Raw genomic sequence first — 285,436 nt, forward strand, 5'->3', positions numbered from 1 at the left:
GAGGGGGTCTTTCTTGAGCTCTCTTAGTTCAGATGACTGGTAAGCCCGATGAATAAGACACAGACACAGGGAGAAGGCGGCATCGTCAAGCCAAGGAGAGAGCCTCGGAAGAAACCAAGCCTCTGGCACTGTAATGGTGGCTGCCAGCCTCCAGATCTGGAGCAGCACAGTTCTGCTGTGGCAGCCCGTGGCGGTTGACTTTCCGGGTCTGCTTGGCTTAGCTACGGTGTCCAGACATTTGCTCCAACGTTATTCTGGATGTTCCTGTGAAGGTGTTTCGTTGGAGGAGATTAACATTTGATCGGTGTACTTTGGGTAAAGCAGATTACCCTCCGTAATGTAGTTTACCCTCATCCAATCAGCTGGAGGCTGTACTAGAACAGAGGTATGGGGGGGGGTGTGAAGGTGGGGGTGGGGTGGCAGAGGCAATGGGTGGTTGCAGTGCAGACAAAGGGAAGGAGAAGGAAGAGAAAAATAAGCCGCCCCCGACCCCGGCCCCTGGCAGGAAGGGATCGTGCAGGCTGCCTTTGGACTCCAAGTGGGACCCTTCCTGGGGTCTCCAGCCTGTCAGGCTGCCCTGCAGACTGTGGACTTGCACGCCCACAGCTGATGGACAGATTGCTTAGGATAAATCCCTCACTCTCCCCTCACTCCCATACGCATCCTGCTGCTCTTCTGTTTCTTTGGATAACTCTGACTAATACATGACCCTACCCAACTAATACCATTATGTGAATTTTGCAGCCATTCCTCAGTTTCCACGTGGGGTTGGTCTTAGAAAACACCTGCCCGGGGCCAGCGCTGTGGCACAGCGGTTAACACCCTGACCCGGAGCACCGGCATCTCATATGGGCACCAATTCAAGACCCGGCTATTCTGCTTCTGATTCAGCTCTCTGCTATGGCCTGAGAAAGCAGTAGAAGATGGCCCAAGTCCTTGGGCCCCTGCACCTGTGTGGGAAGACACAGAAGAAGCTCCTGGCCCCTGGCTTCAGTTCAGTGTAGCTCTAGCCATTGTGGCCTAGATGGGAGTGAACCAGCAGATGGACGATTTCTCTCTCTCTCTTTGCCTCTGCTTCTCTGTAATTCTGCCTTTCAAATAAAATAAATAAACCTTAAAAAAAAAACACTTGCCATATGTTCTGGATTTATTTTCAATTTAATTTCTCTGTACTTGAGATTCTTTTATGACTGAGTGGTTTTATTCTGCATGATAATTTAAGAACAGATTTCCATTCAGAGGAATAGTTTAGAAGCAAAGTTAGATAACACAAGCCCAGGGGACATGGGGCTATAGTGTGATACATTGTAACACCACTAATTGGATGGCACAGAAACCAAATTACATCCACAGCAGTGGAAAAAAACCTCCTCTTAGAACTCAGCTGTGATACAGCTGCTGTTATTGTTCCCCAGAACACGTGTAATTAGGGAATTTCATTTTCTCTATTACCTCTATTTTTCCTCCACTTTCAGTATTTTTAAAAATATTTATTCATTTTATATGTGGGCCGGCGCCGCGGCTCACTAGGCTAATCCTCCGCCTTGTGGCGCCGGCACACCAGGTTCTAGTCCTGGTCAGGGCGCCGGATTCTGTCCCGGTTGCCCCTCTTCCAGGCCAGCTCTCTGCTGTGGCCAGGGAGTGCAGTGGAGGATGGCCCAAGTGCTGGGCCCTGCACCCCATGGGAGACCAGGAGAAGTACCTGGCTCCTGCCATCGGATCAGCACGGTGCACCGGCCATGGCAGCCATTGGAGAGTGAACCAACGGCACAAGGAAGACCTTTCTCTCTGTCTCTCTCTCTCACTATCCACTCTGCCTGTCAAAAAAAAAAATTATTCATTTTATATGAAAGTCAGAGTTACAGAGAGAGAGGTAGAGAGAGAGAGCGAGTGCAATTCTGTGGCTCACTCCTCGGATGGCTGTATCAGCCAGGGTTGGGCCAGGCAAAACTCAGGAGCCAGGAGCTTCTTCTGGGTCTCTCATGTGGGTGCAGGGGCCCAAGCACTTGGGGCATCTTCCACTGCTTTCCCAGATGCATTAGCCAGGATCTGGATTGGAAGTGAAGCAGCCGGGACTCAAACTGGCACCCATATAGGAAGCCAGTGCTGCAGGCAGCACTTGAGCCTGCCATGCCACAGTGCCAGCCTCTCAGTTATTCTTTCATTCAAGCAGCTAGCAAGCTCTTATAAGCACCTGCTGCATCCACAGGCTGCCCTAGAAGTCAAAGGCTGAAAGACAAAAGGCTCACTTCAAGGAAGAAGTGTGCACTATAGTGAGGGAGGCGAAATGTGGTATTCCAGAGGGTTGTCTGTGCACGCAGGAGGGGATGGGACGGACCTGTGATGAAAGGCAGCATAGCAAGTTAACTGCTGTTATTGCCACTTCCTAGATGGGTAAACTGAGTCTTGAGAAGCTTAAATAATTGGCCAAGTCCCTCAAAAAGTACAAGAAAGGGTTTGAGCACAACTCTAACTGCAGGGTCTACATTTTTTCCACTCTATCATGTGTTTTTTTTTTTTATTTGCTTATTTATTTGAAAGACAGAGTTACAGAGAGAGAGAGAGAGTGTGTGTGAGAGAGAGCTCTTCCATCCACTGGTTCACTCCACAAATGGGCCAGATGGAAGCCAGGAACCAGGAGCTTTTTCCGGGTCTCCCATTTGAGTGCAGGGGCCCAAGAACTTGGGCCATCTTCCACTCCTTCCCCAGGTGCATCAGCAGGGAGCTGGATGGGAAGTGGGGCAGGTGGGACTCCAATCCACGCACATATGAATGAGCTGCAGCTGCTTACCCTGCTGCACCACAACGCCGACTGCTCATGTTCTGTTTCTAATGTCAAGGAGGCAAGAAAACAACTAGAGTGCACTGAAATATAATCAACTTACTATTTACTTTGAAGTAAGAACCTAACTGTGAACACTACCATTTGTCTTAGTCTTAGCTGTCTTATTCTACGGTTTCACTAATTCTCATACTAGCTGATAATAATAGTAACAGCAGCAGTGAACATCTGTCTATTGTTTCCTGTGTGCTGGTTGCTATGCTTGGTGCTTGCCATACGTTCTCTCAATTGCTCCCCCTAACAGTCTGGTGAGACAGGCACACACGTTGTCCCTATCATAAATGGGGAAAGCAAAGCTTTGAGGGTTCAGCTATGTGCTGTGAAGTAGGATTTTATCTGAGGTCTTGCTCTACGAGCAAATATGAACCATTTTGCTGCTGCACCCCAAGCCAGACAACTAACAAACAGCTAAAAACTCAATGCTTTCGCTGGATTTTTTTTTTTTTTTGACAGGCAGAGTTAGACAGTGAGAGAGAGAGAGAGAGAGATAGAGATAAAGGTCATCCTTTTTCCGTTGGTTCACCCTCCAAATGGCTGCTACGGCCGGCATGCTGTGCCAATCCAAAGCCAGGAGCCAGGTGCTTCCTCCTGGTCTCCCATGCGGGTGCAGGGCCTAAAGGCCTGGGCCATCCTCCACTGCCTTCCCGGGCCACAGCAGAGAGCTGGCCTGGAAGAGGAGCAACCGGGACAGAATCCGGCGCCCCAACCAGGACTAGAGCCCGGGGTGCCGGCGCCGCAGGTGGAGGATTAGCCAAGTGAGCCGCGGTGCCAGCCTTGCTGGATTTTTTTTAATAAGAAGAAAATTCTGGAAAGTCACAGATCTTCCAGATTGTGAAAAGTACCCAAGAATCTCCTCCATTTCTGAAGAGGATCTCCTGGAGGGAGTCTGAGCCCATGTCACCTGGAGTACTTTTGCACTGTTCCACTCATTCGTTGTATATACTGAGGTTCTGGAACTCTGGGTGACTCTGACAGACAAGGAGCTCTTGGCAGGTTCTGTCCGAGTGGTGGGCTCCAGTGTCCCATCTCCCCGAAGCTTCTCCCCTCTCCTGCCTCCAGCTCTCGCCCTGTGAAGGGCTAGACTCCCCACAGGGCAAGCCACGCAACATCCGTGCTGATGAGTCCCGGGAGGCGCAGGAAAGGATCAGTTGTGCTCCCTTGGACAGCTTAGTGCTGGCTGCCCCCTGACTGTGACGCCCGTTTCCAGACACTGGAATGGAAAGGAGCAGGCACCAGGGGCAGGCCACAGAGCAACGTAGCTTTATCCACCGTCCCCAGGGCTCCTGGGTCCTGGGGAAGCCGAGGCACCGGAGGGGAAGGAGAAGAATCCCACGGCCAAGGGTGTGTTGGAAACAACTCGGAGCCACCCACACATCCGCCCCATTTCCTCATAAGGCGGACCCAGTCCAGGACAGAGGGAGAGATGTTCAGAGTGTCCATTGCTCACTGGGAAGCATTCTCTCTTTGCCTGTTTGCCAGGGAGCTCAGAAAGTTCAAAAATGCAGCAGAGTGGCCAGGAGTGTAACTGACCCAGGCTGGACATCCACAAGGGTAGCCCAGAGCTTGGGGAGCGTAGCCAGCAGGACTGTGCCTGACCTTCAGAAGGGACAGGGATATGCTAAGCCCCGGCTCCAGGAAACACTTGCACACTGTGTTGTACAAACACTCGCAGCCCAGTTTCCTGCTAAGGATGGGTGTGGCCTCTTAGACAAGGGAGGGTGTGAGAAACAAGTGCCAAGGAGAGCCCTATCTACCCCATGACCTACCGCAGAGCTTCAGGGGTCCAGGCTGTGAGCAGGACACAGGGAATCTTAGTCATCACTGCTTCACCCCCAGCTTGACCCCCTCGCCCAGGGCAAGCTGAGAACCTGGAAGCCCTTAGAGGGGATTGCTTACCACATGCAGGCAAAGCAGACAGCAGAGCAGAGGGTGCAGGCAACGGTGGGTCTGGCCCAGCTCTGTCAAACTGCAGTTGGCTGGGCACAGCATGAGACCCTCAGGACACATTTGAGTGTTGGAAACCATGAAGGCATGGTCAATGAGAACGTGGCCACCAGGGAGGGCAAAGGCTCTGGTGCTGCTGTTACTGGCTTGTGGGGTGGGGGCTCTATTACAGTCAAAAGATATACTTGTGGGGTCGGTGCTGTGACGTAGCTGGTAAAGCCGCTGCTTGCAGCGCCAGCATCCCATATGGGCGCTGATTCGAGACCCGGCTGCTCCACTTCTGATCCAGCTCTCTGCTGTGGCCTGGGAAAGCAGCAGAAGATGGCCCAAGCCCTTGGGCCCCTGCACCCGTGTGGGAGACCTGGAAGAAGCTCCTGGCTCCTGGCTTCAGATCAGCCCAGCTCCAGCTGTTGCAGCCAGTTGGGGAGTGAAACAGCGAATGGAAAACCTTTCTCTCTCTCTCTCTTTCTCTCTCTCTCTCTCTCTGCCTCTCCTCTCTCTGTGTAACTCTGACTTTCAAATAAATAAATAAATCTTTTAAAAAAAGAAGACATACTTGTCCACTGTCTGAGCAAGAAAGGGCAGCACCAGGGCCTGGTGTTGTGGTGCAGTAGGTTAAGCCACCTGCGACACCAGCATCCCGTATGAGCACTGATTCTAGTCTCACCTGCTCCACTTTCGATCCAGGTCCCTGCTAATGCACCTGGGAAGGCAGAAGATGATGGTCCAATTACTTGGGCCCCTGCCACTCATGTGGGAGACCCAGATGAAGCTCCTGGCTCCTGGCTTCAACCTGGCCCAGCCTCAGCCATTGCAGCCATTTAGGGAGTGAACCAGCACATGGAAGAGCTCGCTCTCTCTCTCTCTCTCTCTCTCTCTCTGTAATCCTGCTTTTGAAATAAATAAATAAATAAATAAATAAGTAAATAAATAAATCCTAATCAGAAAGAAAGAAAAAAGATAAGAAGGAAGGAAGGAAGGAAGAAAACGATGTCAGTGGGGAACAAGCCCTGTGACATTATCTGTGCTGGGACACAGGCTACCCTGCCCGTCTGGATGTGACGGAGACAGAGACTTGGATCAGGACAGGACAGGTGTTGCTACAGGTAACGAATGCTGGAAAGCTCTGCTGGCCAGAGACCAACCATACCCGCCGCTTCCCTGATAATTTCTTCCAGGCACCTGTTCAGAGACCACGGCATCTATTTTGTACAGCAGGTGGGGGAGGGAGGTTAAGCTGGATTAAAGATTATGAAGCAGTTCCAGTAAGCAGGATGGTTTATTCCTACCAAAGAACATTTACTGAATCTGCTTAACATTTGAGAGCTTGCTGGTTCCTATATTTTTCTGAATTTAAACAAGGGAGTGCAATGGTCAATGTGTACACAGTCTTAGTGTCTGTTGAGTAAATTTGCAAACACACACACAAATCAATTCAACAAATATTTGTTAAATGGCTCACAAGTGGCTGTCTGCGAAATACCATCTGGTTCTAGGGCTTAGCTTTTTGACTGTGACACAGTAAGAAATATATTCTGTGCTGTGTATGTTGTGACTCAATGCAAAGACTCCTACAATGGATGGAAGTTTCATGAAATAATTTTTACCTTAGTAGGTATTGTGGGTTGAATAGGATTTAGCTTCCCAAACTTATACAAACATTGTTTTTTAAAAGGGTTTCTTTTTTAATGTTTATTTTATTGTTTATTTGAAAGACAGAGTTTCAGAGAGAGGTAGAAACAGAGAGAGGTCCTCCATCTGCTGAGTCTATCCAAAGCCAGGAGCCAGGAGCTTCTTCTGGGTCTCCCGTGTGGGTGCAGGGGCCCAAGCACTTGGACTACCCTCTGCTCCTTTCCCTGGTGCATTAGCAGGGAGCTGGATTGGAAGTGAAGCATCAGGACTCAAACCGGCACCCACAAGGGATGCTAGTGCTGCAGGCCTGGACTTTCACCTGCTGGGCCACAGCTCCGACCCTATACATTTAAACATCGAAGTCTTATGTGAACAGTCGACGTATTAAGAGTGGAGGCTTCGTCAAATTGCAGTGTGTGGGAGGTGGGTGGGTGGGGTCTTTTGGTCATTGCTCTTGGAAGGGTTGGTTATGGAAGCTGAATGTGCGTCCCGTGGCTGTCTCTGCTTCCTGGCTCACCCTGTGACTGCTCCTCCACACGCACTGCCATTGATACTCCACCAGATGCCAGACCAATGCTGCCACCTGATCTTGGCCTGTGAACCTCCCAACTGCAAGCTGAAATAAACCATCTTCTCTCCCAAGTTGCTCCTCAGCGATTTTAGTTACGGTAACAAATAGCCCACTAATAGAGTAGGTGAAATCCATTTTGATATTTCTTTATCCATTCTACTTTTTAAAAAAAAATTCTGATTACAAATCAGTGACTTGATTTCATGATGAGTCACAATCTGCTGTTTTGAAGACATTAATTAATACAGGAATTCACTGAACTTCTAATCTTACCTTCACTTAGCTAAGAATCTAGGAGTAGGTGATCACAGACTAGTGTCATGCACAAATATATCTGAGGTCTAAGGGACCAAACTAAAAAATGTGAGTGATTTCTGAGTGAACCTGAAGGGGGCAGGAAGCAACATTTTTCTTCCTTTTGGCTATTTTTCCACAATTTCAAAATCATAGGCAATGATGAATGTCGGTCATCAACGAAAACAAAGAAATAGTCTCCCCCGCCCTATATTAGTCAGCTTGGTGTCATGATAACAAAATACTCAGGACAGTTAGTTATGTGAGAGAAGAGGTTTATGTAGCTCGCGGAGGTTCAAGGGCATGGCATTGGTGCTGGCTCAGTTCTGGTGAAGACCTCATGGAGAGTGGTAGATGGCTACATGCGTGTGCGTGTTGGGGCAAGCAGTCACATCTCAAAACAGGAGCAGAGACTGGGGGAGGCCCAGCTCAAGTTTTTAGAGCAACCCTCTCATGGAATCCACCAAGGAGTCCCACAAGATCACCCACTGGGAGAGTGCCCCCAATGACCAACGACTTCCCACCAAACCCCTACCTCTTAAAGGTTGCAGAGCTCCTCCAAATGTTACTACCTTAGAGACCAAGCTCCCAACACGTGATCCTTTTAGGGGACACAAACCATATTCAAACAATAGCCCCTTTTGAACTCACAAATTTTTGAATGAAGAGTTGGGAACATATGTGATTGCTAACCAAGGGTAAACCACCTGTATGAACATCCTGATAATATTTAATCCAACTCCTAACTGAGTATCTCATTTGCAGAGTTAGGTAAAACCAGATCCTTCTTGTATTTAGAGCTGACAATGCTGGAGCAATCCAGAGAATGTTTGCACTGGACAAAGTTTCTGATGTTAATAAATCAGATTCTTAGATTTCTGAATCTAGATTGCTCCTGCCTTTGTCTCCCCTTCGCCTTCACATTGACATCCTATCGCTTGTATGAGGAAGGGCTTAAAGAGTTCCTGAAAAATGGAAACAAAAGATAGTGCACATTCCCCATGAACGTTTTGAAGTCTCCTCATACATTACTGGCTTGCAGATCAGTCTCTTTCCCGGTTCAAAACTCCTTGTAGACAAAGAATTGTTTCTTCTCTGTCTCCTGCATGTGGGACACGGGTGTCTCAACCACGAGGCCATATGCTTGTCCCTGAATATTTTGACACTTGCAGTTCAAAGTGTTTCTAATCGATAAAGCTAAAGGGAATATATCAATGATCACCTCTGCTTAGTACGATTAAAATAACTGACTAAAACTAGTGGAAAACAATTGGTTTTATCTTAGAAACATGGATTTTTTTAAACTTTTATTTAATAAATATAAATTCAAAAAGCACAACTTCTGGATTATAGTGGTTTTTCCCTCATAACCACCCTCCCACCCACAAACCATCCCATCTCCTACTCCCTCTCCCATCCCATTCTTCATTAAGGTTCATTTTTAATTATCTTTATATACAGAAGATCAACTTAATATATACTAAGTAAAGATTTCAACAGTTTGCACCCACACAGACACACAAAGTATAAAGTACTGTTTGAATACTAGTTTTACCATTAATTCACATAGTATAACACATTAAGGACAGAGATCCTACATTGGGAGCAAGTGCACAGTGACTCCTGTTGTTGATTTAACAATTGACACTCTTATTTATGATGTCAGTAATCACCTGAAGCTCTTGTCATGAGCTGCCAAGGCTGTGGAAGCCTCTAGTAATATGGATTTTGGTTTAAGGAAATGAATTCATATCTAAATAAAAACATGGCACTAAAGATCAATCTAAAGATGTATACAGGCCATATTTTGAGAATCATTGAAAAAGGAGATAAGGAAAAAGAAACAAATATTTATTTATTTTAAATCCTATTTACTGTTAAAGACAGAAAGAGAGTCCCATTCACTGCTTCACTCCCCAAATGCCTGCAATAGCCAGGGTTGAGCCTGGCTGAAGCTGGGAGCTGGGAATTTAGTACAGGTCTCTCACACGGGAGGGAGGAACCTAACCACGTGAGCCATAACCACTGTCTCCCAAGGTGCACATGACCAGGAAGCTATCATCAAGGGACAGCTGAGTTTCAAACCCAGGCACTCAACCTCTGTGCCAAACACTTGCCCCAAGAGATTGACGCTTATTGAGTGCCTACCACTGACTGGGTTCCATGCTAGGTGTCTTCACACTTAATCTTCACAAACCTCAGGCTTATGTATTAGGTAATTGAATCTAAGAGATGTTAAACTAACTTGCCCAATTACAGCCAGGAATTAGACCCAGAGAATTATCTTAGTGATATTCTAATGATCGAAGTTGTGTTTATTTGCACTAAATTGAAGACTACTGGAATTAGTGAAAAGGTTGAACTGTATAATATGACAGGTCTTCAAAAAGTTCATGGAAGATGCATATTGTGAAAAAAAACTATGTAGTATGGATTATAAATGTTTTTGCATCAAAATAAGTTAATCATTTAATTATTTCTTTAAAAACTGTTTAAAGTACCCTTGTATGTAAAGAACAGTACTTTGATTACTTTGAAGTATTTAGAGTATCTCAATTAAGTTAAAATCTTAGTAGATTATCTACCTGAATCATGCTGTAAGAGTAAAGAAGGGGTGGGGCCGGCGCTGTGGTGTAGTGAGTAAAGCTGCCACCTGCAGTGCTGGCATCCCATATGGGCGGCTGTTTGAGTCCTGACTGCTCCACCTCCTATCCAGCTCTCTGCTGTGGCCTGGGAAAGCAGTGGAAGATGGCCCCAGTCCTTGGACCCCTGCACACATGTGGGAGACCTGAAGGAGGCTCCTGGCTCCTGGCTTTGGATCCGCACAGCTGTTGCAGCAAGTTGGGTAGTGAACCAGAGGATGGAAGACCTCTCTCTCTCCCTCTCTCTCTCTCCCTCTCTTTTTCTCTCTCTCCCTCTCCTTCTCTCTCTGTGTGTAACTCTGATTTTCAAATAAATAAATAAATCGTTTTTTTAAAAGAAAGCAATTTCCACCCTATGATAAATCTGCTTCCTTTATTTATTTATTTATTTTTAATATTTTACTTATTTATTTGAGAGGTAGAATTACAGACAGTGAGAGAAAGAGGCAGAGAGAAAGGTCTTCCTTCCATTGGTTCACCTCCCAAATGGCTGCTACGGCCGGAGCTATGCCGATCCAAAGCCAGGAGCAGGTGCCTCCTCCTGGTCTCCCATGTGGGTGCAGGGCCCAAGCACTTGGGCCATCCTCCACTGCTTTCTCAGGCCACAGCAGAGAACTGGATTGGAAGAGGAGTAGCTGGGACTCGAACGGGCGCCCATATGGGATGTCAGCACTGCAGGTGGAGGATTGACCTACTGCACCACAGCGCTGGCCCCCTGCTTCCTTTGAAAAAAAAAAAAGAAAGAGTAGGGAATATTTGTTCCTATAAGTGCACCAGTAATTTTTTGTAAGGGATAGCCCCCAAAAAACAACAAAAAAAGAAATTGTATTCAATTTGCTTATAAGTTAATTACGATTATTTGTCAGTTGTAAAAGATTCAAGTTAACCTTTGTTGAATTATCATATACCCAAATTACGGGAATTAATTAAATTTTAGTACATATAAAAGATGAACATTTGGGTAAGAGTGTGAGTGTGTCTAAAGTGCAGAGATGGAAGATGATTAGCTGAGGTTGCCACAGCTGACCTTTAAAACATCTGCCATCTCCTAGAACCATCGCCTCCATACGGCCTTTATTGGCCTGTGCCGTTGTGGTGATCTTTCGTAAACACAGAGGCTGAACTTGGCAAACGACCCTGGAGAGACAGGGAGACCCCTGGGCTGTGTGGAGCTGGGGTGGGCCTGGGGGGGATGGGCTGTGTGCAGACAGCAGGCAGAGAGAAGGGAGGAGGGGTGAAATGGGGGCGGGGTCTGGGGAGCTCTGAGGACCCATTGGAGGAGGCTGGGCTTAATCCTGAAAAGTTCTTGTGGGTTCTGGAAAGATTGGTGGGATGTTGTCTTGTGAGATGGTGTGACATGCACAGAGAATGAAGCGAGGGAACTTTATTTTCATTCTTTAATTCATCTATAAACTTTATCTTTCCTCTATTTGGTATTCTCGTGCCTGTAAACCACATTGTGTCTAAGATACGCATTCAAAAACTATGCTTCTAAGTGTTTGTCCAACCCCAAACCAATGAAGTGACAGTATTAAAGAAACATGTGATTAAGGCTGAAGCAATCGATTTAAAATCACGCTGGTGTTTCAGAGTCTCAGGATTTTTTTTTTTTTTTTTTTTTTTTTTTTTTTTTTGACAGGCAGAGTGGACAGTGAGAGAGAGAGACAGAGAGAGAAAGGTCTTCCTTTGCCGTTGGTTCACCCTCCAATGGCCGCCGCTGCAGCCGGCGCACCGCGCTGATCCTGGCAGGAGCCAGGAGCCAGGTGCTTTTCCTGGTCTCCCATGGGGTGCAGGGCCCAAGCACCTGGGCCATCCTCCACTGCACTCCCTGGCCATAGCAGAGAGCTGGCCTGGAAGAGGGGCAACCGGGACAGAATCCGGCGCCCCAACCGGGACTAGAACCCGGTGTGCCGGCGCCGCAAGGTGGAGGATTAGCCTATTGAGCCACGGCGCCGGCTCCCAGGATTTTTTTTTTAAGTCTTTATATAACTTTTCCAGAAGTTCCTTAGTTAGCACCATGTGTTTCTCTTTGTTTACTCGCTGGCCATCCCTTAGACACACTTCAAGGCACATCCCGGATGTGTGCTGAACTTTCAAGTTTGTAACTCTTCCTGGTTGACCATGCCTGTTTGGTTTTTGTGGATTAAAAAAAAAAATTTTTTTTTTTTTTTGTTGGAGAGAGAGAGGGAGAGAGATTGATTGATTTTCTGTTCACTGGTTCACTACCCAAATGCCTGCAACAGCTGAGGCTGGGCCATGCTGAAGCCAGGAGCATGGAGCTTTGTCTGTGTCTCCCACATGGTGGCAGGAACTCAAGCACCCAAGACATCATCTGCCTCCCAGGATGCACTTTAGTGGGAAGCTGGATTGGAAGTGGAGTAGCCAGGGATTGAATCAAACACACCAATGTGGGATGCAGGTGTCCCGGGGGTGACCCAACACATTGTACCAATCCCAACTACGCCTAATTTTTTTTAAGGATTTATTATTTATTTGTTTGAAAGTCAGAATGACAGAGAGAGGGGAAGAGATAGAGACAGACAGACAGAGACATCTTTCATCTGCTGTTCACTCCCCAAGTGGCCACAACAGCGAGGGCTGGGTCAGGCTGAAGTTGGAAGCCAGGAACTCGATGGGGGGTCTCCCACATGTGTGTCAGAGTCCCAAACACTTGGGGCATCTTCCCTTGCCTCCCTAGGGACATTAGCAGACAGCTGGGTCATAAATAGAACACCAGGACTCAAACCAGCACTCCAATATCAGATGCCGGTATCTCAAGCAGCGGCTTAACCTGCTGCACCACAACGCTGGCTCCCCAACTCTGCCTATTTTGCTTGCAGCATTAAAACCACCAGACTAGAAAGTCCCTGTTTTTAGCAAGTGGTGCTCATTTGGATTCTAACTGGTACACATTTTAGATGGAGGAAGAGTCAGGGCTGGATGTGGAGGGAGGAAGAAGGAAAAAGATGACACAAAGGACTTTAAAATCTTTCTAGCTAGGTAAGAGTTTTCCATTCAGTGTTTTGAATTTTCTTGCCTAAAATATTTTAGCAAAATTACTGTATCTCCAAGTTCTGTTGTCAAGTGACACTGTGAAGACAGACATCCCATGTAGCAGGTGCTAGTGAGGAAGCAGGAGGGGCAGGGCAAGGGTTTCTACCTACTTCCACGGATTGGTCCGTTTCAAAGCTTTGGCCCTTAAGTTAATTCCCGATGAATTTTACAAATGTCTAGGATGTAGTGGATAATTGAGATAGGTAGGGCATCCTTTTCATGGCCTGGTAATGAGGAAACACAATTATTTAAATTTTGTGTAGTGTCTTAATAATAGTTAAGTTATATTTATTTGAAAGAGAGAGAGAGAATCTTCAATCTGCTGGTTTACTTTCCAGATGCCCACAACAGTAGGGCTGGGCCAGGCTCAAACCAGGAGCCAGGAACTCCATCTGGGTCCCCTACATGAGTGACAGTGACCCAACTACTTGAGCCATCACTTGCTGCCTCCCAGGGTGTGCATTACCAGGAAGCTGGAGTCGGAAGCAGGGTCAGGACTCAAACCCACGCAATTCAATATGGAATGCACGTGTCCCAAGTGGTGTCTTAACTGCCACACCAAGCACTTGCTCCTTCTTTATTAGAAGCTGTTCAGTAGGGTTGTTACTGCAAGATGTGGCTATGGGAATCTTCATCCAATGACTGACCAGCTGTATGCGAATCTTCATCCAATGACTGACCAGCTGTTACTCAACAGGTAGGAAGCCCATTGTCATAAGCAAATTCAGACTCCTGTTTCACCCCACTTAAGCTCCTATTGCATTTAATTAGCTGTGAGGACATTTCTAAATGCACATTGTTTTCAGGCAAGCTAACTTATTACATTTTCTATCTTGCTTCCACAGAATTAAATTCAAGTGTTATGAGTACCTGAAATTCACGTTTGCTTCTGTTACAGAGAAAACAAACACAAAGTGTCCTGCAGCTCAAACAGAGTCAGATAAATGGGGACTCCTTTGCTAAAGGTCCACCATGACCAACCACCGGGCTGGAATGCAGGCTTTGTATTCTGCAGGCTCACAAGCCAGGGTCTTGTAGATAAATTCCGATGCAATAACACACACACATTGGCTGATGGTAAAGGCCTTGGTAACAGTGCCGAGTACACAGGGAGAGACTGATCCAACTGCTAGATCCAGGGAGGCCTTTCAATGTGGAGTCTGAACAAGGCCTGGCAGAGATGGTGGAGGAGAGGGTGAGTGGGTGAGGTTCTGGAGGATGGCATAGTCCTGGACAGGGGGCGTAGGCATTCGGGGGAAAGGGAAGGAGCTGTGTGTGATTCAAGTGTGAGTGCATGTATGAATTGAGAGGAGGACAGCAGAAGGAAAGGGGAGAGTGTGTGCAGTGGGCAGGCAGCCAGGTGGCTAGGCTAGGATCTGGCAGGCCTGAGGACCAACCCATATGAGGAGTCACGGAAGAGCTGCTATGGTTTCATGCTCCAGAAAGACGGCCTTGGAAGTAACATGTTGGGTAGGTTGGGAGAAGAGGCAGAGAAATCCCTGAGGAATTTTAGAAGGGATTTAGAAGGGCCTGAACTGGAGCAGTGGTAGGGAGGGGAAGACTCCTATTAGGAAGAGGAAAAGTTCAAGTGCAAGGATGAACAATTAGGAACAATTGCCCTTAAAATATATGAGGTAGGGGCCGGTGCTGTGGCACAGCAGGTTAAAGCCCCGGCCTGCAGCGCCGGCATCCCATCTGAGTACCTGTTGGAGTCCCCGCTGCTCTACTTCCAATCCAGCTCCTTGCTGGTGCACCTGAGAGAGCAGCAGAAGATGCCCCAAGTCCGTGGGCCCCTACACCCACATGGGAGACCTGGAAGAAGCTCCTGGCTCCTGGCTTCAGATCAGCTCAGTTGACCCTGCACAACCTTGAATGAGAGCCTCTCTGGCCTCACCTGACTGTGAGTGCAAACATCATAATGAATGTTGGGACAGAAGTGCCCACGGCCTGTAGCCTGTGTTCTGTCTAAGAGCAGGCATCATGCTGTTCCTAATCTTGTATTTATTTTTGGTATTCCCTGTGCTCTAGTGTTGAGCGGAGAGCCTGAGACCAAGAGGATTCTCAGCAAATGTTTGTTGAGTGAATGAGTGCTTGGTGGATGACACAGTCAAGGCATCCAAGTCCAATGTGGTAGAAACAATAAATACGGGGCTCTAAATATCCAGGCTCCAGACAGAAATTCAGTAAGGTAGAAAAGAGCACTGGCATTCACATGTTCAGAGAAGACCTGGTCCAGGGAATGAGGTCAGTAAACCCATTTTCTAATGTGTGGAAGAATGGACTATGTGCAACTTGTAATCAATATGTGTTTAGCTTGTAATCAGAATCAAGGTCTGCTGCTTTGAGATGGAAGCAAATACATGGTTCAAATGCAAACTCCCAAGCTCTGTAAATTTATAAAATTCACAGAGCTCTCCTCTGGCATTCACTCGTGAAGGGAATTTTTAAAGAAATGTCATTTAATACACATACTTAATCTGAAAAAAAAAAAAGACATGTCTCTCTATTGTTAGATTTGGGGTTGCTAGGTTACTTGATTGTATTAAATGTAATTTCTGACAAAGAAAAGTCTTTCTTTTCATCCTCTTTTTTTTTTTTTTAGAATAATCAATGTATACCTAGATATTCCCTTGAAGGAGTGAATTTTAGTACAGAAATAGTAATAATGAATTCAGCTTAACTTTTAACAGTGTTTCAGGAACGTAGAAAGCTAGAACACTCTCTTCTCTAGGGACCAAAATAACAAGGAGAAAGACGGCTGAGATCATGGGATGTGCATTTAGTGCTGCACAGGGAGGAAGTCGAGGGTCCGTGGCTTTCTTACAGCTTCTTGGGGTTTTAAGTGATGAGCCACATCTTTATACTCAATTAGAACTGAATTGATAAAAGAATGATTTTAATTATTTTCTATGATTAATTACATTCATTGCCTAATAGATAAGTAAATGTAGCATTTGTTTTCTTTTTTTTTAAGATTTATTTATTTATTTGAAAGAGTTACACAGAGAGAGAGGAGAGGCAGAGAGAGAGAGAGGGGTCTTCCATCCGATGGTTCACTCTCTAATTGGCCACAATGGCTGGAGCTATGCCGATCCGAAGCCAGGAGCCAGGAGCTTCCTCCAGGTCTCCTACACAGGTACAGGGGCCCAGGACTTCTACTGCTTTCCCAGGCCATAGAGGAGAGCTGGATCGGAAGAGGAGCAGCCGGATCTCGAACCAGCGCCCATATAAGATGCCGGCACTTCAGGCCAGGGCTTTAACCCGCTGCACCACAGCACCAGCCCCAGCATTTGTTTTCAAAAGCAAGAACTGAGAGGCAACAAGTGCCATCCACATGGGAGAGGTAGATTGAGGAAGCTCTGGGCTCCTGGCTTCCACCTGGCCCCACCATAGCTGTTGTGGGCATCCGGGGAGGGAAAAAGAAGATGGCAAGTCTCTGCCTGTCTGTCTTTAGGTTTGTTGCTCTACCTTTTAAATAAGTAAAAAATTAATTAATTAAATTTAAAATAATTAAAGACTTGACAGGTGAGAGTGAAGAACAGAGGGACAGAGAAAAGTCGGCCTTGGCTTCAGTTCCCAGCCTCTACCACGATGCCTCCTCTCCTTAGCCCCAGGGCTGTCCAAACACGGGAAGTAAATCATATTTTTAATTGTTTTTATATTTTAATTTTAATCAGGTTTTTTTTTAGCAGATTCAGTATGGTTTGTAGATACAATTCTAAGAACATATTGGCATTCCCTTCCTCCCTCCTCCCTCTCTTCTTCCCACCCTCCGCCTTGTCCCTTTTCTTCTTGGCTTTAATTTTTTTTTTTTTTTTTTTGACAGGCAGAGTGGACAGTGAGAGAGAGAGACAGAGAGAAAGGTCTTCCTTTGCTGTTGGTTCACCCTCCAATGGCCGCCGCAGCTGGCGTGCTGCGGCCGGCGCACCTCGCTGATCCGAAGGCAGGAGCCAGGTACTTATCCTGGTCTCCCATGGGGTGCAGGGCCCAAGCACTTGGGCCATTCTCCACTGCACCCCCAGGCCACAGCAGAGAGCTGGCCTGGAAGAGGGGCAACCGGGACAGAATCCGGCGCCCTGACCGGGACTAGAACCCCGTGTGCCAGCGCCGCAGGCGGAGGATTAGCCTAGTGAGCCGCAGCGCCGGCCTTGGCTTTAGTTTTTGAGATAACATATTTTAAAATTTACATTACAGTAAAAAGGCTCATACTTCACTGAATAAGAAGTTTAACAAGTAGAAAGCAAAAGACCCGAGTTCAATGGGAATATCTGAAGTCAATTTCTAAAGATTTATTGTTTATTTGCTTAGTATTTATTTGAAGGCAGTGAAAAAGAGAGAGGGAGAAGCAAAGAGTATCTTCCATCTGCAGATTTGTTCCCCAAATGGCCACAACAGACAAGACTGGGCCAGGCTTAAGCCAGGAGCTGGGAACTCCATCCAGGTCTCCCATAGTGGAGGACAAGGGCCCAAGGACTCGGGCCTTCACAGGCGCATTAGCAAGGAGCTGGATGGGAAGTGGAGCGGCTGGGACTCAAAGCAGGCCCTCAGATACGAGGTCCCTGCTGTGCCACAACACTGGTCCTGTAGTCTGTTTTTAAATGTATTCAGTCAGGGACATGTACACAGCGGTTAAAAAAAACTACCTCTTTTGGGAAAATTCTAAAAGGTAGAAAGAAAAAGATCTGTCATCTTTTCATTCCAATAGTCCCTGTTGATTTTTAAAATTTAAAATATTAAATGCTTTTAGTAAGAAAAATATACATTTGGACTAAAAGCTCATTTCCTCATCCAATTACTTTCCTCTTAATACACTCTTAATAATGATTTCTTAAGTGTCTTTTCAGGACACTTTCTCTATAGATCAGCATGCATATATATATATATATATAATTAAAATGTACATTAATTGCATTATAATATATTTTTGTTTACACCTTGCTTTTTTCCACTTAATAACACCTTAACATCTCTTTGTATCAACAGATAGATCATTACATTCTTTTTGTTACTCACCCTGGCATTCTATTTTATAAAGGTACCCTAAAAATATTTAACCTGTCCCCCGCTGATGGACATTTGCAACCATTTTTGCTACTATAATGCAAACTACTCAATGAATATGTTTTGACATCATCTTTCATGTGTATTCATGAGGTAACTGGGGCCAATGCCTACACGGCCCAAAATGCCTTATCTGAGCAGGTGCCATTCACTTTGTAACTATTACAGCTTTAAATACTTATGATAATTTTCTGGAAGATAGCCATAAAATTTTTTATAATTTTTAAAAATTATTTATTTGAAAGGCAAAGTGTCACAGAGAGGGGGAGACACACACACACACACACACAGATTTTCCATCTGTTGGCTCTCTCCCTAGATGGTTGTAACAGCCCAGGCTGAGCCAGGCCAAAGCCAGGAGCCAGAAGCTCCATCCACATCTCCCAGGTGAGTGCAGGGGTCAAAGTATTTGGATCATCTTTTGCTGCTTTCCCAGGTGCACTTGTAGGAAGCTGGATGGGAAGTGGAGCAGCCAGGACTTGAACTGGCGCCATATGGGATGCTGGGGTTGCAGGTGGTGGTTTAACCTGCTGCACTCCAGTGCCAGTCCCTTATTTTTAATCAATTTTTTTAATTACTTGTTTTATTTATTTGGAAAACAGAGAGATCCCTATTCACTGAATGGGGTCAGCAAACCTATTTCCTGATGTGTAGAAGAATAGAGTGTATCTAACTTACAGTCAAAATCAAGGCCTGGTGCTCTGACATTGAAACAAATACAGGATTCACACTGTGAAACTCCAAAGTTCATTCCCTAAATGCCTGCAATAGCCCTGATGGGGCCAGGCCAAAGCCCGGAGCCCAGGACTCCACCTGCATCCCCGGTATGGATGGCAGAGATCCAATACTTGACTATCACCTCTGCCTCCCCGTGCATACCTGAGCAGGAAGGTGGAATTCTGAGTGGAGCCAGGACTTGAACTCAGGCAGTCTGAAATGGAATACTGGTGTCCCGAGCAGTGTCGTAATGCTATGCCAAACACTCACCCTCTAAAATCTTTTGATGAAAGTGCTCCTTGTTCTAATTTGCACAAAATCACAGTGGCCCTGGGGGAATGACTATCAACAGAATGACAGAGTCACAGGGCATACATACAGATTTTTTTTTGCTAGATACTCACTTTCCTTCCAAAATGTTTGTACAAGTCAACATCAATTTTGATGTTTGATTTCTAAGATCTAGGACTTACTGCTGTTTGTTTATGACTTATTTATTTGAGAGAGAGAGAGAGAGAGAGAGAGAGAGGTGTCTTGTATTTACTGGCTTATTTCCCAAAATGCCCACAACAATTGGGGTTGGGCCAGGCCAAATCTAAGAGCAAGGAACTTCTTTAGGCCATCATCTTTCGCCTCTCAGGTGCATTAGCAGGAAGCTGGATCAGAACTGGAGTAGCTGGGACTCAAACTGGCCCTGGGGGAATGACTATCAACAGAATGACAGAGTCGCAGGGCATACATACACAGATTTTTTTTTTTTTTTGCTAGATATTTACCTGGGATGTAGGCATCCCAAGCTGCAGCTTCACCTGCAGCACCACAACACCTGTCCCCTTACTGTGTTATTTCAAGTCATGCTCAACTTTCACTTACCTGAGTTTACAAAAAAGAGCAAGAACAGCAGCAGTTGAAAGCCACCAAAACAAAACAAAACAAAAATTTGCAGTATTTCTAATATGTGACAGCCAAGTGTCCCTGTGAAAGTACACTGAAACCCATTGAAAAGCACTTTGGGACCCTGGGTTTCTTGTCTTATTGGCTGAATTGTGCCTGACGCCGCTCTCTTTGCAATAATTGCCCTTGTTTATCTCTCTATGGGATTCTACTGGATTCTACCGTAAATGTAATATTGAAGGAAGAACAAGCATCATCCCGAGATGATTGTTAGGTTGAGAGGAGGGAGCAGGCTAAGCAATGCTTCAAAGAAATTAAAATAGAAACAAAGAAGGTGGCAGAGAGGGATGCAGAAGAAGAGAAGGCAGGAAAAGGCACAGGGAGGCGGAAGGAGAGGCCCACAATGGACGTGGTCCTTAGCCATGACTGACCACACCTTCAGGATGGCTCTGGCTGGTCACAGCACCGGCGATCCAGTCTCCTTACCAGCTCAGAGACTTTGGGCAAATCCCCTCCTCACTCGATCTCCCAGCTTCCCTACTTGTCAAAGAGACGTGAGTGTTTCCCCCGCCCAAAGCCGAAAGGACAAAATGATGACTGGTGCAAGAACACTTCGGGATGCCCAAAGCAGAGACAAAATCACACGCAGTCTCATCTGTCGGTTGATCTGTAGGGCTCTCAGGGTGTGCCCACTGATCCCACAGCAAAACACGTGCAGCTTTCTCCCTGGACATTCGCAGAAGTGGGGAATGCAAGGCGAGAACCCAAAAAGTTTGCAAAACTGTGTGACCTGGATGTGTCTCGAGTGGTTATCAGGGGCAGGGGCAGATAGCCCTGAAAGGTCTGATAATGGATCTGCGCCTCCTGTTACAACTCCGGGCTGCTCTGTTTCACCCTCAAGGACAGAAGGCTGTGGGCTTGTTTAAAAGACAGCGGTGCTCCTGGAATTAGTTACTTTCGTCTTGCACTGGGATGAGCACAAAAACCAGCAGCCCTACGCTCCTCCTGGCCCTGGTGAGCCAGCCCCAGGCCTCTGCTGGATCCAGCCCACTGGGTAACACAGTCGTTCGATTATACTCCGTTTTACCAGCTGGGTTAGAAAATGCTCGCGTAAGTTTTATAATTGCTTTTTGGAAGCAGGGTATTGGTGCTGCTGGAGGCCATCGCACTTTTCCAGTAGGAAACATGTTTAAACTTGAACTCATTCTTCTTTGTTTTAATTATGGTTTACCTTTAATGTCTTCCGGACTTCCTCCAGGAGGGCCGTGCTTTTCTGCCGCTTTGGTTTCTGTTGGGATATCTGCTTGTCTTCCGCGCTCAGCACGTCTGTTCCTGTGAGTGAGGACCACCTCAAGGCTGCAGGGGGAGCATCTGTTTGGGTTAACCTGATCTTGGGCTCGCTTAAGTACCCCGTGAATCAAAGAATCTCTAGGGAACCCTCAAAGTTAACAGTGTTGTCTACTTTTTTTAAGCCTGAGAGGTAAAACTTCAGCACTGTTCCTGGGCCGTGGACCCTGGGTCAGCCCTGGCGTCTGAGCGGGGCGCTACTCCCAGCTCCGCCTTCGCGAGCCCAGAACAGCTTGTGCTGCTTCTATAAGGCCACGTCTTCCAGATGCTGGCTGGGTTTTTGGAGACTCAAGTCCCCGATGGCCTGGGCCGTTCATAGTGTTCTTCAAGGGAGCATGAAGGTTTAAGTTTCTGTGTCACTTTCTAGTACTAATCGCCAGTGCCGCGTTGTAAAGTCAGGACACTGGGAGGCAGAACAGCCGAGGGTGGGCAGCAGTGGGAGCTCCAGGCTGCGTAGAACCGCAGGTGGGTGTGCAGAGACCAAGGCCACTGGGGCCCGGGGGTCCGTGTGTCAGAGCACTGTGAACACTGAGGGATGAACCCGGAGCTGCCTCCTGGGGCATCTATTTTATTCAAAAATTTGAAGCAAAAAAAAGACTACTTGGCTTTACTTATTGCTATTACTTTAAAATCTTATCTGGGGGAGGGGGAAGAGAGAGAGAGAAAGAAAGAAGAAAGAGAGAGAGAGAAGAGAGAGAGAGAATGAGAGGACTCCCTTCCACCGGTTCACTCCCACATATACTTGCAATAGCTGGGACACAGCCAGGCGGAGGCCGAGGGCTGTGACCTCCATGCAGTCTCCCATGGGGGTGGCAGGAATCCAATCACCTGGGCCATTGTTGCTGCTTCCCGGGCTCTGCATTAGCCAGCAGCTGGAGTCAGGAGCCAGAGATGAGACTCAAACCCAGGCACTCCAATGTGGGACATGGGCGTCTTAACCTGCATCGTAACCTCTGGGCCGAATGCCTACCGTAGACCACTGCTTTTATATTGAAACAAGCATACATCATCGGCAGTAGGAGGTGAAGCCTCCCATGTACGTTTGTCTCTCTCTCAGGGCAGGTGGATGGTGTGAGGCCTCAGGATCTAGCTGGGCTGAGGTTCAATGCCCCCCCACCAAGAATGACACCGCACCTGCTACCTTGTGCACCTTTCTCCTCTACCCTGCCATGCTCAGCACCTGCTGTTAAGCCAGGGCTGATGCTCCATCATTTACAAAGAATTTGCCCTTTGATTCCTCTCTGTAGCCCTTTTATCAGCTGCTAGCTTGAGATACGCATGCACAAGGCCCAGTCTTGGGTCGTGTGCTAGCTCTGTGAGGGCACGGCCCAGTGTGGACCCCGCCTGTCAGAAGCAGGATCTCAATAAGCCCTTGCTGAGTGAGTAAGTACCTGGCACTCCCAATTCGTAGCTCAGGAGGTGGCTGCTCTCACTTCTCTTCAGAAGTGAGAATCAAGAGAGGACTGGCCTGGCGTGGGGGTGTTTCTTGAAGGAGGAGGAGGAAGTGTACACCCCTCTTCACCAGATTCCGGGCGATCATCCTTCATTCTCGCTCGCCAGGTGGAAAGTGAATCGTGGCGGATCGAGCATTGCCTGCCATCCTTTCATCAGCGCTACAGGCTACGTAACTGCCCTCTGATTTTCCAGCGGCACCCACCCCAGTGGGCTTCTGACCGCAAGGAAACCTTCACTGAGAACCAGAGGCGAGTCATCAAGCAATTGCATGAAGTAATTAGGGTGCGCTCTTTTAGGGGCATCTCCTTGTCAGTGTATCGACATGTTGCAACCAAAGTATCTCAGAAACTGCACCTGTGATCCCCTGAAGAACTGTACTGTGACCCAGGGTCACAGACAGAGAATCCTATTTCTAAAAAATATTTATTTATTTATTTGAAAGGGAGAGAGGGGGAGAGAGAGAGACAGAGAGAGAGACACACACACACAAAACAGAGAGACAGAGACACAAAGAGAGAGAGACACACACACACACACATACACACACAGAGAGAGACAGAGAGACAGAGATCTTTCATTTGTTGGATCAGTTCCCAAATGCCCACAACAGCCAGGGCTGGGCCAGGCCAAAGGCAGGAATTCCATCTGGTCTCCCACGCGGGTGGCAGAGACCCCAGTACCTGCCCCACACATCTGCTGCCTCCCACACACCTTAGCAGGAAGTTGGATCGGAAGTGGAGCAGCCAGGACTTGAACCAGGGGCTCAACCTGATGCACCACAAAGCCTGCCCCCTAATGAGAGTCTTCAGTTCTCCTGGGTAGGCAGCTTGATTTGGATCCCTCCCACATCCGTGCTGTGCCTGGCACCCTCTGGGGTGCGGGCTGGATCTGCTTTATCTGTGGGATTGTCTGATAGAGCTGACAAAGGACTACGGCAAGCATCAGAAAGGCTCCCGGCCCCTCTTCTAGCCCTGGCCCTATTTTCTTTGTGGCTTCAGGCCAAACAGGAAAACTTCCCTGCCCTTTCGTTTTACCTTTAGTGATAGGGATGATGATCTGTCTGCCAAAGAACATAAAGGCATGCCAGCCAGGAGGGCCTTGAACGAACGGCCGTACTGCCTGCTGCAGTTCTGTTTGCGTAGGGGGTATAAACCTGGGTTCTGATTCACAAGTGAGGTTTGCACAGAATCCTGGCAGTCACAGTGTGTACTTCCTTTCTCCAGTCCCCTCTGTTCCTGGCATAATTTGATCAGTCTGAGCAACACGCCCATCACTTCAGCATGGGAATTCTATCACTGCAAACCTATTCCCACTCCTGGCAGAGTCGCCTCTGCTTTTACTGCAAAGATAAAAGCCAAGGCCAGGCGTTTGGCCCAGACGGTAAGACATCTGTTAGGACACCCATGATCCATATCAGAGAATGCAGGTTCAACACCTGCCTCTGGCTCCTGCCTCCAGCTTCCTGCTAATGCAGACCCGGGAGACACTGGTGATGGCTCAAATCCTGCCACTCTCGTGGGAGACCTGGATTCTATCTCCAGCTCCTGACTTTGATCTTGGCCCAGGCCCAGCTGTGGCAGGCACTTGGGGAGACAGAAGCAGTAGAGGGGTGTCTCTTAAATAAATAAATACGGGTCCAGCATTGTGGCATAGCGGGTTAAGCTGCTGTCTGCACTGCATCCCATATGCGCACCAGTTTGTTTCTTGGCTGCTCTATTCCCAATCCATCTCTCTGCTATGGCCTGGGAAAGCAGCAGAGGACGGCCCAAGTGCTTGGGCCCCTGTGCCCACATGGGAGACCTGGGTGAAGCTCCTGGCTTCTGGATTCCACCTGGCCTAGTCCTGGCTGTTGTGGCCATCTGGGGAGTAAACCAGTGGATGAAAGATTCTCTCTCTCTCTCCCCCCACCCCAATTCTGCCTTTCAAATAAATAAATACACCTTTAAAAATAAATGCATAAAGATCACATAAAGATGAAGACTTGGGGCCGGCACCGCAGCTCACTAGGCTAATCCTCCGCCTGCGGCGCCGGCACACTGGGTTCTAGTTCTGGTCGGGGCGCCAGATTCTGTCCTGGTTGCCCCTCTTCCAGGCCAGCTCTCTGCTGTGGCCAGGGAGTGCAGTGGAGGATGGCCCAAGTGCTTGGGCCCTGCACCCTATGGGAGACCAGGAGAAGCACCTGGCTCCTGCTATCAGATCAGCGCAGTGACCGCAGCGCGCCGGCCACTGCGGCCATTGGAGGGTGAACCAAGGGCAAAGGAAGACCTTTCTCTCTGTCTCTCTCTCTCTCTCTGTCCACTCTGCCTGTCAAAAGAAAAATAAAAAAGATGAAGATTACTGTGGAGGAACTGAGCCCAATGTCCCTCCTGTTTTCATGTTGGTGCGCCCCCTCCGCACAGCTGTCGCCTCCTCTGCTGAGCTAATGCTCCCCCACCCCAGCCCGCCTTGCTGCCTCCCTCTGCCTCTTCCTTTACACCGTCCCTCCTGTGTGTCACCTGCGTCTCACAGCTTCCCTGCAGCTGCTTGCAAACTTGCCCAGGCACCACTGTATTTTTAAAAATGCACAAGCTTCGGTCAGTGCTATGGCACAGCAGGTTAAGCTGCCACCTGCAGTGCCGGCATCCCATATGGGCACCGGTTTGAGTCCCGGCTGCTCTACTTCTGATCTGGCTCTCTGCTATGGCCTGGGAAAGCAGTGGAAGATGGTTCAAGTGCTTGGGCCCCTATACCCATGTGGGAGACCTGGAAGAAGCTCCTGGCTCCTGGCTTTGGATTGGCACAGCTCCGGGTGTTGTGGCCATTTGGGGAGTGAACCAGCAGACAGAAGACCTCTCTCTGTCTCTCTCCCTCTCACTGTAACTCTCCCTCTCAAATAAATAAATAATAAATAAATTTTTTTAAAAAAAGGGATTAACCTGCTATGCCACAGTGCTGGGCCCCAATAAATAAATCTTAAAAAAAAAAAAAAAAAAGGCACACAAGTGAAAGAACCCAAACGCCCTTGCTTTGACCTTGCTGTCTCCTGGCCGGTTCACTGCTTTGCTCTTGAGGCTCCTCAATTTCCTCTTTGCTTGCAGTTCCTCAGTTGGGTGGTCTGACCTCCTGTCACTCACTGGAACCACATCCTCAGAAGTCAACAGCGGTGCCCCTGTGCCCAGGGAGGGTTCGTTTCAGCCTCATTCTTTTTTCCCTGGAGCCTCCGTCTCTGCTCCCCCCACCCTGGCCCACGGCTCTGGTTGGTGTGTGCCCATCTGTCTCCCAGCTGGGTTTTCCTTAGCTTAAATGAGGACCGCGGCTGAGTCCAGGTGCGATCCCAGCCTGCCTGTGGTCCACTCTGCTACTAACTACATGCATGACCTTCGGCAAGGTCATGTCTGCACTCTCAGTGTCCCCAGCCTTAAAATGGGGTTTACAGCAAGAGCACTTTGCTCAGGGTTGTTCCAAGAACTGAAGGAGACGCTGCAGCACCAAGTGTTCATTACATGCTCTCTGTTAGAACAATGAGCTCTTGGATCTCTGAAAATGTAGCTCAGCTTTTCTTTCGGAGCGTCTTGCCCACTTTACCCAGCACAGGGACAGACAAGAAATAATTACCGATAAATAGATTCTTGCACTTAGTTGGAGAGCCCAGCGAAGGAGGACTGACAGGGAGGGAGGGAAGCAGACTCCTAGATTCTGCAGGTGCTCTTAAAACCCAGGTTTTCATGTTGCTCCGTTTTAACCAACAAATCATTTGAGATGTTGGGAGACGAGACTGCGTCTGTCGAGCAGGAGGGGGCATCAGCGGTCAAAGCTGTGGTCGCTGGTGCAATGAGCAGTGAGTGACCACGCGGTGCTCGGCGGGGTGCCAGTGTCCCAGCTCCGGGCTCAGCGCGGCTGTGGCCCCCGTGGGGCGGGAGGCCCTAGGGCGACGTCGCCATCTAGGGGCCGCACGGGGAACGGCGCTGGGTGCAGGTGCACCGGCCCGGGCTCCGGACCGCCGCAGCGCCTGGAGAGGTGCGGGTGAGACTGCGCCGGAGGGAAGGAAAAGGGAAAGTACAGCAAGGGGCGGGGGCGGTGAGAGACCCCAGCGCAGCGTTGGGACGCAGCGGCACGCGGGTCCTTGTGCACCTGCCTCCCCGACTCAACCTCGACGGCCCCCGCGGTATCCTGCGCCGGCCGGAATCCTGAGCACACCCCCGTCCACTTTCTGATCCCTTCTGGTGGGCCAGCCGCCCCGCCGCGGGGGTCCTCACGGGAGTCGCAGGGCGGCAGGGAAGAGGCCCGGTCCGCGGTGCACCCGCTTCCCAGGCGTCGCTCTGGCCACGGCTGAAGCCTGAAGCCGACGGGGGTTTCTTTCCACAAACTATGTTAAGGGGTCCGTAGGTGGGTGCTGAATGGTTTCGTTGTCAGCAAAGGGCGCTAGGAAGGGCGGGACTGAGGGAAGAGAGTGGTGTCCACACGGATGCATCTACACTACCCACCTCACTGGCTCACGGGACATTGTGAGCATAGGGGCTGAGCCCGGGTTTGTGACATCGGGAATGGAAGTGCGGGTTTTGGAGCCGTGAACTCGCTCTTCTGCTGCTTAGCTCCGGGAGGGTGGTCTAACATCGGGCTCTACGCCCCCCGCGTCTTCTCTTCTTACACGGGGACAGCTAAGACCTGCTTAGGAGGAAATAAATGCAGCGAAGTCTCCCTCGTTTGAGAGATGGGGATGGGCCCTGGACTCCGTGCACGGAAACAGCATAGATGGCAGCCGCCTCCAGCCTTTCACCGTCACGGGCCAAGCCCTCAGTCTCCGACCCATGGCCCTGACCTTGGCTTTGAACGTGGGGCTGCTTGTTGGCCTTTTTGAACTTTTTCCCACAAGCCACATGCACCGCACTTTGAGTTCTGGTTTGGGTTTCTGTGGCTGCATGGGGAGCAGGCATTTGGTGCAGCCGTTAAGAGGCAGCTCGGGATGCCCGTAGCCCATGTCAGAACGCCTGAGTTCAGGTCCTGGTTCTGCTCCGGTGTCAGCTTCCTGATGGTGCTCATCCCGGGAGTCAGCAGGCGATGGCTCAGGTACTTGGCTTCTGCTACCCACGTGGGAGACCCAGATTTGAGTTCTGGGTTCCTGGCTTCAGCTTGGCCCTGGCTGTGGCAAGCTTTTGGAGACTGAACCAACGGACGGAAGATGTCTCTCTCTCTGCCTTTTCCCAATCCAGAGGTCATTCCAGATTCTTACAACTTTTCCCGAACTGTTACTGTCCATGCTCCTCACTGGACAGCATCACTAATGCAGTTTCCTATTGTTGAAACTTTCTGAAATTTAGTCTTGTTTTCAGCCAAACTCCTTTGTATGGGCACTCATATTTTGTCAGTGCAGCTGTCCTAGCCAGATTTCAGGTAAGCAGCTGATGATTGGTGGGGCAGACGTGGGGTTGGGGACTACCATGGCCTTGGCTGGTGTGGTTCACAGAGGGCCTGGAGAGTTGCAGTGCACCTGCTGAGAGAGGTCAGCTTCTCCAGCACCATGTACAAAATGCTCAACCAATAAATGGCAGTGCCCAACAGCTGGTAGCTGTTCAGTGTGGGGAAGACTGTCTGACAGCTGCTTCCTCTTAGTGTACAGGTAAGATCAAGGGAATTTGGGCTGTTGGTTTCACAAGTGAATGGATTGCTGAGTGTAAACCTTGTGTGTTGAGTCAGAAGGATTCCTGCCTGCAAAGGCCTCTGGGAGTCAGCGTAACACATCCAAGCATCTTCTAAATCACCCCAGATCCATGTCTCTTCAGTAAGACCGGGTACAGCCACAATGTCACAGTGAAGAGGAGCCCCAGGGCCTCGGGGTAGCTAGTGCAGGGGACCTGGGTGTGGCACACTCAGGAAGCGTTTCACAGAGGAAGAGGGATTCGCTGAAGAAAGAGCTCATGGATGAACGAAGCGCCACGCAGAGCCATGTCTTTGCATTCAAGGTGGCCTCCTGGGCTTGGTCAACCAGCGGGGTCCCTGTGATGGCCACGGAAAATCGCGGAGAAACCTGCCTCTACTAGGAAACAAGGGTGTTCCGGGCTTGCAGAAGGAGCTAGAACACCTTGGCATTTGAATCTGTGCACTACATTCTTTCACTGTGTGTGTGTGTGTGTGTGTGTGTGTGTTAATTTTGCAAGGCAGAGAGAGAGAATGAAAGAGAGAGAAGGATCCATCTTCCATATGCTAGTTCACTTCCCAGATGCCCACTATGGCTGGGATTGGGCTAAGCCAAAGCTGTGAGCTGGCAGCTCAATCCACATCTCCCATGTGTGTACGACGGAAGCCTAACTACTTGATCCATTACTGCTGCTCGCAGGGTCTGCATTAGCAGAGCCAAGACTCAAACCCAGGCACTTTGGTATGAGCTGTGGGAGTCCCAGTGGGTGGTTTAATTCCTTCTCCAACTGCCTCCCCTGTCGTCTCTTCGAAACATGCCTGTCTGATATCTGGTGCTGCCACAGGTGGGAGGGATCTGCTTGCTTTGGTGGGGTGGGTGTAGCAGGCTGAACTTGCTGGCTGGAGCACGAGGAGCTGCAGGCAGGAGGGGCCGTGAGGGTCATGGGAGTCCCTGAGAAGCTACAAGCTCAAGACACAAAGCCCTCGCTTTGTGACCCCGACTTAACTCCTAGTTCCTTTTTTCTTATTTTTAAAGATTTATTTAAGAGTTACAGAGAGGGGCTGGCATTGTAGTGTAGCGAGTTAAGCAGTAGCCTGTGCTGCATCCCATGTGGGCGCCGGTTCCGGGGATCGGCTGCTCCACTTCCGCTCCAGCTCCCTGCTAATGAGCCTGGGAAGGCGGTGGAGGACGGCCCAGGTGCTTGGGCCCCCACACCCCTGTGGGCGACAATGAGGAAGCCCTGGGTGAAAGGTTCCTAAGGACGGACTCGGGATTCCTGCCTCGTTCTATTCCTACTCAACACAGTGCTTTGGGTGACAGTGTTTTTGCTGCCGAGGCATTGGAAGAGCATTTGTGACTTTTATGACGATTTTGTTTTTTAGTTCCATGGACCAAACACAGAGGAGAATGCTGGGCCAGCCCTCTGCCATCCTTGCTTCCCAGCCCACGAAGAAAAGGACCTCAATCATTTCTTTCTTTTCCAAGGTCTGACATCAACCATTGTGACTGAACGTCCCTTCCCAGCAGCTGCTTCGTAAGATCTGCGCCTACCTGGGCTGTAGTTACACCTGCTCTGCTGAGGTCCCCCCGGAAACGAGTGAATGATGGTTGTTCTTAAAGAAACTTCTTTTATTAAGATTTATTTATTTATTTGAAAGACAGAATTAGAGAGAGAGAGAGAGAGAGAGAGATCTTTCATCCACTGGTTCACTCTCCAAATGGCTGCAAAGGCTAAGGCTGGGCCAAGCCAAAGCCAGGAGCCTGGAACCCCACCCAGGTCTCCCATGTGGGTGGAGCCCAACTATTTGGGCCACCTTTGGCTGCTTTCCCAGGTGCGTTAGCAGGGAGCTGGATCAGAAGTGGAGCAGCTGGGACTTGAACTGGCGCCCCTATGGGATGCTGATGTTGCAAGCAGCAGCGTAACTCACTGTGCCACAATGCAGGTCAAATGCCAGTTCTTTTAACATGGACAGAAAGTTTATAGGATGACAAGAAGATACAGTGGGAAGAATTTAACTGGCTGCCAACTGAATTATGAGAATAAAAAATGAATATTGAATATTTAGAAACCACAGCCGGGAGAGCACCTCTCTCTGTAGTTCCCCCGGACCTTCCTCGACACCAGCCCTGCGTGGTTTTCCTTCCCTCCCCTCCTCTTCCTCCGTCACCTTCTTCACCGTGTAGCTGACTCGAAGAGTTCCAGCAGAACTCAGGTGTCTTTAAGGGGCCGAGCTGCGCAGGCAGGCAGAGGGTTTCCCGCAGCGTCTGGAACGCTGAGCACCCTCAGATTCGGACGCTTTTCACCCCCCACCAGGTCTCCGGGAGACTGAGGTTCCAGAAGCGCGAGCCCTTGAAGAATGTGTTTTGCCTCCTGGCAGAGAGAGCTCGGGACCCCAGTGCTAAGAAGCGCCACATGGCAATGCGAGGCCTGGGCACCATGGCCCGTGAGGCCCCGGACAAGGTAGGAAGAGAAGGTGGGCTCCACCCATCTTCCCAAGTCGCCCCATCTCCGTGCCCCCATGCTGGCCCGGCTGCATTCTCTGCTGAAGCTCAGGTCCTTGTCCAGGCTCACGTGGTTGTGGGTGTGATGCGGTTCTCCCGGCGGTAGGACCGGGGTTTCTGTTTTCTTGCTAGCTGTGCGCTGGGGACCACGCTCACTGCCTCAAGTCCTCCCTCTCATGACAGGGCAGCTGACTCCTTGGTAGCCAGCAGGAGGCTCACTCCTCTGCCAGAGTCTCCAACCTCTCCTGCCTCCTATGTCAAGTTCAATAGGCTGGGAGCAGGTCACAGCCTCACTGCATGCTGGGGGGGAGGAGAGTGTACGTGGGAACGACTGTCAGGGGTCATGTCAGGATCAGCACGGGTCAGCCATGGGAAACACCTGCAGGCAGGACAGACACAGCTGGACAGGTCGCACCTCGGCAAATTTAAGCGACATCTTTTTTTTTTTTTTTTTTTAAGTTAGTAAGGAGTGTGTGGCTTCAATGCCATGAGTCTGTGAATGTTCCACTTTTACTTGCGTTACTGATTTCTTTTTGTTTTTAATTTGTTTAAAAATATTTATTTATTTTAGCTGAAAAGTGGAGTTACAGAGAGGGAGAAGCATAGGCAGAGAGAGAGAGAGAGAGAGATCTTCCATCTGCTGGTTCACTCCCCACATGGTCACGATGACTGGAGCTGGACCAGACCGAAGCCAGGAGCCAGGGGCTTCTTCCGGGTCTCCTAAGTGGGTGCAGGGGCCCAAGCACTTGGGCCATCTTCCACTGCTTTCCCAGGTACATTAGCAGGGGCTGGATTGGAAGTGGAACAGCCGGGACTCGAACCAGCACCCATATGGCATACCAATGCTGCAGGCAGCGACTTAACCCACTATGCCACAGCACCAGACCCTTGAGTGACCTCGTAATAATTTATGCTTGCTTAGTTAAAGATAGTTCCTCCAACAGAGACCATCTCATCTCCCTACTACGAAGGTACCGAGGTCTCCCCAAGCACCCAGACCGTCCCAGTCTACCACCCTCCTTGCTGTGCCCTGTGCAGCCTTGCACCCTGGATGTGCTACACCTTGCTCTCTCCTCCCTCCAAGACTGAGTCGGGCTCTTGGGTTGGGTTAATGGAAGTGTTTGTGTCTGGGCGAGATTTGTTCCTGTAGGTCCCGAGCAGAGCCCAGGGCTCAGGGTCAGAGCTGTCGGTTACGGGGATATTAGATGTGCAGTTGCTTTCCAACGCATGGGGAAGCTACTGCTACACTGCTAATGCTTCTTAAACCTTGCTGACAGGTGAGGAAGTATAAGAAGGCTGTGCTAGCCCTGCTGGTGCACGGATTGTACGACCCTGTGAGTTCCGAGGTCATCCACGAGAGCGTGAAGACACTGACCATCGTCCTGGGCAAGAGCCAGGGGAAAGGCTTGGGCTCCCTCTTCGTGGACATCACCCTTCAGACCAGGACTTTGTTAGATGACGTAAGTGAGAGACTCCAGAAAAATCAGAGATTAGCAGTGCACCTTGCAGGTGGTGTGTTGCTCCGGGTGCGAAGCTTGCTGAGACACCAGGACCATGCTGGACCCACAGAGGGCCTAAAGGCTGTTTGGGATTCCACCACTACCCTTCAGTTGCTTTCACTTAGGTGGAGAGCTGAATCTATGCTCAGTGAGGGTGCTGGGGATGCCAACACATAGTCCAGGATCTCCATGAACCGGACAGTAACAGTAGTTAGCGTTTCTGGTTACATGGGTGCTGTCACGTGGTCTTCACAATAAACCTGGGAGGTAGGCACTGCAATGAACTTCACCTTGCAGGTGAGGATGCTGAGACACAGAAAGGTGAGAGCTTGCTCAGGGCTCACGGAGGCAGGCAGTGGAGACCAGACCAGGCCTGCTGACCATGGGGCCTGAATGCCCCTCCCAGAAGACAAGACAGGTGGAGTAAAAAGTGCATGAGGACATTGGGTGGTCTGAAATGGGAGGAGCTGGAGACAGCCGGTGTGCAAGGCTGGCCTACCTCCCACCCCCAGTCACGACCTCTAGAATAGGGAACAGCCTTCACACCGTGGAAATTGCAAAGCTTGGAGCTTGTATAGGAAAAGTTGTGCGAATTTGGGGAGTGAACCATGTGAATGGAAGATCTCTCTCTCTCTCTCTCTCTTTCTGTTACACTGCCTTTCTTTCTTTCTTTCTTTCTTTTTTTTTTTTTTTTTTTGACAGAGTGGACAGTGAGAGAGAGAGAGACAGAGAGAAAGGTCTTCCTTTTGCCGTTGGTTCACCCTCCAAGGGCCGCCACGGCTGGCGCGCTGCTGCCGGCGCACCTCGCTGATCCGAAGGCAGGAGCCAGGTGCTTCTCCTGGTCTCCCGTGGGGTGCAGGGCCCAAGCACTTGGGCCATCCTCCACTGCACTCCCGGGCCACAGCAGAGAGCTGGCCTGGAAGAGGGACAACCGGGACAGAATCTGGCGCCCCGACCAGGACTAGAACCCGGTGTGCCGGCGCCGCAAGGCGGAGGATTAGCCTATTGAGCCGTGGCGCCGGCCTGTTACACTGCCTTTCAAATAAATTTAAAGAATAAAAACTGTGTTTAAATGCTTCACAAAAATGATCAGGCATCCTGATCTCGCCCCGTGTCTGTGACCTCAATTTTCTTTCCTCCTTATGAGGTCAGCTCCAGCCCGGTTCCCTCCAGCCTTCACGTACAAACTCTGCCCTGAGAGTCAGTATACCGGGTTCCGCTCTGGTTTCCTGATCACGTGACCCTGAGCAAGCTGCTGTTGCAGCCTGGGCCTCGGGCTGCTCACATGGAGAGGGAGCCTCCTGGCCCTGACAGCTCACCCGGGAGACACAGGGATGGCCGGGCCTGCTGACATGCGCTCAGGGACCCATCAACAGTTAGACTGACAGCAGGAAGGGTGCTGGGGGGCGGGGAGACAGCTGTGTTTCCACTGCAGGTGGGAGAAGCTCTGGTCAAAGTCAAGAGGGGTGACTTGCAAAAATGCTGGGAGTTCTAAGCAGAGGACTGGCTGAGTGGACCATGATACGGGGCAGAGAGGAAGAAAGAAGGGGAGTGCTGCGGGCAGGTCGATGGACGAATCAAGGGCATCGCGCGAGTCTGCAGTGCACCTGCTCGCGTGTGAAGACCAGGGACGGCACAGGAGGACGTGCTTTTTCCCTAACTGTGGAGGGTGCACTCAAACCTTAGAATGCTGTTAATTTGCGGGGAGGAGAATTTGGTGGCAGGTGGGCAGGAGCAGGAAGGAAGCCTGCTTTATTGATGTTTTAGGTTATTTTGAGTTTTGAGCTGTATGTGTGGATTCTGTCTTCAAAGCTTGGAGTAATGAATGGCAAATCTGGGAAGCTGGAGGTAGCCTGAGTGACCCCCAGGGGAATCCTCTTGTCTCCTCGGGGACCTCAGCCCTCTCCACTCTGTCCCCCACCCACCGGCTAAGGGCAGGAGAACAGGTGGATAGACGACTGGGACCAGAGACCTTGGCGTGCTCTGATGAAGGTGGCTCTTGGTGACGGCCTGGCTTCTTTGTTGTTTGGCCACTTGGGCCCCGCAGGAGCATGATGGAGTGCGGTACTCGGCCTTTGTTTTGTTTGGGCAACTGGCTGCCTTTGCTGGGAGGAAGTGGAAGAAGTTTTTCAGCAGACAGGTCAAGCAGACACAAGATTGCCTCCTGATCCATTTACAGGACAGAAACCCCCAGGTTGCCAAGGTAAGCCCGCGCCTCTCCAGCCAACATCGTGGAATTTGTTTTATTTCTGAAGGGAGCTGTGGTGCAGCCCTGCAGGGTGGAGGTGCCAGCCCCCCGGGGGTCTTGCCGTGAACACTCACTCACAAAACCGCGTGAGTCCTGGAAGAGGACTTCCTCCGTGTGTAGTCTCTCCCAGCAAGAGGGTTATTTCCCGTGTGTTCCTGTCCCACCTGCTCAGCCCCAGTGCCCCGTCAAGGCTAGAAAAGCTCCAGTTCCTGGGGGCGGGTAAGGGTGGGGGCGGGGCAGAGGAGCAGGTGTAACCAGGTGATGAGGATGTTGCGTCCCTGCCCAGATAGATTCTGTCATAGCGCCCGGCTTCTCCGTTCCCAGTGGAACTTCTGCTTTATCCTTAGAGAAGACGTGTCCTCACAGGGTTGGCCCACCTCCTGGCCTGCTCTGGGGTGGGCCTGGGTGAACGGCCCAAAGCTACTGGGGGCAAAGGGTTCTAACAAACCACTGTCTTCCTTGACAGTGCGGAGGCGGGGGCAGAGAGACCGAATTCAGTACTGCTTTTACGATGTTTTAAATTATTTATTTTTGAGAGAGAGAGAGAGAACTTCCACCCGCTGCTTCATTCCCCAAATGCCTGCAATGGCTGGGGCTGGGCCAGGCTGAAGCCTGGAGCTGGGACCTCAATCCAGGTCTCTATCACTCGAACCACCGCGGCTGTCTCTAGAAGTTCTGCATCTGCAGAGCTCTTGTTAGACTCGGGAGCCAAAGCCTGGGCTCGAAGCCAGTACGCTGATGCGGGATGCGGGTGTCTTAACTGCTGGGCTACATGCTTGCTCCTCCAGTGCTTTTGATGGGACGGTAGCACAGGTGATGATACACTGCAAAGCTCCGTCTGCCCTACCAGTTCCCAAGTTACAGACAGGGCTACTTTATAGGCGTGTGTCTTGAAGATAGAAGCTTTCAAATGACCTGGGAGCTACTTCCATGGTCTCAGTGGTCCCTGACCACAGTGAGGGTACAGCCTCCTGGGACAGCCTTTTGGACTTGGGATTCGGGAACTCCCTCATCTTTTTGATGGTGAGAAAGTAATATTTTTGTCAGGCTTGCAAAGCAGCTTTTCGAGCCTGTTCTCCGTATCTGAAACACCAGAAGGAATTCAGCTTCCAGAGTGAGGAAGACGAGAGGAACCCTAAACTCTGCCGACAGCTGGTGAGTGAGCCAGGGTGGGAGGGAATTCTCTTCAGGGTCCCGGCCCCCCTAATCTCCAACGCGGAATGTGCTCAAACACACGGTGAGTCACTCCCCAGAAAATGCCTCGGGCCAATTATATTCCAATTGCAATTGTCCCGTGATGCAACCAAAATGGCCAGACACCAATGGCCAGACACCCTGGGAGAGGCATCAGCTGTTCCTGCTCAGGTTTTTGGCTGACTGCAGACGGCGAGCCGCAGCCCTCCTGTTTGCCTGTCCTTGGCCTGACATCAATGGCTGTGTAGGAGTCGTACTGATCCCTCCCTCACGTGCACGTCTGCTAATTTCTTTCAGAGCCACTATCATCCAGAGCTCCTGCAGTTCTTCTACGCCAATAAAATTCTGTAAGCACAGAGAAGCAGGGAATGGCCCCCTGTGAACGCGTTGCTGGGGCCTCATGGTTCCCCGGTCTATTCCACTGGACGCCTCTTCTTCCCGCTCGGCTTGCCACAGGAAAGGGGGCTGTTAGGAGAGAAATCCATAACTAAAATAATGCCTTACATCACATACACCCATAAATGCATCCGAAGTCAATTGCTAAATGGCTTTCACATAGCTCACTATCTCCCAAATTTAATGAGAACATAACACACTTTCTCAAAAATGTTTCAAGTCTATGTCCATTCAATAATTATTTCTCTGCATTTTCTTTATGTTCATCTCTTTCAGCTATTACTTATTTTTAATATTTGATTTCTGAGGCATGGGAGAATAGCTTAAAATAACTTCAAAATGTCTTTTCTATTAATATTTGCTATTTGCTATTGATACCTTTTCTTGCCAAGATTTATTGAGAGAGGGCCAAGATGCCAAGAAGTTGGCATGTTTTATAACTTTAAGCAGCCATTGCTGCTGAGATCATCTTAAATAAGAATTAAGAAAGAGAAAAACTACATAGAAAGCCTGGCTGAAAATCCGCAGGCTGATTATAACTTATGTAGCAATCAAAGTAAGTAAAATTTATTGAGAGTGTTTGCGATTTATCAGGTACTAAGTGCTTTTTGGCAAGTATTACGTGACACAACAACCTGTGAGATAAATCCTAGATTATTGCCCTCATTTAGAGATGAGGCAGCGAGGGCAACCTGCCGAGAATAACTTCGGAAATGGTGGAGCCAGAATTGAAGCCCACGTGATCTGACTTCTGGAGCCTGCACTGCCGGATGGTTAGAAATGTAAAAAATAAAACAAAGCAAACTAACACAACTCCTCAGCTTCTGCTCTTTTATTAAACTCACTTAGCCTTTTATGTAAATTAAATACACATTTTTATACATTTAATTTATGTGCTTTAAGTATATATTTTTTCAGTAACAACTTCCTGCTTATTATGCCAATTTTGGGGGGTCATATCACTTAGAAAAAGTTTCAAGGAACATCTTCATTTTCCCATCAGAAGCTTCCCCTATAGAAGTTTTTGGCTGAGATCAAGAATAGCATGTTCTTATCAGCTTAATATCTGATACCTCTTCTATATGAGGCCAATATATTAATGGATTTTTGGAGCAAGGAGTTGGAATAGGAGCTTGCTCTGTCCACTCGATGCATCGACCTGGTATTGCAGCACCTCCAGGAATGGTGCAACCCTCCTGGGGAATAAAAGCTTGTAAAAGCAGAGGAATTCTGGTAGCAGCACTGAACTCCAGGCTGTCTCTTGAACACTGTGTTCAGTTTTGAATACAGAAAGATCACAAAACGCAAGAGGGTCATAGAAGCTGCAGAGGGACCTTAGATGCATTCTGAGAACCAGAAACTCAATTTTCCTTCCCAGCTCCCTGACACCGGGCCGTGGAACAAGGTGAGGGGGAGAGGAGCATCCTGGGAGAGGGCAGAGGGCAGAGCAGGTGTCTTCCTGTTTCGAAGCCAGGGTGCATGACAGAGGGAACTCTTGGCAGTGACCCAGGCTCAGGAGCAGGGGGATGGGCTTTTTTTTTTTTTTTTTCTGGACAGGCAGAGTTAGTGAGAGAGAGACAGAGAGAGAGAGAGACAGAGAAAGGTCTTCCTTTCATTGGTTCACCCCCCTAATGGCTGCTACGGTCGGCGCTGCACCGATCCGAAGCCAGGAGCCAGGTGCTTCCTCCTGGTCTCCCATGAAGGTGCAGGGACCCAAGTACTTGGGCCATCCTCCACTGCACTCCCGGGCCACAGCAGAGAGCTGGACTGGAAGAGAAGCAACCGGGACAGAATCTGGCGCCCCGACTGGGACTAGAACCCGGGGTGTTGGTGCCGCAGGCAGAGGATTAGCCTAATGAGCCGCAGCGCCAGCCGGATGGGTTTGAGCTGCGAGCCCCTCCCTCCCTGGACGCTGGCCTGTTCAGCACTGCGTTCCAAGATTCATTTGGAACCCGATGCAGTTCTGCTAAGTGATCAGCGAACAGTGCAAGAAATGAATGCATTTTGCTGACAGTCAAAAAGGCAGGACAGGGTGAGGCAGATGAGGTCCCGGGCTCTGGAGGAGAGAGATCCAAGCAGTGAATTCCTTTAGTTAAATTGTGGACGGTGCTGCAGGGCCATTTGCTTCAAGATTTTGTGGCAGCCTCTTTGGGTGGCCTCCAGTGACGACTCAAACCTCCCGACAGTCACACCCCTTGAATCTGGGCTGGAGCCATACTTCACCCCCTGGAAGGTGACGGAAGTGCCACCATACCAGTTCCAGAGCCCCAGCAGCTTTCTTGTTTGCGCTCTGGGAGATGCTGGCAGGCACAGCGACCACGTAGAGCTGCCAGGAACAATGGCGGGTGTCTGAGCCTCTATGTGGACAGAGGAGGAACCCAACCCACGACAGAGCTGGAGGCCCAGACCTCTGAAACCACCTGGCGGCCGTTCCAGCCAGGTGCCAGGTGCTCCAGCGACCGCAGCCAACGCCTCCACCTGGGAAGCGATGGACCTGTCTCCACCGGGCCTGACCCGAGGGCAGCAACCTGGCCGAGAAGGCGCGTGGCTGTTGTGTTAAGTCATTGACCTTTGCGTGGTTTGTCACAGAACACTAAGTGATCCAGAAGATTCTTTTGCATGAGTTTTGTCATTTTGGCCACTTTTGCTTCATTGCGTGTGTGTTGTGCTTCTAGAAAGTCAGCTTACAGCATTCAGCGGTGAGAGCAGAGCCAGGGCCCAAGCCCTGCGTCCTCTCATCCGTCAGGGAGTGGGTGAAGAAGCCGTGTTTGCTGACAGGTTTCCAGTGGTAGAGGGAATCAGGTCAAAAATGCGGTCTGCCACACCAGGCTCCCAGCCGGCACCTCACACCCTTCGCATCCTCCCCGTTTCTCTTTGCTGCAGCCCAGTTTGACTTCTCTCTCTTCCCTAAACATTTCTTGGTCTCTTACCCCCACTTGCCTCTGCCATCTGTTCTGTCTGCTTTGAATTCCCAGCCCCTGTGGCGCAGTGGGTGAAGCCACTGCCTGCAGCACCGACATCCCATATGGGCGCCGGTTCAAGTTCTGGCTGCTCCACTTCCAATCCAGCTCCCTGCTAATATGCCCAGGAAAGCAGCAGAAAATGGCCCAAGTCCTTGGGCCCCTGCACCCACATGGGAGACCCAGAAGAAGCTCCTGGCTCCTGGCTTTGGCCTGACCCAGCCCTGGCCTTTGTGGCCATTTGGGGAGTGAACCAGTGGATGGAAGATTTCTGCCTCTCTCTCTTTGCGTTTCTACAGCTCTATAACTCTACCTTTCAAAAAAATTAAATAAATCTTAAAAAAAAAAAAGAATTCCCAGCCCCCAGCTCCCTCACACATTCACATGCACCCGCACACGCATGCACGCACATTTCACACAGACGTCTCACCTGTCCTCCAAGGCCAAGTCAAACGCCACATCTTCTCAGTCAGGGAAAAGCTTGAATGTCTGCATGGCCAGAATATTCCAGCAGTCTTCTGCACTTAGCTTCCCTGTCACCTTGTCACCTCCACATCTTGCTTTCTTCTTACATTGATGCTGCTAAAGCAGGACCCTGGTTCTGTACAGATCTTCGTGTCTCAGAGGGGCTCAGCAGGTGCTTGGGTAAATGCGTGTTGATTAGGGAGGAAGAAAGCAAAGCCGGCTGCAGCTCTTCTCCTTTTCAGAGGAGCCCATTTTGATACCTGAGGGTCATCACATCACTCATGCGACCAGTCTACGGGTCACTTTCATGCTTACGTGGTTAAAGTTGTCTGTTTTCCGTAGGACACCTATTCATTTGATGCCAACTTAAAGGCAAGGCCTTGGCATGTCTTACTTTTGAGACTGGATTTAGACCAGCTGAATGAAAGCAAGAGAAGGGAGCGTTCAGGCGCCACCGTGTGCACATACTCAGTGTAGAGCTACGCAGGCAACTTGGTCCTTCTTTGCAGGTTGCTCATGACGGGGTCTTTCTTAAAGGGAGGGGGAGGGGAGAGGAAAGGATAGAGACGGGGCTGAGGGTCTGACCCGTTCTGGAAATCAGCCCACCAGTGTGCACGGGAGCCCGTGGAATCCAGTGCAGGGACTCACTCACTGGGGAATGCTGCACTGGTGTGGAAGGCTCTAGGGAGAGAGAGTTGTGCGGGGGACTTAGCTGGAAGTGTTGCAAAGGAGACAAGTACATACTGGCGCTTCTCTGTGTCTTCCGTGTTTTCTGCGATGAGTATTTGTTGGGTTTTGAGCCATAGAATGCATGTAAAGAGGCTATGGCCCTACTACCCTGAATGCACCCGATCTCCTCTCGTCTTGGAAGCTAAGCAGGGTGGGAGAGTGCATGCAAAAGAAAAATCTCCTTTAGGGTGAAAAAGGGCCCATCAGTGAAAGGGACCTGTGTCGGCTTTTGTCCCTCTCGGTAGCATGGATTTGCCTTTGTTCTTTGGTGAAATCCTTGCTTTAACTCGTTGGTGATGGCAGAAGCTTGTTGATGACATAACTTGCTGGAGACGAATAAAGTGCCTTTGGTTGATGACCACTCTCCATTGCGGAATCTGTGCTATTTCCGTCTGACCATAGTGGAGTAAGTCTTCGGTTCCTGTGCTTGCGTGTTATGTGTTCTCAGAAAACTTCGGGTCACAGGTACAGCCAGTGCATCCTGGTTTACTGAGGAGAGGTGGTTGGTTGGGAGGCAGAGGGCCCCAGTACTGACAAAGTCAGGAACACACGCCTAAGCCAGGTGTTTAAGACTTTTTATAGTAGACACCAATCTGGGCAGAGCGTCTTCAAAAAGCTCGTGGAAAAACTGTACCTGAGTTTCAGCACTTTACCAGGGTTTATTTATTTATTTGATAGGCAGAATGACAGAGAGAGACAGGGAGAGACAGAGGGAGAGATCTTCCATCTGCTGGTTCACTCTCCTAATGGCTGCAACAGCCGGAGCAGGACCACACTGAAGCTGGGAGCCCAGAACTCCTGAGTGTCCCACTGTGGGGAGCAACCCGGACTAGACTAAGTTACTAGAATTAAGACTTATTCTATGCATCTGCTCTCCCACAATATGGCGCTGAGAAGGGAGAAACAGCTTCTACGCAGCTGCCTCCAGTTCAACCAATAAACTGTAGGACCTGCTCCTGATTGGAGGAGAGCAGCATGCTCGGCGTGTGGGTAGCAGAGTTGGGATTGGTGGAAGAGGACTATAAAGGAGGAGAGAGACAACATGCACCAGGAACATCTAAGGGGAACATCTATCTGAAGGAACACCTGTGCAGCCCCCGAGAGAGCCGGCCAGCGGTGTGCCGCTCCCCCGCGGAAGTGGGGAAAGTGGCTAGGGGGAACCGCCCTTCCACGGAGGTGGAAGGGATGGTAGCCAACCCGGGAAGAACCAGCAGCAAACCCGGGGAGGGCCGAGCAGACGAAAGAACAACGCAGGGTCCTGTGTCGTTCCTCCACGAAGACGGGGAGCAACATCCCACATGGGTGGCAGGGGCTCAAGCACTCGGGCCATCTTCCACTGCTTTCCCCAGCACATTGGCAGGGAGCTGGATCAGAAGCAGAGCAGCCAGGACTTGAACCAGCACTCTGACATGGGATACTGGCATGGCAAGCAGTGGCTTAACCTGCTGTGCCACCACACTGACCTCTTAACATAAAAAACAAAACAACTTATTTTTCGATTGCGCTTTCTTTCTCACGAACTTTCTGAAGTACCCTCATAGATTTTCCCTTAGCTCTTCCTAACTCCCTGCTGCTCAGCTCTCCTGTTCTGTGTGTGCTGCCACCAGTCCCCGGTTGGATTCCAAGTGCCCCTCCTTCAGAGGGAGAGCAGCACAGAGGTGGGGTCAGAGGTGGGGACTGACCCGGCAAGGCCTGAGTGACTCTGAGCAGCAGCGGCCTCAGTTTACCCATCTGCAGTAGACAACAGGGCACTCACCAGAGTGGCTGGGCTGCAGATTCGGCGGGTGCTCACCAAGGTGCTCAGGAAATGCTCTTTCTTTGGTTCTCGCTCCCACCCAGCTCCCCAGACCTTCTCCTCTCAGAGCTGTCCAGGTCCCCAGGGAGGTCCCCTCTGGCCTGGCTTGGAGGGTTGGTCCTCTGGCCCTGGAGGCAGCCTCTCAGTCTCACTCCTCACCTGTTGTCTAGGAACTTGGCTTTGAGGCTCACCTCTAGAAAGTTTGGGAAAGATTGGTTGCATTTAATGAATCACATGTGCTGGTGTTTTGACAGTGCACAAATCTGCCGCCTGTTAGGTTTTAGGATTTTAGTAAAAATAAGACTGAGCGAGACTGGCAAGTTCTCCTTCTCCCGGGACCTGTGCTGGGGAGCGGGAGGGATGGCTTCTCATGCTCTCAGGGTGGCTTCAGGGTGTGCCGGCCTGCAGCACAACGAACTGGGTTTCCTAAAACAGAGAGTGGGAATGCGGGGACAAGGATGCAAAGAATGGAGCCAATACAAGTCCTGATCAAGGCTCGTTTATTGAATAAATACAGTAGTATTTAAACTTGACCAGTTGTTTACAAGAAGAAGCACAAAAGATTTACATATCAAAAAGGCTTTTAAGGTTACAAAGAGTTCCCAATAAGGTTCTTAATTATTGATTACAAGGGTACAATAAAACACTTAGGTGATAAATACAGGTTTCAGGTGTGACTGATTATCTATATTATTTCTTGTGAAAGGTTTAGGTTCTTCCTGCCTCTTCCCAGAATCTCCCTAGCCTAATTGTCTGTGCCCGGAAGTCTCTATTCATATGTTTAAGTGTAAACAAAGGGAGTGACTGCCTGTGGCTGCCCACATCAGGGGGTCCTATTCGTTGCATCATAATATTCCCAGCAGCCTCACTAATACTCAGTCTCAGGTCTCCGAGGCAATCTCTTGTTAATAATTGATGCTCTGCCTTCTGTTTCCTGATGTGACAGCTGTGAGTCTGTTCCTTTCAAGCTAGTGAATTTCCTACAGCAGTTCTGCCAATGGTCACCTAGTAATGGCCCCACATTCCCTGCAAGAAGAAAATGGTTTTCAGAAGTGTAGATCAGAGAACGAAAAGGTCACTGCCTAAGCCACACTGCTAGAGGCACCTGCAGGAGGCGTCTGCCTGGGCCACAGCAGGACCACAATGGGGAAGCTGAGGCTTTTTGCTGTGCCTGCCTGGCTCCTCCAGCTGACGGAACCATGTGTTGGAAACCCAGAGAGGCTCACTCTCAGATGTGACCCTGAGTGTGCTGGAAGAATGCTGGACGTGGTGACAGAAGAGCTGGCTTTACACCCTGACGTAATCACTCATCCCTCGGAGCCTCAGTTTCTTCACCTGTAAAAGGGGTAGAAATCCACCACACAAGAGACTCTGATGACACAGGAGATGGCCTGAGTGACTGTGCAGTGTCACCAGGGGGAAGTGCTCTGATCTTGTGGTAGCCCCTCATTTTCGGAGCCCATTTACCCAAGGGGAAGGGTGGAAAGAGTGAATTGGAATATTGAAACGGATCTCAATGTGAGAGAAGAAATAATCGATACATAAACCAGTCTGAGAAATACAAAAGTAGGGGCCGGCCTTTCCCTGCTGATATGGTTGGGAAAGCAGCAGAGGGTGGCCCGAGTGCTTGGACCCCTGCCGCCCACGTGGAGACGCAGAGGAAGCTCCTGGCTTCTGGCTTCCGCCTGACCCAGCCCCAGCTGGTGCGGCCATTTAGGGAGTGAATCAGCAGATAGAAGACCTGACTGTCTCTCCCTCTCTCTGTAACTCTGCCTGACAAATAAATAAATCTAAAAAAGAAAGAAAGAAAAATAAAAAGACATAAAAGCAAGAGACTGGCATGGCTCCGTAGTTGACACCAGTTAGGACGCCTGCATCCCACACTGGAATGCGTGGCTTGGCTATTCAGATCAGGCTGCTCGCTCCAGCTTCCTGCCAATGCAGACCCCAGGAGCCAGAGTGATGATTCAAGTAATTGATTTTCTGCCACCCACATGGGAGACCTGGATGGCATCCCTGGCTCCTGACTTTGGCCTGTCCCAGCCCTGGCATGTGGGGGAGTGAAACAGTGAGAGTGCTCTCTCTCTCTCAAAAGAAAAAAATAAAAATTTAAAAGACATATAAAATCTGTAAAATTGGATATGCCACATTGTTTTGCGTGAGCAGGCTGTCCTAGATTACAGGGCCCCTGTCATGAGTGAGACGGGACGCAGGCTCAAGTCTAACGTGTGTCTGTAGTGTACAGCTTCCTCCCACCCAAACTCCCCGAGCGGGTAGGAAGGAAGAGTGACACTCAGAAACTGTGGAAAACCTACAGTCTTCCTTTGTGTTGCTTTAAGATTAGGGTTAAGTTCAACTGAAAAAAATCCATTAGGGGAAAATGAAAATTTTAGGATGTTTGGATTTGGATCTGTTGAAGAGGAAGCTGATTTCCTAGGCGCCTCGCGAGTCTGAGAAGGGTAAACTCAGGGACCGGGGTTTTCTGACTAGCAAGGGAGTGCACACCAGGCTCAGGGTGGCAGGTTGCATGAATCCAAAGCGGGCGAGGTCAGTTTACGACTTAAATGAGCAAATTTCAATTTCCTAAATAAAAATTTTATGACTTAAGGGAACAGACACAATTTCCTGTATGACTATTAGTGTAGCTTACTTATTTAAAGGTTAACCTATTTTATTTATGTCTTGTTGTCTCCCCTTCGTTATCAGGAAGCACAGAGAGGAGCTTATTATGAAGATAATGGAAAATGCTGAGTTGAAGCTGCTTAATCTTGAAAGAACTTTGTCCTTCTGGACAAAGCTTTGACCTTTCTCAAGAAAAGCAGTGGCTGGGGCCAGTGCTGTGGTATAGTGGGTAAAGCTGCTACCTGCAGTGCTGGCATCCCAAATGGGCGCCGGTTCGAGCCCCGGCTGCTCCACTTCCTATCCAGCTCTCTGCTGTGGCCTGGGAAAGCAGTGGAAGATGGCTCAAGTCCTTGGGTCCCTACACCCATGTGAGAGACCCAGAAGAAACTCCTGGCTCCTGGCTTCGGATTGGTGCAGCTCCGGCTGTTGAGGCCAATTGGAGAGTGAACCAGCGGATGGAAGATTCGCGCGCTCTCTCTCTCTCTCTCTCTCTCTCTGCCTCTCCTCTCTCTGCAAAGCTCTGACTTTCAAGTAAATAAATAAATCTTAAAAAGCAAAGCAAAGCAAAGCAGAGCCTGGCCTAGCATCCTGGATCTAGCAAGGCTTTGCATTAAACATAGTTTAGACTGAGTTGTCAGTGACCAAGGTCAGCTCCCAAAAGCAATGCCTGGAACTTCCGGTTCCCTCAGCAGTGAGGCGACACTGGCCCCGTGACTTCCTTCTCAGGCTGGGGTGGGGGAGTTGCAGGGGCATCCTCTCTGTCAGTGGCATCCAAATCTTGCCCTCCGTGCTTCTAAGTGTACCTGGAACTGGAGCTCACGGAGTGGCCAACAGCAGGCAGCCTGTGGCAAACAGTTGAGCTCTGGGGCTTCTTCCATGTTCTTTAGGGGAGAGAACAGTTCCAGGTCATCTTTTAAATAATGAAAGCAATAGTGAATATTTTTTCATTGGAGGTATAGGAAAACCATTGACAGTATACGGGGTGGGCGCTTGGCACAGTGGTTGGGTTTGAGTCCAGCTCCACTTTGATTCTATCTTCCTGCTGATGTGCACAGTGGTAGGCAGCAGGTGATGGTTCAAGAACTTGGATCCCTGATACCCACATGAGAGACCTGGACTCAGTTTCTTGCTCCTGGCTTTGGCCTGGCCCAGTCCTGGCTGCCGTGGGCATTTGGAGAGTGAATCAGTGGGTAAGAGATCACTTGTTGTCTGTCTCTCTCAGTGTGTCTATTCATTTCTAGATGAAAGTAAATGAGAAAGTATGATCAAAATATAAACAAGCAATCCAGACAAATTCCTTGCCTCTTCTCTAGTTCATGCCTCTACCTTCCTTTCCGGCCCTTCTCTGACTGGCTGGGAGGATTGAGCGCAGTGTATGGTAGCCTGGAAGAAGGGGAAGCAGGCAAGACATCTCAGGGGGCCCTCCTAGGGGAGGCTTTGGCCAGGATTTCCCCTTGGGCGAATGTGGTCAGGTGGTAGAAAACACTTCTCAGTCAAAACTTAACCCGTTCTCCCCATGGGGAGCAAAGCCACCCCCACAGCCCTGTTAGGCATATTGAAAAAAAATTATTTATGTGAAAGGCAGCGTGTGTGTGTGTGAGAGAGAGAGAGAGAGAGAGAGAGAGAAAGAGAGAGAGGTCTTCCATCCATTGGCTCACTCCCAAATGGCCACAACAACCCAGACTGGGCCAGACTGAAGCCAGGAGCCAGGAGCTCCATCCAGGTTTCTCACATAGGTGGCAGGGGCCCAAGTACTTAGGCCATCTTCAGCTGCTTTGATAGGTACATTAACAAGAAGCTGGATGGGAAGTGGAGCAGCCAGGTCTCGAACCAGGCACCCTGTCCGGGTATGGCATCACAGGCAACAGCTTAACTGGCAGTGCCACAGTGCCGGCCATGTATTTCTTGTTCTTTCTAATATCAGCTCTGTTGTGGGAACATTTATTTATTATTTATTTTAATTGCACATATGTATGGGGTACACTGTGATAATTTGATGCGTGTATTCAATGTGTGATAATCCAAACAGGTTAATTGGCATTTCCATCTTTTTAAAATCAACAGTATTTTCCATCCATGCTTAATAATGTTGCATATCCCAGGGGTGCAGTGTGATGGCTCAGTAAACCTATACAATGTGTGCTGATCAAATCAGCGTCATTAACATTTCCTCTTGTTTATGTTCAGAGCCTGCCAGGGCCTCTGTTCTGTTGGTTCATAAAATATCTAAGAGGCTATTGTGCACCGCAGCCACCCGACTCGGGGAACACTTAGGATTCAGTTTTGTCTTCATGCTCTGCTGCTGGGAGATTAACTTCAGCTCAGAGCCTGGGGCAGCAGGTGTGAGGGCTGCCCGGGGAACTCCCAGTGCCTCTTGCTGCTCTGCCCTTTCTGGAACAATCTGACAGCATGAGCTGAGTGAAGGCAAGAGTGGTCAGTTCGGGTTGATGTCCTCATCTGACATCAGGCTGTCATTCTTTCACAATTAAAAAAGTATTTTTAAGGAGATGGAGATGGGAGAGAGAAAGAGATCCCATCCATGGGTTCATTCCCCAAATGACTGCAACAGGCCTCTGGCCAGGACAAAGCCAGGAGTAGGGAACCCCATGTGGGTCTCCCAGATTGGTGGCAGGGGCCCTGTTACTTAAGCCATCACTTCCCAGTAGCAGGGAACCGAAATCAGGAGCAGAGCCATGGCCTTGAATGGGGTGTTGATGTCTTAATGGGCATCTTAACACACCCATCTGTCTCAACCAAATTTAGACAGAATTCTATGACTTCTTTAACCCTGTTGGATGCCACTGATTCCAAAAAACTTAGGGAGAAATATATATTTATATGTATATACACACAATACATTTTTGTGTATATATGTATATATACATATATACACATATACATAGTGTGTGTGTGTGTGTGTGTGTGTGTGTGTGTGTTCTGGGTATGTTTGAGCAATACTTCTGCCGAGAGAGAAAAACTCTCCCAAATACACAGTACTGCTCAGGGAGCCTGTGTTTCAAAGACTGCTGGGAGATTCAGTGGCACTGCCATTAAACCGTCTCCATCTCCCTCTAGCCCCGTCTAGCCAGGTGTTCCTTTTTATCCTCTCTCTTTGGTTTGGCACATGCGATGGGACAACTAACTTTTGGACTGTAGGCTCAGCCTTCTGATTCATGATCGCATTGTCAAGAACTGAACCCCGAGGGGCCAGGTAGCGCCATCAGTGTTTTGCTCTGTCCAAGAAGGGTTCTGTGTGAAGAACGGCTGGCCTTCTCCCGGGAGCGTGAAGCTTCTGCTTACCTAGCTTGCCTGGTGGGAGCTAACGTGTCCACTTCAGAGGCCACAGATCGCTCCACGGGCACTGTCTGTGCAGCTAGGGCTAACCATGTCCCAGCGGGTGGGGGTGGAGTGGGTGAGGCCCTGATTTCTCCTCGCAGTCCTGTGTCACGCCGTCTCACTTCCTCCTTCTGATACTCTTGGTCATGAACAAGGAGCCCTCATCTCTGGTCCTGCCCCTTGTAGCCCCTTAGCCTTTAGCCCATGAAGAGCTGTTGGTGCAAGGGACCCCTCCCAGAGTCAGATGGTGGCAGCAGTTCCCTGTGAACCTGCTCTTTGGGGCCTGGCCTTAACTTTCCCTGCTCTCACAATAGGCAACAATTTCATATGCTCTTTCCCAAGGATCCTGTGCCCTCTGATGCCGAGGAGAGCGTTGTAGAGAGGTTTGCATTGAACCCTGGGCCCTAGCACGTGCAGACCAATACGGCAGCCAGCAGCCGCGTGGGACCACTTAAAGATCTGAATGAAGGTATGTGCAGTGCACACTGGGTCTCAAGTACCTGGAGCGAGAAAAAGCATGTGGACTGTCTCAATAGCAACATTTTATATTGATTATACTCCCAAGTGACAATTTTTAGATATAATGGGTTCAATGAGATATTACTCAAAATTAATTTCATCTGTTTCTTTTTTTAACGGTTTCATTTGGCTTCTAGAAAGTTTGACCTTACATTTGCAGTTCACATTATATTTCTCTGGGACATTGGTGCCCTATGGTGTGCTGAAAAAGCCAGGCAGGTGGGAAGAGGTTTTGGGCACACAATTCCCAGAAAGCACTTTTTTTTTTTTCCTATTTTATTTGAAAGGCAGAGCGAGACAGAGACAGAGACAAAAAGACAGAGACAGAGCGAGATCCGCTGGTTCACTCCCTACTTGCCCACAACAGCCAAGGGCTGGGCCAGGCCAAAGGCAGGAGCCAGGAACTGCATCTGGGTCTCCCACATAGGTTGCAAGAACCCAAGTACTTGAGCCAACACCTGCCGCCTCTCAGGGACGGAAGCAGAACCAGCACCCAAAACACACTTGGCTATGCAACATGTGTGTCCCAGGAAGCGACTTTACCGTGGTGCCGAGCGCCTACCCCAGGAAGCACAGTTTTTGCAATGCTTCCTTGCTTCCTCCAAGGACAAGAGTCATTCTGACGAGTACTGGGTGGGCTGCCGCAGGCCTCTCCTGTGCTGACATCTGGGGCATGGCAGAGCCAGGAGCCGGGGAGGAAGGGGATGGAAGAGAGAACAGACTTCCTGCGCCTGCAGAGACAGCCCTGGCCCTGGCTCATGGTGGCCCTCATCGGGAGCCAGGGCTTGCAGGCCAAGAAGAGGCCTGAACGCTCCATTTTGTGCAGAATTTGTCCCCTTGTTTCTGCATTATTTCTCTCTGTGCAGTGTCCTCATCAATACCCTCTTATTTTTTTTTTTAAATGCACCTAGACAGTTTTTTTTTTTTTTTTTTCAACTCTGGTGCCCAGGTCTTAGCCTTGCAAAGTCAAACTTCATGGCAGGGCATGCACAGGGCAGGCCGGGCAGCTGGGTGTTTAGGCTCCTCCAGGCGATTCTAATGTGCACCTGCTTAGTCCCAAACCAGACGCAGCTGGGAACTATTCAGCGCTCAGCCTTCCAGACTCCCATGTCCCACCTCCCACCTCCGGCCTCTTCATCCAGAACGTTCAGGAACACACGGTCTTCACCACCGCGTGGTGACTCCTGAGCAGCCAGCCCCTTAAGGCCCTGGCCTCTGACCTGGGTGCCCCCATGGTCCCGCCTTTCACCCAGCTTCAGCGACTGACACAAGGGGTTGTTCCCACTTGCACTTGGGCCATCTCCCGCTGCTTTCCAAGGTGCATTAGCAGGGAGCTGGACCAGAAGCAGTGCCCATTGGTGATGGTCCAAGCACTTGGGCCCCTGCACCCATGGGTGCGATGTCAGCTGAGGGGGTTTCTGATGGCTCCAAGCAGCCCTGCTCACGACCCTCTCCTCAGCTGCACGTGGCCAGTGGGCTCCCTACAGGGCTGAGAGGGGCACACGGATAAACGCGTGGCCCACGACACCAACCTGTGTGCTCTCCTCCTTCCAGCACCCCTTGGTCTTTCCAGAGGAGGTGGCTGCTCCAGGGGAGACTCAGGGGAAGACAAGCTCAGCTTCTTTCCTCGCAAAATCCCGCCCCCTGGCCATACCACACCACGAGGCAGCTACTGGACGTCTAGTCCTGGCTCTGCCACTGGCCTTGTCCCAGTTTGCCAAGGAGTGGGGTGAGGGGTCACTCAGGCTGGAGGAGCTGTGATGGATTGACAGGTGTGGGGTCGGAGTGGACCCCTCCGTCAACTTCAGGCCAGCAGAGCGGGCCCAGGGAGAAGAGCTGTGGGCCCAGAATCCACCCCCCAGGAGGTTCCGGCTAGAATCTGATTCGCAGAAGCCGAAGCAGGATGGAGGTCCCCCGGGGCTGGGGAGAGCTGGGGGAGTGAGTGTGCAACAGAGCTCCACTTCATGGGAGATGCACGCTGGGATGGTGCAGGTGCATGGGAGTGGGAGTCGTTTCCTATGGCTGCCGCAGCAAACCTTGCATGGTGTCCTGGTCTTCTAGTGCTTCTCTCCAGAAAAACCCTGTCCGCCACTTCCTGAGCAACCTTCCACTCACAGTCTCTGCATTTGCAAACACGTGTGCGACACAAGGCTGTATTTTTTCCCACTCACCTGGAACCGTAACACTCTTCTACATGTTGCCTTCTTAGGTTCCTATCAGAACATTAAAAACTAATAAATGCATGGTGTTCCACTGTGTGGTTTTCCTGGTGATGGACAAGGGCGTGTTCCCTACCCTTTGTGATCACAAACTAGATTGCATTCAACAGCTTTGCTATTTGATTCATGTGCAAATGTAGCTACAGGGTAAATACTTAGAAGTGGAATCAGACCTTATTTTTAAAAATATTTTATGTATTAATTTGAAAGGGAGGGAGGGAGAGAGAGAGAGAGGAAGGGAGAGAGGGAGAGAGAGAGCGCACAAGCGAGCGAGAGAGCTTCCATTTTCTGGTTCACACCCCAAATGGCCAAAATGGTTAGGATCAGGGCTGGGGCTGGCACTGTGACGCAGTAGGTTAATCCTCCACCTATAGCGCCATCATCCCAAATGGGCACCGGTTCTAGTCCCGGCTGCTTCTCTTCCTATCCAGCTCTCTGCTGTGGCCTGGGAAAGCAGTGGAAAATGGCCCAAGCACTTGGGCCACTGCACCCACATCAGAGACCTGGAGGAAGCTCCTGGCTCATGGCTTCAGACTGGCTTAGCTCCAGACATTTCGGCCATTTGGGGAGTGAACCAGAAGATGGAAGATCTCTCTCTCTCTCTCTCTCTCTCTGTTTCTCCCTCTCACTGTCTATAACTCTACCACTTAAATAAATAAATAAATAAAATCTTAAAAAAAAAAAAGAAAGAAAAAAAAGGATCAGGGCTGGGTGAGGCTGAAGCCAGGAGCCTCAACTACTTTCCCACATAGGTGGCAGGGGCCCAAGCACTTGGGCCATCATCTGATGCTTTCCCAGGCGCATTAGCAGGGAGCAGGGTTGGAAGTGGAGCCTCAAAGCACACTCCACGTGGGATGCCGGTGATGCGAGTAACCACTTAGCCCGCTGTGCCACCACGCTGTCCCAAATCGGACTTTTAATCACAGCTCACCTGGTGGTGAAGCCGCTGTCTCACTGCAGCTCTGTCTATGGTACAGCTCGGGCCACCTCAGATCTGGGACGCAGGGCGACTGATGGTGAAGTGTGCAGCACCCCAGTAGGTCTCCATGGGTGGAGCTAGAGTACCGGAGGCAGAGGGGATGCCTCTCCCAGGTGTGACTTGTGTCACTGGCCTTCCTGGCGAGCAGGCCACCCGGCTGGCACTGGGTCTGGGCTGACTGTAGGAGAGGGTGTTGGGGGCTTCCTTCCTCAGGGGTGGAGACCGGGATAGAAGCCCGGTGTGTGGCCCTGGGAAGGAAGGAGCCAGGCACTACAAGGGGGAGCGGCTGTCTTTGCAATTTTCCAGGCTCTCGGTAGGGGTTAGCAGTGAACATGAACTTGTCTTTTAAGCAGTGAACAAAGGGGCGTGGGCTCCCGAAGGGTCTCCTGGTAAAGGAGGGGTGGGCAGCTGGGCTGCAGGTGCCTGCCCACGCTGGATGGAAGGTGCAGGACAGCGGCAGGTGTGGAGGGGTGAGGGGCATAGAGGGCCGCTAAGTTCACAGCCCTGGTCTCCAGCACCTGCCGAGCAGCTCCAGAGCCTGGTCTTGCACAGGCGGCCAGGGCAGCGGCCCAGCCAGCTTCCCATCAGTCCCTGACCAGGGAGCGAAAGCTCTCAGCGACCAGAGGAGGGCGCCAACGTGCCTGCCGCGCACCTTCCAGGAGCCACAGAATGGTTTGGGATTCCCAGGCCACATTTGAATGCTCAGAGCAAGAGCTCAGGGCTTTGTTCTGGGGCTGCAGGGGGAGGAGAGGCCCGACATAGCTTTAATTCCTGTCTCTGGCCTTTGAGAGGGGTGAGTTCATGCCTTTTGCTGTGCTCTGAGAGTCGCCCCGTGCACTCCAGCCGGCTCACCTCGGCTCGGGCTACTCCAAGACAAGTGCCTCTCCTCTCCCTCTTTTCCAGGGTTGAATAATTCCCTCTCACCCTCCCAGCTGACCCTTCCAAGCCCCCTTCCCTTTGTGAGTGACTCTGGATTTTGCTTGTTGGTTTTGGAGATGGTAAAATTCAGATGACGCAAATTCCCCATTTTAGCCATTGTAAGGTGTACAGTTTGGTGGCATTTGGTACCTTTATAATGCTGGGCACCCATCACCGCTGTTCAATTTTAGAACCTTTCCATCTCTCCAAGAGAAGACGCTGCAAGTTTTAATCGGTTTATCCTGTGACCTCCTCCCCTGGGCCCAGCATTCACTAATTTGCTTCCTATCACCTATTCCAGATGCCGCAAGCACTTGGGCTCACACAGTGTGACGTAGTTCTTTGTGCTGGGCTTCTTTCGCTGATCTTGTTTTCAAGGTTCAACCCTGTGGCGTGCATCGATACTTCATCCCTTTTTTGTGGCTGGACAACTTTCCGTTTTGTTTATCCGATCACCCAAGGATGGATATTTAGCTTATTTTTGCCTCTGGTGATTGAGTCCTGCTGCTATGAATGGTGGGTGTGCCAGCCTCAGTCTGGTCTCTGCCTTTGCGTCTTTGGGTATAGATGTAGGAGCGGAATTGCTAGGTCAGATGGTCAAGCTGGGCTTCACTTTTTAAGCAACAAAAACTTCCCTGCAGTGGAAGCACCGTGTTACGTATTTGCCAGAAACGTATGAGAGTTCCAGCTCCTCACACCCTCGGGTACTAGCACTGGTCATTTCCCACTAAAAATAACTATTGATTCATCCTAGAGGCTATGTGGTGGTATCTCATTGTGATTTTGATACGGGCTTCCCTAATGACATGAACGTCTTTTCACCTCTCTGCCAGGTCTTCGTGTGCCTTCTTTAAGGAAATATCTATTGGCAGAATTTTTATTATTTAAAAATTGGGGGGCCAGCACAGTGGCTCACTTGGTTAATCCTCCACCTGCAGCATCAGCATCCCATATGGGCACCTGGTTCTAGTCCTGGTTGCTCCTCTTCTAGTCCAGCTCTCTGCTGTGGCCCGGGAGGGCAGTGGAGGATGGCCCAGGTGCTTGGGCCCTGTACCCGCATGGGAGACCAGGAAGAAGCACCTGGTTCCTGGCTATGGATTGGTGCAGCGTTGGCCATGGCGGCCATTTGGGGGGTGAATCAATGGAAGGAAGACCTTTCTCTCTGTCTCTCTCTCACACTGTCTATAAATCTACCTGTCAAATAAATTTTTTTTTTTAAATTGGGTTATCTCTTTGTTGTTGAATTGTAAGCACTCTTTACATGTTCTGGATAGTAAACCCTTATCTGACAGATGGTTTGCAAGTATCTTCTCCCTTTCTGTGGACTGTGTGTTTTCACTTTTGTGATAGTATCTTTTTAAAAAAATGTTTTTAAAATTAATTTATTTAAGATGTGGAGACAGAGAGAGCTGCCATCATCCATTTACTCCCAATGCCCTCAACACCTGGGGATGGGCCAGGCTGAAGCCTGAAGCCAGGAACTCCATGTGAGTCTCCTACACGGGTGTGAAGGACCCAAGTGCATGAGCCATCCATCACCTGCTGCCTCCCTGGGTGCACATTAGCAGGGAGCTGGATTGCAGGCAAAGGTGGAACTCAGACCTAGACACTCTGATATGGGACATGTGTCCCAAGTGGTGGCTTCACCACTGTGCCACAATGCCCATCCCTACCCCTTATTCTGAAACCATCATGGACTTCCTGAGATTAAAGTGCTTTCTTTGTTTTCCCACTCTTGTTCCTTTGGTTACTATGCATCGCTCTCTTAGTTCCTGTGTCCTGATTCTGTTCACCTTTCTCTGCCTATGAAACCCACTCACTCTGGTTAGCTTATTAGGGCTCCTTTTTGCTTTGGAGATTGGAGGCTGCTCAGTTCATGAATTGCGGGTAAAAACCGGTTGGATCTTTCTAACTCAGTGTCTGGAAATTTTGATCTTTGATAATTGTACCTCTCAGTTCTAAGGCCTCCTATTCCCCAGTAGCCATTCTCCTATCCCACAGTAGACGCTTGCTTCCACTGGTGTATTCCCTTGGTCTTGTAATCACCAGTAAGTCCACTGTACACATATAGTTTCAGAAATGCCAGGCTCCAAAACCACTCTAAATGTCATCAAGGAATGGCAGCTTAAGACAATGAGATACCAGGATGACAATTAGCCTACCAGGTAAGATGCTAGTTGGTACAGAAACCTCTCATATTGGAGTTGCCTAGGTTTGATCCTGAGCTATGCTCCCAATTCTAGCTTCCAGCCAGTGCAAACCTTGGGGGGCAGCAGGTGATAACTCAGGAAGTTGGGTTCTTGCCACCCATATGGGAGACCTGGATTGAGTTCCTGGCTCCTGGCTTTGCTTTGGCCCAGTCCTGGACACTGCAGCCATTTGGGGGAGAGAACCAGACAATGAGAGCACTCTATCATCTGGATCTACCTCTATATCTATTATCCCTATCTCTTATCTCTATCTCTGTATATCTATCTCTATCATCACTATCTCTGTCTTTTGAATAATTTTTTTAAAAAATGCTTTAAAAATGAGACACCATTGCACACTTATCAGAATGGCTAAAGTGCAAAACGCTATCAATGCCAAATGCTGGTGAGGAGATGGAACTTCAGAAACTCTTACTACTGCTGGTGGGAATGCTAAATGATAAAGTCGCTTTTGGAGACAATTTTCATTTCTTTCAAAGTCAAACACAGTTTTGTCAAATGATCCAGCACTCACATTCCTAGATATTTACCCCCAAAGAATTGAAAACTTAATTAAATCTATCCAAGAACTTCCACACCAGGTTACAGCAGCTTTGTCTACTGGAAGGTGTCCGGTGCATAACGAATCTTCCCAGGCAGATGAATCAATTAATTCACAAGTTTTTATTGGGATTCTGCTTCCGGGCAAGGTTCCCTGGTCCCAACAGAGCAGGGGCTGGAGAAGTCACGTGTCAGAGGGTGGGAGGGCTCCTTTTATAGATACAGGGCATGGGGGTTAAAGGTTGAGGCAGGTCTGATCCTCGTTGGTTGACCTTTAGGCACCCGTGGGAACCTTGACAAGGACTTTTCTTCCCCGGAAGTGTGGGTAGGGACTCTCCATTCCTGGAAGTGTAGTTCCTTCTCTCCTTGCGGATCCCAAAACTACCATCTACAATTGCCCACAGTTGGGAGCAATCAAGGTTTCCTTCCAATGGGTAGATGGGTAATGAAACCGTGGTCCATCCATGCAATGGGATGTATTTAGTGATAAGGAGAAATGAGCCATGACAGAAAGTGATATGGAAGAACCTTAAATGCATGTTGTTAAATGGAAGAAGCGAGTGTGAAAAGCCACCTACTGTATGTCTCCAACTCCTTAACATTCTAGAATAGTCAGAGAGGGAGAGAGAGAGCGAGAGCAAGAGAGAGAGAGAGATCTTCCATCCACTGGCTTACTCCCCAGGTGACTGCAATGGCCAGGGCTGGGCCAGGTCAAAGCTACTTCTGGGTCTCCCACATGGGTGGCAGAAGCCAAATCACTTGGGCCATCTTCCACTGCTTTTCACAGGCCGTTAGCAGGGAGCTGGGTTAGAGGTAGAATAGCTGGGACTCAAACCAGTGCCCATAGGGGATGCTAGCATTACAGGTAGTGGCTTTACTCACTATGTCACAGCACTGACCCCTCAATTCTTCTGTAAACCTAAAACTCTTCCAAGAAATAGTCTATTAATTTTTTAAAAGAAAATGCAAAACTTCATAAGCAAAAGAAAAGGAAGGCAAAGTAAAGGAAAGTGAGAGAGCAAGCACCTCGCGCCAGGGTTCTCTTGCTCCATCTTTGAACACCAGCACCTTGGAGTGATCAGAATTCTAACAGAACACAACTTTGAAGACACAGAAGGGTTGGATTAACCATCCCTGAAACTCCCAGCTCCAGACTTCTTGCTGTAAGAAAATAAATCTCTTGGTATTTATTACTTTTAATTGGTCTTCAATTGCATGCGGTGGAAAACATCCTAATTAATATATGGGTACAATCAGCCCATTTTATACAGGGGTAATCTAAAGATTATGAGACGTTCAGCTACTTGCCCCAGCTGGAAAGTGGTATAGCTGGGATGCAGACTTGATTCTCCTAACTACTAATACTCCCCAGCCTTTCAATCTAATGTGCACTGCCCTCGAATATGGGAAGAACAGGCAAGTTGCTTCTAACTACGGAGTACAGCAAAGATGTTAGAGAGGCGCACGTCACTGGCTTAAAAGGGTCAGTGGGCGCATTGGAGCAGTCGAGAGCCATCTGCCATCTCCGGGATCTGCAAGGGGCTCCAGGATCTGATGGTGGCTTCCAGCAGGTTAGAAGCAAAGATCCCGGCTGACACCTCAGTCTCACGGCTCAGGGTATTGAATCCTGCCAACCACGTGAATGAGCTTGGAAGCTGATTCTTCCCCGACTTGAGCCCGTGGGTGAGACTGCAGCCCAGCAAACACACTGACTGCAGCCTTGGGAACACACGCAGGGGACCCGGCTGAGGTGCGCCTGGACTCCTGACCCAGGGAAGTGAGATCATAAATGGAGACGTCTCAAATGGCTAAATTTGTTACACAGGAATATTAAATGAATATACTGCCCCCTGTATAAGCCATGCTTCGATTGCCCACAATTACCTAAATTGTGTTTACAAATCCTGACAATGACATGCATATTAGATCGTACGTTTCAAGTGGGCAAATGATAACTCTGGAATGAAACAATTTGCTAGTAAGAATTCTTTTGAACAGTAGGTAATTAAATAGTCATTCCTGAGACCTTGTGTCAAACTGATTAGCACACTAATTGTGTTTTCTTTGGCCCCTCTGGGCTGCAAATATTCTCTATCTTGAGTGTTCAGGAAGGGCTTGTGATACTAAGTAACAAAGCACTGTCAGGTTCAAATGATTTGGTTTGTAGTTTCTGTTTTAACGAAAAACTTATCCCATTTTAAAGAAGCCCATCCATTTTATTTTATATTTTCCTTTCTAAAATAGGGGCTTATATCCCTGAACTACGCAGAGCTCACTAAGTGATTCCTGCTAATGCTCCTCCACCCAGCCAGAGGCCAAGTCTCAGAGCTGCACCTGCCAGAAACCTCATTTCCTCGCCTTGCTACCCCTGGGTGGGGGTTTGACTTTCTCCAAAGTGGATGCCATTAAAATGAAGGCCAGCGGGTGCCAGTTGACGCGGTGGTCAGGACACCGTTTGGGTACCCATATCCCATGTTGGAGTGCCTGGTCTTGAGCTCCAGCTCTGCTCCTGATTCCAGCTTCCTGCTAATGCATCCGGGGAGGCAGCAGGTGGCAGCCATGCACTTGGGTCCCTGCTGCCCTTGTGGGAGGCCTGGATTGAGTTCTGGGCTCCTGGAAGGTGTCCAGTGAGAAGAAGGATCAGCAGGTGAGTTGGCGAGGAGTGGGCTGAATTACACAAGGGTTGGTTTTCACCGCTAGTCTCCATTTCCTCCTTGGTTCCCTCCAACAACCCCAGAGAGATCCAGGTGGTTCTGGGATAAGCCCTGAACACCCCTTCGCCCTGGTCAGAGTGGAGCATGTGGCCCAAAGCTACTCTAACTAGAATGATTCTCAGGACATTTGGAAAGAATCCTGGACACAGATGATTTTAAGAAATTTTATGTATTTTAAAGGCAGACACCTTCCACCTGCTGGTTCACTCCCCCAAGCTGGTTCACTCTCCCAATTGTCTGCAAGAACCAGGACTCAGACAGGCTAAAGGCAGGAGCCCAGAACTCAATCTGGCTCTCCTATATGGGCAGCAGGAACTCAAATCCTCCAGCCATCAGCCGCTGGAATCAGAAGTGCCAGGGCTCAAACCCAGGCCCCTGCTGTAGAATGCAGGCATCCCAAGCCAAGTCTTAACTACTGTGTCAGTCACCTGCCCCAGGTGATCTTTTTAATCTTGAACAATGTGGCATGCAGATGCGAAGCCCCAACAGCTGGACCTCAGATCTGGGAGAAAGTCCAGACCAAGCAAGACCCACAGGCTGCAAGGGCAAGAGGTCAAGTCCATGGGAGTCAGCTCAGGCTGTCCAGGGCAGGTGGGGCCTCGCAGGGCCCAGGAGGACAGGAATGGGGCTGAACACCCCTGGAGAGAAGACACTAGGGTAGGGTTTGACCTTTCCAGAATCACAGCCAGGCTCTCCTTCAGTGGGAACAAACTAGTGAGGTCTGGGTAAAGGCCTGGCTGAGAGGGGCACCCTCACCTTGATCCATGGAGGTAGGTGGGTGGTAAAGTTGCCACCCATCTCTAAACCCCCGGGACCTTGGTTTCTCGATGGTTCCTGGAAATTTTTTTTTTTTTAAGATTTATTTATTTATTTAAAAGAGTTACACAGAGAGAGGAGAGGCGGAGAGAGAGAATGAGAGAGAGAAAGAGGTCTTCCATCTGCTGGTTCACTCCCCAGTTGGCCGAAATGTCCGGAGCTGCGCCGATCTGAAGCCAGGAGCCAGGAGCTTCTTCCAGGTCTTCCACATGGGTTCAGGGGCCCAAGGACTTGGGCCATCTTCCACTGCTTTCCCAGGCCATAGCAAAGAGGTGGATTGGAAGTGGAGCAGCCAGGTCTCAAACTGGCATCCATATGGGATGCCGGCACTGCAGGCAGCAGCTTCACCCACTGCGCCACAGCGCCGGCCCCTCCTTGTTTTACCACCCAGTGTTACTATTGGTCAGGTCCAGACACCACTGCAAATTCGCTTCTGCTCTCTTTCCCCGCCCTCCCCCCGTCCCTCTGTTTGACATTGAGTGAGAATTCAATAGAAGTCACGGAGGGATGGGTGCACCAGGTTTTGGAGGCTGAATGTGTCCATGACGACCGAATCGCTGGGTCCTTTGCAGTAGCAGACAGCTTGGCACACGTCACTGGGCCTTCAGAGCCTCCGTGCGCCCTGGGACCCCGAGCAGCCTGCCCTGGGCCTGGAGTGCTCCTCCCTACCCATCCATGGGAGTTCTTCCTCTCATCTTCCAGGAGACATCGAGCAGAGACCTGACCAGAGAGATCCTCCGCCCTCCACACTTCCCGCCTCCAGAAGCCACCACGGACAACCGCCCTGCCTTCTTCATTTCTCGAGTTGGCCACCTCCCGAGTGTTACCTTGTGTACTGACTGCCTGTCTCCCTTCATCGGGGTGGAGAGCAGGCACTGGGTCTAATTTTTCCATTTCTGCTTTCTCAATACCTCAAACAGGACAGGATGTCCAGTAACTACTTGCGTGATTTAATTTATAGTCGGGACATGGAATTTTTTCTCAGGACAGGCGAGGAAAGAAAATGTGCATTCTAAAGAACGGTGTGGGTTTTTCCCCTTGCACTGTCTCTTGTTCTAATAGTAAACATGCAGTTTGGCTGAGTGTGCCTCAGGCTCCAATTCTCTTGACTCTGGAACAAATCACAAGGCTGGAAAAGGGAGAAGTTAGGCTGTAATTTCATTCTAATTGGAAAGGGGTAAGGTGAGATGGAACAGGTGTTTAATCAACCTGGAGGCACCCAGATCCCTGTGAGTCCAGTGGAGAGATGTGGCATTGTCACAGGCGACACAGCAAGACACAGTAGATGCTAAGGTGTTGAATGGCAAGGAAGGGTCCAGAGAAAAGTCCACACCCAGAGTGAAGCAGAATGCAGCGAGACAGGAAGAATCAGTTCAAAAAAAGCCGCCACTAATAAAATAAGACCAAGCAAGTTATGCAAATTGATGCAAGGATAGAGCCATTGGAAGGTAGTGCTAAGACACATGCCTGTTCCTGGGAGCTGACATGTGGCTGCCACTCCAGAGAGAGAGAAGAGAGGAAACAGAAGAAATTTATCAGAAAGTCCAAGAATATTGATCAGGAAGAGAGTAAATATATGTCCGATGACCAGTGCCACCGATTGCCCAGCACAATAAATGCTAAAAATCCACAACAGGGCTTGTCACAGCAGCACAGAGAAAAAGGATGATCCTAAAAGCTGCTGGGGAGAGGGAGAAAAGACACAGCAGCACAGCAGAGAAAAGAGATCAGATAGGTAGCATCAGGAAACAGCCCAGCAGGTGGATTCTCAGCCAAAGAACATAGGAGAGTTTCAGTCCAAAATTCTGGAGAAAATTGCTTCCAATCTTCTGTTCTATTCCCAGACATTAATTGAGTACAATCAACACATTGTGGGACATGCAAACAACTTTTCAAAATTAACCTCTTGCAGTCATCATTTGTTCTATTCAGCAACTATTTCTACTTCCCTTCTAGAAACTTCTGTTTCTCGTTGGAGCTGGTGTGGTCATATCACATATGAGCAGAAGTGATGCGTGACGCCTCCATGTGGAAACAGTGTGGTGCTGTCCTGTCTGCCTCAGTGACCCATGATGTTTGAGAAGGTGATCTTCCCTCAGCTGGAATCTGCAGTGAGGGGTCATGGGACTTTGCTTCCACCTGGTGACCCCCAGTGATCATGTTGTGGAGCAAGAAACAAAGCTTTAGTGCTGACGTTGCTAAGCTATCCCTGTCCACTGCTGACCGACACACGGCCTCACGCTCTTGATCTGGAAGGATGTAGATGTTATATGCTAGCAAGCCAAAGAAAGCAGATGCAAACCCCAGAAACTGGGCTCCAACTCCGGCAAGAGGAAAGTGTGGAGGTGCGGACGGCCGTGGTGCCGAGGCCCTAGGGAGGCAGGCATTCTGGCTCAAAGAGGAGCCGGGATGTGGGGTATGGGGGGTGTACTGGGAAGGGTCCCCCAGGGGCAAAGGGAACTGGCAGATTACCTGGCTGGTTGATACTATGCAGGTTCTGTCTCCCAGAGCTGGGGGAGGCTGTGGGAAAAATGAAAGGCATAGATTTAAGATAATGATTGAATGTTAATAGCCAGTGATTAACTCCAGGAAAAACAAAATATAAGAAAGGAAATGGGAGTAAGCAGTTGGCACAGTTGTTAAGACCTCTCTTGAGGTGCCCGCACCCCACATTGCTGTGCCAGGGTTCAAGTGACTCTGCTTCTGACTCCGGCTTCTGGAGAACGTGCACCCTGGGAGGCAGCAGGTGATATTCAAGTACTTGGGTCATTGTGTTCCAGGCTCTGGGCTTTAGCCTGGTCCAATCCTGGCTATTGTAGGCATTTGGGGAGTGAACCAGAGGACAGGAGATCTCTCTCTCTCTCTCTCTTTCAAATAAATAAAATAAGTAAGTTAATTAAAAAAAGAGATGTAACCACACAGCACTACTTAGCTCAGCAACAAATATAATCAGAGTAATCGATTCTAAATACGGACTTTATTAAAATCAAAACTTCATTGGAATGGAAGGAGCAGAAAGGATGTTTTATAAAATCTCAAATTTTTATACAGCGTGACAGGAAGTCAATAGATTATGTCTACCGTTGCTTACCCAAGAGAAAGCTTTGGAACTGTGTTAGACACAGGAAATAGATGATGACTGTTGGCTATATTGTTATTACGACTGTAGCTCCATGAATTAGGAGTTATTTTTATAAGATGTTGTCAACATGTCCATCAAGTGACTCATCAAGCCACATTGCCACTTGGGTTCCCTGGTCCTCACCTGCCCCTGGTTGATGAGTGGTTAGTGGTTGGTCATGGAGCTACTGCTGAGGGCATTTTACAGTCACGAAGTGTGGTTTAGAAGAAGGTTTCAGGGCCCAGACAGTCTGGAGGGAGATGGAGCCAGGGTTCCTCCACATTGTGGCCATGCCCGAGTGTGGTTAGGTTGTAACTCAACCCCATGACTTTTGGGGGTGTTTCCCACGATGCAGAGGATGAAAACTCGTCCTGTTTCAAAAACTTGAGCTGTCCTTTGAGTAGAATGAGATTCCTTGGGGAGAACTAGAGCCAGGAGTGACCTGAATGTTGTCACACAGTGCAGACATTTGTAGGCCACAGGAATGTGCATGAGTTCTCCTGCAGAGAACGTGAGCCATCTCGTAAATCCCATGGGGCCTCACAAGTATGCGAAGGAGTCCCCCCGGCCCTGGAAAATGCACCTGCCCTGGGCCGTGCCCAGCTGTCAGGAGCAGTGGACTCCACAGAGCGGGGGAGTTTTCAGAATTAGGATGTGACAGGAGGGGGCAGTGGTGGAGCTGTTGGGTCAAGAGTGGCCCCCAGGACCTGGACCTTGGATAACCTGAGAGCTGGGCTCCATAATGGGAAGTAATTGACTCTCATTGGTTTGGGGGAGGAAGCCCAGGTACTCTAAGTCTCCAGAACTAATGACACAGGATAGGTGCTCCAGGGTTGATTCAAAAATATGGCTGCCACAGCCAAGCCTGGAGCCCCAGGAAGCTCCTGATGGAGATCCTTGGCCTCCTAACAGCCCTTGCAGGGAAAGGCTTGGGCTCCATGCACTGGCAAAGCAGGATGGGAAAAGATGAGCGGAAGACTGACCCAGCTGCCCCAGGAACTGTCCAGAGGGCGGCAGCAGCTCCCCTGCACTCTCCTGCACTCTCATCTGCTCGCATTTGTTTACAAGGAGGTCAAGGTGGGTCATTGGTCTTTATGGACGGTTTCTCGCTCAGCTCTCCCTCTCACCTCCCAGGAGATGGGCATCTCCTGGGTTTATCTCTCTGGGCCTTGGAGGTGCTCACTCCCCCCGACCCCGTTTGATCATTTACTCACTTGGACTCATGTCAGAAACCAACAGGTATTTTGCTATTGAAGAATAAAACAGTGACTGGGCACCTTTCCTGGGACAGCCCAGATAATTCACACTAAGTGATCATCTGCACACAGCTCAGCTAGGATAGGACACAGAGAGTTGCTTCTTCGCTTCATTGCTTCCCAGAGAGAAGCCATGGGTGCAAAGTGTTCTCACAGCGTGGAACATGCTGGTGCATTAATTATCACTTATTTTGATATAATTTACTATAGATTCCTGTGAATATAAATAAAGCAGGAATGCATGGTGTTTGCCAACCACCCACTGCTTTTCTTGAAAGGATTTTAATGGCTCATTTTAAGTATCAGCCTTCTCGATATTTGTCTTATTCTTACCTAGAAAATTTTTGTGGAAACAGTGGAAGTGAGTGTCCATCTGATATTTCTTTGTGCCTCTGATCTTTCTTCTGTGGTACCTATGACCTTAGAAGTCATGACTGGGCCAGCGCCATGGCTCACTAGGCTAATCCTCCGCTTGCGGTGCCGGTACCCCAGGTTCTAGTCCTGGTTGGGGCGCTGGATTCTGTCCCAGTTGCTCCTCTTCCAGTCCAGCTCTCTGCTGTGGCCCAGGAGGGCAGTGGAGGATGGCCCAGGTCCTTGGGCCCTGCACCCCATGGGAGACCAGGAGAAGCACCTGATTCCTGGCTTCAGATCATTGCAGCGTTCCGGCCATAGCGGCCATCTTGGGGGTGAACCAACAGAAGGAAGACCTTTCTCTGTCTCTCTCTCTCACTGTCCACTCTGCCTGTCAAAAAAAAAAAAAAAAAAAAAAAGAAGTCATGACTGTTATGACTGTTTAGCTGAAGTCTAATCAGATATCCCAATTTAGGGAGACAAATCAAGTAGAGTCTTTTGATGGATTCAGAAGAATTCCTGGCTTGGAGGGAGACTATGAACAGAATTCACAGTGAGACCAAGTCAATAGAAGTCAGAGCCCATTAGGCGGCTTCCAGCCTGGCTGCGGGCTGGCTATGTGATCATAGATTTGAGAATGAGGTGAAGGGTAGCCCAAATTCAAGCAACTTAGTCATGAAGATCACCCTGTCAAATCGTGCTTGAGGTTAAATCCATCAGAGTGACTTTCCTGATACATACAGAGTGCGAGAAGGAATACCCCCTTTATCTATGTTCCTAATGTTAATGCAACTGGTTCTGTCCTTTTATAAAAGTTGAGTTCATTTGAGCCAAATGATGTCAGAGTGAGTTAGTCTGTCACCAGGAGGGTTGGGAAGCATCAACTTCCCATGGCAAATGTGGCTGAGGACTCCAGTGAACAAACATCGTTTCTCACAGTAAGTATTCTCACCAACGTGGCTTCATAAACAGAATTCCTTGGAACCCTACGAATGGAACTTTCAGTATCACAGCAAAGCTCTCTACTAGACAGACTTTCAGCTCTGATGAGAAACAGGGTGTCCCTCTTTGACTCAGGACCTCAACATGGGCCACGTTTGCACCAAAACATGAAAAACAACAACAACAACAAAAAAAAACAAACAAACAAACAAACAAACAAACAAGCAAACAAAAACCAGAAAACATGCAGGTCATCACTGAGACAAGCTCCACACACCTGTGCAATGGCTTCCACAGCGCCAGGGGCTGGGGGACCCCCAGCAGGAAGCTCCTCACTCATCTGCTGAATCGAACTCGGAGGGGCCCCGTGACGGGCATCTCCACGGAGCTGCAGAGGAGGAGAGAGAACCTCAGCCTGAGATCAGGAGGCCGTGGAAGCTGATCCCGATGCTAAGGACATGTTGAAGCTTCTGGACTTTGGCCGTCTGTCCAACCTGAAAGTCACCCTGGCTACAGCCAGGCTGAATTTGAAAACACCACGTGGTGTGGCAGGTGTTGTGGTGTAGCAGGTTAAGTGCCATCTTGCCACGCCAGCATCCACGTGGGAGCTCCAGTTCAAGTCCGGCCCTGACAGCTCTGCTTCTGATCCAGCTCCCTGCTGATGGGTCTGGGTTCGCAGGCTCCTTAATTGCTGGCCACGCGGAGACTCGATTGGAGTTCTAGGCTCCTGGCTTTGGACTGCTCTATTTTCTCTGGATTCCTCGTGATCAATTGCTAACTAGATTTTGGAGATCCTGCCCTTTCCCTAAAGAACACGTGTTTCTGATCTCCATCTCTAGAGTCCCACCTAGAAGCCACGGCCTTCGGTCCCCACTGGCATGGAGGCTGTGAAGATGGCTCTGCCTCCCCTTATCCCGGAGACCCATAGCTTCTGATCCCATGTCCTGCCAGGACCTCTGGGCAGTTTGCGAAATGGCCAACCGAGACAGGAAACCTGGAAGTTTGCCTGGAAGCCCTCTTTCGGATTTATAAATTGCAAAATTGTTCTAGTGAATCGCGTCTCCACAGAAAGGTAAATTGAGTCCTAATTCCCAGTCCCTCAGAACGTGGCCTTATTTGGAAACAGGATCTTTGCAGATAACCAGTAAGATGAGGTCCTTAAGGTCTCGGCCCTAATCCAACAGGAGCGGAGTTCTGGTGAGCAGGGGGAATTTGAATACACACATCCCCAGAGGGAAGATGATGGACGCAAGGAGGGAGGAGCCCATGTGAAGATGGAGGCAGGGGTTGGGTTAAATGATTGATTGATGCAGGTGCCAGCCAATGAAGCCTAGGATGGCGGCCACCCCCGTAAGCTGTTGCATTCTAGCCAGAGTCCTAGAGGAAGCAGGGCCCTGATGAGCTGAGAGAGAGGTCTCAACGGTTTAAGCCACCAGGTGTGGTACTTTGCCATGGCAGCTATGGTGGGTCTTTGAACCCTGGGGGTGATTTCAAACTGAGAACAGAGGTTATGAAGACATCAAACCCCTAGCATTACTAGTGCATAAAAACTGGGAATAAGTTATGCAGCTTGGTGTTTGTCTTAGCCAAATAATTTGTGCACGTTAGAATCTGTTTGCTATCCCCTTAGACAGCGGAGCTGGGATGAAGCTGGTGGGCAGGTACCGTGTTCTGATCAGGGAATCAGGAAAGCTGGGTGTGCAACTGAGGTAGCGCAACAGAGGCACTGCCCCCCCGGGCACCTCTGGGGAATCGCATGAAGGGCACCTCAACTTTGTCTACCCACAGAAGGGTAAAAGACAGCCGTCAGCTGCTGGCTTTCTCTGCTTGGATATTCCCCACAAAGTGTCAAAATCCCTTACCTGTGCCTGTGTGAGCGCAGAGCTGTCCCCCAGCGGTCCTTTTGCCGTGGTGTCTGAGAAGCAAGACAAAGGCGGAAAGCAACAGAGGTGGAGGACACGAGATGCTGCCCCGCCTCACCCGTGCAACGCTGGGAGCTCCAGCAACAGGTGGGCTGAGAGGTGCTCAGGTGAGACATGTTCAGGAGCCAAAAATATTTGGAGGGTTTGGCTGAAGTTCTGAACAAATGATTTAGATTTTAAGCTAAAACCTACAAAAGACTCTTATTCTGCATATAGCATTGGCACATAAGCTCATCATCTTATTTATATACCTGATTTATTAGATTTATTAAAGTACTTGGGGAAATTGGTTACCCGGACAAGTGAATTACTTTTAAGAGGAAATTGAGTATGTTGGATTGGTAAGTACAGTTAGAAAATTCAAAGGAATTTAATTTCCAAAAGGCTCCTTAAAAATTACTGTGGAAGGGCCAGTGTTGTGATACAGCAGGCTAAGCCACTGCCCACGACACTGGAATCCCATAAAATCGCCAGTGGGGTCCCAGCTGCTCCATTTCTGATCCGGCTCCCCACAAATGCACCTGGGAAAGCAGCAGAGGAGGGCTAAGTGCTTGGGTCCCTGATACCTACGTGGGAGACCCAGATGGAGTTCCGGGCTCCTGGCCTTGGCCTGGCCCAGCCCTGACCTTGGCGGTCATTTGGGGAGTGAACCAGCAGATGGACGATCTCTTTGTCTCATTCTCTCTCTCCCTTCCTCTTTCTTTGTAATGCTGCCTTTCAAATAAATCAGATAAATCTCAAAAAAATTATTGTGGAAATTTGCAAGATTTGGAAATAGAATATTTCTAGGCTAATTGAATTAAAAATTTAGAGTTTGGGTTAGGAATTTGTTTCTGTAATAAACGGGAGTAATAACTTTAAATACTAAAGTAGCGCCTGAGTTTTCTTTTCTGTGCAACAGAGTCACCCCTGAAGACTAAGATAACCGTGCAGTCCCATGTACGTCACTATTGCATCCCACGTTGTTCCTTGACAACGTGCATTCTTCAAGAGGGGAATCGACATGAGCCACCCACTTCATCGGCAGCTTCCACTTTCGTATCAGTTGGTCTTCTGTGGTTGCAAACAGCAGAAATCCATTTCTGGCAAAGCAAAAGGAATTTGCTGCATGGCTTCGGGTAGCTCAGAGAATGGATGAGAAGGCTGACAGGCGAGGTCTGAGCAGGCGTGGGGGGCCTGGACCTGGTAGGTTCTGTTGCAGGTATCAGAAGCTACCGTGGTTCTTGTCAGCAGAAAAGGGTTCATTACAAGGGGCTGGGTGCTTACAACGCCCATGCAAAATGTGCAGGAGCAGAGCAGCCCGTAGACCCCCCTGCCAGGACACTGGCGCAAGGCCAAGAACGTGGTCAGTGCCAGGAAGTCCGAGGCTGGGGAGGCAGCTGGCCAAGCACTGTGCCCCGCCCCCTTCCCTCGCCTTTCCTGGCAACAGAGTATTTTAGTTTCGCGGGGTAAGGGCTCTCCTGATGCTTGGATGACAGGGCTCAAGCCCCTTCCTGACCAGCCCCAGGGCTGCCTGGGGTCTGGCTCTCTAATCAGGCCCAGCCATGGACCAGTTGCACCTGCTGCCTGGGGAGCCCTCATCTGGGACTTCCCCACGGGGCTGTACTGTAGTCGCAAGTGCACGCCCACTCTGCATGTCCTGCCTCTCACCAGCGGGGGCGCTGCAGCTGCAGCTGTCACTCGGGCTGTCACACCCACGTCTCCCCAGCTGCCAGCCCAGTCCCTGGGATCCAACAGCCCCCCACTCCCTGACTGTTCAGTGAGGGAATACACGGACTGAGTTTTCAGTGTCCTGGATTTGCAGGTCACAAAACGGAGGCACGGGAACGGAGCGCCTGGCGGAAGTCCTGAGCGCAGGGAACCGTTTGAGGCCAACCCTTGTCCTGGCCTCCACGTATCCTCATTTCTCATTGTCCCTCGCAGCCGGGACAAGGAGGCCCAGGGATCCAATGCACACTGTGGCTGCACTGAAGCGCAGCTGCTAGGAGCGTAGCATCTCTTTTCTCCTCAACTCCGTCTGTTCCTGCTCCCCGGCTTTCTCCCCGGCTTCTGATGGAAGTTTGGCTCCCGTTTGCAGGAAGCAAAGGCAGACAGGACGCCGGAGGCTGGAGTGGATGCTTCTGGCCCGACAGTGCGGGGTGGAGCAGGGACCAGGCTGCAGAAGGGAGAGCTGACCAATGCAGGCTTCCGCTGCCTGCGTGAAAGCCCTGCTCGGGTGGGGGTGGGGGCGCTCTGCATGTGTCTGTACTGGAGGCCTCCGGTGGGGCAGACTGTCACCGAGGGAGCCCGTGGGGAGTGGGTCCTTGGAGACACTCAATAGGACCAATAGCTCGCAGGGGTAAGGACAGAAAAAAGCAAATGGGGAAACAGGATCACTCACAGGAAAGCAGCCCCCCCGCCTGGGTAGCTCGTGCCAGAGGAGGGAAGTGGAAAGCATGATGTCATTGTTCCAGGCCTAAGTCTCTGTGCTGCGCCTGGTTCCTCCCCTCCCCCTCCCTGCCCCCCTGCACGCCTGTCTTCCGGGGTGAGCCCCGTCTCTGCTCCCTCTTCATCCCTCCTGGGGCCACCGTCTCTCCTTCCCGGGGCCCTTAGACACTTTCCCCTTCCTCCAACTCATTAACCCTGAGCTGCAGTGACAGGGAGCCGGGCTGAAATCTCTGGGTCACAACCACAGGCCTTTGACAGGTGTCTACCACCTCCAGGGGCGGGTCTCTAACAGTGAACTTCCTGCTCCGCCCTGTGGGGGTGGGGCGACTTTGTGTGTGCACCCACAAGGGAGTCTGGCTAGGTCTGAATTCAGCCAGCTGGAGGCCTTGGGGGAGGGGGATGGGGAGGTTGGGGAGATGGATGGCTGCCACCTCCCACTGTACTGGGGGTCAGTTGACATGACAGGAGACTCCTGCTAGCCCAGCTGTGTCTCCTCCATGTCCTTGCTGACCCCTGCCTGCCTTGCCCGCCCTCCCGATACTCCTGTACTTCCTGGTCAGTCCATCAGCAGGCATTGGCTCTCACTGGGGGTTGGCTGCTTCCCAGATGGGCAGCATCAGTGGCCCCAGGTGCAGAATGGGGCTGGCGATGCCTGGGGCCCAGAAGCAGGCATGGGGAGGGGGGCAGTTTCTGATGCTGCTCATTGGGCTGTGAGTTCCTGTAGGGCGGGAGTGTGTTCAGTGCTGTGTCCCCAGCTGCAAGCGCTGGGCCTGCCCCGCCCCCCTTCATGACAGCGTGGCGCCAGCCTGGGGCTCTTGTTGCCATGGAGAAGTATCCAAGGGAGCTTCCTTTTGTGGGAGCCTCCACCAGGTGCCCATCCACCTTAACTCCTCCTTCTTAACGAAGCCTTCAGCTTCACTTATGGGGGCCAGCTTGTGGTGCAGTGCATTGAGCTGTCCCCTGTGAGCACCAGTTCAAGTCCCGGCTGCTCCACTTCCAGTCCAGCTCTCTGCTAATGTGTCTGTGAGGCAGCAGAAGGTGGCCCAAGTGCTTGGTCTTCTACCACCCACATGGGAAACCCAGCTTCAGCCTGACCTGGCCCAGCTATTGCAGTCTGAGGATGAACTAGCAGATAAAAGACCTCTCTCTCTTTCTCTCTCTCCCTCTCCCTCTCCCTCCTTCCCCATTAACAGCTGGTTGGGACTCCATCCCAGGCACTTTGATATGGGATGTGGGCATCCCATGGGTGGTTTAACCCACTTCACAATGCCTGCCCACACAGCTCGTCACAGCCAGTGTACATCTCAGGGCCTGAACGCCCAGCCCTTGCTTCCAAGCCTGGGCTGTCCTGCGCATGGGCCCCTCTCGGTCCCAGCCTCTCCAGTGGGACAGTCTCCGAGCCTCCCTCTCTGCCCTTCTGCCTTCTCTGCTGTATAGAGGCCACTTTGTGGCTCTGCCCCGAGAACAGGGCCCTCCCACTGACATCAGCTCAGTGGGGGATTTTCCAGCTCCTTCTAGGAGTATCCAGAAATGACCCAACTCCTTCCATGGCTAGAAACCGTTGTTTCCCCCAGTCCCTCTGGTCACATGCTGGGGTTTGCATTTCAAGGCCCTAATTAAAATTGCTCCACTTTCCCTCATAGTTGACATTTCTCTCACCTCCCAGGGGACTGGTTAGGGCCACAGCAGGGGTGGAGGCTGGGGGTGCCTTGAGCAGTGCTCATGGCCGTTGTTTCTTCAGGAGAGGGGGCTCACAGGAAGGTGGGGGATGCTCAGGGTCTGAGGTGCTGGTGGGCAGGGGGCTTCCCTTGCAAAGCTGCAGTGGCTTCTGATGCCGCTCCCTCCTGGGGTGCCTTCTCAGTAGGGTGTTCCCATGTGGTGGACCCTGCTTGCAGCTATCAGACCTCCCGTCTGCAGTGGGAGTCCTTTCCCAGTCCCCCCACTTTCCTCTGGGGACACCCCACTTCCCTTTTCTGATTTTACAGTTGGTTTTGACTTAGAAGAGCACATTTTCTATCTCATTTTTTAATTTATTTGAAAGGCAGAGTGACAGAGAGAGGAGGAGGAGGGGAGAGAGAGAGATCTTCCATCTGCTGGTTCACTCTCAAAATGGCCACAATGGCCAGGGCTGGGCCAGGCCAAAGCCAGGAGCCAGGAGCCAGGAGCCAGGAGCCAGGAGCTTCTTCTGGATCTTCCACGTGGATGCAGGGCTCAGGGACTTGGGCCATCTTCCACTGCTTTCCAGGCACATTAGCACGGAGCTGGATGGGAAGTGGAGCAGCTGGGACTCGAACGGGAGCCCATATGGGATGCCGCAGTCACAAGTGGAGGTTAAACCCACCATGCCACAGCGCTGGCCCCATCTCTGCCCATTTTCTCAGCCCCCAAAGAGCACATACAAATTCAGCTTTGAAGTGAATTTATAGATAGTAATGCAAAATAAAAATCAGCCAGGCAAACAGAAACTCCTTTCTGTTTACAGTAGTCCCGTGCAGGAATGATCATTGCAAGGTGTCTGGCATGTAACAAATCTTCCCAGGCAGACGAATCGATTAATTCACAGGCTTTTATTGGGGTTCCATTCCCGGGCGAGGTTCTCCAGTCCCAACAGAGCAACACAGCGGGGGCTGGGGAAGTCGCACGTCAGAGATTGGGAGAGCTCCTTTTATAGATTCAGGGCATGGGGGTTAAAGGTTGAGGTGGGTCTGATCCTCATTGGTTGACCTTTAGGCACCAGCAGGGACCTTGACAAGGGCTTTCTTCCCCGGAAGTAGGCCTCTCCATTCCCGGAAGTGTAGGCCTTCCCTCCTTGCGGATCCCAAAGCTACCCATCATCAGCGCCTCCCTGGACTGGAGGCACCGCAGCGGACACAAGGCCTCTGGTGAGGGAGTTTTGCTGGGTCTCCCAATGGGACCGCTACATAGCTCATCACTTGGTTGGGACCCATCACACCCCCGGTGCTGCAGGTCCAGAAACTTTAAAAACGAGCATCGGACTTCCAGGCAAGAGCAAAGGCCGCATCAGAGGAGCGTGGTGGCTGTGGAGGTTCAGTGGGGAGCTGAAGCCGCCCCTCTTGCCTGCAGTCCAGGGTTGGGGTCCACACAACACCATCCTGAAGTAGGCAGGCATACAGGTTAAAATTGATCAGATTTGTGAACTGGAAGACCACTCCCCTGTGTGATCTCATGCTCCTACCTGATGCCTTTGCCACGCCCCTGTGTGGCCTCATTCCCATACCTGGCCACACCGGGGTGCCCACCAGCCAATCAGGTTAATTAACCACTCCCCTTTGGAGTGGGTTAAAAGCCTAGGGCACAGTGTGCCCGGCCCGGCTCTTCTTCCCTGGCCTCTTGCCAGGACAGGGCTTGCGGTAGCCCCGCGCCTCCAGGGCATATGGCCTTCGGGCCATGTGCTCTAGGCTTCCTGGCCTAGATGCTCTTCCATGTGGCTGGTTCCTGGTGCTTGGTATGAACCCCTATTCACCTCTCTCCCCTAAATAAAGCTCTCACTCTCTTATGCACCTTTCTTAGTAAATAAAAGCTTAAAACGTACCATGCTGCCTCGTTTATCTGTGCCGATATCTAGAATTCTCTAAATATTAGGCAAGAACCCTCTTGGGCTTATTAATATCGGGGATTTAGTAATAAACCCGTGGTGAAATCGTAAGGCACCCCAAATTCCGGTAGCGCATGTGGCACCCCAGATAGCACTTCTAGGGAACTTCAAGAGACCACATTTTAGTGTAAATTTTAGGGGGTCTTTTCCGATTTCATTTTTATTTTTTTTTTTTTGACAGGCAGAGTGGACAGTGAAAGAGAGAGACAGGGAGAAAGGTCTTCCTTTGCCCTTGGTTCACCCTCCAATGGCTGCCGCGGCCGGCGCACTGTGGCCGGCGCACCGCGCTGATCCGATGGCAGGAGCTAGGAGCCAGGTGCTTTTCCTGGTCTCTGGGCCATCCTCCACTGCACTCTCTGGCCACAGCAGAGAGCTGGCCTGGAAGAGGGGCAACCGGGACAGAATCCGGCGCCCCGACCGGGACTAGAACCCGGTGTGCCAGCGCTGCTAGGCGGAGGATTAGCCTAGTGAGCCACGGCGCCGGCCGGTCTTTTCCGATTTCAATTCCCTCTGTGAATCAGGGGCCCCAGAGGTGGAAGAGCCTGGCCCATGACAGGTGGTAACCTCCCTAGGGAGAAGAGGAGACACTGACCTGACACCCAGATCCCTCACCGGGCAGTCCCTGCAGGGTCCTGGATTCTGATGCTGTTCCTGGCACATGCTAATGTCCCCATGTGACCCTCCCTGGTCCTTTACCCTGTGGGGAACCAGTCGCTAAGCCAGGGGGTGTGAGCCACCATCTCTCCTTGGGAAAGCTGGCCGCATCTGACACGAGGCTGGTCACACAGACGGGGTGATGGCCACTTGCCAGGACCAAGTGGGTGCCTGATTTCCAGCGGCAGCCCAGCTGAACCCTCTCCAGCCTTCCCCAGGCACCCAGAACCAATTCCCTGGACTCCAGGTTGTGGAGACGGGTGGCTGATTTGTCACCCTACTGCTCGGTGCAAACGCAAAGCCTCCCCCAGGCTGGCCTGGAGAGATGTGAGACCAAGCCATGGGAAGACACTGAGGGGATTGATTTTTGGCCACTGGCCACCAGCAGAGAGGTGTGAGGGAGGGAGAAAGGAAAACAGCAATTGCACGAAGCAACTGGAAGGTTCTCCCTGCAGGTAAGCAGAGGTGCTGACGGCCCAGGGATGCCCTGCTCAGATCTGTTCTGGCCACAGACATCGGACTCCTGTCTTTTGCAAGCTGAGCTGCTGTGCATGGAGCATGGGGTGGGCAGGGGCACAGCTGGCGGGCTGCAGGATAATGGCCCACACAGCCAGGCTCCAGCTTGCAACGCTTCCACAGCTATGGCTTTGAAGAGCTTAATCCCTTAACTCTTCCTCTTCTAAGTCGCGGCTTTCTAGAGGAGGCCAGTGGTTGCTTCTCACTTGCACAGCGGGGTCTCTGATGCAAGCCCTAGAGCGGGAGGCAGGCCTGGGCTTGCCTGCAGCCCCAAGCGGACTGCCTGGAGTCCATTAGCCTGGGGGACGGAGCCCCTCCCGTGGGCTCCCTTTGTCTAAGGGAAGAGAGCATGAAAGCAGAGGAAGAGGCAGGAAGGGTAAAATGGCTGGAGTTCTCTAATTCATAAGAGCTCCCGGCTGCCCCATTACTTCCCTGCAGCTGCTGTGGCCACGGCACTGCCCCCTGGACATCAGGTGCTCTGGCCTCTGCGGCCAGCGTGGCTCAGAGAGGGAGGTGCACAGCAAGGTGTCCCCGGGTGACCTCAGGCATTTCTGCAGAAAGGAATTGGCCAGGGCTGGAAGTTCTGTAGTATCAGGTGTTAAAGAAAACTCGAGACCATGAAGTCCAGCAGAGTTTACTGGCACAAAGGGTGGCTGTGGAGGCACGGAGAAGCCCAGCAGCACGAGTGAGGTTTGCAGTCTGAAGTCAGACGCAATGGAAAGCAATCGCTTGGCTGGCTACGGTAGGGGTCTGTCTTTGGGTGGGGCTTCCTGGCCTGGCCCGGCTCTGTCTCCTTTGGGAGGGACCTCAGATGCCCTGTTCCCAGAGGGCCTTTCCCCAGCATTCTGATCCTAGACAGATGCAAATCAGCTTGGGGGTGTGAAAGGGCAGCGAATGCAGCAGCCTCCCAGGGCAGCAAGCCTTGGAAGCAGCCCAGTATTCCAGTCCTGCCCAGTGCTGCGGTAACTTTATGGGTGGCCACAGCCTACTCCCCCCCCCCCCGGGAAAGCACCCCGGGAGAGCCTTCCTTGCTCAGTGCCAAATGGGATGCTCAGTCTGACAACACTGGGTCACAAAACCTTGGGAGGAATTTTACCTATTTCACACCCAGCAAACCCTTTGTCCAGAAGAAATCAGGGGGAGAAACAGTGGGAAGAACTAGACTCCATCCCTTCTAAGCCCCGGGCTGAATGCAAACAGTGCTGTCAGCTCTCAGCTCTTTGCTGATGCCCGCGGGCCATCAAGTGTATGCTCTCCACTACGCTTTTTACCCTGGCTCACCCCAGTCTGAGTGATCGGGCACTCGCCCATCATTGCACTCACCCCATCGTTCTGACGGACGCCCACCTCACTAACCCTGGCCACCTTGCGTACCACCACTCTGTCTCACGTTTGAAATTCCTTCCTCGTGGGAAGACAAGAACCTGGTAGCTTTGGGAACGGCAAGGAGAGAAGGCCCACACTTCCAGGAATGGAGAGTCCCTACCCGCACTTCCGGTAACGAAAAGTCCTTGTCAAGGTTCCCGCGGGTGCCTAAAGGCACCAATGAAGATCAGACCTACTTCAACCTTTAACCCCCATGCCCTGTATCTATAAAAGGAGCCCTCCCAACCTCTGACGCGCGGTCCCCTGTTGGGACCAGGGAACCTCGCCCTGGAGTGGAATCCCAATGAAAGCCTGTATATTGATTGACTGGGAAGATTTGTTAAGCGCTGGACACCTTGCAGTACCTCCATTCCAGTCCTCCCCACTAACAATTCTCAGTCTAGTTCAACTTCTCGCTCCTTTGTCAAGGGACCAGTGATTCTTCCACCTGGTTTGCACCGTCTCTGCCTTTGAAGGGAGATTGTGTTGCAGGCTCATGCTTTTCCTGCCTGTCTCACTAGGACTGCCCCCCACCCCCCACCCCCCGCCACCCCTTTCCCTGCAGCCTGCTCGGAGTGGGGGTGGGGCAGCTCTGGCTGGCGAGTGCGTTTCTCCTTCCACGAGAGCTCAGTGGAATGACTGCAATGGGAAGAGAGTGGAGTCCCGGGACAGGCTAGAGTGGCGGGGTCCGGTGAGAGCCCTGAGCGTCTTACTTGGGGACACATCTGGCACCTTTCCAAGAGGTCTAGCCCCAGCTGTCTGGCCAGGTCCCATTAGGATTTAAGGGAAGAAATGTCATTTCCACAACTCTTCATAGATGTAGATCTTCCTAATTTTAAGCTATCAGAGGGGTTTCCATTCCTTTTGACCCGATTTTGCAAGCCAAGAGATGCGCTTCATGAGCGTGGCAAGGCTTGCCTGCTCCCCTGCACCCCTAGCTCCCCTCTCGCTGCCACTAAATCGGTGGATGTCCTTGGAAGCAGCTTCCTCCACTTTCAGAATCAGATGGGAGATTTCCTCTGCGTGCACGAGGCAGGCTGTCTCATTGTCAAGTCTAATAAATAAATCACAGCTGAGAGCCAGGGGACTCAGATGTCAGAGGCAATGTCTGGCACCCTGAAGCTAAAATAAATCACCCGTGATCTGGTCATCTTGATTCTCCACTTGTTCTGGTGACTTTAAGGATTGATTTTTGCTAAACTCAGATGAAGCAGAAGGAGATTTGGTTCAGGGCTCCGAGGAAAAGGATAGCTGTTGGACCAAGAGATGAGATAATAAAACTCTTCGCACAAGGACGTGGAGAAAAGAACCTTGGTGCTTGGCTTCCTAGGGATCTAAGGGTAGCTCCCGGTGAGGCCCACGCTGCTGTGTGCCCTCTGGTATTGAGAGATGCTACTATGTCTTTTTTTTTTTTTTTTTGACAGGCAGAATGGACAGTGAGAGAGAGAGACAGAGACAAAGGTCTTCCTTTTTTGCCGTTGGTTCACCCTCCAATGGCCACCGCGGCCGGCGAGCTGCAGCCGGCGCACCGCGCTGATCCAATGGCAGGAGCCAGGTACTTCTCCTGGTCTCCCATGGGGTGCAGGGCCCAAGCACTTGGGCCATCCTCCACTGCACTCCCTGGCCACAGCAGAGAGCTGGCCTGGAAGAGGGGCAACCGGGACAGAATCCGGCGCCCCGACCGGGACTAGAACCCGGTGTGTGGGCGCCGCAAGGCGGAGGATTAACCTAGTGAGCCACAGCATCGGCCAACTCTCTATGTCTTATAAGCATCCTTCCTTTTTTTTCTTGGAGAATCATACAGTCAGAGGGAGTGCTGCTATCTGCTGCCTCATTCCCCAAAGGTGGGGGCTGGGGCAGGGCCAGTCCAGGTCTCCACGGGAGTCGCAGGACCCCTAACTACTTGAGCCCTCACTGCTGTCTCCCAGGACCTGAATGAGTAGGAAGCTGGGTTAGGGAGCCAGCGCTGGGCACCACACCCAGGTCCTGCAGCGTGGAACCCTGCCTTCCACCTGCTAGGCTAAACCCCTGCCCCTGTGGTCTGCAGTTGACACTTGAAGCTGAAGGGGACCAGGCTATGCCCCCTGGAATCTGCTAGTGAATATTATTTTGAGCTGAAGACAATTGAGAAGCAGTAGATGCTAAAAAAACCCAACGGACTCTGCCCTCCCTCCACTTGCATAAAAGTAGGCAGATCCACTTCTAGACTCTTGTCAGAACAAAGGGGACACTGCACAGCAAAGCTTACTCAGCCATCCCTTACCTTCCGTGAGCTTCCCCCGCGGGTTTGCCTTCCCGTAGGCCGCCCCCCGTTAATGCCTAAACCTCTTTTCCTCCTCAACCATTTTATGATTTTTCTTTTTTTTTTTTGTTAAGATGCCATGCAGGTCCTCATCGAATTTCTCCCACATGTATGCAAGCTGCAGATGTTAACAAACTCAATTTTCCTCTCGTTTGTTTTCCTTCGGTCAGTTTAATGTCTAGGGCCCGAGCTCATAGTCTGGGAGGGTGAAGAGGTTCTCCCTTCCCTAAATTGCACATCTCAAGTCCAAGGAGCCACATTTCCAGCGGTCGGTGGTCACAGGGGGCCAGCGGCAACTGGATTGGACAGTGAGGACTGGGAACTCCCACAAAACTAGGGTTGTAAAAAGCAGGACAGGTGAATTTGGTGAGAGAAGCAGGCAGGGAAAGGCCTCCTGTTCCTCGTTTTGTGTGGTTCTCAGGTCTAAGCGCTGCCTGCCCTAGAGCCCACCCTCGGCAGGAGCTGGGGAGCCGAGAGTGTGTGACCCCACAGGTTCCTGGGCTGTGCCTGCCTTGCGAGATACTTCCCTGAGCCCCAGGTGGAGGGAGAAGCGAGACTGGAAAGCACCAGGGAATGGGACTTGTGGGGGGAGCGCGTCTGCGTGGATGCCTTCTCTTCCCAGTAGGTGCCCAGGTGGGGGACCCTGCAGAGAGAAGCCAGGGAGGGAGGCTTGCAGGAGGAGGAACGAGGCTGTTGCTGAAAGGGGCTAAGTGTCCAGCTACCGTCTCAGAAAATAGGCAGACGAAATGGGTGGGCCAGAGGCCTCTAGGGTGAAGAAACTAAGTAACACAGGCAGTGGTGTCCCTTGGTGGCGGGAGGTGACAGGCCACATGTGCCGTCTGTGGAGGCTCTGAGAGCACAGACAGAGCCTGCGGCCTGACTCTTCTGCTCATGTGTCCTTGCGCGATGGAAAGCACAAGGCTGGGTGGAAATAGGGCCCTGGAGCCAGCAGGTGTTTCAGGCACCGGTGGTGGGTGCTAGCAGACCGCACACCGTGCTCCAGGCTGCAAGTGCAGGAATGGAGCAGAACAAGACTGAGAAGGAGTCAGGGGCCTGCAGTGACCCTGTGCACCGGGCTCCCGGCAGCTGCAGTATAAGAAAATCCCCTATGGACGCGGGTTCTAGTCCCGGCTGCTCCTCTTCCAGTCCAGCTCTCTGCTGTGGCCTGGGAAAGCATTAGAAGATGGCCTAGATGCTTGGGCCACTGCACCCACGTGGGAGACCCGGAAGAAGCTCCTGGCTCCTTTTTTTTTTTTTTTTTTTTTGACAGGCAGAGTGGACAGTGAGAGAGAGAGACAGAGAGAAAGGTCTTCCTTTGCCGTTGGTTCACCCTCCAATGGCCACCGCGGCCGGCGAGCTGCAGCCGGCGCACCGCGCTGATCCGATGGCAGGAGCCAGGAGCCAGGTGCTTTTCCTGGTCTCCCATGGGGTGCAGGGCCCAAGCACCTGGGCCATCCTCCACTGCACTCCCTGGCCACAGCAGAGAGCTGGCCTGGAAGAGGGGCAACCGGGACAGAATCCGGCGCCCTGACCGGGACTAGAACCTGGTGTGCCGGCGCCGCTAGGCGGAGGATTAGCTTAGTGAGCCACGGCGCCGGCCGGCTCCTGGCTTTGGATCAGCCCAGTTCTGGCCGTTGCGGCCATTTGGGGAGTGAACTAGCAGGTGAAAGGCCTCTCTCTCTCTCTCTCTCTCTCTCTCTGTTTCTCCCTCTGTAACTCTACCTCTCAAATAAATAAATAAAATCTTTAAAAAAAGAAGAAGAAGAAGGCTCGTGGCTTCGACTGGCTTAGCCAGAGGGACGTCTGTGGCTTTCCCAGCACCGTGTGAGCGAGGGCAGATCTAGGGCTGGTCCGGCAGCTTAGTGGGGTTCTCATGGACTTGAGCTCTTTCTTTTTCACTCAGTTGTTTTGTTTTTTCATCCTTTGGCTTGTTGCCTCATGGTCCCAATATAGCTGCTGCAGTCTCAGCATTGCACCACTGAAAAGCAGGAAGAAGGCACTGTGGCATAGTAGACTAAGCCTCTGCCTACGGCGCCAGCATGTCATATGGGCACTGGTTCATGTCCTGGCTGCTCCTCTTCCCATCTAACTCTCTGCTATGGCTTGGGAAGGTAGTGGAGGGTGGCCCAAGTCCTTGGGCCCCTGCACCCACATGGGAGACCTGGAGGAAGCTCCTGGCTCCTTGGCTTCAGATTGACCCAGCTCTGGCCATTGCAGTCATTTGGGGAGTGACCCAGCACATGGAAGACCTCTCTCTCTGTCTCTGTCTCTCTCTCTTTGTAACTCTGCCTGTCAAATAAATAAATCTTTTTTAAAAAAGCAGGAAGAAGAGGGTACTGCCCTTTCAATCTGAGTGTTGAGAAGCTTCTCAGGAAACATCCCGTTATAGTTCATTTTCCTGAGTCACATGACTGTGGACTGCTCCCAAGAAAGCGGAGAAAGCAACTCTTTTCTGCCTCTGAGGGGAGAGAAACGAGAGGAGATGGTGTTGATTGGCTTCTGCGGAACCAACCACAGTGGATGCCTCTAGCCCCAAGATAAGGTATCGTGGAAGGGAGGAGCCAGGAGCCACCCGCTTGCTGTGTGACCTTGTAGCCATCACCTCGCCTCTCTGAGCCTGTGGCCTTATCTCTAGGGTGAGGCTTTGGATTCACTAGATGGTCTCTTTCTGCCCTACCACCTCTGATTTTGTTAAAACCCCTTTTGGGCACTGGATGCGCTGTCCAGTGGTAAGTAATTAGTTTAATGAGGTCCAGTTTGGCTAAACAGCTGTGGCCCTTCTTCCTGAAGAGGTAGGGTGTGCTAGGCCGAAGGGGCTGCTCCAGTCCCCACTGGCTGTCTCTGTCCTGGCCAGGCGCGGCCAGCCCGAGGGCAGGCAGTGGCAGGCAGTGTGGGCTCCTGAGGCCCCCCCCCCCCCCGCCCCAGCAAGCTTTGCTTCTTACGGCTTGCTTCCACCTGCTCTGGTCGGGATGGAGCTTTTTGTCTGAGTACTTCCGAGAGCCCTGTCTTCAGTTCAAGCCACGGCAAAGACTCACAGGCGACTGTGCGCGTTAATCCAATTCCTACACAATGGAGGAGCCGCCCACGTGGGTGAGGAGGGGGCGGTGGGGACAGAGGTGGGGTGAGGCGGTCAGTGCAGCGGGGCCGAGGGCGGGGGAGAGAGCGTGTGAGCTGGGCGAATTCTCCAGAGGGTGGTGTGTGAGTAATTGGTTTTTGTGTTTAATGGGGAACTGAATTTTCCACATTGTTTGATGTAGGGTAACATGGGAATGACAGCAAACACATAACACTGAAAGTGTTACTAGATTCAAATCCCAGAGCCACTACTTCCAATTGGTATACTCTTGTTTATTTTTTTTAAAGATCTATTTTATATCTTTGAAAGACAGAGTTACAGAGAGAGGTAGAGACAGAAGAGAGAGGTCCTCCATCCGCGGGTTACTCCCCAGATGGCTGCAACAGCCGGAGCTGCACCGATCTGAAGCCAGGAGCTTCTTCTGGGTCTCCCACGTGGGTGCAGGGGCTCAAGAACTAGGGCCATCTTCTGTTGCCTCCCAGGCCATTAGCAGAGAGCTAGATCAGAAGAGGAAAAGCCAGGACTCAAACTGATGCCCATATAGGATGCCAGCGCAGCAGGGGAGGCTTAACGTACTATGCCACAGCACCGGCCCCATGCCTAGGTTTCCTGACCTTGGATAAGTTATTTTTTCTTGTCTGTTCTTCAGTTTTCCTGTCTGTGAAATGGGGGTAAGCAACACGCACACCTGAAGTTGTGGGGTTGACAACGGTGGGGCGCGCGTCAAGCCCCGCCCCTCTGTGTCACTCAGGTCCTCACCGTGCAGGAGCTCAGGTAGAGAAGGAGGAACTGTGGGGCTGGCCGATCTAGAACCTACAGGGTGGGCCAGCGGGCTGGAGACCGGGGCAGAGCCCGTGCTGCAGCAGCGCAGGTCAGAGGCACCTGCAGGCAGAACCCGTCTCGCTTCGCTTTATTTGCTTCGTCTAGGCCTTGAGTTGATCAGAAGGGACCACCCACAGTCTGCTTTACTTCAAGTCTGATTCAGGGGTGGGCATCTGGCAGGGAGGGGTCAAGACCCCTGTATCCCATGTTGGAGTGCTCGTGTTCAACTCCCAGCTCCAGCCCCTAAATCCGGCTTCCTGCTAGTGCAGCCCCTGGGAGGCAGCAGCGAGGGCTGCAGGGGTCTGGATCCTGCCACTGGTGTGGGAGGCCTGGATGTGTTCCTGACTCCTGGCGGTGGCCTGGCCTGGCCTTTGCTGTTGCATGCATTCGGAGAGTGAACCAGAAGCTGGGAGCTCTCTGCTGCTCAAATAAAGTCATTTTGTAAAAAGACTCCTCCCTTCTTTTTTTTTTTTTTTTTTTTTTTTTTTGGACAGGCAGAGTGGACAGTGAGAGAGAGAGACAGAGAAAGGTCTTCCTTTGCCGTTGGTTCACCCTCCAATGGCCGCTGCGGACGGCGCACCGCGCTGATCCGATGGCAGGAGCCAGGAGCCAGGTGCTTTTCCTGGTCTCCCATGGGGTGCTGGGCCCAAGCACCTGGGCCATCCTCCACTGCACTCCCTGGCCACAGCAGAGGGCTGGCCTGGAAGAGGGGCAACCGGGACAGAATCTGGCGCCCTGACCGGGACTAGAACCCGGTGTGCCAGCGCCGCTAGGCGGAGGATTAGCCTAGTGAGCCGCGGCGCCGGCCTGAGACTCCTCCCTTCTTTCCCACGTCCAGGCCCCCAGGAACCTGGCTTTGCAGGTCTCTGGTCATCTTCCAAGGGCTTGGAGCTGGGACAAGCTCAGCCTGGCTGCTGACGCCTGCATCTGCTCATCTTGCTTCTTCTCTATGCTGCGCCTTGCCTCATCAGCTGCACAACCAGAGAGCTCCCTCGGCCTCAGAACGCCGAGGCCCTCAGCTCCGTGCCATGGTACAGCTCTCGAGCAGCTGGCCTTGCTGGTAACCCACACGCGGGACACTCACACGCCCTGTCTTTCCTGTGATGAAGCCGGCCTGCTCCACACCTGTCAGCCAGGCCTGGCAGGGGAGGGGCGCTCGTGATGACCCCACGGCAGGGACCTTGGGATGGGTATGGTTTCAACCAGGAGCTGGCTCTTTCTGGTTTCAGGGCAGACACAGAGGCAGTCCCTACTATGGGAGAGGAAAGTGGCCCAGGCTTTAGCTGAGCTGCCCGGCTGGAGCGCTCTGCCAAAGAGCCGTTGCAGGCCACAGGTGCAGCCCGCTGGCGGGCTGTGTTCGGTTTCCTGGACACAGATTGTACTCAGAACTCTGCCGCATTGTCCCTCCCCTGCATACCTCGGCACCAGAGGACATCATCAGGGCACAGGAGTGTTCCTACACGGGGTAGTCGAGAATGTGCAGGGCAAGAGAGACGGGTGTCTGAGGAAACGAACTTGAACTTTGGAATCTCCATTGTCAAAAATCTGCAGGGTTTCTGTGATCTCAATGAGATTCTTGACGTAATTGTAATGAGGCAAAACTCCCATCTCAAAGACCAGAGTGGGCCTAAAATCAGGCAGGAACACACGAGCTGTGTGAGTGTCACATTAGCAGGCTGTGACGCAAAGAGCCCATTGTCTCAACACTAACACTTCTCAAGCGTGGCAGGACTGCGGGTCCCAGAGTTGGATTAGCGGGAGCGGTGGCACACACCGAGGTAGATGTTTAGGAGACGTGGAAAGCAAGCCACGGGCCACTTAGAGGAGCACCTTAACTGCTTCGGGCCCTGCTCACCGAAGCTGCACCCGCAGCCCTCTGCCCTGGGACAAGTTTCCATGCAAGAAGGAAGGGCTGCAGGGCTGAGAAATCCGAGCTGGGGAGCAGCTGGACAGCTTTCTCTGCCTGGCTCCCGGGCCTGGGAGCTCCCACCTGACCTGCAGGACCCATTTCCCACCTTCTAGTAACCCAGGCCTCCAACTGGACTTCAGGTCTTCCCCAGGCCTCTGACCTGGCTCAGAGCCTCTCTCCTCCTTTGCACACACTTTTCAGGGAGATAGAGTTGTCCCACCCCCCTCATCCCCAGTTTCACATTCCAAGCACCCAGGGAATGCCTAGAACTGCCAACAGTTCTACACAAACCCCTTTGCTGCTCCGATGACCCATCTGATAACAGAAGCAGCTTCTAGTGACTAAGGGCTGGTGGGTGGCACATACAGCGTGGATACACTGAGCCAAGGGATGATTCGCAGCCTGCACAGACTTCATAGAGCGCTCAGAATGGCATGCAGTGTAGCACTTGAGACCTCTTCACTTATGGAATTTTCCATTTAACAGTCTGAGGTGGTGGTGGTCCGTGGGTAACCAAGAACTGGGGCATGAAATGCACGCAAGGGGGCGCTATTGCACTCTCGGCTGTCACTGGGAAATATGGGATCTGGATGCACAGTCTGCAGCCCTTGGCTCAGGTGCATTTCAGCAGCGGGAAGCTCCTGTAGCCAAAAGGCCTTTCAAGGGAGTCAAACAGAAAAAGATTTTTAAAAGGTACTCTATTGTCTACATGAATACCTGCATTTGTCCAATAATGGATGAAGTGAGGGTGTCACGGTGACATGGGCGTTACAAAGGGGTCAGTTGCAAATGGGTAGACTCTCAGGCGGCTGTGGGATGTAGCCCAGGCGGGAATTTCGGCATGGTTGGGTTCCGACGTCTTGTGATGTTGGCCCTTTCGGGGATGAGAGGGAAGGACCAGCTCCGGTCAGTCGCAAGGTTTGGAGCTGGCTCCAAGGTGTGGTTTGAAATCCGTGACATGGACACCAGGCTTCACCGGGTGATTCTGGAGCTACTTCCTGATCAGCAATCTGTGCAGATGACCCCCTCCCTGCGCTCCCCCCACCACTGCAACCCCTCCAAACACCGGCTTTCACGGCGCAGGGGAAGCCAGCTTGAATCCGATGAACCCAATGGCGTCAAAGATAGGCTCAGACAATGCGTCAATGAACAAGAGAGTGCACACATGACTCTATGTTCTAATAAAACTTTATTTGGCCCATCCTGATCAAGTTTAACAATGTGTAATAGATTCTTTTTTAAAACATGAGTCATTATAACAATTCCTCTGTAATAACAATTATATATGAACTCCCGGTAAGGTCAGCAGCTGGTTCCTTCACCAAGAGCCGCCCTCTGAGGACAAAATGGCACATGAGGAGTGGTGTGCATTTCCTTTTCTTTAAAATAACAAAACCAAAACCCAAGCAAACCCCACACAATTCACATATACATATTCTCTATTTAAAAACAGGTCAGTGTGATTAGTTCTGTTTTAAATATCAGTCCTAACGTGTCACAGGTTTCAACGTACAACCCCTAGTTTGCTGATCAGATATTTAAGGTGCTGGGATGTGAGTGAACATGGCCTAGGAGCAGCCCTGGAGGGCCCTCTACCTGCAGGCCGGGCGGGCTTCCTGTGGGCATCTTGGGGGTGCTGGGGACCAGCAGCAGAGATGGCAGAGCACTCCAGGGGGCCCAACTGGGAGCTGGCATTGTCACCACCTTTTGCTCCTGCACAGGGCCTGCCTGTGTGCTCCAGCCTCATCCTGGCCTAAACTACTGAACTACAAGCAGCAAACTTGCTTTCTGTCCCTTCCTTGTCCACCCTGCTGGTGCCTGACCCCTGAGGGCCCTGGATCGGCACCCCTTCTTTCCTACCCTCCTATCTTTCTAGATTCCTTGGCTCTCCAGCCACATTTCTTTAGGGCCCGTTCCTCGCCCTAAGGCTAAGACGATCAGAGTCAAGGGCAGCATTAACCAAGAGTGATGGTTTCCAAGAGAAACCTTCTAACACGTTTGTTTGCTCGACGGCAGGCACTCACTGCTTTCCTCTAAGCGAACACTTCGCGCCAAGAGCATAAGGTCCCGAGGTAGGCTTGGTGGGGAGCTGTGGCTACGAGGGGTGGGGGTGGAGTGGGGTCTAGGGGTGGGCTACAGGGGCTCCTGGCACTGCTATCTTCAAACTCACCCGTGTACGCCGTGCACTGGGGCCTGAGGGCTGCGTGTGCATGTGTGTGTCAGGAAAGTGCATAGGGAGTGATTGCTGGGGTAGACATGTGCACAAGCCTGGGAGAATGACTGACTATAGCAATGGTCCCCAAACCACTGGGATCTGAAACAACCAGTTCAGACCACACAGGAACAAGGCAAAGAGAGGGGGGTGGCGGGAGGAGAGCATTGAAGCACACAGGGAGCCAGAGAGGAATACGCTTGGTGAGGGGCAGAGAAACGGGCTTCCCGTCAGTTTGGGAATTCAAGGAACACTGCTCTGAATCCAAGAACACGGGACGGGTCCGAGGGCAGTGGACAGGGAAGAAAACACCGTGGCCCAGGTTTTCCGATCGAGGCCAGCCACTGGCTGCCACCGACCCGGCCTGCCATTTTCAGCGCGTCATTTTGCTTGTCGGGGGCCCCTCGTCCTGCCTCGGCTGTCGGTTGAGGCTAGTGGGCAGAAGGCCTGCGAGACTTCTCTGCACGGCGCGGCCCAGGCAGGGCCTGCAGACTGCTGCCCAGTTTCTTCCCTGCGCGCCACCACCTGCGAAACGCACCCCCTCCCCTCTGCCGGCCCGGGGCCCATCCCCCATCAGGCTCCTGTCCAATCCCGCTCCCAGAGGTTAAAGGCTCGTTATTAAGGCAGTTTAAGCAATGGACATTCCTCGGCTCCTCGGATCCTACAGGTGTTCTGCTCCCCCCAAGGCAGCAGCGAGGGGCGCGCGGGCAGGCGGGGGAGCCCGGCTTTGCCCCGAGACCCCTCGGCCCTCACCACCGTTCTTTGGAGAAGGCCTCTGTCTGCACGAGGTCGCCAGGGTGCTCAGGGATGCACGCGCCGTTGAGGTCGCCCAGCTTGTTGTCCGGCAGGTCCTCGGGCTTGGAGCAGAGCTTCAGCGCGCGCGAGATGAACACGTCCAGGTCGAACTGCGGGCTGGCGCCGCCGTCGCCGAGCGCGGGGCGGCCGGGGGGCGAGGCGGCGCGGCGGCGCTCGGGGCTGGCGGGGGCGCGCTCGCCGCCGGCCTGCGTGCTCTGCACCCACTGCGCGATCTCCAGGAAGAGGCTGGCGGGCTCATCCTCGCGCGGCCCCGCGCCCGCTGCCCCCGCAGCCGCCGCCGCCGGGGGCGCGCCGGCCGCCTGCTTCCAGTGCGACAGGTCCAGGATGAGCTTGGGCTCCGAGTAGTGGTGCGGCTTGTTGTCGCGCCACAGCAGCTTGTCCAAGTAGGACGGCGAGCCCACCTTGTAGTCGCACGAGCGCCCGTAGTCGGCCTCGAAGGCGCGCTCCATGGACGAGTGCGACTGCTCCAGGAAGCGCTCGGAGCTGCTTTGCGAGTCTTTGCGAGGGTCCACCTGCACGTCCTCGGCCAGCGGCGCCGAGCCCGCGCGCGGGTCGCGCTGCACCTCGCTCGCGTCCTGGCACCGGTCGGGCCGCCACTCCAGGTCCGAGGACAGGCTCACCGGGTATCTGCAAGGCACACACAGAGCCGTGACTGGAACCTCGGGAGCTGGCTTCCAGGAGGGGGTCGAGCCCCCGAGCCCCTCTGCCCCTGAGCCCCCCTAGCCCTTGAGGGACCTATTGTTGGGCTTACCCCTTGCAGTCACTCAAAACCATCCAAATATTTCTGTGTGCTAGGGATTCGCTGATCTACGCACTACTGGACACAGCCGTGAGCCAAAGTCCCTGTCCCCATGAATGCACCTGCCATGCCCTTCCGACCTTGAGCGATCCTGTTAAAATGCAGATGGTGTCTCGAAGATGGGAGGTGGTGCGGAGTCTGCATTTCTAACAGGCTCCCAGCTGATGAGGATGGCACTGGCCCTTGGACCACACTTGGAGTGGCAAGTCCCTAAGGAGTGCTGCTCAACCCTGGCTCAGAGTAGACTCCCCTGGGGGGAATGAAGAAGAAAATTCCAGGCCTGCCCCACCCCCATTGCCAAGCCTGGTTCAGTAGGTCTCAGGTGGGGCCCTGTGGCAGCCTGATATGAAAACCTCCCCGGGTGATGCAAAGGTGCAGCCAGGGCTGACAGCCCCTGCCCTACTTGGGTGCCCCGCAGCGCCCCACATTGGAGCACAGCAGGTGGGGCTACAGAAGGGCACCCCCAGGACAGCCCAGAGATCCTTGGAACGCTGCCCCCTGCAGACACGCCACAGCCCTGGAGGGAGAAGTCAGCTCTCCAACAGCAGATGGGCAGGCAGACCTTCGGCTCTGACTGAGCCCACCCCTCCAGTGCCAGGTGCTTGGTGCGGAGCCGTGGCGTGGGGGAGGCGGGGAGTGCAGAGGAGGCGGCAGCCAGCAGGAGGCTGTGCCCACACAGGACAGACAGGTAAGCCAAGGACAGGCGAAGGGGCAGAGCAGGCAGCTGCGTGTGTGGTTTGACGGGCATGGGGTGGGGGCCGGGGCTGCCCACTTCCTGGTGACGCCATCGGGAGGGGAACCTCTCGCAGAGCTGAACACCGCCTCCCTGTGGGAGTGGCCTTGCAATAGCAGGGATTCCCAGGAGGAGGAGCTTGAAAAGACCCTAACCCTTGGCGGCTACCCGCTGAGGGCGGAACAGAGCGTGATCTGTGGGCTTCCTAGCAACCCTGAGGACTTGTGTCACCACCCCTGGCTTGGAGGTGAGGACACCGGCCTTCCTGGGGTGACGCAGTCGGCGCATGGCAGCAGGGCCTGCAGCAAGGGCCGTGCCGTGGCCTCCCCCCGACTGCTCCCTCACGCAGGTGCAATGAGAAAGGCTGGGAGCAGAGAGGCACCAGGCACAGGGGTGGGCAGAGTTGATGGCTGGTGACCAAAGAGGTGCTGCAGCGCTTTTCCTGGCATAAGCCTCGTGCGGAACCAAGGCTCTGCACCCCAGGTGGAGGGGGAGGGGCTGCGGGGAGCACAGTCCAAGGCGGGCCTGGAGAGGCTTCATTAATCTCTGTATGCCGACGACCCTTGAAAGCCACCATTTACAACAACAAGAAGCCTGTCCAAAAATAGCAATGTCGCCTGGCCCTCCCTGGACGCCTCCTTCAGCTGTAACCCATCATCTGTCAAACGACCAAAAAAGAGAAACTGCTCATCTGTCACTTACATAATCGGCCATCGCATTCTCACAGCCACGGGACTCCTGGTGAGGCACCGAGCCCTGCCCACTCTTTCCAAGCCGGGCTGCTGCCGGCATCCCCAGAACTAGTAGATGGTGATGCCGAAACTTTAAGGTGCCTGAGCTGAGAATGACCGGACAGGAAGGGGATCCATGAGACCATCTGGGGTCCAGGCAGAGGTCATGTAACAATGCATTCTCTACCCTGCACACATGGGAGGTGGCTTCCAGGGACCCTGGTTGAGGGCTCTGAGCCAAGTGCTGTTTAGCAGCAAAGAGTCCTGTGATTGGTTGTACAGATGTGTGTGACATGGGTGCAGACCGGGGAGAGCCCCACACGGGCCAGGGGTTAGCTGTGTGTTGTGACAGCCATCTCTTAGCCTCTCTGAGCAATGGATTCATGTGTCGGGGGCCTCTCTTATTGCCACCCTCAGAAGGTGCAGATGATGTGAAACGGGAGATGTCCTGCATTGCTTTCTCGCCCTGTGTTGGGTCAGTTGACTTTTCAAGGCACGTTCTCAGGCTGCTGGAAGTGAGTGTTGACCGTAGGTACTCACTAAATGCTTGCCCAACGTTGTCTGCAACCCTGTGTTCGGTGGACTCAGGGTGGTGAGCAAAGCTGGGGGTTGCTGTGTCACACCAAGGGCAGCCCCTGACCCCCACATGCGCTCAGTGGGCTACACAGCCCGGGAAGCCCCTGGCACCGCACCTGTCCCAGTTGGAGAGCTGGCTCTGGCTGGCGGCCATCAGCACAATGTCGTCGATCTCGTCCTCTATGTGGAATGGGTGTTGCGAGGTGGGCTCGTCCTCGGGGCACGAGTACGGGCTCATGTAGGGGTGCTGGAGCCCCATCTCGGCTGTGAGGCGATCCATGGGGTTGAAGGTCAGGATCTTCTCCAGGAAGTCGATGGCTGTGGGGAGCAGAGTGCAAGGTGAGGGTCATTTATTGCCTTTGGCAAGTGCAGGAGGCTCAGTGGCGTGGTGACCTGGTGTCTGGGATAGGGGGATAGCCACTACCTTACAGGTGGGAAGGTGTCCCTCGCCACGTCCCTCTGCCAAGGGCTAAGGGCTGCAGGGGTGGGTAGAGGAGCCGGTGTCCCGGGTGTAAGCAGGGAAAAGGTGAACACGGCTGGGAGGGCAGGGACAGGGCCTCCACTGCCCACAGCTCCTGTGTCGCCTCTGGAAGTTTGACAAATGAGGGCAGGCAGGCTGTATAGACAATCAAAACACTGAAGGGCAGGGCTGGGACTCCCTGCTGCACTAGGCAGTAACCCTTTAGTGGCTAGATCTCAGTAGTGGGGACCCGGGCTGGGGGGAAGCACCCTCAGAAGCTGTTGCCAGCCAAGGCGAGGGCACCGGGGTTTCAGCAGCCTGTGAGTGTCGTGGGGTGCCCTGGCTGGAGGTCAGCTTTGCATATGGGTGCTGGAGTCCTTGCTCCTGTGAGCTTGGCCCTGGGATATCTCAGTGCAAGGTCTAGCCTAGAGCTTTGTATTGCTTCTCAGCACTGGAGTGCCTGGAGGCTTGAACTCTGTCTTGGCTACTCAGATTCCAGCCCAGGAAGAGAGGGAGAGAGAGAGCTGAGCTGAGGCCCAGGCTGCCCACCCCTCCCAGGGCTCCTGGTGGGTCCCAGCCTGCACGCTGAACCTGCTCCTCACGCCCGCCCTGGATAGCTGTGTGGGAAAAGTCATCAGTGATTCAGGAAATCAATGGATTCAGGAGGTCACTGGCCTCCAGGGAGGGCTCAATGCTGCTGGGTAACCCTAGATGGAGAGATTAGGTAAGCAAGGCAGTGACTGGTTGCCCCAAACACTGATACACAGACGGCATTCCTGGGTCTGAGGCTGCAGATCTCAGAGAGGACCCACCTCACAAACCTCCAGGATAGCAACATGGGGCCCTCCAGGGCAGGGCCCATCCCCAGGCCTGGGCAGGCTGCACCCCTGTGGGCCTCCTGCTCTTCCTCTGCCCCATCCTTGACACTGGACAAGGCAGTGAGGGATTTGTGGCTGCGAACCCTGCAGGCAGTATCCCTGTTGTACTCATCGATAAAAAGCCCCCAGCAGGTGTCCTGGGTGAGACTCTCCTCTCCGCCCTCTGGATAAGAAATGGGCCATGAAGAAATGGCTAGTGGGTTGATTCCAGCTTATCCACCACACAGCCACACCTCACTGCAGGAGAGGCTGGGAGGGCCAGGGCAGGTGGTGCTGTGCCAGCAGGGGGTTTTGCGAGAGGCACCAGCTTCCCCTTAGTGCATGTGCCACACTGGGCTCAAGCCCCTCGGATGCCTTTAAGGTGATTCCTGTCCATTGGGTCACCTTCCCACGGCCCAGTCCCCCAGGGCTCCTGGGCGGATTCTCAGGAGCATCGCTGGGCACGGAGAGGCAGATGGACGGGACCCTGCACACCTGCTCCATCCAGGGCACTCTTTTTTTTATCTGTTTTACATCTCAGGCCTTGCAGATTTGCCACTTGCAGTGTATGCATTTCTTGTCATAAAAGCAGCTCCACACTAAGTGCCTTTGGTGGGGGCCTGCAGCCTGCCTCCCTGGTCCTGCACCTGCTACCTGGTGGGCATTTTGGCTCCTGAGCACTGCTGTCCCCTATAGACTGATTCCTGGTAGCCTCTGACCCCTTATGGCCTCTTCCCGTGTCATGTCCTTGGCTCTTGAGTGCTCAGCAGGGAGGGGCGGAATTCCAGGGCTACCGGGGACTCTTCTTGGGTAGGTGGGTTTGTGGCTCCTTCTCCCACAGATATTTCAATTCAGTGAGGCCTCATTATCCCAAGACCAGAAGCCCATCTGGGTCACTTTTCAAGGCCAGAGGCAGACAAGTTGCCACACCGGGAGGGTGACTCCTGCCTGGCTCCCATGAGCATCTGCTCAACAGCAAGATCAAGTCCAGGCTCAAGGGCCTCTCATCCCTCCCACCTCTCCGGCTTCACTTCCTCCAACCAGGAGCCCTCACCCCCTCCTCCAGGCCGGCTTCCGGGTCTTCCCTGTCTTCCAGCTGGGCCGTCTCATGCACCCTTGAGCCTCTATCCCCAGCACAGTTCTGCAGCCGCGGTGGGTTCATCCACATCGGCTGGTGTTGGTGACGATGGTGGGGAGCTTTGCCTGCTTTCAGGCACCAATTCTGACTCCTCTGGGACCAGGCCCACCCTTCTTAGCTGTCGCCCCTGGGAGGCTGTGTGTGCCTGCTTAGGGGAGAGGGGGGTAACGGGTGACCCAGCCCTGAGCAGAATTCCTGAGCAGCGAGCATGGCCCTCGGTGCATGCCGGGATTTCCTCAGAAGCCTAGGATACCACGTCAGTATGGATGGGCTGTGTTGTTGTATACCACGCCCCCCGCCCCCCCATGGGCAGACTCTGGCAGTGTATGGAACGGGGGCCACGGCCAAAGGCATTGTTGGTCCAAGTTCCTGGCTTCTTGAGAGGGGAAGAGTGTGGCAGGTGCAGCCGGTCTGCATCTCATGTCTGTCCCCCTCTTTCCCAGTGAGGGACGCAAAGTGTCAAGGACTCAATGCCCATTTCACAGCCGCCACGCAGTCAGGTGGGGGCACGTGACGAGGTTCCGGCCCATCGGGCTTGAGTGGAAGTGAGCGAGACACATTCTGGCTCAGGACATTGAAGGCAAAGGGAACTCCCCCACCCCATCCTCACCTTCCTCCCTGGGGGTCAGACCAACACCCCACGCTGGCAGCACAGGGCGGAGAACCAGGGCCTGGGGTGACTGTGTCGGGACGTTTCTTCTTTTATACTAAATAATAAATGAATCTCGGCTAAACCATTGGGACTTTGTGTCTCTCAGAATCGGCTGAACCTAGCTCCTATGATACACAGGGAGTCCTGGCAGGCAGGAGACCCGAGACCCATGATGACAGCGACATCTAAGGTTGATGGAGCAACTCTCCTAGGCCCAGGGCGTCTCCAGTTCTCCTTTACTTCACTGTTATAGCCCCCCCACCCCACCGCATGAGTGATCTTTTACTGTAGTCACTTCACAGCTACGGAAGCCGAGACGCAGAGGGGTTGAGTAACTGACCCAGAGCCACACAGCGGCCACTGCTGGGACTGGGGCTGACCCGCAAGCTGAGAAAACTCGTATTCTTCACACCAGATCTGCCTGGTGTGAAAAATAACAGGGAGGGGAGTGAAGGAAGGTGAGCAACGGACAAAGAGAAGGCAGGGGAGGCAAGATGGAGTGGGGGACCACGAGTGTCTGCCCTGGGGCTGCTATGGGGCCAAGTGCAGAGGTGCAGCGTGCTCCATTTAGAAACACAGCTGGAGCAGTGCCTGGGGCCAGAAGAGCTCTGGGTTTGGGATCCATTGTTCAGGTTTCTCTGAGTGGGTTTTCCTGGCCAAGCATCCCTCATCTGAACGCTTTTGAGCGTCTGTCACAGTTCCGAGTGTGCAGTATTTTGGATTTCAGATTTCCCGAATGGGGATGCCCAGCCTGTACCGGGGGCAGGCGACTGCTGCCCAGGGAGCCTCTGCCTCTGCCTCAGAGGACTGCGCTCCGCCCCTTGCCCCCAGGGTGCAGCCAGGGCCCGGCCTCCCGCTCGCTGGCCCGGCCTCAGGCTCAGGTACCTTCGCTGTCCACGTCCGGGAGCAGCTTGCGCAGTGGCCTCTTCACCTGCCAGCTGCTGTTGACGAAGGAAGGCATCACCCTGAGCAGCTCGTCCTTGTCTTCCTCCCGGATCACAGGGATGGTCTCCAGGATGAGCTGCATCTGCTCCAGCTCGTGAGCCCCTGCGGAGGCAGATGGTCCATGGTCCATGATCCATGCTGAGTGCACGTCCCCGGGAGGGCGGCTGGGGTGTGCAGGAGCCCCAGAGTGCCTCCCGCTGGCCTGTGAGGGCATCGCAGGGAGACACGGCACTCGGGCGCTGGGCTTTACTCTGCCTCTAACTTGCTGTGTGACCCTGGGCAGGTTGCCCACCATCTCTGGGTCTGCTTTGTTAAGGGTAGAATGAAGGAGTCGAATCTGGTCATCTCCAAGACTCTATCCATTCCTTAGCACGCTGTGCCTCAGCACTGGTCCGTCTGCTAGGGACCGAGTCAGCAGGCACTAAAGTGGTGGGCACCCTGGCCTACGCCTTCCCAGTACCCCTTCCCACAGGCCTCTGCAGATGCAGGCTTAGGGAGGAGACCAGCTAAGGTGAGGAAAGAGCTTTATTCTTTCATTTCCAATGGGGAGGCGTCCAGCCAGAAGTAGGAGCAAGTTAGAGGCAGAGGAGGAAGGGGCTGAAAACAGGGTTTTTTCATTGGTCAATCTCAAGGTCTTAGAACAGGTGTGTGTTAGCCCATCTGGGATGCTATGATAAGGTACCGCATAGTGGAGGTTTGTGAACAGCAAACAGTCATTTCTCTGTTTTAGATGCTGGGAAGTCCAAGATGAAGTTCTGGAGGCTATCAGCCGTGGTGACGTGGTATCTGGAGAGAGGCCTGTCCCTTCTTGCTGTGCCTTCACACGGTGGAAAGGACAAACAAGCTCCCCCGGGCTGTTCCCCAATTATGAGGGCTCCACCTGATGACCTACCTGCTTCCTGAAGGCCCACCTGTTCCTATCATCATCACCTTGGGGATTAAGATTTTTCAGCCTATGAATGTTGGTGGGGGGCGGGACCTCGTCATTTAGATAGCAAAGTGCTGCCTTGATCGCCCTGGTCTGCGCTCCAGGGGTGCTCTTGCCTGAGATTATTACAGTAAGTCACCTCCCACCACTGCCATAAGAGCCACAGAAGTGATTCTGGCCACAAGCTGGTGTGGTGGTGAGTTGCGTGTGTTTTGCTCTCTGTTTTCCCCTTCTCATAGAGCGGCCCGAGGGGAGAAGGCGGGCGGGCGGGCGGGCGGGCGGCACAGTCAGGAACTTACCAGCGAACAGCATCCTCCCCGTGAGCATCTCAGCCAGGATGCAGCCCGCAGCCCACATGTCGATGGCTTTGGTGTAGTTGTTGGGGGACAGGAGCAGTCGTGGGGAGCGGTACCACTTTGTGACCAACCCTTCTGACAGATAACCCTGGAAGACAGAGCCCCCAGCCCCCGTGATCAGGCCGCGGCAGACGTCCTCCCTCCCGGCCCCTCCCAGTGGCCCCTCCCGTAGATTCCCTCCCCCCCCCCCCCAGGATCCCTTTCATTCTTGCTCCCTTTCCCGCTGCTCTTGAACATGACTGCACAGAAGTCTGGTCAGAGGGACTGAGCCTGGCCTGTGGGGCTCACAGGGTCTGGTGGGAGGGCCCTGGGAGGCCCTATGGGATTCTCCTTTGTAGAAAGGGGTCCAGTATCGATGTTTTCAAGGCAATGAACTCCCACCCCAACTTGATGTAACTATGCTCAAGTCCATTACTGCCGTAACAGATGAGCCGCAGGCGTTTCACTTATCCAGGGACTGAAACGCAGAAAAGCCATGCATCTGAAACCAAGCCAGTTGATACTGACGATTAGAATGAATTCTGCTACAGTAACAGTCATCGAGCCCCTATTAGGACCAGACAAGGCCACCTCCCAAGGGGGTGCAGGGTAGCTCCTCTAAAGGACAAAGTGGACACAGCTTTTGTTGGCCAAGAGGATTCTGGGAGCTCGTTATGGTGCCCTAAAGGAGGATTAATGTCCTGGCTGATTTTGGCCTCTGCTCAATGGTTCGTGGTCCGGGCTGGAATCCCTCCCTACAGCACACAGTGGTGACATAGGTGTGTTAGCACAGAGAGGGCATCTCCCCCAGGCAACTTAGAAATTGTTTTCCACATAATTCAGAAAGCTGGCCTAACAGTGAAATCTGAGGAATGTCCATTTGTCTTGCCTGGAACAGACTCTCTAAAGGCAGACCCATTTGGGGAGTTAAAGTAAGACAGTCAAGACCCAGGAGATCTAACGAGAGACAGCGGGCATGATCTTGCTACGTGCTATTGTAGTTCTCAGTTCCCATCTGAGTTTTCCTTTTGCCCTGTGGAAAACATATCACAGACCCAAGTTCAAGCAAATGAAAAATCAGGAGGCCCAAATACTTAGGAGCTTTTGACCCAGTAATCTGAAATCTTTTCACCTGTTGAACAAAGACTTACTGGGCATCTAAAGCCTTCTGAGAGCTCCAAATTAGGATAGCCATTCTCTCCCCTTGGTGGCCTGTTATTTCTTCAAATAGAGCCTCAAACTTGTGGGAGGAAGGAGGGGATGAGAAATAACACCACTTTGCTGGAATGACTGCAGTGTGCCGTGTGCCCATAACAAGCCTATGTGGTCCAGCCACGATTAGAAGGTGCTCTCTCCCCGCCTCCTTGGGGGACTTTCAGAAATCCCTTCCTGGGGAGGGAGTTCTCCTATGTGGCTAACACGCGAGGCTGGCCTCCCCTCAGAGCTCCCCTGCTTTGTTCTTGTTTCATTGCTTCTCTCTCTCTCTCTCTCTCTCTTTTTTTGACAGGCAGAGTGGATAGTGAGAGAGAGAGACAGAGAGAAAGATCTTCCTTTTTGCCGTTGGTTCACCCTCCAATGGCCGCCGCGGCCGGCGCATTGCGGCCGGCACATCGCGCTGATCCGATGGCAGGAGCCAGGTGCTTATCCTGGTCTCCCATGGGGTGCAGGGCCCAAGCACTTGGGCCATCCTCCACTGTACTCCCGGGCCACAGCAGAGAGCTGGCCTGGAAGAGGGGCAACCGGGACAGAATCCGGCACCCCGACCGGGACTAGAACCCGGTGTGCCGGCGCCACAAGGCGGAGGATTAGCCTAGTGAGCCGTGGCGCCGGCCCATTGCTTCTCTTCTTCATCACCCTCCTGGGCAGCAGCTCTGTATTGTTGTGTAGCTACCTCTCCATCATCCAGCCTCATGTCTGCCTCCGGGAAACCCTGATGAATAAATGAAGGAGCAAAGCACTTCTTGGGTGGCCTGCACCCCCTTCAAAATGAGGCACCTTCTGCACGGCCCACTCATGCTCATCTTTGACACTTGACTTTCTGGAGAGTCCCAACACCCACTTGCTAAAGGGTGCAAGTTGACATGACAGTGTCTCATACCTTGTCGTGTTCTAAAAAGTATTGGCCAATGCAATTATTATAGGAGTTTATTATTTAAAATTTATTTATTTATTTTGAGAGAAAGAGAGAGAGCTCTCCCATCTGCTGGTTTACTCCCCAAATGTTGCTTTGGCTGGGGCTGGGCCAGGTAGAAGCCAGGAGCTAGGAACTCAATCAAGGTTTCCCATGTAGATGGCAGAAATCCAACACCTGAACCATCGTTGTTGTCTCCCAGGGTTCCCATAAGCAAGAAGCTTGAGTCAGGAGCTGGGGCTGGGAATTGAACTCAAGACACTCTGATGTGGGGCATAGGTGTCTTAGCCGCTACGCTGAACGCTTACTCCTAGGAGTTACTTTTTGTTTGGTTTATTGAGGTGTAATTAATGTCATTCACCTTTTTTAGTGTGCAGTTCTATGCATTTTCACAAAAGTATATGATTGTGCTCCTTCATCACAATCAAGATATGCAACAACTCCGTCATCTCAATCCCAGCATGCTCCTCTGTGTTCTTGCCCCAGCAGCGTCTGTGTTCTGTCCTCTGGCTTGACGAGGTCGTATGGCAGGAGTGACAGCACAGAATCAGGAGTGGATGCCTTCACTTAGCATCATGCATCCGAGACACATCCAGGCTGTAGGCAGTGCTGTTTGTTTAGCATTTAAGTCAGATACTAAAAATGATAGAAACAAGCCAAACTATGGATGTTCCCTCCTGGGTGGGTGTGTTATAAATAATGGCCTGACTTTATTTTCCAGTCAGAGGTGAGACAATAAAGCCAAGAATACCCAGAGGGGAGGGGATTTAGTTTTCTGATACGTAAATGAATAGTATGTTCTGGAATTAACATCTGTCACTTATGGGAGGCAAATGGCGACATAGTTTCCTTCTGAAACACCTGCCCTGTGAACAAGAGATGTCCATGTGGGCAAAGCCAGCCTTGGGCCAGAATGAGGCCCAGAGCAGTAGCTGGCCTTATGGATGAGTCCTGGCCTTTGAATGAGGTCCGAGCAGTAGCTGGCCTTATGAATGACTCCTGGCCTTTGAAAGAGGACCAGAGCAATAGCTGGCCTTATGTTAGCCACTGGCTGCTTCCCTGTAGCTTTTTGTCCCTCACACTCTTTTCTTCCCCTTTATCTGAAAGGCAGGCACACACACACACACACACACAGATCTTCTATCTGCTAGTTCACGCCCCAAATGTCCACAACAGCTGGGGCTGGACCAGGAGCCAGGAACTCCATAGGGGTCTCCCATGTGGACGGCAGGAACCCAGATTCTTGAGCCATCACCCGCTGCCTCCCAGGGTGCACATCGGCAGGACGCTGGATCTACAAGCAGTGACCTGACACCTGTGCCAAATGCCTGATTCCAGCCAACTCTTTAAACAATAGAAAGGGAATGTTCTGGTGTGTTTCAGCAGCCACAGGGCATAGGGGAAGCTGGGAGGTGCAGTGTCTTGTCCAAGCCCTGGGACAAGAGAGGTCCAGGGAGAAGGAGATGGGAATTAATGGGAGGTGCATTCTTGGGCCTATGGGGCAGACTCTGGGGGCCTGGGGCACCTGCTGTCAACTGCAATGAGCCCTGAGGGTCCCGTTGGGAGAGGCAGTGGAGCCCACCTCAGGATACTGCTGATCCGAAATCTAAAGAGGAGTTTCCAGTTGAGTGGATGGCGCTAAAGTCAGATTTTTCTAGGAAAAGCATCTTTGCAGGATACACAGGAGTGGAGTGCAATTTTATCAGAAGAACTCCGACATCAGTCAATCAAAGAAGTCTCCCAGTGGCCTCTCTGCCTGAGCCTGCAGAGCGAACGGCCCCAGCTACATGTGGACGAGATGGGAACATGACATGTCCTCAGGGCCCAGCCCTGGGCTTCCGGGGCAGGGTGTGCCCGTGTCCAGGCTGCCCGAGGAGGGGGTGGGAGCGACGGCAGGCACAGGCGCAGTGCACATGGGCACTGTCTGAACACGGGGGTCTCGAGCTAAGTCATTGCCAGTGTGAGAAGACATGAAGCTCCCTCCATTCTCTGTGATCCCAGCTTGGCACCCAAGGGCCAGCCTGGAGTTGTTCCTTCCAGAAGGTGCCTTTTCCCTGCTACCCCGACCTTGGTGCCCCTGGGAGGCAGTTGGACATGGCTTCTTTTCTAGATCCTTCCAAGGGGGTCTCTGGACCTTCTGCAATGTTTGCTCCTGCCGGCCCATTTTGCTGTTCCTTTAAAGTCCCCAAGAGCCCACGGGAGGCTTGGACTTTGGTTTGGGAAACCATCTCACAGCAGCTGGGCCATGATGAGCATGACCGGGGCCCCCAGCAGACCCAGGGTGAAAGCTCTGGGTGTTCTCTGTGCAGAGGGGGCAGGGAACAGCCCTCAGGCCCAGCTCACTCCCAGGGGATTCAGAATGGCCTAAATCAAAGTCACCCCAGGAGGGTGGACCCCTGCCTGCGGCTCTGGCAGGCACATGCTGGGTGGGTGCCAGTTCTGCCTGCATCTGCCCCGAGTTTGCTCTGTGTCTGCAAGTTGGAGGTGGAGGAGAAGCCAATGAGGCAACAAACCTTCTTGCTTTAAGAACAGTGCGCCCCACTGATCCCAGGTATGGAAAGTTTCAAGTACAAAAGCTTAGTCAACTGCAGCTCTACGTGTGTGCGAGTGTGTGTGTGTGCACATGCATGCATGTGTGTGTGTGTGTCTGTGTAGGAGTGGGGGGCACAGGGCTGGAAGGGCTGTCTTCACCCCTCCTACTAAGTGGATGCGTGTAGGCTGCTCCTGCTTCCAGACCAGGACAGAGGCTCTCTGACGGTCCCACCGTCCCAATAAGAAATTCTGGAATGTGTCCTGGGAGCCCAGCGTGTGTTGGTCCTTGTGTGGAAATGCGAAAGTCGTGAAGATCATCCCTGCCTGCTGCAAAGAGCATGTTGTGCGGCTGGAGAGGGAACAGTACTATGAAATGGTGACCTGAGGACCAGTGTCACGGTCAAGGAGGAAGTGAGACATCGTATCGTGGTGAACGTCTGTGCCTGACCCTGCGGTAGCTTCTCACACGGATGACTGCGGTAACCCGCCCATCAGTAAACGGCCTTGTCCCAGGTCCATCCCTGGGAAGCGGTCAAGGGGGCCAGCTCCGGGGCCTGTCATCATTAACCTGCACCCCAAGGAACCTCCCCAGTGTGACATGCTGAACAGAGTGAACAGTGAGCAGCCAGGGAGAGGCAGGGAGAGGACCAGGGGTCAGGCCTGAGCTGGTCTCGATGGATGGGGTAGCGCAGGTGGTGGCGGGAGCGAGTGTGAGTGAAGGTGGGGCGGGGGGGGGGGGGGAGACGCAGGACGGGCTCAGGGGAAAGAGACCATTGCGTGCGCGGAGCCGAGGAGAACAGCCTTGGTTCTGAAAGCCAGTGGTCCTCTAGGACCCCCGGCCTCGGAATGCCGGCCGGTGCCTGTGAAGTGCACCTGGCCCGTAGCCAGCCAGGCGGAGTCCCCCAATCTCCATCCTCTCACAGGAACACGTATACCTCCTGCCCGTTTGAGAATCCCAGCTGGGACAAGAAGCCCCATGGTAGCCCAGTGGGGAAGGAGGGAGGGCAGGAAGATCAGGGGTTTCTGCAGAGCCTGCAGAGGGCACCCCGCCTCTCAGGCCTGCACCCCATGGCAGGGTCCCTGCTTCTCTTCCCCGTGGGAGGGTAAGGGCTGAAGGGCTGGGTGGCAGCCTCAGGGCCCCCACGCGCCACAGGCCTGCACGCCTCCTGGCACACAGGCTGCCGCTTCAGGAGTGTAAGGGGTTAATGGGATCAGGACGGCTCCTGGGCACCGGGCTTCCTGTGAAGGGGACAGGGATGCACACGTGCTTCCAGCTGATGGAGGAGAAACCAGGTCAAGCCCCGAAGAAAGCAGGCCGGGGAGAAGTAAAACACCCCGCCCCAGGGCGAAAGTGCGGCTGCGGCACAGATGCTGGGACTCCTGCTCCCAGGACTTCTGGTGGATGTGCCGCGGAAAGCGAATGGGAGGGATGGCGCATGCGCAGCCTGGTGAACACGGAGAGCTGCCTGCAGGCACTGGCCAGGTTGGCATCTGGAAGAGGGGTTAACCTTGTTCTCTGAGCTCCGGGGCTGGGCGAGAGCCCAATGTGCGAGACAGAAACCTCCACGATCCGATAACCCTAGCAGAGGGTCACTGAGTTTCTCAAACGATTCTAACTGCTTTATCTGGGTTAATTCATTTCATCCTCGTGAGCACCCCGCAGTAGGGGCTCTCACTGTGGTCGTGCCACAGGGAGGAAACCAAGGCCCAGAGAGGGTGAACAACCTACCCACAGGCACACAGCCTGTGCAGAGGGAGCTCCCTGGATCTACTGGCAGTCACATAAGAGACCTCCATACTGTCAGGGCTGGGCAGTAGGGGCCAAGTGTGGAGGGAGGTGCCAACAGTGTGCCCCTCGTGGCTGCTCTAACAAGTGGTTTCTCAGACTTTAGGGCGCACTTAAACCGCCTGGGGCCCCTTATTGGCTAAGCAGGGATTTCATGTCTTGGTCTAAGCAGATGTTGATGCTGCCCGCAGGATCTCGCCAGCAGGTGAAAAGCTGGCCTGCTCGAAGACTCGAGAATTGGGCTTGCTTGCTGGCTGCAAGACTTGTGGCGCGAGCGAGCGGCACCCTGGCCTATCACAGCGGGCTCATTCTTTGTGTTAGGGACACTCATCGAATGATCGAATGATCGTTGAGGAAAACGGCATCCTCCCAGGGGCCCAGCATTACGCAGAAACCACCTCGGAGGCTGCCATTCCTGTTTGTGCCAGTGAGGCCCATGGGAAACCTGCTAGACAGGAGCAGCACCACGGCAGGGTAGACTCACCGCGGCCCCCAGCCCCATTCTGTGACACCATTTCCACGAAAATCGGCGGCGGCACAATCCGAGAGCTCAGCGCGCGCAGAACGGTGTGCAGATTCCCACCCCCCCCCCCCGCCCCGCACGTTCCGTTTATGCAGCCAAAATAAACACGGAGGGAAGAGTGCCGCTGCACCGCATTTCCGGGAGCTTCTGAGAAGCCCTAACTGCTGACCTGCGGGCCCCGCCCCCATTCCGCGACCTGCTGGGCGGATCCTGCCTAGTGAAATTCACCACCTCCTTCTTCTAAGGCTTCCCTGGAAATCGACCAAAAACCCCGGTCTTGGTCACTCCAGACTCCAAAAGGTCACTTCCACTTATTTTTTTAAATTATGATATGATTGTTTTCTTAAAAATATGTATGCAACTGCTGTTAAACATGTATACCATACAATCCACTTTAGCCATTTTTCAGCATCAAGTTCTGTGGAATTAGCACATTCACAGTATCACAGGACCATCTCCAGAACTCCCACCTTGCAAAACTGAAGCTTGGCATGCATCCATTCAGCAATGTTCCCCATTCTCCTTGCTCCAAAGCCTCCGGACCCCACGCTTCCATCCCCTGCCTCTAGGGATTTCACACCCCAGGCACCGCAGCCAAGTGGAATCATACAGGACTTGTCTTTTAGGGCCCAGCTCGTTTCTCTTAGCGTAATGTACCGCCCCTTACTTTTACACAGCAGGAAAGTGGGGGCCAGAGAATTGCAGAGAATTGAGCTGCTTTTTAAAAAGCACTTAGTTGGAGTGCAGTTGTCTCGTGATTCAACCAGAGCTCACTGTCACCGATAATAGCTTTGGGCATCATCCTCGCGGGACTCCAGTCATGAGCCCTGGATGCCGTTACAGCTCTGAGACGCAGCATTTTGTTTGGAGACGGGCCAGAACCCGCAACTCTACAGCACCGTTCACACCCGGGCCCGCGGCTGGGCTCGTGAGAGCAGCGGGTGGAGGGAAGGCTTGGTTCGGCTGCTCCAGCCTCAGTTTCCCTCTCTGACTGGGCTGCTGGCGATCCCCAAGTCCTCCTCCGTGGGGCCTGAGCACCCTGGGATGCAGCAGCAGGACCGCAGCCAGCAGCGGTCTAAGTGAGGAGCCCTGCTGGCCGAAGTGATGACTTTTTAATGGGCCAGTCTGCCAGCAAATGGCTCCTTTTAGGAAGATGTATTCACTGCCAGGCCTTAAATAGAGTTCCTCTTGTCTTTCAAGGGAAAATCTGGAGGCGCTTTGGAGCAGTGCTGCACAAACCTGCTGCAGGTGGGAAGCATCTGGGGAACTGGAGGGAAAAAAACCAACCTGCTGTTCAGGCCAAGCCCCATGCCAGTTACACCAGAACCTGGGGGCTGGGGGAGGGGGAGAGGGGCGGCGTCAGTAAGTTTTTAAACTCCCCAGGTGACCCCCGTGTGTAACCATATTTGAAAAACCAGGATCCTGGAGATTTTCAGTGCACCTGCTTTGGTAAGGTAAGCAGCGTCTCAGTTAGTTCAGGTTTGTATTTCCAGCTGCACTGAGGACAAGATAAATCCTTTTAAAAAGGATTTTATTTACTGGGGGCTGGCACTGTGGCGCAATGGGTTAACGCCCTGGCCTGAAGCGCTGGCATCCCATATGGGCGCCAGTTTGAGACCCGGCTGCTCCTCTTCCAGTCCAGCTCTCTGCTATGGCCCGGAAAAGCAGTAGAAGATGGCCCGAGTCCTTGGGCCCCTGCACCCACGTGGGAGACCGGGAAGAAGCTCCTGCCTCCTGGCTTCAGATCGGCATAGCTCCGGCCATTGCAGCCATCTGGGGAGTGAACCAACGGATGGAAGACCTCTCTCTCTCTCTCTCTCTCTCTCTCTCTCTCTCTCTCTCTGCTTCTTCTCTCTCTGTGTAACTCTTTCAAATAAATAAATAGATCTTTTTTAAAAAGGATTTTATTTATTAGAGTGAGAGAGAGAGAGAAATCTTCCATCTGCTGGTTTATTCCCCAAATGCCTACAACAGCTGGGGGCTGGGCCTGGCTGAAGCCAGGAGCCATGGAGTACCTGAGCCATCAGGTGCTGCCTCCCCGAGTGTGCCTTAGCAGGAAGCTGAAACTGTGAGTGGGGCCAGGACTAGAACCCAGGCACCCTGGTATGGGATGTTGGTGAACCAAGCAGCATCGTAACTGCAGCGCCACAATGCCTGCCCGAGACAAATCCTTGAGTGGCCACAGAGACTATCCCTGGGCAACTGATCTGTGGGAAGTAACAATTTTCTGGGAATAATGAATCATAATAATAGCCACCATTTACTGAGAACTTAGGACGTGCCGGGCACTGTGCCAAGTGCTGCCTTCTTAACAGCGCCCTTCATTCTCAAAATGACCCCATGGAAAGGTCTAGAGAGGTGAATCACGTGACCGAGGCCGAATTAGCTAATAACTGGCAAAGCTGAGATTTGATCCGGCAGTGAACAAAACAAAGTCCCTGCACTCGCAGGGTGCACATCTTAGCAGGAAAGACACCTGAACAAACACACGCATAGCACGTGCAGTGCAGATAAGTGTAAGGAGTGAAAATCAAGCAGGGTAAGGAGACGGGGTGGGGGGGAGCTGGTCTGGGAAGGCCTCTCTGATAAGCGGGGTAAGGGAGGGTGTCAGGCATCCCAGTGAGCGGATGGGGTGGGCTGTGTGGCCATGTGGTGGTGAGGGGGTGAGCTGTGAGTCCCCGGAGGAAACCAGCACTCTACCCCCCTCCTCCCTCCTGGCGGGGCTCCTGCTCAGGTCCCTCATGGTTCTGCAAGGGGGATTTTGCCAGGGGTAGCCCCGCTCACCTCCTGAGAACTCAGAGATAAATACTTGCCTTCATTTACATCTGTGGGAATTAGCCCGGGCCCCTCCCTTCTGCCTGATGCAGCTGGCGAGCCTTTGGGTCCACGCAGCATCCAGGACCCTCTCACCTCCAAGTTCACAACTCCAGGAGAGGAGGCAGGGAGGAGCCCCTGGGTGCTGGGGACAGCTCTTTCCTCTCTGTGTCTGCAGTGGGCCCTGGCCAGGGTAGGGGCTCATGGAGCTCTGCTCGTGGAATGACATGGAAACCTTACGTTAAAGGGAGGGTTGCTATGCTCATGGAATCTGTGAGGTTGAATTGCTGTTAGTGATCACAGGACAAAGGTAGCCTCTTTGCTAGTCCAGGTGCAGGTGTGGGTTCTACTTCACATGATCCTGAGGCCACAGAGGGAAAACTGAGCCCTTCTGATCACTAATCCTGCCTGAGACCAACACTGAGGTCAGACTCGGGGCCTTATGGTGCATCCCCACCCCAACGAGAAAGAAAATACTAATACAAAAGCACTTCCGAGCAACGCGTATCCAAGTAGTGTTTGGCGGCAGCTGATATGTGCTAGGTACTACCCCAGGCACCCTGTCTTTTCTCACTGGATCATCACAAAGTCTTTCCATTTGGGCACTTTTACAGTTGAGCGATCCTGTTCCGAAAATCCAAAACTTTCAGAGCACTGACATGATGCTGTTAAGTGGAAAATTCCACACCTGACTTCATGTGATGGCACACAGTCAAAATACAGGCTCACTAAAAATACTGCAAAAATCACCTTCAGGCAATGTGCATAGATGTATTTGAAAGAGAAAAGAATTCCATGTTTAAGAGTTGGGTCCCATCCCCAAGATATTTCATGATGCATATGCAAATATCCAAATCCAAAAACAAACAAAAATCCCAAATGCTAAACACTTCTGGTCCCAAGCATTTTGAATAAGGAACTCAACCTGTCCTTTCCCGGATCTGTAGGAAACCCAAATCACGAAGTCCCCCCATCAGGGCCCTAAAGTTCCTGTCCTATTCCAGCCTCCTCTGTCCGCTCTGCCACTCACAGCTGCTCCCGGAAGCCTGCACCAGAGGGTTGGAATTCTCCCCATTCAGCCTGTAGAGCTCGGACAGAGGGAACGGGCCCTGGCTGGCTCCTTCCCAGCAAGCTCTGGGGCATGAACCACAACGTCTGTGGAGGGCAGCTCAGGTGGAGTTGGTGGACGGAGAAGCACACAGAGCAGCTACGTCATCATCTGGCTGTTCTTCTTGGGTGCAGGATCAGGCAGAACTTAGCTGGGCCCAGAGGCCGTGACAGATTTCGGTGGCTTAATTATGCAGATGGCTCTGGGCAGGGACTACCACGGGCCCCAGAGAGCTTACTTGAAGCTGTCAGAAGCCCTCTCACATGGGGTCTGCTTGGCCAGGGCAGGGCCTGGAGAGGAAGGAGCACCCTGGCTGAGCAGCAACCCTCTCTTTGAAGGCAGGAAGAAGCTGCCGCAGAACTTGGGAGAAGGAGCCCGAGAAGTCCTACTCCTCTGAACTTGGCCGCCTGCCTGGTGCAGGAGCTTCTCACCGACAGAGCTGCTATTCTCAGTTAAGGCAGCTTTTCCTGGAATGGGTTCACATCCCGAAGATGCTAACTGGCAGTAACCAGCCAGTATATCTGTAAAGTCTTAGAATCTCCTGGATGGAGATTTAGAACGTGTGGCACTTGTCAAGTCTCTTAGGCCACATTTCCACTTTTTGCTTTGTGCACCTTGTGGTTGTGTGGATCATCTTTTTCAGGATAGGCCATAGGCGAAGCTGGGTAAGGCTCCTGCTAACACGTCCACAGGGTACCTGGGAGAGGAAATGTTGACTTCTTAAACTCACTGGCTTCTATTGGCAAGGCTAACGTTACAGCACCTGCTGGACGCAGCTCCAGCGTGAATGGAAACTCACGCTGCCTCCCCCACTTATCCTGACAGCCCCTAAGTTACAGAGATCCACTGGGCTTGATGTCTCTGGAGCCTGCAGGCAGAAGAAGCTGAAGGCGAGTGGCTGCCTTCTCATTGCACAGGGGCTCTGGTTCCCAGGAAAAGATGCAGGGATGTTTGGTTAGAAAAGGGAGTCTGGGCAAAGTGGGATGTGCAGGTAACTGAGGGAGGCAGCCCTGCTGGGGGAAGAGCACTGAGCATGTCCTAGCCCTGTCCCCCAGGCAGGGAAGAAGTGCAGATCCTGGGGGATGGAGGAGGGGCGTGGGGACGGAGAGGAAGGCAGTGGAAAGACCTTAAGTCCAACTCTAGTCCCCTCTCCTCCTGTCCAAGTCCACATCAACTCTTGGCTCAGTAGCCCCGTCTGCCCCGACCTTGAGGGGGATCTCTTCACCTTGGTGTCTCAGGCAGCCTGTCCAGGTCATATTATTCACCCACTGCTCTTCCTAGAAAACCTGCAGACCCCCAGCTGTATTAGTTTTCCAGCACTGTGACAGAGAGAAGCTAACTTAATAAAGAGAAAGGCTTCCTTAGCTCACAGTTTTGGAGGTTCACAGTCTAAGATCAAGTGACAGCATTCCGGCTGGCAGGGTCCTAAGGCAGAGCATGGGAAGAAGGTCTCTGAGGTCTCTGCTTATAAAGCCTCCGTGATTCAGCCACAGTGGCTGAACACTAACAACCGAACCCAAATATAACCACTTCCCAAAGGCCCCACCTGTCAATGCCATAACTGGATTATGTTTTTGCCCTCATAGTACCAGGCCTTTCACACACGGCCTATGGGGAACCCAAGCTGATGTTCAAACCATAGCCCTGGCACGTGCACCACGTTGGGAGATGGGTCACCTGCTCCAGTCTTCTTTATGGTACTCTGTTAGCAGGCATCCATTAAGGGGTCCCATGGGTCTGTCTCTGCTCCTGGCTCTCAGAGTTGAAAAACTGTCTTCAGGGAGCTTACATTCCAGCCCTGGACAGGGAGTATACTGGTTCTACTGCAAAGACCATCATGAAACCAGGACGAGGGACGGCAGATGAGGCAGTCACTGTGAGAAAAGGAAACAGAGGGGAGGCCACGGCATCCATATTTGGAGGGACTCGTACAAAGTACAAAATTATGAACACGAAATTGGGTATGAAAGTGAATATTCTGAATCAGAAAAATAACTGCAGTAAACTTAAAAATTATAAAAAGCTGGCAAATACCACAAACATCACAGAGTTCATAAAAACAACATTTTGACTAATTAAGCTGCTTGGCTAAATGCAGGCAGCAAACGTGGATGTACTGTGTAATTTTTGATTATCTCATCTATGATAATTTTGTGATATAATTTTCCACAGAGAATTTAAAGATAACTCAGTCTTTGGAAGATAATTGAAAAAGCTAACTGCCTTTCCTCTGATACGGTGGGTGCTTCAGCACCATGGATATTTTAGGAGTTACACATTCAAAACTATTTAGTGGTAATACCTTATAAATGTATAGGACTGGCCGGTACCGTGGCTCACTAGGTTAATCCTCCGCCTAGTGGCGCCGGTACCCAGGGTTCTAGTCCCAATTCGGACACCGGATTCTATCCCGGTTGCTCCTCTTCCAGTCCAGCTCTCTGCTGTGGCCCGGGAGTGCAGTGGAGGATGGCCCAAGTGCTTGGGCCCTGCACCCGCATGGGAGACCAGGAGGAGGCGCCTGGCTCCTGGCTTCGGATCAGCACAGTGCACCGGCCGTAGCGGTCATCTGGGGTGTGAACCAATGGAAGGAAGACCTTTCTCTCTTTCTCTCTCTCTCTCACTGTCTAACTCTGCCTGTCAAATATATATATATATATATATATATATATATATATATAAATGTATAGGACCACTGTCAAATGTAACAAAAATCCTGTTGAGTATTCTTTTGTAGATGAGCTGTAAGATTTGGGAGGTATTTCCAGTTCAAGTGGTGAGTAATCTGCTTTCTTTGAATTGATGGTGCTCATTATCCAGGTTGTCGATGATGTCTTGGTTGTAATCACATGCTATGAGTTGTGCAGTGGCCCTGTTTCTTTGTGTCATCACCCCGTGCCCATGAGTTGATTCTGTGGACCTTGGGAGCATTCCTAGAAGTTACTCGTACTGTACAACTGCCAGCAATAACTGCAGACCATGCAACAAAACCTCACTAATCCCAAACCAAATCTATCCCTAGCTCAACCTCCCTTTAGTGAGGTCCCCCAAGTGCCCTGCACCATCTAACGTTGGCAGAAGTATGGCCAAGGGAAAGTCGAATGACAACAGATGACTTCCTAACACATCGCTCTTCAAATCAGGTTCTTTGTGAATACCACAGGAACCCATGACTGTGAACAGTTAGCATCCCTGCTGGGGCTTTGGCTGGCCCGAGCTCTGAGGAAAATCTGGCCCTGACCGGAAGTAAAAGTGGCCAGAGGAGGACAGACACCAGGAAGTCAGGCCGGCATCTTGCCAGAATCTCCACTTACTCTAGGAGGCTTCCTGGAAGTCGTCCATGGTGGGGCAAATTGTCCAGAAAGCTGGTCACCAGAGTCGTTCCTCAGGACAGGGAGGTTCCCTGGGCAGTGGCTGCAGAGGGAGCCTGCGAGGCTCTGAAAGGGGCTTCTTCCTTCCTCCCCCTGCACACACGCTGCTTCCTCCCCCTGCACACATGCTGCTTCCTCCCCCTGCACACACACTGCTGGGACTTCTGCCACCAGAAAAGGCCCTCTCTGATGCCCTTCCCCTGCTCCCAGAATCCTTGGCTTCAGTTTTTATTGTTTTAAAATGTTTGCTTATTTTCATCGACTTGAAAGTCACAGCAGGGGAGTGGAGAGGGAGCGAGAGAATATTGCATCCTCCGGCTCACTCCCCAAAAGCTCACAACAGGCAGGGCTGAGCCAGGCTGAAATCACAAGCCAGGAGTTCTATCCGGGGTCTCCCATGTGGGTGGCAGGGCCCTAAGGACTTGAGCCATCACTTGCCACCTCCCAGGATGCATGAGCAGGAAGCTGGAAACAGAAGCAGGGTGGCCAGGGTTGGAACCTGCTCTCCAGTATGGAATGCAGGCATCCAAGTGGTGGCTTAGCAGCTGCATCAAATGCTTGCCTTGAGAAAATAAATACTGTTCAGTGTCTTCAAGAGTGATGGCATTGGCCAGCGCCGTGGCTCACTAGGCTAATTCTCTGCCTGTGGCTCCGGCACTCTGGATTCTAGTCCCGGTTGGGGCACCAGGTCTGTCCTGGTTGCTCCTCTTCCAGTCCAGCTCTCTGCTGTGGCCCGGGAAGGCAGTGGAGGATGGCCCAAGTACTTGGGTCATGCACCCACATGGGAGATGAGGAAGCACCTGGCTCCTGGCTTTGGATCAGCGCTGCGCACTGGCTGTGGCGGCCATTTTGGGGGGTGAACCAACGGAAGGAAGACCTTTCTCTCTGTCTCTCTCTCTCACTGTCTAACTCTGCCTGTCAAAAAAAAAAAAAAAAAGTGATGGCATTACCCAAGTATTCTACTTCTTTTTCAGTCAACCTTGATAGAATTATATTTTCTAGTAACTTGTTGATTTCACATAACTGCTCGATAAAATACATTTATTTAGGTATGGTTAATAAATAGATGTTTACTCAATACATGAACACATATGAGCACAGAGTTCCTAGTAGTCTCTTAATTTCTGTCTGCTGCACCTGTCATTATGTTCATGGATAATTGAGGGCTCTCGGCTCTGGTTCTAGAGCCCAGCTGGCCCACTCGGTGGAGGCCAGATCCGATTTATTTAGCATAAACGGGAGTATCTGGGGCACAGTCAAGAAATGCAGTCTAGGAGTGAGCAGTTGGTCTAGTGCGACTTCCTGCTGTGTGCACCTGGCAGGCAGTGGGACGGCTCAAGCAGCTGGGTCCCTGCCACCCGCGAGGGACAGCACGATGGAGGTTCCAGCCCTCAGCAGCATCAGCCTGGCCCAGCTCCAGTCACTGCGGGCCACTGGGGAGCGAGCCAGCAGATGGGAGTGCTCTCTGTCTCCCAAGTAAGCAAAATGAAATTTAAAAAAGAAATACAGGCTCGGCCATGACTGGGCTTCTTCATGTATTCCTCAGCCGGCGTTCTCATGGGCAGGGGTGGAGATGAGTGCGGCTGCGGGAGCTGATGTTCATAGTCTCTCTGTGGTCTAGCATTTCCTAGAGCGACGGGGAAAGTGGGTGATCTCTCGCAGAAGTAAGCCAAGAAGGCAAAGAGAAACGGATCATCCCCATCACCACCATCACCGACAGCGGTGACGGCGAGGCACTGGGGATATGCCTGCCACGCACTGTGTAAATACTTGTCAGAAAGAATCTCAGTGACTACTTCCACCAAAGTATTAGCACAGCAATGTCTACTGAGCTTCTGCTCTGCTCCAGGTGCAGGATGCTGGGACACAGCAGTGAACAAAGCAGATAAAGTCTCACCCCATGGGGGCAAGTGTGGGGGCACAGTGGGTTAAGTGGCCACCTGCGACACTGGCGTCCCATATGACTGCCGGTTCGAGTCCTGGATGCTCCACTGCTGATCCCTGCTACAGCACACGGGAAAGAGGTGGAGGAGGACTTGAGCACTTGGGCCCCTGCCACCCACGTAGGAGACCTGGATGGAGCTGCTGTCTCCTAGGTTGGGCCTGGTCCAGCCCGGGTTGTTGTGGCCATTTGGGGAGTGAACCAGAAGATGGAAGACCTCTTTGTCTCTTCCTCTCTCTAACTCTGCCTTTCAACTAAACAAATAAATCTTATAAAGAATACACAAAACTCACCCTATGCCATCCGCGTGCTGCCCAGGGGTAGATTAGGTGTTCTGGTCCTGACTTTACAGGCAGGTAAAGCTGACACGGCCAGCTAAGTGTTAAAGTCGTGAATAAACCCAGGTCTTGTTTGAACGGCTATGCTATGCTCTGCATCAGCAATTCTCAAATTCAGTCATGCCTCAGAATCATCTGGAAGGCTTGTTAACACTCAGATGGCAGGCCCCAACCCCAGTTTCTAATTCAGTAGGCCTCAAGGGGGAGCAGAGATTCTAACAAGCCCCCAAGTGCGGCTGATGCGGGGGTCCCGGGATCACGCTCTGAGAACCCCTGCAGGGCTCCACAGACCCAGTTCTCAAGTGCCAGTCTCTCCTCTTCGCACTCGGGGACCCCCAGCATGTCCTGGGAACTCACCCCCACTGCCAGCAGCTGGCATCGGCGCACCTGCCCACGTGCATAATCACCCTGCCTAACCAGGTTCTCCCTCTCCAGTCCACGTGAACAAGCCACGCTGCTCCTGCAACTGACTCCTGGGCTGATCACGAGCCACACGCATGCGCACACACACACACGCCGCACACGCTCACACTCAGCCCGCCAGGGGAAAGACAAGTCCTGCCGGGACTTGTGCTGGTGCTCTGACTCTTGGCTGCTCCAGCAAAGACAGCGTTGGGAGTACACAGTAAACACACACATACATTACAGATTTATTTGTTTATTTGAAAGGCAGAGAGGGACACAGAGAGAGAGAGGTCTTCCATCAGAAGGTTCACTCCCCAAATGGGTGCAATGGTCGGAGCTGCGCCGATCTGAAGCCAGGAGCCAGGAGCTTCTTCCAGGTCTCCCATGCAGGTGCGGGGGCCCAAGGACTTGGGCCATCTTCTACTGCTCTCCCAGGCCATAGCAGAGAGCTGGATCGGAAGTGGAGCAGCCGGGACTCAACCTGCACCCATACGGGATGCCGGCACTGAAAGGTGGTGGCTGGTCGCTGGCTTGTGTCCCACCAAGATATCCAAGCTCCCCAGAGCTCATGTTGCCTCCCAAGTGCTGCCTCCCCGCCCCCAAGCCCGCCACGCACTGTGCAAACCCTTTGCATTCTTGATCTCACTTGGTCCTCAGAACAGCCTTAAAAAACCCCGGGAGGACACATAGCTTGCCCCAGGTCACATCCTTCTTATGGAATAAGATCTGGGCTTGTCTGGCCCATTCCAATATTATCTCTATAGGGCTCTCAACTGTGAATCCAAGGCCCTGCTCCACCCTGGATGTTGAAATTCTCTCCTACAAAGGGTGCAGTGGCCTGTACCAGAGATCTCGCATGCATCACTTGGCCTGGAAAACAAGGGCGTATTCCCTCCAGAGGGGCAGAGGGGCCCCCTAGGACTGGGGGAGGCCCCAGGCAGAGCTCTGGGCCAGAATGCCCAAGGCTTATGTTACACATGGACAACAGGCTGGACGATTTCCGGAGCAGAACCAGGAAGGTTGCCTGCAGCATACTGCCAGCGGATTCCAGAACATTCCTTGTCCTGGAATTCAACCTTCCCTCTCACAACCAGAAGTCCAACTTTAAAGGCAAGCATTTTGGAGCTATGTGTCCCTGAGTTACAATTCATACTAAAGTGTAAATGGCTATCCCCATCTCTCTTGTGAGAAGGCAGGTGTGACGGAGGATGGGAAAGGAGGAGAGGGAAGGAGTGTGAGGAGGGGAGACCAGGAGACTGCAAAGGAACCAAGAGTGCGATTTAGCTTATCACAGTCCTGGCTGCAGACACTAACTGTCTGCACAAACCATCAGAGCCGCTCTCTCCATACTGGGCCAGAGCCTCCTTACAACCTTTGGGTAAAACCTGAGGATGAAGGAAACCTACTTTGCGAAGAACTTCCCCCAGGCCATGTGTCCCTCTACAGGGTGCCCGGAGTTGAGGATGTTTGTGGACAAGCCCCACCCTGGAATGCCATGTGGGCATCTCCATGACCGTGCAGATTCGTGCAGGGGCTTCTCACACGCCACGCCCCAGGCTTTGTCGAGTCGAATGGCCAGTCCTTCATGATCTTTTGTTTCTCCATCAAAAAAATATGAAACTTTAGTGGGCCATGAAGCCCGTCTGCACTTGCAGCGAGGGCCAACACCTGCTCTGTCCCCAGCTCCAGCACCTGTTCTTCCCAGGACACGCTCGGCCTTTGTGACTGATTCCTCTCCGGAGTGCTGGTTTTACTGTCTTGAAGGGAACCTTGCATTGTTGAATCTGGGTTTTGTAGTGATGAAAGTGGCATGGGACCACTTTTCAGAGGTCAGCCAGTGACTTTCAGAGTGACTGGCACCCCTTAATTGTCAGGGGACCCCTGCCCTACTCCCTAAGGGGACCGCTACCCCTGCTCTCCCTTCCCTCAATGCATGCACAAGCAGACTTCTTTCCCCAAGGATGAAATGACCCGATTGTGCTTTATCTTAACCCACTGTTTGACTTCATCTGCTACAGACGACTTCTCCTATTAGTATAACAAGAGCTAAATGGCTGCGCGGGGCAGAGTCTCTTGGCGGTTTCAAATCTCTTTAAATTTTAAACATCTCTTTAAAAATTTAAAAGCTCTGTAAATTTTGGTTCTGGATATCTTGTTCGTCTGGATACGAGTTTGGGTCCTCTCCAATATTTCAGCCTATGTCAGGTCATTGCGTCAGGCTGTGGGCAGCAAGATGCTCTTCTGAGAAGGAAGTTGGTATGGTTTGCATTGAAACTCATCCTGGAACCTACAAGAGTAGGGGACAGGGCCGGCGCTGTGGCCCCAGCCTCAGTGCCGGCATCCCATATGGGCACCAGTTCTAGTCCCGGCTGCTGCACTTCCGATCCAGCTCTCTGCTATGGCCTAGGAAGGCAGTAGAAGATGGCTCAAGTGCTTGGGATCCCGCATCCGTGTGGGAGACCCTGAGGAGGTTCCTGGCTCCTGGCTTCAGATCGGCGCAGCTCCAGCCATTGTGGCCACCTGGGGAGTGAACCAGCGGATGGAAGACCTCTCTCTGTAACTCTGCCTTTCAAATAAATGAATATTTAAAAAAATAAAATAAAATAAACAAGTCTATAGAAAGAAAGACAAAGAAAAGGTCCTGAAGAAAAGCAAGGTCAGATCACTCCGCGACCTCGCCCAGCCCTGGCAGGTGGAAGTGCCCGCTTCCGAAGGCTCGACCTGGGCTCTCGATCAGGTGAAGGGGAAAGGCCAGGCCTGCCTCCCCCTCTCCTCCTGTGCTGCCCCAGGGCCTCAAGGATCCCTTTCTAATAAGGGCGGCCAGACTCCCGGGGCCCACAGGTTCAGGTCCTAAGACGGCACTTATAATAAGGGGTTGGACTAGCTCAGTCTCCCAGAGTGTTATTAGTTATCATTAGATGTTACCTGGCGAAGCAGTTTCATGTCAAATACATTCGGAGAACTCCAAGTTAGACAGGTTTAATTATTGCAGGACTTATCAGAGCCTTTATTCTGTGTAAGTACTTCGGAGTCCCACAGAGGGGAAGCTGATTTTTAAACACGATGCCCAAAAGGAAAGGGTCAGGAAATGCGTGCCGTTCTGTCAACTTGAATTTTCTGTGACTTTGAACTCAGTCTCATTCCCTGTAACACCTACTCTCCCAGACCCCCATGTCCAAAAAAGAAAAAAAAAAAACACCAGAAACGGGAACACCGCACACAGACAAGCACTGCAGGCAGTGGGGTCTCTCTGTGCCAGCCGCTGTGGCTGCAGCCCCACAAGTCCTGGGAGTGCCGGGCCACCTCCCGCTGCGAGATTCGTGCACAGACTCCTCCTGCCCGTCTTGGGATTCTACCGGGAGCCTCTTGTCCTGCTTGCCCTTCCGTTAGAATTGGAGGCAGGCAGGCACTTTCTGAGAGCCCAGCCCACCTCTTCTGGCTTCAGCCCCTAGAAATGGGCTTGCTGCTCGTGGGCTCTTGGGGAAGGGTCTGGAGCCCAGACATGGCCAGCCTGGGGCAAGGCTGAAGACCACCCCACCCCACAAAGCCTCCATATCCTACCTGCCCCACGAGCCCCACTTCCTTTCCATGCAGCCCAGCCTGGGCTCTCGGCAGAGTTTATGCAACCTCTATGTCATGTCTGCACGTCATTTTCAGGGTATTACAAAATTTCAGTGGATGCCGAATAACATAGGGGTGCAGTGTGGGACTTTAGCACCTGCCTCCAGCACGTGGTGCACAAGTTAGGGCGACTCGCACATCCAGCACCTCAAACATCTGTCACTTCTTTCTTTGTACCGAGGACATTCAAAAGCCTCCATTTCCTCAAGGCTTGCCACCTGCTGTTTCCCCACCAGACTGCAGCTTCTCGTGTGTAGGGACCAAGTGGCAGAGAAAGCCTGGCCCAGAGCTGGCCCACAGCAAAGTAGGCAGAGCTGCCAGTCACTGGCCATTGATTACTTTCAGCAGAACACCCATGGCATTGACCCTGAGGCAGGAGACTGGCTTAGCCGTCCATCTTCCCAGCCTGGCCGAGAGCAGGTGCCTCGTGAGTGCTCACGGCGCTGAATGGGAAATCCAAGCCTCGCCTTGGGAGGACCTGGAATCCGTCCCTGCCTCTAGTCCCTCTGTTAAGCCCCTCCCTGATGGCGTAGCTGGCTGAACTCTGGGGGCAACACGGGCACTCCCCTGATCCTGAGTGAGCCTAGGGCCCGGAGGGCTGCTCCTGGGCTCTGCCGTCGTGTGTGAGTGACTGCCCCAGTGGGTCGCCCTTGGGGATGGAGCCAGGTAAGGAGTGGCCCCCTCCATGCGGAGCTGTCGATTCAGCTGGGCCTGACGCATCCGTTTCCTGAGCTGGCATCTCCTGCAGGTGTGCACGGAGGCCCTGGGGACTTCCTGGGTGGCAGAAAGAGACCAAGTTGGGAACTTACACGTGTCACAGGAGACTCACAAAGTGGGCAAGCTATCTTTGGATAACACAGTGGCTTACAGCTGGAGGTGACGTGGGGCCCCAAGGGACATTCGGCAATGACTAACGGCATTTTTAGTTGTCACAACTTGGGACTGGAGCTACTGGCTTCTGGTGGACAGAGGCCAGGGACGTTGCAAACTTCCCCCAATGGACAGGACAGCTCCCACCACAAGGAACCGTCTGGCCCCAGTCACACAGAGTGCTGAAGGCTGAGCAACCCCGGGGTCACGGGGGGCCAACTGGAAGAAGAGGCAGGTGGATTGAGTGACTTACAGAACTTGGGCTGGATGAACGGCAATTGTCAAACGTCATTGACCTTCCTGACCCTCCAACGGCATCCAGCACATTTGGACTAAAGTCCAAACTCTATCAAGGCCCCCACTCCCTCCTCTGGTGTCTGCCTGCCTTGCTCTGGACCTGTGGCCACGCCGCCCATGGCTTGCTCCGGCACTGCCTCCTCCTGTCTCACAGCTCCCTCGCACCCTGCAGGTCGGGGCCTAAACGCCACCACTTCAGGGAGGCCCTCCCTGACCACCCTCTGAAGCAGGCGCTGCCTCTCTGGGTCCCCACCAGTGCACTGGGAGCTCCAGGACAGCAGGGACCAGGTCTGCTTCTGCTCCCGCTGGATTCTACCTTGAATAGCAGGCACATCTCTATATGTGTAGAATGGATGGATGGGTGGATGGATGGGTGGGTGGAAGGAAGGGACCACTTGTGAGCATTTAGAAGGGAAAACAGAAACTTGGGGGCTATGTTGGGTTCAATTATGAAAAGTCAAATTAATGTCATTTAAAAACTAAGAACTTAATTCCTCCCTCTAATTAATTGATATTTGTTGCACACCCTCTAGGTGCTTATAGGAACAGAATTATTAGAGGAGAGGATCATGGGAATGAAAGACACTGCAGCAAGGTCTTCTAAAAACAGCTCTATATTAAAAGAGAAAAGAGCTGTCCAGTCCCAGGGGACTATCGAAGAGTAATGAAAACCCATCTCCACGCACAAGCTTGTCCATGAACGTTTGCAGCAGCCAGAAGTGGGAGCAATCCAAGTGTCCACCAGGAGGTGACCCGCTAAGCAAACTGCGCTCTGTCCATGTGATAGAGCAGTGCTTGGAAAGAAGAGCTGCTGTGTGCTACGGCACCGGTGAATCTTAAAACCAGCACACTAAAGAAAAGCCGGTCCCCAAAGGACAAATGGGATACCCTTCCACCGATACCAAGTGTCCAGATTAGGAGCATCTACAGAAGACAGATCAGCGACTGCTTAGGGGCTGAGGCTTAGGGTGGAGGGAGCTGGGGAGTGGCTGTTGATGGGCACTGTGATTCGTTTGGGGGGGGTGGAAATATTCTCAACCTGATGATGGTAATGGTGCCCAACTCTGAATACACTAAAAGCCACAGACCTGCACAACTTAAGGAGTGAATGGCAAGATGCGTGACTTCGGGCTCAGTAAGGCTGCTTTACAGCGTCAGTGGCTGCTCCCATCTGGGCTGTGCAGAGAAGACCAGCGGCAGCGCCCAGAGCAGAGCAGCTGCCGGATCTACCCGGTTGCACCTCCTTGGTCTCCCTGCTCGGAATTTGGGACCTCTGCCCCTACTCTGCCTCCCTGTTCTCCAATCAAAGTCAAGTTGAAGGAACCAATAGGATTCGCTTGGGTGTAATTATGCAATCGAACCACCGACAGAGACTTCAGTGGAGTCTCACTTCACATAGCACATGTGTTGCCGGGGCCCACTTAGGGTGAAACAAAATCTTGATTTGCTAAAATGCTCACCGAGGGACACCTATTTGCAAAAAAAAAAAAAAAAAAAAAAAAAAGTGGTGTGCGTTAATTAGCTTTTGCTACTATAATGACATACCTGAGGCAGGCTGCATTTACAGAGAAAAGAGGTTTATTTGCCTCACAGATCCTGAGGTGTAACGGGCAGGGCCTCCTGTGATGCTGCCCTCATCGCTGGCAGAGCCTGAGCACAGGCGTCTGTAACTGCAGTCTCTCCCCCTCCTATGGAGCCACCAGGCTTTGGGCTCTACCCTAATGACCTTAGCTCAGCTCAACCACCTCCCAAGGGCCCCAACTCAGTACCAGAATCAGATTGAGTTTCTCCCCTCTTAATATCAATTACATAAGACTTTGGGGATTAAACTCCTGCTTGAACTTGGGGGACAAATCTTATTTCAGTCATAGGATCGTGGTTTTGTAATGTAAACAAATACTCCTTATGTAGCTACCCAGCAAGTTCAAAGTTGGATAGATTTGGTTTGCTTAAGCCAGGAGCCATATCTGAGAAAAAAAAAATCTGTTGTTCATAAGGAAGCCGAATGATGTAGAAAAACAGTGGATCTTCTGCGGAAGTGTCCTGGTGTTCTGGCTAAGTGAGGGTTACATGGAAAAGACTTTTTGTTTCAACTTCTGTTGCTGGAAATCTCTCTAAGATGTCCCCATGTAATTTCCTGCCTTGGTACATGGCCCCCAGGGAACAGAATTTAATTTTGATGACTGAATGGCTTCCTTGCTTCTAGGTCTTTCTGAATTTCCGTTCATTACTGTACAGGACTATTGGTCCAAGTGTGGAACACTTGGTTGACCAGGTGTTCCGACTGCAAATGACTCTGAAGTTAAAAACCAAAGAGGGATAGAGCTGCCTACAAGGCTGCTTTGGTTTCTCTGTTCTTTGCTCTGGCCCGTTCTCAGGCCACATCCAGACTCGGCCACCTCCTCAGGCGAGGCACTGTTTGGGGGCTCTCTGGGCAGCTGAGCGAGCCGATTTCTGAGTTGGCACCCAGCCTCGTGTCGGCGCCTCTGAGACCAAGCAGCTCCAGTTAACCCAGAGTTCCCACCCATCCATCGATATCCTATGGCATCTTTTCAGAAAACTCCAGAGCTCCACGGCCAGACTCACTGTGCATCACCGAGACAGCAGCACGCCTCCAGGGTGCCGGATCATCATGGGGACAAGCTCTACACCTGGCTGCTCCGGTCACGGTCAGGTATGAAGGAAACAGCTGGCCTCCCCAGAAGGCAGAGGACGCAGGCAGAGGCCAGGAGCTCCAGCGTGAAGCCTGCTGGGACCTCATGGAGCCTCACGTCTGGGAGCCAGGGCCTTGGTCTCCAGCTGGCCTGCGGGGGAAGACACTGGGACAGGAGTCCCTGCTGGCTAAGTGTCTCAGGCCTGGCTTCCTGGGGTCATGGAGCCTGGCACACAAGCTCTGCAGGTTCTCGTCCCTTGTCCTTTAACTTGGTCTCACCTGCAGCCTTGTCCAGGGCAGGGGCCTGTCCTGCCTCCCAGGTGGGGTGATTTGCTTGAGGGTGTAACAGGTGACACTGAGTAGTAGGGCTGGGACCCAGGCCCCTGGTGCCAACCAGCCCACTGGTCTTTCTTTTGGGCTTTGAGAAGATCCTGTCTTGCTTGAATTTCTACTGTTGCCTCTGGCCTCCTAGAGGACAGGAGAGGCAGCTGCCGTTCCTACTTTCAGAAGGGGAAACCAAGGCACCAGGCAGGGCGAGGTGCTGCTGGTGGCTCAGGGAGTTGGGAGCAGAATGGAGGTTGGAAACCAGAGTGCCTGAACTGCAGGCCCAGGGCTTTGTTTCCAAATGCGTGGCTTCTTCAGGACCGGCTGGTTCTAGCAGATGTGGACCGTCCTTCATGGAAGCTGTGAGCCAAGAGGCTCAAGAGAGGGAAGACTCAAGGGGGAAAGGAGAGAGAGGGAGATGGAGGAAAGGCAGGTGTGGGAGCCAGGATCCGGCTTGCAGACGTCTCCTACACCTGCCTGGCAGGTGCATCACACTGCTCCCAGCTCTCTGGCCCCAGTCGCTGCAGCTCTGCCTGGGCCTCACTTTCCCCCCACTGCGATCCCATCCTACCTTGGTTCAGCCCAGTGCCTTCTCACCAATGGCTTCTCGAGACCCCTGTTGGGGCGTCTCCTAGGCCTGCCTCCACCTGTCCTCTGCTTTGGAATTACCTGACCCTCCATCCCTCCAGCCTGCACTCCCAGGACAACAGCTCGGAGAACGGAGTCAGTCCACCCACAAGTGTGAGGCTGACGGGAAGAAGCTTCTCCCCTCGCTGTCTCCCAAGGGAGTGGGGGGGGGGCAAAGTTCTCCGTTGCAGAAGCCACTCAAAGGAATTTAAGCAAAAAGGGAGCCCCTGCTAGGGGCAGTCAGTGGAGAAGAGGGGTGACACAGATCAAGTCCTTTAGGAGCAAAAACATTAGCCAGTGGGCTCTCCAGCACCAGGACCCCTACCCTGTCATCCCATGGTCCCCGAGTTTCCCACTCTTCCCTCTGGCTCAGCAGGTCTCCGTGGTGCTCAGACAAGAGGGACCACCAGGCGTGGCCCACTCCCTGCTGCTCAGGCTGTCCAGAGAGAGAGAAGACAGTCTGACCACTGTGCACTCCGTGGTGGGCTCCAGCCACGCACGGCCCTGCTCCCAGCTGTGCTGCCAGTCGGGTAGGAAACTGCTCTATCCAGGGCTGGAAGAGCTGTGTGGGAAAGCGCTTCTCCATTAAAGAAAACCCGACCTATGTCGGCTTCCCACTTAAATATAAACTCCAGGAAGCCAGGACTTTGTCTAGAATCTTTTGATTCAGGCTTGTGTCTCTAACACCTAGGCCGTAGTTAGCACTCAAATATCTACTGATGGCTGGCGCCGCAGCTCACTAGGCTAATCCTCTGCCTTGCGGCACCAGCACACCAGGTTCTAGTCCCGGTCGGGGTGCTGGATTCTGTCCCGGTTGCCCCTCTTCCAGGCCAGCTCTCTGCTGTGGCCAGGGAGTGCAGTGGAGGATGGGCCAAGTGCTTGGGCCCTGTACCCACATGGGAGACCAGGATAAGTACCTGGCTCCTGCCTTCGGATCAGCGCAGTGCGCCGGCTGCAGCGCGCCGGCCGTGGTGGCCATTGGAGGGTGAACCAACAGCAAAAGGAAGACCTTTCTCTCTGTCTCTCTTGCTCACTGTCCACTCTGGCTGTCAAAAAATTAAAAAAGAAAAAAAGAAAAAAAAGAAAAACAAAGCTGCTATGAACATGTGTATACAAGTATGTATACATATGTAGACATATGCTTTCATTTCTCTCGGGTAAATACAAAGAAAGGAAATGTCTGGATCATATGGTAGATGTAAGCATAGCTTTTATTTATTTATTTATTTTTGAGAAGCAGAAAGAGAAGTGTAGGAGAAAAAGAAGGGCAGAGAGAGAGAAAAAGAGAGAGAGAGAGAGAGAGAGAGAGAGCAAGCGAGAGCCTCTTCCATCTGCTAGCTTAATCCTCAAATGCCTTCAATGGCCAGGGCCGAGCCATGCTGAATCCAGGAGCTAGGGAAAAAAATCCAGGTCTCCCATGTGGGTGTCAGGAACCTGAGCACTTGAGCCATGACTGCTGCCTTGCAGAGTCTGCATTAGCAGGAAGCTGGGATTGGGAGTCACAGCCAGAACTAGAACCCAAATACTCCAATATGGGATGTGAATATCTTAATCAATAGGCCGAAAATACCCATCCTATCAATTTGTTATTTTTAAAAAATTTTTTTGTTTATTTGGAAGGCAGAGAGACACAGAGAGAGCAAGCTTCTCTCTGCTGGTTCCCTCTCCAAATGTCTGCAACAGCTAGGGCTGAACAAGGCTTAAACCAGGAGTTGGGAACTCCATCTGAGTCTCCCACAAGGAGGGCAGGGGTCTCACTGCTTGAGCCATCACCTGCTGCCCGCAGGGTGTGCATCAGCAAGAAGCTGGAACAGAGAGTGGAACTGAGACCCCGACCCAGGCACCCGGATCTGGGGTGTGGATGGGAGCATTCTTAGCAGTGGCTTAGCCAGTGTGACAGACGTCTGCCTGTTTAACTTTTAAAGAGACTGCCAAACCATTTCCCCCAAACAGCTGTAACACTGGTTTCTCAAACATCACAGCAAATTTAAGGGTATTCAGATTGAGTTCTTAAAAAAATTCTTAGATACAATTTGCATGCATGAAATTCCCCACTTTCAAGGGTGCCACTTAGTGGTTTAGTAGAGGAACAAGGCTGTACAACCCTGACTGTCTCCTGATTCCAGAGCACATTCGTCACACCAAGATTCCCATGGCCATCAGCAGCCACGTCCCACTTCCCAGCCCTAGGTCCACTCATCGGGTACCTGCCTCCATGGGTTTGCCTTTTCTAGACATTGCACACAAATGGAGTCATGCAACATGTGGCCTTTTTGGTGACTGGCTCTTACTTAGCATAATGGTTTCCAGAGTCATCCATCTTATACCATGTTTCAGCACGTCATTCTTCTTGATGGACTGAACAGACAAAATAATCTTGAAAAAGAACAAAGTGGGAACATTCACACTTCCTCATTACAAAACTTACTGCAAAATTGCAGTAATCAAGGTAGTGTAGAATGAGCATAAAAGCAACATATAGATCTATGTGACAAAACTGAAAGTCCAAAAAGAACCCTAAACTTTACAGTTAACTTATGTATTTGCAAAGTTTCCAAGACAATTCAATAGGGCAAAAACAGTATTCTCAACAAATGGTTCTGGGGCCACTAGATATCCACACATACAAGAATGAAGTTGGACCCTTGTCCCACACCATACATTAAAAAATCAACTAAAAATGGCTTGGAGACCTAAATGTAAGAGCTAAAACTGTAATCATTTAACTTATTACTTTAACTTAAATTTAAAACTTTAAGAAATAGCAGGCATAAATCTTCCTGATCTTGAATTAGGTAATGGTTTCTTAGGTATGACAATACAAACAAAAGCACAAAAGGAAAAATAGATAAACTAGATATCAGCAAAATGAAAAACATTTGTGCTTCGAAAGACAATATCAACAAAGGAAAAAGACAACCCACAGAGTCCGGGTTGAAAGGTTTTTGCAAACTGTTTGTTTGATAAGGGACTTGTATTTACATTATATAAGGCATTTTTACAATGGAATATTAAAAAACAAATGGTTCAATAAAATGGGCAAAGGTTCTGCATACAGCTCCCCAGTCAAGACATAAAAGTGGCCTAGAAATATAAGCAAGCTTGCTCCACAGTAGCCATCAGGAAGATGCAAATGAAACCGCAATGAAACAGCATTTCCCGCTCACGTGGATGGTTAGAATAATATTAATAAAGAACTAAAAGAGAAAGCAAGTGTTGCTGTAGATGAGGAGAAATTGAACCCTCACTCATTGCTGGTGGGAATGTAAAATGGTGCAGCCACTTTGGAAAGCCTGGTATAGCCTCGAACACGTGACCTACGCATTCCACTCCAAGGTACACCCCCACGAGAGGTGAAAACATTGTTCACAGAGAAGTCTGTACATAAATGTTCACAGCACTATTACTCATACTACTCAAAAAGCAGAAGCAATCTGAATGTCCTGCAACTGACAAATGCATAAACAAAAATGTGATAAACCCATACCATGGAATATTATTTGGCAATAAAAAGAAATGATGTGTTCATACCTGCTTCTACCATGTGGGTGAACTGTGAAAACATACTGAGGGAAAGGAAACCAGCCACAAAGAACAGCAGTATACCATGTGACTACGCGCATATGAAACCCACAGAACAGGAAGGATGGGTAAAGAGATGAGTGATAGGAAGGGAGATGATGGGTGGGTGGAAAGACGGTAGATGAATGGGTAGATGAATAGATGGATGTATAGATGAAAGGTAGGATGGATGGACGGATGGATGGATGGACAGATGGATGGATGGACAGATGGATTGATGGATGGATAGTTGGATGGACGGACGGATGGATGGATGGATGGATGGATGATTAGTGGTAGCCTAGGGTTGGGGATCATGAGGGACTTTGGGAGGGATGTGGCAACTAAGGGGGTGATTTTCTTTGTGGAGAATGAAATGATTTTAAATCAATTCTGGTAACTCTGACTACACCAAGCCACTGAATCGCACACTTCACATGGCTGAACTGTATGGTATGTTCATTCTATCTCTATAAAGTGGATGTGAGGAAGAGTTGTCCTACCGACAGAAGTACTCCAGCCGGTGGTGCGGGTTGGGTGGCAAGCTCCGTCCCTAAGAAGCAAGCCCGGGCTCTCAGTGAGTTTCCGGGGCGGGGGATGAAGGAGAGAGCAGTGTGGCAGTGCAGGGTGGGGGGTGGGTGGAGGTGGGGGCAGTGCCGGGGTGGGGGGTGTGTGCCAGAAGGCAGGAGACTGCAAGGTACCACCGAGTGAGGGAGAGGCTGGGACACAGCGCCAACGATGTCTGTCCTGGCTCCACCCCTGCACACTGCGGGGTCTGGCAGGGTCCCCGAACTGCTGTGCTCTCCAGGTGTCCTCCTGAGAGAGGCAGAAGCCAGCACCCCTCCTTTCAGGAGGCCTCTCACCAGAGAGGGGGGCAGGAGGAGCCCCCCCAGGTCCAGGCCCTGCCTGGTGCATCAGCGACTTCTCCAGGTCCCTGGAGGCAGCTCTGGCCCAGCTCGGCCTCCCCTCAGCCGTGGGGCCTTAGATGAACTCTGGACCCCAGGGGCTCCCTAGACCCCAAGTGAGGTGAGGATGCTCTGGCCTACCTCTTCAAAGGGCTGGCGAGAGGCCCAGAGTGATCTGGAGCGGAGGAGCCCGGCAGGGTGCGGTGCCGTGAGTTGTGCCCATTTTATTGAGCCACAAGGACACTCGGCTGTCCTTGCTCTCTCCCCAGCTTCTGCATTTGTGCGTTGGTGGTGGTGGTCAGGGTTGGAAGGGCAGCTGGTGACCAGGAACAGCTTGAGGACAGAAGGCCCCAGCTCAGTCCCCCTGGCCTTGGGCTCCGAGCAGCCAGGTCACAAGCCCCTGAAAACCACCTTTCTGCACACCAGTTCCTCCGGCCATGAATCCAGGCCGGCAGCCCCTCCTGTGCCGAGTCTCATGAGAATCTCTGCTCCAGCTCCCTAACAGAGGGCGTAGGGATAGGAAACGGGAAAATCCACCCACAGAAGACCTGGGGTGCATTCTGCAGGTCACAATGCTTTATTACACTTGTGGCTGGGGCGGGAGGTGGGGGGCGTGGTGAGGCAGGTATTTAATATAGCAGTTTAGGTACTCCCACATAGGAACACCTGGTTCAAGTGCCCGCTCCACTTCTGATCCTACTTCCTGCTAATGTGCATCTAGGAGGCAGCACGTGACGGCTCAAGTGCCTGGGCCCTGCCACCCACGTGCAAGAGCCCCACAGAGTTCACCGTTCCTGGCTTAGGCTTGGCCCAGCCCTGGATGTTGGGTGCATTTGGGGAGTGAACCACGAGAATGGAAGATCTTGCTGCCTGTCTGACTTTGAAATAAATTGAAAATAAATAAATATCTTTTAAAAGTTCATGGAAAATGGAATGATAAGTTTATGTTTTACAAAGGCTCCTTGCTGGGAGAATGCATGGTTGCTGCAGATAGCTGTAGTTCTATGTAGAAGATACTGGCAGCCAAACACCTCCATGACCACGCCCTAAAGTCTTCATACTCCAGCACATCTGCTGTTCATGCCCTCTGGGAGCCATAGGAGGAACTGCACGGTGCACGAAGCTGAGCCAGGCGTACGCGCCCTTTCCCACGGTCTTCACCCAGAAAATGAGAGAGATGGTGCCAGGTGTGTTATGGACCCTCGAGGCAAACACGATATCCCAGAGGAGAATGAGGCCAGAATGAAAACATGGGACCGGCGCTGCCTCTTCCCAACCCGACTCGCCAGGGCTGCTGTGCTGCACACCTGGGAGTGGAAGTCACAGGTGCACCGCTCTGAGCACCCCTCGGGGAAGCCAGGCCCTGCTCCCCAGTCTTGGTAGGGGCGAAGCGTGCTCCCAGCTGCTGTCCACTCTGACAGGCCACTGCCAATGGCTTTTCTGATTGGTTGAGCCCAAAGGTTAACTGTTTTGAATATCACTTCTTGTATACATTCCCAGCAGTAGAGCTACTTTTTGCTTTGGCCAATTTGCAAGTGCAAGATTTAAAGAGGCTCCCACTATTCTGTTCTTTGGAATTAAAACCCCCTTCCTCCCACACAAGCCCGGTACTTCCTAATCCATCTATTTTAACAAATTCAATCAGGAAAAGGTTTCCTGACCTGGGCCCACCCTTCTGCCATGAATTTGTATCCTGGAAGAAGAGCTGAGTGTGGCCAACCACGCCAGTGCAATCTTCTAGCAGAGGTGGAATTTCAGTGTCTGAGACCTCCAGGCTCCCTCCGATGGGGATTAACAATCACAGTAAAACGCAGCTCCACTGCCGAGCGCCTCCTAGCTGCCTGGCACAGGGCTACACATCCCTGGCATCGCTGGACTCACAGCTCACACAGCCCCATGACGAGGAATCTGTTATCGAGCGGGTGGGAGCCAGCATTGGGGGAGCTTCAGTAACTGGATCAGGAGCATGCGGGACAGGTCAGCCCCTGTCCCCGGCCCCAGGAGGACTGTCCGGCTCCCAGGGTCCCGGCCCACCTGGGTGAGCCTGTCCTCTGTGTCCTTGGGGACAGCAGCCGAGACAGGGCTGCTGCTCTGGGTGGGAGGTGAGACTCATACAGGACCAGGTGGGCAGCTGGCGGCAGAGGGCAGCCAAGGGCGGTCTGCAGGCGCTCCCGGGCCACGTGCCGCGGCGCTTGCTCCTTCTCTCTCAGCAGCTGCTCTCTTTGCAATGAATGTGTTTTGGGTACATTTATTCTCACAGCAAGTTTCCCCGACCTCCTACCTGAAAACGTTATTGCGATCAAATCACACATGCGCATTCTGCTCTAGTTTGGGAATGATGCATAAATGCAGGGGAGGGGAAAAGGCAGCATCGTCCAACCATCGTTAACTTTTTAGAATCCTCGCTTCTCTTTCTATGTAGTTCTTTTCTCCTTGTTTTAAACTCTTAGGATCATGCACCTATACAATTAAGTATCTTGCTACTTAATCTCATTATTACTACATAAAACGTTTCCATGGTATTGCTGACTCTCTTAAAAACAACACTGGAAATCGTTGTTTGACATTCTATTAAGTGGATGACCCATAGGTTACCTAACCATGTCCTAACCTCCAACAGGATTTTGTAAATTTAAATGTTCATATGTCAGATTTTCTCTACATAATGTGGTGAGGTTGGCCAACATCTGAGTTCCAGGTATCTAAGAATGAAAATGTCACAGTTGGTCATGCCGCCCAAACTTGGCCTTTTTATTCTAAATAAGCTTCAAATTATACTGAAGTAGAATGAGAGGGTTCTAAAGACAGTGTCTCTGAATCTCAATAAGCCATTGAGCTAAGTCACATAGGGCATCCTTGAGGACAATAAAGAATAAGAGTCAGACAACTACATGATTATGTAAATTGATAACCATTTGGGAAACCATGCCCAGAGAATGCCAGCTCTGGGGTTAGTGCCACCTGGAGGGAGGCGTCCAGTGGCCACGAGGCTGGGCCTTTGGGTAACAAGATTAGATCATCAGCAACACGGCGGACTCCTAGAAGACAGGGCTAAAAATGATGAAGCTGAAAAGGATACAACTATGGGGCCGGGGCTGTGGCATAGTGGGTTAAAGCCCTGGCCTGAAGTGCCAGCATCCCATATGGGCACTGGGTCTAGTCCCTGCTGCTCCTTTTCTGATCCAGCTCTCTGCTGTGGCCTGGGGTAGCAGTAGAAGATGGCCCAGGTCATTGGGCCCCTGCACCCATGTGGGAGACTCAGAAGAAGCTCTTGGCTCCTGGCTTCAGGTCGGCACAGCTCCAGCCATTGCAGCCATCTGGGGAGTGAACCAGCCAATGGAAGACCTCTCTCTCTGTCTCTATCTCTCTCTGTAACTCTTTCAAATAAATAAATAAATCTTAAAAAAAAAAAGGATACAATTATGTGATTGAACAAAGATAAAAAAAAAAAACCCTTAAAACGTTGTGATATTTGCTTGAAGCCAAGAAGATTAAACTACTGGATGTAAGAACAAGGAGAGTTCTATTTCTTGGGCTAAAGCATCCACCATGTAAGTGTCAAATAGAAGTTGGCTGGCACCCAGCCCCATGGAAGCCCATGCTGAGACACTGTCATTTAGAGAGCAGGGGTGTCACATCCCGCTGACTCTGCTGCACAACTCACATTTGAAAAAGCAGCTGGCGGGGGGAGGGGCGGTGAACGTCAGGATGGTGCGCACTCTGGAAATGCTGTCATCTAAGTGGCTGTCGCCGCAGTGGCGCTCGGGAGCCCCCGCCGGGCTAAAACCAGCTCTGCCCTTGCTAGCCGGGTGCCAGTGGGCCAGTTCCTCTCCTGGCCTCTGTCTCTCTCCATACAATGGGAAGCAACCTATTACTCCATGAGGCTCCTACGAGGAGTGGCACGTGGAACAGTGTCCAAGGACAATTACATAGAGACGGGGGTTTCAGCCTGGAGAGAGTTAGAACAGGACGGATGATCTCAACTATTTGACAGGTACCCCAAGCGAGAGAAATTATGCTTTATCCTAGGGTGCTCTTAAGGACCATGTCTGATTCAATGGAAGGCAGAGGCTTGGCTTGTTCATTAGTTAATAAGCATTTCATGAGCATGTATTATGGGGTCAGATACCACGCTAGATGCCAGGGATATAAAGCTGAATGAGAAACACACTCGTTCCTAAGGACCGCACCGGGTCTCTCCGGGACTCATGCAAACAGACAGCCACGGGCAACCAAAGGAAGGTGCGATTAACTCTCTCCTGGGGAGCGGGGTGCAGCTTCCGAGAAGTGGGACATTTGAGGAACATCTGCAAGGGTATGTAGGAGTTTCTGTGGGAGCAGAGGGAACAGTGTGTGGGAGAGAGCTGTCACTGGGTATGGTGTTTTCCAGGGAGTGGTGACAAATCAGTGATGTTACAACACAAGAGGACTGGGGTGGCAGCCAATGAAGCTAGAGCCAAGGGCTGGTCTCTCCCAGCTGATCTAGAAGGTGGCAAGCTCGGGGTAACCACAGCAAGATGGTCCTCCCCGTGCCTTCTATTCCTACACTGCGTCTTCTCAACAGCCTGCCACAACGAAGCCTGCCTGGGTAAAGAAACTACAGTTCAGCCAGCTTCATGGCTCAGCAGGTTAGGCCACTGCTTGTGGTGCTGGAATCCCATATGAGCGCCAGTTCAAGTCCTGGCTGCTCCACTTCTCATCCAGCTCCCTGCTAATGCACCTGGGAATGCAGCAGCAGATGACCCAAGTGCTTGGGTGCCTGCTACTCATGTGAGAGACCTGGAAGGAGTTCCTGGCTCCTGGCTTCAGCCTGGCCCAGCCCCGGCCATTGCTGACATTTGGGGAATGAACCAGCAGATGGAAGATCTCTCTAATTCTACCTTTCAAATGAGTTTAGAAATATTTTTTAAAGGATTGGATTCAATCTTCTAATTGTGCTTCTTCAGCATAAGCAAAGGCAGATCTGTTTTTTTTTTTTTTTTTTTTTTTTTTTTTTGACAGGCAGAGTGGACAGTGAGAGAGAGAGACAGAGAGAAAAGTCTTCCTTTTCCGTTGGTTCACCCCTCAATGGCCACTGCGGCCAATGCGCTGCGGCCGGCGCACCACACTGATCTGAAGCCAGGAGCCAGGTGCTTCTCCTGGTCTCCCATGGGGTGCAGGGCCCAAGCACTTGGGCCATCCTCCACTGCACTCCCTGGCCACAGCAGAGAGCTGGCCTGGAAGAGGGGCAACCCGGACAGAATCTGGAGCCCCGACCGGGACTAGAACCTGGTGTGCCGGCGCCGCAGGTGGAGGATTAGCCTATTGAGCCATGGCGCCGGCCGCAGATCTGTTTTTAAGACAGTTAAACTTCAGAGTATTTAAATGGAGAGACTGGAACAAAGCCTGGAAGTTGGGGGTCCCTCCCCCCCCCAAGATGGAAGATTCTCTCTCAAAGGCAGCTGTCTTACCAGCAAATCTCAAGTACAAAGCGTGAGGAGCACATTTTCCAACACTCATCCCCCAGGCTCTGCCACTCTCACTGCACGGGATAATATTCATTAAGCAAACAGCAGAGACGCAGGGATGAGAAAACCACCAGCACTTCCCCCAGGGGACAGCGGGCCAGTTCCTCTCCTGGCCTCAGTGTCCCTCTCCATAAAATGGGGAAACAATGACATTATAATCCAGCAGTAGGAAATAATGAACCACATAGAGTATTGCATCCCTAAATGTGAGGGCTGGCCACTGCTGGTCACGATGGAGTAACTGGTACTGGATTTGCCATCCTTTGTAGGCAGAACATACATAGCTGAGGTTTTTAGGGCTTGGGCAATGGGCTGAGTGGGAGGCCCAGGAAGGGAAAGAGGCGTGTCAGATGAGTTCCCTGCTCCCGCACTCTCCCTGGGTACCCCTGTGAGGGAGGAGTTTTTATGATAGGGATACAGAAATTTTTATGTGGGAGGTTTCCACAGACCTCTGGCTAAGGGCTGGGCTGCACATGGCAGAGTGAGTCTCTGTTGAGATCTAGCCAAAAAGCACCTGTTTTGGAACTAAGAGCAGAACAGTGACATCAGGCACAGTAGGGGGCTGGAGAACATTGGGGTTCTAGCCCCACAGAGAGGAAACACCTGGCTAATGTTCCATGTTTGGAGGTAAGACCAAAGAAGGACCAGGCCATGGGGTTAAAGACCATGCTCTCAAGTAAGGACTACCCTGGAATGCCCAGTCGAAGCCTAAAACCAAGGAGAACCACTGGTACATTAACCCCTCACTCACCCAACACAAAACTTGACACTCACTAAAGGAAGACAGCAGAATTCAGACTCCTTTAAAGTGTTAACTGTAATGCTGGGAAACAGGTAAAATCCACTAGAAATGTGGAGGAGCGGAAAATGTGAGAGAAATAAATGCTCAACAGAAAACAGACCCTGAGGTGTCCCAGTTGTTGGAATTGACACAGACGGCAAAGCATTATAGCTATGGTCAGAGATGTCAGGAAAATGTGGTCTCAATGAGTAGAGAGAGGGGGAATCCCAGGAAACAAATGAGAACTACAAAGAAATGGTAATTCAAGAACAGAACAGTGTATTATCCAACATAGAAAAAAATGCACCAAATGAGCTACAATAAATTAAAGATGGCAGAAGAAAGGATTAGAGAAGCTGAAGACAGAACCATAGCAATTATCCACTCTGAAAAAAAATGAGAGACTGTGGAGAAAATGCCAGGCTGACACGTGCAGACAATCAGGGTCCAGAATGGGGGAGAGAGAAGCAGGGCAGGAAAAAAAATTAGTGCAAATGTTCCAAATGTGGTGGAAAAAATGGACTCAGAGATGTAAGATGTACAGTGAAGCTCCCATAGGATAAATTCAAATAAGGCTGCATCTTAATCAAGCTGCTGAACATCGAAGATCAAGAGAACATCTTGAAAGGGGCTAGAGAAAAAATACACACCCCAGAGAAGGCAGCAATGACAGGGATGAAAGCCAGCTCCCCCCGCCCCCGGAAGGAGTGGGGACCGAGAATACAGCAATGGCATTTTTCAAGAATCGAAAGAGAAGACCCCGAGCTCCCAAGTTTCTATCCAGAGAGAACAAGCTTCACAAACGAGGGGACAATTAAGATGCTCTCCAGATAAACGGAGATGCGGGACGTGAAACGCTAGCCCCTCCCCAGCCACGCTAAGGGTGCCGTGCGGGCCAGGGCACCCAGCAGGCTGCTGCAGACAGTAAGGGTTCTGACCAGGGAGCTACTGATCCCTTTGGCCGTTTAATCAACTGCCCCCTCCAGCAGAGACCCAGATCCAGGGGCGGGTCTGCAGGGGGAGCCTGATGTGGCGAGGGAGGCAGCAGAGCAGGGCGGGTGTGCACGGGCGTAGCGGGCCGGCCGTTGGGATAATGGAAGGCAGCCAGTGCTCTAAGCCCCTGACACCTCGCTCATCACCTTCATAATGGCAAGAAAGGGTCAACCTGGCAGGCAGGGGCCTCGAGGGCCCTGCGTGGGACTCTGGCTGGCTCCCTGTCTGAACGAACGGTGCCACCGCCGTGCCTGCTGGCTAAGATTTCTGTCACCCTCGGAGCTCCACGGGGCAGCCGGGCTGTGGCATCCTGGGAGTGGCACTCCGAGGACCCCAGGAGGCCCAGGGACAGAGTGAGCAGCCCACTTGGGGGCCCTGTCCTGCCCAGGGGAAGGTGGCAAAAGGGTAGGGAAAGCCAACAAAATGAGCTCCCCAAATCCACCTGCAAGTTCAGGAACACTTGACTCTTGAGTATGACCTCCGTTCTAATCCCCTGGGTCATATTTTTCCCTTTTAAAAAGGGATATTTCATAGTCTTTTAAATAAATCTTTTCAGCGTCACTGATTTGGAATAACACGCTTAGCGGCTGAGAAAGAAAGTGGCCCTCCACGCTAGCTGTGCCCGCAGTGAGATGTCCTCCTGGGGCTCGTTTCCTCAGGAAACCCGGCCTCTGCGGGTGGTGGGCCCCCTCCCGGCACCAGCACCACTGACCCGAGCTCAGTTCTGGGGTCCCCCTCAGTGACCTGGGGTTCACCAGCAGCGAGCTGGAGCTCACCCAGACCGTTGGCACACAAAGACCCTCTGCCTGGCTCAGAAAGGTGCATTCCTGCCCGCTGTGTTCAGTTTCTAGGGAATCCGGGGCCCCAAGGGAGCTTTCTGTGGGTCACCTTGGCCCCAGTAACCACCAAAGCCAGGCAGAGGGGCCAGTAGACTGGGGAAGTGGTCAACAGATTTGAACCAGCGTAAACGCCGCCGGCCAGGGCTCCCATGCAAAGGCCCTGTCTTTGCCTCCTTGGGGGCCTGGAACTGCACCACAAGGCTTCCAGCTGCGGTAAATTGCTGAGATCTCAAACGCTCAATTGCACTCGGCCGTGAAACCAGTGTTCTTGTTTGTAAGTTGAATCGAGAGAAGTAGCTTACACCAGAATGGGAAGATTATGTTTTCCAAAATCGGTATTCCTACCACCTGACTAATGCTACAATCAAACCTAAACAGAACCAAAGCTCCTTTTGGTTTAGGTTCCGTTTTTTGTAGCTTTCCACCGCACCCAGGCTGCGCTGGCACACGCTATTTCCAACACGATGCGATCGAAGCCAGGGGAAGCCATACTGGGCCTGCAATCCCTCGCCACCACTAACTACCCCTTCTAGGTAAAGGCACCTGCTTCAAACACACCTACTTTTCTAGAAGGTCTTCTGAGTGGTCTCCTTCATGCTGAAGTTGAAAACCACAGCTCCAGGCCTCCAGGAACAAGCGATCGCTGGCTCTTAAAAGGTCAGGCTCATCAGAAACACCTGGGAAGTCGTGCATGCGCAGGTGGCCGGTGCCACCTTCAGGCCAGGCATCCACAAGTCTAATGAGTTCCCAGGTGAGGTGGTCTGGGCCCACGCTCCGAGGACCCCTGAGCTAGCTGATTTTCAGGACATCCTAATGTGATTTGGAGGCAAAGTGTGGATACATTGTGGTGGTGAATGAAAGTCACCAAGATAAATAAGAGACAGCCCTCAAGGAGCCGAGGGACTCTGAGTTGGAGGAGTAAAAAGAACAGGCACAAACCCCCATAAGACAGACTTAGAATACACAGGCTACAGGACTGGGGAAAAGTGACATGAGAATTCACAGAAGGGAATTATTAATAATAAACTGGAATCCAGGAAGACTTCCCGGAGGAGGCGGCATGTGGACAGAGCCTCTGGGAGGACATGAGCAGCCCCAGTTCTAGAGCCCCACGCCCACTCCCAGCATGGTCAGCTGCGTAAGCTTAACAAATCCAGTCCTCTGTTTTCAAATGGAGCAACCGCCCTAAATGTTCACAGTGTTACAAGGGTTAATTGAGAACTTATTTAAATAGATATTGGATAAATAAAAGCACCAAATATAAGTCCTTCCCTCATCACTGGGGAAGAGAAGGCAGGAAGCTAAAAGCAAAAGTGTGTAAGGGAGGAAACGGGGTGAGGGTGGGTAGTGCCTGCCCAACTCCAGGGCACCGAGGCGGGGGGTGGGTGGGGGCATGACAGGAGTACCTACTTGGTTGTTGCTGGCTCCTGTCACTTTAAAAAAAAAAAAAGATTTACTTATTTGTTTGACAGAGTTACAGTGAGGGAGAGAGAGAGATCGTCCATCCACTGTTTCACTCCCCAACTGGCCACAACCACCAGGGCTGGGCCAGGCCAAAGCCAGGAGCCAGGAGCTTCATCTAGGTCTCCACATGGGTGCAGGGGCCCATGCATTTCCACTGCTTTCCCAGGCCATTAGCAGGGAGCTGGATGGGAAGTGGAGCCGCCGGGACTAGAACCGGTGTCCAAGGTTTTACCTGCTATGCCGTGACGTCAGCCCCTGCGTCATTTTTTTCATCTCCCACAATGATCTGATTGACGAGCTCCCCACCAGAGTGAGTCAGAACATCTAAGCTCCTCTGCCTGGGAAAACCGAAGTCCAGCCGGGGAGTGGCAGCAACAGGATGGCGAGCCCGAGCACAGCCCTTGGACAAGCGGTGTCAGTCTCTCCCTCCCTGGCTCCCAGCACCGGCCTGGGCTCGGTGGGCGCTCAGCACCTGCTAAGTGAATGGGTGCAGTCCTGCCAGGGGGAATCTTACATTCATGGTCCATTTAGATTCTTCACCACCAGCCAGGAGGCAGAGAGGGCCAGAGAAACCCAGGCTCCTGGGGCATGAGAACACGGGGGCCCGTGACCACCCACTGCAAGCCAGCATGGTCAGGAGGGGCCCAGCCTCGTCACCCGGTAGCCTTGACTCTTGCTCAGACCACGCCACCTCCTAAGATTACCAGTGCAGCTTCTCTTCTCTGAGCTGAGAGCCTGCTGTGTGCTGTTCTGAGATCGTCCCGTGGAACACTCCACTTACTCCTTCTCATCTTACTATGGTTCCCAAATGCACTGGTTTATTCCAGCAGAGAAGATGGGTTTTGTGCATCCTGGATATAACAGGGTCGTGGAGTCTCGGTCTTTTATCAAATTAGAGGTGATTTGGGTTAAAACCTTTGGTTTCCTCGTTTTGAGTCATTGCTCCTTAGAAGCAAGAGGAGGGAGAGAGAGCTCTGGGCACTACGTAGGCAGAGAAGCACACTGGGTTTTGTGTGTTGGTTTGTTTGTCTGCCTTATTTCACCAAGGACATTTCTGACTACAGAGCTGGCTGTCAGCTTTGACAGACGGCAAGTTCATGGCTGAGGTGCCCAAGGCATCTATGGCACTGAGGGGCCAGAGACGGTGAGGCTGATTTGGGTCTGCGATGTCGGTGGGAGCCTGAGTTCCAGCCAGTGAGGGTAGGACCAGGAGCCCGGCCTTCAGTGCCCTCTCACTGCTGGGGCAGGAGGCAGATGGTGGCCTTGTCCTGCAGGGCAGTGTGGGAGCAGAGGGAGGGCTTCAGAGAGAAGGCTGAAGCACGGTCAAGGGCACGACTACTCCCCCGCCAATCACACACAGCTGATTACAGCCCACAGCACACCTGCTCCCTATGGGATTTTTCTCCCGATAAAAGATGTCAAGGGACAGAGGCTTCTGCAGGAGGCTGGAAACCAACACACTAGCCAGCTGTGCTGGTGGAGGGGTGCCTGGTGGTGTGCTCATGCTGAAGGGGCTCAAGGGCACCCCTAAAGTCGCAGGAACCTGGGGTAAGGAAAAGCACAGAATGTCACAGGGTCCCAGCTCCTGAAGAGAGCAGGGGACCAGGAAGGAGGAGGTCTGGGGCCTGGAGGGTGACACATGCCTCTGCCGGTGTCGCCAGGCCGGCTCTGATTCCTACAGCCGGTTGGGGGAGCATCTCACCATCTGCCATGGAGGATCTCAACCACAGCATCCTGACACTGAGATTTTCCCATGATGCATCGTGGGACCCAGGAAAGCTGAGCCATTTGCTGGATGATGCGCAGTGAGCAACAGTTTATCAGATTGGCCATTAGAGCCCACTAGCCATGTCGGAGAGAAAGGACATGGAATAGGTCCGCCCTGATTGAATGAGGAGGTGAAAACTGTGGCGGGAGCCCCCCTACCCATGATGTCCTGAACAGACAGCAGGGAGACGAGATGGTTGGGTGGAAGCCAGGGTACGGGGACGCTAGAGGCAAACTCACCAATACACAATTCTAAAGCCGTGGGATTGGGAGCTAGGAGAGATTTTTGGTATTGTCCTGTCCAGCCTTCTACAACCTATATACATCCTGCAGCTATTGGCCATAGCCACGTGACAGAGCCAAGACGGAGACCCAGACCCCCCCTCCCGGCCCCGTGATCTTTCCGACACCCTGCAGCCACTGCCCGAGCCGCCTGGTTAGCACGGAGCCAGGCAGAGCCTCGGAGTGCTGCGGGTAGCAGCCAGCCCGGCGGACGTACCTTGTGGGAATAGTGCTGATCGACAATCCGCGCCAGGCCAAAATCGCCGATCTTGAGCACGAGGTCCTCGGTGCTGATGAAGATGTTGGCGGGCTTCAGGTCCCTGTGCAGCACGTTGGCCGAGTGGATGTACTTGAGGCCGCGCAGCAGCTGGTACATGAACAGCTTGGCGTGCTCCTCGCTCAGCGTGCCCTGCTCCAGCAGGCGCGCCAGGTCGGTCTCCATGTACTCCTGCACGATGTAGGCCACGCTGCACTTGAACAGCTCGCCCTGCAGGTCGGCGCCCTTGGGCCCCAGCACCTCGTACACCTTCACGATGTTGTCGTGGTCCAGGCGCCGGATGATCTTGATCTCGCGGAGCGCGTGCTTCATGCTGCGGGCGTCGCTCAGGGCGATCTTCTTCACCGCCACCTTGCGGCAGGTGTGGCTGTCCACGGCCGACAGCACCAGCCCGTTGACGCCGAAGCCCAGGGGCTGGAAGTCGACGAAGCGCCCGCCGAGGTCATACCCATAGGCGCTGGCGAGGCAGTCGCCCCTCTCGGCCATGGTCGGGTCAGTGGTGTGGGGCTGCCCTCGCGAGGAAGGGGCAGTCGGGAAAGGCCAAGTGCTGGCTAGCGGGCTCCCCAGCACGCTGCATCCTGTCAGCTGCCACGGCCGAGAGGTGCTTCCGCTCCTGCCGAGGTCACCGCCACCAGCTCTCTGCAGACAGGGATGACCTCTGTCCTCACGGAGCTGCTCCACTCGGGAATCAGGCTGTCTCAACCTACACCGGGAGGGCTGTGCACCAACGCCTGGGCTTCCTGAAGCTACTGGGCAGCTTAGAATGGCTCATGCTTCTTTCAAATGGGGCATCTTAGAAAGGAAGAAAAATAGTGTCGTTATCTGAGGAATGGAAACTTTGTTTTTAAATCCCAATGGACCTCAAAGCAAAAGATGCAGAAACCGTCCCTTTGAGTCCTTTGTCACCAGAGGCCCTTGCTGGCTCAAGTGCAGAGCTTTGCTAAGCTGCGTCTCTTTCCTTAAGATGGCTCAAAGCTCAGTTGTATCACAGTCTCCCTTGGTGTTCTAAGCGGTAGGAAGGGGTCCCGTCAGCCCGGTGAGCTGGATTGGCTTTTGGAATCCAAGGGGAGCTGGTAGAAGGAATCTTCTGGAAGGTGGAGCAAGGTGTGCACCTCTCATGAGCGCTGCACCTGACGGCCGTTCCAAGTTCAGGGGCAGCTCAGCCGCTCAGCCGGGAGCCCGTGCAGCCTTCAGCTCTGGGCCGCATCGTCTTCCACCCCCTCATCCACGCCGCCTCGGCGGAGACTGAGTTCCGCTGCACCCAGAGAGGCCGCAGCAATGTGGCATCTCTCAGACCCAGGCTCCTTCCCTGTCAAAGAAACAACACTGGGTAAATTTCCACACTCCAGCTTCTAACACCTTCCCACTTGCGTCTTTTGTTCACCAGCCCAAGTGTTATTTGATCTGTCCAGTCGGCTGAAACACTGCTTGCTCAGGGGATTCCGGGCTTTGCACGGCCCCACCGCCCCAGCAGCCCTCCTGCTGTGTTTGAGCAAAGATGGATTCATTCGATAAGACCATCAGATGTGCGCCTTTCATGTCGACGCCGGCTCCCCCACGGCTAACACGTGCAGTCCGTGGGTGGGGGGTTGCCCCTTCTGACCTTCGCAAAATTAATTTGTTATTTTCTCCAAGCACACGCAGCGGCACTGGCTAGGAAAGCGGAGAGCAGAAAGAAACTAGTCGCAGACAGAAAATAAAAGATCGATCATCTTGTTTCTCCACTCAGGCTCCTCTCCTGCCTTCTTTGGACATTTGAAGAGAGAATCTGCCTGGGGACTGGGACTTCTCTAGCTTTTTGCTGTCCACAGAAGCGGCAGAAACACATACGCCAGATTAGAAGAATTGCACATTGCCACCCATTTAAAAAGGGATTTTTTTAAAAAAATTTTTTTTCCCAGAAATCAGACACAGACATCCCAGTACCACATTAGGTCTGGCGTGGTAAACTGTAGGCAAGTACTTCAGTAAGTTTCTGGAAAAGTGGTATTAAAAGAGAAGTTTATTTTGGCGCAAAACACTTTTGAAGTCTGAGCATCGTTTGTTCATCATGCTTCTTTCACAAACTTGCTGAAGACCCCTTGTGTTCTTTTTGGTGAGGAGGAGCTATCTAGCGCTTCAAATCAGCGGGGGAACCCAATCCTGACTGTGGGTCCCTCCCCCACTCCGCCCAGTGGCTGGTGGCGTACATCACATGCATTGTACCACTGGGGAGAAAACACTGCAAAACTTAGCCGTGTGGGTTCAGACCCCTGAAGTAAAGGCGCAATCAGAGCTCCTGAGAGAGTGGCAGGCTTTGTGAGTCCATCAAGTCCACGGCCTCGCAGAGAAAGAACAGGGCATCCGGCACAAAAGCTGCTTCTAAATCCTCATCGTACTGCAGGGCGCCCCCTGCAGGGACACTGCGCTATCTGCACCCTGCACAACTGCCAACAACGGTGACCTCAATGCTCTGGAACCAAGGGGGCAAATGAGGGGATGTGGCCGATCTCAATAATCAGATCTTCTCCAATGGCATTTGCCCAGAGTCTGGACGTAGGAACTGCTCAGGCCATGTCCCCGTTTTGCCAGTGTTCAGCACTGCCTTACATTAGAGTAAGAGGCACCTGTTACTCGGGTCACTTGTCAGACTTTTTGGAGTCCTCCTACTCTGTGTAGGACCATAGGGGCCAGCAGCAAACTAACCACAGAGGAGTTCAGACTGGGAAGCACCCTTACCGAACAAGTCCATGGTCCTCCCCGCAGGCCCGGCGTGCCCTCTTTGCCTCTTTGACAAGCAGTCATGACTGGGACTGGCCAGTTGCCCTGTAGTAATGGCCTCTGCCCCTCCACCCTCAGGAGCCCGAGAGCACCTGCACTGGAAGACGGGGACTTGGCAGTGCACCCCAAGGCTCTGAGGGTGCCAGCTTGGTGCTTCCAGCTCCCACGAGCTCCGTCTGAGGGTGCCTGGCCAGTCACAGCTGGTGCTGGGACCGCCCACTGAGGCACAGTCTACGGTCTGTGCCCGGAAGTCCACCTGGGCACCTAACTCGGGAGAGCCCGGAGCTCCCGCGGCTCCCCCTGCTCTCTCCCCTGCCTCCCGCTGCCTGAGCCAGGTGTCAGCAATGAAACCGGAGCTTCTTTCCCCCTCTACCTGCAAGCCTGGCCTGGCTCACAAGGGCACAGCCGAGAGAGGCCTGTGTTGTTTCCCCAAGGAAGAGGGAGCGAAGCGTTCTGCCCGCCCCAGCTCCTGCTGGGCTGTGAAGGGAGACAGCGAGGAGCAGCGGGCAGGAGGATGACATCATGAGGGAGCCAGAAGCAGGACTTGCTGCAATGCAGATCAGCCGTGAATAATTAAGAGGTGCTTCATTTATTTTTAAAACTCTCCCTTTCCTCTCCCAGGGCAGGCACCGTCCCCGTCAGCGGCAGGCCCGATTCCAGCCACTCCACTTCCTCACGGGCCCCTAAATGTCATCTTTTTATCCCTGCCTTGCTGCGGTGCTTGCAATGCTCCCCTGCTGGCGGTCGTTCGGAATCCAGACGACGCCCCGCTCCCTTGTGCAGCTTCCGTCCCCACGCTCGGCGACACTTCCCCCTTTCCCAAACTCCCGCGGGGGTTCCTGTGTATCCTGTCGTGGACATGTACCCTATACCAACCTGGGTTGACACTGAACTTGTTCTACACTCTCATCTCCCAGTCTCACAAGGCTGGGGCATAAAGTCACACAAAGAAAAGTCCCTGTGGGCTGGAAAGACCTGAATTATGGCGGCTGCAAAATCAGTTCCCAGAGGGCCAGCCGCCCCTCCCCCCAGGCTTGCTCATCAGGGCCCTTTTCACCACAAGCCCTAAGCACTCACACTTGAACTTGAACTTGAACCCTCTTGGGAGCACCTTCTGCTTAGCTGCTGCCCCTCTTAGACAGCCGTGCTGACCAGGCAGCCCTAGTCTGTCCATTGCTCGGTCCCCATTCCCGTTTCCTGTTACGCTGGTCTTTCCCAGACTCTTCCTTCTCCAATTCCTCTATCGTTTCGACTGCAAACGTTGCACCTTTCTCCAGAGGCGGACTGAGTTATACCTAAGACGTTTCAGACCAGTGGTTCAGTTCTCGCACGTTACACCAAGAGGTGTGGGCCCATCGGGGCCTGGAGAGGGGCAGATGGGCATCTGGACACATCCACCCAGGCAGAGGAGTGGCACAAGGTCGTGTGTCTGGGCAAAGCACCACCATGAGGTGGTGGCTGGGAGCTGCTCTGAGTCACAGGTGTGACTTCCTCCCCAGGGACCTGGGGAAGAGTGACAGTGAGGTGACAGCTGTGCTCAGATGACACCAGCAAGAGGAATGCAGGGAACTCCCGCATGGGCAGCTGGGGCTGGCATGTGTCTGTGGCAAGCACTGAGATCCAATGCAGGAACAGAAATTTTTTTTTTTTGACAGGCAGAATGGACAGTGAGAGAGAGAGAGACAGAGAGAAAGGTCTTCCTTTTGCCATTGGCTCACCCTCCAATGGCCACCGCAGCCGGCGCACCGCACTGATCCGAAGCCAGGAGCCAGGTGCTTCTCCTGGTCTCCCATGGGGTGCAGGGCCCAAGCACCTGGGCCATCCTCCACTGCACTCCCGGGCCATAGCTGAGAGCTGGCCTGGAAGAGGGGCAACCAGGACAGAATCCGGCGCCCCGACTGGGACTAGAACCCGGTGTGCCGGCGCCGCAAGGCGGAGGATTAGCCTAGTGAGCCGCGGCGCCGGCCTAGGAATAGAAATTTCTACCCCCAGGACTCCCTCACAGTGGAGCTTCAGTTCCTGACAGACTCCTCACCGAGTCTCCAGCAATTGTTTAAGGCCATCCAGCCTTTTAACAGGTGGAGGCAAACCAGAGACAAGATGGGGATGGCGGGGGGTGGGGGTGCCCACTGTCCTCCCCGGGACTCCCGAGGCCCTGGATTACAGAGTGGCTTTGGAAAGTCTAAATTTAGACTCACCTCCCCCAAACCCCACGCTGTGGGCTTGCAGCAGGAACTCTCGCCCCCCGCAAGGTGCTGACATTTCAGGATCCTGCTTCCCTCCCTCTCCCGAGCGCGTGGGTGCACACGCATGCGCGCACACACACACACACACACACACGCACAGAACCCTGCAGGACATTCTTCTCAGGCGGGGCTGACGTTGAGTGGAACAGGCTGTGCACTGCACAGTTCTAGGTGGCGCCATTCATTTCACAGTGGAGGGTCCCACTCCAAGGCGCGTGATCCTCATCACGGCCGTCGCCGTGGATGAAGTCCCCCACGCCAGGGATCAGCCCGCTTTCTCCATAGAGGGCCAGAAAATGAACATTTCAAGTTTTGTAGGATGTAACGGCCTCTACTGCTCCCAGACTCTTCCTTCTCCAATTCCTCTATCGTTTCGAGCTGCTCGATCTGTCTTTGTGGCACAAAAACAGCCGCAGCAACACGGATATGAGTAGGCGTGGCTGCATGTCCATAAAACTTATGTCCAAAAATACCCTTAGGTGGAGGGCCTGGTTGGGCCCCGGCATAGTCGTTCGTTGACGCCGGCTCCAGATTCCATGGAGCACCCTCGCGTGTTCCCAGGAGGCCCCTTAGCCCCCTCTGGATCTTCGTGCACCGTGCACTGTCTCCTCCTCTTGGCTTTAGTCTTCCTGTTAACCCTCATGGTGCCATGACCCCAATCCTGTCTGCCTCCCGGAAGCACCCTGGCTCAGGACGCTACCCCAGGCCTGGCTAAATCAAACTGCAGGTTTTACGCCCTCAGGGCCCAACTCTCTGAGGTCCAAAAGCCACCTAATCTGGCCAAGAGGTCCCTTCCGGTCCTGTGACTCTGTGCTACTGCTGAAGTGCCCCACTCCTAAGCCCACCCAAAGAAGCCTGCAGGAGAGAAGGCAAAGGCGACAGAGGCAGGCGGAGGACGGGGTAACTCCATCTGGCGAGGGCCTGCCCTGGCATTGTTCCATGGGGATCTCACAACAACCCTAAGGTTAATACCATTCTCTGATGGGACGTGGTTTGCACACGGCTACCCTGTGGCAGGTGAAGAATCTCGCGTGGCCACGCAGGTCAGTCCAATCCTAATGGCCACATTCTCCTCACTGCAACACCTGATCTAGCCCACATGGACAACTCACCACGAGCCGGCTGGGCCCAGTGCCACTTCTCAGGCTTAGTGAGGGAACAATGGCAGTAGACACATCTTATGGGACTTCTCACATTAAAGCAAGAGGCAGCCACCCTTTCAGCTCGTGTTCAATCCCAGTATGGAGGCCACCGTTAACAAACCCATTTTATAGAAATCGAAACTGAGAAGTAGAGAGTTGAAGTGAGATTAAAAATTGAGAGAAAACTAACTCAAGTTCCAACAACCATAACTCTGCCTTCCATCCAGTCCTTGGCCACTTGCCTAACTGGGAACCAACCTCAGACAAGGGACTGGCCGACACATGAGCCAGCCAACTCGCAGGGGTCCTGCTGGGCACCCATGGTGGCTGGCCCCATGGCCATCCACCAAGACCATCACTGCTTCCTCCTCACCAGCAGAAACCAGGTCTAATTGGGCCAACAAGCAGCTGAGCCCCGCCCAGGAATGACTTACAACTGGTCTAACCAGGGTCTCTAAGCCTCAGCGTAATCAACATTTTGAGCCAGATATTTTCAACCGGGGGGACCATCCCCACCACCATCACACAGTGGGGTATTTAGGAGCACCCTGGCTGGGAACAGCCCCCAGCTGTGACAACCCAGAGAGTCTCCGAATGCGGACAACTCTCACCTATGGGAGAGGCACACGTTATCCCCAGTTGAGAACCATGGGGCTACACGAGCAGGGACAGTATTGGCATTTGAGCAGAATAGCTGGGTCCTCTGACCCGAGTACCTCACAAGTCCTCACTCAAGCTGCTGGCCAGGGCTGCAGTCAGCAAGGCTCACAGGAGAAGGGGTGCTTCCAGGCTCACCCAGGTGACCACACAGTACCTGGGGATAAGCAGTTCTTTCCTCGTTTGGGGGGACTGTGCTAGGTACCATTGCTGAAAGTTGTACAACCCCGGTTCTGGGCCACTAAATGCCAATACCACTCCCTGTGACAGCCTCACACATTTCCAAAAATCCTAGAGAGCGATGGCCTCTCCCAAACCCATCCACTTAACCAGCTGTGGCAATCCAGTTCCTCTTTCGCGGTGATTGGTTTAGAGGAAATCCTGTATCTGGGATGGACAATGAGCCTTAAGGAAATGCATGCTGGGGGCTGCAAGGAAAACTTTTTTTCCCCACACAAGAAGAAACCCTACTTCCTGTGCGTGTGGACGCAGGTGTGGGACAAGTGGTGTTGGTGCTGGAACCGCCACCTTGAGACCATGTAGAGACAAGCTTGGGAATCAAGGCCAACACTCTGGAGCCGGCAGGTGCATGTGCAACCTTGCTGACATTCTGAAAAGCTGACTCTATATGCAGCTACTCTAGCCGTCTTGCCAAGAGGGATGTCAAGCCCTATAATTACGTAAAACATAATTCACTTTGGTCTGTTGTTAATTTTTCCCACTTGGAGCTGAGATGTTTTTACTTGCTAGGCACATGGTTGGTCTATATGGAGATAAAGAGCACAGAACACATGGCGGCTCCTGACTTTAAGGAACTTGGATTCATTTGGGAGTGAGGAACCACCACCACCACCACCTCCGCTGCAGGAACAATGCCCGGATATTCAGGGGCCATCTCCAGAGTCACTACTGCAGGTGTGGTGCAAGTTAGAAGGAGCCAGGCCAGTGGGAGAAACACCTGGTCCTGGCTTCTTGGTTCTCAGGGCCTGTGGAGTCCACCCTGCTTAGGTGTGTGCTGGACCTAGTGACCTAGTCCTAAGGAATAGAAAGTGGCAGAAGTAACGACCAGTTATCAAAAGATAGTAGCTTCCATCTTGGGTGGTCACTGTCTCTTGCTGGATTCTGGGGGAAGCCAGCTGCTGCATCATGGGGCACCCAGCGAGGAGACCCCTGCCAGCTGCCGTGTGAGTGAGCCTGGAAGCTCATCGTCCCCCAGTTCAGTCTTGAGGGGGCCCCAGCTTTGGTCAACAGCCTGACCGAGGTCTCGTGAGAAACCTTGGGTCAGAGGCATCCCATTAAGCTGTGCTCGGGTTCCTGACCCACAGAACTGTGTGATGATAGTGTTGCTTTAAGATGCTAAGTGCTGGAGCGTTTTACAGCAGGAGATAACAGAGGAAGGACTTGGATCTTGACATTTCCAAGCTACAGGAGAAGCAAACTTGGCCTGAGACCTTGTCAAGTCTGCCTAGGGTCTGGGCTCCTGAGTCCTCCCTGGCCGGGAGCTCATCAGATGCCGGAGCCAGGTGGAACCAGGGACGGGAGGAACCCACCCCCCAATGCTCACTGCTGTGACCCAGGGTCCAGCCCAGTGTCTGACGAAGCTCAGGGACTCAATAAATAAATAAACAAATAAGCACCAGTCAGCACAGGAACGGCTGTGCATTTGCCATGAGATTTTGGTTGTGACGAAGTGAAATCCAAATGGAAAGATACATTTGAAAGGTGTCTCAGGAGCCCAGAGTCTTTAAATCTCTCCAGGGTGAGTGGAGGGGGGATCAGAGGTTCGGGGAGATGCCACAAGGCACCCCAAAACCATGATGACCAGAAGACACTTCCTTACCAAAGAAGGAATTGCTCTGTAAGCTCTGACCTTTACCACGGGCACAGGGATGACCTCACCCTGGGGCACAAGGAGAAACCACTTTCCGGTCTCCCAGCTCCTGAAATGAGGGCTGCTCCCTCTACCCTGGAGGCAAGCAGGCTGCCGTGGCTCAGTGACGTCCCCCTTTCCTTGTGGAAACCCCAGTGCCTGCACCCCGGCTGCTCCTGATGCTGCCACTGGGATGCCAGCCTTGGGCTGCATTTCCTGTGTCTGTGCTCCCTGCAGACTGGGCGCCATGGCCAGCCAGGACCCACCAGCCAGCAGGACACCCCCTGACCCCAGCACAGCTCAGTCTACAGTAGATATGTCCTAAGCAGAGGAGCCCCGGCCAGGCCATGATGCCCAGCTCCCAGAAGCCCTCTCCCCTGGGAAGCGTGAGTCTGCAGTGACTGCCAGCATCCCCACGTCCCTGCAAGGCAGTGGGGCCATCCACCTTGGGCTGTATTTCCCTTACACAATTTGTCCAAGAATGTGCCTGTGGGGACGCCATCCAGAAAGAAGCAGGAGGGGACCCCTGCTGCCTTGATATTCTTGGGCAGCTAAAGGAACACAACTGAGGGTGGGCAGAAAAGAAGTTAGCAGAGGGAACATCACAAACTCCAGGAGCTTTCAGGCTGTGCTCTGCATTTTCTATGGAACCTTACGTAACCAGCCTGGAGAACAAAGACTTCCCAGGCTTCGCAACAATACTAAAATAGCACACAGAGAAATTCCGGCTGCCTCCTCAGAGCTCCAGTCCCACGTGGGCAAAGCTGGGGAAGGAGGAACAGGCTGGGTCCCCGCCTGTGATGGATGATGTGGGTCGCCACGGGAACAGCAGGCCGCGCAGAGGCACCTGCTCAGCCCAGAGGCACTGGTCCACAGTGGGCAAGAGGGGGTGTGTGTGCAGGAGGATGTCAGTCCTTCTGATTTCAGATACCTTCTGTAACATCTGATCATGGCAGATTCCAGGGGCAGCTTCTCATCCTCTCCTTTTATCCTGGGGTAGCAGAACAAGGCTGTCGCTTTCAAAATCTAAATCAGTGCAATTACGACTTCAGTGTCTACAGAGGGTGAGGGCCGACTGGAGCTGGCCTTGTTTGGGCTGCGTTCTGCGGGGAGGCCCATCCCAGCCAGGGGCAAGCTTCTCAGAGGAAGAGGCTGTACTGTGAGTCCCCCCGGCACTTGCTTGAGCACCCGCTGAATGCTGCCCACAGGCCACGGTGCCCTGCTGAGCTCTGAGGTCACTCTTCATGAGCCTGCCTTTAATAAGCCATCGTGGGAAGGAGAAAGTCCTTAGCCTTCCAGCAGCTCGGTGTTCAGATCTGATCTTTGCGGCCACATTTTGGGGTTCATCCATGGGACCCCTCACCCCTTACTTGCAGGGTTAGCCTAGGGCAGCAACGCTCCAAGATTCCAGCAGGACTCAGCTTCATCTTGCATTCAGACCAAAAAAGGTAAAGTGGGGGGGGGGGTGTCCCATGCACAACGATGGCCCCACTTGGTGCCTGTGGCTGGCATTGAGCTTCTACCACCACCACCTCTTTTCTGATGCACCAGGAAAATCAGATTCCTTCTGAAATGGCACTCCAGACAGAGAGCCCCTGGAGCTGCACTCAGGCACAGCATGTCTGTACCCGTGGCCTTGACCCTCACCTGTGCTTCTACTACTACACCTTGTTCCCGGGACTGAGCCCACCTGGTCCTGCAGGCACACAGTCCAACCTGGCTGGCACTTCCTGAGGACCTACTAGGTGCCATGCATGGTCACAGACCTGTCAACAAGCTTGACCCTGCATTCCACGGTCACTCTGTGAGACCGTTGTAACAATTCTCGCTGAACCAGGAAACCCAGCCCTGTGCCCGGTGCACAGGTGGTGCTCTGTGGGTGCCCTCCTCCCCCTCCTCCTGCCATTCTGCAGAATTGAAGTGCCTTTCTCAAGGTCACACGCTGGAAATGAGAGAGCCGGCTCCTAAGCCAGGCCTGGGGTGCGCTCGCAGGAGCTCTCCCTCACCTGCCATGGGGCCCCCTCTAACAGAGCACCCTCCCCCACCCCCATCACTCCCCTCCTCGGGTGCTCGCTTTCCCTTCCCTAGTTCCCCTGTTCCTTGGTCCTTAAGTCATCTTGGCAGTGGACATCCTTTCTAAATGTCTCAGGCTCTGACCCCCTCGCCAGCCACGCAGGACGTCTTCCAGGGCTTTGAAACCATCACACCCCCCAGCCTCTGGCCTGCGCAGGAGCTGCTCCTCTGGTGGGGAAAACCCACCCCCTTCTGGGTGATTCTAACTCATCCTCCGGTGCAAGTTCAAATGCCCCTCCCTGCAGGAAGCCTTCCCTAGTATCTCCCCCATGTGCCCCCATCCCCCCCCCGCCCTGCCAGACTAACTGACCTGCCCTGCCTGTGTCCCCAGAGACCCCACTCCCACGTCACTTTCCTCCGTTTCTCTGTCAGCTGTAGTTGCTGGTTTTCCACGTTTGACAGGAAGCTCGCGAGGGAGGGCAGGGACTCCACACTGCATGCCCTGCTCTATTCCCAATGCCTAATTCTCAACAAGCAACAATAATACTTGAGCAAGCAAATGCATCCCAGAAAGGCCTGCACCCCAGATCACTGCTGACAAATTCAGGTCTGGAATACTCGCTTCTTTCTTTCCTCCCCGCCAGGGATGCCAACCAGTACCTCTCAAGCGTTAACTGATTCAAAGCCTGGGTGTATCTTTGAATTTCACAGAGTTCTGACTTCCCACCCATCTCGCTGGTGCATTATGCGAGAACACACGCGCGTGGCTGCCTCTCGCTATTCCCATGGAGGCCAATCCTTCACAGGGGCTATGCTCAGAGGCGAAAGAATCATTCCTAGGGCAGAAAAAAAAAAAAATGTTTCCTCTCCTGACAACTGCATCTTTCCTCACAAGTGACAGAAGTGGAGTTTTGATGGGTCAGGCGACAGCAACCATCCCTGGGCTGCACGGGGCTGTCACCGCTGAGGACAAGGAGCCAGGAGGCCTGCTGCAGCTCCTCTGAGGAGCCTCATCTCAGTGAAGTGGGATTAACCACCCTGCGCTGCCTGCTCACGTGGAGAGGCGCCCACACACTGCAAGAGGAATCGCTTCCAAGAGTAAGCCAGGTTGGAGGGACCGGTCACAGCCGCCAACTCAGCAATGTGAGAATTACCAGCTTCCCTCGTGATGCGCCCTGGGCTTAGGGGGCTGGAAAGGAGCCCCTATCTATGCCTTGGATGCAGCTGCCCCCCCCCCACCCAGCACACAGTAGCCTTGGCAAGGACCAGGTTAGGGCTGGCCCACCATCCACTGCACCTGTTTTCAGTCTCTTTGTTATGGGTGTGGTTGGGGTGAGATGGGGGTGGGGGGAAGGGCTCCCGGCTACATTGTCTCCGTCTCCTGCAGTACACACTGAGATATCTAGCCCAAGATGGGGCATCCGGGAAGGAATCTACGAGGAATCGTATCGCTCCCCCTCTTCATGGAGGAATGACACTAAACCCTGCCTAGGCTTCGTATCCGAGTCACAGCACCATTATGTCGCTCCCCCTCTTCGTGGAGGAACAACACAGGACCCTGTGCTGTTCTTTTGTCTGCTCGGCCCTTCCCGGTTTGCTGCTGGTCCTTCCCGGGTTGGCTACCGTCCCTTCCACCTCCGTGGAAGGGCAGTTCCCCCTGCCACTTTCCCCACTTCCGCGGGGGAGCGGCACACCGCCGGCCGGCTCTCTCGGGGGCTGCACAGGTGTTCCTCTTAGATGTTCCTGGTGCATGTTGTCTCTCTCCTCCTTTATAGTCCTCTTCCACCAATCCCAACTCTGCTACCCACACGCCGAGTACGCTGCTCTCCTCCAATCAGGAGCAGGATCAGCTCCTGCAGGTCATCACTCAAGTTGGCGAGAGGCAGCTGCGTAGAAGTTGTTACTCCCTTCTCAGCGCCATATTGTGGGAGAGCAGATGCATAGAATAAGTCTTAATTCCAGTAACTTAGTCTAGTCCGAGTTGCTCCCCACAGAATCGTCCCTGGGGCTAAGTCCATTCTGGTGATGCTGTGGGCTCTGCTCTCACTTAGGGACCTCTGCTGACAGGTGCCCAGCACCCCCACAGCTCTCCTCCGTGAGCACCTCCCTCGTGGAGAGGCTGCTGGATCCACCCACTCAGGACTCTGTGGCTAAGCTGGCAGGGATGTGACCTGTTGGAGAGGCACGGCCATGCACTTGCTCTTCTATGTTGCTCCTGCTCTGGCAGGAGATGGCGGCGTCCCTGCCGGACCCGGGTTGGGGGAGTAGGAATGAAAGTGCTGAGCTCCCCCAGTGAGAAGACGCCAAGGTGGGCACAGCTGGCTCCACTGCCTGGGAGAGGAGTGGGCGAGAGGATGGAGAACAGAACCAGGGGTGTGGGAGGTGGACAGATGGAGCCACCTGAGTTCTTCGATAAAGGAGGTGAGGAACAGGAACCTTGACAGTGACACTGGGATTCCAGCCAGCGGGCACGTGTGTTCTGAGCTGATTTTGGTTCCATTTGGAGAAGGGTGACCACCCTGGCCTTCAGGTGTAAGATCAATGCCAGCTTAGTTTGTGCTCATTACAGCAGGAACCGGGTCTCCCTCCACTGCCAGACCCAGCAGGGGAGAAGACTCTTCCCAGGATACCAGAGACGCAGGGCCAGGCCCTGCAGAGTGCCCCAGCCCCCTCTCTGCAGAGAGGCCAGCGTGGGCATTTCTGGGGGCTCAGGCTCACCTTCTGGATTCCTGGGCTGTGTTCCACTCAGAGTGGAAGGGGGCCTGATCTGTCCGGCAAAGAGCTGTGCACAGCAGGGACCACCTCACTGCAAAATAACAACTGAGTGATTCTGTTGCAGGAAGAAAAAAGCCACCTAAGAACGATGGGGCAGTGGCTGCCTGCACTGCAAACTGCAACCCTCCCCCTGTGTGGAGAGCAGAGCTGGAAGCCAGGCCTGCCCCGGGGAGGGGAGGAAGGACATGACCGTGGCCCCAGCTCCATCGAGGGCGTGCAGGGCTGGTGCCTAGCATGGACCTGGCCTCTCCAGGAGACACCTTGTGCTTTCAGCTTCCGAAACCGAGCTAAGCAAACCTCTTTTCTTGGCTGGGTGTCCAGCCTCGGGCAATTTGTGATAGCAGTGGAAGATGGCTGCGCCTCGAATACAAGACTACGAAGAACAGCCCCTAGGAACCGTGCAAAGGAGCAGCCATGGTGAGCTCAGCTGGGAGCTGAGGGGAGGTGCAGAAAGGGGCGTAGCCTCCAGAGGAGTGAGACAGAGGTCAGGGCCCTGAAAGAAGCTCAGACCAGAGGTGGGTTTTGGCTGCCAGAATCCTGGTAACTGCCCCTCCCTTGGGCATCGCACACAGGCAGGGCATCTACCAACACAGCAGGAAAACGAGCTTGGGCAAAACAAACAACAAACCAAAAAAACCCAAACGCCCAGCAGGCAACCGCAGGCCATCCCCTTGGACACCACTTTTTGTTTTTCATCTCTGGGCTTTTGGATCCTCACAATGAAAAACTCAGGCTGCTGCGCAGGGGCTGTTTACCAAGGCTGGGTACAAACTACAACCCTAGGCTCACTTCTTATTTCCTGTCCTCAGCAGCAGCCACACCTCCACACACTGTAGCTCCTGAGCCACTGTGAATTAATTCTTACAACCTGTTTCGCCTGACTTCCTGGAAGCCTCAGCTGCCACGGATGGCTCTTTGGTTGTTTGGTAGCCTGATGGATAGCAGTAAAATGAAGGAGAAAACCATTTGCAAAGCAAATTCCCGTTGTCCAAAGCACTTACGTGCAGCCTTATTTAGTATTAATGCTTTCGTGTGATATTTACTGAACGTTACCATGGACCAGGCACTCAGAATCCAGGGGCAAATAAAAGACAAAGCCCCTGGCCCCACAGAACTTGGAGTTGGGGCTGGAAGGGCATATCTGACTCAAATAATGGCACAAATGCAGGATGATGATGACTGTGATAATGTGTGAAGGAGAATTACAGGGGCCCAAGGACCCGGCCCCTCTTCTCCTGCCCTCCCAGGCACATCAGCAGGGAGCCGGATCAGAAGCAGAGCAGCCGGGACTCCAACTAGCGCTCCAATATGGGATGCTGGCATCGCAAGTAGAGTCTTAAGCCACTGAGCCACCATGCAGGTCTCCTCCTTTGTGCTTTTTGACAAACAAGCATGTTTGCACTGAAGTTAGAAACAGCCAGGAGTTCCCCACTTACTGTCCACTCATGGTCATCAGGGCAAAGCGGGGAGGATGCTCCAAAGACAGTAGCTGTCTGTGCGGTGTGACAGGTGTTGGGAATGTCCTGGCTCAGTCTTGCTGGGGAGGGGAGGGGGCCCTCTGCCAGCTGCTGGGGAACTTGCTTAGGAAAACCTACACCTCTTGTTGTGACGGACTTTTCCCTCTTGCCCCAGCCCATTCCTCTCCTCTCCCCTCCTCAGTTGCCCTCGGCATTCTCATCCAGCGATCCTGCAACTCGGCTGCATGCCTGGGAAACTTTTAAAAATCCCAATGCCTAGGCTATGCCCTGGGCAAAGATTCAGAATTTCTGCAGTGGGGGCATCCAATGTGCAGCCAAATTTGAGGGTCACAGCAAGAAGATGAAGCTGGGCTTACACACCAGCCGCTCTCACGAGGCACACGGCCGAGAGGAGGCATTGTTCTCAATGTCGTAGACAATCAGAGTGCCCTGGTGGCTGCCTCTGTGGCATGTGCAGGCGTTAAGGCCAATGGAAGGGGTGCAGGCAGCCACCAATCCTGCTGCTTCGGCACGATCACCCACACCACTTTAGAAAGTAAGAAAAGACTGCTAGGAACCAGAGTCAAATGAAGTTAGGGTCCACGGCCAGGCTTGCCCTCAGTTGGCGTGACATCAATGAGAAGGCCCCAGACACCACCCTCACCCTGCCCCTGTGAGCTACGACCTACAGCAGCAGGACTCACACTCGAGGTCACATCAGCATCACCAGGAGGACTAGTCAAGGCACACAAGAGACTGGTTAATGCACGAAGGGGACTAGTCAAGGCACACAAGGGACTGGCTAATGCACAGAGGGCACTGGTTAAGGCACACAGGGCTAGGCTGGCCCACCTGAGCTGGTGAGACCTGAGGGTGTGCCTTCCTAACATGCTCCCAGGTGGTGCTGGGACCGGACTCTGAGAACCACTGGCCAAGGAGACTTGGAGGAGGGAGGCTGGGTGGCGTGGTGGGTACAGAACATAGGGCAGCCAACAAGAGGGTGACGGCGCTCCCCCAGCCCCTCTAGTCCCATTTGGAAGGCTTAAGACTGAGGCTACCAACACCCCTGCAGGAGGTTAACCACAAAGGGACCATCTGGGTTTGGACCACTGGGTGTTGAACTGCTCAGATGTGCACCAGGTCAGATCTCATGGCTCAGCACCACTGAACAAAAACAAAGGGGCTCCAAGGAGGGCCACCTGCCCCATCCACGGGTGGCAGTCTAGAGGGGCTGGACATACACTCCCTTGAGATCATCTCACAGGGCAAAGTCTCTCCTGCAACAACTTCCCCGCAGTCCCAATCACCGGAGTTTTAGGCAACATCTTGGATTTTTTTTCCCTCACTAAATACATTGAGCTGGATGTTTCATAAATAAGTTAAAGAACGGAAGGAAAAATGCATGCACCAGCAAAGTGTCTCTAAAGCAAATTTAGAGTTGGCACTCAGTAATTTAATTTAGAATGATCAATTGAGCAATTGCCCAGAGCCTATTCCCTAAAGTCCCCTGGGGTGGAATCCTTAGCTCTGGACTGTAGGCTTAGCCTTCGGAGTCTTCAAATAGACCTCTCCTCCCATAGACAGTGATACGTCTCAGCAGACAACCAAGCAGCAGCCAAACAGTGGAAAAATAAGTAGTAACATCATTAACTAGGACACCGCCCACCCTTCTGCAACAGGCATCATTACTTAATTTTACTTACACCCCCACCTCTTCCTGAAACCATTAATAGTCACCAGCATATATTATGACGCTTATCAGGACCACAGTGTATTTTGTTTCTCATGTAAAATTATAGCTTATATAGGAGCAGGTGTTTGGCCTGGCAGTGAAGACAGCCACGTGCTATTCCAGAGTCCCTGGTTTCAAGTCCCATCTCCACTTCTGATCCAGTTTCCTGCTCCTGTGGACCCTGGGAGGCAGCAGCTGATGGCCCTTGTAGTTGGCTCCCTGCCACCCTCGGGGAGACCTAGAAATGGTTCCAGGCTCCTGGCTTCAGCCTGGCCCAGCCCCAGCTGTTGTGGGCATCTGGGGAGTGAACCACTGGATGAAAGATATCTCTCTCTCTGTCTCTCTCTCCCTCTCCTTCCCTCCCTCCATTCCTCTTTCAAATAAATAAATAAAACTTGATGAAATGTATATACATATATAGAATGTACATGGAATGCCAGGCCTGAAGGACTCTCAGATGTAATATAGTGGAATACATTTTTAAAAAATAAAATCTTACAAGATGTCAGATATATATAAAGCAGAAATGTTAAGTTATTTAACGCCTACAAGGCAGATGCTGGCCTAGGCTATTTAATATAAATTTTTTAAAGATTTATTTATTTATTTGAAAGCCAGAGTTATACAGAGAGAGGAGAGGGAGGGAGGGAGAAAGAGAGTGTTCTTCCATCTGCTGGTTCACTCCCCAAATGGCTGTAACAGACACAGCTGAGCCAATCTGAAGCCAGGAGCCAGGAGCTTCTTCCAGGTCTCCCACGTGGGTACAGACACCCAAACACTTGGGCCATCCTTCATTGCTTTCCCAGGCCACAGCAGAGAGCTGGATCAGAAGTGGAGCATCTGGGACTTGAACCAGTGTCCCTAAGGGATGCCGGCACTGCAGGTGGCGGCTTTACCCACTGCACCACAGCACTGGTCCCTATTTAATATAAATTTACTCCATTTTTAGTGTAAGTTTAAACTACTTAATTATAAACACAACCAATGAGAACGCTGACCCTGAATGTTATGTAACACTTCCCAGTTTATTTCTAAATTTTGCTCAACTGTGTATTATTAAGAAAATCCTGATCCTCAGAGATAAGTTATGGCAAATGGTGTAGCAGCTTTTTGGTTATTTTTTTAAACAGTCTACATTGACAATCTCAAGTTATTTTTAGTTGAAAAAAGAATAATAAACTTTGAGAACAGCTAAAAATCAAATCAGCACATGGATGGTTTCAGTATGTTAAAATCTGATGAACAACACATTGGAATGTGCTCTTTGGTTACAGTTTTTTAAAGAGATAAAAATATAATTTAAAAAATCCAAACATCTAGAGAATATTGATGGATCTTTCTTTCTTTTTTTTTTTTTAAAAAGATTATTTATTTATTTATTTATTTGAGAGGTAGAGTTCCAGACAGTGAGAGGGAGAGACAGAGAGAGAGGTCTTCCGTCTGCTGGTTCACTCCCCAAATGTCCGCAACGGCTGGAGCTGTGCTGATCCAAAGCCAGGAGTCAGGAGCCAGGAGCTTCCTCCAGGTCTCCACACGGGTGCAGGGGCCCAAGGTCTTGGGCCATCTTCTACTGCTTTCCCAGGCCAAAGCAGAGAGCTGGATTGGAAGAGGAGCAGCCGGGACTACAGCCGGTGCCCACAGGGAGGCCGGCACCATAGGTGGAGGATTAACCTACTGCGCCACAGCGCCGCCCCTGTCGCATCTTTCAAACTCAAGTTGAAAACCACAGGAGTCCTCTTGCCAGTCAGAAAACTGAGGCCCCAGAAAGGTGGAGAGATCTGTCTGTTGGGGACTGAGTGACAGGTGAGGCGAGAACCAGCGGCTCCTGATGACAGGACCAGCCCCGTATGGGACGGGGCTTCGGCAGTCTCCAGTGACCTCGTGGAAAACAAGGAACGGGGCTTTTCGTGGGTCCCAAACAGCACTTCTCGTGCAACCTTTGTTGTTGTTCAGCTGACAGCTCACATGGTTCTGCTGAAATCGACAAATCACCATCTCTGGCACTAGCAGATTGAAAACACCCACAGGGGCGAGTTTTGTGAGAGAGAAGAGAAAAAGCCACAGGGTGGGCATCTGGTGTAGTGGTTAAGACTGCTTAGGATGCCCACGTGCAGTATCAGAGGGCCTGGGTTCAAGTCCTGGCTCTGTTTCCTATCCCAGCTGCCTGCTAACATGCACCCAGGGAGGTAGCAGGTAGTGGTTCAAGCAGTTGGGTCCCTGACACCTACGTGAGAGACCCTGGGCTCCTGGCTTTGACCTGGCCCTGACCTGGCTCTTGTGGGCATTTGGGGAGTGGACCAATGGATGGAAGATTTCTCTCTCTCTCTCTTCCTCTCTCTGTTTCTCAAATAAATAATTAAAATGCTTTTAAAAATGAAGACAACAATATTGAAGTGTGAATTTGCAAATAGCTTTTGCTTGCTACAGGACACCAGCCTTGTTCTTATTTTTGTAGAGACGTCTGGCGTCTGTTGCTCCAACTCCATCAGTCTTTACAGGATCCCTTCTCACCTTCCCTGGCTGCTTAGGCACCGCTACAGTCTGGCTACTGTTTGAGCGTCCCCCAGGCCTCCACGTGCAGAACTGGAACTCCCACTGGGAGACACTAAGAGGGTGGAAACGTAATCTGGCCACCGGGCCTTGAGGACACGATGCGTGTTAGATAAGGTTACACAGGTAGCGCACACCTGACCTAATCCTGGTGGCTTCGCAAGAGGAGTGTGGGCAACCATGCAGACCCCACGCCCACACCACCTCTCGTGACACCGTGTGCACCTTGGGAAGCTGCCTGCAGGGAGGCCATCACCAGACGAGGCCCCTACACCTTGCCCCCCCTCCCAGAACCATGAACCAAAACGAAAAAAAAATTTTTTTATAAAGTAGCTTTCCTTGAGCATTTTACTACAGTAGTGAAAAGCAGACTAAGGCACTAACACCTGGCTGCGTGTGTGTGCACCATGAACACCTGGCTGCATTGTGCAGACCCACATCATTATCACATGGCTGCGTGAACACCCATATCATTTGCACGAGGCTGCATGTGCAGGCGTGTGGGCCTAAGGCCTAGAGAAGGGATGAGAGCAGCTACAATGTCTGCCTTGGGCGAGGCCATCGTACTACTTCTCTTTTTATATATATATGAACCAGAAGAATGCCCTGGAAACCAGAGCCATGAGAGTGGAAGTGTAAGCCCACGTTTCCTTGGTGTGACCGGCTGGCCCCTCTGAGAAGGACTCCACGGGGGTACTGTACTGCGTCTCTCATCGTCAGCTTCCTTCCAAGGCGTCTGTCACATGGACTTCGGCAGCCACTCCCAGAGCGGTTGTTTAGGGCACTGGCCTGTAACGTGTGCGGCGTATGTGCATCTACAAAGACCACATATGTGCGTGGAGGGTATAAACAAAACTGGGTTAGACTCACACTCCCAAGAAGAATCACCTTTCCAAATGCTCACTTCTGGAAGGAAACGTTTATGACACAGCTGAACTAATTCTATCAAAGGACTGTCAGGTGGCTATAAATACCAGGTCCTGACACCAGCTCAGAAATCTGGGTGGCATTCATGATGTTATTAAGACAGTGAATAATACAGAAACAGCACAGATTCCCCAAGGTAGACACCCATTCTGCTAGTCTGAAGTTCCAACAGTATATCCTATCTGGTGAGCTGATTAAGGAAACATGTTCTCATCTCTCCCAATGTCCAACAAGGAGGGATTACGTTAAGGTACCTCCCTTTAGGGGGAAGGAGTTACACTCAAAAAGCACAATGAGAGACACTGGAAAAGGTGCACAACTCAGAGCTTAGTGATGGAATGCTACTAAATGATACAAAGCAGTATGCTCTCTGGTTGGCTTATAAACTGTATAGAGGGGCCGCAGCTGTGGTGTAGGGGGTAAAGCCACCGCCTGCAGTGCCAGCATTCCATGTGGGCGCTGGTTCAAGTCCTGGCTGCTCCACTTCCTATCCAGCTCTCTGATGTGGTCTGGGAAAGCAGTGGAAGATGGCCGCTTGGGCCCCTGCACCCATGTGGGAGACCCGGAAGACACTCCCGGCTCCTGGCTTCAGATCAGCACAGCTCCAGGCATGCGGCCATTTAGAGAGTGAACCAGCAGATGGAAGACCTTTCTCTCTCTGCCTCTGTCTCTCTGTAACTCTGCCTTTCAGATAAAATAAATAAATATTAAAAAAAAAAAACTTGTATAGAAGGGGCCTGCATTGTGGTGCAGCACACTAAGGCCCTGCCTGTGATGTTGGCATCCCATATGAGCAATGGTTGGAGCCCCGGTGCCCCACTTCCCATCCAGCTCCCTGCTAAGGCTCTTGTGCCCATTTGCAGAGTGAACCAACAGATGTAAGATCTCTTCCTCTCTGTCTTTCAAATAAATAAAATTAATCTTTTTAAAAAAATGTATAGACAGACTGGAAGGGCCATCTTAACATTTTGATAGTTATCTGTGTGTGTCAGATCCCAGAATTTATTTTCCTTTCTACTTCTGGTTTTTCTCCCAAATCTTTTGCAAGGACCACATATACTTTTACAACCAAGAAAAAAAGAAAATGTAATCAAGTGACTCAACAATGAGAAGACACCTCTCTCTCAAGTTCCTTACCTTCCTTAACACAACACCAGACTCTCGGAGCCCTCAGGGTGCAAACTACACACAGAAGGGAGAGAACCGCTTCCTGGCTCAGAGCTTCACTGGCTTGGGTGGACCAAGCTCTGCTGCCCCAGCCATCAGGACTGGCCCTGGGCCTTATGGGAATTACTTCCCATAGACTCGCTGAGCCCTTCCTCTCTCACTCAGATTTCAGGAGCAGCAAGGCCATTTCTTGTCTTAGGAGGCCGCTGCTGTCACCTGTCTATCTGGTCACTTCATGAGGTCCCAGGCTGTGTCTGTGGGAGCCCTGTGTGCCCTTGCTTCCCTGTGGGGTCTGCAGATGGCCCAGGAGCCCTGGCCGGAACGCTGGCTCTGCCCTTCTCTGGCCTGGCCCCCCAGGGAAGTCATTTAGCGTGCTCGGTCTCCTCCATAGCATGGGGTCTCCAAGCCCCCTTCTCAGGGAGGGGTAAAGCTTTGCTTAGCGCCTGGCCACGGCAGCTGCACATGGCAGTGTGATGCCACCATGGCTGAGTCCCAGTTCTTCCCTCAGAAGGCTGCCATGTCGAACCTGCTGTGACCTAGAGGAGCCGGCTTCCCACAAGGGAGGGTGGGTCAGGCCAGCAGTACACACGAGAACCTGCAGGGGGCAGCAGCACTTGGCCACCGCAGATGCCTGCTTCTCTCCAAGGGCTGATGGGTCAGCTGTTCCCCTTCAAGGGGCAGGGGAGGCTGCCTTCCTCGGATGGAAGAATAAATTCACATTTGAAAATCAGAGCTAGCGTCCTTGGATAACTAAGCCACGCGCCTTTGAAGGACTGTGATGTATCTCAATATTTCCCTAAGACTTCAAGGCCCCCAACTTTAACTCGAGGACTGCAAGCATGCCATCGGTGACCTAAAATGCGGCAGAAATTTGCTTCCACCCTAGAATAAGTGCCGACACACGGACTCCAACCAGTGCTCCCTTGCACACTGCCTGCAGAGTGTACCCTCCCACCAGCACCCAGGAACAGAGGCATGAATGAATTAGAACTGGCAGAGACAGCTCTACCCAGCCAGGCCCCTTACACACAGGAAGTACACAAAGGTGCACAAAACCCACTTGTTACGGACTGAACTGCGTTCCCCAAATTCATCTGTTCAAGTCGTAGACCTCAGTAACTCAGAGTGTGACTACATTTGGAGATAAGGCCTTTGAAGAGGTAATTAAAGCAGAAGGAACTCATTAGGGTGGCTCCAATCCATATGACAGGTGTCACTGTTCAGAGACAGGAGGCCAGCAATGTGATGCAGCCGGATTAGCTGCTGCTTGGGAGACCTGCATCCCATGTCCGAGCGCCTGGGACTGAGTCCTGTCTCTACTTCTGATCCAGCTTCCTGCGATGCACACTCTGGGAGGCCGCAGATGATGACCCAAGTACTTGGGTCCCCGCCACCAATGGGGGAGATTCAAATGGAGTTCCTGGCTTCTGGCTGTGGCCTGCCCCAGTCCTGGCTATTGTGGGCATTTGGAGAGTGAACTATGAAACTGCAGTGTTTGGACTTCTGACAGCAACAGAAAGTCACAGAGGTCATTTTAATCGGTAGATGACAAGATCATATTTGTACTTTGTAGGGATGATTCTGGCCACGGTGTGAAGAATGCATGGGCCACACACAGCCAGCCTGGCCCAAGAGCTTTCGTGGAAGTCCAGGGGATTGAGGACACTGCCTGGGGTTTGGATGGTGCCGGAGTGGGTAGAAATGAAGACCCAGACAGAAGTGATATCCAGGATGTGAGGTCACCAAGCAGAGTGAAGCCGGGAAGGTCAGCGAGGGGCACAAGACACAGGTCCTAACTTTCTGGCTCATGCTACTGGATGGACGGGGATGCACCCAGCAGGCCAGGGAAGGCTGGATGAGGGACAGGCTCTGGGTTTGGACTGACAGTCGCAGTTTGAAGTTGCTGGCCATCCACAAGGAGATGTTGCTGGGAAGGCACTGAAAGCTACTGAGAATCCACCGTGTGCCACGCGCTGCACAAGGCCCTAGAGCTCACACGACTCACGAAACACGTTCCCTGGCCCTCAGATAGCTTCACACGTCGCCTGGCTGCACCCTGGACTCCCCTGGGCAGTTGGACAAACACTGACGCCTGGATCCCCGCCCCAGAGGGGTCGGTCTGGAGAGCTCAGGACATCAGGGCATCAGGACTCACGAGTGCCTCCCGCCCCGTGACTGTCACATACAGTTAGGGCTGAGAACCACAGCTCTGGGGTGGGCCAGACCTGGCGCGGCCTGCACCTGCTCACATGGAAAAGGGGAAGACGCAGAAGTGGCAGCCTTGGGAACTCAGAGCACAAATACTAAGGCACGTGGGAATAGCATCATAGCATCATTTGGATATTCAACCGATCTATTTTCATCCTTCAAAATCCAGGGTTCCTAGTTTCTCCCTTGCTCCGTAATTCAGAACTGAGCCTGGCTTCTCAGATCATAAATTCCTTCATGATCTACGGAAGCGTCTCCTCAGCCTATGGGGGAATAAAAACCGGATGACAGGTGATCCCTACTCTTCAAAAGTCGCTGCTCTAGTGAAAGATGGAAGTCAAAGCTGGTGTGAGGCGAGAATAAAGTCCACATCAAGGAATTTCAGAGAGGCAGGAGGCTACTTGTGTTTGAAACCTTTTCCAAGTCACTACCGTGGACCAGACTGGGCACTCCTTGAACTTGAACCCAGTCTGAGGGCACATCTTCCCCACTTTTCCTGGAAAGAAAGAAAGGGGGAAATACACCTGCCAGTCATGCTAGAAACAGCTGCACGTGCCAGGCAGGCTACACTTGAACCATTGTGCCAGGTGCTCCCATCCTACACCGCCAGGAGCACAGCCAAGCAGTGCTCAGAACACACCCACAGGCGGGTGGGAGGGGTGGCCCACGGCCACTAAGCTCATTGGGAAAGGAGAGAAACAGTGCCCCTGAGATACAAAAAGGCATTTCTGTCTGAGGACAGGCATGGATCTGGAACAAAAACACACCTGGAACCTCAGCCTCCAACAAAACCGCAGTCCCCTGGACGCTGTTCCCGCCCCCATTCAAACGTGCCCCATGGTGTTCCTCGGGTCTTCCTAACACCTCCAGCTAAGTACAAGCAGAGGGACATGCCACAGGAAAGGCCTGGCCCCAGGGGACCGTGCTTCCTACCTGAGGGAGCAGGACCGGCCGGCTGAGAGAAAACTCCGCCGTCTCCCAAGTGCCGGAAGTGGCCATGACCAAGACCCACCCTCAGGTAGCCTTCCATCCTGGACCAGGTCGTCAGGAGCTGTCGGTTGGAGCCCTGGCCCTCACGGACCTTAGGGGGAGACCCTATCCCGCGGCTGATGGGAAGGCACTTGGGCGTGGGGCCGCAGAGCAGGGTGGGTAGCGAGACTAAGCCGGCAGCAGAGAGCCCAGAGGCTGAGGTGGAGCAGTACTCAGTGAAGGGGGCCCCTGGGAAGAGCCAAGCCCTCGGATCCGTGGTGTTGTCACATATACCAGAGATGCCCTGGAACGTTCTCTGAGCCAGGACCCGCCGACTGCTCACCACTGCAGGACGCAGGGCTCCCTCAGTCGGCTCTGCCTGCAGGGGCCGGGGCTTCCCGTGGCTGGGTGAGCCGGCAGGCCCCTGTCTCCAGGCAACCATTCCAGGCAGATGGCCACGGCTCTTCCCCAAGAATTTCCAGCAGAAGCGACCCCCCCCCAGAGCCTGTGAGGAGCCCCTAGACTCTAGAGGGACTCTGTGTGTCCCTCCCAGGTCTCTCGTGCTACAGCGAGAGCAGAGCTGAGCTGAGCTGATCCCCCGCTGCCACCTGAGACATTGGGCCTGAGTGAGGGCAGAGAGCACCGTTTCCGTATTGCTCCAGAGATTAGATGTGGACCCTTACCCCTTGAAGAGCCTTTCATTAAATCACTCCCTCAGGCCAGCAGATAACAACAATATAAACACTCCGTGGCAGAGGCCAGCGCTGTGGCGTACTGGGTAAAGCTGCTGCCTGCAGTGCCGGCAGCCCATACGGGTGCCGGTTCTAGCCACAGCTGCTCCACTTCTGATCCAGCGCCCTGCTGATGCGCCTGAGAAGGCAGCAGAGGATGGCCCAGGCGCTTGGGCCCCTGCACCCAACAGGGAGACCCAGAGAAGGCTCCGGGCTCCTGGCTTTGACCTGGCCCTTGTGGTCATTTTGGGGAGTGAATCAGCAGATGAAAGACCCCCCGCTCTCTCTTTCTGATTTTCAAATAAATACATAAGTAAAATATTTTTAAAAAGCTATGACATTCTGGGAGTGGTACAAGAGAACTTCAGAAATTCCATGGAAATGTGTACTGTGAAGAAACTATTCACAGATTTCAAAAGTTATTTTATTTCCATTGCCCATGAACTTTTGAAGTCATTTTGTACTAGGCACAGTGGTGCATACATATAAAAAAAAATCAAACCAGACCTGGTCTCTATCCTTAAGAAATGACTAAAGTCCAGAGGAGTTTATGTAATTCACAAATATCCTGCTAACAGCCAGAACAGGACAGAACACGAGAGACCATGTGGAGGAAGTACTAGAGGCAGGGAAAGGAAGAATTGGGGACAGTGATTAAACAAGGTGACACGTGAGTTTGGGTCCTAGAATGACAGGTCTGACAAAACACAAAGAAAAGCCTCGCAAATCTAATCCTGTGGAAATCAAACAAAGACAAGAAACTTGGCTTCTCCAGTTGAAGAGAAGAAACACAGGCACGTGCGCTCTGCAACCCTCAGGCGGGCTTCTGGCTCCTGGCAATGCTGAGAGTGACCGGGCAGCTGAGCCCCGCCCTGCAGCACTCCTGGCCACGCAAAGGCTCCTGGGAAAATACACGGCCTCTGCTTGCATCTACCCAGGGCCCCCTGAACTGCCTCTCTCCCCTCAGCAGCTTAAAATACCTGGTGGGTCTGGCACTCTGGGGTCCCAGCTAGAAGCATCAACAACCAACATCCTACACACACACACACACACACACACACACGGCACCTTGCAAGGTCCTGCTGTGCTTTCTCCAACGCCTCTGTTCTCACAGCCGCCCTGCACATTTTTCTTGCTGCTGTATGATATCCTACTGGGTTTGATGTCTGTTCAATTTCTCCATGGTGCCTTCGGCAGACCCTCCCCAGGAAGGACACTACAAAGGCTGACAGCCTTCTGCCCTCAAAGGACATTATTGCCCATCTGGGGCCACACCTGGAGAGTTCCCATCACAGAGGGCAGAGTCAGGGTGAATAGCAAACCAAACGGGCAGGCGATGGTGCAGAACGAACTGACCGCACAGAAAAACCACCGGCTGGCCCGGGCTGGGCACGAGGCCACAGAGCACCGGCCGGCTTTGAGGGATCCCTAGGCTCCCTGACACCTAGAAGCTCATCCTTTGGAGAATTTTTTTTTTTTTTTTTGACAGGCAGAGTGGACAGTGAGAGAGGAGAGAGACAGAGAGAAAGGTCTTCCTTTGCCGTTGGTTCACCCTCCAATGGCCGCCGCGGCCGGCGCACTGCGCTGATCCAATGGCAGGAGCCAGGTACTTATCCTGGTCTCCCATGGGGTGCAGGGCCCAAGCACTTGGGCCATCCTCCACTGCACTCCCAGACCATAGCAGAGAGCTGGCCTGGAAGAGGGGCAACCGGGACTAGAACCCGGTGTGCCGGTGCCGCAAGACGGAGGATTAGCCTAGTGAGCCACGGCGCCGGCCCTTTGGAGAAATTCTTAATTCACAAGTTGACCTTCTCGCTTCACGGTAGCCCTGGCTTGCTGACTGCCGCATCCCTGTGGTGGAGGACAGTCTGGGCCTCGGACTGATCCCATGGCTATGAGTGAAATGGCTTTCACCTCTGACCTCCCAGAGGAGGCTCCTAGCCCCCTTTCTCGGGTGGCTTGCGCCGTGGGCCAGTCTCCGGGTCATGCAGCACCCCATCCGTGCCGGGAAGGACAGCCCATTGCGTCTGATGCTCTGCAGTGGCCCTCTTGAAATTCGTAATAATTTTTGAACAAGGGGCCCCCATCCTCATTTTGTACTTGAGCCCCACAAACCACGTCCTGCCTGACGCCCCGTCTCCTTGTCCACACCCGATCTGGAGGACTAGGGACAAGTCCGCGCAAGTCACAGCTGCTTTGTAGAAAATTTTCCAGCCCGAGTGAACACAGACACTTCCACGGCGCTTACAGGGCCAAGGCAGGCGTGTGACCTGACTGCACTGTGGTTTGCTCACTCGGCTGTCAGCCGTGTGCCCTCCATGGTGGCCAGGGAACTGACAACACGCGTCAAGCACGTGTTCCCCCAGTCTCTCTGGGTCCTGCTCTGCTTTCTGCTCTCAGGATGCCTAACGCTGAACACACTTCATTTCAGCCCCCAGCGACGCCTTCCCCCCGTTAACAGATGTAAGCGCCTAATCTTGGGCGAACCTCCAGGTCGGAAAGTGCAAAGCCAACCACAAAACTCTACACGCACACTGCTGTAGTCTCTGCTTTTCTACGACAGGCAAATGGCAAGTCCTGACATCTCTTTCAGTGATGTGTTTCCAGAAGGCAAAGGAAAACGGGCACGCTTCTCCTCCACAGACCAATCTGGGTATAAAATGAAATGAAAATCAACAAATAACTACGTGTGCTCGAGCCTCAGTTTATTGATCAAACAAATGGGCTGATCATCTTATCTATGTGTAATACATGACCAGACCGAGCTGTGGCTGGCTGTCCACTATGAGAACTGTGATATGCAAATATCTAGAGGTGCACAGAGTCCAGAGGAAGACTGGACAGGACGGAGGGATTGGAAGGGCTGTTGGGAGATTCTTGTCCTAGGCTCAGTTATGCAGCTGATCTGTTGGGGTTGGGTTTACATCACATCACGCTCTGGGCCTTGGTTTCCTCCTCTGCACACGGACATAAAAATATTTGGTGATCGTGAGATGAAATGAGACCAAGCACCCACAAGCAGCGTGCAGCACCTTACGGCTCGATGCTGAACCACAGGGTGCTGAAGGGACAAGGTGCTGCAGGTGCCCAGGGCCCCCGGAAGGCCCGCGCTGGAGTCTCGCAGGGTCCAAGGAAATGCTGAGAGAGTTTCCAGGGCACTCAGGCCCCAGGGAGGCGAGATCCGAATGCAGTGGAAAGAATGTCTGCTCCCCATGGCGTGCCAAGCCCCTGGCCTCCCAAAGCCGTCAGATGCAGGATTTGGAAACAGCCACCCCGATAGGATTCCTCACACTTCTAATTAATTCATGATTTGTACACATTTTGGCGGTTGCTTCAAGGCTGTTTTACTAATTCACAGATTTTCACTATTTTTGCCTTTTTTTTTTTTTTTTTTTTTTGCCAATTAGCTGTGCTAGCTGCCACTGGCATCTGCAGAGAGCTGCAGTGGGAGCCGAGCCACCCCCGGCCCCAGCCTCCGAGGGAGTCACCACAGGGGACAGATGGCTGGGGGTGGCCGGGTGGGAGCTGGTTCCCTGGTGACTAAGTCTGTTTCCTCTGCTCGGAGAGAACGCCCCGATCGCCTCTCCCAGTCTGTTTCATGCCGACTCCTACTCCCTCCCGGGCCCTGGGAGGCACACACATCAGGGAACAGGCTGCTGTCATCAAAGCCGGCTCAGACTCTCCCCTCAGGCTCCAGCAAACCAGGAGAGGACCCCAGCCAGCCAGATCTCCAGCGTGGCCTGCAAATACCACTCAAGCTCATGGCTAACCGAGACCCCGCTCTCCATACCATCTCCCCAGCTGCGGAAGAGTGGATCTGTGCACATCAGGCCCCGGGCCTCCCCTCTGTAAAATGGGGCAACACATGCCTCACCCTCCCTGGTGGGTTGCTGGGAGGAAGCGTGCTGGACAAAGCAGGCACTAAACGCAGCAATGGACCAGCTCCACAGACACCCTGGTGTGATGAGAACCCAGCGATGGGCATTTTGGCTCTGGTTCCAAATCAGGGCCTCAGGGCTGCACCTTGCAGGGAGCGGGAAATGCAGCTGGTGCCTCTCCTCCCTCCAGAGCCCAGGCCAACCCAGCAGCTGGTGGTGGCAAAGAGGGGACATTCCACTAAGGTGTGCTTATGGCCCCCCTGGGCCATTGCTGTTCATTGTGCCCCCCAAGAGGATGGTTATCAGCTTCTGGCTTTCAGAACCTCCCCTTGGATGGGGGTCAGGTTAGGATCCAGCGGAGGAAACACACAGGTACTGGAATGGAGGCCACTCGGCCAAGGCGGCTGGAGAGGCCCAACCCTGGAAGTGGCAGGCGCTCCCTCCCCGCTTTAGTTCCAAGGCCCAGTGAAAACATGCATTTGTCTTGCAGACTGATGGGGGCTGTGGACAGCCAGGGGCCAGCTCCCCTGGGAACGACACCTGCGTGACGAAGGACACGGCAGGGTGATTAACACTGGCGCAGGGTCAGGGACTGCGCGGCAAAGCCTCCTTCACATCACGGAGATGTGGGCGCGTGACCGAGGCCGCGGTCCCCTCTGAGGACTGGAATGAGGCTCATCTGCTGCAGCCCAGGGGACTTCCTTGTCTGGCTCCAGGCTTAACCTTGACAAAGGAGCGCAGAGACCACAAGAAAGGGGGGTGGGTGGGGAGGAGAGGGTCAGAACAAAGGCAAAGCAGGTCCCCCCCGGGGAAAGCAAAGGGGCAACAGCCTCAAGGAGCCCTTGGGCCAAAGGCTGCAACCCCTTACCCTCTCCCAGAATCCTCCCAGACTCCAGGGGGGCTGTTGGGAGACAGCCACGGGGCAGGTTCTCCAGGACCTCTCAACCTATTATGCCAGGATGGCAGGTGCCACCAGGCCAATCCGCCCACCAAGGCTGGGTCACTGGACCTCTCCTGAGAAGCCTTCTCTGACCAGCTGTCCCCTGCACTGCTCCCCTCTGCAGACCTCACACACAGAGGTGGATCTGCCCGGTGCTGGGTGACACGGCTACTTTTATGCGCCACCTTGGCTGGGCCACAGCACCCAGGGATACGCTCAAACACCACTCCGGATGGTCCTGTGAGGGTGCCTGGGGCTATTTAAGTTGGGGGGCTTTGCTGATGGGCCCGCCATGGAGACTGAGCACAGGAGGAGCAAAGAGGGACTGCAAATGATGGTGCGTCTGGGGCTGAGGGCAGGTGCACGTGCACAGCACACGGAACACGGCGGGGACTGGGAGGAGGGTGACTGGCTTGGGAGCCGGATGCAGGCTGCTGCACCGAGCTCACAGCTCTGCTGCCTCCCCCGGCTCCCCCACCCGGGGAGCCACTGTGGTGGGGGACCTCACCCCCATCTCTGACAAAACAGATGGGCTGAGTGCCCCCTGCTGAGCCCCGCCAGCTCTTCCAGCTGACCAGTGTTGCCCAAAAAGCTGCAAGGAGGCACACTGCAAATTACTTTGTCTCCTTAGCTGTCTTGTGAATTAACCCACAGTTGAATACACTGGAAGTCACTGTCTTACTCCAAGGGTTCTGTCCCGGAACAATAAAACTCTTCTGGGGACAGTCTTGCAAGGATGCCATGTATCTGACTGCACACATCACTAATTCATGAGTGTCCAACACTTGGGAATTGGCTTGGGCACACTGGCGCTGCCCGACGGTATGAATGATGCTTATACTCAGTGGGGAAGGAAGGGGAGGAGGAAGAAGAGGGGGAGGAGGAAGGAGGGAAGGAGGGAGAGAGGGAGGGAGGAGGCCTCCAGCCCCAGTGGCTGGCGGCCGGTGCTGGGCTGCCACCAGGGACCACACTCCCTTCCTGGGCCAGCCTGCCTCCCAGGACAAACTGGCACGCAAGGACAAAGGCCCTGCAGTTAGGGACAACTCTGCAGGCTGAAGCGGTGGGGGAGGCTCTCCTGGGGGCTGCACCCCTGCCCCATGGCGCGTCCCATCTGCCTCCTTTCTCCTCTTTCCCCCACCTCACACCCAACAAACGCCCTCTCCTCTCACCTCCCCAGGGAACCACAGCTGCCACCACCTCGGATGCGCAAGGGCCCGGGCAAGGCCCCAAGGGAGATGGGGTTGCACCCCGCGCCCCCGCCCCCAGGCTCAGGTCTAGCCAGAGACGCACGGGCTTGAGTGTGTCTTCACTATTGCTTCTCGCATAATTTCAGTCTTTCCCACAAGGCCTCCTCTCCCGCATCCCTTGTGCCCAGGGTCACACCCAGGCCTCCGTGGTGGCCCTCTGGGTGGCCCACGTGAGATACACGCCCTCTCTCAAATGTTGGCTGACATCCTGCCACTCCTTGTGATAAGGTTGTGATAAGATTCCAGTGACCCTCAAGGGCTGTTGGCTGGTGAGATGGACGTGTCCTGTCTCCCCAGACAGCGGTAACATCAGCCAGCAGAGGCTGGGGGGTGTCTTCGTGCCTCGCGCCATGCAGGGCACAAGACAGCAAGTGCCGGCGGGTGGCATTAGATGGTGGCATTTGCTCTGGCAGGCGTCTGATGCAGCGGTTAACGCACAGCTGGGGAAGCCCCACCCTGTGTTGCAGTGCCCTGGCTTCAGTCCCCACTCTGCTCCCGAGTCAAGCTTCCTGCTAAAATACAGACACTGCGAGGCGACGGTGATGGCCAAGTCAGCTGGGTCCCTGCCACTCATGTGGGAGACCTGGGTTGAGTTCCTGGCTCTCAGCTCTGGCCTAGCCCAGCCGTGCCTGTTGTGGGTATTTGGGAAGGGAATCAGTGACAAACCCTCACTCCTTGGCCAGAACAGATGGTTTGTCTCTGTTGCTCCTGGGGGCACCTGCACCTTTAGTAACTAAGAACGCGGCTCCCCGTGGGTCACCCCTCCTTCCTGACACTCAGGTCTCGTCTGTGCTAACCGCCAGCTCTGAAGAGAAAGAAGACTCAAGTCTCAGACCGTTCGTGGCTCTGGCACAGGCGCGAGTGGATGTGGAACACTGGGCAATGCAGCAAGTGCCTGAGGGAATCAGGTGCCACCTCTCCTCTTTGATGGCCATCAAGGGCCTCGTCTCCTGGCAAGCAAGTAAGAGGCCACTTGGCTGAGAAGAAAAGGAAAGAGGCTAACTCAGTATTAGATTGACAGTTACATAAACACAGGGATAACCACTCCAGAGACAGAAGGGAAAGTAGAAAGATGGTGTGACCAGGGGCTGCCTATGGGTGACTTTTTTCTTTCCATATGGTTACGTGAATGTTGTTCTAGCATAGTCTGTACTATACTTTAAATTTATGTATTTATTTATTCAAAAGAGAAAGAAGGGGGAGAGAGAGAGAGAGATTCCATCTACCGGTTCACTCCCCAGATGGCCACAACAGCCGTGGCCTGGCTGTCCCAGGAACTCCATCCAGGTTTCCTACGCAGGCACAGGGGCCTATGCACTTGGGCCATCGTCTGCAGCTTTCCCAGGCTCATTAGCAGGGAGCTGGCTTGGAAGCAGAGCAGTGGAGACTGTAACTGGCACTCCAGTATGGGCGCTAGTGTCGCACACAGCACCTTAACCCGCTGTGCCACAACACCGGCCCTCGTCCTGTCCTTTTTAAAAACAAGTAATCATATCCGACAATCTCTTCCTTCCCTGGGGGGTGGAAGCAACTAAGTTCCCCAGGTGACACTGCGCTCCCAGGAGCACCGGAAAGAAGGCCACGCTGGGAGCGAGAGCCAAGCGGTCGTCTTAGCTCTGCCGCTGTCTTAGCCGCTGTCCTCCTGGGTCCCATCTTGCTCTCCTACTAGGACACTGGATGATCGGTAAGGCCCCTTCCAAAGAGAAAAGCAGTCACATTCCCCCACTGGGGACCCACGCCAAAGGACACACGTTGGCTCCAGAGCCCGGATTCCGGAGGATAACTAAATAATCCTTGGGACAAATAAATATTCAGCAAGTGATCAGGCCACAGCGAGAGCGAAGTGCATGCCTGTCGCTGCCAACTCAAATAACCAGGCTGCACGGCCTGCATTTCCTTGGAAGAACTGGCATCTCATTTCTGTTCCATGGCTGGCAGCTGGGCCCCCATCCCTGCCCCCAGTCCAGCATCCGTGCTTGCTCCCGCCTTCCCATGGACTGGAATTCCTCTCTCCCCAGGGCTGCCCGGAGAGAGGCCTGCAGGGGTGGAAGGAGAGAAACACCAGCCTCTTTGGCTTAGCTTTGGTAAGAGGAGGCACACGGCCCATCGGGCGTCCATGCAGGGCGAGTGTGCTCACGGCCTGGGGGAAGGAAGGCACGGTCAGCAGTGAGACTGGTTTGTCTCCGTGGGCGAATCAAGGGGTGTCTAGGTCCAGTTTAGTTTAAATTGAATTTTGAGATGCTGGGTAAATACTGTAATGACTCAAAGAAACACAAATTGTGGCTGATTATTTTTTCTGACGAAGGGTCTCATGAGTAGTCAGTGTGTGAGATCCAGGTCCCTACACCTTGAGCTAGCAATGCTAACTGGGTCATGGTATGCTTGGTTTACAGACATTTGAGTTCACTGAGGTCCTTCTGACCGCTTTCTCTTTGTGGGACTACAGCCTAATCAAGGCGAACGTTTCACCACCTATCAGGTTTACATTCACCTGCTTGTGTAAGTAACACGTAATGACTTTAACCAAGTGAGTCAGTCTTGCCCAGGACAGTCCCCAAGCCAGGTCCTGCATCCACCAAAGGGGCAGCGTGCCCAGCACTCTTTCAGACAGTGTTATTCTACAGGGCCGCGACTCGGTGTTTTCTCGCTAGGTTTGCCATGGTCTTACCAGTCCTGAGCCAGCCCTTCCAACACCTGCCCACTCCATTGCCACAATCATGCTCTTACCAATTACTATGGCTTGAACAGGATTTGTCTCCCCAGCTCAGACAGACAGCTAAGCCCCAAGGTCATGAACGGATGGTCCTAACAGGGTGAGGGCTGGATCCCATTCCAATGTCTGAGAGCAGGGCCTTTGGGAAGTGACTGGATTGGATGAGGAGGCCTGTTCGGAGCTCTGGGATTGAATCCCGATGGCTTTACTTGAAGAGACCACATGGAGGAGCATGCTTCCTGGCTCCGCCAAGTGATGGTTCCTCTGGCCTCACCAGATGCCTGAGCGAACCCCAGGGCTGCCTGATCGTGGACTGTGAACCTCCAGAACTGCAAATCAGATAAACTGTCTCCCTTCATCGGGGGCTCCTCTCAGGTTCCGCTGCAGTGACGGACAGCCGGCTCACACACAGCGCGGCAAATGCTTTCTTACGGGCTGGGAGCCTGCTTGCTTATGGTCTCTAACACCTCCAGAGATAGAAACCGATTTGAATCTTCCCTTGATACGGTTTAGAGCTACTTTAAAAGCACAAACATCTCCAAGGCCAAGGGGATTCTGAAGGAACAAGGAAAAGATGCAGCACGTACCTCCAGCTTTATCTGAAACACTCCCGTGTTTCACTGGCAAAGGCAGAGGGCTTGGAGGACCTTAGGTTCGTATCTACATGGTTATGGCAAAGCTAGCTTTAAAGCCATCACAACACAGCAGCGTGGATGGAGAAATGAGACTGAGCTGTGGATACCAGGGATCGTCCAAAGGTCATGGACAATGCGTATTACGAGAAAACTATGCATGGTTCTATAAAACCTTTTGCATCAAACTAAAATTTTTCACTTCCATTTCCCATGAGGACATTGAGGTTTCCCCATATTTTTGTTCATAGGAGACCAGAGCCTTAGCGCGGCACGGATGCTCAGAGTTGATCCAGTGCCACAGCCTTCTCCATCCGGTGCTCCTTCCAGAATCCTCCCACGGTGGAGCCCTCACAGCCCTGGCAGGAGTCAGTCACTCCCTAAGCCAACTTCAGTGAAGGATTTCTTCTTTTGTCCCCGAACTTGAGGGTACTTCTAAAAGTTCATGGACAGAATCAAAAGATAGGGCTTTTTAGGTGCAAACATTTTTGAAATCCATGCATACAAGGAATCTTGATAAAGTTCGTGGAAATGCATATTACAAAAAACTATGCATAGATTCCAATTTTTAAAAAAAAATCATTTATTTGAAAGACAGAGTGACACACAGAGAGAGGGAGAGAGGGAGAGAGGGAAAGAGGGAAAAAGGGAGAGAGAGAGAGGTCTTCCATCCGCTGGTTCATTCCTCAAAAATGGTTGCAACAGCCAGGTCTGGACCAGGCCAAAGCTAGGAGCCTGGAACTCCATCTGGATCTCCCATGTGGGTGGCAGGGCCCAAGTACGTGGGCCATCCTCTGCAATTTTCCTGGGTACATTAGCAGGGAGCTGGACTGGAAGCGGAACTGCCGAGAATTGAATTGAACCAGCACTCCAGGATGGGATGTTGGCATTGCAGAAGGTGGCTTAACCTGCTGTGCTACCACACCGGCCCTAAGACTGAAATCTTTTGTACCAAAATCGACTTACGGTTTCATTCCATTCTCCATGAACTTTTTGAAGTACCCTCGCAGCTGCAGACATAGAGAACAAGATGGATGGGCGTGGCTTAAGGTCTTAACAGCTCTAAGAGTAAAGATGTAACAGGAATGTTCTCGAAAAGATTTCAAATCGTAGCATGGGTGGGAGGGATCAGAGGTCTGTCCCATTTCCTGCGTTTGACTCTTGTTAGGACGTCCGACCGACCCAGGAGGAGTGCTGTCGTCAGCTCAGCAGCTCCTGGACTCTGCAAGCGCCCTGCCCCGTGACCTGCTAGGAAAATGTCTCAGTGGAACAGTCTGGAGTTTGTCAAGGGTTTAACAAACTGGAATAAGCAGGGGGCTAAAATCAAAGTCAGGTTTAATCCCTGGAAAGTCACATTTGACAAACAGTAATTCCGTGGGGTTATCCTGCTTAGCCTTCTCTTTAACTATTTAAAGAGCTTTAGACTCTGAACTGTATTTTCCTGCCATGTGTGGCATTAAAATGCAATCATTTTCCTCCTTGATTTAAAAGATCAAAATTGCTTTCCATGCTTAAAAAGAAAGTTATTTCAATAATGCCTTTGAAATTACAGAATCTTACATCTTACTTAAGGGCTAACTGCGGTGGGCCTCATTTTGAGCAATGCTGCAAAAAAACCTAAGAGCCGAGAGAAAAATCCACCGACGATTACTTCCTAGGAGGGTCCTTCACTTTGCACAAAAATTTACAGAAACCCAAAGTCTTGGAGCAAAAGCGGAAACCTCCGATGAAGTGCGTGGTGTGGCAGCGACAATAACCACTACCATGTTACCCTTGTCCTTTGTGCCAGACTGGGTCAAGCCCTCTGAAAGACATCACCTCATTGAAACCTCAAGGCAATTCCCAGAGGGAGATAACTGTGACACTCTTGAATAAAGAAGCTGTAGTTTAGAGACAGGGAGCCCTTCAGTCAGTGTGGCCACAAATGTTAGCACGAGCTGGGACTGAAAACCCAGGCCAGCAATGTGTGCCACACCGCCTCAGCCAGGTACCGCTCTGTCCAGCCAGGCTTTTAAAAACCTTCCTTTCAGCAGGAGCCCTGGCTGCTGGGAGTATTTGGGGAGCAGTCACCCAGCAGGTGGGAGATCTCTGTCTTCCCCTGGTTGTCCTTCTCTGTCTCTCTTTCAGATAAGTAAAATAATTTTTGATTTATTGCGTTAAATTTACATTTTGATGACACTATATTCAAATTTGGTACGTACTTGATTTTTTAGATCCTACTGTTAATGAATCCCAGCTATGATAAACAACATAATTAGTGGTTATTCTGAAATGAAGGCAAGGCATTTGATGGGATACTTAATAATTTATGAATTATATACTCCGATATGGGAAGCCAATCAGGCAGATAGGATTAGATTGATTAGATTCATGAGCTGGAGACCATGCGTCCCCCTGCCCCCTCTACCTGATCTCACCTGTATACACTCACCTGCCAATCAGACTACGAAAACACTCCCCTTTTGGAAGTAAGTAAGAGGTGTGGAGCACCCAGGGCCCACCCTGTTCTCCCTGTTCTCCTGCGCACTGCCAGTATTTGCGGCCGGTTCTGCCCGTGCCACACACATCTCTGGTCTGTGGACTCCCGCGTGTGGCCCCTGGTCTGTCCTTTGCCTGGTATAGAACTCCTGGTTCATCTTTCTGATCCCCCTCTCCCTTAAATAAAGCTCTCAGAGCGCTACTGTGATTTTTCTCACTCTCTAAATAAATCTTAAACCTTACCATGTCGTCTGCTTCATTTGAGTCAATATTTAGAATTCTTGTCTAAATACATGGCAAGGACCCTAATCTTAAAATATACCAGATGATAACATATCCAAACACTGTCCATCAGAATGCCTAATATACATAATAATTAAATTCCATTATCTTTACTATTTTGCTAACTTCCAGTGACATCGAGACCATAGCTTTATATGTATTTTGTCATGATGATATTTGTTAATAGACTAGAATATGTTATATTCAACAGTAACTTCTAACTTCCAGTTCTCTGGACACATGGCATGTCATGCATTTGCATTCTTGCCATGGGCACTGCAAAAGGGGCACATGGGCTGACTCGGAGTCTCTCTTAGGACAACTGAACTCACATCCTAAACAACGCAGAGCCCTTTTCACTTGCCGGAGTGGCCAACTGTGCAAGTGAGATGCTGGATGCAGTCACTGACGGAATTGCCTGGCCACTGCTCTATACCCTCTGCATGGAACATCAGACTCGGAGTGTCTGGGGAGGCACCTGTCATTGGTTTGTTGGACACAGGCAATGTCCTGTGTATGCATCACTTCTCTATCACTGTGAAACAAATGACCAGAAACTCAGCAGGTGAGAGCAACACATGTTAAGAACAGCTTTAGCTGTGTCATCTGCTCAGGGCCACCAGGCAAGGCATCAGATGGCCTGCGTGTTCATCTGGAGGCTTGACTGGGGAAAAGCCAAGCCCACTCGGGCTGCTGGCAGAATTCATCTCCTGGCAGCTTCTTACTGGCTACTGGCTGGAGGCCACACGGGTCCTGGCGGCCACCCAGTTTCCTGCCACATAACCTCTTCACAGGCCCTCTCCCACACAGCTGCAGGCTTTTTCAAGGCTAACAAGAGACTCCAGCCGGTGTGCTAAGACAGGGTCTTGTATCATGCGATGTGATCGTGGGAAGTGAAGTCCCACTGTCTTTGCCACCTCATGCAACCCAGCCCAGGGAACAAACTCACCTTTGCCATATTCCACTGGTTAGAAGCAAGTCACAGGATGTGCCATGCTCATTTATACCAGGGGGTTAAAAAAGAAACATTGGTTTATCACAGTGTGTATTTTATGTCCTGGAGGGAGAGAGAGAGACAGAGATCTTGAAAAAGTTCCTGCCTACTCAGAGAAACATCTCTAGTTCACTCCCCAGATGCCTGCAACAACCAAAGCTGGGCCAGGCTGGAGTCAAGAGCCAGGACCTCCATCAAAGTCTCCCACATGGGTGGCAAGAACTCAAACACTTGGGTCATCATCTGCTGCCTTCCCAGGTGCACTAGCAGGGAGTGGATCAGGAGTGCAATAGTGGAGACTCAAACTGGCACTCCAGTATGGGATGTGGGTTTCCCAAGTGGTGGCTTAGCCCACTGCACCACAGTGCCAGCCCCTGCATGTTCTCTTGATATCTCCAACATTCCTTCTTTAACATGTAGAAAGTTGTGCATCACTGGGCTCGTGATGAGAAGATGATACCGCACAAGCACCGCCTTGGAAGCCTCCAGAGATGGCAAAATAGCTTTTCCAAGCACATAGAGATTGGGAGAAATTCCTTCTCCACCTCAGTGCATTGGAGGTTGATAAGAAACGACCTGCTCGTGAAAATCTCCTGCTGTTAAGTGGTGTGATCACTCTCCCATTCCTGAATTCAAACGCTGGGCTGTCCCACATTAGGGGCACTGCCTCATACAAGAAACTGCTCTCTGCTTGTTGGGTTCAGCTCACCCCTATGATAAGAGTGCTGGCTCCTTCGTGGCCAAGCCGCATGCATATTCTAGTCCCTGGGCCAGGGCTGAGTCTGTGAGCCATGAATATTAGATGATTTACATCTGCATCCACACCTATTAATCAGGACAGGTGTTTGGCCTTGTGGTTAAGATGCTGGTGTGGATGCTCGGACCCCATATCAGAGTGCCTGGGTTCAAGTCCCAGCTCCACACTGATTCCAGCTTCCTGCCCACATGGACCACAGCAGACAGCAAGAATGGCTCAAGTACTTGGGTCCTTGCCACCCATGTGGGAGACCTCAATTGAGTTCCCAGTTCTCAGCTTCAGCCCTGGCCCAGTCCTGGCTGTTGTAGTTATTCAGATGTGAACCAACAGACAGGAGCGCTCCCTGTCTGTCTCTTTCTTTCAAATAAACAAATAAAAATTGTAAACACCTGATAATTAAATAGCTCAGGCATATATATGACGAGTGCCCCCCACCAAGAGCTGTCCTTGGCACAGACCAGGGTGAGGGGCAGGGGCATATGCTTCAGCCTCAAGACCTCGCTGAGCAGTGAGGACTAGAAGATGAACTTGCTAAGCTATATTTTTGCTCAGAAAGAAGGCAAACGGGATACCGTTCACCCCCCCATACACCGTGAGATTGATCTCCTCTCATTACAAACAAATGCCAGCTACGAAGCTCTGGTCTCAGCTCTGACCACCCCTTCTAGTCTCTGGTCAGCTGAGCTGGAAGTCAGCCACTCCGCAGATCATACAGTTGGCTCCCTGTCATTTCCGCCAACAGGGGGCACCAGAGGGACAGTGCCCTGCAAGGAGGGCTCTCCCTGCAGGATCACGGGGCAAGGGCTCTTCACCCTGACATTGGACTTGGTTCTAGCATCCCGTTTGCCTGCACCTCCTGAACCAGCCTCGGAGGCACCAGCAGCCCTGGGCAGGGCCCCTTCTCAGAATTTCTGTGCGGAGAGGCCCTCGTCCAGGCACTGGAGCCATGGACGTCAGCGGAGGGACAGTCCCTACCCTGAAATCTGAGCCGCGGTTCCAAGCCCCCTTCGATTGCTCCCTCGGCCATGGGGTGGCAGCTGCTTCCTGCAGTGGTACCTCTGCAGGTCTCCACGCCCGTTTAACCCACTCCCCTAGTAAACTCTGTTAAAACACCTGGTGCAGTTCTTTCTAACCCTGGTCCCGGTTGGTACAGAAAGGAGGTGACCTGATCTCTCTGCCACTCAGTGGCAGAGTTGGGACCAGGATCCAGGCCTCATGACCCCCAATCCTGATGTCCTATCTGTACGTCCTCCACAGCTATGAAGCAAAACAATGAGAGTACAGCACAGTGGTCTCGCAAAACCGTAAAGCCCACCTGTCTAGATTCAAATCCTGCCTCCGCCATTTACCATGGGACCTCCGTCAAGTTATTAACCTCGCTGTGCCTCAGTTTCCAAACAGTAAACTAAAGATGGCACCAGAACCCGGTGTGGGAGACTAGACTATGCCTTCTCCAAGCATCAAGACAGGAAGACGCAGATGCAGGAGAGTTCTTTGTCCTCACTCTGTCTAAAACCAAGACTTGGACTCCCAAAGACAAAAGTATCCTGTCTCCCTTCTACCTGGGGAACAGCCATTAACCACTGACGCCAACTGTGGACCCTCCCTGGCCTGGGAGTGAGAGCAGAGTCCACATTAACAAGCTTTCCTAGTTCCCTCTTAACCTACCAGCGATTTGCCTTCCCCCCAAGATCCTGCCCACGAGACTTAAAAAGTCCTTTAACACTGTCTTGCCGCTTGTCTAAAAATTGACTGCTCTTTGTTGAAAATGCCATGCAAACTGGCAGCCACAGCCAGCTCTGGGAGGACTGCTCATTCCCCGAGTGTCTCCTCTGTGTATGTGGACGATCCATGTTCATCAGCGTCTGGGTTGTTCCCCTCAGGTCACCCCTGTCTTCTGTAAAGGGGTCCACTAGTGTGCTGCAGTGACACACGCCGAGCGCTCAGAAGGGTGCTTAGCGTGCAGAAGAGAAGGTACCTGACCCCACTGCCACCCTTGCCGTCATTGTCACTGTGGGGAGCAACCCGGACTAGACTGAGTTACTGGAATTAAGACTTATTCTATGCATCTGCTCTCCCACAATATGGCGCTGGGAGAGAAGTAAACAGCTTCCGCACAGCTGCCTCCAGTTCAACTAATAAACTGTAGGACTTGCTCCTGATTGGAGAGCAGCGTACTCGGCGTGTGGGCAGCCGAGTTAGGATTGGCGGAGGAGGACTATAAAGGAGGAGAGAGACGGCATGCAGAAGGAACATCTATGGGGAACATCTAGCTGAAGGAACACCTGTGCAGCCCCCGAGAAAAGCCGGCCGGCGGTGTGCCGCTCCCCTGCGGAAGTGGGGAATGTGGCCAGGGGGAACTGCCCTTCCACGGAGGTGGAAGGGATAGTAGCCAACCCGGGAAGAACCAGCAGCAAACCCGGGGAGGGCCGAGCAGACAGAAAGAACAGCGCAGGGTCCTGTGTCGTTCCTCCACGAAGAGGGGGAGCGACATAATGGTGCCGTGACTCGGATAGGAAACTTAGGACGGATATGAAACTTAGGAGGGAAGAAACGGGAAGAACTAGGGAAAATATCGGAGAGAGAAACTAGCAAACAGCCTAGGGAAAATATCGGAGAGAGAGACTAGCAAACAGCCTAGGGAAAAGCCGGACGAAAAAGGAGCCGGAAGAAGCTATTGAAAGCCTAGGCATAGACTCGGATACGGACTACGGGGGGAAGCTGGGAGAAATCTCTAAGGTCGAAAGCGAAAGTGAAAGCTAGAACAAACAGACTCGGACGCGGACTGTGGGGAGAGGCCAGGAGAAATGAGGGAGGAATATTGTTGGAAGAAAACTTAGGGAAACATACCGGGTAGAGAAAAGTGTTAGGGAAATTGAAGCCGCGGGGGGCAGGCCGAGGCGGACATGAAAGCCACTTTGGGATTCTCAAGTTAGCCCGGGAATAGGGGGCGAAAAGTTGAAACCAGAAGCTGAAACGTAAGCCAGATTGGGATCCGTCTGATTAGCCCGGGGAGCAAAGGACGGGAAGCCAAACCGTGGGGCGGAGACGTATGCTGGGTTGAATTCGCCAGGCTAGCCCGGGGAACTTAGATTGAATGCTAGTGGCGGACACGTAAGCTACGCTGTGTTACTCGCGGAAGCCGCCGCGTGCAGAGAGAGCACAGGGCGTGAATAGATAAGGAACGGGGCTGGCGCGAGGCCGTGGTGCAGACGCGAAGGCGTGGAGACCGCGGAGCGCGCGAAGCCAAGCCGCGCAAAGCCGGGAAGCTGCGCAGATGAAAGAGGCGCGGGCTGAAGCGGCTCAGCCGGGAAGCTGCCGAGAAGTAGCCTCGGGGCGGGCAGCGGGAAGCTGCGGGGATAAGAGAAACAGAAGTTTAGAAGTAAGATGAGAGAAATAGGAATGCTGGAAGATAGAAGTAAAATGGGAGAAATAGGAATGCCCGGAGATAGAGAAATAGAGAAATAGAAAGGCCTCCCTACAACACTGCAATGTGAGAGCTTGGATTCGGTCTGCCTGATTAAGTGAGGCGATGAGCACGATGAGCACCTGCGGCGGCTAGCAGCTTATGCGCCGCAGGTCACCGAAGACAGGCACGAATTAACATCAGTAAGGCCTCCCCACAAAAAGGCAATGAGAAGGCTTGGATTCGGTTTGCCTGATAGGGCTTGTAAGCCCCTGCAGGCTCGACCAGAGCATGCGCTGCAGGGCACCGAACACAGGCATGCATCGGCGCCTAAAAACCTCCTCACAACATGGCGAAGAGAGGACCCGGATTCGGTTTGCCTGATTGTAAGAACCTGTGGCAACTCTAGCAAGTAGAGCAGAGTGTGTGCTGCGGGACACCGAAGACAGGCACGTATCAACGCCAAAAATAAAAAGAAAGGGGGATCTGTGGGGAGCAACCCGGACTAGACTGAGTTACTGGAATTAAGACTTATTCTATGCATCTGCTCTCCCACAATATGGCGCTGGGAGAGAAGTAAACAGCTTCCGCACAGCTGCCTCCAGTTCAACTAATAAACTGTAGGACTTGCTCCTGATTGGAGAGCAGCGTACTCGGCGTGTGGGCAGCCGAGTTAGGATTGGCGGAGGAGGACTATAAAGGAGGAGAGAGACGGCATGCAGAAGGAACATCTATGGGGAACATCTAGCTGAAGGAACACCTGTGCAGCCCCCCGAGAAAGCCGGCCGGCGGTGTGCCGCTCCCCTGTGGAAGTGGGGAATGTGGCCAGGGGGAACTGCCCTTCCACGGAGGTGGAAGGGATAGTAGCCAACCCGGGAAGAACCAGCAGCAAACCCGGGGAGGGCCGAGCAGACAGAAAGAACAGCGCAGGGTCCTGTGTCGTTCCTCCACGAAGAGGGGGAGCGACAGTCACCAAGAAGCCAATTACGGTGAAGCAGAAGGAGTGAGTGCGGCTCTCAGCCACAAACGGTGGGTTTACATCTTGGTTCTGCCTCTGCCTCACTCTGTGTGCCAGGAAGTCCCTCTACCCAGAAGCGCCTTGGTCTCCCAGCCCCATGATACGATGCCTCTCACAGGGTAGAGGACAAACACGGCAGAGTCCACCAAACGCTCAGTAGCTAGCACGCGAGTACAGAATCGAAGGCGTCTGCTCCGGTCACTAAGCTTACCAAGTCCAATGAGCCAAAGCCCCTTCTCGCTCACGAGTACAATGGACAAGGGCCCCAGAGGTGCTTTTGTGGGAAAGGAAGGGAATGTGTACTTTCCAGGTATCCCAAATTCAGACGGACCGTCCTCTTAGATAACAGGCAACAAGATCAGCCAGCTACAACGAGGAAGCCGTAGCTCTAAGTCAACCCTGCGCTGGTCATTGCCTTGTTATCACAAGGCCAAGTGAAGTTAGGCGTTATAATTGGCATTTTATCTATTCCCAAGACGGGTTTTCTGTGACCTACAATAAAACATTCGGCAATTTAAAACTTCCAAGTTGGAAACAGAGATCTGAACTCACAGATGGAGAGAAGGGGGACAACAGGTTAAGATAATCTACCATGATCCTGAGTTGAAAGGGTTACTATTTTCAAGTGTCAGACAAATCCTATTTCTCAAAAGGCAAGGTAGAAAGGGATATATAATCATGTACACAATTCTTATTTTTGATTAGGGAAAGGTATTTTATTGAAAGAAAAATTTCCATGATATTAAATACAAAAATTAATTAAATGGGGCTTTAAGTAAGGGATATTGTATTTCCAATAGTGGCTTTGGGGAAAGTTACAAGAACTCATTACTCGGCTTTGTATCCCGTGGTCTGGTAGAGTTAGGCTGTCAAGATCAAGGTCAAGTCAATCTGTCAGGATCAGTCAGTTATCTGCAGATCCACCAAAGATGACAGTCAGAGCTCATTCCGCGCTTCGCCAGGGCAGGAAGAGGGAGTAACACAATTCTGAAGACAGTTCCGGAATAAGAATTATATTTTTTTTTCTTTCAAAGAAACACGAGAGCACGGCTGAGCACGAAAAGATGACAACAAACCTTGGCGATGGCCGATGGGCGTACACAGCCTCTGACAGAGAGCAATTCCTAAAGACCTCGGCTGCGGCCACCTCACTGTGTGTCGGAGCTGCCAGCCCAGCCCAGTCCTGACATTTCTACCTGCCGCCGCCACTACACAGACCAGCGCTTTTCTGGAAGTGAGACTCCATTCTCACCCTGGGACAGGTCACTGCAGATCATGTCAACAGAGCATGCACAGCCAAGAACAGTGATCAAAGAAGCAAAGAGGGCAGGAATCAAAGCAAAAAAATAATCCAAGGGCTGCACTTGCAGTAAGACACAGAGGTTAAGACCCGAGGATTTAGAATCTTAAGACCTGGGTGCCAATTCCTCCACTTAACCATTTGTGAAACTGCAGGCAAGTTAATTCCACCTCCAAAATTCCACTTTGCCTTTCTGTAAAAAACTGTACAGTTATAGGAAGGAGTCTTTGAAACCTCCTGGGTAAAACCCTCTATCTGGCACGTAGAAAAGTGTGTCATAAACAGTAGCTGTGCGGGCTAGGACCACAGGAGGAGGGTGGTAATGCTTTGTGGGCAAAGGTGAGTCGAGTCATTCAGCAGAGAGGTCGTGCTAAGGTGAGAAGCGACCTCAGGTAAACACTGGGTTGACGTCTCATCCGTGCTCTGTGTGCCATATACACAGGCAGGGACCTGGCTCACGCAGTCCCAGGGCCGACAGAGGCTTCGCTCCCCTTGGTGCCTCCTGGGTCTCGGCAGCGGTGGTGAATTCGGCAGAGGTTACTGGAGTTTCTCCCCTCCAGCATCACTTCAGCTCAGGACGCATGGGTCTAGCAGTCAGTAAACGCTGCCCGTAGGCAAAGCTTCGCTGGAATACACGGCTGCCCCGACTTCTCTGGGGACTGTCCACGCTGCTTCCACGCCCCAACAGCAGGGCTACGGCGTTGCGACAGAGACGGAACGGCCCCTAAGCCGGGAACAGCCACTGTCTCGTCCTTAAAGAGAAATTCGCCGACCTCTGCCTGGGGCTAAGGACGCCACGCGGTCACGCCTGACACTGATGAACACCAAAAACAGAACCTCAGCGCCTCGGGTGAACGCTTGTGACCCTCGCACATCTGGCCTCTCTGACCCGTCCTGTGATACTCCCCACTATTCCTCAGCAGGATTCCCTTGCTGCTTTCTGTCCAATTTCCCTCAAAAGTGAAGAAAACGTCCCGATCCCAGATCCAGCAGCAAGCAGGCTGACCCCCGGCTGCCTGACTCCAGGGCACTTCCAGTCCCCCTGCAGTGCCCCTGCTTCCCAGCCCGGCTGGCTCCTCCCCGGCTTCTCTCCCCTCCGTAGGCCCAGGAGGCACAGAAGTCCTCATCTTCTGCCCCAGCCAGAATTTCCTGTGGTTCCAGAGCCTGACCTGGACTTGGCCCTCCGCCTCTCTGCCTCCTGCCACTGTGCCCAGGGGGAAATGACAGCTCTGCTGCCGCCGAGACACTGACAGCCCTCACACCTGGGCTTCCCACCTAAGGGAGTTGGCAGTCCACTTGCCCAGATAGAGGTGACCCTGGGAGGCCGGGGGCGGGGACACCTGGTCACAGGAAAGGGACAGGAGGCGTCTCCCTGGCGTGGGGAAGAAGATGCGGCTGCCAACGGTCGGGCCGCCCCCAGGAGCGGTATCGGAACCAGCAGCTCGGCAGGGCCCCATCCAGACGGATCCGAGTCTCTGTCCTTGGTGTTCCTCCATCAAGGCAGGACTCTGCGCCCCCAGGAACCCTCTCGTGGCTCTTTCTCCCGTGCAAAGACACAGTGGCGCTGTGAGAAGGGCGTGTTCTCTGAGCTCACCTGCTGGTTGGCAGGTAGATGGATCCGACTGCAACATTAGCTCTCTCTCTGGTTCGCTGTGTGACTCTGGGTAAGTCACTTAACTTCTCTGGGCCTCAATGTCCTCAGTATAGATAAAGGACCTGCCTTGTAGGGTTGAGGGCGTCTGAGTCAAGGGGCAGCAGCCATGGCAGTGACGTCAGGCTGTCATGCCCACCCTCCCCTACGTCACCTCCTCCTGCGTGGGGTAACATGCTCAGGAATGTAAGGCTCTGTCTCATGCTTTCCCACCTGCCGCAGCCCTTTTCAGCCCTCACCTGTCCACCAGCTCAGGTGTCTCTGCAGAAGACGCATCAGCGGCCTGGTGGAGCCACGTGCTACTCACAGTGGGACGAAGCCCCCGCTCCGAGTCCTCAGCCACACCGGGCACAGCCCAGCAGCACTGAACACAGTGACCAGCGCGGTCTCTGCAGCCCCGAGTGCGCTGTCCCCACTTCCAGAATGTGCCTGCTCCCACCTGAGCAAGACAGGGTGGCCGAGAAGGGCTCCTGGGACAAATTTTACAAAGCGCAGAACCCACAAATGGAACTCCGAGCTTCTTCCCACACCCGTCATCCTCCCCGCTCTGTTTGTGCTCACGTGAGTTGTTCCCAAGAGTCAGTTTTGGGCTCCTGCACCGGGAGTATTTACAATTAGACTTTGATAAGAGGGAGGCAGGGAGGGGGTTCCAGAGGAGTTCTAGGGGTTCTAGAAGGTTGGCAGTGTGGCATTTGTGGGACCCCCCCAGAATGTGTCTGCACTGGGAGGTGGGGAGGTAGGAGGAGGAGGAGGAGGGCGGGACCCAGCAGGAAACTGGCCCGTGGTTGCCTAGCATGGGGATCTTCAATTCCGGGTGGTTACAGGGGAAGAGGAGTTGTGGGTGTTCCTTAAAGGAGTGTTGTGGCGACCCCAGCCCCCATGCAGCTGCCCCTCCCTGTGGGATAGAGGACACACCAAGCCAGCGGAAGCCAGGTGAGCCAGGGGAGCTCTGGGGAGGCTGCTGGCTCCTGGCCGTGGTCAGCATCACCTTGAGAAGTGAAGGAGCTAGGATCAGTAGTTGCACACTGTGTGGGACTGGCCTGCCGGGATGGTCTAGAAACTCGCTGTGGCCCCTGCCAGCTGCGACACCGTTCAAACAGTGGAATCTTAGCTGTCTAGTATTTATCAGCAGGTCTGCGCACACTGTCACACAAGCAATTCTTGGAGTTAGGAAAGTCCCCATCTTAGCCTTGGACACCTCAGCTAACCCCCAACAGCCTGAGAGGCTGCGATAACACCCCAGGCCAGGCCTGGGTGGACTCGGGCACCGAGGGACCTCCATGCAGCAGGCCTCCAAGTCCCTCCCATGCCAACCTAAGGAATGGCTCATGTGGGTTTGGGATTCTTATATATGGTTCATGCAGGGGGTGTGGCTTGGACAATCTTTTGAACCAACCACTGATCTTGAACACCATTCGCTACACCAATGAAAATCCATTTCTAACACGTTCTATGCTAAATAACGTGCTCCCTGTATTCCCACATACTTGCAATGCTGAGTTACCATCTCTGCAAGGTTGGTTCCTAATTGGGACGTTTCACTCGCTAAGCACTCGCTCCCAGGGTATGGGCTGAAGTCCATGCCACATTCCTGCTGCCCCTTTTTGCAGAATACTTTGCAATGTCACACAGTCCCTTGGTGAGCTAGTTTCCAGAGGGCAGGGCTGGCACACCAGACAGCCAGAGAGGAGGTTCCAGGGCGGGGAAACCTGCGGCTAGGGACATCCGAGCTCAGAGGGGCTCCAGGCAGGGTCAACCACACCCAGTGTACAGAGCAGGCTACCAACAAGCGCTTGCCGGGGCTCCAGAGATGGCAGGCATTCTTGGTGAAAAAGTGCCACAGTTGTCTTTATCCAGGTCTGCTGGGACCCACAGATGCTCATGAGCATGGTGACTTTTGGGAAATTTGCAGCATTTCTCCAATTATTTCACCTAGAGACAAAAGGGACTTTTCAGGGACCTCTATACTGAGAAAGGTGATTTAGGAAGCACAGTCATGACCATGGATTAGAACCAGCGAGGAAATACTGGGCTGTTGACCAGAGGGAAAAGAAACACACTGACTGGGCTAAGGTTTAAGATTCCTCAATAACAGGTCCTTTCCTTAGGACGGAGGGCGAACGAGGGCAAGTGTCCCCTGGAGGGGGACAGAAGTATCCCCACAAGGCCTCCAGAGGAAAGCAGGTATGAGTGGAGAAGGCGCTGGTGACCCAGGCCAAGCCAAAGACGGGCACAGTGAGGAATCCCGTCCCTGAGCTTGCACAGCTACGGGACCAGCGGGCAGAGCGTTGGAAAGGAAAAAAACAGTCAAGGTCAAGATCACAAGGCAGGCCGGCGCTGCGGCTCACTAGGCTAATCCTCCGCCTTGCGGCGCCGGCACACCGGGTTCTAGTCCCGGTCAGGGCGCCGGATTCTGTCCCAGTTGCCCCTCTTCCAGGCCAGCTCTCTGCTGTGGCCAGGGAGTGCAGTGGAGGATGGCCCAAGTGCTTGGGCCCTGTACCCCATGGGAGACCAGGAGAAGCACCTGGCTCCTGCCATCAGATCAGCGCGGTGCACTGGCCATGGCGGCCATTGGAGGGTGAACCAACGGCAAAGGAAGACCTTTCTCTCTGTCTCTCTCTCTTACTGTCCACTCTGCCTGTCGAAAAAATAAAAATAAAAAATAAAAAGATCACAAGGCAAAAAGCAGGATCTGCCCGGAAGACTGGGGTGAAGCTCGAGCGCTCACGGGACGTGCCCTGCCTCCAGATCCACCTGGGAGGAAAGTGATGTGGCAGGGAAAGGAAGGGCGGAAGGGGCTGAGTGTGGACGTCACAGGAGGCCAACTTCGACACCACACCCTGAGGCCCGGCAGTGTCACTGTCACACCAGAGTGAAACAGCCTTCTTGACTAGACAGCACCAAATCTAAACTAACATTAAATGAACATGTATTTTTAAGCACAGGAATGGACAGGAATAAAAACTGCCTAGTCTATAACATGTTCTAATCCGGATGAAATTCCTTTCCCAAAGTGAATTAGCTAATCTCTTCCTCCAAAGAGAAATCGATAAAAGAAATACTTACTGAGAACCCTGTACCAGGCAGGTGCCTGCGGGTATACATCACGAGAATCGTAAGCCAGCGTACACAGGAAGCACATTCATTGTCACAAAACTGGAAGCCACGGCGTAGCACAGACCGCAGGTGTGTCCCTGAGATCCTCCTGGTTTCTGGCTCGGGCAGGAGGCGGCAGTTCCTACAGCTGGGACCATCACAGCTATGCATGACACTGTCCGGCACAGGAACCACCGTATTTCTCTGTGTAGCTCTTTCTTGAAGCACCAGCAGGCCCGACTCATGGCTGGTTTGGAGCCAAGTGCACCTTCCCAAGCTCATCTGAGCAAGCCGGACGAGTGACCTTGACTAGAACCTCGGGCGGGCGAGTTCCCCAAGAAATGCCCACTTGGGATTATTTTTGGATGGAAGGCAGGACACGAACAAGTGTTGGCCAGACAACTTGTGATATGATGATATAAATATTTGGGTGGGTCTTATCCATGGTCCTAGCGTGGAACCCCCTTTCTAAGGCAGGCCATAGAGACCCAGTATGTCGGGAGACCCCCATCACCCAGGAGGAAGGAACGCTGAAGGCTGTGAACAGAAGGCAGGGCTGTGTTTCTGCACCTGGCCGCTTAGGGTCACACCTATGCAAGGGAGTCACCCGAAAATCCAAGAGCACGGGGTTCAGAGAGCTTCCACAGGGCTGAACACACGCCGTGCCCAGGAGTTCTGTGCCCTTGCCACACGCCTGGCCCTGTGCAGCCCTTCATCTCCATCCTTGGGAATACCCTTTGGAATAAGCTGGTGGATGTGTTTACTGTTTATGTTATAGATGTGTTAATGTTACAACTTAGCAGCGATGTTACTAGTCACGTTATAAACAGAGTTCTGGAAACCACTCCAGCAAGTTAGTTGAACCTGAGCAGAGCTTTGTGGGCAGCTGGGCAAAAGCACAGGTGCAGACAATCGGGGGCTCACGACTGGCATCTAAGGCAGGGAGGGGCTGGGACCCTGAGCCCGTGGGATGGGTCGCAGTCTCCAGACAGGCAGGTGGGAACCAGAGTCGAGGGCACCAGCTGGTGTCCACTGCAGAGCTGACCACTCGCTTGGTGTGGCGGGGGGACCCCCTCACCCCCCACCTGCCAATCATCTGACGTCAGAAGTGAGAGAACAGGAGAAACTGAGCCTGCGTGTGAGCTGTTTTCTCCTTCTACGTCTTCAGACGACCAACAAGATCTACAGGTGCCACGTGCCAGTCACCATGGGAGAAAAGGCTAAGTCACAGCCCATTCTCACAAAGCAGCACGAGGCTGGGGGAAGGCACAGAGGCACATCGAACCAATCCAGCTCCTCCTGAAGCACACGCTGCTCTAGTGGGAACTAAAACCTACAGAGACGGCAGTTTTTTGAGAATACAGCTATTAACCTAATTACATATCATAATCTGCTTTGCACTTCCTAGTGAAAGCTGTTCCACTGGAGGTTGCAATAGACTAAAATCCAAGCTATTTTCACCAACATTAAATGACTCCAGATAGTGACTCCCCCCACCTCCGCCATGGGAAGCAGGAAACCAAGCAAAAGGGGCTGTGTGCAAAGTTACTCCGGCTGAGATCAGCTTCTAGAAGAACACCCCAACACAGGCCCCATGGGTTAGGCACTCCCCACCCCATCTCTGGCTACAGAGCTCAGCTTAGAAGTCAGGTGAAGACCAACAAGAATCTCCTCTATCTACAGAGAGTGAGTGAGATTCTGCTACAAGTTCTACTTGGAATTACTAAATGTGCTCCAGGCACAGAGTGAGGGTGAACTGGAATACGAGGTTGACTTGCACTGAGAGACATAGGCTGAATCATAAATCCATTCAGGACACACTCACGCAGGTAATGGACGCCAGGAGGTGAAGTGAAGCTCATACTACGTGGTGACTTGTTTTCAAAGAACAGAGTATGCAAAGGGGAAGAGCCTAACTTCAGAGTGGGCAAACCTGGCAGAGACCACAGCTCCCGAGGGACCCAGGTGCGCACCTCCAGGCAGGTGGCCCTCCTGCACCCGGACCAGGCAAGGAGTGCACATCAGCTCTGTGCTGTCCCTCCCCAGAACCCACGAGCCCCATCTCATCATGAGAAAAAGATCAGACAGCCCCGGATTCAGGCACCGTCTACAGCATTCCTGGAGACTGTGAAGGTCATGGAAAAAGAAAAAAAAGGACTGGGAAACTGTCCCAGGCCAGAGGAGGCTGGGGGGTGACACGCTGAGCTCCGGACTGGCAGCTGGGACAGAAAGCGGCTATTAATGGAAGAGTTGGTAACATCCAAACAAACTGTAGATTTTAGTTAAAAAAAGAAAAACAAAAGCCCAAGGCACTTACATGAAGATAAAAGTGTGCAGCTATTTTTTTAAACAAATTCACTCCTAAACTGAAAGCACAGTAATATCAAGTTAACATATGACTCCTCCCAAAGCTACAGCAATTAGTGATTTGTTGTCTTGTCTTAGAAGTTGATGGGAGGATTTTTTTCGGGGCCAGGACATTGGTCATTGCAGAGAGGGAGTCCAGGAATTAGCTACTTAATGTGAGAAAAAGCATAGACCGAGACAGAGCAGGAGGACGGATCAGGAGACAGCAGTGTGGGCTGGTAGAAGAAACAGGAGCACAGCTTGCTTGGGATTCCTCTCCTGGCATGATGCGATCCCACTGTAATTCCTAGAGGGCAGGAGTGATTTTTAATTCATACTCCTAACCTTCACACTGCTTGGTATGCACTTGATGTTTAACATTGAAGCTGCAGGTTTTAGCTGGGAGGAGAGGAGCGTTGAGGTGTGGGTGGTTGGATGGGGACTTGGAGGCCTGGGAGGCTTTAAAACCCAACAGAGCAAATGTGTAAGGCTGAATTTTCAAGAATGGAAGAACTGAGAAGGTTGTTTGAGGGTCCCAAACTCTCCTCAGTGTTTTTGCTCCACCACCGGTCCAGCTCCTTCAAGCATCTTCAGTGGCTTGAACATACAGTGCTCCCTGAACCCATGCTACTGTCACATTTTCAGGGCTCTAAGTTCTTAATATCTCATTTAAACTGACTCATACTCACGAGACAGAGAAAAAGCATTAAGCCCAGTTTGTAGATGAGGGCTTGCAGTTGACTGTCTATACAGAGCTGAATGGTGATGGAGCCCAGGGACAACCTAAATACAGCTTCCCCAACAAGCACAGCTGTCAGGCATCTCCCCCATATCTAACTCCAGGCTGCGCTCTCTGGGTGCCTCCTGGTCTAGCACCATCTCATGTCTTCTCTCTGTCCCACGTTAAGCAGCATAAAGGTAGCTACCAAGGCCAAGTTGATACAGGCCAATGAGAACGTAGATCATTGGAAGGGTCTAAGTGGGACTTAAAACTCACCACCGAGAACTTTCTCGTGAATTACATTCTCTGGAGCACCCTTCTTTGGGTCATGAATCCAGAAACCTATGCTTCAATCCAGCAGGACTCCCGAGGGCCAGCGGCCTGGGAACAAAGCAAGCAGGGCAGTCTCGATTCCAGGGGCAGGGGCGCTCCTGCCAGGACAGGCTGCCAGGACCGCGGCTTTCAGTGTTTCTGGTACTGCTTTGGCACGGAGCTGTCTCCAGCCTCCAGTCCATTCCCTAGGACTCAGGTGAGTGAACAAGAATCCCAGTCTGGCCCAGAAGATCCCCACTTTTCCACCAAAACGGGCCTTTTGCAGGGGTGGATGGAAACTCGCTGGAACAGGGCACGTGGAAATAACATTCTTGTACATGCACTGGGATGATGGTTATATGGGTGCACACAACTGTCAGACTCATTAAACTGAACATTTAAGATCCTGCAGGTTCTACCTAAATGTTAGAAATAATAAAGACACATGAATTGAACATATTAAGATCTTCTATAATTAGTGAAAGCAGTAGGGCCGTTAGTCCTACGATTTGAACATTCTACTTCCGTTAACACAGACTGAGATTTGTGCGAGGTTTTGTTCATGTTTTTAGCCACTTAGTGGATCTGTGGCTGACAGCACCTGCCAGATCCCTCCTCCTTTTAGGTGTGAATTGCTACCAAGCGGTGCTTCCTCCACCTGACTTCACAGCACGGATGTTGGTTTTGGCGGATACGGAGAACAGCAACCTGGACCTCATGGCTCATTGGCGCTATCCCAAGGATCCTTTGCATCTTGGTGTGTGGAGAGACGGAGGCCAGGGCTAGGCCTGGGACGAGGTCTAGAGCTCACGAGAGCCTCTCCCCTAACGTTCACAGTTGCTCCTCCGTAAACAAGTGCTCACACCAGAGCCTCCAGAAGGAATTCACAGAGTACTCTGGGTATGAAGTTCCTTACGTTAAGGAGTGACCCAGGCATGAGTACAGAAGAGGATTAACCAGGGATGGATCAAAGCCCAGGTCAATGAGGGTCAAGGCAAAACATGAAGAAACAAACCAGGCTCAAAGACTATGTAGCCTAGTAGTTAGGAGCACAGAAGTTGGCATAAGACCTACCAAGATTTGAATTCCAGCTCCAGCCCTTTCTGGCATGTGACCCTAGGCAAGTCATTTAACCCAGCTGTGCCTCGAGTCAGCCCACCTATAAAATGGGGATACTAGTAGCACCTATCCACTGGAGTGGTTGTGAGCATGAAATTAGTGAAACTGTGGAGAGTCCCAGAAGAGTTCTTGGCCCTGAGTATGACTTAAGGGGAAGCTGTCATCATTTACAGCATGGGCTGCTGATAGAGCCAGTGAGGTACACAAAGGAGGTGTTGCTGAAAGTAGCACTGGGTAGCAATGCATGCACAAAAAAGAGAGACTTAGCAACTATTAGCTCTACATACAATAAACAGCAAGAGTGTGATGAAACAGCTTTTTAGAAAAAGTAAAGATACGGGCCGGCACTGTGGCGTAGTAGGTTAAGCCTCCGCCCACAGCGCCAGCATCCCATATGGGCGCCGGCTCATATCTCGACTGCTCCATTTCCAATCCACCTCTCTGCTATGACCTGGGAAAGCACTAGAGGACAGGCCAGATGCTTGGGCCCCTACATCAACATGGGAGGCCCGGAAGAAGTTCCTAGCTCCTGGCTTCAGATCGGCCCAGCTCCGGCCATTCTGGCCATTTGGAGAGTGAACCAGCGGATGGAAGACTTCTCTGCCTGTCTATCTCTTTCTCTCTCTGTAACTCTACCTCTCAGATAAATAAATAAATAAACCCTTAAAAAGAAAAAAGAAAAAGTAAACACAGTGAGGCCTGGTGTTGCTGTGTAGCAGGTATGGCCACCACCTGTGATGCCAACATCCCATATGGGTGCCAGTTTGAGTCCCGGCTGCTGCACTTCCAATCCAGTTCCCTGCTAATGCACCTGGGAAAGCAGCAGAATATGGCCCACATGCTTAGGCCCTGCACCCATGTGAGAGAACTAGAAGAAGTTCCTGGATCCTGGCTTTGGCCTGGCCCAGCTCCAGCCATTGCAGCCATTTGGGGAATGAACCAGCAGGTGGAAGACCTCTCTTTCTCCCTGTCTGTATCTCCCTCCCTCTCTCTCCCTGTAACTCTTTCAAATCAAAAAAAAAAAAAAAAAAAGTGAACATTATCTCAGTCCACATGAATAGAATTAGAAAGCTCAAATCAGGGATGGCACTATGGCACAGAGGGTAAACGCCCCAGCTTGAAGTGCCGGCATCCCATATGGATGCTGGTTCGAGACCCGACTGCTCCACTTCCAATCCAGCTCTCTGCTATGGCCTGGGAAAGCAGTAGAAGATGGCCCAAGACCTTGGGCCCTTGCCCCCATGTGGGAGACCAGGAAGAAGCTCCTGGCTCCTGGCTTTGGATTGGCACAGCTCCGGATGTGGCGGCCATTTGGGGAGTGAACCAACAGAAGGAAGACATCTCTGTCTCTCCCTCTCATTGTCTGTAACTCTACCTCTCAAATAAATAAATTAAAAAGTCTTTAACAAAAGAAAAAAGAAATCTCAAATCATGGGAATAACAGTCCCACTGTACTTTCTGAATCATAGTGTCTTCATTTTCAATTATTATTTTTTTAACATTTAGATAAAATTTCCCAGATCTAAAAAGTTCAATTTTAAATGTAAAAAGATAATTATTTGAGAGAGAGAGAGAGAGAGAGAGAGAGAGAGGTACAGAGAACTCCCATCTGTTGATTCACGCCCCAAATGCCCCAATGGCTGTGGCTGAAGCTGGGAGCCAAGGATCCAATCCAGGTCTCTCACATGGGTGGCAGGAACCCAACTACCTGAGCCATCACTTCTGCTTCCCGGGAAGCTGGACTCAGGAGCTGAAGCCGGGACTCCAATCCAGGCACTCTGATGGTAGCTGCAGGCATCCTAACCAGCAGTTTAACTTCTGGGCCAAAACCCTACCTTTTTGATTTGAGTCTTGATGACTGTGCCCACCATATGTTCACCGTTGCATTCAAGATAAAGAATTTTTCTATTAGCCCAGAAAGTGTCCTCTGATCTTCCAGTTGCTGCCCAACCACCCTCGCCAAGTCAACCACCGCTCTGATTCCTACTTCTGTGGATTGGTTTCGTCTGTTGTTGAACTTCACGTAAATAGGACCATTCGGGAAACACTTTTTCTTCTGGCCTTTCCCCCTTAACTATTATGTCTTTGAGATTCTGTTGTACATGTGGGGTATTTTGTTCCTTTCTATTGTTGATTATTTTTCCATTTTCCATGATCATTCCACAGTTCATCCACTCCCTATTGATTTCAATCTGGAACTAGTGTGAGTAAGCTGCTAGGAACACTCTCATATTAGTCCTTTGATGAACATATGTTTTCATTTTTCTTGTGTATTGAGAGTAAACCAGCTGGGCCATTGGATAGATACATGTTTAACTTTATAAGAACTGTCTAACAGTTCTCTAAGTTGACGGTATCACTTCACACTCCCACCAGTGCCGCAGAAGTGTTCCACTCAGTCTCCATCCTTGCCAACATTTGGCACTGCCAGTCTTTCTGATCTGAGGTATTCTTATCGTGGTTTTCATTTGCATCTCCCTTATGACAAATGATGCTAGTCTGCTTACTGACCATTCAGATATCAAATTCTGTTCAAGTCTTTTGTTCATGCTTCCATTGGGTTATTTTTCATTACCAACTTATAGAAGTTCTTTAGCTATTTCAACTTAAAGCTTATTTATTTATATTACTATAAATATTTCCTTCTAGTCTGTAGACTGCATATTTATTCCATTAATAATATATCTTCTTGATCAGAAATATTTGATTTTGACAAATTCTAACTTTTCCTTTTTCCTAAATTTTTATTTATTTCAGAGACAGAGAGAAATAGAGAAAGAGAGAGAGATTTCCCATCTACTGGTTCAGTTCCCAGATGCCTGCAACAGCCAGCGCTGGGCCAGGTCAAAGCCAGGAGCCTGGAGCTTAGTCCATGTCTCCAACATGGTTGGCAGAGACCCAACAACTACTTGAGCCATCACCACTGCCTCCCAGGGTCTGCAATGGCAGGAAGCTGGAGTCGGGCAGCGTCGGGACTCAAACCTAGGCACTCCCACATGGGACGCGGGCTTCCCAGTATTGTCTTAGCTGTTACACCAAAGGCCCTTCCCTCCTTTTTTTTCTTTTATGGTTAGTGCTTTTCATGTCCCCGTCTCTGAGAAATCCAAAATCATGAAGATACATCCCTATGTTTTCTCTTGATGTTTTGGGTTTAGCTTTTACATTAAGTCTATGATCTGATCTGATAGGGTTAGGCTGCACTCATGTTTTATTTACATATAGCGAGTCCTTTATTTTTTTCCAGCCCCATCTGATAAAAACTTTTCCTATTGAATCAACTTTGTATCTTTGTCAAAGATCAACTGACTGTGTAAGAATGGGTCTATTTCTAGGCTCCCTATCCTGTTTCATTGATCTCTTTGTCTATCTTTATGCCAGCATCATACTGTCTTTATTACTGTAGCTTGAGAGTCAGTCTTGAAAGCAGGGAGTATGAGCCCTCCAACTTCGTTTTCAATACTGTTTTGCTATTTTAGATCCTTCACATTGTCATCTTATCAATCTCTGCCAGTCAGCCTACCAAGGGTTTTGATGGGGACTACATGAATCTACAGATCTATTTGGAGGGGATGGATAGAGTTGCCCTCGCTTGCAACAATAGTAATAGTTACCCTTGATGGAGCTCACACTATGTGTCCTGAGGGTTTAGGATTAGTTCCACTTAACACATGGAAAACTCTCCGCTCAGAAAGATTGGGCAGTGTCTGCTCAAGTAGACAGAGCCCAGGAGTCTAGCTCAGGTACAGCTGCAAATCCCAGGAGCTTTTCACCAGGCCAGCAGCACCAGGAGGACGGAAATCACGTCACTTGAGAAATTGCTGGGAGAGCCAAGGACTTCCCACCTGGAGAGGAAGGCAGCACATGTCTGAAAACACCTGGGGAATCATCTTGGGAAAGACTGCGGAGTAGAAACTGTAAGAGGTCCATTTTGATGATGCAAAATCAGGGGCAGAAACCTTCATCGCAGAGAGCTCTCTCGAGACAGGCAGCAGAGGCGGTGGTCACATGTACAGACTGTGGGAGACCGGCTGCCTGGGCTCCAGCTCTCTCCCTGTCCCTCACTAGCAGTGTGACTGTGGCTAGTCACTTAGCCTCTCTGTGACTCAGTTTCTTCCTCTGTGAAACAGGGACAAAGTGGTGTGAGATGGATGACCCAATCACTGTAGAGGACTCACACCCTGTGTGGCATGGGGAGCTGCCATGTACACAGTGCTAGGTAAGAAAATTTCGAAGGGGAGAGGGAAATGTCCTGAGACGGTACACTCGAGCTTCCTGAAAGTGTTTCCAAACCAGCAGGCTTGCATCTAGTCAGGTGGCTGCAGAAAAGTCTACATTAACTGAGAAGAGACTCCACAGCCTCTAAGCCTCCCTTCTGCAGCTCTAAGAGCCAGTGATTCTAAGCCTTCAAAACCTGTGATTCGGGTGGGCATCTGATGAAGCAGCTAAGATGCCATGTGAGGGGGCACAGCTGTAAAGCCGCGGCCTGTGACACTGGCATCCCATATGGGTGCCGGTTCGAGTCCCGGCTGCTCCACTTCTGATCCAGCTCCCTGCTAATGTGCCTGGGAAAGCAGCAGAAGATGGGAAAGCCCCAGCACCCACATGGGAGACCCAAAAGAAGCTCCTGGTTTCAGCCTGGCCCAGTCCTGGCTGTTGTGGCCATATGGGGAGTGAACCAACAAATGGAAGACCCCTCTCTGTCTCGGTAACTGTGACTCTCAAATAAAGAAAATAAATCTTTTTTTAAAAAAATGATGCTCCATGAGAACACCTGCAGCCCTTGCTAGAGTGCCTGAGTTCAACTCCCAGCTCTGCTTCTGATGCCAGCTTCCTGCTAACGAGCACCCTTAGAGGAGCAATGATGGCTCAAGTATTTGGGTGCCTATCACCCTCCCGGGAGACACAAATAGTTCCTGGCTCCTGGCTTTGGCCTGGCCCAGCTCTAGGTGTTTCAAGCACTTGGAAACTGAACCAGCAAATGGAAGATCTCTCTGTGTTTGTTTGTTTTTCAAATTAAAAAAAAAAAGTATTGATCAAAACAACAGCCTTCTCCCTTTATCCATCAGTACACTCTCATTTTATTCCATCCATGAATTCCCATACTGCTTGGAAACAAAAGCTTCTCAATGGTGTAAGGAAATCTAAGTCAGCTTGTGCCTTCAGTTGCACAGAGTGATAGGAAAGAAGACAGGAATTCTGTTCATCTTAAAACAGAGTGCCAGTGAGAGAGAGAGAGAGAGGGAGAGACAGAAGACAGGCAGCAAGCAGAGGACTTGTGATTAATTTGCTCACAACACCCACTGGTTGCTTCTGCTGGTCTGAGCCAATGACCTTGATTCTCTTATTTAGATCCATCAGGGCTCATGGCGAGGGGGAATGGCCTTGCTCTAACTCAGAGAAAGTGAACATCTCTGTCTTTAATTCCGCGTTGGTGAGGGGTTCTCCTCCAACTCCATTCTTCCTGGACTTTCATTTGTGTAAAATCTCTTGCCCCTCAAGCAGCTCCCGCCCCAGTTAAGGAAGCAGGCACGGTCTCCTAGAAGAGCCACTTGACACAGCCTTCAGCCCTCCTACGGCCTTTATCTTCTCTAACCCCGTGGCTCCAGAGTTTCTCCAGTTGCACTGTTAGAACAGGCTCGATCTGCAAGCCTTCAAAACACGTCCATTCCTTCTCTAATTGCCTCCTGCTCACTTGGCTCCTTTCAATGTGCTTAATTAACTTCCGAGGACTTTTTGCCCATTAAAATCGCCTAGGCCATGTACAGGGCTGCTGCACTTCTAACCGCTGCAGCAGCTCCCGACCATTCTTGGGCCCCCCTCCCAGAGGAGAATCATCTCAGCGTCTCACCAGGTGCTCATCATGAGCCCCGCTGGCCTCAGGGTCAAGTTTGATCCAGGTAGCGAACGCGCCTTGAGCTCAGGATTCGGGAGCCCCCGGAGGGTTGGATATCAGAAGTTCTGACCTTTAGCCACACGTTGCCGTGCACCCTTTTTGTGACCTTGAGCAACTCCCTCCATCTTTCTCAGCCTCTTTCCTCGTCCGTTGAGGAAAGAGTGGTGACAGACCTTGACCTTCACAGTGCCCCTATATCCAAGGCATCAAACAGACGCCACAAGCAGACACTGCTTGTAAAATGCTTTGTAAACCATAAATGCACTTAACCAATGTAAGGTTGATTTTATGAGGCTGTCCCTGGGCCACACGAGAAGAATAAACTAGCAACAATGCACATTCTGGAGCAAGGGTGGGGAACGTCTGGCCCGTGGGCCACGCAAGGCCCACAAAATCATTTGGCGTGGCCCTGCCAAAGCAATTGCAAGCGAAACTTGAAGTTCAATCAATGCAGGGCAGGCTGATTTTTAGAGGTGGTAATTTTGTATGGCCCGTGAATGATGATATAAATATCCAAATGGCCTTTGGCAGAGGGAAGGTTCCCCACCCCCGTTAGAGGAACAAAGTTCAGTGTTGTTGCCTAGTCAGCATGCTACATTCTCACCCATTTCACTAGGTCCCAAATACAACTAAGCGCTCAAGAAACACCTTAAGTCACCACGTCCACTGTCAGATAGAGCACCTGTCGGGAACATCTTCAATCTTCAAGAGACAGGCTGAAGAGAAGGACATAGAAGCCAAAGGTGGGAGGACCAGGTTTCAGTCTCAGCGATGCTCGTGGGTTGTGGATTCATTGCTAAACCTCTGTACGTCCACTTCCCAAGACTTTCCCACTGAATAGGGTCACCATGCAAAAGAAGAAGAACCAATTCATTGTTATAAATACAGTGAATACGATGATGATGATTTTCCTGCTTCACCCATGAAGAATCAGAGACCTCCCCTCCACCACCCTTTTCTACATGTTCAACTAAATCCAAAGCCAAGGGCTGCTGTTGTGGCTCAGGGGGTCAAGCTGCCACCGGGGACGTCAGCATCACCTATCGGAGCACAGGTTCAAGTCCTAGCTGCATCCACTTCTGGTCCAGCTCCCTACTAATGTGCCTGGGGAAGCAGAAGATGGCCCAAGTGCTTGGATCCCTGTCACCCACATGGGAGACCTGCACAGAGCTCCTGTTTCAACCCGGCCCAGCCCTAGACATCATGGCCATCTGGGGGTGAACACACAGAGGAGAGACCTCTCTCTTTCTCTGTAACTGCTTTTCAAATAAATAAATAAATAAATAAATCTTTAAAAAAAAAAAAAGCCCACTGAAGACAGGCCAATATGAATTTGAATATGCATGATCATGTTAAAAAGACCTTACTCAGGGAAAAAGCCTTGATTTCAACCTCCAGTGTCAAGAAGTACATGTTCATGAAAAGTACAAAATAAATACTGCTTGCATGGCTGTCTCCCTGAAGATGTTACTGGCTTGTGCAGGATGAGAACTATGCCATGTTGAGCTCTGTACTTTGGGGGATCATATAACTTAGCATCCCAGCCTGAACACTTATGAGAGTGAATGGGGACATTAGTAATTATGTAAGGGTGACAAGTTGCACTGAGACTACCCCCAGGAAAGCAGAGTGCCTTCTCCCCCATCTCTGCACAGCCCACACCGAAGCTTTGATGAAGTCCAAGTGCAAAAGAACTGCTCGTCCACACTCTAATTTTCCCATACAGTATAATGTCATTATTCCACTCATGATATGCCTGTGTTTACTTCTCGGCTCTAGTCGAAACCCAGCAGCAAAGCCAATTAATTGCTATTGAGAAAGTTTCCTCATTAACTTATTTGGTGCTCTGAGCCGGACTCGATGTCTCCAGAACAGCTAATAGGGCCTGGAACTGTCCATCTCCTGACCAGCTCTAATCAGAGTAGGCGCTCACAGAAGTGGTCTGGCTGCTGAACAAGTGCTGCCCTTATGCCTCTCCCACATGACGCTCAGGTCCAGGACTGAATGAGCTCAAATCCTCCTTCAAGGAGAAAGTCACTATCAAGTTTGGGTAAAAACACATTTCCCGGTATTCCTTCCAACTGCTGCAAGTAGTAAGCTTTTACACCACTATCTGAAAGTCAGGTTAAATCCTAGTACCTTTGCCTTTTAATTTCATGGCCAAGGACTTTATTAAGATACTAACAGAGGATTTTTGTATCAAGAATTGCTTCTGCCACACCACAGCCTTGGAGTGAGGGTAGGTACATGACAGGCTAGAGCGTGGAAGAGGGGGAAACACTGAAATAGGGAACCCAGGTCCGGCTTTGTAATTCCCTGATGAAGTCTTCAACGTGCTTGGGCCTCAGTTTCCTTTTTTTGCAAGGCAGCGATCTTAGCGTGATCTTACGCAGTAGCTATGGAATTTAGGTATAATAATGCACCTCCACTACAAACCTATTGGCCACGCACATTCGCAGATGAGAGGACCATCCACACGCACAATGGAAGCCCCAGCTGTGAATTCTCTGTTAATTGCAATTTGAACTCTTGTACCCAATTCTCTCAAGGCAATTATGAACTAACAAAAGCTTGCTTAGGAAGAATTTGTTTGGATAGATGAACTGAAGCTGAAAAGGGAGAGCCATTTTTTGGCCACAGGCAATTGGAGAAGTACATATTTGACTAGATTATTTAGCTCTGAATCACAGTTCGGCTGTCCACAAGGCTCTGAACACACCATTATCATGCATTTGGAAGTAGTATCTTTCTACCATCTACTGGGTTAATGCTTTCGGTCATTTGCCCAAATTCTCCTCTATCCATAAATGCCAGTCTGAACTGAGGCTGGGTTAGGTGCATAAAGTAATCTTTAGGACCAAGATCAGGAGTCCTTGTAGTTACGGGCAACCCAAATAGGAACGTGGACTGTCACCAGCTAGAATTCCTATGCTCAAAGACCCTTCCTCTACCACTTTTTATCTTGAGTTGAACTTGCTGTTCCTGAGTTTTTTTAAAAAAGATTTATTTAGGGGCAGGCACTGTGGCATAATGGGTAAAGCCACTGCCTACAGTGCCAGCATCCCATACTGGCGCTGGTTCAAGTCCTGGCTGCTCCACTTCCGATCCAGCTCTCTGCTATGACCTGGGGAAGCAGTAGAAGATGGCCCAAGCCCTCAGGCCCCTGCACTTGTGTGGGAGACCCAGAAGAAGCTCCTGGCTCCTGGCTTCGGAATGGCTCAGCTCTGGCCGTTGCAGCCATTTGGGGAGTGAACATGTAGATGGAAGGCTCTTCTCTCTCTCTCTCTCTCTCTCTCTCTCTCTCTCTCTCTGCATCTGCCTCTCTATAACTCTTTCAAGTAAAATAAATTTTTTAAAAAAATCTTAATTTTTAAAAAATGCCCATGCATCCCTGGTGGCTTTAACAGAGTCATGTTTGTATCTACGGATGGAACGAGCTAGCAGAAGCCAGTGGGTTCCTCCCAGAAAGAGCACTCGGGAATGTCACTGTGGCAGGTAGACTTCCAACAATGCTGACAGCTCCTTGTGACACTGTACATATGGGCATACACTCCCATGGACCCACACACACATATCAGGGTGTGGCGTCCCTTGGCCCTGCCCGGGCCAGTCTTGTGACTTGTTCTGACTGTCAGGTGGTAGAAATGATGCTTACTCTTGGAGTTTTGAGTCCAGGTCATGAGGGAACTAGCAACTTCTGGCTTCCTTCCTGCTACAGGTCAATCACAATTTGGCTCCCAAACTCATGCAAGACTTTCAGCTGCAATGTCATAAACTAAGGGTACTAACAGGGTGGAAAGTTAATCCAGTTACGGCGTTAGGTACAGTCTAGGAGTGGGCCTACTGGGCCTTAGGTCACTGGAGGCATGCTCTTGAAAACTGGTTCTCCTGCGAGGTCGGTTATTAAAGCCCAAGTCAGGGCCAGCCACTCTCTCTCCCTGACTCACCCTATAAGCCTACCTCCACTCACAGTCCACACTGCAGTGCTACTCTCATCAGAGACTACATGGGCTCACTTAGTCCTGGACTTGAACTTCCAGGGGCCCAAGACAGACAGAGAGGTAACGGAAGCAGCTCGGAGCTGTGAGATGTAAAAGCAAAGCCTGCTTAGACCTTTTGGCCCGGCCCAGCCCAGGCCAACCTTCCCAGCAGTTGAGAGCCACCGAATGAGTGACCCCAGGTGGTCACTCATTGACCCCAGGTGACCCCATCAGTGTTGCTTTAGACACTGAGTATTGGGGTGGTTCACCGCATGGAAGTAAGTAACCGAAATGGCACCGTCTCTTTGTTTTACCACAGAAAGGACACAGCACTCCTGACCTAAGTGACGTCGTCACCGCCTACAGAGAGAATCCCAAACCCTTCCTTGTAGTAAGCAGCTACAATCTGGCTCGGCAGGTGTCTTGGGAAGCGAAACAGTCCTTGATACGTTCCTACTTCCTACTTCACTTGATTGACCCTGGAAGCACATGGGCCACCCCTAACGTCAGACAGGCCCTGGCCGTGGAGACCCGGGGGTCCACGCTACAGTCCCAACTCTTGGCCTTTAGGCTCACCCCTGACTTTGGGCAAGGCTTCTGATCTCAGTCTGTTCGGGCTGCGATGGCGAAATGAGCCTGGCTGACTCGTAAACAACAGAAACTGACTTCTCACAGTTCTGCAAGCTCAAAGTGCTGGGCAATTCATTGCCTGGTGAGGGCCTGCACCCTCATAGATGGCGCCTTCTAGCGGTGGCCTCTCGTGGCCGAAGGGACAGAGGAGCCCTCGCAGCCTTTCCGATGGAGAGCAAACCACGGCCAGGAAGGCAGAGTCCTCAGGACTGAATCGCCTTCCAAAGGCCCCACCTCTTAGGTTGTGACAAATCAATTGTGAGTGGACATAAACATTCAGATCACAATGATCTCTTCCGCCTATTTCTCTTTATAGATAGACACCTCTACCCCACTCTACAGACTTCTTGTAGACAGAGTATTTTAATGAACTTTGAAAAAATAGGATGCAATTTTTATTAGCTGTCATTTCATAATTTCACTTTGTCAGAATGCAAACTCTGAGGGGTTTATTCATCTCTCAAAAAACAATCCTGGGGCCGGCGCTGTGACATAACAGGTAAAGCCACCACCTGCAGTGCCGGCATCCCATATGAGCGGCAGTTCGAGACCCGGCTGCTCCACTTCTGATCCGGCTCTCTGTTATGGCCTGGGAAAGCAGTGGAGGATGGCCCAAGTCCTTGGGCCCCTGAACCCACGTGGGAAAACCCAGAAGAAGCTCCTGGCTCCTGGCTTCAGACCAGTGAAGCTCTGGCTGTTGCGGCCAATTGAGGAGTGAACCAGTAGATGGAAGACTCTCTCTCTCTCTCTCTCTCTCTCTCTCTCTCTCTCTGCCTCTCCTCTATGTAACTCTGACTTTCAAATTATTAAATAAATAAATAAATATTTAATTAAAAATTCCTGCAATTTGAGGGTGTTACCACCAGATGGCAATGGTATATAAATCAGCATCTCCCAAAATCCTAAAACTAAAAATGAAGTAAAAAGTAAAGATTGAGTTATTTATTCTCAAAACTATATGGAAGTACTCGCCGGGAATGAAGTTTTGGCAACATGGTTCAGTAGATAAGCAACCCCCTTTTCTATGCAAGTAACTCAGTAAGGAGAAAGAAAAATAAATACGGCCATAAAAATGGCTAAACTATGCTGAGCGCTTACCATGGTCCAGGTGTGTTCCAAGTGTATTGTGTGGTTTATCTTATTTCTTCCTCATAAACCTTCTATTGTTATTACTTTGTATTTACAGGTGAGGACATTGAGGCTCAATTAAATTAAGTTACCTGCTATGATGGTCAATTTCAGGGTCAATGTGACTGGATTAAGGAACACTTAGAAATCTGGAAAAGAATGATTTCGGGTGTGTCTTTGAGAGTGCTTCCAAGCAAGGTTAGCACGAGAATCAGAGAATCGGAGAATCGGAGACCTGGCCTCTACACACTGGCTGGGAGACCACATACAGAGGGTAACGCTGGGTCCTGTTCAACTCTGGCCTTGGGTTCCAGGACTTACACCTGCAGCCCCCTTGCTGGACACAGGTCTGCAGGCTCAGGTTGGGCATTCTACCCACAACCTCCCTGGTTCTGAGGTCGTCAGACTTGACTTGAGCCATGCTATCGGCACTGCACGGTCTCCGGCCTGCAGATGACCTGTCGTGGGCCTTCTCAGTTGCCATAATCACAGGTGCCAAAGCCCCTAACACCTCACCCTTTGTGTATCTCTACACGTATCTATCAGTTCCATGTCGCCTTAGAACTCAGGGGTGCACCTGCCCAGCTTACGCGCCTCGTGGGCAGGCCACAGCGGAGTGCCTCTACACCCAACAGCTTTCACCACTTCAGCCCAAGAACTCGGATGTCTTCAGATCCGCTTTCTTATCAAGCAGAAGCAGGTAATTTTCCACTTTCATTTTTTAGTAACCCTCCCCCTCTACAATCAGCATTTCTTAGAGAACTGCTAGCTATGCACAATTTGTTTAAAATATGACAGCTGGTAATTACTGAAGGTCTCTTAGTTAAGTTGATCTAGCCAAATCTGGCAGCCGTGACAAACCAATGTCAATTAAAACTTGCTCAGAAATTATGTCCCAACACAGAAAACAAGTGTCATGAATGAGATTTTTTAAAGCTTCATTTACACCAAATACACCAAATACAAATTCTTCCATCCAAGTCTCTCAAGAACGGATGTAAGGCGCTCCTGTTACTACAGTAATTGTAACAGTAATTGCGTGTTTTCCAGCGATGGTATTGGCCACTGCTGAAACGGTCACACTCTCTCACCAAGCCCAGTATTGAGCAAGGACAGCCTATGCACAAAGGTAGACATGGAGACGAGAACCGCACCCTGGGGCACTGTCTGGGGTAGCAATGCAGGCGAGATTACAGAATTCTGCATGTTGTAGGGGACTTTCAGGTAGCATTCGGCTTTCTCCGTGGGAATAACCAGACGTGATCTATAATCCACTATCACACACAGAGCTAGAAGTGAGGGCGAGAGAGCGGGACGAGAAATGGAAAGGCCCCGTTCCTCCCTAGCAGAGAATACACTGGAAGACAGGAATCGTCCTCAAGGCCCAGCTTTGGATGAACCTGTCCAGTGGCAAATTAGGAACAGTGCTATCAAGGGCCATAGAAAGACAACTGACATAAAATCTAAGCCAGCTGTTCACAGCCTGAACTGAACACTAGAATCCCATGAAGTGTTTTTAAATGCCAGTGTAGCTGTGGACCATATTCCTAACCAATTATATCAGAACCCTTCAAGCATCTATATATATATATATATATATATATATATATATATATATATATAAATGGAGAGATGGAGAGATAGATCTATCTGTTGGTTCAGTCCTCAAATACATGCAATAGCCATGGGTGGGTCAGGCTGAAGCCAGGAGCCAGGAACTCCATCTGGGTCTCCCACGTGGGTGACAGGGCCCAGGCACTTGGTCCATCATCTACTGCTGCCCAAGATGCATTAGCAGGAAGTTGGATGGCAAATGGAGACAGAACTCAAACTGCCAATATGATATGGGACGCAGGCATCACGAGAGACGGCTTAACCCACTGCACCACGGCACCTGCCCCTCGTGACGCATTTCTAATGGACACAAGGAAATGAGAATGACAGTGTACAATTCCAGAGCCTGGTCACACACAGCACAGCGACTTCCTGGTTGCTCTCTCTTGGGTCACTGGGCTCTGGGGAAGCCAGCTGCCATGTGGTGTGCCACACAGAGGCCTGCACAGACAGGAACGGAGGCCTCCAGCCAACAGCCAGCTGACGACTTCAGGAGAGAAGCCTCCAGCACAAGACAAACCTTCAGACACCTCTAGCCATGGCCGACACCCGCCCCCAGGCTGCCCTTGACCGCCACCTCATGAGAAATCCTGAGCTAGAACCACCCAGGCGAACTTCTTCCCAATTCCTGACCCAGAGAAACTGAAAGATAATAAATCCTTGCTGTTCTAAGCTTCTGAACTGTGGAATCGTTATGCAGGGGCAGATAACCAAGACCTTCTGCTTGCCCACGTTCTAAAGTGACAGCACCAGCGGGCTGTTCAGAGGACCTAGAATGAACGCAAACTATGAGACCTACCTTGCTCCCAGATCTGCAGCATGAACAAATGCATCAGGCAGTCCTACCGCGTGCGTACACGGTGACAGGCATGCGCTCTAGCTGATGGACACTGGAGAGGCAGGTGCTGAGATAATGAGTTGACTCAGAGCCAAGAGAAGTCCAGGCAGCCCCGTCAAGCATCCAATGACACAACAGCTACTGTGGGAAGCAAGGGAAGGGAATAAAAGGAGTTCTGTCATAGGTTAGAGTTCTCGTCCGTAAGGTTTTACAAAGCACCTGAGGAGGTAAGGACTGGCACAGCTAACCTTACTAGAGAACAGGACAGTTTCTATTCCAGAGCTGTTCCAAGACAGCAGGCTGACAGGAAACACCATGGAAGAGAGAGAGGAGGCAGAACTCCATCAAATGACCCAAGGAACAGAATTCCAAGACGTTACCCACTTCGGGCAAGTTTCTTTCAGAAACAAACAGTAGACGGATCCAGGAGAAGGGCAGCTGTGCCTTAGCCAGCAAAGCTTGATGCCAGTCTCCCTGCAGCAGCCCCTAGCAGGAGAATCCTAGCGAGGATGTCATTAGCAAGACGTGTGGCACGGCCCTGGGCAAGGCCTTCAATTCGCATCTGGTCCCCTGGCCAGGGCCAACATGGACAGTGGTCGCCCCTCCACTTTCTGCTCCGGCCCGCCCTCCCACCCGAGGCGGCTGCCAGCTCCCCGTCCTGCCACCTACTCCACATCTACCTTGTTGGTCTGCAGCAGCAAAGGCACCTGACAAAGGTGACCTAGAAACCTGGAGACTCCGCTTGCTGATGCAGGCATCAACCTCCTCCATGTGAGCCCTGCTGCAGATTCACAGCGAGCCCCTAACCCAGCCACCGCTGAAACCCCACAGCCTGGGGGAGGAAGGGGAGCCAGCCACAGGGGAGGTGGGCTCCCTGGGTGCTATGACGGCTGCCAGAATTGATTTCCTCAAGGGCCACTTGTTGGAGACGTATCAATTACTGTGGGATGAAGAGCCCTAGGAGAGGAAACCACAAATCAAATTTTCATTACCAGACTGAAGTGAGGAGTACCACAAGTGAGATCCATCATTGTTGATTTCTTTTACGGGGGGCCAGGGATAGATGAGAACTCAGTCCCCTCCCTAACACCTTCTGCACTTGTCCCTACGCAGCCATCGGTCTGCTGTAGCTTCCTTCTTAACTGTCTCCATGCACAACTGGATTGCAACTGGGGTGGGGGGTCACAGGGTGGGTCTTCCTGTCTGGGATAGCCCTACTGCCCGCACTAGTCATCCTGAGGCTGCCCCGAGTGCACCCCAAACATGAAGGGGACCAGGCCTGATGGTGGGGAAATGTGGTTGCCAGGGGGCACCTTGTAATCTGTTCCCAGAAGGCGGGAACGTGCACCAAAAAGAAACTCATGGAGCTCCCCAGTGCCCACGCAGTGGGCAGAGGGCAGTCCCTCCCCACCTCACCTAGGCGGAGGAGGTGGGACCGGCCCACTCCCGTCCTCACATGCCCCTCAGCTGCTTGCGCTGAAGCTCACCTGCCCCCAGGCTGCCCCCGACTTCTCTTCCCTTTAGCAACAGTATTTGGGTAGAGGAAGCAGGGAATGAGTGCTTGCGGCTCCCCTAAGAGCACCACAGGAGTTGAGAAGTTTAATGTCCTGAGCAGAGGCAGAGGGTGATGCAAGGACGAGATGAAGTCAAGGCCAAGGTCCCTGGCGGCCTCATTGTGTCCCATGCGGGCTCCTGTGACCGTGTCCTGTGTCTCCCGCAGGTGCATTTTCCCTCCAGTCCCTCTTCCAGCTGGTAGGTAGTGAGCAAGCAAATCTGATCACGTTTCTCACCTGCTGACTGCTCTCGACGACCACTGCAGCCTGCAGATCAGCCCAGGCGCCTCTGCCCCGTGATGGGCCTCCACCTGCCAGTCTACTCTAAGGTCCCCCTCCCCCATCAAATGCTACTCCGCTCACCCTAGCCACAGGTGGTCCCCACGCAAGGCCTGTCTGTGTTCTCTCTAACCCTCGCCCAAGCTGCTCCTGGGGTCCTGCCCCTCATCTTCCCCCCAGCAAACTCCTGGAAGCCTCTAGCCACACTCCTCCTGCCCAGGTGTGTTCCATGGAAGCCGCAAGTGCGCCCTCTACAGAGCACCAACGGAACGGTACTGTGGCCAGCTCTTCACTGGTCCCTCACTCTGGCCCTAGACAGCTGCATCTCGGAATAACCACACCTTCCTCTTTCTCTTATAGCTCAATGCCTATGATGTATTAGGCACTGGATAATCTAAAACAATCAACCCATTCATCTAATAGCTGAGAGGTCATTTCAATCCCCCTAAAATTTCTCAAAAGGTAGTTCCCAGACCAACAAAGTCAGCACCACCCGGAAAGGTGTTAGAACTGTAAGTTCTGGGGCAGGTTCTGGCCCAGCTATTAAGACACGGCTTGGGGTGCCCACATCCCGTATCAGAGTGCCTGGGTTCCATGCCCTGCCCCAGCTGCCTGCCAGTGCTGACCCAGCGGGACAGCTGTGATGGCTCAAGTAGAGTCCCTGCCACTCATGAAGGAGACCTGCATTGAGTTCCCAGCTCCTGGCTTCATCCGGGCCCAGTCCTGGTCACGGTAGAGCGCTGGGGAGTGATCCAGCAGACAGGCGATTCTCTCTCTTTCTCTCTCTCCCCCTCCTTTCCTCTGCCTCTCAAATAAATAAAAATAAAGAAATGCCCATTCTTGGGCCACACCTCCTCCTGAGTCAGAAACCGGAACTTCCCTGGCAATCTGGCGTTAAGCTCCAGGTGGCTTTGATGCACACTCAACTTCTAGACCCACTGCCCTAAAACCTTCAAAACCCAGGAGCGGCGACTCAGCTTCTGCCGAGTTAGGGGCTGCCTGGCCATGGCCCCTTTTCCAGGATGGCTGAGCCGCTCCACGGTTGAAAACACCTGCATTCCCCCGGGGGCCAGACGCAGGAAGACTCCCCCAGGACTAAAGCACTACCACCCAGGGAACACAGGAAACCAGGCAACAGGTGCGCAGGGCTCCGGGGGAGGAGGGGCGCTCTCGCCCTGAGCTGCTGCGGCCGGAAGGCCCTGGGCAGGCACTTGCTGGGCTGGACAGAATTCACGGAAGGCTCAAGCGACGGCTGAGGACCTGAATTTGGCGGCAGCCAGCGGCTGGTAGTTCTTCCCTAAGGGACGACGTGCGGCACGACAAGAGTGTGACAGGCAGATGTGCCACTCGGGTCGCCGCAGACACAACGGAGCGGGGCCGTGAGCAAGATCGCAGCCGTGGGTTTCAGCGCAATGGTCTGGGTGTCCGAAGTGTCCCAGCGCTGTTCTGAGGAGTCTACTGTGCTGCCCAGGGTACAGCCCCCAGGTTAACGAGCAAGGCAACTTTAGCGTCCGCGTATAGGTGCTCAGTAAAAGCCATTGGTAGGAAACAAGACATGGAAGGGCTTATAAGAAACTGTTAGCATTAAAAAGCTGGGCATTCCGGGTTCTTTGGACACTCCCGTAACCCTGACATGGTTGCGCTGTGATTTCCGGGTGGCGTAGGTGGCCAAACGCAGTGAAACCCTAGCTGTTGACCAGATGTGTTCTCACTCGCGGTACAGAGCCCCCTCCTCACTCCGTAGGCCCTAAGGCTGGCATACACGACGTCGCTGGCTTTATTACGCAGCCGATGGACAGGTCCTGAAAACCCTCTTGGATTCCTCCACCTGCAGGTGTCGGAACCATAGAGTCACTAACGCACGAGCAATTTTCCATTTTCCTTTCTCCAGCCTGAAGAGCTCGTGGCAGCCCACCTTCGTCTCCCTCTTGTTCTGTTTCTCACTTCCTCTTCCTAAGCGATTGACTCCCATCATCTCCCTTATCCTCCAAGAAAAATCGCTGCAGATTTCCGAACTCCCCTGTCTCTTAGTTTTTTGGTTTTGTTGTTTTGTTTTCCTGCAGAGAGAGCTCTAAGACTTTACTTTTCTGAGCCCCTCTTAAAAGTACCGGGCACTGGGTAAAAAACCCAGCACGCACAACCTCTTGGTCCCTACAGGAGTTCGTTCAGCTCACTTTGCGCTCCCCATGGCTCCCGCATCATGGTATTAAATTGCAGCATACCACCTCTTCCTAGCAGACAAGCCGGTCTCTAAACAGCTGGGAAAAAAAATTCAAATCGCAATAAATGGAAAATCTGACAGAAGAAATACGGAAAATGGCCCTGGTGGATCTCAAATAACTACACGAGCACCTCTTTAGAAAAATCGGCCTAAGAGCCCGAGTTGCTGATAAATAAATTTGGGCTTGTACTTAAAGTGATTCATGCTGGAGGAATTAATTTACATCATTTCAGGCTGCAGAGTTTTCACACGTCATGGTTCATGAATTCTTATGGCTGGTAGGACTTTCCAGACATTCTACCTCCAAAAATTATCATAGAAGGGGCACATTTTCCAGGAGAATAGAAGATCTGCCTCTTCAGAATTAATTAAGTCATTATCATGTCTTCCAAGGAGATCAATGGCAGATTTCTCTCCTTTATGGATGGTTATTAAAATTTAATTGGAGGCTTTCTATTTCTAGCAATATGGAAGACTAACTTTTATATATATATATTTATATATACATATAAAACTACACGTAGATATACACATAGCTTCCTTTGCATGTAATCCTGTAAAGTTAACATTTTAAAAAAACAAAAACAAAAACAAAAACCAGCTGGATAAATCACTGGGAAGTACACAAAAGGCTCCATAGTAAGGAGTGGCCACACAAAAGTTGGTGGAGACAACCTCACCCCAATCCAGGCCCTTCCCAAAGACCAGACACCTGCTGCATTCTCCCAGTGGTTGCACATCTGATGAGAGAGAGAGAGAGAGAGAGGACCCACGGTGCCCTGGGCAGACAGAGCTTTTCTGAGGGGATAGCCCCGAGGGGAAGGGTGCTCAAAACTACCATTTCCCCCACTTAAAACTCTGGCTTCATGACAGCGGGGGCGGGGTGGGAAGCATCTGGGAGAGTTGGGGCAGGGTAGGGGGAAATCCACTTGGCTGCTGACCCTGAAACCACACCCGCGGAAACACGGCTTCCGAGGTCTGCAAGGGACCCTACTGGAAAGGTCAGGGTCAAGAAGAGCCCCCAGGAAAGGAAGCCCTGAGGCCTGAGTCTGCCCCGGGTCGTTCAGCCTCCCAGGAATGGCTGTGGATGAAAAAGTCTGCTTTTTGGTCATCAGTGAGAATCCTGCTTGCCACAGGACAATGTCGAGGGCCTGGGCTGAGTGCAAGAAACCCTCATCAGCTACAATACAGTCTATGCTTTCACTCCCGAACAGCTGGGCCAGACAGCATCTGCCCCCTTCATCACCGGCCTTGGTCCTTGCAGGACAGGATGGATGAGAAGGAAGAAGTCAAGTGCAGATGACTAGTGGGGCTCCAAATACCACTCCTGCACCTGCTTTCTCTGCCAGGTCACCTGTCTGATTGGGAAAAGCCTCAGTAATTGGCCTCTTCCAGGTAGGGAGAGAGATCTGCTTTGCACCTGTGACCAGGATGGCGTGGTGGGCGCAGATGGAGAAGTTAGGGGCAGGGAGAGCAGCCGGTGACTCACGCTTCTCTCTCAAGATGGATCAGCCTTACTCTGCCTCCTGTGAGCAGTAGTACATGGAGTTACTTGAACCAAGCTTCCCAGTGAGCACAGCAAAGAAACCGTGACGAAATAAAAAGGAAGAGAAGGAGGGAGGAAAAGTTCCTGGAAGTCCCGAGTTTCCTAGGCTTGTAGACGCAGTGTCAGTCACCCCCAGGGCCTTTCTCAGATGATCTTTCACCAGCAGCTAACACAACTTCCACTCAAAGCCCCCCACAAAGCCCCCAGCAGCAGGTGGGGATGAGCCTGTGGGAGTGACAGAAGGCCAAGTCTGCCACCCACACTTTTGGTCCATGTGTCAGCCAGGGACTAGGGGAGGAATTTGAGATTTTTTTTAAATAATTTTCCTCCAAAGATGACCTGGATATGATGACCAGATTAGAATGTGTGGTCCAGCAAAGGATACGTATTTCACATGCTGAAATTTTTTATATGAAAAGTTCCGGCCAGCGCCGCAGCTCACTAGGCTAATCCTCCGCCTTGCGGTGCCGGCACACTGGGTTCTTAGTCCCGGTCGGGGCGCCGGATTCTGTCCTGGTTGCCCCTCTTCCAGGCCAGCTCTCTGCTGTGGCCCGGGAGTGCAGTGGAGGATGGCCCAAGTGCTTGAGCCCTGCACCCCATGGGAGACCAGGAAAAGCACCTGGCTCCTGCCATTGGATCAGCGCGGTGCGCCGGCCGCAGCGCGCCGGCCGCGGCGGCCATTTGAGGGTGAACCAACAGCAAAGGAAGACCTTTCTCTCTGTCTCTCTCACTGTCCACTCTGCCTGTCAAAAAAAATAAATAAATAAAGATAAAAAAAAAAAAGAAAAGTTCCACAAAGTCAACTACGCATCTTTTAAATCACCTTTATTGAATCAGGCATCTGGCAGAAAAGTGGGCTTAGTTATACAATGTGCTACAGCCGAAGTCTAGCGGTTCTCAATCAGGGATGACTTTGCTCCCCAGGGGCAACACTTGACAAGGTCTGGAGACCTGTTGGGTTGGCACACCTTAGGGAGAGAGGAGAAGGCAGGTGCCACTGGCATCTAATTAGAGGAGGGCAAGGATGTTGTCAAACATCCTGGGATACACCGGGTGCTCTCCCTAACAGAGACTCATCTGGTCAATGAGGCTGACAACACTTGCCCTGGAATGACGGCCTGGAAAGGCAAGAAGCAAGGATTCCCTCTGGCGGATGTGAAGCCTTCGAACCTCCGCGTGGAGTCTGGGAAGGCCAGGTGGAAGGTGGCCCGCGGGGCGCTACCGTCTGCCATCAGCCCGCACACCACGATCCAAGCCAATGAAGGCTCTGCATTCCTATCACGGGGCTGCAAGGACCCTGGCCAACAGCAGCTGCATAAGGAGGTGCCGGCATCATTTCAGGGGCGCCAGGAAAGGCACTTTGCCTCCCCTCTGACCTCCAACCCCCACTTGTGTCTGATATCCTCTCTCTCTCTCATGGTGGGCACAGCCTTCCGTGCCATAATAAGGCTTAAAGAGCAAAGACCCCTGGAAGAGAGAAAGCAAGGACCTTCAGTCACAGGCAACAGAAAGCAACCGAGGGCAGACTGACTTTCCCCTGAGACGGGGTTCGTTCAGTGAAAGGTGCTGACCAGCCGGAAGTGGCAGAGCGAAGGCAAGGACAGCTGACAAGGAGGGACGGGGGGGGGGGGGGGGCACTGGCGTCCAGGGTCACCCCCTCTACCGATCCCTTCTCCCAGAGCCTCCAGGGAGGGAAGGACACAGAGAGGAAAAGGAGTTGCATTCTTGGCCTGGCAGAAGATGCCAGTCAAGTTCAGCCCAGGTGAAAACACTCCAGGAATGCTCGAAAGAATGGTAGGGATGCAGGGCCACTCGGCAGCTGGACCAGGCGACAGGGTCCTCGCCAGCTGTGGCATGCTGCTGATTCCCCCACCTGACACCCAGCACCGTCCCGCACGCGCGAAACCTTCGGGCAACACTTGCCTGTGGAGTGAATGGAAACTTCCAGGTCCCCCAAATTCCTGGAGAGCTCGACACCTTTGCTCACACGTCTGCCATCTGAATCCTATTTCACCTTGCAAGGCCACCTTGCTTTCTCCGTGAATGCCTGAAGGTGCCTTTGGGTTTTTCTCATTAACAAGTACCCGGCCTCCAAGTCCATTCATCTAATGCCGGCCATGTCTTCTAGTCTTTTACAATGGGCCTACTTTCAGAAAAGATCTGAGGGGGTTTTTGAGGTCACAGCAAAAATAATAATAATAATAATATAAGGTCGTTTAAAGAGAGCTTAAAAGGGAGATCAGTAAGAATTTAGGAAGGAAAAAAAAATCATTGTACCCAGCTGGGGTAAAGCTGTTACCAGGAATTGCTGGAGGCCAAGGTGAAAAGATAAACATACAAGGCAAAGAGAGTTCTCCAATGCTTGATAAAAGATAAACCACAGTTCCCTGAGGTCAGAAGGTTTCTCTCTGACGCTCAATTCCAGGAGGAATCTGTTCCTAGCTTCTCATAGATGCTGCCCAGGTTGGCAATGTATGAGTTTATCTCACGAACTCTGACTGTTCCTTTTGGACAAGGACTACCTGCCTTGGACCGTGTTCCCCTGCTCACAACCTATGCAGCATTCTAAGTGCTCAAGCGCTTGCCAACAGATAGAGGGGCTACAATTTTCTGGCCAATGCAGGCATTGCAGTGTGTCTCTGGAAGATGCCAAGATTGCCAGAGGAGCAAGGTCATGAAATTCCTTAGCAGGAAGCAGCCTGAGACCACGCGTCCAACCCCAGGTCCCCACCCCTGGAGGCAGAGACAGGATTTTAAAGGCATTCTCGGCCCAACACCCCTGGTGCTGTTTGGAGCTGGTGGCAGGAAGAGCCAGCGGGGCCTGTCTCAGCGCTTCCCTCTCCCCAGCCCCGTCGCTTCACTCCTGGCTCGGCTCTCTGTCCTCCTTTCTTTCTGTCCCCACCATGCAGTCCCCATCTCTTGGAACGTGAGAGCTGTGCCTTGTTAACCTGGGCTTGCTTCCCTGTGATAGCAAGGCTTTGTATACAGGAACCATCTGGTTATTTTTGTTTTGGGGTTTGTTGTTGTTTGTTTTACCCCTTATGTCCCAATGCCCTATATATATATACATATATACATATATGTTTAAATAGTTTCAAAGGAATCAATGTCCAGTGCATTATAAATATTGACACTATATAGAATTTTTTCATCTCATATTGATCCATATTTATCCAGATAACATAGATTTAAGAACCATCATATATACATATACATGTATATATGTGTGTATATATATATATATACACACACACACATAGGATACCTATAAAAACTTAAGTTGAGCAATAAATACACCACGCACAGTAACTTTTTCCCTGTCAGTTTCATTGACATATTCACAGGCAACCCAAGGGGAAAGAGGTTCCAGCACAGGACGTGCCATTCTTCTGCCCTGCTCTGGTCTGGCAAACCCTCAGACACAGAAGGAACCTTGGGGTGGAGGGGACTAGCACTTCCTAGCCACACAACAAGCAGCCCCCAAAGGTTAAAGGGAAAGGAGTTGAAGACTCCAGGATGAGACACGCTGTCCTCTCTCCCTTGTTTTCATAATCCCGGGCACCCCCCCCTCCCAGTACACTGGAGACCCTCCAGCAGTCACAACAAACAGTGCAGATGCCTTGAACCCAGTAGGTACTCAACCAGTATCTGTTAAATTGAGAAAGTTAGGGCATAGCAGCTGCGCATAGTAGGTGCTTAATAGATGAACCTGAAAAGTTTGTAGAGTATCCACTTTGCCCACAGCAGGTGCTCGGTGAAGTCTCTTTCAAATTAAGCTGCCCTGCACATAGTAGGTCCCCAGGAAACGACTCTCAAATGGAGGAGTAGCGGACACCCGCTCCTTAGAGAACCCGAGCCGGGTGACATTAATCAAGTCCCAGGCACAAATCCATGAATGGAAATTCTTGTCTCAAGGTAGCGCTTCCCAGACCTCGGGAGAGGCGCGTGACAGTGCGCGGCCGCGGAGGGCACCGCGCTCACTCGGGACGCCGCGGACCCGCTGCCCGCTCCGGGAATCGATCAGCGACCGGGATCCCCCCGGTCGCCCCCGGGTCGGGACCGGGAAACGGCCGCCGCCTCCAATTATCACTTCGGGGCCGCACCTGGCACTCCCACCGCAGCCCCCTTCCGGGGCATCCGCCCACCCAGGCTTCTTCGATTCCGGAGAGTAGCCGGTAGAACAAAAGCAGGAGCCGCGAGGCTTCGGGAGGCTTCTCGGATGGAGAGCGGCGGGGAGGGGGCTGGGGGCGCCAGCCCGGGCGTGCAGGGGGCTCCAGCCCCGCCGCTGCCTGCCCCGCCCGCCCGCCGGCCCCGCACATTCGGGCTCGGGATCAACGCACCGCACCGGGGAAGCGCCCGGGCCCACTCCCTCTCCGCTCTCCAGGGGACACAGGACCCCCGGAGTGGGCGCCTCGGTTTGGGGCGGGGGTCGCTGGGAGGAGGTTGGAGGGGGCGATGACAGGGCACTGGGGCAGACCCCGCCACGAAGACCCGAATCTGCCCTCCGAGACCCCCAAACGCGCGGCTCTGCCCCCGGGGGTGGGGTTCCTCGCGGCGCCCAGCCCCGCAGTCCTCCTCCCCGAGGCACACCCCGGGGGCGCCCAGCGGACAACCCTGCCAAGCAAACCCGAGACCGGGGACGACACCCGCGCGCGGTCCGCCGAGGAAGAGGTCACCGCTCGGAAACTCGCCAGTTTGGGGCGTGCCTGGCCTTGGGGGGCTTACGGGTAAGGTGGGCAGGGGGTGCGGGGAGAGCGGGAAGTATCATTGCTTCCTCGCCCCCCAGCTGCACCGGAGCCCGCGGAACTCCGAGAGGCGCAGGGGGAGCCACTCACCGATCAGAGCCCGGGAGCGCGGCGGCCCGGGCGCGAGCAGCGCCTTTGTCTGCGGCCACGGCGCCGGCGCGCTCGGCCTGGCCGGTCCCAGCCCCGGCGCGCGGCGAGCTCCCGCGGGCGCCCCGACAGCCCGGCTCGCGGCTCCCGCTCGGGCTCGGGCCGGGTCCCCCGCCCGCGCCGCGGCGGCTCCGCCCCGAGCCGGGCCCCGCCCCCGGCCCGCCGGGCCCCCACCTGCTGCGGCGGCGCGGGGGAGCCGGGCCCTGGGCGGCCGGGGCTGCCGCCGCCCGCGCGCGCCCCGCTCCTCCCTCCCGCAGCCTCCGGGCCGCTCAGCCGCGCTGTTCCGAGGCCGGGCGCGAGCCGCGTAGACGGGCCTCCTCCGACCCCGCGCCTCGGACGGAGGCCGCCCCACCTGGGCAGTCGGGCGCGCGCGTCCCCTGCGCGGAGCCCGCTTCCCGGGCTGCCCGGCCTTGCCGCCTGGGCTCCCGCTCCCCGGAGTCCTCACTCCTGCCCCGGGAGAGGGGTGCCCTCGGGCTCTGTCCAGGCTGTGTCCAGTGGGGCAGAGAAAGGCAGGAAGCGGGGTCCTTCTGAACCTGGGCCTCGCCGCGGGGTCAGCCCCGCGTGTCCGTAGCGGAGGTCAGAGGGTAGAGGAGAGGGGACCGCGGGGACCGGACTGCCCCCGAGCCCCGCGTCGGCGGGAGGGGGCGCATGGCCGAGGTTGAGGGGCACGCAGCGCACGTGCGGAATCCGAGCCCGCCCCCCTGCTCAGAGCGGGCTGCCTGGGCTGTGCCTCTGGCCTCCTGTGCCCGACCCGACCCCAGGAAAACGAACTGGAGGAAACCAGCAATCTGAGAGCTGGAACAGGAGAAGCCTCTGAAGCCACAACTTTGGGAATAACTCGTGTTTGTGTGCTGCCTTCCAGCCTGCCCAGAGCGGTGCGCACCGCGGACATGCCTCGCTGGAACGCGTGTGTCCCCCTGGGAGCGTCGAGAACCTGCTTTGCTGGGCAGAGAAAGAACAGGACAGTAGGGAGGTCACCAGTGGCCTTGGCTGCCCAGGAGCCCTCCTTTCTGCCGGCCCCAAAGCATCCCCAGTGGGAACTGAACTTTGACCCGCCATAGGGTCAGTGGTGCGCTGGGGTTGGTTCTGCGTGGTCCCCAGAGCCTGTGCAACCCCAGGTTCTTGGGAGGAGCTCAATAATTATTGAAAGAATTAATGCGAATCCATACAGCGATGCTGATTGTCACGTGGCCAAAGCCATCGAAATTACACATCGTGGGTCCTTTTGGAAAATGCATCCAGTGGTCAGCCCCGGGACGCCCCTATGAGGGGGAATAAGTGTCGGCTGTAATTATTACAGCTGTGTATAGCACACAGAGAGGCGTCCAGGTTCCTGTAGGGCCGGATGATATATTATATTAGGTCTACCTGCTAAGTTAGGCACTGTGGTTGTCTGAGCCTCGGTCGCCTGACACAGGCTGGGCTAAGGAGGGAGCCTGGGACCGCCACTGTGCACACCTCTGTGTCAGACATTCCCCTGTGTCCTCCCCACACCCAACTGGGAACAGTTTACTCCCTTAATTTTCATTACAAATAAGTATTACCAAGTCAGTGCATATGCATAAATCTGAAATGCTTGGCGTTGATTTATTCATTTTTATAACAGGAAGAGAAAGAGGCCCCTAGGATGCGTACTTTATGCAAAAGAGACAAGAAGGGCCAGTGTGTGGTGGGGAGCCCACCAGTAGCGCAGGGAGGAGCTGCTGAGGCCCAGTGCAGAGACCACACGGGGGTAGAGGAGTCTCCTGCTGGGTACTTAGCTCCGGTCTGGACACTGCTCCTGGGAGCCCCTGGGCCTGGCCACGTGAGATAATCTCTTCTCCCTTCCATTTGGCCATGGAAAACAGGATTTTCCCTGTGCGATGAGCATGACTGAATGGCCCCTGCCTAGTGAATGGCCCTCCTCCAAATGGTGGGACAAGAGACTATGAAATACGCATTTTAATATCCGAGTCCATTATCGAATCCCGCCGGCGGAGAAGGCATGCAAGCAGGGAGTCTAGCTAGGCACTCTCTGTCACGTGTGTGCCATGGGGTGTCCTCCTCCTGTGGGTGCTGCTGTCAGGAGACGAGACAGGCCTGCTTCTTACTCCCTAGGGGAGGCTCAAAGATACAGCTGGCGGAGGTGGGTGTCACTCAGCAGGAAATAGCTGAGGGGGGGTCTCCCTGCTTTAGCGCTTCCTTTTTCACTTGTGGGGGGTGTGTAGCAGCATGGCTCTCTGCCTCTGGGCCCCCCAGCTGTGTGCGGTGGTGGGGACAGAGGTGCAGCACCTGCACTGCCTCTGGAGGACCCAGGGACAGGGCGAGGGGGCCACGCATTGAGCACATAAGCACCATGCCCACCTTGCTTGGGGTATTTAGATCTGATGTTAGAAAACATTGTGCTGGAGTTGGTGCCGTGGCTCACTTGGTTAATCCTTCGCCTGCAGCGCCGGCATCCTTATGGGCGCCAGATTCTGTCCCGGTTGCTCCTCTTCCAGTCCAGCTCTCTGTTGTGGCCTGAGAAGGTAGTGGAGGATGGCCCAAGTGCTTGGGCCCTGCACCCCATGGGAGACCAGGAAGAAGCACCTGGCTCCTGGCTTCGGATCGGTGCAGCGCCGGCCATGGCTGCCATTTGGGGGATGAACCAGCGGATGGAAGACCTTTCTCTCTGTCTCTCTCTTTCACTGTCTAACTCTGCCTGTTAAATTAAAAAAAAAACAAAAAAACAAAAAACAAACAAAAAAACATTGTGCTGAACAAATCCATCTCGTGTAACTGCAGCTACCAATTTTGTTGGTTTTACCATTTTGATTCAGATCTTGGTGGAGGAGGGGAGGTGACCGATTATTAAACATTGCTTTCCTGCCCCACCCCTTCTGCTCCAAGGGGACATTGACATCAGGGCCAAGGACACTGTACCTGGCCCTTGTCCTTCACGTGGGTGGTACGTTTGACATCTCTCTCTCCTTCTCTCTCTCTCACACACACCCCTCCTCCTCTCCCCTTTCTCTCCTCTCTTTTCTCTTATGTCCTGTCAGGAAGACGAGACAGGTCTGCGGCTACTCTCCCAGCCTGGGCCTGACCAAAGGGCCGGAGCTGAGGGCCCACTCTGCCACCCTCAGCCACAAGAGACGAGATCAAGGTGCTGCCTGGTTCTGGTGCCTGCCTGCTGGTTCCAGACCTGGTGGTCACCAGGCTCACCTAGGAAATGCTTGAGCCTGCTGAGAACAGGAAACCAGGGCTGACTCCAATGGCCCCTTCCCGACACCTGTCTCCTCTCTGCTCCTATGAGGCCACTGTCCACTTGTGCCTACCACATCCCACTCGCAGCTTCAGGACCATCTCTCTACCAGTTCTCCCCACTCTTTGGCCACCAGTTTTTCCTCACTAGTAGTCATAAACAGAAGCAAGCTTTCAAATACGATTTCACTTCTCCCATCTTTAAAAAAATAAAAAGCAAACCAAAAAGGACTCCTCGGACTCCCCTGTTCTCCATCTGCTGCCCCGACGCTGCAGCGAGACCCAGCAAAACAAAACTTGCATCGTCTCAGCATCTCCACTCCCTCTCTTCCCACTGCCTCTTTGACCTGTTGCATCAGCACTCACGGAGGCCACTCTGGGCGAGGTCACCAGTGCCCTACAAGTTTTAAATCTGATGCCCAGTGCCCAGGCTTGCTCTTACATGGCCAACCCAGCGTTTGACACAGCTCCTCCTTTCTTCTTGAAACACTTTTCTGTTTTTGTTGTTGTTGTTCACTTAGCTCCCAAGATGCTTGTGGTTTTCATCCAGCCTGTATCTCCCTCCCTTCAGGGAACGATGGATGTGAGTTCTCAAAGCAGCACACACAGTGGGGACATACTGCAGCCAGCCATTGCCACCAAATTCAGGAACGAGAGAGAGAGGCTTGCTATTGCCACTATTGTTAATGTAGTCTTAGAGGCTGCAGTAAAGCAATAAGACATAACATGAAATAGTCGGTTGAAATACTGAAAAGGAAGAAATGTTGAAAGGCTTTATTTTTGGATGCTATGAAGGCACAACTAAAAACCTGAAGACTCAACTCTTTTCTGGAAAAACCTATTAGAACAGGAGAATGTTGTAACATAGTTACAAACAGTATGAATAATGAATAGAATCAAAAACTTTTTTATTTGAAAAGCACAACAAAATTCATAAACTCAAGCCCGATTAAGAAGAGAGAAAGTGTAAAAAATATTTTCAATGAAAAGGTGCTATAAGAAAGTCAAAATTACAGAGAGACAGGGAGAAACAGAGATCTTCCATCTGCTGGTTCACTCCACAAGTGGCTACAACAGTCAGGGCCAGGCCGAAACCAGGAGCCAGGAGGAGCCAGGAGCCTCATCTGGGTCTCCCACATGGCTGCAGGGGCCTAGGCATTCCGGCCATCCTCTACTGCTCTCCCAGGCACACCAGCAGGGAGCTGGATTGGAAGTGGAACAGCCAGGACTCTAACAGGTGCCCGTATGGGACACCAGCTCCACAGACAGCGGCTTAACCCACTATGCCACAGTGCTGGCCCCAAGAAATATCTTTAAATTATCAACAAAAAGTTCTTATAATTTCCTGGGAAGACATTTAAAGCACTCATTGTAGTCCGTCCTTCCTTCCTTCCTCTCTCTCTCTCTCTCTCTCTCTCTCTCTCTGATCAAGCACAATCCCCACTCCGATGGTGCTAACAGGCTGGTGGCGGATCTGAGGAGCCCTCCAAAAGTTCATTGGAAGTGTGTATTATAACAACTATGCACGGATTTCAAACGTTTATGCACCAAACTTAAGTTGGGTTTTGATTTCATTTGTCCACGAATTTCTGAAGCTCCCTCTTATGTGGCTTGAGTCCACGCGCACACGAATGGCGGGTCTTCCTCGTGTGAAGGGTCTAACTAGGAGGCTGATAGCGCCTGAAGGAACCAGGAAGGCTTCGTGCAGTAGTGAAACTCGAGTTGGCTGTGGAAGGGGCAGCGGCAGCGGTAGGGGGAATGCTAGGGGGGAGCTGGGGCACCTGAAAGCCCCCCCCCCCCTGCTGCAGGGCAGCGAGGACAGAGCAGAGCAGAGAGAGAGGCGGGACACGGGCAAGGCTTTATGACCCATGGCAAGGATTTTGGCCTTTGTCCTAAGTGTCCCGGGAAGAGCCGTCAGCATTTTAGGCAGGGAACAGTTGAGCCTGGGAGCAGCTGAGCCTGTACTATGTAAATTACTTCTTCTGTAAGGTCTATAAAGACTGTAACCATCAACAAGGCAGGTTCTCCGGGATTCTTTGTCACCAGCCTCATTCAGTGACACCAACCAATAAACCATTCCTCTTCCCCCAGGCTTCTGCCCCCGGCCCAAATGCTTAAGATAATCCAGGTTTCCACAGGCATTCTGCCATGTCTTGAAGGCAAGTCAACCCAGGTGACAGGTGGCCAGCCGTCTGGGCCGGACCTTGACTCTCACCTAACTCCCCCAGGCAGGACAGACCTGTCAGCCTGCTAACGTCCCCAGAGTTTCTTGCCTGGCGTGGACCATCCTGGCATTCTCCTCTTTCAACCTGTGACAGATAAGACCGCACCAAAATCAGAGCTGTATATTCCCTACCCTGGTGCTTACCTCAGGCGGTCCTGTGTTTTGCAGACTACAGATTAGAACTTGTCATGGGCCATGAAATCAACTGGGCAGATTGGACCAGCATTCTTGCAACAGAGAAAAGAGTAGAAAATATCAGAGTTCATTACAAGTGAGAATAGTATGACATTTTAATTTCAGATGTTTGTGTTTGTGTGTAAGTAGAGATGTGTGTGTGCATGTACTGTAGGGCGTGCCATTAAAAGGTTTTCTCTTTTAAAAGATTTACTTATTTATTCGAAAGGCAGTTACAGAGGGAGAAGGAGAAGCAGAGAGAGACAGAATCTGAGAATCTTCCATCCACTGGTTCACTTCCCAAATGGCTGCAAAGGCCAGGGCTGGGCCAGGCCAAAGCCAGGAGCCAGGAGCTTCATCCAAGTCTCCCACGTGGATGCAGAGGCCCAAGGAGTTGGGCCATCTTCTGCTGCTTTCCCAGGCCATTAGCAGGGACCTGGATCAGAAGTGAAGCAGCTGGGACTTGAACTGGCACCCATAAGGGATGCTATGCCACCACACTGGCTCCTGTTTTCTCTTTTTAAAATTTTTATTTTTGTATCGAGAGGCAGAGAGAGAGACAGAGAGCGCTCATCTGCCGGTTCACTCCCCAGATGCCCACAGTAGTCAGGGCCAGGCTAGCCTGCAGTCCACAGTCAAGGATTCAACCCAGGTCTCCCATGCGGGTAGACGGAATCCAACGACTCAGGCCACTACCACTGCCTGCAGGGTATGCATTTGCAGGAAACTGGGATCAGAAGCAGAAGGGAGCACCAAACGCGGAATGTGAGTGTCTTCTAAACGTCCATCCCTGAAATTAGTAGCCATGAGCCAAAAGGTGTGAGATCCACTAGTCTGCTTCTCCCCTCACCTAGGCCGTGTAGAAACTTGAATTTGCTGAGGTCTGATTCCCCTGTCCCCCTTGGTTTCACGTCTCTGAGTTGGTTTTATTGATCCCTGGGCCTGTTAAATTAGCCCGTTTCTCTCCTACAAACAACCCACTGTCATTAAAGTATAGTTGAGGCTTCCCCTAATTGAGTTTTTGTCCACATTACCAGCCATGGTCATGTTTAGAAAAGTGCCTCGTAGCTTGGTGAATGGCCCATACCCCTACAGACCTCAACTTGTTGCCTGTGTCCTGTTGATGTCTCAGGGAACTAACCAGCCCTTGAGTGCTCCATGAATGTCATCTCTCAATTCATAAGCACACATTATTTTTCTGGATTTGCAAACAAACACCCGACCAAGCTAGCAGGGAGCTTAGAAGACAATGGATCTAATACCTGCCCCCATCAGTCAATGATTAAGTGCTTGCTGCATGCTTGGAACACTGTTCTGTGTTTACACGCCGACAGTCATATCCCTCTGGGCAAAGACGCGGTTGTCTGACTTTCTAAAACTCAGTCTATTTGTCTTCTTCCTGCTCCCAAAGTTGTCGTTACCACGACTCCAGCTTCACCAAACAGGGATGTGGGTTTGACAAACATGGAAGGCAGCCACTCACCGCTGCCGTAAACGCTCAGTGAACGTGGGCTTGGATTGCTGTCTTCTACCTCCCACTCTCCCAAGGCCAGGGTGAGAAATACATGGCTACAATTGCAAATCAGCACCACATGCTGTTGTTTACACGAACTGAAAAGACCTCCAGGGCCCTTTAAGAATTTTTACCTAAGTGCTGAGATAATTTTTGCTGAAAAAAAAAAAAAAAACTGAAAATAAATCTGTTTCTGGCTCTGTGGAGACAATCATTTTAAAATGACTATAGAACTTAATTTCTGTGACCCCAGCACACAGCCATGCCAGCTCCGTCTTGGTATCAAGAATTGCAGTAGTAATGGCATTTCTTATGATCCGTCCAGCTTGTGTGAGTAATTTTCGTGGGAAAAAAAAAAATTTGTGGCTGAGTAAATAGAAATGTGTTTTTAATACTTTTGATATAAATAACACACACACATGCACATGCAAATCTCCAGTGAAAGTGTAATGAATTCGGGTTTATTTCACTAGGGCAGTCAGTCAACTATCAAAGATCAGAAGACACATTTTATTCAACTAATTCAAACATAGAGTGACTTGAAATCTTTTTGGAAGACCCATTACTTCGGGAAAAGAAATTTGCACAAACCTGTGTCCGCACAGAGGCCAGAAAATGTGTGTACTAGGAAGGAATGGAAGACCTGGGGGATTTTTCTAAACTAACTTATTTACTTGAAGACAGAGAAACAAGAGCGCCCATCTGCTGGTTCACTCCCCAGCTGCCCACAGTGGCTACAGCTGCATCGGGGCTGCAGCCGGAAGTTGGGAACACAATCCAGGTCTCCCGTGTGGGCCGCAGGAACCCAGTTCCTGGAGCCATCGCAGCTGCCTTGCAGGGTCTGCGTTGGCAGGAAGCTGCGGTTGAGAGCTGGCATGGGAAGTTGAACCCAGGCACTCCACTGTGGGATGTGGCGTGGGTGTCTTAGCCGCTAGGCCAAGTGAGGATTGGTAAACTTACAAGGAGTGCGCACTTGCACGCTGGTCACCGTCAACATGTGCTTTATGCAACGCTCCAGTGCGTCTGTCAGTCAGTGGGATTGTGCTTGGATTCTCCAGGAACGTGTGAACTGCTGAACGCGCAGCGTCAGGAAATCATGTCCCAGCACATCCGCTCCAGAAAGGGCCAGGGTCTGAGCGGAAGTGACTAATGACCATCCTTCTCTGCACCACCGTAAGTCCTATTTGGACTCCATGTATGAACAGTTAACACTTGTTACAAATTTCGTTTTGTTTTCTTAGAGAAAATCTATCTATGATTGTTATGGCTATTTATACCCTGTAAGTTACAGAACAGGATATGAGGCAATCTGCAATATTAAAAATTCTATGAGGGGCTGGAGTTGTGGTGCAACAGGTAAAGCCACCCCCTCCAATGCCGGCATCCCATATGGGTGCTGGTTTGGTTCTTGGCTGCTCCACTTCTGACCCAGCTCCCTGCTAATGTGCCTGGCAAAACAGTGGAAGGTGATCCAAGTGCTTGGGTCCTGCAGCCCACATGGGAAACTCGAGTGTAGCTCCTGGCTCCTGCTTTGGCTTGGCCCACCCCTGGCCATTTAAGGAGTGAACCAGCAAATGGATGACCTCTCTCTCTGTCTCTCTGTCTTTCTCCCCACCCCCCCACCAGCTCCCAGTGCCTCTGCCTTTCAAATAAATCAAATAAATCTTAAAAAAAAAAAAAAAAAGACATATGAAGCTACAATGTGCTTGTAGAAGTGCAATACATCAGACAGTTTAGGGTTCTCCTCTCTCCTCTCTGACTGCACCCCCCCCCCTCCCAGAAAGCAGCAACAGCCAAGTTTTGTCTTAGGCTCAGCCTTAGAGGATCCCAGCCAACCCGTCAAGATGAGCCCTGTTCTCTGTCCTCAAGATTCCGGTGCTGCTCAGCCTCACTCCCACAGTCCCTGGAGGAGGAGGAGGAGGAGGAGGAGGAGGAGGAGGAGGAGGAAGGCAAGGCAGAAGTCCAGGTCTCGGCTCCTGTGGTTCCAGGTGATACTGGTGAGATAAGTTTGGGAGCAATCATCACAGGGGAGTGAGTTTCTCAGGGAGGGATGGCTGGTGCCTGGGGGATTGCAAGGGAAAGGCCAGGAGGGTGGCTGGGCCCAGGGCTGGCGCTAGAGGCCTTGAGCTGTCACAGTGAGGCAGGCAGGAGGGGAATCTGTGTTTGCAGCTGATGTCCCCAGGAAGCAAGTCAGACGGAAAGAGGCTGGCCAAGGAATCTATCTCTTTACTTATTATTTGAGAGGCAGAGAGAGAGAGAGAGAGAGAGAGCACCCCCACCTACTGGTTCACTCCTTCAATGCAAACAAGTCAGGGGCACCAGGCCAAAGCCAGGAGCCTGGAACTCAATCTGAGCTTCCCACGGGGGTGACAGGCACTGAACCACTTGAGTCATCACCTGCTGCCTCCCGGGGTGCACTTTAGCCAGAAGCCAGAGTCTGGAGTGGAACAAGAATCCAAATGGAGACACGGGGAACTGGAATGTGGGTACCCCAGGGGCATCGTAACAGTTGCGCCCGATGTCCAATGCCCATCTCCAGGGAAGGACTGTAAAAGCCCCACGTGCAGCGGTTCTCTCCGTTGTCCTTGGAAAGTCGTTCTCTACACCCTTTCTCCCCCTTTCTCTGCTAAACAACGCTCATTTGCCAACGTAGTGAGGTGAGGCTCTTTGATCTCAGGTTAATACCATCCAAGGCCTCCAAGGGATGAATCAGGATCAACTTAGAGCCTGATATGTGTCCAAAGCTTGGCTGATGAAACACAACAGGGGTTTGCTAAAGAGAACTTCCTTCCTGAATAGAGAGATTGCTAAGAGGGAAAGGTAAGCTCCTTCTTTCTTTGTGGATGTGATGCCTGGTGCTATGGCAGCTACATTGTGATCAAATAAAAAACATGGAGAGAAAGCAGAGAGGATCTCAGAGATTCCAGGTGCAGCACCTGTGAGCTATTAAACAGATTTAGCAGCTGTCCGCCATATTTGTGCGTATAATGAAAATATCTTTATTCACGCATCCCTGTTAGCAGAGCTTTCTGTTACTGGTAGCCAAAAATCGTCCCTGAGCCCGGGAGAGGTGGTAGGGAACCAGGAGGAGCAACAAGAGTGACTGAAGTGGCACAGGCATTTGATGCCGCAGTTGAGCCACCTGCGTTTGATCCTCAGCTCCAGCTCGGACTCCTGCTCCGGCCCCACTCCTGGCTCCTGGTTCCAGCTTCCTGCCCATGCAGACCCTGGGAGGCAGCCCGTGATGGCTCAAGTAGTTGGGTTCCCGCCACTCATGTAGAAGACCTGTAGCAGAGTTCTTAGCACCCAACGTCAGCCCCTCTGCCACTGCTGGAATGTGTAGAATAAATCAGCCAATGGGAGAACCCTACCCATCATCTATCTATCATCTGTCTATCTATCTATCTATCTATCTATCTATCTATCTATCATCTATCTACCTATCTATCTATCTATCTTTGAGGGTCTCTTGAAGGAAGGAAGGAAGGAAGGAAGGAAGGAAGGAAGGAAGGAAGGAAGGAAGGAAGGAAGGAAACATCAAAGATCCAGAAAGCAAAGAACTAGGGCTTTGAGGAAGAGGGCGGGGCTAACAGTACACCTGCTGCAGAGGAGACCCAATGAGACTGCAGGGACCCCAACGGGAGTCATTTCGGAGAAGCTACAGACTTCAGTGGGCTGAGGAGAAAAGGGGGAAGGGAGTGGAGCCACCTAATGCAGGCAGTTTCTTCTCAGAGGTCTGAACTGCGTGTGCATCAGACAGAGGCAAGCACCTTGAAATGCTGAGCTTCGACCTAGATTGTTCACTTCTAGGGATCTATGCAAATGAAAGCATCAGAGACTGACAAAGATTTAGGTACAAGGGTGATGATTGCAGCTTTATGTACAACACAGAAATGTGGGCAACCACGTAAATATCAAACAGCAAGGAAATTGTTAAATAAATTGTGGGATGTTTTCATGAGGGAGTATTGCTCCAGCCAATACACACTCTACTTTGGAATATTCTTAATGATGTGGAATTCTGTTTATAATGTGTCAAGTACAAAACAGCAGCCTATAAAAGTGTGGTTATGTTATGCATGCTATACATAATTTATATGCAAAGAGAAAGGCAGGAAGGAAATGTGCAAAATATCAACATTACAGGAAAAATTAAATTGCATAGTTTTTGATGTTTCATAATTAGCATTTATTATTTTATAATCAGGAAAATTTCCTTTTGAAAACCAAGGAAATTTGCTGTGAAGGAAAAGAGGCAGAATAGTGACTATGAGATGGGTACTGGAAGGACTCTGGCCCGAAACACAGCAGGTCTTTTTAATTTCTAAAAATGAGGTCATCAGAACAAATCGGTTTCCCTTTGAGATCAGACTGCCAGAAATCTTGGAAGCAATTTGATGTTTAGTCCCAAGTATATTCTCTCGTTTGTATATTCAGGTTATTGCTTTTGCTGGGCGCCAGATTCCTCTCCTGCAAAACTACAAGGAGAGAATCCCAATAAGGTAGTCCAGTGGGAGCAGCCGCCCCTCCCCCACCCCCATGGCCCAAAGACCCTTGGCCCAGAGACGTCACAGGGAGAAGACAGCACAGCACCCTGATTCAGGTCATGTGGACCAAAAACATTACGACCGTTCCTACCTACTGAACGCACATTGTGTGACAGGAGACCAGGGCGAGGAGAGGCAAGACCCCTCACTAACAGTACAGAGGCAACAGCTCTTGTGTCTGTGGCAGTGGCACGAGAGCCCGGCCACGGAGGACGCACTGCAGGTGAAGCCTGGGAGACATCGCTCCATCAACACACCTGGTGCAAGCTCCCCGCCCAGCTGCCCTCTGTCTCCTCACGGGTCCGGGCTCTTACTCCTTAGCTTCAGTGATCTGGGTTCCCAAGGCCCAGTGATACAAGGGTCACTTGTCCCTGGATAGGCTTCATTCTAGAACATTCTCTGGCTCTCCTTACAAACAAGTGAGGCTGTCAGTTATTCTTTGTTTAAATCCAAACCTTGTACAGGTACACGTGGGCAGACTTTGTGTGACGTCCCCAGAAGGAAGAAGTGTTGGCCCGGGAGGAAGGGCAGAGCCCAAGGCTGGAGGCCTCCCCGCCTCGTCCCCTGACAGAACCTTCCGTGTGTACCTCACGAGGCGAGTCCTGGAATAGGTGGGGCCCTGGCTGCATACGCAGTTGGCAAACCATGAGAAGCTGCACACACGCAGGTCATTGCTATTCCTGTTACTCCATGAGACATCACGTCTACAGTGGGAAAAGCTTCAAGCCAAGAACAAGATACGGGCAGGTGTGTTTGGGGAGCAAGGCTGTTCCTCTGTGGAGCTTGGCGTCCTGCACCTCAGAGAGCAGAAACCAGGGAGAGCGACCAGAGCCCCTGAGAGCGGGTAGGCCACACAGGCTTTGAGCTCCCATTGCCAAAAGGGGGATAGGTCAGTGGGTTACTGAGAAAGAGAGAATGGACCCTGGATCTGCCTGAATATGACTGAGTCGGGCATATTCCAAGGACTCGTAGGTGGGGAAAGAGTACATAGAAACCTTTCTTGGACTCGAAAGTTATGTGCAGCAACGGCCTTGTCTGCTCTCTGTAATGGTCACCACACCGCCAGAGGAGCACCTGTTGGTCCCTCCCACACCCAACACGTGTTTCCTGGATACTTACTACGAACACGGTAAATTCTAGATGTGGTGGTGAACATAGAAAAGCCATCTGTGGTCCACGGTTTTCACCCCGAGGATGCTTGCAAGCCTCTAGGGGACCAAAGGTAAGACATCTGGAGCAGAACAGCAATGTCCCAAGGAGACACGTGGCAAGTGAGGCCTCCAACCAAAGTGCTAGTGGTTGAAGGAGGGGCGATGGTTTGGGACCAGAGGGCCAGGGAGAGTTTTGTGGAGGTGGTGCCAGCTGACCTCAACAGTGAGGGACGCACAGACATCCAACAGGCAGAAGGGAGAGATGATGAGATTTGAGGTGCAGGTGGGGCAGCAGCATGAACAAAGAGAAGGAGGCAGGAGCTCCTTTGGCGTGTCACAGCGGCCAAAGGGAGTCTCGCTCTAGGACAGGCTCTGTGTAGGGCAACACCGGAACTCAGGGTTAGAGAAATGGCGGAAGTCTCAACTGCATCCTGGAAAAGGCTTTGAAATGCCACAGAGGCTGATCCCATGGGCTCACGCGCATGGATCGTGGACCAGGTCCGTCCTGGGGGCACTGCCCCAGCTCTGCAAACCACATGTGGACAGCAGCTGCCCGGGCAGCCCAGGAATATCAGGGGTTGGCTGTGCAGCCACGGGTGGTGGGAATGGCAGATCGGAATGTGAGATGAGGGGCCAACAAAAAGCCTAAACAGTGCTTTCTGGGAGAGGTTTGTTTGAGGGGCATGGAAATAAGAGATCTGAGGATTTTCCCGCGTGGTCTCTGTACTTGCAAGCTCAGAGGTTTGGAAAAATAACTGGGAGTTGAGGGGCGGGTGCTGTGGCGCAGTAGGTTAATCCTCTGCAGATCCCACATGAGTGCTGGTTCTAGTCCCAGCTGCTCATCTTCCAATCCAGCTCTCTGCTGTGGCTTGGGAAAGCAGTAGAAGATGGCCCAAGTGCTTGGGCCCCTGCACCCACATGGGAGACCAGGAAGAAGCTCCTGGCTCCTGGCTTCGGATTGGCGCAGCTCCGGCTGTGACAGCCATTTGGGGAGTGAACCAACAGAAGGAAGACCTTTCTCTCTCTCTCTCTCTCTCTCTCTCTCTCTCTCTCTCTCACTGTCTGTAACTCTGCCTCTCAAATAAATAAATAAAAATCTTTAAAAAAATAATTGGGAGTTGAAAGTGAGCAGCAGGAAATGTCTTTGTCCCCCTTTGCCTTGGAAGTCCTACTCCACAACTCCTGGTGGTTGGGAAAAGGGCAAAATTGCGTGGAGAAATACTGATTTAAGGTCACTAACCCATGATTGTCCAGAGATGGCTTAGTGTGCTGGTACTTGACATAGGTCCTCGATCCCCTGTTTACCACTTCACCTGTCCGCCCTCAGGCAATGATGGGGGTGTTTTATCATTCTCCTGGGCCCACAAGAGAGTTGTAGCAGGTCCTGGTCAGGCCCGTGCAAGGACAGGTGTGGATCCAGGGAGGCGCCTTTCGCTTTCACTCCGCAGCCCCTCTGTCTCGGCAGCTGGTTGAAAGGAGCGGACCATGGTTCCCACGGGCGCATCTCAGAGGGTGGGGCTGGTTGCCGCCGCTAAAGGGAGTCTCTCCTGGACACCACCCCCAGCTCGGGCAGGACTGGAGACCCCCTCATAAAACACTCGTTCACCTGAAGTTGTGGGCCCGCTTCCCACACGATCCTTGAGCCCCTGGTGCTCAGACAGCGTTCATCGTCTATGGATGTGAGAGAGATCCGAATGTTCCAGGCCTTGTTGGCAGGACTGTGGGAAAAGGCACTTTCCTATCACCCAGGAAATCTAGGAAGAATGCCGCAGATTCTGTCAAAATTCCATAGGCATAAGCTTCCCAAAGTTCATGGAAAAGTCAAATTACCTTTGAATTCCATTTTCTCCCGTGACTTTTTTGAAGTTCTCTAGTACGCTTCCCCCTCAACAGTTCTACTTCCTGGGATTCATCTAAAGGTAATGCTACACACATATGTGAGGATGCTTCCCAAATGGCTTCCCAATTGCAGCCTGGTTTGTGATAGAAAAAGGACAATATCCAAGTCCACTCAAAGGCTCTGGTGAAGAGTTACAGTGAAGTTCAAGGGTGTAAGCTTTTAGAAATGAATGAGGCCAAGTTCCCTCTACTCACATGGAAATGGGTCCACATCATGTTAAATGAAAAAAGAACCAGGAGCAGAAGAGGGTAGGTTTCCTGGATTTCCAAGAATACCCCTATGGAAACAAAGTAACCCCCTACTTTTGTGGGGATGCTCCACTTCTGACCCAGCTCGCTATTAATGCCCCTGGGAAAGCAGTGGAGGATGGCCCAAGTGTTTGGCTCCCTGTCACCCACGTGGGAGATCCAGGTGGAGTTCCAGGGTCCTGGCTTGGGCCTGGTCCAGCCCTGGCCATTGCAGCCGTTTGAGGGAGTGAACCAGTGGATGGAAAACCTCTCTCTGACTCTCCCTTTCTCTCTGTAACTGTGACTTAAAAATAAATAAAATGAATATCTAAAAAAATAGTTGATGCTAAATTAATTAGTATTTATATTTAAAGAACTAATCTTGATACATAATTTATATCTTACACAAAAAATAATGAGATGATTTTCTAAAACTCTAAAGCTTCTAGAAAAAAATATAGAATGTTGGGCCAGCCCTGTGGTGCAGCGAATTAAAGCCCTCGCCTGCAGCACCAGCATCCCTCATGAACGCCAGTTCAAGTCCTGTCTGCTCCACTTCCAATCCAGCTCCCTGCTATGGCCTAGGAAAGCAGTAGAGGATGGCCCAAGTGGTTGGTGCCTGCACCCATGTGGGACACCTGGAAGGAGCTCCTGGCTCCTGGCTCCTGGCTTTGGATTGGCTCAGCTCCGGCCGTTTCTGCCACGTGGGGAGTGAACCAGAGAATGGAAGACCTTTCTCTCTCTCTCTCTCTCTCTCTCTCTCTCTCTCTCTGCCTCTCCTCTCTCTGTGTAACTGTGACTTTCAAGTAAAATAAATAAATCTTTAAAAAAAAAAAAAAGATGCACAATATCAAGTGGGAGTGAGGATGCCGGGCAACTAGAATTCTCACACGTGTTTCTGGGAGGAGAATGCGACACAAGCACCTCGGAAAAAAGACTGGGATCCCAGTCCCTTTTCAACAGACTCCTGCCCTATGACTCAGCTGTTCCGCTCCATGAGAAATGAAAATGTGTCCACAAAAAGATTTGCGCAAGAAGGTTCGTAGAAGTTTTATTCATAATAGAAACTGTGTTAAAAGACAAAATTAGAACAAATCCAGTTTTGCAGATCTTAATTGGTTTTATTTGCTATTCTAGAATCAGGCAGCAGTTCAGAGCAAAAACAGCTCCGAATGCCCCACCCCGCCATGTGGGCAGGTTATACTTATAGCCAGAGAAACGGAAGTGAGGGGCAGAAAGCAGAGGGAGGTCCTGGCAGCCTGATTGGCTCTAGCTTGTGTCTATCTTATTTGAAAGTGGTTTCACCACTGTCTGTTTCCCCATCCAGTTAGGCTGCAGTGCACTGCCTCTGGGGAAGCTTTTAGACCCCACCTAAAGTCTGTATCGAGGCATATCTGCACTTTGCCTTAGGGCAGACGATTAAGGTTAAGCATTCCTCCTTTTCGGTCAACCTCTCAGTTTCCCGAAACTTTGGACACGGCCTCGTTGTCACCATTTGTAGATGGACTTCCTTGATCTCGATGTGAGGCTCTCAAGCCTTATTTGGCCTCAGCTCCCACTGGACAATGGCAGGCCAGTGGGGTTTGCAGGTGGCAACAGAGCAACAGAGAAGGGCTGATGGCTTAGTGCAGGTCGCCAGACTCCGGTTCCTTTTTATTTGCAAGGTTCTAGCTCAGGGAGCCTGCTTATCATGCTGACTCCAGTAGACTGGAATCTTCTGATTTCACAAGATTTCTGTTTTGGGATCTATCTGCTTCCTCCACCTCCAAGTTTCCATCTGAGTCCATTTTAGTTTGTTCTTGTCTTTCCGGGTCCAGTACCGTATCTCAGTTCAAAACTGGCCACTAGGGGCCGAAACTGTGGTGCAGTGGCTTAAAACCCCGGCCTGCAGTGCCGGCATCCCATATTGGCGCTAGCTCGAGTCCCAGCTGCTCCATTTCTGATCCAAGGAAATGGCCTGGGAAAGCAGTGGAAGATGGTCCAGGCCCTTGGGCCCCTGCATCCATGTGGGAGACCCCTGAGAAGCTCCTGGCTCCTGGCCTCAGATTGGCTCCGCTCTGGCCATTGTATACATTTGGGGAGTGAATCAGTGGATAGAAGACCTCTCCCTCTCTCTCTCTCTCTCTCTCTCTCTCTCAATCTCTCTCTCTCTCTTCCTCCCTCTCTCTGTAACTCTCTTTCAAACAAATAAAATAAATCTTAAAAAAAAAAAACTGGCCTTTTATAATTCTGTGTAACAACTGCAAGTAGTTCAAATGTCCATCATCCAGTGGGTAGTCGCACCATGGAAGACAACTCCCCAATAAACACTATAAAGAAACAACATGAATCAATTACAAAAATTGATGCTGAGCGAAAACAGGCAGACACAAAAGAATCCTGCTGTGTTTCCATTATACGAGCTTCTCCCTTTTTTTATGGCTAGTGATTTCTGTCTTAAACAATCTTTGCTTAACTCAGGATGGTGAAGACATTCTATGTTTTTTTTCTAGACATATTGGGATAGAAATAAGACTTTCATGTGGGCTGGAGGTATGGAAGGTTAGCTGGGAAAGCACAGGAGCAAATTGGCTTGGGTGACGGAAATGTTGCATATCCTGATTTCTGTGTTGGTTATGTGGATGTCCCATATATTTGTCTAAACACATCAAGTTGTACTTTTCTTAAAAATGTACTTTTAATCGTAACATACACCTCAGTTCAGGACACGTGTAGGCAGATTTGAGACCAGTCGAACTTCCAGAAATGGAATCTGCAGTCATTAGAGATGAAAACGCAGTGGGCCTAGGCATCGGCAGCTGGACTTGGCTGCAGAGACCTCCACGAGGTGGAGGCGGAGCCGTGTCACCGTGCCCTGAAGGCGGGCTCCCCAGCTGCACGAGGTCTGCTCAGACAGAGCTCCGGAGGCTGTCAGCAGGGATGGCATTTGTGCCGTGGATGGTCAAGGCCAGAGCCAGCAGCTGCGCTCTGCTCACTCCAGCTCTGGAGCCTGCCATATATGGGAAGCATGTGAACGCAGGCTAGAGGGAGAGACGGAGGGTGCTCGCATTGTGGGCACCAAAATAGCCCCAGTGTTCCACAGAGATGTGAGTGGAAAGGTTTTTCTCCATTTAACCACATAGGCCTGTCTTTCTAAGCTTAGTGATGAGTTTACAGGACATGCAAGCACACAGCTGAAGTACTTGGAACCCCCCCCCAGATCAACCCTCACCTGCGAGCTTGGCCTTCTTTCCCAGGTAGCCAACTTGTTGAGGCAGAAATCAGACCCTCTGGGGTGGGATGAGTGCATGGAGGAGTGACTGGGACAGGGCAGGAGAAAATTTGCTTGGGTAGCAGACGTATATCCTGACAGTGATGGGGGCTACATAGGTGTCCCATATATTTGTCTGCACACATCAAACAGTCCTTTTAGTAAACAGATCTGAACTGTAACGCACACCTTAATTCAGCAAATGCATAGGGAGATTTGAAACTCAGTAGAGCCTTCAGACGTGGTGACAGCCCTGCCGCTCAGGACAGTAGCCACTGGACAAAAGGAGCCACTGGATACTTCAGATGCCACAGGTATGACCTAGAAACCAAATGTTCAATGTTACTTCCTTTTAACTAATCTAAGTTAAATTTAAAAAGTCACATGTGGCTAGTAGCTCCCGTATTGAACTGTGCAGGTGTAATCTTTGCAAAGCCTAGAGAAGTCCTGACAAATCCCCAGGTCAATCACTCCCTACCTCCCCGACACTGACTCCAGGACAGTTTAAGGCAGATAAATGCCATTTGATGAGCAAATTAAACATTTCCCATGGGCACAGGTGTCCTTTGCCTTCTCTTTGTCCCGAGACAGTGCCTAGCATACAGTCACATAACATTTAATGATTGCAGTTACTGTTTTCTTAAGTACATAACAAGAGGGAGAAATGACAGGAAACATCGATCAGAGTTGGGCCTTCCTACCTTTGCCTTCTTCAACCCAGCCATTACGTCTGTTCTCATTGGATCCACCCATCTTCACGCCCTAGCCACACCCCAGGAACATTGCCAGTCCTCAAGCAAGCTAATGGCAGTAGTACTAGGGGCTTCAAAGAATTGGTGAAAAATTCAAACAGCTTTATAGAGAACATTTATTTATTTATTTATTTGAAAGGCAGAATGACAAAGAGAAAGGAAAAGAAGGAAGGGGTAGAGAGAGAAAAAGAACCTTCCATTTACTTGTTCGCTACCCAAATGGCCACAACAGCCAAGACTTGGCCAGGCTGAATCCAGGAGCCAGAAACTCCATCTGTGTCTCCCACATGGGTGGCAGGGGATGAAGCCCTCGGGCCATCCTCCACTGCCTTCCCAGGTGCATTAGCAGGAAGCCGGATCAGAAGCAGAGCAGCTGGGACTCAGACCGATGCTCTGACATGGGATGCTGGCATCACAAGTGGCAGTTCAACCCATGGCACACAACACCTGCCCCCTCAAATATCTTTTTGAAATTTGAGAAGCAGACAGAGAGAGAGAGAGAGAGAGAGAGAGAGAGAGAAAGAGAGAGAGAGAGAACCTTCAACTGCTGTTTTACTCCTCAAACACCCACAATGGTCAGGGCCAAAGCAGGGAGTCAGGGACTCAATCCAGGTCTTGCATGTGAGTGACTGAGAGACCCCAGTACTGGAAGCACCACTTGCTGCCTCCTAGGGTCTGCACTGGCAGGACACTGGATTTGAGACGGAGCTAGGAATTGAACCCAAGCACTCCAGTGTGGACTGTGGGCCTCTTAATCAGCATCTTAACCTCGAAGGCCAAATGCCCTCTACGCACCTGTTCATTCCATTCTCCCACGAACTTTTTGAATCCCCTTTAGATTTAATTTCTCTGCTTCCGTAGTTCTCACCAACCACCACAGACCCTGCCAACACTCAAAGTCTGTAAATCTTTTGGGTAAAGACGCACTGCAAGGCATCTGTGAAGATGAAGGAGTAGGGATCCTCAAAAGATCACGCCTTCCCCACAGCAGCACCAGAGACAATGGGGAAGGGCGCTGGACTTGTCCTTCCAGGAATCCACTCTCTAGACAGCAGCACTAAGCCCCGCCCCCCATGAGGGCAGAGCCCTCGTGACCTAGGCACCTCCTCAAGATGCCAGCTCTCAGCACTGCCACACTGGGGATTCCATGGCCAGCCCACGGACTTCGGTGGACACACTCAAGCCACAGCAAAGAGGCTGTGCAGACCCTGGAACTCTAACGCATCCCTAGCGGAAACGCAAACCAGTGGAGCCAACTGTGGGGGGAAACTGGCAGTTCTTCAAGAAGTTAAGCACAGAACTTCTAGATGATCTAGCAGTTCCACTCCCAGATATACTCCCAAGAGAACTGAAAAGAGATACTCAAGGTGGGTGCCGCGGCTCACTAGGCTAATCCTCCGCCTTGCGGCGCCGGCACCCTGGGTTCTAGTCCCAGTTGGGGCGCCAGATTCTGTCCTGGTTGCTCCTCTTCCAGGCCAGCTCTCTGCTGTGGCCAGGGAGTGCAGTGGAGGATGGCCCAAGTGCTTGGGCCCTGCACCCGTATGGGAGACCAGGAGGAAGCACCTGGTTCCTGGCTTCGGATTGGCGCAGCGCTGGCTGTAGTGGCCATTTGGGGGGTGAGACAAAGGAAGGAAGACCTTCCTCTCTGTCTCTCTCTCACTGTCTATAACTCTCTCTCTCTCTGTGTGTCTCTCTCTTTCACTGTCTAACTCTGCCTGGCAAAAAATTAAAAAAAAAAATAGATACTCAAACACTTACGCAAGAATGTTCATGGTTGCATTATTTACAATAGCCAAAAAGTGAACCAAAGCAAATGTCCAGCAGATAAATGCACAAACAAAATGTGATCTTTCCATACAATGAAATATTCTTCAACCTTAGAAAGGAATGAAATTCATTGGCTGGGCAGTGTGGCACAGGAGGTCAAACCACTACCTGAGACACCTGCATCCCATGTCAGAAAGCCTAGGATCAAGACCCACTGCTGTTTCCAACCCAACTTCCTGCTAATGTGTGCTCTGGGAGGCATCAGGTAATGGCTAGAGTATTTGGGTCTCTGTCACCCATGTGAGAGACCTAGATGGAGTTTCTGGTCCCTGGATTCAGCCCGGCCTAGCTCTGGCTATTGCAGGCATTTGGGAAGTGAACCAGCAGACAGAAGATCTTGCTCTTATTCTCTCTTTCTCCCTTTCAAATAAATAAACAAACTTTTAAAAAAGGAATGAAGTACAGATACATGACGGACCTTGAAAACATCACGCTGTGTGAACCACTGAGCCACATATCGCATGATTCCATTTATATGAAATAGGCAGATCCATAGAAACAGAAAGCAGGTGAGTGGTTGTAAGAAAGTAGAGGGGGCCGGCACTGCCGCTCACTAGGCTAATCCTCCACCTGCGGCGCCGGCACATGGGGTTCTAGTCCCGGTCGGGGTGCCAGATTCTGTCCCGGTTGCCCCTCTTCCAGTCCAGCTCTCTGCTGTGGCCCAGGAGGGCAGTGGAAGATGGCCCAAGTCCTTGGGCCCTGCACCTGCATGGGAGACCAGGAGAAGCATCTGGCTCCTGGCTTCGGATCAGCGTGGTGCGCCGGCCGCAGCAGCCATTGGAGGGTGAACCAACGGAAAAAAGGAAGACCTTTCTCCCTGTCTCTCTCTCTCTCTCACTGTCCACTCTGCCTGTCGAAATAAATAAATAAATAAATAAATAAATAAATAAATAAAAGAAAGAAAGAAAGAAAGAAAGTAGAGGGAAGGGGGAGTGGTGGGAGATTGCTTAATGGGTGCAGGTTTTGCTTTAAGAGTGCTGAAGTGTTCTGGAATCCTACAGTAGTGATAATGAATTTCTAAGCAGTATGCTGGGGCTTTGCTGTGGTATAGTTTAACAACATAATTTTGCAGCTTTCTCCAGCAATTCCTCTTTTGCCTTTAGACACACACCTCAGTGATCCCAGGTCTGTGTGAATTGTTGTGCAGGCTGGCTTATCATTGGAGGTCAACTGCGGTGGCATTTGCCAGGAGTTGGATTGTCACTTGAAGTCCGTGGAGGTTTCCAACATCCCTCAGATGCAACCTTTCCAAACCACACTCTAGCTTCTTCGCATTCTGTTCTGCCCACTGCCCTTACGTCTGGGCAGGACATCCACAGGCAGGACATCCACAGGCCATCTTGAGCTGCTCCCAGACACCAGATCCTGTTCATGCCATGCCTGGAGCGTCAGCCCCCTCCTCCCTTCCCCACTGCCGTCTCCTCCGTTCAGTTTGCCACCATCTTTGCACTGCTTTTCCCACACTGGTCTAGTTACACACTCGCTTAACCCTGCTCAGTCTAGTTTCCATCCTCTATCTACTTGTGGATTTAAAATGCAAATCGATTGCACTCCCCTATTTAAAGCCTTTAATTGGCTTCCCATTGCTCTGAGAATAAAACCCTCAAGCGATGGAACAGTCTTTTTTTTTTTTTTTAAGAGTTATTTATTTATTTGAAAGACACAGAGGCAGAGGCAGAGGCATAGAGAGAGAGATCTTACATCTGCTGGTTCATTCCCCAAATGGCCGCAAAGCTGGAGCTATGCTGATCCGAAGCCAGGAGCTTCTTCAGGTCTCCCACATGGGTACAGGGGCCCAAGGACTTGGGCCACCTTCTACTGCTTTCCCAGGCCATAGCAGAGAGCTGGATCGGAAGTGGAGCAGCTGGGACTTGAACTGACTCCCACAGGGGATGCCGGCACTGCAGACGGCGGCTTTACCTGCTATGCCACAGTGCCAGCCCCACAATGGAGCAATCTTTAAGGTCCACCTCTCCAGTCTCCCCCTCAACTGGCTCCACTCCAGCCATGGAAGACCCTCTCTGTTGGTCTCTACCTGGGGGTAGTCATATACACACTTGTCTTTTTCTAGAACACTCTGCCTCCTCTCCTTTCTGCACTTACCCGGTTCTTCTCACGGTCAGAGCTCAGATGAAATGTCATCTCCTAAAGGAAGCCTTCCTGGCCACTCCAGGTTGGATTGTGTCCCCCTGTGTAGACTTCCTCAGTGCCTGTGACTCCTGTGTTAAGTGCACACCATGCCACGATGGACATGCTTCATTGCTCAGGGTCTGACACCACCGCCACTACCCCCCAGTGAAAGGAGAGAGGCATAGCTGTTGAGATGGATTTGTCCTGAGAAGAGGAGCATGGTGGGGGCAAGAGGCGCAGAGTCACCACACAGACCCCGGGAGCCGGGTGAAAGCGGGCCAGAGGCGAGCATCCCGCAGACTCGTTTATTTCAGTTGGTACAGCAGCTTAAATAGTCAAGGCAGCCAATCTGGTCAAGGGGTGGTTTATGCCCTAACCAATCACAGCCTGTTGCCAGGCAGGCTCCGAAGCCTTGTGGTTTCCAAAGCCATCCAATCACAGCCTGTTGCTAGGCAGGCTCTGTTGTCAGCTGGGTTTCAAAGCCATTCCTGAGTAACTGATGCCCACTTGCCGGCGGCCATCTTGGCATTGCCTTCTCATTCCACCACATATGGCGACAGGGACTGTCCTGTTTTGTGCTGCAGCCCAGGGCCACTCAGAGTGCTGTGTGTATGGTGGAGGTTCATACATCATTGTGGGCTTGCGTCTATGAAGTGTAATTAGGTCTCACAGATAATACCAGAGTAATCAGTCAATACTCTGATACAGATGAGTTGGCAGCTGGCCAGAGAAGGAGCAAGGCCTAGGTGTGCTGCTAGCTCCGTACTCCTCACCGCAGCAGCAGGGCGGGGCCGGGGGAGTGGGAATGGTGCACACGTCCCCAAGGAGTCATCTTTTTTTGTTGTTGTTTCTCCCACAAAGATTTATTTGTTTACTTACCTGAAAGGCAGAGAGACAAAGAGAGAGGGAGAGACAACCGGGGGGAGGCCCAAAAACACAGAGAGAGATCTTCCACCCCCTGGATTACTTCCTGAGTGGCCACAACAGCCAGAACTGGTGGGCCAAAGCCAGGAGCCAGCAATTCCGCTCACGTCTCCCACGTGGGTGGCAGGAACCTGAGTTACTTGGGCCTTCATCCACTGCTCTCCCAGGTGCATAAACAGGGAGCTGGATCAGAAGCAGAGAAGCCAGAACTAGAACAGGCACTCTGATATGGGATGCTGGCATCGCAGGCAGCTGCTTAATCCATGGTACCACAGTGCCGGCCCCAGGAGTCATAGTCTGAGCACAGACCAGATCCTGGAAGAATGGACAAGGGATCTTTGGAAAATTCATGGAAATGTGAATTATGAGAAGACTGAGCACAGGTTTCCAGAATTTTCGGGTTCTCTCGAAGTCTGACGTCATGAAAGCATGTGTCGGTGAGGGATCCTGCAGTTATTCCCACGAGGTGTTTGAAGCTAAAGATGATGTGCCAGAAATGACATCAAGCACATAGGCTCCTCAGTTCCTTCTCTGTGTGCCTCCCTTTTCTCCATTAAGAGAACAAGCCGTGGATGCAGGGTGCAGAGCACGCGTGGGTGAGGCCCAGTGGTCAGGGTGACTGAAGAACAGATCTGGGAGAGATGAACTTGTCCAAGTGCTTTGAGCTCTCGGCTTGCGTAGACGGCTTCACAGGGGGATGAGTGGATCCACGCATGAGATGGGTCAGCTCAGGCTGCATTTCTGAGGACCTCAGAGAAAAACAGGAGTGGCAGAAGGCTGGACACCCACCGAGGTTCAGTGGGCACTGAGTGTAAGGGCAGGCGTGCGCATAAGCCCTGCCGAGAAAGCCTAGCCTCATTTCCTTCCTTAGTAGGGTTTCTGAGCTGCGAAATAGAATTAGACAGCAGGTGAGGCATCTGGGTCTCTGCCAAGTGTGGCTCTGAGACTTCAAGAGCACCCATGCAAAAGCATTGATGAACGGCACGGTGGCCAGCTGGCGGTAAAGTTCTGGAGACAAGGCCCTCACTCCGGCCTGCTTGTGTCCCGGAACTGTCATCTGCAAACTTAGCTGTCCTGGTATCTAGCCCATATTTCTCAACGGGAAATATTTAGAAAAAAAAAATTGAACATTAATAAAGTCCTGGACTTTGATCCAAAAAATGAACTGCACATCTATAGTACGAGAAAGATGTGGCTTAGCTAGAGTTGTACTTTGAACTTTTTAAGAGTTAATAATTATTTGCTTCATTCTGAAAACAAGATCTACCCTTGGATGGTGATGTCAACATTGCATGAGCCCTGCTACCCCCTTTATGAGTTTATTAATTTTATTTGCAGGTATCAAGGGCGCTGTGACTTGATCTCAACTTGCGTACAGGCTAAATATTTCCCTGAAGAGCTTTAAAAGGAGTTGATTTCCTTTCTCAAAGACAAGGCGTGAGTATCTCTGCCTTACGCATTTGTCATCCAATGGTTGGATCAAAGTTAAACCGCGAAGAGTACACACCAGAGGGAGCCATGGAGAGAGGTCCCATCTAAAGAAGTTCACCGACTGCATAGCATTCCTAAGAGCTTAATGGCACCTTTCACTCATGTGTTCTCCCACTACGCAAGCCCGTGAGACAAACCAGGCAGGTATCTCCAGGGGATGGACAGAGGCTCAAATAACCCGAGAGAACCAGAGGATCCCCAGCTCCCAGTGTTAAGAGCTGGGCCAAGAACTTCAGATTCGGCTCTGTATGCATGAACCTGCCCTGCATGCGTGTGTGCATAAAATACATAGTGTAAAATCAGATTGCCATATGACATAGAGCTTCCTCTATGTTGCTTTAATTCAACACTATTAACTATTAATATTTAACAATCGTTAAATATTTAAAAGAGGGGATTATGTGTAAATCATTGCTGTCAATGTGGGGGCCGGGGAGAGGCAGGAAATAGAAGCAGTGCCAGCCTCCAGGGCCAGCTGGTGCAAGGCAGAACTGGGGGTGGACAAAAATGTAGACTCTGACCATCTGTTCTCATTGAATTCTTTACAAGTTCAGAGGGAGATGCCCTGAGGTTTTGTTTGTGTTGTTTTAGATGGAAACTTACTATGGTACTTCAGACACCCATGCCAAGGTGCTGCATGACATCTCTTTGGGTTCAGGGTCCCCGATTCCAAATGCACAAGCAGACCCTCTGCTCCTGGCCTCCCTGCCCCACCTCCACCCTCCTCGCACTGTGTCTTGAGTTAGTTTGGAGTTGGGTCCCTGGGCTCCTTCCTTCCCCTGACATCATCCTGGCGTGTGATATTTGCTTGTTCCTGTCCTGGGCCAAACCAAATTCTGGCCTTTCTGAAGGGCACTGATGTGCCAAGTTTACAAAATAGAAACGTCAAACTCCTTCTCCTTGCCATTGTTTTAGACTAGTGGTTCTCAAAGTGTGGTCCCCAGACAGGCGGCATCATTTGCATGTAGAATAGGCTAGAAACACAAATTCTCGGGCCACATCCCAGACCTACTGAATCAGAAATTCTGAAGTTCAAGCCTGGAAATCTAGGTCTAACAAGGTCTCTGGTGATTCCCGTGTATAGAGTTATGTCAAGCAGAATGATGTTTTTTTCTTTGCCCAGTTTCCTGCCCCTCTATCAAAAGCCAGGCCATCTGCCACCTGCTCCTTGCTGCTTGTCCTGCCTGCCTCCCACAGCCTCGGCTCCCTGCTCCCTTCACTAGGTTCCCTTCTGTGCCACATCACCTTTTCTTCCTGATCTATGTGTTTGTCTGTCTTCGTTATTCAGCCAAGGCTACTTGTCTGGGCCCTGGTACTCCCAAGTAAAAATCCAGTGTCTACCCCAGCCCCCAAAACATCCAGTTAGAACATACATCACAGAGAGAGAGAGAGAGAGAGTGAGTGCACTCTATGACGTCATCCAGTCTCCTGTGCACGCTGGCTTTCCTGCAGCCGGGGATGCACCATCTGCTTCCAAACGGTGTCAGCCTCCAGTGAAATCTACCGAGAGTCCTCGCCCTGCTCCTCCCACCTCACCCAGGGAAGTCATTCTCCTGCACATCACAGCCTTGGCGAGAACACCGGAGGCGCAGAACACTCCTGATCCTGCCGGAAGCCTCTTCCCGATATTTCCTGCCCACCCCGGCCCACCGTGCCTGAAGCACATTCTAGTCACCTTTCCAGGGATGTGCTTTCCCACGTGGCTCACACTCTATTCAGGTTTTATTTTATCTCCTGCCCCTGCCGGAACGCAGGCAGCCACGTATCCCATTCTCTTCACCGGAAACTCCTTTTCCAGCAGCTTCTGCCTGGACTTCATGACCAAAACACGCTGCTGGGTGGGTTTCACGGGCTCTCCCTGGTCACCCTAGCCTGTCATTCATTAGTAGGCATTGCCTGTGTGATTGCCTGCGGTTGATCTGACCAAGCTTCCTTTGTAATCTCCACCAACTCAAATCCCATCACCTTTTGAGAGCCGGCACTTAGGAAATGGCTTGCCCAGGGTACAAACTCCCTGAAGTGCTTTGCATATAACATTTACCATTCCTAATAGTATTAAATAAATCTTACCAATATAGAGTTTTTAAGGGGTGCCACCTGCCTGTTTTATGCACCCCAGACACAGAATGGTGACTAAGATACATCAAGTCTAGAGAGTTACACATAACCTTCCCGGCTGGCTTTTTCAACGTGATGCTTAACTTAGAAAAGACAGAACCCATACTCTGTGAAGACCATATATTTATGCATAGATAGATGAGTATAAAAATTTCAATATGGCTATTTACAGAGCACTGAGGAAGAGAGCCTAAGTTCTTCCTTCTAGCTCCTTCGCAGAAGGCACTGTTGCTAAGCCTTGATCAGTGTAGCCAAGATGATGTTCTGGGGTCAGCCTGGAGACCCTTCTCTGTAGCTCAAACCGGGTCTCTCTCTCTCTCTCTCCCTCCACTGTTCTAGTGAAATACCTACTGCAGGCTTCAGCTGGGCCCTCCGCAGTGAGGTTGTCACCAAAACATGGAGCAAACATCCCTCCCAGCTCCGCCAGCCTTTCTGATGGCTGATTTTAGGTGTCAGCTTGACTGTGTTAAGGGCTTGGATGAGAGTCACACCTTTGACATCCCTGGTTCTGAGGCCTTGAGCCTTAGACTGAGCTGGACTGCCAGCTCCCCTTGTAGATAGCCTCTCCTGGGACTTCTCAGCCTCCACAGTCATGCGATCCAATTCCCCCAGTATGGCTGCTCGCCCGTCTATGTATCTCCCCATCACCTCTCTCTCTCTCTTTGGTTCTCTCCCCCTCTGGAAAAGCCTCACTGCTATAGCCTTTATCTAGTGGTTTCTCCAAGCCTGTTCCCATCAACACCTTCTGGGAGATGCTGGCTGCCTGCTCTGGTAATACGCAAAGCAGCGCCTCTCTGGTTGTCGAACGTGGATGATTTGTGCTTCTGTGTTCTTTGCTGGCTGCGTCCTCTCTGCAGGGCCAGCATTTTTCTGCATATTATGGCAAAGAGATGAGTGTTTTAAATCTCTCTGGGGAAGAATAATTTTCTGGGTTGGATAGAGATCCAAAATTTGATCCGCCATTACTCAATTCCTTGACACTTCTGTGAAACACAATTAAACATGCCCAGGAGTAGAAGTGCAATCATTCTGTTTAATTACTGCTTGCCCAATATTATCACAATTGTATTGGATTTCTCACTAAGAGGCATTATGGACTCTATTATTTAGTTGAGAAATCCAAGAATAAAAATTTATTATTGGTGCGAATCACATGTGAGGCAGAGCAGGGTCCAAATCCATGCCCCTTCCTCTACTAGGACTTGTTTGCTCCAAGGCTAGGTTAAAGGCAAATCCTTCTACTCCCCCACTGCTAAGCTTTCCTTTTGTTGTTTTTCAAAACAATTACTTGATTAGCTAATTAACCAATTTGAAAGACAAAGAAATGGGGACAGAGGAAGAGACAGAGAGAGGGACCTTCCACGTGCTGGTTCACACCCAAAATGAATGCAAAATCCAGGTCTGGGCTAGGCTGAAGCCAGGAAGCTGGAGCTCCAGCTGGGCTCCCACATGAGTGGCAGGAACTCAAGTACTTAGGCCAGCCTTTGCTGCCCTCCCCGGTGCATTAGCAGGAAGCTGGGACTCGACCCAGCGCTCTAACCCGGGATGCTGGCGTCCGAGCAGCAGCCGACCCTGCTGCCCCGCAACAGTGGCCCCGTTTACGGGTTTCCAGGGCAGTCTCCCTCCACAATTTCCACCTTATAAGGCCTCATAAGCCTCAGTGGGCTTTTTTCCACTTCCGATGTCTTCCTTGAGCTGGCTTATCCATCAGAAGAACCAGCGTAGCCTAGCAGTGCACAGGAGTGGAACTGAGCTGTACAGGCCCAAGTCCAGGCTCTGCTACTTAGCAGCAGTGCTGAGCAGTGTGACGCTGGGCAAGCTAACTGCCCTCTCTGTGCTTTAGCTGCTACACTGGTAAAGCTGACAGTAAAAATACCTACCTATCCGGAAAACAGTAACTTCCTACCTCGCAGGATTAGGAAGTAGGAACAGGTAAAGCACCTGGAAGAGTGTGCCTCTGGCTCAATGCACACACTCACTCTCGGGTACCTTCAAAAAGATCATGGAAAACAGAATTTAAAAATAAGCTGATTTCTGTGGGAAAAAATTGCAAAATCCATGCACAAAGGGTCTTCAAAACATTCCTGAAAATACATATTATGGAAAGACTATGCACAGATTTCAAATTTCTCTCACACCAAAGGAAACTTACCTTTCAATTCCATTGTCTGTGGATGATGGCAAGTACCCATTTTATGCATGCCTTCACAGATACATTTGCTATTATTTTTATTCTTGGTTTCCCGCCTTGCCTTCAGGTCCCCTGTGGTCTCTCTTCCATCCTAAGCTATTCCATTTCCTTCTTGCCTCTTTCATTCACCTGCTGTCTGTCCACAGTGCCTTCCACCTAGTTCCTCATACAAGGACCTGATTCTGATCCTTTTCATTAATTGCAAACCCAGGGACTGACTCTCTTACCTTGCCTATTATATCTTTTTTTTTTTTTTTAATTTGGCAGGTAGAGTTATAAACAGTGAGAGAGAGACAGAGAGAAAGGTTTCCCTTCCGTTGGTTCACCCCCAAAATGGTTGGTGCGCTGTGCCAATCCGAAGCCAGGAGTCAGGTGTTTCCTCCTGGTCTCCCAAGCGGGTGCAAGGCCCAAGCACTTGGGCCATCCTCCACTGCACTCCCGGGCCAGAGCAGAGAGCTGGACTGGAAGAGGAGCATCTGGGACCAGAACCCGGAGCCCATATGGGATGCTGGTGCTGCAGGTGGAGGATTAACCAAGTGAGCCACGGCGCTGGTCCAGCCTATTATATCTTCTGTATTAAAATACTCACTTCCACATTCCAGTGGTCTGGTGTGGACCACACCAGGGCTGGGAGACAGGAGACCTTGATTCAGGTCTAAGTCCTATCTCTTATAGCAGCTGGATCCTGGGAAAATATTTAACTTCCTGAGCCTCTTTCCTCATTAAAAAAAAAAAAAAAATGGATGTAATTCTTCGAACTTACAGGGTAGCTGTGAGGCTCAAACAAGAAAATGTATGCAGGGCCGGCGCTGCGACTCACTAGGCTAATCCTCCGCCTTGCGGCGCCAGCACACCGGGTTCTAGTCCCAGTCGGGGCGCCAGATTCTGTCCCGGTTGCCCCTCTTCCAGGCCAACTCTCTGCTGTGGCCAGGAAGTGCAGTGGAGGATGGCCCAAGTGCTTGGGCCCTGCACCCCATGGGAGACCAGGAGAAGCACCTGGCTCCTGCCTTCGGATCAGTGAGGTGCGCCAGCCGCAGCGCGCCGGCCACGGCGGCCATTGGAGGGTGAACCAACAGCAAAGGAAGACCTTTCTGTCTCTCTCACTGTCCACTCTGCCTGGTTAAAAAAAAAAAAAAAAAGAAAAGAAAGAAAGAAAGAAAGAAAGAAAGAAAGAAAGAAAGAAAGAAAGAAAGAAAGAAAGAAAATGGCAAAGATGCTGTATAAGGTCCAAAGTATAAATGATTACTTTCCCATTAATAGCTGAGACAACTCCAAGAAAAGTTCACGGTCAAGCCTCACCTCTCAAGTTCATGGCCTTGTGCCACTCCTCTCAACAAGACTGGTGAATGTCTCACTCCCTGTCTCTCTAATAACAGAGGCAAGTGTCTAACAAGTGCATTCATTCTTGGGAGTTAGGGATTCCATCAAGCATCTTTGCTGCAAGCAACAGAAAGCAATTTTGGTGACTTTGAGCAGAAGGCACGTGTTGGAGCTCACAGAAGTCCCAAGGGGTAGAGGAATGAGGGGCAGCAGGACTCAGACTGTGGTCAGAAAACAAGCAGTCCTTTTTCTGCTGGTGGTGAGAAGCCAGCCCTTGCATCCAGGAAACCACCAGGACAGGGCCCGCGGTCCCAGGAAAAGGCAGCTCCTGGCTATGCCTAGGTCCTGAGCCCAAACCCTTTCTGCACTAGGATGGGGACAGCAAGGATCTGGCCCCTAAGTCGGTGGCTGCAAGACCCCAGACAAAAGATGCAGGGGTTAGATCTCAGAGCTATTGAGGGAGCTCCCAGAGGGTCAAAACCTGAGTGCCCTCCAGAGAGAGTGAGCCATAATTCTCCAGGTCTTTTGTATTCTAAAGATTGAAGCTGAGTTTGTTTATTTAATTTTATTTGAAAGGCAGGGTTACAGAGAGGCAGAGGGAGAGAGAGAGAGAGAGAGAGAGAGAGAGAGAGAGAGGCCTTCCATCCACTGGTTCACTCCCCAAATGGCCACAATGGCCAGAGCTGCGCCGATCTGAAGCCAGGAGCCAGGAGCTTTCTCCAACTCTTCCCCATGGGTGCAGGGGCCCAAGGACTTGGGCCGTCTTCCACTGCTTCCCCAGGCCACAGCAGAGAGCTGGATCGGAAGTGGAGCAGCCAGGACTCAAACCAGTGCCCATATGGAATGCTGGCACTGCAGGTGATGGCTTTACCCACTACACCAGAGCACCGGCCCCACAGCTGAGTTCAAACAATAAATGAAGGAGAGCTGGGTAACGGAAATCTTCACAGAGCCCTCAGATCATGGCTTGTCCCCGACTGGCCTCCGGCCCACTGGTCAAGCCATCTTGACTTCACTTGGGTCCTTCCAGTCCTTTGATAGCTGGCTCTCCGGGGTCTGGATCAGAAGCACAGGCAGCTTTCTGTTTTAAATGCTCTGCATCCAACCTCTCTGCTCCAAGCAGTTCATTCTTGCAGATCGAGCTGGCCAGTAGCTAGTAGTTGCCTCTAGAAGAGAACACAAACCCTCCCCAAGAATGTACTTGTGTCTGCTCTGAGACGTGGCAGCAAGGGAATCTAGGGGCCAAGCCCTCCTCCCAGTTCCCTGCTCTGAGCCTGCAGGGCAGTGCCGTTTCTCAGCATGGCCTTTTTATTGGGAATGTATTACAATTCCTTAGGCTTGGCCTCCACCAGGCTCCCACCTTCCCTGCAGGGAATGAGAGAGAGAGAGAGAGAGAGAGAGAGAGAGAGAGAGAGAGAGAGAGGAAATCAGAGCCCATATTGAATTGCCAGCCACCTTGCTATCCTTGAAGGAGTTGATTCTCATTTCCACGCCTGGGAGTGCCCAGCTGCAATCTGCAATCTGACCGCTCTTTGCACGGAGGTGAGGTACCATTCTCATTTCCTGGGATTCAGAGAACTACGTTCCCTTGTGTTCAGCTCCTGACTTCATGGGGCTGGGCCTCTGCCTTCAGGGCCTTGCAAATGGGCTCGCGGGGGTCCCTGAGCGGTGAGCTGCCTCAGCCCTGTCAGTTTGGAGATGAAGTTTGAGCCTTCGTAGCCTTTTGCTGTTGAGCTATGCTGTTAGGTGGGAGAGCAAAAGGTCATTGCACGCTTGGCGAGGGGACATCATGGGACGCAAGTTCTTGGCCGTGGACCTGAGACCTGCAGAGGGCCCTGATGAAGGCAGATGAGGACAAGAAGGGTGGATTTGAAACTTCAGTTTGGTGGTTTCCTTTGGGAGCCAAGGGAGGTGTAACAAGCCGGTCATTGTTCAGGGAGAAATGGAGGCGGAGGCAGCGGCTGGGAGCAGGGGGAATGGGGAGTGGGAAATGGAACTGGGGCCTCCAGAAATAGGCGCTGAGTTCCCACAAAGTGACCGAACAAAGACCTCCAAACTGTGCACGTTGGCCTTAATAATCTCAACAAAATGTCTCATTCAGCTGCAATTAGCTACATCAGTGAAGAGCTGTTGGGGGAGAAACATGAAAGGTATGAAGTGGCCACAGAACATTCTGGCTGCAGCGCATTTTCAAATTGCTCACGTGGTTCCTCTTCCCTGACACTAATTGTTGTTCCTCCCCTCTCTCCCCGCCACCTAGCTAAATGTGCCTCAGTCATTGAATTCATTGCTGTCACCCAATCCCATGGGTCCAGCTCGGCACAATTGTTTAAGACTTTTTTGGGGCCGGTGCCGCGGCTCACTAGGCTAATCCTCAGCCTTGCGGCGCCGGCACACAGGCTTCTAGTCCCAGTTGGGGCACCAGATTCTGTCCCGGTTGCCCCTCTTCCAGGCCAACTCTCTGCTGTGGCCAGGGAGTGCAGTGGAGGATGGCCCAAGTGCTTGGGCCCTGCACCCCATGGGAGACCAGGAGAAGCACCTGGCTCCTGCCATCGGATCAGCGCGGTGCGCCGGCCTCAGCGCACTGGCCTGGCCGCGGCGGCCATTGGAGGGTGAACCAACGGCGAAGGAAGACCTTTCTCTCTGTCTCTCTCTCTCACTGTCTACTCTGCCTGTCAAAAAAAAAAAAAAAAGACTTTTTTGGAACACAGAGAACATGGATATTTTTATAACTGAGACATAACATTACTGAACACAGGATTTTTCTCTTTTATTATTATTATTATTATTTAATTTGAAAGAGTGACAGATTGGGGTGGGAGGGGGGAGAGAGAGAGATAGCTTCCATCCGCTGGTTCACTCCCCAGATGGCTACAACAGCCAGGGCTATGCCAGGACGGGGGTGGCAAGCACCCAAGTACTTGAGCCATGGTCTGCTGTTTTTCCAGGAGCATTCACAGGGAGCTGGATTTGAAGAGGAGTCGCTGGAGTAGCTCCAGTATGGAATGCTAGCATTGCAGGGGGCAGCTTAACCCACTGCCTACAAGGCCAACCCAAGGGTTTGTTCCCTCTTGCTTAATCAGGGCCCTCCTGCAGAACAGGAGTGCTTGCATCCCCTAAGCCAGTGGTTCTCCAATGCGGTGTCTGGACCGCAGCATCAGCCTGCCTCAGGAGCTTGTTAGAAACAAGCTGTAGGTCCCTACCCCAGACCTCCTGCATCGGAAACTCTGAGGGGTATGAAAGGATCTGCATCTTAATAAGGCCTCCGGCTGACTCCAAGCAGGCTGGAACCAGAGATTAGCTATTCTCAAATCTCCCAAGAATCCTCCATTGATTTATGTTGTTTTGGCAACAAAGAAAGCCCTTCCAGTAATACTGTAGCCTGAAAGAGGTGTCCAAGGAAAATTGACTGCATGTGAGAAGAGCCTGGAAGTTCATGGATAAAAGATTTACAAGGAGATATGTTAATGCCAGGAGGGAAGGCACCTGCAATACTGTGTGTTAGAAGGGCCCCGGGAGTCTGAGCTGTCGTCCCAACTTGGTCACCAGAAAACTCTTAGGCAAATCACAGCTTCTCTCTGCCTAAGCAGTTTGCTTACCTGTAGAAGTGAGGAAATCAGTGTGGATGATCCTTTTTTTGAATATAGGGTTGACCAATTTAACAAAAATATACAGTTTCACACTGTGTAAGCCATTTGATACCTAATGACTTATACAAGAGAATATAGTCAGATTATATGCAAACACTATACCATTTTTAAAAGATTTATATATGTATTTGTTAAGGCAGAATTGCAGAGAGAGGAGAGACAGAGACAGAGAGATCTTCCATCTGCTGGTTCACTCCCCAGATGAGCACAATGGCCAGGGCTAGGCCAGGCTGAATCCAGGAGCCTGGAACTTCAAGCTGGTCTCCCATGTGGGTGGCAGGGGCCCAAGTACTTGGGCCATCTTTTGCTGCTTTGCAGGCACATTAGCAGGGAACTGGATCAGAAATGGAACACTGGGGACCCAAACCGGTTCATATATGGGATGCCAATGTTGCAACCGATGGCTTAACGTGCTGCGCCACAATATGGGCCCCTACGCCATCTTATGCAGGGTCTGAGTGACTACAGATATTGGCATCCACTGGGGGCACTGGAACCAGTCCCCTGTGGATCTGAGAGGTGACACATGAGAGATGCTAACACTAAAAAATTATTTACTGTTAATCTGACATTCACATTCTACTTGGGCGGGGTAGGCTGGGTAGCATGTGGCACAGCAGGCTACACTATGGCTTGCTCATCCCATATGAGCACTGGCTTCAGTTCCCAGTGCTTCTCTTCAGATCTTGCTTCCTGCTAGTGTGCCTGGGAAAACAATGAAAGATGGCCTGAGTGCTTGGGCCCCTGTCACCTACATGGGAGACCTGGATGGAGTTCCAGGCTCCTGGCTTTAGCCTAGCCCAGACCTGGCCAGAGTGGGCATGGAGGAGTAAACCAACAGATGGAAGGTCTCTCTCTCTCTCTCATATGCCTTTCAAATAAATAAATATTTCTCAAAAATTTTTACTGGATGTCTTATATTTGTCTTTGTTAAACAAAGCATCCCTATTAGGACGCCAATTCCAATCAGCAATTTCGTCAATAGGAAGGGCCTCATCCAGTCCTTCCTAGAATGTGCAGGGCTGAAGCCTAAGGCAGGGGCAGCAGAAGGAGCCCCAGGTTGGGTGGCAGAGGTTAAAGAAACAGAATTCCGACTCTAACCATTATTGGGTAAGTCATTTCCCCTTGCTGGGATTCAGGGTGATTATCCGTACAGTGAGGGGTTGTGGACTAAACTATCCCCAAAGTTCTGCTCCGCTCCCAATGTATTATTTTTGGCTTCTTCACTACTCTTTGGATCTATGAAAGGTATTTCACTGTCCTTTCCCCCATTGCTTTGCTTATGGGAAAAACTGGGTTAACCATGTGAAGTTCAGAAAGATAAAAATTGCAGAATATGAGGTGAACTCCTTGAAAATAGCCTTGGCATCAGAAAACGGCTGTCAGAGTGGTGGACCCTAACGTGGATGTAGTGCCTGCTCTTAAAAGCCTCGTAATCTAATTATCATCATTTATTCAGCACTCAACATCCAAATTATTTTAGATGTCATGAATAACACCATCTTGATGATTTTGATTGCCAGAGCTTTTCACACATATCTGATTATTTCCTTAGAATTCCTGAAAGAGGGGTGGTAGAGATGAAGGGAGGGTCTCTGGGAGAATCCTTGACCTTGTCTTCCCACGCCTTCCCACTCACACTTCCCTTACTGCCAGGAACTCAAGGGAATGCTGCACCTGTCAGGATCAGGGTCCCTGAGGGCCGGGGACTGTACCGACTCTGCCTCCTTTCTTCCCTGGAGCAGCGACTCCATTGCAGCCGGGCCAGGGCCCCTTGCTCATCACTTTCTATGGCTCCGGCTGTCATTTCCCTGGGGTTTGGGACTGGCAGTCTCAGATGCTGTAGCTCACGGCCTGCATTGGTCCAAGGCCATGTAGGCCCAATTATTTTCAGAAAAAGCATTCCGTGTGAGCCAGTGCAGGTACTGGAGTTCTAATCTTGGGCTTGGAGCCAAAGCCCTCCTCACAGGGACAAGGGACTTCCCGTGCCTTGCCTCCTCTCTGCATTTTCCCCAGTGGGTCCCCCATGGACAGCAAGGGGCTCTGGGCTAAGGTACCCTTTGTCTACATCTAGGCAGCATAGCTAAATGCACAATCACACGCCTCCAGCAAAAGGATTTTTAAGGCTATTCATATTTGTTGCCAAGTTCTATAATGAATAGTTATTATTTTATAAAAAAGTTATTATTTAAAAGAGGCTTATAATTACTCTCAACAGCTCATTTCTCCAACTATACATTTTTAGAGTAACCGACATGCAACCCGTTGCTCCCTGGCGGACTGGCTTTGTGTAACAGATCTGGTGTCTGATTTGTAATTGGACTGGCGGTGTTTAGATGATCAAGATCAGGAAATGTATACATTACAGTCTTGTTAGGACTGGAAAGAAGAAGAGAAAGGATTAAACCTAGGACAGAATGAGTCTAAGAAAAAAATAATAAAGGAGGCAGGAAAAGCGAGGCTCTCGCTTCCTGGGGACAAGCATGGCCTACATCATCGGGAACTGTCAGGTGCTCGGGAATGAGAGCCTGGGAAACAGTGGTCAAGCCAACAGCCGTGACAATGGCCGCCCACTTGGAACCACTGTGTGTCTCTGGAGCTGAGCGCGCCTGAGCTCACTGTGAAATTACTTTGCATTCTACTGTGGCACAGTGGCGACTTTCTCCACCCTGTCATAAAAGGCTCTGCCCCAGTTACTTAAGCCTGATAAACATTTGCAGAGTTGAGCCCTGGAGGTTCTTCAGCTTCTTTTGATGGAGCAAGGAAGAGAATTCAACAAGAGTGTTGACAGCAGAGAAAGGCAAGCAGGGGCTGTGCACCAGTAGGCTAGCTGGAAGATGTTATTGAGTAAGGTGTTTCCCTCCTCAACTGAAGCGCCACCATCCTGAGGCTATTGACTAAGACTGGCCCTCTCTAAAGGTTAAATTCTTGATTGAAAAAGGAAATACTTTTTTTTTTTTTTTTTTGCAACATTAACAGCCCCAGGGTAGTAACTGATGAAGTAGGTTTGGCTGAAGTTCTGTGTGCAGAGTTTATTTGTAGGAGAGAAATTGGAAGTTAGTTGGGTTGTTGGACAACTTGAATGCTTGAAGGGAAATGAACTACTAGGAAGGTTTAAAGAGGTTCCCAGCTTTGTTGAGACCGTTGCCAGCTCTCCCATTGAGAAATAAAGAGCATTCAGGGTTCAGTCATTCTTTCCTTGGGTACACTGCAAAATCAAACAGCCCTTAACAAAGGAAATACAGGCCATTATCGTCACTGTCTAAAAACATCAGCCTAATTATTAACCCGCATTTGCCTATTGCTGTATTCTGAATAAGATTGTTGATAGATGTTTAATCTTTTAATCTTCTCCATAGTCTTAGGAGGTGAACAGAGCAGGTTTGTTGACCTATTTGGCAGAAAAGAAAACTGAGGGCTCAAGGTCACTCTGAGAGTTAAGTGGCAGAACCGAGACAGGAATTTGGGTCTCCAGTCCCCTGGGCTGGGATGAGCGAAGGCCAGGGCACACTGAACTCTCTTGATATCAGTGGTCATGGTTTACAGCACTGATAAGGACACTTGAGGGTTTTTTGTTTTTAATTATTTATTTGAGAAGAAGAGATTGAGAGAGAGAGAGAGCGAGCACACTCCCATTTGCTCCCAGTATCCAAGACAGCAAGAGCTGGGCTGGCTGACACTGGGATATAGAAACTCAATCCAGGCCTCCCCTGTGGCTGGCAGAAACCCAGTGACTTGAGCCATTCCTGCTGCCTTCCAGGGTCCACATTTAGTAGGAAGCTGGAATCAGGAGCCTGGGGTGGGTCTTGAACGTAGGAATTCTGACGTGGGACTTGGGCATCTGAATCGCTAGGCCAAATGCCTGCCTCCAAACATTTGTTTTAAACCCAATATTTGCACAAGAAATAAATCACAGAAGTCCAGCTAAAATGCCGATGAAGCCTGAACCACCTTAGTGTGAGGGGAGACGGACCTGATTCTAACTGTTTAGGCTCAAAGGAAACAGACTGAGAGGGACATTGGAGGGAACGGGACTGTAACTTCAGCACTGGGCATCGGACATTACTCCTCCGAAGGTTGGGTGATGGTTTCAGAACAAACCTAAGAGCAGCATCCTGTGATTCACGATCGGTTGAGCAGCCCTGCCTCTTAGGAGCTGGGGCAGGTTTACGCAGTCACCCACTCCACAGCCCGGACAGTAAGCTCTTCCCCAGATTCCCGCAAATCCCCAGACGCCTCTGCTCTCTGGTTACCTGGGGCTCTAATTTCTTTCTTTTAATGAGTTACTTGTGTCCATGAACTTTACACTTCTTCCATACTGGGTCCACCCACCCTGATAAAGAACTTAACCTGTGTCTTGGATTTCCCTGGCCCCTCTTTTACCAAGAGAGCTACAAGTAATAGACAGTTGGACTAGAAAGCCCTTTGCTTAGCAGTGTGTGGGGGAAAACAAAAGTATTTATACTACACGAACTCAATTCTAAATTGCATGTTGGACCTCCCTCTTTGTCAAGGTCATTTTGGCCACTGCTACTGGATGTTGCCCTGGCCAGCCTCCCTCTATGTATGGTGCCCTAGTCTTGGTTTCACTAGCTGGTTCCCTCTTTCACCTTCGGTCTCTTTACCTTACTCCTCCCCCTGCCCCCTGTGGGGAGCAACTCGGACTAGACTAAGTTACTGGAATTAAGACTTATTCTATGCATCTGCTCTCTCACAATATGGCGCTGGGAGAGGAGAAGCAGCTTCTACACAGCTGCCTCCAGTTCAACCAATAAACAGCAGGACCTGCTCCTGATTGGAGGAGAGCAGTGTACTCGGCGTGTGGGTAGCAGAGTTGGGATTGGCGGAAGAGGACTATAAAGGAGGAGAGAGACAACATGCACCAGGAACATCTAAGGGGAACATCTATCTGAAGGAACACCTGTGCAGCCCCCGAGAGAGCTGGCCGGCGGTGTGCCGCTCCCCCGCGGAAGTGGGGAATGTGCCAGGGGGAACCGCCCTTCCACGGAGGTGGAAGGGACAGTAGCCAATCCGGGAAGAACCAGCAGCAAACCCGGGGAGGGCCGAGCAGATGAAAGAACAGCGCAGGGTCCTGTGTCGTTCCTCCACGAAGATGGGGAGCGACAGCCCCCCACACCAGACTACCCCCAGGACATCCAAGTCCTTCTTAGTTATGTATTAAGACTTGCACTTCACCTGTCTTTAATTCTTCTTCCTTAACCCAGCCCCAGCTCCATATCCAAAGCCATCTTGGCTCAGCTGACATAGGTCGTGTTACCTACCGCACCAGCCCCAGACTGGCAAACCCCGATTCCTCTGGCTGTCACAGCATCCACACTCCCTGAAGGCAGCTGTGAGTTGGAGAAACATTTCCTTACCATGGGGCAGGAAGCTGGTTCCAGGATCTCTCCTAGATACCAAAATCCACGGGATGCTCATAGATTCCACCAGTGTGCCGTATGCTTTAAACCTTCTCTAGATTACTTATTTATTTTATTTATTTATTTATTTATTTGACAGGCAGAGTGGACAGTGAGAGAGAGAGACAGAGAGAAAGGTCTTCCTTTGCCGTTGGTTCACCCTCCAATGGCCGCCGAGGCCGGTGCACCACGCTGATCCAATGGCAGGAGCCAGGTGCTTCTCCTGGTCTCCCATGGGGTGCAGGGCCCAAGCACTTGGGCCATCCTCCACTGCCTTTCTGGGCCACAGCAGAGAGTTGGCCTGGAAGAGGGGCAACCGGGACAGAATCTGGCGCCCAGACCGTGACTAGAACCCAGGGTACCGGCACTGCAAGGCGGAGGATTAGCCTAGTAGCCGCGGCGCTGGCCCTAGATTACTTATAACACCTAGCATGATGCAAATGCTATGCAAATAGTTGCTACACTGTATTGCTTAGGGAAGAATGATGAGAAAAATTCTGTATATGTTTAGTACAGATGCAATTTTCCCCCAAATATTTTTGCTCCAAAGTTGGCTGAATCTGTGGGTACGTGACCCTCAGTTATGGAGACCTACTGTACTATATTCTCAACATATCAAGGACTTTCAGAAAGGCTTAGACTCGGCCGGCGCTGCGGCTCACTTGGCTAACCCTCTGCCTACAGCACCGGCACCCTGGGTTCTAGTCCCGGTTGGGGTGCCAGACTGGCTCCTGGCTTTGGATTGGTTGCAGCGGCCATTTTAGGGGGGTGAACCAATGGAAGGAAGACCTTTCTCTCTGTCTCTCTCTCACTGTATAACTGCCTGTCAAAAAAAAAAAAAAAAGGCTTAGACTCAGAAATCTGGGAGTTATCGTTTACCTTAAGTGCCCCTGTGGTGGTCAGTCTCATGCATGATTCCAGACACGGCCTGTGGAGGTGTCTTGTGGACCGCAGGGTTGTCCGCCGTGGTTTCCTCATTCTCACCTGTGTAGAGCCTGCATAGGAGCAGGAAGGGGTGGAGGTGGTAGGGGTGGAGAGTACAGGGGTTCTCTATTCTCTTAAGGCCAATCGTTCTCCAGATGTGCTGGACGCTCCTAACAAGTTAGGGACTGATTAGAAGTTAGTTGGGGCCGGCGCCGCAGCTCACTAGGCTAATCCTCTGCCTAGCGGTGCCGGCACACCGGGTTCTAGTCCCGGTCGGGGCGCCGGATTCTGTCCCGGTTGCCCCTCTTCCAGGCCAGCCCTCTGCTGTGGCCAGGGAGTGCAGTGGAGGATGGCCCAGGTGCTTGGGCCCTGCACCTCATGGGAGACCAGGAAAAGCACCTGGCTCCTGGCTCCTGCCATCGGATCAGCGCGGTGCGCCGGCCGCAGCGCGCCAGCCGCGGCGGCCATTGGAGGGTGAACCAACGGCAAAGGAAGACTTTTCTCTCTGTCTCTCTCTCTCACTGTCCACTCCGCCTGTCAAAAAAAAAAAAAAAAAAAAGAAGTTAGTTGGGTTAACTGTACAGTGAGAAAGTATGTGTGAAATGAGTACAAAACAGTGAAAAAAATACATGCCATATCTATTTATCACACAAGATACTGAGCTTTTTATCTTATAATGGTAATTGGAAAAATTCTAGTTAAATTTCTTTCTTTGTAGCTGAGTTGTGCAAGTGTAAGAATATTAATAAGAAAAATGAAAGAATTATTTAAGCAGAAAATGCCAGGACTGAACTGTCAACTCGAAATATAAAACCCGGGGCTGGTGTTGTGGTGTAGCTGACTAAACCTCCACCTGCAGTGCCAGCATCCCTTATGGGCACCAATTTCAGTTCTGGCTGCTCCACTTCTGATCCAGCTCCCCGCGAATGCACATGGGAAAGCAACAGAGGACGGTCCAAAAAACGTGGTTGGGTCCCTATACCTATGTGGGAGACCTGAAAGAAGTCCCTGGCTCCTCACCTGGCCCAGTCCTGGCCATTGCTGCCATCGAGGGAGTGAACCAGTGGATGGAAGATCTCCGTTTCTTCCTCTCTCTGTAACTATGCCTCTCGAATAAATAGATAAATATTTAAAAAAAGAAAAAGAAAAAAAGGAAAGAAAAATTTAATCTGCAAGCTGGAGAGTTTTTTTAGTTTTTTAATTCCCAGCCCAAGGACTTATTTATATGTAGTATTTGAGACATTAAGTAAATATGTTCAATTGAGACTCAGAACCCTGACTTAACGCAGTCTGTTTCTCCCAGTTCAGGCTTACACTAACAGAATCTTATCAGTATTGGCAACTTCAATGTCTTCTATTAGCTTTGCCAGGAGAAATTGGTAGAATCTTTTTTTATGCCCGTGATTATTATGAGGAAGACCAAGCATGGCTGAGCGCTTCCTGGGAGCAGCAGTAGGCACGCCACGTACGCTGTTTTTAGCTTCCCGTTGTTATCCTCTCATGCATTCTCCACATCCATTTTTAATGGATTATTTTAAAGTAAATATCAGACATCATAATTCATTGATAAGAGATGCAAATCTCTAAGAGATGAAGACATTTTAAAGACTTAAGTCACAAAATTATTCATAACCAACAAAATCTGTAAAACTTCTTCAACATCATCTAAGAGTTCATGTTCAAGTATTTCTGATTGTCACTAAAATGTCTTTCACAGTTGGAGTGTTCAGCTCAGCCTCCAAACGAGGTCCAGACGTTGCAGTTTGCTGTTGTATCTTAAGTCTCTTTTAATCCTCAGCAGTTTTCTGTCTTTGTATATGAATTAATTTTTTAAATAAAAGCAGTGCTTTTTTTTTTTTTTTGCACAACTTAGAATTTCCCACTTCCAGGCCTTGACTGGTTTTGTGTTTTGGCTGAACACATTCCACTATCTCCTGTATTTCTCTGGACAAGCTGGCACTTAACTTGCATTTAGGCTCAGTGTGGAGGAGAGGCACGACTGCTTCCTGAAGTGCTGTATTTCCTGTCACCGTATCAGGGCACTCTTAATGATGGCACATCTCACTTAGTGAGGCTGAGGTTGAACAGCAGGTTCAAGTGAACCCCACCCTCAGCCGTCCTGCGCCTTCCTACCTGCCTTTCAGCCACACGGCTCTCGTAACCACTGATGAGCAATGCCTACATCCTCTATTTTGTTAAGCTCTTAAAGTGTGATGTTTCTAATGCTGCCCTTGCTCCTGCAACGATGATCTATGATTCTTCTGTAAAGGAGACTTTTCCTCCTAAACTCTTTTATTTTTTTAAAGATTTATTTAAAATTCGAAAGTCAGAGTTACACAGAGAGAGAAGGAGAAGCAGAGAGAGAGAGAGAGAGAGAGAGAGAGAGAGAGAGGTCTTCCATCCACTGGTTCATTCCCAGTTGGCCGTAATGGCTGCAGCTGTGCTGATCCGAAGCCAGGAGCCAGGAGCCAGGAGCCAGGAGCTTCTTCTGGGTCTCCCATGCGGGTGCAGGGGCCCAAGGACGTGGGCCATCTTTTACTGCTTTCCCAGGCCATAGCAGAGAGCTGGATCGGAAGTGGAGCAGCCAGGACTCGAACAGGCACCCATATGGGATGTTGGCACTGCAAGTGACGGCTTTACCCGCTATGCCACAGCGCCGGCCCTCTCCTAAACTCTTAAGTCTCTCTGATAATCATGATAAATCCTAAAAGGCAAATGACGCGCTTGATTCTTTCTCTTGTGTGGGGAGCAACTCGGACTAGACTAAGTTACTGGAATTAAGACTTATTCTATGCATCTGCTCTCCCACAATATGGCGCTGAGAAGGGAGAAACAGCTTCTACACAGCTGCCTCCAGTTCAACCAATAAACTGTAGGACCTGCTCCTGATTGGAGGAGAGCAGCGTACTCGGCGTGTGGGTAGCAGAGTTGGGATTGGCGGAGGAGGACTATAAAGGAGGAGAGAGACAACATGCACCAAGAACATCTATCTGAAGGAACACCTGTGCAGCCCCCGAGAGAGCCGACCGGTGGTGTGCCGCTCCCCCGCGGAAGTGGGGAAAGTGGCCAGGGGGAACCGCCCTTCCACGGAGGTGGGAGGGACGGTAGCCAACCCGGGAAGAACCAGCAGCAAACCCGGGGAGGGCCGAGCAGACAAAAGAACAGCGCAGGGTCCTGTGTCGTTCCTCCACGAAGACGGGGAGCGACATCTTGCATTTACCAAGTTTCAGTGTAATGAGCTGGTATCCTGGTATATTCATTAGCTTCTTATTACTTTAAAATACCTGATAGGAGCATTTTATAAAGATTTATTTCAGCTTATAGCTGGAAGGTTCACAGTGCAAGATTGGGGGGCTCCATTAGTTCAGGCACCTGATAAAGCTCACATAATATGTGAGCCAGAAAGCATAGAAAAAATAGCTGGGCCAAACTTGACTTGGTAATCAAGCCTCTCACAAGAGCTCCCTTCCGAGAAAAAGCCCCACTCACCTAAAGCCTGCCCACAATACCCACCTACCAGACACCATAATGACATGAAGTCTCTACTCTTAATCCAACACCTTTAACATAGACTTGGGAGTTAAACTCTGCATGAGTTTAGGAGCCAAATCCTGCTCAAACCATAACATTTAGCATCCTGCGATGAGGTTTTGATTTTTCCTATCATTATAAATTCGTGGAATTTTATGGTTTTATGTCTTTGAATCCATTGCACTTATTTTTCTTTTTGATCTCCGAATCCCAAAACCCTTTGAAATTGGCTCCTGTGTCATTTTGAAATGACTCCAGAAGTCTTCTGGAATAGATATGGTGCCCAAATTCTGAATGTTAACCAGATTTTTAAAAACCTGGAGAAACCAGGTTTTTAATAGGCATATAAATTTTACATATTTAAATTTTGTAAATTTTAGAATCAGAGTGGAAACATGTTTTAAGGATTGTCTAGGCTCCCATCCCGATAGATTTCTTTCTCTGTCACTCTATTTTTTTTTTTTTTTTTTTTGACAGGCAGAGTTAGACAGAGAGAGAGACAGACAGAAAGGTCTTCCTTTTGCCGTTGGTTCACCCTCCAATGGCCACTACGGCCGGCCTGCTGCGCTGATCCAAAGCCAGGAGCCAGGTGCTTCCTCTTGGTCCCCCATGCGGGTGCAGGGCCCAAGCACTTGGACCATCCTCCACTGCCTTCCTGGGCAACAGCAGAGAGCTGGACTGGAGGAGAAGCAACTGGGACAGAATCTGGCACCCCAACCAGGACTAGAACCCAGGGTGCCAGCGCCGCAGGTGGAGGATTAGCCAAGTGAGCCATGGCACTGGCCTCTCTGTCACTCCTGACGTAAGGTCTTGGAGCTGTGGGAAGAGTGGGAGCTGCCCTGCTCCTGAGGCCAGTCCTGCCATGGAGGGGGCAGCCAGTGGTCAAGGAGTCCTTTATGCGCTCTTCAATCTGCCCTGAGTGTCACCTGTGGGGGTGTGATGGTTTCCCCTCTGTGGATGCTGTAGTCTAATAGTAGAAATGAACAGAGCCAGTGCCGCGCTGCGGCTCACTAGGCTAATCCTCTGCCTTGCGGCGCCGGCACACCAGGTTCTAGTCCCGGTCGGGGCGCCGGATTCTGTCCCGGTTGCCCCTCTTCCAGGCCAGCTCTCTGCTATGGTCCGGGAGTGCAGTGGAGGATGGCCCAAGTGCTTGGGCCCTGCACACCACGGGAGACCAGGAGAAGCACCTGGCTCCTGCCATCGGATCAGCGCGGTGCGCCGGCCACAGTGCGCTGGCCGCAGGGGCCATTGGAGGGTGAACCAACAGCAAAAGGAAGACCTTTCTCTCTGTCTCTCTCTCTCTCTCACTGTCCACTCTGCCTGTCAATAAATAAATAAATAAATTTAAAAAAGAACAGAACACAAACTTTTGGGGAAATGACACAGTAGAACTGAACTAAGCTTCTGATGAACTGAAATTTCCTTTTAAAAATGAGTATACGTGGTGAAACAGCTCAAACAGTAAAGTAGAGGTGTAAGGTCCCCACCCCCCCTGCCAACCCCACTCTCTTAGTTGTTCCCCTTGTCAGAAGTTCAATTTTATCTCTAGAAATTTTCTGTGGACATAGGCATATATAATATTGAACAAATGAGATCATGCTGTATCTTTTTTTGGGTATTTTTCTCTTTTTCCTTAATAAAATCTCGTGAACATCCTTTCATTTTGGGACATATAGGTAATCTGCATTATTCTCAATGGCCAGAGACATTCTACCTATGAATATACTATGAATTTCTTACTGAGTAACTTGCACATCTTTGTGTAGCTGTGTAAATATATCCTTAGGTTAAATTCCTGGCATTTTAATTACTTAGTTAAAAACTCATAATCTTTAGCTTTTTATAGATACTGACAAATTATCCATCCAGAAGATGTTAAAAAATTGTCTTTATGCAATGCTTACTTCACGCCCACACTCATTGTGCATCTGTAGATGAAAATTGACATCTTTTTTTATTTTGCATTTTTAAGTAAAGTTGACATTTTGTACTCCTTTGTTTGTAGATTTGGTATTGGTATTCTTCAGCTACTTCTCCATAGATGTGTTTTGATTATTGGCTTTAAACCTATGAGAATGTTAAGAAAATAAGCTGATTGCCTTACATAGGCATTGAAATTATTTCTTCATCTTATTTTAGCATCATGATATTTTTCTTCACAAGGTGAATTTTGAGGTTTTATGTCATATAAAAGGAGCAATTACTTTTCTCATGATTATGCAGAAACAATCATCCATATTTTCTTCTGTCCATTTGACAGTTTCATTATTTACACCTAAATCCTAGATCCATCTGAAAATTATTTTACTGTCCAGGATGAAGTACAGATCTAATTTTAAATAATGATTTGTTAAATAATTAATCTACAGTGATATGAAATGACACCTTTTGTACTGTTTCGAAGAAATAAAGGTATTTCCAGACTCAGAAAGGTTGGCACGCTCAGACCTTCCCTGAACGAACTACCAAGGAAGGTTATCCATCAAGAAGGAAAACGAATTCAGAAGAAGTAAAGAAACTGAAGACGTAATGGTGTACAAGCAAGAGAATAAAACCTATAATAAGCATTGCCTATAAAAGTATTGTTGAAAAAGCAATTAGCCTAAAATTCTGGATGACAAAACCATGCATGTGTGTGTGTATGTGTGTGTGTCTAAAGTTTCAAAGTTATAGGGGAGCAGAGGAAAGTGAAAGAATACTGGTATGTTTTCATGTCCTTGGGAAATATATAAATATAGTGATTCGTTTTAGAGTTTTTGAGGTTGCAAACTTAAGTTTGCCTATGACAACTTTAAAGATACTTATAACTACTACATTAGCTAGAATTCAAGTCTGACAATACCAACAGTTGGCAATGCTATGGAACTAGGAAGTTTACTTTTGCTGGGGGACATATATACATGCATACATCTATCTACCTGTACCAAACATGAGATAGACATACATAGGACACTGTTAAAAACATTTTGGGATTACCTACTCAGGTTGAAGGTTCTCAGATACTGTGTCTGAACATTTTTACTCCTGGGTATATGTACTTTTGTATACCCAACAGAAACTGGAGTATGTGTGTACCAAAGCACATCTACAAGGAGGTTCACGTAGCAGTCTCTCAATACTCAAAAACTAGGAGCAGTCAAGCTGACTTTCCCCAAATGGTAGAGTTAGAAACATACCAGGGGACTCCAATTCAATCCCATCAAGGTGGCATGTACCAATGCCATCTCACTAGTCCAAGTGATCAATTTCAGTTCACAATTGATCATAATGAAAGGACTAAGAGTCAAAGGGAGTGTCGCTCCCCCTCTTCATGGAGGAACGACACTAAACCCTGCCTAGGTTTCCTATCCGAGTCATGGCACCATTATGTCGCTCCCCCTCTTCGTGGGGGAATGACACAGGACCCTGCGCTGTTCTTTCGTCTGCTCGGCCCTTCCCGGGTTTGCTGCTGGTTCTTCCCAGGTTGGCTACCAACCCTTCCACCTCCGTGGAAGGGCGGTTCCCCCTGCCACTTTCCCCACTTCCGCGGGGGAGCGGCACACCACCGGCCGGCTCTCTGGGAGCTGCACAGGTGTTCCTTCAGATAGATGTTCCTGGTGCCTGTTGTCTCTCTCCTCCTTTATAGTCCTCTTCCACCAATCCCAACTCTGCTACCCACACGCTGAGTACGCTGCTCTCCTCCAATCAGGAGCAGGATCAGCTCCTGCAGGTCATCACTCAAGTTGGCGAGAGGCAGCTGCGTAGAAGTTGTTACTCCCTTCTCAGCGCCATATTGTGGGAAAGCAGATGCATAGAATAAGTCTTAATTCCAGTAACAGTCTAGTCCGAGTTGCTCCCCACAGGGAGCACATAAACAAGTCTAGTACCTGCTAATACTAACAGATAGAATAAATAAAGGGGAGAGTGATCCAACATGGGAAGCAAGATACTCAGCAGACTCATAGAATGGCAGATGTCCTAAACAGCACTCTGGCCCCAGAATCAGCCCTAAAGGCATTCGGATCTGGCTGAAAAGCCCATGAGAGTATTTCAGGCATGGAAAGCCAAGACACTCTGGCAAAAACAAACAAACAAACAAACAAAAAAAAAACCACACCTAAATGAAAGATCTCTGTGAGTGAGATCCCAGTGGAAAGAACAGGTCTTCAAAGAAGGAGGTACCTTTCTCTGAAGGGAGGAGAGAACCTCCACTTTGACTATGACCTTGTCTAAACAAGATAAGAGTTGGAGAACTCAAAAGGCTTCCATAGCCTTGGAAACTCATGACTGTAGCATAGGGAGATTACTGATGCCATAAACAGGAGTGTCAATTTGTAAGGTCAACAACAGGAGTCACTGTGCACTTACTCCTCATGTAGGATCTCTGTCCTTAATGTGCTGTACATTGAGGCTTAATGCTATAACGAGTACTCAAACAGTATATTTCAGTTTGTGTTTCTATGGGGGTGCAAACTGTTGAAATCTTTACTTAATGTATACTAAACTGATCTTCTGTGAAAAAAAAAAAAAAAAAGAAAAGAAAAGAAAAAAGAAATTATCAATTCCCAACTTGACTCTCACTGGGATTAAACATGACAATAGGTCTGATCTGATTTCATCATCATTTAAAAAATCATCTATTATTTTTCACTTTATGTTTCTGTGTGGGAGCAAACTGTTGAAATGTTTACTTAATGTATACTAAACTGATCTTCTGTATATTAAGAGAATCGAAAATGAATCTTGATGTGAATGGAAGGGGAGAGGGAGTGGGAGAGGGGAGGGTTGCGGGTGGGAGGAACGGTATGGGGGGAAGCCATTGTAATCCATAAGCCGTACTTTGGAAATTTATATTCATTAAATAAAAGTTAAAAAAAAAAAAAAAAAAACTAGGAGCAGCCAAAATCATCAACAGTGACACAGACAACACAATGCATTGTGTGCAAACAATGAAATGCTCGACAGCAATAAAGATGAGCTCTAGTCCATGCCTACAGCCTAAAGGAATCGTAAATACAAAGTTGAAAAAGAGAGGCCAAACATAAAAGATCTTTTTTTTTTTAATTCTGTTTATATTTAGTTCAAAGATAGGCAAAGTTAAACTGTCTGAGAGAGGCTGTGCTTGGGAAGGAATAAAACAAATGGGAAGTAGGGTGCCTTGTTATTCGGCAAATGCCCGGCACCATCATCTAGATGCACCGATAGAACACTGCTGGAACCCTGGAAGCCCCACAAGCTCCTTCCTAACCCAACAGCCTACAGAAGAAACGCTAGCATAGCAGCGATCTCCTAAAATATGAATGAGCTGAATTTACTTACCAAAAGGAGACTTGACATCTTTAGAACACTGAGTTTTCCTGTGTAAGAACAAATTCTATTTTCCCTTTAATCATGTCCTCCTTTATGATTTTGAGTAGACTTTTATAGTTTTCTTCCTTCTCCCGTGACAGTCTCATGGGTTCTTGGACTTAATTTCTAATATATTGTGTTTTTTAAAAATGTAGAAGGTGAGTAATTGGTCTTTATTCCTGTTAAATTTTAAGCTTTCAACACATTTTATTTATTTTATTTTATTTGTGATAAAGAGAGAGAGAGAGACAGGGCTCGCATCTGCTGATTCATTCTCCCAAATTCCCACAACAGCCCTGGACTGGACATCAAAGTCAGGGGCCAGGAACTCAATCCAGGTCTCCCATGTCATTGGAAGGAACCCAATTGCTGGAGCCATCACCTGTTGCATCCCTAGATACACATCATCAGGGAACTGGAATCAGGAATGGAACTGGGGCGCTGTTAAGGGATGCTGGCACCCCAACTGGCCATTTAACCTCTAGGCCAAACACCTGCTCCCAACCTTTTGGTTTTTATCTGAAATTCCAATCTGTTCTTGCATCATTCACATCTCAGTTTTCACACACATCACTGATTAAAGAAATAATAATGGCTAGGACACAGCTAAAAGCAGACTCTTTAGTATGCTAAAAAGAATCCCTCCTATACAGACATGTGGTCTATTAGTCAAAAGTACTTAAGGGGGCAGGTGTTTGGTCCAGCAGCTGGTCCCAGTCACCCTTGGGATACCTGCATCCCCTATCAAAGTGCCTGATTTGAGTTTTGTCTCCTCTGCTTCTGATCCCGCTTCCTGCTGATGTGCATCCTGGGAGGCAGCAGGTGAGGGCTCAAGTACTTGAGTCCCTACCACCCACGTGGGACTCCTGGATGGAGTTCAGGCTCCTGGCTTTGACCTGGCCCAGGCTTGGCTATTGTGGGCATTTGTGGAGTGAAGTAGAGGAATAGAAAACCTCTCTCAGACTCTCTGCCCTTCAAATAAAATGAAAATAAAGAAGTAAAAATATTAAAGAATTTAAGAATACTCGCCGGCGCCGCGGCTCACTAGGCCAATCCTCCGCCTTGCAGTGCCAGCACACCGGGTTCTAGTCCCGGTCGGGGCGCCGGATTCTGTCCCGGTTGCCCCTCTTCCAGGCCAGCTCTCTGCTGTGGCCAGGAAGTGCAGTGGAGGATGGCCCAAGTGCTTGGGCCCTGCACCCCATGGGAGACCAGGAGAAGCACCTGGCTCCTGCCATCGGATCAGTGTGGTGCGCCGGCCATTGGAGGGTGAACCAACGGCAAAGGAAGACCTTTCTCTCTGTCTCTCTCTCTCACTGTCCACTCTGCCTGTCAGGAAAAAAAAAAAAAAAAAAAAAAAAAAAAAAAAAAAAAAGAATACTCATAGTGGTGTGAATATCTGTAATTTAATCTAACCACTGTTATGTATGATCATCTTTCTCCATCTTGTCTTCAAGAATATCATAGAAACAATTTAAGGTGTTCCTCCAAAATCCAAATAAAGTATAACTACCATATTCATTTCATTTTGTAATTAAATAAATCTATGAGGGAAGAAAAATCTAGAATTACATTTCCCTGATTTATTCTTAATGAAATAGTGTTGACTTCTTATAGCCATTGGTTTTTTTTTTTTTTAAAAAAAAAAGGTTTATTTATTTGAAAGTCAGAGTTTATAGAGCGAGAAGGAGAGAGACAGAGAGATCGTCTATCTGCTGATTCACTCTCCAGATGGCTGCAATGTCTTGGGCTGGGTCAGGCTGAAGCCAGGAGCCAAAGCTTCTTCTCAGTCTCCCATGTGGATAGCAGGGGCCCAAGCACTTGGGCCATACTTCATTGCTTTCCCAGGCCATTAGCAGGGAGCTGGATGAGAACTGGAGCAGCTGGGACAGGAACCGGCGCCCGCATGGAGCGCTGGAATTGCAAGTGATTGCTTTACCTGGCCCCAGCCATTGTTTTCTAAGTACCCATCAACTGCCCATTACATAATCCCTCCTGAAATGTACTGGGGATGAACACGAAGCGCATTTGCCTGTATAATCTGGAATTGACTCGGCGTGCACTGGGTTACGATCATTAATTCTCCTCCTCCTCCTCCTCCTCCTCCTCCTCCTCCTCCTCCTCCCTGTATGAGGACAGCATATCTTGGCTTTGGCTGGTCTCATGATCCCACAGTCTCGACTGCCTGGGATGTGATTCAACCCAGCAGCCAGGAGCACCAAGGACTGTGGATTCCACTGTCTTTCCATCTCTTCCATAAACATGGCCACAAGGGGAAGCTACGTCTCATTCCCATCATTTGTTCACCGGATGTCATCCATCTCAAGCCCCAGAATCTTATCCTCCTACTGACCTAAAGTAGAAACTTCAAACGCCTTCCTGTTTTTGTGGCATTTCTTATTCCTCCCACTTCTGTCAGCCCACCTCCGCCACTGGCGTCCATAAGCATTTAGAAAGTCCCAGTTGCAACTCCAGTCTGTTTTGACAAGAACGATCAAAGCCCTGTGTGTGTGTCTATGCATGTGTGTGTGTAAATACTGACAGTCTCTGAGAACAGTTAATGTGCCTATTAGATAGACTTGGCCTCAGAATAAGTTTTAAATTTTAAACTTGGGTTTGCTGACCTAGACACAGAAGAGTAAGTCCTCACTTGGGTAGACAGCTCCGACTTTGCACTCTCCTCTGAGGATGCGTTTTGTGTTGGTCACTGGTGGGGAAGGAGGTGGACCCAACATTGTATAATTAACCTCCCACAAGAACAGCTTGTTCTTTAAATTCTGAAGCCAAGAAACTTTGAATAGACTCAGTCTAGAGAGACTGGGTTGTGCTTTTTTTTTTTTTTTTTTTTGTAAATTCAAGTGGAGCAATTCTTATTCAGTCAGAACCAAAATCCTGTCTAACTTTATTTGCATCACAGTTGCTGGCACAAATCGCCTGGTGATGAAAAGAAAGGAGCCTGTGTCAAGGTCTGGGAATAAAAACAACAGACTTAAGAGACAAGGGGAAAGAGGAGAGGAGGGAAAAGAGGGGAGGATGGAAAAGGGGGAGGGGGAGGGGACCTGTTGTGGAGAACATTCGCATTGGAAGGTGCCTTCAACTACGTGTAACTCAACTGAGCCCTTATTTTAATGGTGTAGACATTGTGTCACAGTGAACCTCCCTTGCTTGGCAGCACCCAAATAGTTAAAGGCGGCACTTGTAGCCCTGGTCCCCCAACCCCTATTCAGTTTTCTTTCCTTTCCTTCTACCCTCTCTCTCCGTGCAGGCTCCTTCATTGATTTTTTTTTAAATGCATGTTAATTTTGTAATTGGGTTGATGCATTGTAAGAAAAGAAACAAGTGCCTCCTGGAAAAGTTCAAGAGGAAGAGTTGGATACATTGGAAAGTCTAGGGGGAAACTCAGGGCATTGTCAGCCCTGCAGCTGGCACAGGTATTTGTCCAGATGTAGCTATTTGCCTACCTGAACACTGAACGCTGGGTTTCTTCTGGTGCCTGGCACAGCAACCCCTCCAGGGCAGGTTCCTAAGCTCCCTTTTGTTGTTCCAGAAACTGTTAGTGCCAAGATCCACCCCGGCCCTCCTCCAGGGGTGCTGGGATTTCCAGAATGGAGAGGCCAGCCCTCCTTCCGCTCTGATCTCACGGAGCACAAAGACACGTGTGGGTCAGCATCACCCATGCACCGTCACTTCAAACGCACACTGCTCAGGGATGGCGGCCTCTTCACCCACATCCACCTCTTGTACCGATCGAGATGAGTGGCGGGGGAGGGCCTGGTTTGAGTGTCTCCCAAGGGTTCAAGGGTTGAACACATTAAGAGGGAGGAGATTTAATCCAACTGTGGCATCTATGGGGTGGGGCCTGTGGGAGATGAGTAAGATTAGATAAGGTGATCAAGGGTGGAACCCCTAAGATTGGATCCTGGTGACTTTTTTTTTTTTTTTTTTTTTGACAGGCAGAGTGGACAGTGAGAGAGAGAGAGACAGAGAGAAAGGTCTTCCTTTTTTCCTTTGGTTCACCCTCCAATGGCCGCCGCGGCCGGCGCACTGTGGCCGGCGCACCGCGCTGATCCAATGGCAGGAGCCAGGTGCTTCTCCTGGTCTCCCATGGGGTGCAGGGCCCAAGCACTTGGGCCATCCTCCGCTGCACTCCCTGGCCACAGCAGAGAGCTGGCCTGGAAGAGGGGCAACCGGGACAGAATCCGGCGCCCCGACCGGGACTAGAACCTGGTGTGCCGGCGCCGCAAGGCGGAGGATTAGGCTAGTGAGCCGCCAGGCAGATCCTGGTGATTTTTCTAGGAAGGAGAAAGAACAGAGTAAATACACCTTCCCTGCCCTGTGCTTCCTTGGGATCAACAAGAAGTTGATCACCAGACACAGGGCCCGGTGCTGCCCTTAACCTGGGACCTCCAGAACGCTGAGCCAAACTCTCTTTTCTTTATAAAGTTACTTAGCTTCAGGTATTTCAGTACAGCATCATAAAAATTCGGAGATTTCAAATTTTTAAAAATCAATTCACAACAAATTAGGAGATGTCTTCCTGCCTGGAAGAAAAAGGTGTCTTTCCCAGAATTGGTGTGATGGGATGTCCCAAGTGGCTGTGACACTTGAACACTGGGGCAGTGACAGCCGGACAACCTGTCCCTGTTTCTGTTCTTGGAGGGAGTGGCCAGTCTGTGGGCAGAGGTTGTAAGTCTAAGTTCAAGGGAGAGGGACCAGAGAAAAGGACCTGAGGGTGCTGTTTTGATGAGGGAAGGCAAGAGCCTGGAGGCACCAGGCTGAAAGGCCTGGGAGCCAGACTCAGCCTGGGTAGGTCATGGCCAAAGACAAAATGGAGCACCTGACAGCAGTGCCAGCCTCTGAGGGGCTCGGTGGCCTCAGGAGTCCCAGGGGCCAGCAGCCCTTGCAGCTGCATCGGCGAGACACTGCCCTCAAGTGGCTTGTGGGCTGGGGACCCCAATGGTCTGGACACACCAGAGGTATGGGGGACACTGAGTCAGCCCACGTGGTGGGGAGACCTGGAAAGAGGCTCTCCTCACCTTCCTCCTGTTAACACTCGCGATCCGTTTCTCTCCAGAATCCCTGGGGTCCAGCCAAGCAGTCCTCCGTAGCACGCCTGCTCCCCCACAGTTGCACACATGTGGACTGTGCAGATGAGGGAGCCGTTCACTGTGGCGTCTCAGACACGCATCACTATTGTAATTGTTCAGTAACAAATGGCTTTTTTCCAATCTGCACAGAGTTGCCGTATGTGCTAGTGGAGGGACCTTGCAACTTGTGTGTCTGGTGAGGGACTTGCGTCCAGGGTGTACAGAACACTTACAACTCAGCGATAAAGAGGCAACTCAGTTTGGAAAATGGGTAAACATTTGAATGGACATGTCTCCAAAGAAGATATACAAAGAACCAATGAGCACATACGGTGATGCTCAGATCACTAATCATTGGGGCACCGCACAGAAAAACCACAAGACAGCACTTCACACCCACTAACGTGCCTATAATAATAACAAAAAAACAGAAATAGCTGGTGTTTGTGAAACCCTCATACATGGCCAGAAGGAATGTAAAATCCTGCAACCACTTTGGAAAGCAGTCTGGAAATTATTCACAAGACTAAACTTTTTTTTAAAAGATTTATTTATTTATTTGAAAGGCAGAGTTACAGAGATGCAGAGGCAGAGAGAGAGAGAGAGGGAGAGGTCTTCCATGCACTGGCCCATTCCCCAGATGGTTGCAACAGACTAAGCTGCCGGCAATCCGAAGCCAGGAGCCAGGAGCTTCCTCTGGGTCTCCCAGGCAGGTGCATAGCCCCAAGGACTTGGACCAGCTGCCACTGCTTTCCCAAGGCCACAGCAGAGAGCTGGATTGGAAGTGGAGCAGCTGGGATTCAAACGGGTGCCCACATGGCATGCCAGCACTGCAGGCGGCTGCTTTACCCACTATGCCACAGTGCTGGCCCTAGATTAAACTTAAAGTTACCATACAACTCAAAAATTCAACTCCTAGGTATAGAAACAAGAGAAATGAAAACATATGTTGACACAAAATCTTATACATGAATATTTGTAGCAGCATTATTCATAATAATCAAAAGGCAGAAATAACCTAGATGTCCATAAACTGATGAGTGGATAAGCTAAACATATTACCATGCAATGGAAAGTTATTCAGTCATAAAAAAAGGAGCCAAGGACTGGTCCATGCTACAGAGTGGATGAACCTTGAAACCATTATGCCAAGTGAAGGAAGCCTGTCACGAAAAACCTTGTATTTTATGATTTTGTTTACAAGAAATTCCTAGAATAGGCAAATACGGAGAGACAGAGCGAGATGGGTGGTTGCTTCATGGCTTCAATAGGAAGTTGACAGCAAAAGTGTATAGAATTTCCTTTCTGAAGTGATGAAAATGATGCATTTAGAAATATTTACTTTTACTTATTTGGGAGACAGAGAGTTCCCACCCACTCCCCAGATATCTGCTTTGCAGGGGCTAACGCCGGAATCTCATCCTAGTCTCCTACATTGGCGGAAGGAACTCAGTTACTGAGCCATCAGCCTCCAGGACCTTCACCGGCAGGAAGCTAGAATCAGGAGCTGGGACTGACACCCAGACACTCTGGTGCGGGATGTGGGAATCTTCCCTCCCCTGGGAGTCATGGCCATGTATGTCCTAGTGTTGACCTTCACATATCTTTGAATATAGTATTGAATAAAACCATTGAACTGTACTCCTTAAATAGATGGCTTATATGTCAATAAAAGTGTTTGGGGAAACAAAACCAAAAAAAAAAAAAAAGGGAAGGATGGAAGTCAGCAGGTCCGCTCCACACTCAAGGGGGTGAGCTTGTAGAAGTCAGGAGGGCCGGCGCCGTGGCTCACTAGGCTAATCCTCAGCCTGCGGCACCGGTACCCTGGGTTCTAGTCCCGGATGGGGCATCGGTTCTGTCCTGGTTGCCTCTCTTCCAGTCCAGCTCTCTGCTGTGGCCCAGGAGGGCAGTGGAAGATGACCCAAGTGCTTGGGCCCTGCACCCGCATGGGAGACCAGGCGGAAGCACCTGGCTCCTTGCTTCGGATTGGCACAGCGCAAGGCATTCGCATGTTGGTTTGTAGTGTCTCTATTCACTAATGAAATGTGGCCCACCCATACCCCAAGCCCCAGACAGACAAAGGCCTTAATCAGAATTAGAAACATGGCTGGTGCTGTGGCTCACTAGGCTAATCCTCCGCCTTGCGGCGCCGGCATACCAGGTTCTAGTCCCAGTCGGGGCGCCAGATTCTGTCCCGGTTGCCCCTCTTCCAGGCCAGCTCTCTGCTGTGGCCAGGGAGTGCAATGGAGGATGGGCCCTGCACCCCATGGGAGACCAGGAGAAGCACCTGGCTCCTGTCATCAGATCAGCACGGTGCGCCGGCAGCAAAGGAAGACCTTTCTCTCTGTCTCTCTCTCTCACTGTCCATTCTGCCTGTCAAAAAAAATAATAATAATAATAAAATAAAATAAAAAAAATTAGAAACCCCTCTTTCAATGGAGGGGTTATCTACAAAAGGGTGAAGAGTTGGGTGGGAAACCGTGAGGGCCCAGGTGTAAGGAGAGTTGGAGCATCTGTAATCATTTCTTTTTAATCTCTCTGTATAATAAGAGAGGCCTCACCACCTCCATATAACATATAGGATAAAATAATTTACCAATGGTTACAAAACTACTAACTGGAAGTATCAACATGCAAATACAGGCCTTCCTGATTTCATGGAATATTTTAGTTCTTCTGCATCAGTGCTAAGCAACCTTATTTTTTTTTGTCTTGGCATGAGAGTTAATTTAGGAATGATTAGCATGTTTACTATGTTTTTTTTTTTTTTTTACCAAGCAAACTAAAAATGGCTTTATTGAATCTCCAAGAGGAAAATGAATGTGGGTTCGTGCCATTTATATTACCTCCTTTACTGAAGAGAAGAATGCCAATAAGAAAACTGGCTCCACTTTCAGTTATTAAAATATTAATATCTAACTTTTAGACCTGCATTTGCAGTGTACTTTTGAGCTCACAAAATGTGTCCATGTGTATGATCTTGTTTATTCTCAGTTTATACTTTATGAGATGTTATCATTACCAGTCCACTTTGAGGGGGAATAATAGCTGGAATCTGAGAGGTGAAGTGATTTGCCCAAGGTCACCCAAGTTTAATTACAGAACTGAGCTACAGTTGGTTCACTGGGTGCAATGCTACATTTACTGAAGGCGTTAGTCAGCATGCCTTTGGCTGCTAGGAAAAAATCTAGGGTAACATTGATTTAAGCAACAGATGCATATGATTATCTTGCATTTTTTTAAGTTTTTTTTTTTAACAGGCAGAGTGGACAGAGAGAGAGAGAGAGAGAGAGAGAGAGAGAGAGAGAAAGGTCTTCCTTTTGCTGTTGGTTCACCCTCCAATGGCTGCCGCAGCCTGCGCGCTGCGGCTGGCGCACCGCACTGATCTGAAGCCAGGAGCCAGGAGCTTCTCCTGGTCTCCCATACGGGTGCAGGGCCCAAGGACTTGGGCCATCCTCCATTGTCCTCCTGGGCCACAGCAGAAAGCTGGCCGGGAACAGGGGCAACCGGGACAGAATCTGGCGCCCCGACCGGGACTAGAACCAGGTGTGCCAGCGCCACAGGGCGGAGGATTAGCCTATTGATAATTGGCACCAGCCAATTATCTTGCATTCTAAAATACTTGGAGGTAGGTATCTGCTATTGTGGTCGCTGGGATGGCCGTCAGGTAGATGGCCAGCCATGTCTGCCCGGCTGTGCTGTCCCTGGGGAGATGAGTGGCACGCAGTCCTCCACAACTCCAGGCAGACCTTTCTCCCCTGTGGGTGTCGCCCTTCCTCAGCCCCACTTGGGTAGGACAAGACACGACAAACAGCACAACCCCGCCGACCACTGCTGATTTCCCAAAGGGCTGGCACGGGGGTTCTCTGACCACTCTGAACTGACCTGGGCCTCAGCGGTCACCCCTCTGCTAATGTGTGGCTGCCCCTTCCTCCCACTCACACCCCTCAGCTCTACATTCTGCTCTGAGCTACCAAGTAAATCTTCTCAGAACATTAACATAGGAGGGTACAAGTCACTCTGTATCCTGTTTGAACCCTTCAATGGCCACTCTTTGTTTTAGGATAAAGATCAAAGCCTTGAGGTGGACAGGGCCCTGTGTGGCTGACCACGGACGCCTCTCCAGCTCCATTTTGTACCTGCTCCGGAAGGGCTTCCCACAAGGGTAAGCTGAATTCTTCAGTTACATGCTTCTAAGACCCTGAGCAATGTTTCCTCACCTCACTTCCTGCACTGTGCAATGTTACTGTTGTTTTTCTCATTGTTTGAAGAAGGTCTGCTTCCTCCATTACAGAGTAAGCACCATAAGGGCAGGAACTCTGTTTTGGCTTCCACGTGCGGTCAAGATGGCTAATGATCACTCAACATCTATTTTCCACTCTTTCATTCGAAAAAGAATCCTGGGTGTGTGTGTGTGTGTGTATATATATATATATATATATATATATATATATATGATTTACTTATTTATTTGAAAGTCAGAGTTAGAGAGGGGAGAGAGAGAGATCTTCCATCCACTGGTTCACTCCCCCAAATGGCCACCACAGCCAAGGCTGAGCCAGGCTGAAGCCAAGAGCCAGAGCTTCCTCCAGGTCTCCCATGTGGGTGCAGGGGCCTAAGCACTTGGGCCATCTTCTGCTGCTTTTCCCAGGCCATCAGCAGGGAGCTGGATTGAAAGTGGAGCAGCCAGGACACGAACCAGCACCCATATGGGATGCCAGTCACAGGCAATGGCTTTACCCACCATGCCACAGCGCCAGCCCCAAGATGGGCTTCTTTTAGAGACCGACTCAGCATCCCTGGCCATAGCATTCTCGTGTCCCCAAGCCTGCCCGAGGCCTTGCCCACACACCACAGATGGCAATGCTGCAGCACAGGCCCCGGGGGTGTTAGATGAGTTAAACCCCTCTGCTGGAGCTCCTGCAGCTGCCCAAGACCCAGAAGGAAAAATAAAATAAAATCAAATAAAAAGGGCCAGGCTCCTAAATTAAACTGAAGAGCTGGCTCCTTGCAGCCCTTAAAACCTCCCTTGGGATCTCATTAAACAGCAGCTCCGGAGAAGGAGCGGGAGCCTCCCCTGGCCCCTCGCGGGCCAGGCTGGGGAAAACAACGGGGCTTTTAAAAAAAAAAAAAAAACTCTGAAAAAGACGCTGCAAAGAGATTCATGGCAGGTCCCAGGCCCCTGTGGTGTAGGCACGTCCACAGAGAACAAGTGTGTGTGGAAGCCAAACCGGGGAGCCGCAGCAGGAGGGAGAACAGAGCTGCCCCTGGCCCCCTTGGCTGAGACGCTTGGATCCCTGGTAGGTTTTGCCGACTTTGGTTTGTCCTTATTGCTTAAAACCTGATTTTAATAAACCCACAGGACATCCGCTTTGCCTCATGAAATTCAAATAGGTTTGCAGGGAAATCCACGACTGGCTGGACACAGGGAGGGTTTGTAACCTCCTCGGCCCGGCTCTTCTGCCTCCCCGACGATAGGCAGGAAGCAGGGCAGGCAGAAGCTCCAACTTTCGTGCCCAGCTCTGGTCGCTGCCCTCTGAGAGAGGCAGCGCTGGGGCTTGTTAGCATTTGCATTGCATTGCAGGGAAAAAAATATGCTTCTGTGAAAACCTGTGTATTACTTAGACTCTAAAGGGCACCGCTGGGGATAGCTGAGTTTGATTCTATGGGAATTATTCCACTTCTTGATAAATCATAGGTAACTGATAACAACGGAAGACAGCTCTTAAACAAGCGAAGTCTGCCCTGTCTCGCAGAGGACTTCCTTCCCCATGGTGGGCAAAGCTAGCTCCGCTTCCACTAATACACTCATTTCAATATTCCTCCCCTCCTATCCATTGGTGCTTTTTAAATTGCCCTTTTGAACTGATTATGACATCTGCTTCCCTTATTGATTCGTGAACCAATAAAATCTTGAATACACATTCACTTAATATCTGCATGCAGCTCATGATGTTACCTGCTTAGAAACGCTCTTTGAAGATGTGAACGTGCTAGCCGGAGGTGCACAGGTGCACATGATGTGGGGCAATGGGCATGCAGAGCTTCTTGAACCGGGGGTAAGCGTGTCTCTGGGAACCGGATTCTGTTCCACAGTCATTGCTCCATATTTTACAGCTCAAAGAGGGTGTTCGCATCACTTCTTTCTGTGCCCTGAGGAGGCGACCACAGGAAGTTACAGATGAGGATACTGAGTCTTGGGAAGTTTCCATGGTTGAGGGAAGAGAGTGGATAGAAACCACCCTGGTGGCCCAGATGAGGAAAAACTCAGGCCTGACCAGGGTGTGGACTGGGTGGGAGGGCAGAGCGGCTGGGGAGGCAGAGCTGTGAGGAGGGCGGCGGAAGGACGGGATGTGGAAGAGAGGGGAAAGGAGACGCCGGACGCCGCTTTCAGACATTGGGTTGAAGAGTGGAAAGCCACACCTGCAACCCAGCTTTGTGGACGCCCAATGGACCATGGATAATGGTGATAATAAAAGCCCAGGCAGCTCGCGACTACCTTCACTGGGGGGAATTACTATCTCCTTTTGCAAATGAGGAAAGTGAGATTGTGTACATTAGCTAACTTGACCGTAAGTGCTCAGTTATGGAATCAGGGGGCTGAAGTGTCAAGTTCAAGATCTTCTGTTTTCACTCTCATATTCTTTCTCTTAGGGCTTCATCCTCTCTAGGCTGCCTACTTGTCATTTCTGTATTCCCATGACACAGTTGCTCCGTTCTATCTTGGCCACGGGGCATCTACGCACAGGGTAGTTCAAAAACTTCATAGGAAAGTGGAGTTACAAAGTAAGTTGATTTTGGTGCAGCAATTTTTGGAATCCATGTGCAAAGGAGGATCTTCAGAAAGTTCACGGAAATTTGTATTACTATGAAAACCATGCATGGATTTCAAAATGTTTTGGTATTAATGTATATGTATGTTTTAATTCCATTTTTTATAAGCTTCTTGAAGTACTGCCATGTAAGAATCTAGAATTTTCCAAGAAAGGGACAGAATTTGCATTCTCAATTTCAAGAGTGAATTATTAGTATATTCATCTCCTATTGCTACAGAAATGGGTTACCATAAAGTTAGCATCTTCAAATGGCGTAAATTTATTATCCCACAGTTCCCGTAGGTCAGAAGTCCAGTGGGTTCAACCAGGACACCCAGCACAAGGACCGTCTCATAGTAAGTGTACAATATGTGAATGGGCAAACATTAGAATGAAGGTGTAGGTTGCCTTCTACTACCATCTTGGTAGCATAATTGCTACTGTCCCCAAGATAGCCCTTGGGGACATCCAGTGAACTCTTTGAGCTTTTCGCAAAGCAATGTAGACACAAGAAATATTAGACTGGGCATCACCAGACATAGGTCTAATTCCTCCTCTGTCATGGGTCAGCCACATGGCCTTGGCCAAGACAATTCTTCCCTGCAAATCTCACTTTACTGCTCCTTCAGTAAAATAACGGCCTGAGAAGAGGTGGGCTGTTAATTCTCCTCTGGCTCAAGCTGCACAGAGCCTGCACTCTGTGTACCAATCAGAGACGTCTCTTTTCTTAATGTGATACTTACTATTTGCATGGCTTCTAGCTTTCAAAAGCACTTCCACACTATTCTCTCAAGGGAAACACCCAATAAAGTTCAGAAAGGTGTGAGCAGTCTCCTGTGGTAGATGAAAAAATAAAGAGAGTAAGTTGGTTGTGTCAAAAGAGAGCTAGGAGGGGTCAGTGTTGTGGCACATCAGGTTCAAGTCCCAGCTACCCCACTTCCAATCCAGCCAGCTGCTGGGGAAGCAGCAGATGATGGTCCAAGTACTTGGGTCCTTGCCACCCACATGGGAGGACCTGCATGGAATTCCTGGCTCCTGGCTTTAGCCTGGCCCAAACCTGACTGTTGTGACCATTTGGAGAATGAACCAGCTGATGGAAAATATCTCTCTGACTCTGTCTCTCTCTCCCCACCCCTGCCTCTGTCTCTTCCCCTCTCTGTTGCTCTTTAAAATAAATAAATCTTTAAGAAAAAAAAAAAAAAAAGAACTGGGAAACTTCTACCAAAATGGCTAAAAGAAAAAGAACTGATAAATATTGGCAAAAATACAGAGCAACTGGAACTCCTATACATTGCTTTGGGAATGGAAACTGAGACATCAGCTAGGAAAAACTTTTGTATGCTAAATGAACATTATAAACTCTATGACCCAATAATTCAATTTATAATGTGTTATTCAACATAAGTGGGTACATACATCTATATGTTAAAAGACTGTCCATAACATTTACAATAACCCCAAACTAGAACCAACCCAATTACTGATCAAAGGAAATGTGGGTAAATAAGTTCTGATGTATTTATCCAAGGAAATACTACAAATCAACAGTACTGAATGAACCAGTGCATCCAGCAATGTGGGAAAACCTCACAGACCTAACACTGAGCGAGAACTGCTGGAGTCCTCACTGCACATTTCCCTTCGTGTGAAGCTAAAAGCAGGCAAAGCCATCCCGTAGGGGTGGAGGTTGGGTTAGTGGCTCCTTTTGAGGGGTGAAGATTGATAGGAAGAGGGCATAAAGGAAAAGTCTGAGCTACTGGAAATTCTACAGAAAATATCCTATGTCTTGATCTGAGGGGTTGATTTTATATAGAAATATATCTTCACAAGGTTGTGTTTAAGAGTTGTACTGCATATTACATACAAATGGAAGCTTTGTGGGGCAGGTATTGTGGTGTAGTGGGTTTAGCCACTGGTTGGGATGTCGCATCCCATATTGGAGTGCCTGGCTTGAGTTCCAGCTACTCTGTTTCTGATTCAGCTTCTTGCTAAGGCATCTTGGGTCTAAGGTTTGATTTTATCTTGATTACAAGCTAATAATGGTCATTTTGCTGTTTTGTGGATGTTGGAAGAAGATACAAGACTGCTGGATCAGAGACAATGATTGTTTTATTGCTATGGCACCACAGCAGCGTGAGTATCAGCATGTTTGCATCAGTTCCAAGGGGGACAATGCTGTAGGCTGAGTTGGATGTCACACACAAGTGGGTTGGCAACACTTTCCGCTGGAACCAAAGCAAACACGCGGATACTTATGCCGCCTGTTGTGCCATGAGGATGGGAACCCATCGTTTTATGGTAAGCAGTAAACAAGCCTGCCCTTTGTCCAAGAGGGAGACATTGCCTCATCCCTCGCTATAAACATAACCTGACAAATGGCTTTGCATTCTCAGCACACCCAGCAGGACAAAGAGGAGACCCGGGAAGAACACTCCCAACAATGGCGTACGGATGACTGAAGGCAGCAGGGCACTGCTGGTATGGTACAATTCTAGTTTTGCAAAATTGCATATGCATACTTATCTGTGAACATGCATCTAGGCAGATGGCTGAAAGCATGTTTATCAAGAATGTAACAGTGAATTTCTCTGGGTAGTAGAAGATCAGAAGCTAATTTTCTAGGTATCCTTTCATATTACTTGATTCATGGCAATGACAATGTGTTATTTTTACAACCATAAAGCTCTTATTCTAAAAACAGAAAGGACTCATACCTCAAAGTGAATTCCAACATTAATTTACACTCAGAACAGGGGTTGACAGGCTCCTGAAGCAAACCTGAGAAAAGAGATTGGACATCCATCAACGAGTGGGAATGGAAAGTAACCAGGGAGCTGGGGGCTGACATATAGTTGGTGGTTGTTATATCAAAGACAGGGAAACAGCCAAGGCTGGGGTCAAATTCATTTAGACATATGAGAGCCTGAATTCAGGGTGCAAAACCAGCAAGAACTAGGTCCAGGCAGACCATGTCCTGGGGTCACCTTATCAGGTCCCATCCCTCTGAAATGACAAGTGAAAATAAAGCAGAAAAGGAAGAAAACAGAGTTTGTCTCATTAGATGAGAATCTTCTTAAATCTCTGCGCTAAAGAAGTCAGTCACCTTTCAAATACAATGCCACCCTGTGGCAATAACTTATTAGGAAATGCAGCAAAACATGACCCCTGAGATGTAATGGCAAAAGCATGACTCCAGCCAGATTTAGGGGTTTCACCGTGATATCTGATGCTTTTAAAGTTCTACCACATTGGGGTTAGCGCTGTGGCATTGTAGGTTAAGCCTCCACCTGCAGCACCCACATCCCGTTTGAGCACCAGTTCATATCCTGGCTACTCCTATTCCATGTCAGCTCTCTGCTCTGGCCTGGGAAAGCAGTGGAAGATGACTCAAGTGCTTGGGCCCCTGCACCTGCGTGGGAGACCTAGAAGAAGCTCGTGGCTCCTGGCTTCAGATCAGCCCAGCTCTGGTTCATTCGGAGAATGAACCAGCAAATGGAAGACACCTCTCTCTCTCTCTGTCTCTCTCCTTCTCTGTGTCTGTAAAAAAAAAAAATAATAATTTATCATGTTTACTAATAAAACAAAAATCTGAATTACAATTTTTCTTCAGAAAATGACCATCTCTTTTAATGTTTTCTTCTTGCTTATGTAATTTATTTGAAAAGCAGAGAAACAGAGACAGAAAAACAGAGACTTTCCATCCCTTGGTTAACTCTCCAAATGCAGACAACAGCTGGGGCTGGGGCTGGCTGAAACCAGGACTCAATCCAGTCCTCCCACGTGGATGGCAGGGACCCACACCCTTGAACCATCTCTGCTGCCTCCCAGGGTGTGCATTAGCAAGAAGGTGGAATCAGAAGTGGAGCTAGGACTTGAACTCCCATATGAAATGCAGGCATCTCAAACAGCATTGTAGCCACTATGCCAAACACCCACCCTTGAATTATAATCATTTTGATTGCTAATGAGTAATTTCACCAGCTTCCAAATTGAAAGGTTAAATTAGTGGCATGTTTTGGGGGTCACGACTTTTAGGGACTCCAAGCTGGTTTTCCTGGTTGCTTCTGAGTGTGGCAATTGAGGGTTGCCAGAAGGCTTAGTCGCAGCTGTGTCCCAGAAAAGTGACTGCTAATAAGGCCAAGCTAGGGTACAGGTGGAACAGGCTGTGTGATCAAGGAAGCTGGAGTTTGCCCTCCCTGCCATGTTCCCTAGTTACCAGATTCGGAAAGAAGCAAATGCAGCTGAAGTGGCCAGCAGGGTTGTTTGTGGAGAGCTGGGAAGTGATTTGCAGACAAGGGGCCAGAGGCTGGGAGATGAGGATGCAGGCTATGGAGCCAGGAGGCAGGTGCAGGGGGGCGAGTCAGGTCCTGAGTGCAGAAGCAGAAGGAGTGCTCGCTGACACTTCCAGGCCAGCCCTGGCCTTGGCCAGTCCCTGGGTCCCCACAGTGCTCACAGCCTGGCGGTGCCGGCTCTGGGAGATCTGAACTGGTGCAAGAGCTCAGGGGGCATGGAACTAGGTCATGTCTTGAAGCCCCTCAGCGCTTCCCTCCGTCTGTGGGTTGCTTTGTCACCAAGGCTCCCTCTGTGGACAACAGTCCCCAGGAATATTCTCGGGGCTGGCAGCCACTGCTCCCTGAACCAGAACACACCTGCCATACCCAGTTCCCCAGGAACTGACCTGGAGCAATTGGCTGCACAGCCGTTTCTGTTCTGTCGCTTCCTTAGGGGGAGGCTGGACAGTTCCTTCGCGTGGTTAAACTGGAAAACGAGAAATGTCAGGCAAAACCCAGGAAGTCCCATCGGCCCTTGTGCAGACTTGGCCCTGTGTTTTCATTTCAAGAGCAGCACGGTGCATTCTCACGTTTCCCCATCCTGGGAGGTCTTTGTCATCTCAGACACACACAGGCCCAGGAACACCCAGCGCCTGCCTCTGTGTGAACACGCAACACCTGCTTTGTTGAATGACGGAACGAAACACCCATGGTTTCCTGGTAAGAATTTGCCCTTTCCCTTTAATGTGGCCAAAGGCTCATAAATCCTTACACTGTCCTTCTGCCACTGAAAAGCAGCAATTTCATTTTATTTTTTAAAGGAAAAAGTTCATGTCCAATCCCTTTTTGTGTGTCAGGTAACTAAAGGCATGCGCCAGGGAGATACGGTTCTGTCTGGCGATGCACCGGGGTGGCCTCTGTTCCTTAGGCACCAGCGTTTGTCAGCAGGAAAGGAGAGAGGGAAGCTACTCTGGCTCAGGACCGGAAGGGACCAGGGGATATTATACTGCGTTGTCTCTTTTCTCGGGTGGCTCAGCATCGCTGTGTGCTCCCTGGCAGGCGAGCAGAGGGAAGCGGGGAAGGGCATTTTTCTGGGTCTTACGTTATTTAACTTTTTCTATGTTTATGGCTTGTCACTCCAGCTCGATGGTACAGACCCCAGGAGCAAGATTCCCATCAGACCCGTGCACACAGGGGGTCCCACAGATAACACAGGGCAAAGCAAAGCCGGTGCCCCAAGCACATGCCGTGTCTTGCCTGCTCTGCTCAGGTTAGAGTGATGGCTTGACTGATGGGGCAAGAGCCGCGCAGGCCAGGACAGCTGGAGATGTCCCCCATGGACCTCTGAGCTGCTGGCATGCAGAGGGTCCTCCAGGACAAAGTGAGCCTCTGCCTTACTCGGGGGGGTCTCTCCAGGCTTGACCTTTAGAAGCAGTGCAACTTAATACATAAATGCTTCTTTCCTGGTTTTTCCAATGAAAGTGGCTTGTTTAATGGGTCCTCTTTGTTTCCTCCCTCCTAAAAAGTACACATTTTCCCACTTACTGGGGAGATATGACATGAACTGGGATTGTTAATGAACGAAGCACAGGCATTCTGGGAACAGCAGGAGGCAGCTGTGTTGTGTCCCCTGCTGTGAAGTCGCACCAGGCCAGGGTTGCGCGGTGTGGCTCAGGGTGAGCCGGGGTGGGGGTAGGGCGCATTTGCCATCAAGTGAGGTAAGGAGTGGCCCCAAAGTCAAGGTATAATCCCAGAGAACTCTGAATGCGGAGCCCCAGGCTGGGGGTTGACAAATAACAGCCCCCTAGCCAAATCTAGCTCCACCCCTTGTCTTTATCCACAAAGATTGATTGGCATCCAGCCACATCATTAGAGTTACATGTTATTTCATGCCACAATGGCAGAATTCAGTAGTTGCTGTAGACATTGTACTACAGAAGTGTTTATTAACTGGCCTTGTTTAGAAAAGCCAGCATACCCTGTTTGAAACTCGTTCGCTGTCTCTTATTGACCTTGGAAGCCCTGTCCCCACAGGTAGCTTTTTTTTTTTTTAAAGATTGATTGATTTGAGGGCCGGTGCTGTGGCATAGCGGAAAAAGTCACCGCTTGCAGCGCCTGCATCCCATAGGGGCGCAGGTTCAAGTCCCCGCTGCTCCACCTCTGATCTGGCTCTCTGCTATGGCCTGGGAAAGCAGTGGAAGATGGCCCAAGTCCTTGGGCCCCTGCACTTGCATGGGAGACCCAGAAGAAACTCCTGGCTCCTGGCTTCGGATCAGTGCAGCTCTGGCCATTGCAGCCAGTTGGGGAGTGAACCAGAGGCTGGAAGACCTCTCTCTCTCTACCTCTCCTCTCTCTGTGTAACTCTGACTTTGAAATACATCTTAAAAAAGAGAGATTGATTTGTTTGAAAGGCAGAGCAACAGAGAAGGAAGCAATGACAGAGGGAAAGAGAGCTAGAGGGAGAGAGCAAGAGTGGAGCCAGAGTGAGAGCGAGAGTGAACGAGTGAGAGAGAGGGAGATCTTCCATCTACTGGTTCACTTCCCAAAACCCCGGGCTGGACCAGGCCAAAGCTAGGAGCTGTGAACTCCATCCAGGCCTTTCACCTGGGTATCAGAGGTCCAAGTACTTGGGCCATCCTCTGGTGTCTCCCCAGGCGCACTAGCAGGAAGCTGAATCAGAAGCCGAGCAGCCAGGACTGGAACTGACATTCCGATACCGGATGCTGACATAGCAAGAGGCAGGTTAGCCCGCTCTGCCATGACGCTGCCTGCCCCATCCCCACCCACCAAGTAGTTTTCTTATCAGGAAGGCCTGGGGTGCTTTACAGAATAATTCATCACCAAACAGGTTTGAAGCAGTAGGCTATGTAGGAGTTCCATTTCACAGCAGTGAGTCCGGAAGCTTCCTTCTACAGAACCCCTGTCTTCTCTCAGCCTCACAGAGCAGAGTGGGCACCTGCCTGCCGTGTCCAGGGCTCCTCGTTTATTACTGAAGCTGCTGCAGAGCGGAGGCGGGAACAGCCCAGGGCAGCTCCAGCCAGTGCCAAGGGGGCCTTTTCTGCTGCCCCGCAATCCTTCCTCTTCGATTTCTTGGGATCTGAAGAAATTGACTAGTGTGATGACGTGGCTGAAAGACAGCTCGTGTGCGAATCTTCTGGCATTTGTAAGAAGACCCTTCCCCATCGGGCCTAGACAAGTGGAACCAGTTTCTCCGCTTAGTTCCTGTATGTTAGAGCTGGAAAGGGCCTTGGGACATGGCCAGGTTCAACCGTCTCATTGTGTGAATCAGGAAAGGAGCCCAGGGAAGTGGATTGATTGGCTCAGGGCCACCCGGTTGGTGGAGTCCAGATCTCCCACTTTCTGGGCCCCTGCTCTTTCCACTCATTAACATAATGGCCACTGGTGAGGTGTCTGCTGTGGACCAGGCACTGCTGTGGCCACTGCCTGTCCATGCACAAGATAGGCACATTCTTGACAGCATGGACCCTTGGTTGATAGCCAGATCTTAGAAGTACGGTACACATATAACTCTATATGTTATATATAAAATGATAAATAATATATATAATACATAAACTTTGAGAGGCAGAGAGAGAACAAAAGAGAGAATCCCCATCTGCCATTCACTCCTCAGATGCCCGCAACAGCCAGGACTGGGCCAGGCAGGCTGAAGCCAGGAGCTGGAATGCAACCCAGGTCTCGCACATGGATGGCGGGGACCCAACTGCTTGATTCATTTCCAGTGCCTCCCAGGGCGGTGTTGGTGGGAAACTGGAGTCAGGTGAGAAGCTGGGACTCAGACCCGGGCAGTCTGATGCGGGATGCAGGCATCTCAAACGCTTGCTCCAATTATGTTATTAACAGCTGTGATAAGTGCTGTGATGGCAAATGAACAGGTACAATAACAGAAGAGGGAAATCTGACATTTCAGCTGCATTTTATTGATTCTGGGCATGTATTTTTTTTAAAAAAATTTAGTATTTCTGCTATTATAATGCCACTTCGCTGGGGCTTGAGCAAGAAGGAGTGGCATTTTTGTTTTCTGAGTGGGATATAAAATAACAGTACATCTTCTCCTTGATAGTATCTTCGCTTTAATGAGATAGAGTGGGCATGGCAGCCAGGGAACTGGCAATGAAGGAAGACCTTTGTTCATTTCAGTGCCTACACGTGCGTTCCAGGGCCAGGTCCTGCGGAGGGTTGAAAGCTGCAGTCAGGAGTTTGAGTTTGAACAGGAGAGTTTCACAGACAGTTGTATTTCTCCCATATCACCTTTTCTGAAAAGAGAAAAGTAAATTCAGGCCGACTCCATGCTCACTAGGCTAATCCTCTGCCTGCGGCGCCGGCACTCCGGGTTCTAGTCCCAGTTGCAGCGCCGGATTCTGTCCCAGTTGCTCCTCTTCCAGTCCAGCACTCTGCTGTGGCCCGGGAGGGCAGTGGAGGATGGGCCAAGTGCTTGGGCCCTGCACCCGCGTGGGAGACCGGGAAGAAGCACCTGGCTCCTGGCTTCGGATAGGCACAGCACGCCGGCCGTAGCAGCCATTGGGGGGGGGGGGTTTAAACCAACGGAAGGAAGACCTTTCTCTCTGTCTCTCTCTCTCACTGTCTAACTCTGCCTGTAAAAAAAAAGGAAATCCCATGTGATTTACTTATGGAGCAAGGCGAGAATCGGGGACTCAATTAGGGAGCAATTTCAGCAGAGCAGGGAAGGGACGACCATGGCTCTGGTTGGGAGCAGAGTGGGGAATCGATGGATTTGAAGAAAGGGCTGGTTTGAAGACGCTTAGATGTGACCATAAGCTCGGTGTGTGCACACAACTGCAACGCAGGGTGAGGCAAGAAGGCGAGAACCTAAGCCTCAGGGTGTGTTGGCTGCAGTG

At 51.4% G+C, this 285,436-nt stretch overlaps 2 protein-coding genes and 1 non-coding gene across 10 annotated transcripts in view; 2 read left to right on the top strand and 1 right to left on the bottom strand.

Moving 5' to 3' along the window:
* Positions 1–36,719, top strand: part of MRO (maestro) — a 61,698-nt gene extending 24,979 nt beyond the window's left edge. For 2 of the 6 annotated variants that reach the window (XM_008261317.4, XM_051851953.2), the window contains exons 2-7: positions 29,450–29,552; positions 30,382–30,528; positions 31,847–32,029; positions 34,116–34,271; positions 35,364–35,471; positions 35,808–36,719. In XM_008261317.4, the coding sequence (XP_008259539.2) occupies positions 29,454–29,552; positions 30,382–30,528; positions 31,847–32,029; positions 34,116–34,271; positions 35,364–35,471; positions 35,808–35,861 (747 nt within the window). In that variant the 5' untranslated portion in view covers positions 29,450–29,453 and the 3' untranslated portion in view covers positions 35,862–36,719. Of the gene's footprint in view, positions 1–20,585; positions 20,762–26,398; positions 26,450–29,449; positions 29,553–30,381; positions 30,529–31,846; positions 32,030–34,115; positions 34,272–35,363; positions 35,472–35,807 lie in introns of those variants that run through there. The other 4 variants (XM_008261314.4, XM_008261313.4, XM_070050183.1 and 1 more) reach the window with 4 other exon arrangements.
* A 194-nt stretch (positions 36,720–36,913) lies between these two features.
* LOC127492585 (U2 spliceosomal RNA) lies at positions 36,914–37,102 on the top strand. Its single transcript, XR_007922093.1, has one exon. It is a non-coding gene; the product is annotated as a U2 spliceosomal RNA (small nuclear RNA).
* A 47,075-nt stretch (positions 37,103–84,177) lies between these two features.
* Positions 84,178–214,673, bottom strand: MAPK4 (mitogen-activated protein kinase 4). 3 transcript variants are annotated; one of them, XM_051851941.2, is made up of 7 exons: positions 214,516–214,673; positions 204,043–204,222; positions 135,845–137,213; positions 94,154–94,298; positions 92,867–93,028; positions 88,991–89,192; positions 84,178–86,662 (listed from the first exon to the last, which is right to left on the bottom strand). In XM_051851941.2, exons 3-7 carry the CDS (start codon positions 136,388–136,390, stop codon positions 85,969–85,971), a joined length of 1,749 nt encoding a protein of 582 aa, XP_051707901.2. In that variant the 5' UTR covers positions 136,391–137,213; positions 204,043–204,222; positions 214,516–214,673; the 3' UTR covers positions 84,178–85,968. The 3 variants fall into 3 exon arrangements, with proteins under 3 accessions (XP_051707901.2, XP_051707902.2, XP_051707900.2); XM_051851942.2 differs by having other exon boundaries at positions 204,043–204,219; positions 214,516–214,671; XM_051851940.2 differs by lacking the exon at positions 204,043–204,222.
* Positions 214,674–285,436: the final 70,763 nt, after the last annotated feature.

The sequence above is a fragment of the Oryctolagus cuniculus genome, chromosome 10, assembly GCF_964237555.1.
Source record: "Oryctolagus cuniculus chromosome 10, mOryCun1.1, whole genome shotgun sequence".
Taxonomy (NCBI): Eukaryota; Metazoa; Chordata; class Mammalia; order Lagomorpha; family Leporidae; genus Oryctolagus; species Oryctolagus cuniculus.

Excerpts from the sequence above, each read along its gene's own strand:
- MAPK4 (XM_051851940.2), bottom strand. The coding sequence starts at position 136,390 with ATGGCCGAGAGGGGCGACTGCCTCGCCAGCGCCTATGGGTATGACCTC. Across the intron at positions 94,299-135,844 it reads ATCAGCACTATTCCCACAAG|GGTTATCTGTCAGAAGGGTT; the intron begins GTACGTCCGCCG and ends TCTGTCTTCCAG. Across the intron at positions 93,029-94,153 it reads GGGGAGGATGCTGTTCGCTG|GGGCTCACGAGCTGGAGCAG; the intron begins GTAAGTTCCTGA and ends CTGCCTCCGCAG.